Here is a 236228-nt window from a genome sequence, read left to right on the forward strand (position 1 = left end):
CAAAATCCTGCAAGGTAGGCTTCAGCAATATGTGGACCGAGAGCTCCCAGAAGTGCAAGCTGGATTTCGAAGGGGCAGAGGAATTCGAGACCAAATTGCTAACATGCGCTGGATTATGGAGAAAGCCAAAGAGTTCCAGAAAAACATCTACTTCTATTTCATTGACTAGGCAAAAGCCTTTGACTGTGTGGACCACAGCAAACTATGGCAAGTTCTTAAAGAAATGGGAGTGCCTGACCACCTTATCTGTCTCCTGAGAAACCTATATGTGGGACAGGAAGCAACAGTTAGAACTGGCTATGGAACAACTGATTGGTTCAAAATTGGGAAAGGAGTACGACAAGGCTTTATATTGTCCCCCAGCTTATTTAACTTATATGCAGAATACATCATGCGGAAGGCTGGACTGGAGGAATCCCAAACTGGAATTAAGATTGCCGGAAGAAATATCAACAACCTCCGATATGCAGATGATACCACTCTAATGGCAGAAAGTGAGGAGGAATTAAAGAACCTTGTAATGAGGGTGAAAGAGGAGAGTGCAAAAAACGGTCTGAAACTCGACATCAGAAAACTAAGATCATGGCCACTGGTCCCATCACCTCCTGGGAAATAGAAGGGGAAAACATGGAGGCAGTGACAGATTTTATTTTCCTTGGATCCATGATCACTGCAGATGGAGACAGCAGCCACGAAATTAAAAGACGCCTGCTTCTTGGGAGGAAAGCGATGACAAATCTTGACAGCATCTTAAAAAGCAGAGACATCACCTTGCCAACAAAAGTCCGAATAGTCAAAGCTATGGTTTTTCCTGTCGTGATGTATGGAAGTGAGAGCTGGACCATAAAGAAGGCAGACCGCCGAAGAATTGATGCCTTTGAATTGTGGTGCTGGAGGAGGCTCTTGAGAATCCCCTGGACTGCAAGGAGAACAAACCTATCAATTCTAAAGGAAATCACCCCTGAGTGCTCACTGGAAGGACAGATCCTGAAGCTGAGGCTCCAGTACTTTGGCCATCTCATTAGAAGAAAAGACTGCTTGCAAAAAACCGTGATGTTAGGAAAGTGTGAGGGCAAGAGGAGAAGGGGACGACCGAGGATGAGATTGCTGGACAGTGCAAAAAACGGCCTGAAGCTCAAGATCAAAAATACTAAAATCATGGCCACTTGGTCCCATCACTTCCTGGCAAATAGAAGGTGCAGTGGGGTCTTGACTTAAGAACGGCCCGAGTTAAGAACTTTTTGACTTAAGAACCACTCTCATAGGAAAATATTGACTTAAGTACTTAGATTTGAGTTACGAACTGAATAAAAACCACGTGGGAGGCAGGGAAAGTGCAAAATGTGAACTTTCAGTTAACTGTTGGCCAGTGAAAAGGGTGCCTCTCTGCTTCCTCACTCCTCCCAGCGTTTAGAGAGTGGATTGGGAGACAGTTTTCGGACTGCCTGGTACTGTACTGCCTGGACTGTATTTTCCTTGCCTTCCCTGAACCTTTCTTGACCTAAGGAAAAAGAAACAAAATATCCCCCTCTAGTGGTCGAAGGCGGAATAGCAGCTTCCTATTCGTTTCTATGGACGGAAAAGAGCAGATACGGATCAAATGGTTTTCAATGCATTCCTATGGGAAATACAGATTTGACCTGAGAATTTTTTGACTTGAGTACCGCCTTCCAATACGGATTAAGTTCTCAAGTCAAGACCCCACTGTAAAGCTATGGAGGCAGTGACAGATTTTACCTTCTTGGGCTCCATGATCACTGCAGATGGTGACAGCAGCCACAAAATTTAAAAAATGCCTGCTTCTTCGGAAGCAACGACAAACCTAGACAGTACCTTAAAAAGCAGAGACATCACCTTGCTGACAAGATGGCTGGACAGTGTCATCGAAGCAACCAACATGAATTTGACCCAACTCATGGAGGAAGTGAAAGACAGGAGGGCTTGGTGTGCTCTGGCCCATGGGGTCATGAAGAGTCAGATACAACTTAACGACTGTGAGGGTGGGCAAGGGAGGGAGGGAGTTGGGTCACCCCCTCAGCGGCCATCCGGGCGCCCCTCGCCCCCCGCTGCCTGAGGCAGCCTGATGGGACTCTCGGCGGGAGACCCCCGGCTGGACGCGAGGGGGCTGACAGTGTCCGAGACTGACAAGCTGACAGATGGGCAGCCCAGGGCGCCTTCCTGAGATGAAAAACACCACTGAGAAGGAGGAGGAAGAGCAGGAAAGGAAGCAGCAGCAGGAGCTGCTGAGGCTCCCAGGGACCCGCCCCCCTGCCCGGCCGTTTGCTCGCTTGTCTCCACCTCATCTTCCTCTCCTCCTCCTCCTGCTTCTTCTCCCACGCAGAAGTAGGTTGGATCCCACTTACGAGCGACGGTCGGGCATGGCGGAGGGGTCCTCGCTCTCTGGCAGCCTTGTGGAGTTCCTGCGCAGCCAGCAGATGAAGGCCAGGGCAGCCGCGGCAGCAGTACGGCTTGCGGCCGAGGGAAACCCAGGCGCGCGGGGGGAAGCGAAAGCAGGGAGGGAAGTGAGCAGTGGTGGGATACAGAAGAGGGGCCCCGCTGCCAGGTCCAGCGCCATCCCCATGGAAAGGGAGCCCAGGATGAATCGGCGGGGGGAGGAGGGGAGTTCAAGGGGAAGGCAGTCCCCCCCCGTCAGTCGAGGAAGTGGGAGGCATGAAACCCACCTGGCCCCTCCGGCTCAACACGCTGCCCTTGGAAAGCAGGATGCTCTGGCTCTCTCTGCGCGAATTGAAAGATGGCAAGGAGCCTTCGTCTCAGTCTGTGCAAGGGGGAGAAAGACAGACAGACAGACAGACACACACACAAATCATACAGACACACACACACACACACACACACACACACACAGAGTTCCGCTGCCTCTCACACAGTGGGCTGTGGCCGGCAGGTGGTCTTTGGCTCCCTCTGAATGCAGGCAGGCTGCTCTGGTCAGGTCCCAAAGGCAGCTCTGCCTAAAAGCCCTCTCTCCCCCAAGGCCAGGTGGCTGAAGTTGGGAGCGGATGAGGCAGCCAGGAGCAGCAGGGCCCAGTCCTGCAGAAGCAGAGGGTCTGGCTTCCTCTGCACACAGGCACGCTGGTCCTTGCAAGAAGGACTCTGCTAATGACCAGTGCATAAGGTGTTTTCATGCAATGACATTACTCAAGGGCAGTTTCTCACTCATACAGTGGCACAGCTTCAGCAGCAACAACTGCAATCCCAAGCCAACGCAGATTCCCAGGCCAAGTGCCCTGTGCTTCCTCCCGAAAAGTTTTAAGGAAATGTGGAGGAGTTTCCAGCATTCCTGGCACAGTGTAAACTGTACAGTATATTGAGCTGCGCGCCAGAGACTTTCCCATGGACAAAACCAAGGTATGCTTCATAGTCAGCCTTCTCAAGGGACAGGCAGCTAAATGGGCTACTCCTCTACTCCTTGCTCCTTCACCCCTGCTAACCAATTACCAGGGCTTTTTGGAACATATCTCAGGAGCTTTTGCTAATCCTTTGCAAGCTGCTACTGCCAATAGGAAGATTCGGGCCCTGAAACAGGGTAAGGGTTCGGTCTCCCAGTATTCCATTGAGTTCAGACTCTTGGCTCAAGACTTGCTCTGGAATGAGGCAGCTCTCATGGACCAATATATGGAGGGGTTGCCTGATGATATCCTGGATGAGCTTGTGTACATCGACCCAATATGCTGCAAGAACTAATCACGCCGTGCCTTCACACTGATGGCTGCCTGGAGAGCCGACACCTACCACAGGGCGGCTCCCATCCCTTGCAGCCACCCCGACGCCCACCAACGCTAGACAAGAGGAGCCCATGCAGTTAGGGGCTGCTTGGCCACACCTCACCCCTGAGGAAAAAACACGACACTGCTCCCAGATTCTCTGCCTGTACTGTGGGGGAGCAGGACACTTTGCGTCTGGCTGCTTGGTCAAGTACCACACCCCCGGCTCTGCGCTACCACCATCAGTAAAAGATTTCAGAACTCGTTATGGCCAGCATAAATACTTGGTCATGCCTTTTGGTCTAACCAATGCTCCAGCTGTGTTCCAGCGGTTCATGAACATCATCTTTTGGGATCTGGATGACATTTCGATTTACTCCCAAGACCCCACTCAGCACATGGAACACATTTGTCAGGTCTTACAATGATTATGAGACCACCGACTCTATGCCAAGCTGGAGAAGTGTGACTTCAACTTGCAGCAAGTCAAGTTCCTAGGTCACATTGGGATCCAGATAGACCCAAAGAAAATAGTCACTTCCGACCTGGCAGAAGCTCTAGAATCGTAAGGATGTGCAGCGGTTTCTCGGCTTTGTGAACTATTACCACCAGTTCATATTAGTGTACGTGAACATAACCACGTCGCTGACCCATGTGTGGCGCCACAGAGCAGAGACAGGAGGTGTTTTTAGGAGTGCCTTTGCTCCCCGTGGTTAATAGGGAGACTCAAACAACCCCACCACCCTCTCCTCCTAAGAAAGAACACCGGAGTAGAGATACAAAGGAATTGGAGGAGATCAACAGAAGTAAAGGGTGGAAACATCAAGGGGTAGATACTTGGGATCTGTCGGTGGTAAAGAGAAGGTTAAATGTAGCCACCCAGACGGGTGGGGAAAGGGCGGGAAAGGAACAACGGCCGGTGGTGGAGGTGGGAGTAGGGGATATAAAAGGGACCCGGGATGAAATCCTGGGTGGTTGGGAACTGATTTGGGTTCAGGATCCCTGGACCGGCAAATGGGAACAGGTTCGAGTGCCTCATGAGGCGGCTGAGAAGCAGAGAAGACAAGGTGTACCCCAGAGACCATCTTACTGGGCTGAGACCGAGACTAAAGAGTGGCAGAGAAAGATAAGGGAGGAAAAGGAAAGGATTGCCTGGGAGCAGGAGACCAAATGGGCATGGCATTTGGAGGAGCTGTGAAAGATGGGCCGCTTCCTGGACCGTGGCTTGAACCCCAAGGAGAGGGATCCCCATTATGGGGGTGGATTGGAGATGAGGAGACCCTCCCCCTTCTAACTCCTGACGAAGAAGAAGGTGAATCCCACGAACCTGAAAAGGTGTTGGCTGGACCATGGGATCTGAGAGACGTTAATCCTTTTGGTAACAGTTCATGGACACCCTTGCGAGCTACGTTCCAGCCGCAAGAGAAATTAGAAGTTCAACATATTGATGTTTCTATACCTGTTCCAAAGTTTATAAATCAAGAACACTTGTTTGATGTTAAACAGTCTCATGGTTTATTTGGGGAAAAGGAGAGCCTTAAGCCCGAACCTTCACACTGTGTCATCTAAATCTTAGGAAACTGTTTAAGTTCTAAATTAGTGTCTGGCATCAGTAATGGAGTGAAGGGTGAGAGCCTGGTCTCTCAGTTGTTGGAAGGATGCAGCTGTGCCACAGAGGCCAAAAGACATGCAATCGAATTGATAGAGCTCCTTGGTGGACGAGAAGATGGTTTTATCTCTGTCTTCCTTCTGCATCAAGTAATCCCTGATGAGGTCCAAGGAGGTGAGGAATTGTGCTTTCCCTAAACTCTCTAATGTCTTATCTACTCAGGGCATTAAGATGTTGGAGGATGATGTGAAATTGAACACTGGCATCTGGTTTGGACACTAAGACAGGTTGGCACCTCCATGGGCAATGGGATGGCTGTATGACTCTGAGATGGATGACATTTTTCACTGCCCCTCCAATTTCCTGCCATAGGTGTATTGACCTGTTTCTCCCTGGAGCCCTCATTACTACACCTGGGTTGATGTTGATGACAGGATTCTCTAATAAGTCAATGAAAATACATCCCAGAATTCTACCTTTTGTTGAAGCTGTTTGTGAAGGGGACAAATCCTCCCTCAGGGCTACTTGCTTCTGGGATTCCTGCTCTACCACGACAGCCGCAGGTCCCGGCAAGGCATCTCCTACATTCCCAAATGTAGGGAATGGCCCTTCCACTCCTCCTCCAGATTTACATGAAAGAGTTACAGTGGGTTGTGATGACTGGGGATATAAATCATGTACTCAACGGGCCCAACACACTGGACTACCTCAAATGGGCTGTCACTGGCCAAGGAACTTTGCTGAGGTGGAGTGGAAGAGACGGACTACCTTTGGTTTAAGTTGATTTCAATTTGGTGTTGTAACCATGCTTCTGGGCCAGTTGGAGCATACTGGTAACTGTTCTCACATTCCATGCAGCTTATGTTTTTTCACTTAGGGGTCTATCAAATCAAGTATGGAACTGGTGCTCAGAGGAGACCAGGGAATATGGTGTTGGCTTTGTGGTTAGAAATACTCCAGAGTCTATTCAGAAGCAGTGTGGATTTCGAGCTAACAGATCCATCCCTGAGATGGTTGTTGTTGTTTAGTTGTTAAGTCGTGTCCGACTCTTTGTGACCCCATGGAACAGAGCATGCCAGGCCCTCCTCTCTTCCACTGCCTCCTGGAATGGCAAGGTATTCTCCCTCAAACTGCTGCGGGAGAAATGTAGGGGAAAATGACAACCACTCTTTTTTGCCTTCATAGATGATCTAACAAAGGTCTTTGATTTGGTTATCAGACAGTGTTTTTTAAATACTTCCCAAAATTGGATGTCCACTTCGACTCCTTAACATAATCAGGTTGTTTCATTGAAGGGCACTGTGGTTTTTGATGGCTCAAAATCAGATCCCTTTGACATCAGATGTCAGGGCTTTGTCCTCACGCTGACTCTGTTTGGCCACATTCCTCTATTTCATTAATTAATAAAGTTGTCTTTCCTGACCGCATTCACCAACAATTCTATAACCAAATCAAATAATAACAGGGAAAGCAGGTATCCTTATGTTGTATTCCAACCTCGGGAAATCTGTTCTGGTCACTAATACTCTCACAAATTTTTCCCTATATAATCGCAGTGCAATGTGCTTTGTTATTCCTGCTTTCATTTTACTTTCACAGCTGTTCCTGGTCAGTGGAAAAGCAGATCACGGAAGAGGGTGGCAGCCTGTGCAGGATGGGGAGCGAGATCTTCTGGAACCACACTGGGGAGATCTCCTCAAGGACAAAATGTTGGAGATTTCTCAAAATGAGGTCTCTCCAGGTAAGGACCCCTTTTGCACCTGGGCACAAATTGTGACTGTTATTTCTAACATGCCACTGTTTATAGAAGTGGCCAAACTTTTGAAGCCTCAAAGAAGGTCACAACAAATAATCCAAGAACCACCAGTCAATCTCCGAGCTGTTTTGCAATACAGGCTATTTATTGGAGACAATATCATGGAATGTCACCATTCCCCTCAAGGCCAACCTGGCCAGTTACCTTCCCAAGCAATGGCCTTTTCTGCTCTGGTCACCCCTGGTGTCCCTCACAGGCATCCTTTTATTTCCCCATTACTGACTCCGAGACTGGCCTTTCCAATCTAAATCACTACACATTCTAAGGAGTCCATTTTATGATCTGGTGTCGATTTCTGGTTCTCCCTTTTTTCAACTTTGTGGCTAATTTCCTGACTACTGAAATAGTTTCTATTTTTACTCAGAAGAGAAAATGTTGCATTTCTAGGATACAGAATTCTGTCTGCCTGTTACAAGTCCATTTCTTGATTAATATGGCTAATTCATATAATAGTCCCTCCTCTTCACTTTTCATAGCAAACCAATATACTTTGTACAGAAAGTGAATAAGGATCTTGATGTGAAGGCTTTATTGAAATGGCAGGCATCCAAACTCCGGTCTAATTCTTATAAAGTCTATCCTCTCATTCTTAAAGTATAAAACAGAGGAAAATTCTCATCCTATGGTTAAGAAAAGTACATTAATTTCTTTAAAAAAAAGCATTTCCGAACATTAAAAAAAGCCACCACAAATTGATGGGTTACAGATTGTATTCTAATTAGATTATAAATGCTGAAATACTCACACACTATGAAAAGCTGCATTGTATAACTTCAAGGCTTACTTTCATTCAAAATACAGTGGTGCCCCGCATAGCAACGTTAATCCGTTCCAGGATTAACGTCGCTATGTGAAATCGTCACTGAACGGAACAAAAAACCCCATAGAAATGCATTAAATCCTGTTTAATGCGTTCCTATGGGGCAAAAACTCACCGTTCAGCGAAGATCCTCCATAGGAGCGGCCATTTTCGCTGCCATTTTGCAAAAGCCCATCAGCTGTTAAAAAAGCATTGCTTTGCCATGATCAGTTCCCCAAGCACGGAACCGACCATGGCAGAGCAAAATTCCACCAGCAGCCAGCCCCCCACGATGCCCTACCTCCTTGGCGGGGCTCTCCCAGGGCGCAGACGGGCAGGCCAGAGGGGCAGGATGCGTCCGGGCCACTGCCTGGGCAGCCGCGGGGCAAACACACACTGCTCAGGGCACGGGGCCTCTCCCTCCTGGGGCCAGGCTCCTCCGCCTCTCCTCGGTCCTTGGCGCTCCCAAAACCCAGCGAGCCTTTCCAGGGCCGGCCCGCAGACAGGGCATCGGCTGCCAAAGATGCTCGGCTCCAGCCTCTGCCTCCGCCCCCCTCCTGCCCGTGGTGCCCGGCGGGTGGATGCGGCCGCGCGACCCGGGCGCCGCAAGGAAGGCCTCTGGGGTTTGTCTGCCTTGGACAAAGGCCACGACTCCCGGGGCGTCCCCGCCACCTCGCACACACATCCCGCCGCAACCCGAGCCAAGTGGGGAGGGCAAGGAAGGCCCCCGTGGGGACTGCCAGCAGCAGCGGCCAAGCACATGAGCCCCGGTTCCCGCTCCCCCGTGCAGAAAGGCACGCTCAGCTCAAGCGGGAGCCCGGGCGCTGAAGGGGCGGGGAGGGGGTCTCTGGCGCGCCGCCCCCCCGTCCAGCGCTGCCACCCTGATCCCGGTCCCCGGCCGCCGCCTCCTTTGCAGCTCTCTGGCTGTGCGACGATTGGGGCCAGGTCCTTCTCTCCTCCTTCTGCAGCTGCTTTGCCCTGAACGGTTTCCCAAGCAGGAAACTGATCAGGGCAAAGCAAAATTCCACCCAGCCCCGCACGATGCCCGGTCTCCTCGGCGAGGTGCAGATGGGGTGGGGAAGGGGTCTCTGGCGCGCCGCCCCCCCGCCCAGCGCTGCTGCCCTGATCCCGGTCCCCGGCCGCCTCCTCCTTTGCAGCTCTCTGGCTGTGTGACGATTGGGGCCAGGTCCTTCTCTCCTCCTTCCGCAGTTGCTTTGCCCTGAACGGTTTCCCAAGCAGGAAACCGATCAGGGCAAAGCAAAATTCCACCCAGCCCCGCACAATGCCCGGTCTCTGGTCTCCTCGGCGGGGCGCAGATGGGACGGAGAGAGGGTCTCTGGCACGCCGCCCTCCGTCCAGCGCTGCCGCCCTGATCCCGGTCCCCGCCACCTCCTCCTTTGCAGCTCTCTGGCTGCGCGCGGGGATTGGGGCCAGGTCCTTTCCCCCTCCTTCTGCAGTTGCTTTGCCCTGAACGGTTCCCCAAGCAGGGAACCGATCAGGGCAAAGCAAAATTCCACCCAGCCCCGCACGATGCCCGGTCTCCTCGGCGGGGTGCAGATGGGGTGGGGAAGGGGTCTCTGGCACGCCGCCCCCCCCGTCCAGCGCTGCCGCCCTGATCCCGGTCACCGGCCGCCTCCTCCTTTGCAGCTCTCTGGCTGTGCACGGGGATTGGGGCCAGCCCCTTAGTCCTTCCTTCCGCCGATCAGCTGGTGGAGAAGCATGCTTTGCCTTGATCAGTTCCCCAGGGAACCGATCATCGCAAAGCGAAATTTCCCCATAGGGAACATCGGAAAGCGATTGCAAAAGCGATCGCAAAATCTTCATCGCAAAGCGTTTTCATCGTTATACGATGCAATCGCTATGCGAGGCACCACTGTAATTAAATTTCAATCCGAATGTCATTCCCAAAAAAACCCTCACCTGAAAAAGGCAGATCTCTAATAAAAATATTTAATTTTGCCCATCAAGATGAACACCTAAAAGAAAAAAAAATCACAACACTGTTCTTCTAGCAAACATCTTCAAACAGTTGTTTCTCTCACACTTCATAATTCCATACACTTCTACGGTTTTTCCCCTGTGTGAGTTGTTTGATGTAAACTCAAGGATTTGCTCTGACTGAACCTCTTTCCACATCCCATGCATTTATATGGTTTCTCCCCAGTGTGAGTTCTTTGATGTAAACTCAGGGTACCGCTCTGACTGAAGGTCTTTCCACATTCCATACATTTATATGGTTTCTCCCCAGTGTGAGTTCTTTCATGTGAACTCAGGTTACTGCTGTGATTAAAGGTCTTCCCACATTCAATGCATTTATAAGGTTTCCTCCCACTGTGAATTCTTTGATGTGAACTCAGGGTACCGCTCTGGCTGAAGGTCTTTCCACATTCCATACATTTATATGGTTTCTCCCCAGTGTGAGTTCTTAGATGTGAACTCAGGTGATCTTGCCGACTGAAGCTCTTTTCGCATTCCCTGCATTTATATGGTTTCTCCCCAGTATGATTTCTTTGATGTAAATTAAGTTTACTGCTGTGACTGAAGCTCTTCTCACATTCCAAGCATTTATACCGTTTCTCCGCAGTGTGAGTTCTCTGATGTGAACTCAGGGTACCACTCAGACTGAAGCTCTTTCCACATTCCATGCATTTATACGGTTTGTCCCCTGTGTGAATTCTTTGATGGGATCTCAAGTGCACTTGCTGACTGAAGGCCTTCCCACATTCCATGCATTTATATGGTTTCTCCCCAGTGTGAGTTCTTTGATGTAAACTCAAGGATTTGCTGTGACTGAAGCTTTTTCCACATTCTATGCATTTATACGGTTTCTCTCCAGTGTGAGTTCTTTGATGTGAACTCAGTACATCACTCCGACTGAAGTTCTTCCCACATTCTATGCATTTATATGGTTTCTCCCCAGTGTGAATGCTTTGATGTGAACTCAGATGAATGCTCTGACTAAAGCTCTTCCCACATTCCATGCATGTATATGGTTTCTCCCCAGTGTGAGTTCTTTGATGTGATCTAAGCGTACTCTTTTCACTGAAGCTCTTTTCACATTCCATGCATTCATAAGGTTTCTCCCCAGTGTGAGTTCTTTGATGTGATCTAAGCGTACTCTTTTCACTGAAGCTCTTTCCACATTCCATGCATTTATAAGGTTTCTCCGCAGTGTGAGTTCTTTGATGGCAACTGAGCGTACTGCTCTTACTGAAGCTCTTTCCACACTGTAGGCATTTGTATTGTCTCTCACCTTTCAGGGATTTGTCACTTGAACTACAGTCACTCTGCATCATGACGCTCTTTCCTTTTTCTATGCATTTACTTCGTTTCTCCTCTAGGTGAAGTATGTCAAGTCCACTGTCATCTGAGGCACTGGTTCTTAACCTTGAGTTACTCAGGAGTTTTGAACTGCAACTCCCAGAAGCCTTCACCACCAGCTGTCCTGACTGGGGTTTCTGGGAGTTGCAGTTCAAAAGCATCCGAGTAACAAAGGTTAAGAACCACTGATCTGAGGCACCCTTGAATATTTATCTGCCCATAGAAACTTTTGTCCTTTCTTTTCCTTGTTGATTTTTTCATGTGATCAGAAGTGCATCAAATTAAATAGCAGTCAAAGTTGGAGTTTTCTTCATCTCTTTTTTCCTGGCTTCCCTTCTTCCCTTTCCTTTTAATGTTTAAATAATTTTTTGTTGTTGTTCCACACTTGGGTTTTCTTTTTAATGAAAGACTGACTGGTTCTATAGAATTGCAGTTGTCCTCTTCATCGCCTGTTGGAGGGGAAAAAAAGAGACGAAAGACTCTCTGCATGCAACTTAAAAGCAATGCAATAAGAACTGAAAGCCAAAATAGAAAGACTGAAGGAACTGGGCACATTTGAGAAAAGGAGCCTGAGGTGAGACACATGATTCCCCCCTTTTCCCAACATGGCAAACAGTTTATACTGTGTATTGGTCTGGTCTCTGTGGTTTGTTATTTGCTTTCTTTTGTTTGTTAAGTTCTGTCTAATAATTTTTTCCTCACTTAATCCTAATTTCTACTGGTCTTACATAATTGGAAAACTCCTCTTCACCTCCTGATGGGACGACTTCCTGCACAAAAGCTGGTCCGTGCCCGTCTAAGGACAAAACAATCCAAGCCAGTATTAAAAAAATCGATAGAAATGTAAGTCAGAGGGATGAGTGAAAACCTCGTGCTAAGAACATCACAGGAGGTTCAGAGTAGTTCCCCCTCTTGACAGCGGGACTGTAGCTAACATCCAGAAAATTGTGGGAACCGAATGATCCATTCATAACAGACCGTCTAATCTCTCGGGACTTAGTCGAATCAATTTCTGAACGAGAAGGACATTTAGGGTCTCTCCTACATTCTGAAAACTCCTGGAACCATCGGCTGCTTGCACAGGGACTACAGATGGTATGCTCATTGCTTGTTAGAGGAAGTGCTGGAGGGTTCAAGAATGGGTTGTAGAAGAGGGAGGAAGGTGTACTTAACGGATGGAATGGTTTACATTTTAATTCAAGTCTGATGAATTAATCTATCTAATACATCAATGTTATGAAATCCAAAACAGATATCCAAGTTTAAATCCCACTGACTACTGTTTTTGCTTCACTATCACTTGAGGGGGGTGGAGGAGATGTAAATTAACCTTGAAATTTGGCTAATACCTTAACTATTGACCCAATAAATCTATAACTAGAACTTCAAATGTTATAATTGATCAAAAAGCAAAAGCAAAAGCAAAGTGTGCTGCTTATATACTGCCCCAGAGCGCTTCAAGCACTCTCTGGGCGGTTTACAATTTAATTATGCAGGCTACACATTGCCCCCCCCCCCAGCAAGCTGGGTACTCATTTTACCGACGTCGGAAGGATAGAAGGCTGAGTCAGCCTTGAGCCGGCTACCTGGGATTTGAACCCCAGGTCGTGAGCATGGTTTTAGCTGCAGTACAGCGATTTAACCACTGCGCCACAAGGCTCTTTAGTCAGATCAAACCTACTTAAAATTATTTCAACAAACAGAAGTGATTAACTGTGAAATTATATCATGGCAATTTTATGAACTGAATACACCTATTGATTCACTGATTTTTTTCCCAGTGATAAACTTTTTTAATTCATTTATATTTCTAAACAATGAAAAGGCAATCCACCATATTACAAATAATACATACAAAGCATTTCCCCTCACCTTTTAAAGAAATATCAACCAAGGGCCAACCCCCGTTCTTATGTCATGGTCCTACACAAAACTGACCTCCGACTGGGACACAAGGTCTACAGAAAACCCACCCACACAGACTGGTACCTACACAAAAACTCCAACCACCACCCACAGCAAAAAAGAAGCATAATCAAAACACTGGTAGACCGTGCAAATTGGAACTGTGAAGCTCAGTATCTCAGCACCGAACTCAACCATCTGAATTGGGCCCTACAGGCAAATGGCTACTCCAAAAATGAAATCACAAGAGCCATCAAACTAAGAAAACAACAGCAAACTGAAGAAGAGAAACAGCCACCCACAAAGAAGTATTTCTGCCATACATCAAAGGGGGTCACAGATCGCATGGAGAAACTTTTGAAAAAACACAACGTACAAACAGTATTCAAGCCCACGACAAAAATACAGCAAATGTTATGGTCAGGAAAGGACAGAAGGGACCCCCTCACCACTGCAGGAGTATACCGGATACCTTGCAGTTGTGGCCAGGTATATATTGGAACCACAAAATGAAGCATCCACACCAGAATCAAGGAACATGAGAGATACTGCAGACTAAAACAACCAGAAAAATCTGCAATGGCTGAACATGCCCTAAAACTGGGCATGAAATTCTATTTCAAAATACTGAAATATTGGACAACACTAGCAATCACTACGTCAGACTGCACAGGGAAGCCATTGAAATCCATAAGCACCAGCAGAACTTCAGCAAAAAAGAGGAAAGTGCTCAACAAAACTTGGCTCCCAGCTCGGGTGCAAAAGGTGAACAAACTCTACTCAGCCACAAGGACAGGGGATCACTACACACAAAAGACCAGCTAATGACACCCATCAACCACAGTGACAGATAATCTCTTCTCCTTATCACCAACAATACACCCACAACAAGACACACTAATCACCCATCTACAGAAAAAGACAAAAGCCTACCCGACAGCCATAAATAAGTGTTGTCCTCTGAAGATGCCGGCCACATAGACTGGTGAAACGTTAGGAAAAACAACCTTCAGAACACGGCCAAAGAGTCCGAAAAACCCACAACAACCATTAGATCCTGGTCGTGAAAGCCTTTGCGAATACACTATCTGATGACTCTAACCATTTGTGAAATAAGTCTATTTGTGAAATAAAGACTAGACACAGAACACCGTGACCTTCCCACCATGGTGTACCTATTCATCTACTCACATTTTTACAGGCTTTCAAACTGCTAGGTTGGCAGGAGAAACACTATTTTAGGCATTAAAAGAAGTTTATTCTCCAAATCCCGCAAGGTGCTAGTTCCTTTCTATTGAGCGTTGGTTAGGCCTCCTCTTGAGTTCCATGTTTAGTTCTGAACACCACACTTCAAGAAAAGTACAGTGGACCCTCTACTTAAGGAATTAATCCGTATTGGAATGGTGGCTGCAAGTCGAAAAGTCTGTAAGTCGAATCTCCATTGACCTACAATGCACTGAAAACCGATTAATCCCATAACCAGTGGTTTTTATTCTATTTTTATTCCATTTTGGTTTTTTTCTGGTCTGTAAGTCGATTCTCTGGCTGCAAGTTGAATCTAAATTTTGCAGCCAGAGAAGTCTGTAACTCGAAAAGTTTGTAAGTCGAGGGTCCACTGTACTGACAAATTGGACCAAGTTCAGAGGAGGGCAACCAGGATGATAAAAGGGTTGGAAACCAAGCAGTGGGAAGAAAGACAGAAAGAACTGGGCATGTTTAGCCTTGAGAAAAGAAGGCTGGGGGACATATGATCACACTCTTCAAAGACTCTCCTACAAAAGAGAGGCAGGGTCCTCCCAGAGTGTGGGACATGCAAAAATGGGCTGAACTGTGCAGAGAAAACCAGATTTAGGCTGAATCAGGTGAAACCTCTTAACTGTTGACAGTGGAATGACCATGGGGTCTACTACCTTTATTGGACAGAGGGTTGGGCTAGATGGCCTTACAGGCCCCATCCAACTTCACTATTCTCCAATTCTGTGCCTCAAGAGGTGGTGAACCAGCCCTGGAGGTGTTCAAAAGAAATTTAGACACCCACCTGGCAGATATCCTTTAATCTGTTTACCTTTATTGAGCAGGGAGCTGGACTGGATGGCCTCAGATTCCCCTTCCAACTTCATGATTCTGGGACTCATGCTTTCCGAGAGGCAGCCTACATTGGAGAACGTCTCACTGCACATGCGTGAGTCCCCCCTCTCAGCTGAGGAGCAGGTGCACGTGGAGCCCAGCCTCTGCAAGCAGCTGCTAGCCTTCCTCCCACGGTGGTGGTGGGGGCGGCAGGAAACGTTAAGGAGGACAGAAGGGGCTGCAGGAATGGAGTAGAGGGAGGAAGGGTGTTTGGGCAGGAAGGGGCCAATGAACCCAAAAGTTCAGGAGCAGGAGAATGAATTGAGGGATAGGATCCTATATACAGGGTATTAAAGTCAGGGTGGGTGGAGAAGGGGGACAAATGGTTTTACCCCGTATGTTGCAGAGGGAGGTGTTTCGATTGGCTCATGACCTACCCTGAGCAGGACCCCCATGGGGGGAGCGGAGCAGAAAACCCTGACCAGAGGAAAACGGCAGTTCTTCTGGCCAAACAGGAGGAAAGAGGTGGACGAAGGCTACCCATCACATCCCCAAGTCCTGTTCCCTCCAGCGAAGCCGACCCCAGCAGAGCCATGAACACCGAGGCCCCACCCAGGACAGGCCGTTCGACAGAATAGGGAGATTTTTGACAACAGGTTTCTCTAAAAAAGGTCTTCACTGACCAAGGATCTCACTTTCATGAGCTGTACCTTGGAACCAATGTGGAAATTGTAAGTGGCGAAGTCACCAAAGGTTTCCATTTGTAATCCCCACGCAAATGGGCAAGTGGAAAGGTTTAATTGAACACTGAGGGGAACATCTTTACACCTGTGGAGGAACCGTGGGGGGGAACCAACAAGAATAATCCTTAATTTGAAAAAAAAAGACATTTCTTGCCACTTCTTGCTTGCCGCCTTTCTCGATTCCTGAAATAATCTTTTCTCCTCTTCCCCAGCCTGGGCAACGCCTGCCATCTGGCAGCAGCTGAGGTTCCCCCCACAGCCAGGGATCGGGACCCCAGTAGTCCAGGCGCAAAGCTCTGCCTCCCTTCCTTGGCTGTGGTTCCCCCCCCTTCCTTCCAGATCACTCCCTTGGCTGCCCACAAGTTTAGGAGACCGAGGCACCCGATCCATGCCGGATGCAGGGGAAGAGGGGTCTCTGGAGAGAGGGGGGGATCCAGTGCTCTCGGGAGCATCTGGTGGGGACAGAGGGAGAGACTAGAAGGGGGACTAAGAGGGGCCCTGGGCCTGATCCACCACAGGGCTCTCCTCAGGTTCTTATACAGCTTCCTCTAGGAGAAAGGCGAGAGGGAAAAAGGACTCCCTCTCCCACCGTTCCCTCCCCAAAAGAACCGGACACCCCAGAGCGGCTTGGAAGGAAAAGCCCCCACGCCGAGCTGCTTCTCACCCACAGCAGTTAAGGCAGGGTTGAGCTGAGGAGGATTGCGAACTAAAATACTAACACTCTGCACAGGTTCAGAGAGGGAGCATGGTAGATAACCAAATGGGGGATCTTGCAATCTGGGCTCGAACCTGCACTTGGCCCAGGAAACTCACCGGTCGTCTGCCTCCTTCTGGGGCCTTCTTTTGGGAACCCCGAGGTCTTTTCCAGCAATGCCACCAGGAAGCCCCCCCCCCAACACAGAGAGAAAGGGGGAGAGAAGGGGGGAGGAAATCCCTCCACCCACCAACCCCAAACCCCGTCCTGTAGTGGATAACCAGCCTGGGATGTGGTCGGGATGGAGATCTGCTCGGCCCTTCCCTCTCCTGGATCCAGAGCCACGGAACCGAGTTCTTCTGAAGAGTCCCCTTCAAACACCAGAGAGGGAGGGGGAACCAGAAGGGGCTCAGGAGGGCAAGGCAGGCATTGGGTGGGATGGGAGCCCCCTCGCAGCCAGCTGACTCCCCTCTTCTCCCCCAAAGCCCCATTTCTTGGACCCCTAGTGTTCCCCCCCTTTGCAGCCCCCTCCCTCCGTCCTTGCAACCCTCCCCAAGGACAGGAGGTATTAAAGTAACTTTTCCAAGCCTAGGCAAAAGGAGGGGATGAGGTGGGGGTGTTGTATGGCGGAAGTAGAATTTGCTGGGGGGAGATAAAGAGCATAGGAGGAAAGAGCTCCCTCTTTTTTCTCCCCCCCCCACTAGCCCCCTTCCCAAAATGCAGCCTGCAGGATCTGGGGAAGGAGGGGGGCCTCCCATGCAGGAAAGGTGAGGAGGAGCCATTGACACACATAGACAAAGGGTCCGGGTGTCTTACTCAGGCGGAGGGCGAGATCGAGACCCCTTCCAGACTTCCCATCTGTCCCCCCCTCCAAATTCAGCCGCCCTCCAGCAGAAAAAGGAGGATCGGGAGGAAAACAAAATAGGCGCCTCCCCTCCCCTCCTTTGCAAGGCCTTCGCGCGTTGCAGGCCGAGCTGGAGGAGGGGCCCGATCCGGACTGCAGGGCCTCTTGGGGGGAGTGTTTTGTCTGTTCTACAACCCCTTAGCCCCCCCCCCGTTGTGGTCCTGCGCCCCGTACCCCGATTGCTCACCTCCTTGCTGGGCCTCTAGCAGGAAACTGGAGAGGAAGCCTCCGCCCCCCCTTGCAAAGCGGCCTTTTTCCGGGGGGGGGGGAATCCTAGAGGTGGGGGGAAGGAGGAGGCTGGACTCCCACCTTCCCACTTCCGGTTCCGCCTCGACCCCCACCCTTTGGAGCGGCTCCCCTTTCCCCCCCCTTTGAGAGCTCCTTGGTTTTTCCTCTTCCAGAATGGAAAGAGGGGCGGTGGGGGGGGGGGAGAAAGAGGGAGGAGCGGAAGGGGCGGAGCCTCAAAGGGGGATGGGGGAGGTGCACAGACAGGAGAGGGGGGAAGACCACGTGGGGGGAGGGCGGAGAGCCTCCTTATTCTTCCCCCACCATCAGGATCTGCCAAGTTTGAAACATTGCAACAAGCCTTCCTCCATGCAGAAGGCGTCGCAACTCTCAAACACACACACACACACACAGACAAATACACACACAAACACAAAGACACCCCATCATGCACAGCCAGCGCCCTCCCCGCGGAAAACTAGCCCGTCCTCCCCAACCCACATGCACCCTCTTGTCAGAGGCTGGGGGGGCTCGGCGGAAAGAAAAGTCGGGGGGATTTTTGCTGGAGGGCAGAAAGCCCCCCCCCGCCGTTGTTTTCTACGAGCAGAAGATCACAGCCGGGGAGGCCGAAAGGGGCAACATCGGGGGGGGGGGGAGAACCTTTCTTCCCACCCCATTCAGGCACCGCCGCAGAGGCAGAAGGGGAAAAAACCCCACCTCTTCCCTCCCCCCCCCCACATTGTGAAAGGAACTCGACAGTACGATCTACTGTATTACTTCTGGGCGACTCTGTTTATGATTCACACGTGGATTTGCACCAGTGAATCATACCCCCCGGGTGGCCAGTTCTGGCACGGCGCCTTGGAGCCCTTTTCACAGAGAGGCCAAGAATTGGCAGATGGGTTTGGAAAAAAGAAGTCCATAAACCCCCCAGAAAAAAAGGCTCTTCCCACTACGGCAACAGAAAGCCCCCCCTCAACACACACACAAAGGCAGAGAGGGAGGAAATCCCTCCCTCCACCCACTCACCCCACCTCCCTGCACCGGATCCCCAGCATGGGATCTGGTCGGGAGGGGGATCTGGTCGGCCCTTCCCTCTCCTGGATCCAGAGCCACTGAACCAAGGGCTTCTCGAGGGGGAGGGGGATCCAGAAGGGGCTCAGGAGGGCAGGCCAGTCATGGGCAGGAGCCCCATCGCAGCCAGCTGACCCCTATAGCACAATTTCTGGGACCCCTCGTAACTTTTCCAAGCCTAGGCAAAAGGGGGGGGGATAAGGCAGGGGTGTTGTATGGAGGAAGCAGCAGTTGGGAGAAAGTGAAAGAGCACAGGGGGTAAGAGCTCCCTCTCCCCCCCCGTCCCCCCCCTCCAAATACAGCTTTCAGGATCTGGGGAATGAGGGGGGCGTCTCCTTGCAGGAAAGCCGAGGAGCCATTGACACACATAGACAAAGGGTCCTGATGTCTTAATCAGGCGCGGGGGGAGGGAAGGGCGCGATTTGAGACCCCTCCCAGGCTTCCCATCTGTCCTCCCTCCAAATTTAGTCCCCCATCCCTGAGGAAGAGGAGGACGACTCGGGAGAAAAAGTAGGCACCCCCTCCGCCCCTTTGCAAGGCCTTCGCACCTAGCAGACTGAGCGGAAGGAGGGGCCCAATCCGGACTGCAGGGCCTCTTGGGGGGGGGAGTGTCTTTTGTTTGTTTCTTTAGAGTACTTGCAACCCCTTAGCCCCCCTCTTGTTCCGGTCCTGCGCCCCACTCCACCCCAATTGCTCACCTCCTTGCTGGTCCTTTGGCGGGAAACTCACGAGGAAGCAACCTTTGCGGGGGGGGGGGAATCCTAGAGGTGGGAGGCAGGAGGAGGCCGGATTCCCACCTTCCCACCTCTGCTTCCGCCTCGACCCACCCCTGGGAGCAGCTCATTTCCCCCTTTGAGAGCTCTCGTTTTTTCCTGTTTTCCAGAATGGAAAGAAGGGCACTGGGGATCAATTGGAGGCAGTGTGCAGCGTATGGTCTGAGCACTGATAGGATGACCCCCACCAGCCCTTCATCCTCTGCAGAAATGCTGGCAGCACTCTTATGTTGGTTTCCCCAAAACCAACCTCTGGACAGGACACTGAACATGGGCAGTCAACTTCATTGGTCGACCACGGCAAGGCCTGTTCTGAGTGGAAACGGCACAGTAGTCCCAGGATGTAAAATGGGTATCAATGGTGATACCCATGGGCTTATCTTTGAATAAAGTATTGATACCCATTTTACATCTTGGAACGTCCGTCTCTTCTTGCTTGACAGATTCAAGGAAGGTACCTGTCCCTTTTTCCCCTGTTCTGAGTGGAAGTTGTCCTGTTAAACCGCCGTATGGTCTTGGCCACCATGCTGCAGCTCAGTTTCAGGGTTTTGGCAATCTTCTTATAGCCTAGGCCATCTTTTATAGAGAGTAACAGTTCGTTTTTTCAGATCCTCAGATACTTCATTACCATGCGGTGTCAATAGTTCTGCAGAATAGCAATCTCCAACCACCAAGATGGTCTCCCACCCTAAAGCTTCTTTCACTGCTGTTAAAGAAGATGCTCTTCTTTAAGATCCTCTTCATGCTCTGCCCTGTAATTTCACTTTCCGGTTCCTGCCACAAAAGGTAACCTGGAAGTACAATCCTATCTTTTTCAGTAAGCCTGGTTTCCTACAGCACAATTCCGATAGCAAACCTGGGAAGTCCTCCTCATGGAAGGGGAGCTGGGAGTCCCTGAAGGAACGAGCAAAACACCCCCCCAAAAAAAAACAGAAATCATTTTCCCAGTATAGTCTAACATTTGCTGTCTAAGTACTAAACTGGTCAAGTTGTCAAGTCCAACTTCCAAAAACGATAACCAGCGCCTATATACTCCCGTTAAACTGGAATTCTGGAACATAGCTGGTCACCTTTCTGACATACCATCTGCCAGATCGAAATGTTTCTGTCTGTGCTTTTAATGCTGCCCTTTCCATGGAATTCAACCATTTAGAAATATTGAATGCTATTTATTATTCCTGCTTTCATTTTACTTTCAGAGGTGATCCTGGTCAGTGGAAAAGCAGAGGGTGGCAGCCTGTGCTGGATGGGGAGCGAGATCTTCTGGATCCAGGCTACAGAGGCCTCCACAAGGAAAAAGATTTCTGGAGATTTCTCGAAATGAGATCTCTCCAGGTAGGGATCCCTTATCCACTTGGGCACAGATTGTGACTGATATTTCTAACCTGCCACTGTTTATAGAAGTGGCCAGACCCTCAAAGAAGGTCACAACCAATTAATCTCAAATAATCCAAGACCCACCAGTCAGCCTCAGAGCTGTTCTGCAATGCGGGCTGTTTATCGTGGATTGGCACCATTCCCCTCAAGGCCAACCAGGCCAAAATCACCATCTGCCCCAAACGGTGGCCTTTTCTGTTCTCGTCACCCCTTGTCTCTATCACAGCCATCCTATTATTTCCCCTTTATCGACTCCAACACTGGCCTTTCCAATCTAAGGCACTACATATTTTAAGCAGTCCATTTTCTGCTCTGGTGTTGATTTCTGGGTGAGACCCTTTTTTCAAGATCGTAGTTAATTTCCTGACTGCTGAAATAGTTTCTTATCTTTCTACTCAGAAGAGAAAATGTTGCATTTCCAGGATAAAGTAGAAGCCCCCTCTGCCTGTTACAAATCCATTTCTTGATTAATATGGCTAATTAAAATAATAGTCCCTCCTTTTCACTGTTCATAGCAAAACCGGCATACTTTGTGCAGAAAGTGAACAAGGATGTTGATGTCAAGGCTTTATTGAAATGGCAGGCATCCAACCTCCAGTCTAATTCTTACTAAGTCTATCCTACCAATCTTAAAGAATAAAATATAGAAAAATTCACAACCTAAGAAAAGGGCACTATTTAATTTCTAAAAAAGCATTTCCCAACATTAAAAAAAGCCACCACAGATAGCTTACAGATTGTATTCTAATTAGCTTATAAATACTCAAATACACACTGATAGGCGGCATTGCGTAACTTCTTCAAGAATTACTTTCAGTCAGAATAATTAAATTTCAATCCAAATGACATTCCCAATAAAATCCTCACCAGAAAAAGGCAGCTCTCCAACAAAATATTTAATTTTGCCCATTGAGATAAACAGTTTTGCTACTCCTGAAAGAAGAAAAGTCACAACACTGTTCTTCTAGCTGACATATTCAAAGAGTTGTTTCTCTAAAGTTTCAATAAGGTTGCCACTGGAACAGTGGGCTCTTTCCACATTCCACATAGCTGAAGTAGTTTTGGCCTTGGATGTGTTCTTCCCTATAAAGGCCACCACTGTAGGAGCAGCTCCTTTCACAATCCAAGTGTGATGATATTGAAGGAGAATGGGACTTGTAGAAAATGGAGTCAGTCAGGTCTCAAAGTGAAAGGAAGGCATGGGAATGTGGAAAAGGCCGAGAGGCTCACTTCCTTAATTTACAGCCAGGCTGGTAGAGAGTGAATCCTGATGAGAGGCAAGGTCGAAGAGGCCCAGGGCGGAAGACCCAAAAAATTCCCAACTAATTGGAACGGAGATAACACACCTGCGGCTGAGGCAGAGGGAGCACTTACGCCTCTCTTGAGTTAATTGGTTTACAGCCATGAAGGAGGAGGTCCAAGTGACAGGATTTGGGCTAAACCTGGTGAAATTGTTAAATGCAGTTTTGCACCATGACAGTAAGTACTGTAAGGATCAGAGCTAAAAAGAGAAGCTAAGCATGAGTTTGTTCAGCTGAGCTGAATTGTACCAGCAGTATGAACATCCCAGGATTGGCTATCCCTGAGATATAGCAGGGAGACCAAGCAGACACAATTCTGTGGGTTGTTGTGGGTGTTGCTGTTGGTCGTGGAGTGCTGTCCTCTTGGAGCTGTGCCTGAGAATCCTGTGGAAGCTGTATCTACATGCTTGGGAGTAGTGGAACTCTGGCAAACCGGACTGACTGCATGGTATATGACTATATGACTATTTACTGGACTCTGACTCTGATTTAAGCTCTGTACTCTCTGGAACTGCTGTGAATGACTATTGGAACTGGAACAAGGACTACGTTGTGTATATATCTGTACATATCCTGTAAATAATACAAGTATTCTGCTATCAAGACTGTTTGGTGCTTGTGTCTTCACATCACTGGGAAGCTCTGCTGGTTATCACCTACTGGGGTTTGGCTAAATCCAGAAGAGTGGAAAAGGCCATTGATTAGCTACCATAGAGAAGTCCTCTTTAAGTGAGCTCTTGTGAGTTCTATGGAATCACAAAGCCCATGTTGAAGTAATTGCAAAGTATTGAGTAAAGTGTTCTTTAAGAGTCAGGCTTGTTCAAGGCACATATGCTATGCACTGCTGAGGTTTGAGGACCTGGCTCAGTAGAAAGCAGTAGATTTGTTGCCTGTGGACCTCTGCCCGAATGCCCTATGCTGCTTAGGGAGACTTCAGCATCTCACCAAGTATTCATATGGTTTCTCCCCAGTGTGTGAATGTTTCATTTGACATGCAAACATTCGCTGGATGGTTTTGCTCCTGTGAATTTTTCGATGTCAACAACTCATGAATTTGGAGCTCTCCCCACATTCCATGCATTTCTGTGGCATTTCCCCAGTGTGATGTGATGCGAGCAAAGGAGACTGCTGACACTGAGACCTTTTCCACATTCCATGCACTTCTATGCTTTCCATTCCATGTAACTTCTTTGATGTAAAGTAAGGCTATTACTCAGACTGAAGCTCTGTCCACATTCCATAAATTTCTATGGTTTCTCCCCAGTGTGAGTTCTTTGATGGAAAGTGAATTGAAGTCTCCAACTGAAGTTCTTTCCACATTCCATGCATTTATATGGTTTCTCCCCAGTGTGAATTCTTTGATGGGAACTGAAGCCACTGCTCTGACTGAAGCTCTGTCCACATTCCATAAATTTCTATGGTTTCTCCCCAGTGTGAGTTCTTTGATGGAAAGTGAATTGAAGTCTCCAACTGAAGTTCTTTCCACATTCCATGCATTTATATGGTTTCTCCCCAGTGTGAATTCTTTGATGGGAACTGAAGCCACTGCTCTGACTGAAGCTCTTTCCACATTCCATGCATTTATATGGTTTCTCCCCAGTGTGAGTTCTTTGATGGGAACTCAAGTCATCTCTCCGACTGAAGCTCTTCCCACATTCCATGCATTTATATGGTTTCTCCCCAGTGTGAGTTCTTTCATGGCAACTCAATTGAAGTCTCCGACTGAAGCTCTTTCCACATTCCATGCATTTATATGGTTTCTCCCCAGTGTGAGTCCTTTGATGGGAACTTAGGCCACTGCTATGACTGAAGCTCTTTCCACATTGCATGCATTTATAGGATTTCTCCCCAGTGTGAATTCTTTGATGGGAACTGAGGCCACTGCTCCGACTGAAGCTCTTTCCGCATGCCATGCATTTATATGGTTTCTCCCCTGTGTGAGTTCTTTGATGTAAACTCAGTTCATCTCTCCGACTGAAGCTCTTCCCACATTCCATGCATTTATATGGTTTCGCCCCAGTATGAGTTCTTTCATGGGAAGTCAATTGAGTTCTCTGACTGAAACTCTTTCCACAATCCATGCATTTACATGGTTTCTCCCCTGTATGAATTCTTAGATGTAAACTCAGCTGAGTGCTACGACTGAAGCTCTTTCCACATTCCATGCATTTATATGGTTTCTCCCCTGTATGAATTCTTAGATGTAAACTCAGCCGATTGCTACGACTGAAGTTCTTTCCACATTCCATGCATTTATATGGTTTCTCCCCTGTGTGAATTCTTAGATGGGAACTCAGGTAACTGCTGTGACTGAAGCTCTTTCCACATTCCATGCATTTATATGGTTTCTCCCCAGTGTGAGTTCTCTCATGGGAAGTCAACTGAGGTCTCCGACTGAAGCTCTTTCCACATTCCATGCATTTATATGGTTTCTCACCAGTGTGAGTTCTTTGATGGGAACTCAATTTCTCACTCCGAATGAAGCTCTTTCCACATTCCATACATTTATATGGTTTCTCCCCAGTGTGAGTTCTTTGATGTCTATTCAGGGCACTGCTCTGACTGAAGCTCTTCCCACATTCCATGCATTTATATAGTTTCTCCCCACTGTGACTTCTTTGATGGGAACTCAGGGTACTGCTGTGACTGAAGCTCTTCCCACATTCCATGCATTTATATGGTTTCTCCCCAGTGTGAGTTCTTTGATGGGAACTCAGGGTACTGCTCTGACTGAAGCTCTTTCCACATTCCATACATTTAAATGGTTTTTCCCCTGTGTGTATTCTTTGATGGGAATAGAGGCCACTTCTGTGACCGATACTCTTTCCACACTGTTGGCATTTGTATTGTCTCTCGACTCTCACCGGTTTTTCACTTGATGTACAATCACTCTGCATCGTGATGCTCTTTCCTTTTTCTATGAATTTATGTTCTTTTTTCTTCTTGAGTTTTTCATGCGATCAGAAGTGCATCAACATTAATAGCAGTAGAAGCTGGAGTTTTCTTTATTTCTCTTTTTTCTGTCTTCCCTTCTTCCCTTTTCATCCTTTTTCTTTGGTGCTCCACACTTGGGTTTTGTTTTCAATGAAAGAATGACTGGCTCCATAGAATTCCCATTGTCCTCTTCATGACCTGAAGAAGAGAAGAAAAGAGATCAAAGAGGAGTGGAATTTAAAAAACAAAGACCTTACTTGCTTGGAGGAGTTCAAATCCTGAGGGCCAGATGAACTGCATCCAAGGATAATGAAGGAGCTGGCTGAAGACTTCCACAGAATAGCAAGGAAAGACAAGAGGTCCTTCTTAAATGAATAGTGCAAAGAAATATAGGAAAATAAGAGAAAGGGATAAACCAGAGATCTGTTCAAGAAAACTGGAGATATTAAAGTAAGCTTTTGTTCAAATATGGGGATGAAAAACCACTGGGCTAGTTAGGTATAAGCTAAACCAAATCCCTTATGAATACACAGTGGAAGTGAAGAACAGATTGAAGGAACTGGATTTGGTGGACAGAGTGCCTGAAGAACTTTGGATAGAGGCTCGTAACACTGTCCAGGAGGCAACAACAAAACCATCCCAAAGAAAAGGAAATTGTCACATACAGCACTGATGGTACCTGTCTGTCATGGGTTTGGAGGGAAAGTTCCATCCTATGGGGAGTGGAAGGCGGGACATCAGGGGGGAGGAGCTGTACTGTATATATATTTGGAGCTTGTGTGGAGAGTTAGGAGTTGGAGTCTGTGTGTCAGACTGGTTACAACTGTCGGTCAGTTAGTACATACCTGATAGGTTCAGGTTTCTTTCTAGGTAGCCAGAACTGATAGGTTCAGGGTCTGTGCATTACTTTAAAGGGTTCAGTGGGAACCAATCTGTTATATGTGTATGTTTGGGGCTATGCCACGTTACATTATCCTATTTACCTGATTCTTTTATTTATCCTGTTTGTTATTTCAATAAACCTTGTTTTTTTATTTATTAAAATCCATTCCTGGTCTGTGTGACTCCTTACAGGGAATGGTTGGTGGCAGCATAAGTACAGGGTGGCATACTCCAGTAGGTCTGGGGTTGTCACAGAAATGCAAGTAAGCAAAGTGGCTGTCCAATGATGTCTTACAAATAGCAGAGAAGAGAAAGGAAACAAAATGCAAGGGAGACAGGGAAAGTTACTGAAAATTGAATGCAGACTAGCAGAATAGCAATGAGAGACAAGAGGGCCTTCTTAAACGAACAATGCGAAGAAATAGAAAAAATATAGAAAAGGAAAAACCAGAGATCTGTTCAAGAAAACTGGAGATATTAAAGGATCTTTTTGTGCAAAAATGAACATGATAAAGTACAAAAATGGGAGAGACCTCACAGAAGCAGAAGACATCAAGAAGAGGTGGCAAGAATACAGAGAGGAACTATACGAGAAAGATTTGGATATCCCGGCCAACCCAGATAGTGTGGCTGCTGACCTTGAGCCAGACATCCTGGAGAGTGAAGTCAAGTGGGCCTTAGAAAGCTTGTGTAACAACAAGGCCAGTGGATGTGATGGCATTCCAGTGGAACTATTTAAAATCTTATAAGATGACCTGTTAAGGTGCTACATTCAACATGCCAGCAAGTTTGGTAAACTCAACAGTGGCCAGAGGACTGGAAAAGATCAGTCTACATACCAATCCCAAAGAAGGGCAGTGCCAAAGAATGCTCCAACTACCGTACAATTGCACTCACTTCACACGCTAGCAAGGTTAGCTTCAACAGTATGTCGACCCAGTACTCCCAGAAGTGCAAGCTGGATTTTGAAGGGACAGAGGAACTCGAGACCAAATTGCTAAGCATGCGCTGGATTATGGAGAAAGCCAGAGAGTTACAGAAAAGCATCTACTTCTGCTTCATTGGCTATGCAAAAGCCTTTGACTGTGTGGACCACAGCAAACTATGGCAAGTTCTTAAAGAAATGGGAGTGCCTGACCATCTTAGCTATCTCCTGAGGAATCTATATTTCGGACAGGATATGGAACAACTGATTGGTTCAAAATTCAGAAAGGAGTAGAACAAAGCTATACATTGTCACCCTGCTTATTTAATTTATATGCAGAATACATCATGCGGAAGGCTGGACTGGATGAATCCCAAGACAGAATTAAGATTGCCAGAAGAAATATCAACAACCTCTGATGTGCACATGATACCACTCTGATGGCAGAAATTGAGGAGGAATTAAAGAACCTCTTAATGAGGGTGAAAGGCAAGCACAAAAAATGGTCAGAAACTCAACAGAAAAAAACCTCAAGATCATGGCCACTGGTCCCATCACCTCCTGGCAAACAGAAGGGATGATACAGAGACAATGACATATTTTATTTTCTTGGGCTCCATGATCACTGCAGATGGTGACATCAGCCAAAAAATTAAAAGACAGCTGCTTCTTGGTAGGAAAGCGATGACAAACCAACAGCATCTTAAAAAGCAGAGACATCACCTTGGCAACAAAGGTCCACATAGTCAATGGTATGGCTTTTCCAGCAGCAATGTATGGAAGTGAGAGCTGGACCATAAAGAAGGCTAACCTCTGAAGAATTGATACTTTTGAATTTTTGGTGCTGGAGGAGACTCTTTTTTTTAATTTTTTAATTTTATTTTCAAAACTATTGGGTAATGGGGAAGGAATACAAAAGGCAAAGGGCAGTGGGGGGGATGGAAAAAGGGTTTTGAGAATAAGAAAACATCAAATGCATAATCATTCAATCTTACATATCAAGTATATAAACATCTAATCTATTCATGTTCCAATAAAGGTTCATCTTTCTTCTTCTTTTTCTTCTTCTTTTGACTATTTTGTCTATGTATTAACCTCTTTCGCTTTCAACTTGTACGTGTAATACAGTTTAAATCTATGTTATTCCCACAGCATCAGAACACCAAGGCCAATTGTGAAATATATCCCCTCTTTCACCCTCCTTTTTTCTTGAGAATGCACTCAGCAGACCCAAAATAATATAAATCCTGCTCTCCCCTCCCCTTTCCTCCCTGTGCTTGTTTTGTTTCTGCGACTCTTTTTTCTTCCATATTTTAAAAGGGGAAACAATATCATTCAAAGTTTGCTTTTCAACCTCAATCGCTACATCTCTTACTGGGTGGTCCTCCATCCCTTGTATATTATCTGATATCTTCATCAATACAGCCGGTTCTGAGATCTCTTTTTGGTGTAATTTAACCTCTGCTACCTTCCCTCCCCTAGAGCCTCCAATCACGTCTTCCATCTGGTCAATATAATAATTTACCTGCATGAATTTTTGCAACAGTGACATCTGAAAAGAAGTTTTCCAGTCTAGCCACCGATCTGTATTTTTCTCAGGGGGAGGTTCCATTTTCTGTTTCCACTATTTTCACTTAAAATTCCCTCTCCCCTTTACCCCAGTACACATCCAATATTTCTAATATTTCACCTTACAACTATACCATATTAGCAATAAGATAGCAGGTACATTCAAGTAAGAGATGGAATCTAAAACATAAATCTCTCAAGTGTCTTTGTAGTCCAGTCTTTTTACACGTCGCTAATATCTTCAGACCGGTTGCTTCTTTTCCCTTCTTTTCTCTTCTCCAAGTTTGTTTTAACCTTCACCCGGCAAGACTCTATTATTAGAATGTCATTTGTCAAGATCCCAGTTCAGTTCAAACCACATAGCCCCCAGTTCACAGCTCACAGTCCGTTTCTTCCTTTTACTTCCAAAGACTTCCTTCTCCTCCCCCGAACAGGGAGATCCAGCAATCAGAGTCCCGGCAATATATTATCCACGGAAAGCAGAGTCCCACACAGTCTAAAAATATATAACCACAGAGGAAAAGGGGTCCAAAGTGAACAGCTTGCAACAGAATTTATTTTTTCAAGGCCCGTCAGTTGATTCTTCAAGAGTTATTTTTCCTCCTTTAATGGAGACACGAGCTATTTCTGCCTGGCTGTTCCTTTCGAAATAACTCGACCTTCAGCTTGGGTAAAGCTGGAATGCTAGGAATGCCGCTCCTTATCTCATTTGGTCATAAATTTGCACACAATCACTTGTTCTTCATTTAATGAGGTTTTTCATAGAACAAGGGCTTCCACTTACTTTGATGTATACTTTCGCCGTGCTTCTGTTTTCTTATTCTCGGCGAATGGAGCTGTCTTTGGCTAGTCTTTGGCTATTTGATATTTTTGGTTTATGCTGTTATAATTGTATATTTTATGTTAGCCGCTCAGAGTGGTACTGACCTACCAGATGGGCGGGATACAAATCAAATAAATAAATAAATAAATAAATAGTTGCCAAAAATGGCACCCATCTTCGTCTGTGCTGATGTGAATTTCCAGAAGAAAGACAGATCGAGTTGCTGCCCAATCTTCTAACTTCTATGGCTCACCAGCTGCTGCAGAAGGGTCTCTCCTGACTCTTCCTTGCCCCCCCCATTTCTGGAAGGGTCCCAGACCGAAGTGGTTCTAGCTTTCCCCGGGAGCTATTCCCGAGAGCTGCTAGCTTCACCAAGACGAAACTCCTCCTCCGGTGCTGGAGGAGACTCTTGAGAGTCCCCTGGACTGCAAAGAAAACAAACCTATCCATTTTGAAAGAAATCAACCCCGAGTGCTCACTGGAAGGACAGATCCTGAAGCTGAGGCTCTAATACTTTGGCCATCTCATGAGAAGAGAAGATTCCCTGACAAAGACCTTGATGTTGGGAAAGAGTGAAGCAAAGAGGAGAAGGGAACGACAGAGGACAAGACTGATGGACATGGTCACCAAAACTACCAACATGAATTTGACTGAACAAAACCTAACAGACTTACCGTATCTCATTTTTTGACCTCCCTGACAGAAAGAGGGAATGCTGTAGATGTAGTATATCTTGACTTTAGCACAGCTTTTGACCAAGTGCCCCGTGATCTCTTGTTTATATAGCTAATTAAGTGTGGGCTCGATAGAACAAAATATTGCAATCACAGTTATAAGATGGGCTATCCCGGGCTCAGCAATACTATAAGCAAAAAAAATCTTGGAATCATTGTAGATGACAAGTTGGGTATGAGCCTACAGTGTGATGTGGCTACAAAAGAAGGAAACAGTATTTTTAAAAAGGTAACGGTTCCCCTTGAAATTTAGTCCAGTCGTGTCCGACTCTAGGGCACGGTACTCATCCCCGTTTGCAAGCCGTAGAGCCAGTATTTGTCCGTATACAGTTTCCGTGGTCTCGTGGCCAGCGCGACTACAGATGGAACACAAGTTACCTTCCCACCGTGGTGTACCAATTTATCTACTCACAGTTTTACAGGCTTTCAAACTGCTAGGTTGGCAGGAAAAACACTATTTTATTCATTTCTTTATTTATTTGACTTATATACTGCCCCATAGCGCTACAAGCACTCTCTGGGCGATTTACAATTTAGTTACACAGGCTACACATTGCCCCCCCCCCAGCAAGCTGGGTACTCATTTTACCGACCTCAGAAGGATGGAAGGCTGAGTCAACCTTGAGCCAGCTACCTGGGATTTGAACCCCAGGTCGTGAGCACAGTTTTAGCTGCAGTACAGCGTTTTAACCACTGCGCCACGAGGCAACATTTTAGGCATTAAAAGAAGTTTATTCTCCAAATCCCACAAGGTGCTAGTTCCTCTCTATTCAGCGTTGGTTAGGCCTCCTCTTGAGTTCCGTGTTTCTGAACACCACACTTCAAGAAAAGTACTGACAAATTGGACCAAATTCAGAGGAGGGCAACCAGGATGATCAGAGGGCTGGAAACCAAGCCGTGGGAAGAGAGACGGAAAGAACTGGGCATGTTTAGCATTGAGAAAAGAAGGCTGAGGGGACATATGAGCAGGACTAACCTGGGGGTGCAGAATGTTGTGGAAAAATATATAAAGGAGGTTGCAAGACACCGAGATAAGTTGTTGAAAATATACTTCATCTAAGTCTCTTAGGGAAAAGGTATACGGGAATTCCTAATAAAGAAACATAACATCTAAAACATATTACACACCATATAATTGAGCAAAATAAACAACAGCAGTCAAGGTAACGCCGATAAGTAGGCAAACTCAAAAGGTTCTACCTTGCTTTTAGTTTCGCACTGTCCGAGGGAAGGTGTGGAAATAGAGGGTGAAACAGACTACATTTATAAGGCTAATTAATTACAGGGAACACATGAGGTTCCTTTCAAGGTTATCCATTAAAGAAAAAGACATGTTACATATTGAATATTACAACACAGAAAACCCTGGCCAGAGGAAAACGGCTACCCATCACGTCCCCAAGTCCTGTTCCCTCCAGCGAAGCCACCCCGATCAGAGCCATGAACACCGAGGCCCCACCCAGGAAAGGCCTTTCAACAGAATAGGGAGATTTCCAACAACAGGTTTCTCTAAAAAAGGTCTTCACTGACCAAGGATCTCACTTTTATGAGCTGGACCTTGGAACCGATGTGGAAATTGTAAGGGGCGAAGCCACCAAAGGTTTCCATTTGTAATCCCCACACAAATGGGCAAGTGGAAAGGTTTAACCGGACATTGAAGGGAACATCTTTACACCTGTGGAGGAACAGATTGGGGGGGGGGGGGAACCACCAAGAACAATCCTTATTTTTTTTAAAAAAATTATAAAATACCACACATTTCTTGCCACTTCTTGCTTGCCCCCTTTCTGGTTTCCTCTAGAAGATTCCGAGAGGACCAGCGCAGGAGCTGTTTTACCGAATTTGTGTGAATTCAGAGAGGTCCACTTCAAGAACCATGGTTACAGGTAACTAACCTGTCTTTTTTGTACTATAACTGAGACTGAGTACTATACTATAGGCTGAGGTTTCCCCCACAGCCTGGGATCGGGGCCCCAGTGATCCGGGCGCAAAGCTCTGCCTCCTTTCCTTGGCTGTGTTTCCCCCCCCCCTTCCTTCCAGATCACTCCCTTGCCTGCCCACAAGTTTAGGAGACCGAGGCACCTCATCCATGATGGATGCAGGGGAAGAGGGATCTCTGGAGAGAGGGGGGCTGGTGCTCTCAGGAGCATCTGTTGGGGGTACGGGGAGCGACAGGAAGGGGGGCTAAGAAGGGCCCCGGGCCTAATCCACCACAGAGCTCCTCTGAGGTTCTTTATGTAACTTCCTCTAGGAGCAAGGCAAGAGGGAAGGGTTGAGCTGAGGAGGATTTCAAATTAAAATAATAATACTCTGCACATGTTCAGAGAGACAGCATAGTAGATAACGAAATGAGGGAATCTTGCAATCTGGGCTCGAAGCTGCACTTGGCCCGGGAAACTCACCGTTCGTCTGCGTCCTTCTGGGGCCTTTTTTTGGGAAACCGGAGGTCTCTTCCCCCCCTCCCCCCTAGGAGTCGCTTCACAGGCTACGAAACGAAGCAGAGAGAACCGAACCAAAGGGAAGGGAAGAGGACGGAGGTTTCACATCCGCTCAGTCCTCTGCGGGGTGGTGGTGGAGAAGAACAGGCCGGGTCCAGCCATCGAGAGCAGCTACGGGAGACCCTGCCCTGCTTTCCTCTCCGGATAAAAAACAAAGGCTTTTCCAGCAATGCCACCAGGAAGACCCTCCCCCCCTCCGACACAGAGAGAAACGCAGAGAGAGAGAGAGAGAGAGAGAGAGGGAGGAAAGCCCTCCACCCACCCATCCCAAATCCCTTCCTGTAGTGGATCCCCAGCGTGGGATCTGGTCGGCCCTTTCCTCTCCTGGATCCAGAGCCATGGAACCAAGTGCTTCATAATGGGAAAGGGGATCCAGAAGAGGCTCAGGAGGGCAGGCCAGGCATGGGGTTGGGAGGGAGGGAGCCCCGTCACAGCCAGTTCAAACACCCTCTCCATCCCCACAGCACCATTTCTTTTGTGAAAAGTCCCTCTTTTCCAGCCCCCTCCCTCCCTCCCTGCACAGACCCACACACACACACACACACCCACGCCTGGACAGGGGGCTTTAAAGTAACTTTTCCAAACCTAGGCAAAAGGGGGGGATGAGGTGCGGGTGTTGTACGGAGGAGGTAGGAATTGGGGGGGGGGGACTAAAAGAGCACAGGGGGAAAGAGGTCCCTTTTTTCTCCCCCCCCGCCACTCCCCCCAATGCAGCCTGCAGGATCTGGGGGACGAGGGGGAGGCTCCTAGCAGGAGAGCCGAGGAGCAGCCACAGACTCGGGGGGGCGGATCGGGACCCCTCCCAGACTTCCCATCTGTCCCCCCTCAAAATTTAGCCTCCCCTCCAGGAGGAAGAGGATCGGGAGGAAAACAAAATAAGCGCCTCCCCTCCCCCCTTTGCAAGGCCTTCGCGCCTTCTAGACCGAGCGGGAGGAGGGGCCCAATCCGGGGTGGGTGGGGTTTTTGTTTGTTCCCCCCCCCCCCTCGTATCCCGGTCCTGCATCCCCCATCGCTCACCTCCTGGCAGCTCCTCTGGCGGGAAACTCGCGAGGAAGCCCCTCCAGTCCCCCTTGCAAAGCCGCCTTTTTCTGGGGGGGGGGAATCCTAGAGGTGGGGGGGCAGGAGGAGGCCGGACTCCCACCTTCCCACCACCGGTTCCGCCTCGAACCCCCCTTTGAGAGCTCTCAGTTTTTCCTGTTTTCCAGAACGGAGAGGGGCGTGGCGGGAGGAAGAGGGAGGAGCGGAAAGGGCGGAGCCTCAAGGTTGGGGACCACTGTAACGTGAGACGGATTCCTAGAGAGGAGGTCTCTTAGATTAGAGACGTTCTGGTTGCTTGAACAGAGAGGATTCCTAGAGAGTGAGCATCCCAGACAAGAAAGAGATCAGAGAGACGTGGATTCCTAGAGGCGACTGGAAGGAGGGGGCGAGGAGTGGAAGGGGCGGAGCCTCAACGCAGGGGGGAGGTGAAGATAGGCAAGGGGAGGACTACATGGGGGGTCAGAGATCCTCCTTATTCTTCCCCCTCCAGCAGGGTCGGCCAAGCATTTCAGCCCCCCCCCGGTCCGGAAAAAAAAAGCAGGGAGCGTCTCCGGTGGATCCCCTTTCCCAGTAACTCAAGCCCTTTGGGGGGAGAAGCCCTCTAGCACCCCCCCCCCGCGGTTAGTGGCCCTCCTGGAGCAGAGCCCCTCCCCCATGGCCAGGACCATCATCCTCCTCGCGGAGGGAAAGCGTGCCCGGGATCAATCCATGGTGGGGAGTGGGGTGGAGGGGACGTCGCGTCCGAGGGCAATGAAGGAGGGCCCCCAGGCAAGGAGGGTCTTGGTCTCTGCAAGTTTGAAACATTGCAACAAGCCTTCCTCCTTGCAGAAGGGGTCGCAACTCACAAACACACACAGAGAGACACACACACACCCATCCCGCATCCCACCCCCTACCCCCCCCCCCCGCCGTTGTATTCTTCGAGCAGATCAGAGCCCGGGAAGAGTGGAGGCCAAAACGGGCAACAGCGAGGGGGGGGTCTTTCTGCCCACCGCCACAGAGGCAGAAGAAGGGAAAACCCCCCCCTCTTCCCCCCCCCTCGCAACATTGTGAAAGGAACTCGATCCACTGGGGGGGCGGGGGCCTGAGTTCATGCCTGGCTTTGCAGTGACCACGCCGGGAGAGGCTCTCTGGCCTCCCCTGGTGGCCAGCTCTGGCATAGCGGCTTGGAGGCCTTTCCACAGAGGCCAAGAATTGGCAGATGGGATGGAGAAAAAGACACCACAAAACCCCAAAAAACAAGATTTTTCCCGCCATGGCACCAGAAAGCACCCCTCACACACACACACACACACACACACACACACACACAAAGGGAGAGAGGGTTTAAATCCCTCCACCCACTCACCCCACCCCCTTCCTGCACCGGATCCACAACCTGGAATCTGGTCCGGAGGGAGATCTGGTGGGTCCTTTCCTCTTCCTGGATCCAGAGCCACTGAACGAAGTGCTTCTTATCAGGGAGGGGGATCCAGAAGGGGCTCAGGATGCCAGGCCAGGCATGGGGTTGGGAGGGAGGGAGCCCCGTCGCAGCCCCCTCTCTCCCTCCCTGCACCCCCCAGGAAAGGGGGTTCCAAACCTGTGCAAAACGGGGGGGGGGCTGTTTGAGGCTGGGGGCAGTGCCTAGACCAGTGGTTCTTAACCTTTTTGAAAGAAACGCCCCCTTGAGCCATTGAGGAAGTTATCATCGCCCCCCTCCCCGAGGTGATGATATCTTTCTTTCTTTCTTTCTTTCTTTCTTTCTTTCTTTCTTTCTTTCTTTCTTTCTTTCTTTCTTTCTTTATTTATTTATTTATTTATTTATTTATTTATTTATGACACTTAAATCCAATGACAAAATTCAATTCCAACAAAATTCAATTCCAAGAAAATGAAATGCCCCCCAAAAGTAACATTTTATATTTAGTTGCAAGTGAATTTTAAGACGCAAAAAGAAATATAAAAAGGGTATAAAACAAACCGCAATGCAGGAACTAAAAATTTCAAGACGAAAACTCTGAAACTAAATTAAGATTGGAGGAAAATATATATTCATGCAGACTGTAAAAAGGCTGCAGCCATCTTCACAGGTTTGGCTTGCTCCAGCGCCCCCCTACCGCCCCCCTTCTGCTCCAGCGCCCCCACGCCGCCCCTTTTCGTTCTACCGCCCCCCTGAAAAATGAAATCGCCCCCTGGGGGGCATTATCGCCCACGTTAAGAACCACTGGCCTAGACGAAGGAAAAATTGGGGGAGGCTTTTATTGCTTTGTTTCTTAAAAGTATCTCTGCAACCCCTTAGAAAAACCTCTTGGGTTTTCCTCTTTTCCAGAACGGAAAGAAGGGCGGGAGGGGAGGGGGGGAGGAGCAGAAGGGTCGGAGCCTCAAATGGGGCAGAAACGGGAGAGGGGAGACCCACGTGGGGAGGGGGGAAGAGCCTCTTTATTCCTGATCCTCAGGGCCAGTATTAGGAGAAGGTATAATATCTGGAATATTTTTTTCCTTTGGCTAAAAAGAATAAAATGTTATATTAGGAAGACCTGTCTAGTTTTCAGATGGATAAAATAATCTATTTTTTATAATTGCTCTTCTGCTGCCCTTACAAAATTATTCCTCATATTCAGCCGTTCTTGTCTATATTGGTAGGATAACTTGATGTTCCTATATACCTTTAATTTATTTTTCACTTCTAGAGGGCCTGGCATGCTCTGGTCCAGTGGTTCTTAACGTGGGCGATAATGCCCCCCAGGGGGCGATTTCATTTTTCAGGGGGGTGGTAAAAAGAAAAGGGGCGGTGTGGGGGCACTGGAGCAAGCCAAACCTGTGAAGATGGCTGCAGCCTTTTTACAGTGTGCATGAATATATATTTTCCTCCAATCTTAATTTAGTTTCAGAGTTTTTGTTTCAAATTTTTAGTTCCTGCATTGCAGTTTGTATTTATGCCCTTTTTATATTTCTTTTTGTGTCTTAAAATTCACTTATAACTAAATCATTAAATGTTACTTTTTGGGGGCATTTCATTTTCTTGGAATTGAATTTTGTTTTCAGGGGTCATTGGATTTAAGTGTCTTAAATAAATAAATAAATAAATAAATAAATAAATAAATAAATAAATAAATAAATAAATAAATAAATAAATAAATAAATAAGATATCAGTGCGGGGAGGGGGGGCGATGATAACTTCCTCAATAGCTCAAGGGGGCGTTTCTTTCAAAAAGGTTAAGAACCATTGGTCCATGGGGTCACAACTAAATGACTAAACAACAACAAAGTATCAATTTATCATTTCTTCTTTTTTTTCTCCTCTATTACAATACTGTACAAAATAAATTTTTATTTATTCCAGTATATTTGTAGATCCTTTATTTCCCCAGTTTCTTCCAAATGAGCTTTTAAACGATGCTTAACATTAGATGGGTCCTCTATTGTTAACAAAGCAGAATCAGCAGATCAGTTAATCACAGACCTAACCCTTTGGCCGCCATCCTGTATTTCACTAATTAAGAAACTGAGTTGCCTCTCCTGATAACTTTCAGCAATAATTCTATAACCAAATCAAGTGATAACAGGGAAAAAGTGGGTATCCTTACCTTGTAGACGCCTTACCGACTTCTTGTTTACTCAGGATTGCTGCTTCTACAGCAAAAATTGCCACTTTTTGAGGTAAATGGGGGGGGGTTCCCCTTGCAGTAAATAAATCAAATTCCTCTCATCAGCCCAAACCCCCAAATGCTCCAGATATGTGGGGAAATCCCCAGGGAACCGCCACTGGGGCCAGCCCAGCAGGAGTTGCATTAAAACCAGGGAAAGATCTCTGATAAAATGAAGACAGACTGCAATCTTTAGTTATGAAGCATATCACCGGTGAAGAAGATGTCTGCCTATAAAATGTCTACCTTCTCCGGAAGCATGTCTTTTTATTAAGTACCATCATTAGCATTTTTAGTATAAAGCTAAGATTTTGGCCAAAGAGGCGTCGAGTAATAATCTGTTTTAGGACATTCCACACATGCGCAGAGAGAAAATCATAGAACAATGCTTGATTATGCTAAGCACCACTGGTGTATCCCTTAATAGCCACAAATTGGAACTTTAGACTAAAACTTCCCACTAAAAACTTCCCACACAGATAGGGTGTGACATAAAGTTTTCTGATGTTACCATTTAACTGGCAAGGTAATAGATAATGTGCCAGATCTTCAACTTTTGCTGTCCCACAAATACACCATCTCTCCAGCACGGGAATGCCCTGATATTGGCCTTGTAGCATTTTTGTCTCCATTAGCTCAAAACAGAGGTGGGTAAACACCTCACAAAGATCTTTTTACATAGGAAAGAGCATGTATTTTTCTACCAGAAAAATGGTTTTAGCGCTCACTAGCCATTTCATACATTGCACATCCTCTGGCAGGAAAACTCGCGAGGAAATCACTTCTCCCCACCGCCCGCAAAGCAGACAGCCTTCCCCGGGAATCCTAGAGGTGAGAGGGGGGCAGGAGGAGGCCGGACTCCCAGCTGCCCACCTCCGCTTCTGCCTCGACCCGCCCCCAGGAGCGGCTCCTCTTCTTCTCCCCTTTGAGATCTCCTGGTTTCTCCTGTTTTCCAGCATAGAAAGAAGGGGGGGTGAGGAACGGAAGGGGCGGAGCCTCAAACGGGGGGAGGTGCACACACAGGAGAGGGGAGGACCAGGTGCGGGGTGGGGGGCGAGAGTCTCCTTATTCTTCCCCCACAAACAGGGTCTGTCAAGCATTACAGCCCCCCCCCCAAGGAAAGAAAGCAGGGAGTGTCCCATGGGGGTGGGAGCCCTTTTCCAGGCAGCTCAAGCCCTTTGTGGGTGAAGACCTCCAGTGGCCACTATCTTCAATGTACGTTGAATCCATTATGATCGACCTCAACATGGAGAAGATTTTTGTTCTCGTTTTTTCTCTACCATATCTACACTTCGGCAGGAAAAGATGCTTTCCAAATTCCAATCCATCTCGTGTCGAGGCCCATTATGATCGAGCACGACCAGTCCCGGCTTCGAACTGACTATCTGCCAATTCTGGGCATAAGCTCGGATCTCACTCCTTTAACGAATCCCCATCCAATATGATGTGATCCATTATCATCCTCTGTCATCTTCATTTGCACAGCTCACTTCTCGGTTCACCGCATCCCGTCGATTGGGAATGTAGGAACCGCCTTTTCCAGACCCGGCCATCACTTAGCTGAGCATTTATACTAACTATGCTGAGGTTAATAAAGGATGATTGCACCAAGCCACTTCCTATTAAAGATCTAGGAAGAACGTATCACAGGTACAAGGTACGAAGAAATGATATAGAAATTTTGGGATGACACCAGTCCCATTTCTATCATTGTAGAACAAATTTATCCCAAACAAGAAATGATTTCCCTGAACCCTACTAATAAGAATATGGAAACAGTGATGTCTTAGTGGCCAGGACCAGCGGCCTACCCATGGAGAGAAAGCGAGCATGGGATCGATCCGCGGGGGGGGGGGAACATGGCGTCCGAGGAGAAGGCAGGACCCCCACACACACACACCTCAGGTGAGGAAGGGGGAGGCAGAAGGTCATGCTCTCTGGACACTGAAGCATTGCAACAAGCCTTCCTACTTGCAGAAGGGGTCACAACTCACACACACACAGAGAGAGACACAAACAAAGAAAAACAACAACATGCAGAGCCAGCGCCCTTCCTGGAGAAAGCTAGCCCCTCCTCCCCACCCCATGTGCACCCTCTTGTCAGAAACGGGGTGGGGGTGGGCTGAGGCTGAAAGAGAAGTCGGGGGTGTTTGTTGGAGGGGTTTTGCTGCTCCCACATCCCCCCTCCCCCCGGCTGTTGTTTTCTTTAAGCAGAGTGCCCTACACCAGAGCACAGGTTGCTGTCCTCTGAAGATGCCGGCCACAGAGACTGGTGAAACGTCAGGAAGAACAACCTTCAAAACATGGCCAAAGAGCCCGAAAAACCCAGAACAACCATTAGATCCCGGCCGGGAAAGCCTTCACGAATACAGATCCATAAAACCCCAGAAAACAAGGCTTTTCCCACCACGGCACCAGAAAGCCCTCCTTCAACACACGCACGCACAAGATAAATCTATACCTAAATATTCAAATGATTTGCATATCCTAAAATCATATTTCTCAGCAAACCTTTCTTGTTCAGATTTATTATGATTAAACATTAGTTCAGATTTTTGCCAGTTTACACATAATCCAGTTATTTTCAAAAAAAAAAAAAAAAACATGAATGACACCAAAACACAAAGCAAAAGGTCTGTGCAAGGAACAATATTATTTGAAAGCTATCAAGAACTGGTTGGGGCACACAACCAGAAAGACCGAGACACACAGCCATTGTCCTGTGCTTCCAGTAGGCCAGCCCAGCGTGATATAGTTCCTACAGACATAGCCCTCCATGGGCAAAATCCTGCTGGCGTTGCTTTGTGCGGCATAACCTGTGCCAGGCACCGGAATTATAAAGCTTCCTATCATCTTCCTTTCAGGCCTTTTTGCCTGGGGAAGAACTCAGAAGTATTGGAAGAGGAAGCGGGGAAGCCTTTAAGAGTAAAACATTGCCTCCAGAGGTGCTGATCCTACGAGCAACTTTTTTTTTTAACTATTAAAGGCTCCATCCCAATCCTGACATCTCAAGGCTCCCAAAGGTTTAGGAATCCTCAACACTTGAAAGAAGAGGATAATAAGCTTTTAATTGTTTTGAATTAAATGCTTTGGGGGCTTGATCAGCATTATGTTGGTGCAAAGTTACATAACAGTATTTTCTCCTATGAAAGCTACAGAATCGTTGCTGGATCCCTGAAACCAACCCTTGTTGATAAAACCTCTTACCTAGCAGGTGTTGCATCAGAGTGACTCAAAGCCTCTGCTTCAAAAGGTGCCCCCACTCTTTGGCTCTTCCCCTTCCCCTTCCCCTCCCTGATTAAAATCAAGGAAATGTTCTTCACGACCTCTGTGACTCCTGTAGAAATAGCAGAGGATGCCAGGACTATAATGAGGAAAGAAAGAACGATTCAACACTTAACAGAACCTCAGGAAACGTCTAGCTCTGTCACACAGAGAACTGGGTTGCCTGAAAGTCTCTTATAACCGGATACAGAACAGAGTGGGAAGAAGAAACCAAGTGAATCTAAGATAAAAGAGGGCTTTTGCGCCAACATTCATAGAGGAGCCGGTGGCCCCTTCACACCTCTGTTAGCATCCTCTATGCCCCTCTACGTGTATTTATGAAAGATTTAATGCTAGCCACCTCAGATCTTCTCGATGTTGGCTGTTAATGGCGAGGGGGGGGGAACAATATGATAAATCTCTTAATTGCTTTGTGGTGCTTCTGGCCCAAGCAAAGAGAGATCTGGGGTTTTCAGTCCTGCTTCCAGAGAGAGGCCTGTTATGTTTTCAGCCCGCCGTCCTCTCTGATGAAGTCTGCATTCCCAGAGCCACTGACCTGGAATTCAAGGCTACTGAACTCAGCGGAGCTGACTTCTGAGGCACCAAGAACAAGATGATACTGTGAATTTCCTCAGAATTTCCAGGAAAAGGAGGAACATGTTAGAACTGTGTGTCACACAACTCTATACTGCTGCCGTGGTCAAAATCAATCACAACCACTTCTGGAAAAAGAAAGCATTGCAGAGACAACAGAACATCCCGCCGCCCCCTTTTCTCTCTCTTTCTCTCCTGGGGGAGGAATTTTAAATTCAGCGGCTACTAAAACCGAACCGCCTTCCTGAGGCGAGAGGTTCCGGCCGCCTTCTCAACTGCGCACGCCCCACCCCGATTGGCTAACCCGCGCCCCCTCTGTGGGGAGGAGGAGCGCATGCGCGGGTGGGAGAGCGAGCCGAGCAGCCAGGAAGAGGATTTCGAGCGTGCGCAGAGACGAGCCGTGGGTGGGCTTGGAGGGCAGTTAGTCCGTCTGTCGACGGGAGAGAAAGGGGGGGGAAAACGGGGGTTCTTGGCCAGCCAGCCTTCCAGAGGGGATGGCCTTCCCTCCGGAGACAGGTGACGTAAAGGAGGATAAGGCGCGAGCTCTCATCGGGTCTCCCTCGTCTTCTGGGCGGAAACAAAACCTCTCTCCTGCGCATCGCCGGGTTGCCAGGCAACTCCTTCACAGGAAGGAGGGACGTAAAGGGAGCAGCCCTGGAGGGCTTCCACCTAGCAACGGGTGACGCGCAAGAGGAGCGACTTCTCATTGGGTCGCCATTGTTCTTCTCTGGGCAGAGCCGGAGGAGGAGGAGGAGCGCCCACCCCCGTCATTAAAAAGGGCCAAGGGCTGGATGAAGAGGGGAGAGTGTGTGTGTGGGGAAATGACAAGTAGAGCTCCCCCATGCCCTGTGTGGACTCCAAGGCAGGGAGGAGGGTAGGGCTCCCTGGGGAGAAAAAGTGGGGCTGAGGACCAAGGAGGTCCCCTGAGAGGCTGAAGGGGGGGGACCCTCCCTCCCTTTCTCGGGAAATTGGCCTGAAATCACAAGGAAAGCCAGGCCATCAACTTCGGGGCTCCACAGGGCTCCTGGTCAGTTTCTCCCAGAGGGACTTCACAGAATGCAGCATTCGCGCCCCACCCCCATGGAAATGAAAATAGCCCCCTTGAAGAAACTTCCCTCTTTCTCCAGTCGGGACTATCCATTGGGGTCACGCCATGCAACCCTCCACCCATCCACTCACCCCAACCCCCTTCCTGCACCGGATCCCCAGCCTGGGATCGGGTCAGGAGGGGGATTTGGTGGGCCCTTCCCTCTCCTCGATCCAGAGACACTGAACCAAGGGCTTCTTAAGGGGGAGGGGGGATCCAGAAGGGGCTCAGGAGGGCAGGGCAAGCATTGGGGTTGAGAGGGAGGGAGCCCCTTCACAGCCAGTTGAAACCCCCTCTTCTCCCTCAAAGCCCCATTTCTGCGACCCCCTCCTGTCTCCCCTTTGCAGCCCCCCCTTCCCTCCCTCCCTGCACCCCCTAGGAAAGGGGGCCTTAAAGTAACTTTTCCGAACCTGGACAAAACGGGGGGGGGGGTTTGAGGCGGGGGTGGTGGTTCCTAGACGAAAGAGAAATTGGGGGGAGGCTCCTTTTTGCTTTGTTTCTTTAAAGTATCCCTGCAACCCCTTGGCCCCCCCCCTCCTGTCCCGGTCCTTCAGCCCCCACCCCCGATTACTCACCTCCTGGCTAGTCCTCTGGCGGGAAAACTCGCAATGAAAATAGCCCTTCCCCCCAGCAAAACAGCCAGCCTTCCCCGGGGATCCTAGAGGGGGGGGAAGGAGGAGGTCGCACCCCGGCTTCCCACCTCAGGTTCCCCTTCGACGCAGCACCCTATCCCCCCCCCCCCTTTGAGAGCTCTTGGTTTTTCCTCTTTTCCAGAATGGAAAGAAAGGGGGGAAGGAGCGGAAGGGGCGGAGACTCAAATGGGGCAGAAACGGGGGGAGGGGAGACCCACGTGGGGTGTGCGAGAGCCTCTTTATTCCTGCCCGTCATCACCAATATTAGGGGAAGATATAATATCTGGAAGAAATCTATTTTTCGTTGGCTGAAGAATAAAATGTTACATTAGGAAACCCGTAGCTGGTATAATTTCCGCAGCTGAAGGAAGGTGCCCCTGTCCACCGAGTCCACCTGGGCTTCCACTGGGGTCCAGGAGCACCCCCAAGCTGTGGACCCTGTCCCTTAGGGGGAGTGTAACCCCATTCAGGGCGGGGAAATGGCCCTCCAGCCTGTCCGGTGAAGCACCCACTAACAGCACTTCCGTCTTGTCTGGATTGAGTTTCAATTTATTAACCCTCATCCAGTCCATTATCAGGTCCAGACACGAGTTCAGCACAGAAACTGCCTCACCTGGATTGGTGGAAAATGAGAGGTAGAGCTGAGTATCGTCAGCATATTGCTGACTCCTCAGCCCAAACCTCCTGATGACCTCTCCCAGCAGTTTCATGTAGATGTTGAACAGCATGGGGGACAGTATTGAGCCCTGAGGAACCCCATGACATAACTGCCATGGGGCAGAGCAACTGTCCCCCAGCACCACCCTCTGGACACGATCAGCCAGGAAGGAGCGGAACCACCGTAAAACGGTGCCCCAAACTCCCAACCCAGCCAGCCTATCCAGAAGGACACCATGGTCGATGGTGTTGAAAGCCGCTGAGAGGTCCAGGAGTATCAACAGGGTCACACTCCCCCTGTCTTTCTCCTGGCAAAGGTCATCGTACAGGGCGACCAAGGCAGTCTCTGTACCAAAACCCGGCCTGAAACCCGATTGAAATGGATCCAGAAAATCCAGAAATTTTAAAACTGTTCCCTGCCTCCCCCCCTTTCCTGAACTTTTCTTGACCTAAGAAAAAAGAAAAAATATCCCCCTCTTGTGGCAGAAGGCAGAATAGCAGCTTCCCATTAGTTTCTATGGTCAGAAAAGAGCAGATACAGTGGGGTCTCGACTTACGAACGACCCTACTTGCGAACAATTCAACTTACGAACCTGCCCTATAGGGGGAATAAGGACTCGACATACGAACTTCCCTCGAGTTATGAACAGGATAAAAACTGCCCCCTCCCTCCTCTCCCTGCCTATCAGCTGATTGGCTGGCTCTGAAAAGGCTTGGGGAGGCTTACTCAGCACCTAAAAAGCCTGCCTGTGTGTCTTTGTGCTGAAAAAATCAGCAGAACATGCATTAAAATTGGCTTCGTTGAAAAAAAAGATTTCTAAAGTGCTTTGCAAACTGTTCCCTGCCTTCCTCGTTTCCTGAACCTAAGGGAAAAAAAGAAAAATATCCCCCTCTAGTGGCAGAAGGCGGAATAGCAGCTTCCCATTAGTTTCTATGGACGGAAAAGAGGAGATACAGATTAAATGGTTTTCAATGCATTCCTATGGGAAATGCAGATTCGACCTAAGAACTTTTCGACCTAAGAATCACTTTCCAATACAGATTAAGTTCGTAAGTTGAGACCCCACTGTAATAGAATGATTTCAATACAAAGCCAAGGCAGACCTTTCAGCATCACAGTAATCCATGTTCAAGCACCAACCACCGATGCTGAAGAGGCTGAAATGGACCAATTCTATGAAGATTTACATCACCTTCTAGAAATAAAGTAGGGAGTCAAGAGATAAAAGGAATAACAGGTAATTTTGGCCTTTGGAATTTAAAACGAAGCAGGGCAAAGGCTAATAGAGTTTTGTCTAGAGAACAAGCCCATCTAGGAGATGGAACACTCCGATTTCAAACCTCCACTGCCTTGGGGCTATATTCACTGATGGAAAAGGCTGCAGGAGTTAACCCTGAGGAAAAATCCGGAGCCGGAGTCCCAAAGGTAGTTCATGTCGTTCTGTCAACTCCTGCGACGTCGCTAGAACCAGTCGTACTGGCTCTTTCCTTTGCATTGGACTATTTCAGTGATGTGGAGAGGGGGGATTTGCTGCTTAGGTAACAGCCTGTCCTCCATATTATTTTACCAAGGCTTCGTGCTCTGGAGAGGACACTCCAGCTCCGCCATACAGAGGACATTACCATAGTCTCTCGAGACTGAAAGATGCCTAATCTAAAGCTGGTAATCACAAACACTCTTTTCCAACAACACAAGAGGCGACTCGACACATGACATCACCAGGTGGGCAATACTGAAACCAGATTGATCATGTTCTTTGCAGCAAAGATGGAGAAGCTGTAGACAGACAGCAAAAACAACACCTGGAGCTGATTGTGGCTCTGATCATCAGCTTCTTATAGCAAAATTCAAGCTTAAACTGAAGAAAGAAGGAAAACCAATGGGATAGTCAGGTATAATCGAAAACAAACCCTTTATGAATACACAACTGAATTGAAGAACAGAGTTGAGGAATTAGATTTGGTGAACAGAGGACTTACAAATAGCAGAGAAGTGAAGGGAAACAAATTTTAAAAGAGATAGGGGAAGTTACAGAAAACTGAATGTGGACTTCCAAAGAATATCAAGGAGAGACAAGAGGGCCTTCTTAAATGAACAATGCAAAGATATAGAGGAAAAGAATGGAAAGGGAAAAACCAGAGATCTCTTCAAGAAAATTGGAGATACAGTGATGCCTTGCAAGATGATTGCCTCATGGGACGATCGCTGATGTGCTTCGCAAGACAATGTTTTCTATGGACAATTTTCGCAATAAAATGTTTTTTCCATTGGAATACGGTAAATAGAATTCAATGCATTCCTATGGGGAACCGCATTTTGCAAGACGATGTATTAAAAGAACATTTTGTGCAAAGATGGTCATGATAAAGGACAAAAATGGTAGGGACTTAACAGAAGCAGAAGACATCAAGAAGAGGTGGCAAGAATACACAGAGGAATTATATAAGAAAGATTTGGATGCTCCGGACAACCCAGATAGTGACGTTGCAGACCTTGAGCCAGACATCCTGGAGAGTGAAGTCAAGTGGGCCTTAGAAAGCATGGCTAACAACAAGCCCAGTGGAGGTGATGACATTCGAGTTTAACTATTTAAAATCCTAAAAGATGACTCTGTTAAGCCACTACAATCAATATGCCAGCAAGTTTGGAAAACTCAGCAGTGGCCAGAAGATTGGAAAAGGTCACTGTACATCCCAATCCCAAAGAAGGGCAGTACCAAAGAATGCTCCAAATACTGTACAATTGCACTCATTTCACAAGCTAGCAAGGTTCTCCTCAAAATCCTACAAGGTAGGCTTCAGCAGTATGTGGGCTGAGAACTCCCAGAAGTACAAATCAAATCAAAACAATCAAGTACATTTATTTTCATTGTAAGTATATACATAGTATACCTATACAATGAAATTCACACTGACACCCAGAGACCAGATCCGCATGGACACCCATAAAAAGTTGGATTTCAAAGGGACAGAGGAACTAGAAATCAAACTGCTTACATGCTCTGGATTATAGAGAAAGACAGAGAGTTCCAGAAAAGCATCTACTTCTGCTTCATTGACTACATAAAAGCCTTTGACTGTGTGGACCACAGCAAACTATGGCAGAATACATCGTAAGAAAAGCCAGACTGAAAGAATCCCAAGGTGGAATTAAGATTGCCGGAAGAAACATCAACAACCTTCGATATGCAGATGACACCACTCTGATGGCAGAAAGTGAGGAGAAAATAAAGAACCTCTTAATACAGGTGAAAGAGGAGAGTGCAAAAAATGTCTGAAGCTCAACATCCAAAAAGCTAAGATCATAGCCACTGGTCCCATCACCTCCTGGCAAATAGAAGGGGAAGATATGGTGGCAGTGAAAGTTTACTTTCTTGGGCTCCGTGATCACTGCAGATGATGACAGCGGCCACAAAATTAAAAGACACCTGCTTCTTGGGAGGAAACCTAGACAGCATCTTAAAAAGCAAAGACATCACCTTGATAACAAAGGTCCTCATAGTCAAAGCTATGTTTTTCCCTGTCGTGATGTATGGAAGTGAGAGCTGGACTATAAAGAAGGCTGACTGCCAAAGAATTGATGCTTTTGAATTGTGGTGCTGGAGGAGGTTCTTGAGAGTCCGTTGAACTGCAAGGAGAACAAACCTATCCATTTTGAAGGAAATCAACCCGGAATGCACACTGGAAGGACAGATCCGGAAGCTGAGGCTCCAATACTTTGGCCATCTCATGAAAGAAGACTCCCTGGAAAAGACCCTGATGTTGGAGAAGTGTGAGGGCAAGAGAAGGGGAGGACAGAGGATGAGATGGTTGGACAGTGTCATCGAAGTGACCAACATGAATTTGACCCAACTCTGGGAGATAGTGGAAGACAGGAGGGCCTGGCGTGCTCTGGTCCATGGGGTCACAAAGAGTTGGAAATGACGTAACTACTAACAACAACAAAGTCACAGAAATACACCTCATAAGGTGGTATGAAAAATTGTTTGCAACCCGTGGCCCCCTTCAAATGTGTCAGTGTCCCCCCCCCAGGCCGTATGGCCCCTACTGAGAATGACTGGACTAGAAGACACAGAAGACTTAGGCACAGAAAATCACTGAGAGGGAGCAGTGGTGAGCCACTCCTTGACAATTTCTAAAACCTTGAAAATGCTGCTAGGGTTGCCATAAGTTGGAAGTGACCTGATGGCACACAACAGCAAGAACAACGGAAAGAACAGACCACAGGGACATCCAGGTCCTTTTATTAGCTTCGGACTAGCAAGATAGTATTGCATCGAAATAGTATGCTGTCATAGAATCCTAGAAAAGTGAAGTTGGAAGGAGCCTATGAGGCCATCCAGTTCAACCCCGTGCTCAACCCAGGAAGACTATCAGAGCATCTCTGCCAGGTGATGATCCCTGTTTCTCTTTAATGCCTCCAGGGTCGGAGCACTCACCAACCCCCTCCAGGACATAATACAACTTGGGGAAGGATCTGAACTGGAGATAACATCTCCTCGACTTCTCCATCATTTTTATGGGGCTGTTGCGACCCGTAAGGGATCAAAGTGCCAAGAATCGGAGTATGCCTGTGATTGCAGAGGGTGAGAATGAAGATGACGACCATCCAAGTGGCGTTGTATATGTTCAAGACATTTTTTTAAAAAAAAAGTTACCTGGAGAGATGTCATTGCCAGAAATCTCCAGCAGGAGGACCTCACGCAGAGATCTCAAGCCTCGATCCAGAAGATCCTACACTCTATTGGGGTCAATACAGGGGTCACCTCCTCAAAGGCCACTGGAAGCAGGAAGGAGAAAAGAGTCTTACCTTTTCTTGGTAAGGCTTTGGCACTGTGTGAGGGCAGGCAAGAGCTCCTCATAAGAAAGTCCCAGACCAACCCTGACACACCCACCCACAACTATGGAGAGGGCAATGTGGGGTGGGTGGGCAGGAGAAGTAAAGGAAGAAGAGGCGGAGCAAAATAGAGATATGCCCCACCCACCCTGGAGGCTCCTCCTCCTCCTGGATGCCCCCTCCCCCTGAAAGGGAATCTAAAAGGCCCCACAGCCAAGTGTGGGCAAAGGAAGGCCTGGGTGGTGGTGGGGTCACCTGGAGAGTCACTGTTTCTCCTTCCCTTTGCAAACCCCCCTCCACAAGGAAGGAAATCAAAAATGGAAAAGGGGGGTCTCTATGCAAAAGAGAAAAAAACAACCCCCCCCCAGGATGATTCCCTGCATGCTGTCACACACACACATATGCATGGAGGAGATCCCAGTGAGCTTCCTAGTACCCCCCGGGTGGAATTGTGACCCTCCCCCCCTCTCCCCCCTGTAAATCATCCCTGTAAAAACTACATATGAAAAAGACATGCTCTAATCCAATGTTTCAACTTCTTTATCATTACAGGGGCATAGTCGATTTTCATACACTCTAGTGATGGAAGGCAGATAAACCTAGCTCCTGAAAAGGCCTGCCAGTATTTTGGGATGGTAAGGTTTTCCAGGCAGTTCGCTCTTTGGTGGAATTTGAAATTTAGACCAAAGTTCACGGGTGAACGGATTTTGCAGACATTGTAAACACCTTTTCTCGGTAAGTCTTTGGGACGACAAGCTAAACCCACCTTAAAATAGCATGAGAGCCCTCCTAAAGCAGACCGTGGCTGTCTCTGGTCCAGCCAGATGCTTTTAGGAAGCCTGTAAGCATGTGATGGAGGTGGGGGGGGGGAAGGGGGAGGAAATCCCAAAAAACACGGAGAAGCCGTGGAGGAGAAGAAAGAGAGGGAGAGACTGCGCCTTTTCGACCTTCCTGGAGGGATGCCCTTTTGTGTGTGTGTGTGTTTGTGTGTGTGTCCCTTGCACAGACTGGCCAGGGGCCGCCACCTCGACCCCCCCTTTGTGCAACCAGGAAGGCTCCTTGCCATCTTTCAACTTGCCCTCCTTTCTTCTTTCCGAGAGCCGGGGCTCCTGCCTCCCGCTTCCTTCCCTCCCTCCCTGGGCGTGAGGGGGGATATGGGCCCCAGAGATCCCCCCTCTCCCCCTTTGGATCCCCCTCCGCCTCCCTCTGGAGGAGACCCAGAGGGTAAAAAATGCCTTCGCTTCCCCTGGAAAAACAGGCCCCTTTCTCTACAGCTTTAAACGAGGCGCTGAGCCAGGGAGAGGGACGGGGGGGGGAAGTCCCTGCCCCGGGCGGCTTCCACAACGGGGGTGGGGGGAGTCCCTTCCTCCTCTTCCCCCCCCTCCGGGCCAGGCTCTACCTTGAAGGGACGTTTTCAGCCTCCCGCTCCTCTTCACAAATAGGCTTTTCCCGCCATTTTGAAACCTGTTGGTGAAAATTCAGCCCCCTCTCCCCACCACACTCTCCCGGGGACTGGAGGAGGGGCGGGATACTTACCAGAAGGGTTTTCTCTCTCTCTCTCTCTCTCTCTTTCCTGAGGGAGGAATTTTTTTTTAAAATCAGCGGTTACTGACACTCGCCTAACCGCCTTCCAGAAGCGAGAGGTCCCGGCCTCCTTCTGAAGTGCGCACGCGCCACAGACCCCACCCCCCACCTCACTCCGATTGGCTGACCAACGGCCCCCCTCTATGGGAAAGAGGGGCGCATGCGCAGGAGGGAGAGTGAGATGAGCAGCCAGTGAGGGGATCTCGCGCCTGCGCAAAGATGAGCCGTGGGTGGGCTTGGAGGGCAGCCCGTCAGTCAGTCTCTCGACGGGAAGAAACAGGGTGGGGGAAACGGAGGTTTTTGCCCAGCCTTCCAGAGGGATGGGCTTCTGCCCGGAGACAGGTGACGCGTAAGGAGCAGGTGGCGGAGCGAGCTCTCATTGGGTCTCCATTGTCTTCTCCTCCCCAGCGCGTCACTGAGTTACCAGGCAACCCCCCTCATAGACGCCATAATACGGCAGGGGGACGCCCAAGGAGACCAGCCCTGGAGAGCTTCTGCCCAGCAACGGGTGACGCGTAGGAGCAGCGAATTCTCATTGGTTCTCCATTGTTTTTCCCTGGGCGGAGCCAGAGCCTCTATGGACTCCCTCTGGAAGGCTAGCTGGGCAAGAAAACTCGTTTCCCCCACCCCCAACCGCTGATTTTTAAAAACTTCCTCCCTCAGGAAAGAGAGAGGAAGAAAACAGAAGTGGGGGGTGCGCTGTTGTTTTCCGTCGGGTTCAGGGGTTCACTCATGCCCGCCTCTTATCATTGTATCGTCATGGCCACACCCTGCCTTTCTAAACTTTAGAACCTAAACAGGCAGAAGTTCAACAGGGTGCGGCTTTTCCTCTGGTCCCAACCGTCTCCTCCTTCCCCACACGTTTGAATGGGGCAAGAGAAGGACTCCCCCCCCCCAGGATGAGGCTGGGCGGGAGAGTTGTGGTAGGAAGGAGACGTGGGCCAGCCCTCCGCTTTTCGGGGGGTCACACCTCAGAGTTTGGGGGTAAAGCACCCCCCAGAAAGGAGGCCAGGAGTGGAGAGGCAACTCGCTGTCGAGAAGCACCAGTGACTCCACTCAAACTGGACCAGGTTTTTTGGGAGGGTGTCTTTCTCAATGACTCAGGCTCAACTCAGAACCCACCCAATCTTCTCCCTTTTTTCTGAGGAAAAAAAGCTTGTATTTTTAATAAGGATTCAGACTTGGGACTCAAGGACTTTGACTCAAACATTTGACTTGGACTCCTCCTTGAATGAGGCCAATCCTCCCATAAAAAGGGGGTCCCTTCTCTCCCCCCCCATCTCTGCAAAAAGACCAGGAATTATGCAAGGGGTCCTCGGCGGGGCAAAAGACAATGTGCTGGGGTTGGCGGCATAGGAAGAAGCAGGAGGTGAGGATGATTAGCCACTCAATTCTTTTTTTCAACAGGAAAAAATTGGGAAAGAAAGGAAAGAGGAGCAGAAAGGCATGACAAGCATTTACAAACAGATTCAGGCGCTTTCTAGGAAAATACTCTGCTCCATTCAAAATGGTGCCACTCATGCCAAGCTCAGGCCATGAGAGCGAAGGACACGGGCACTTCCTGGCGAGTGACGCCCAGCGTTGTATAGTCCTCCATTTTATCCATATCGAATTAGGAGACGAATTAGAATTTGTGTCTGTTTTTCCGAAGATTAGTCACATCCTGCCACTTTATGCTAATCAAAGATTGAAAGTTTTTGCTTGTTAGAAAATTCACAATGTAAGAACATTATGGCAATTAACAAAATGATCACCTGTCATTAGGGACTTCGTATGGGTTCCCCAGTATTGATTTTCAAGAGCTTCCTCAGTTCACTTCCACCTACAGATTTTTAGCAAAATAGTGCTGGGCTCCCATTTGGGCAGCTAGGTTTTCTTTTTGTCCTTGTTGATTAGGCTAGCTAATGATTTTTTAAAAAGAAACATGGTGACCCCATGATTCCAGACAGCCGTTTTCACCCTCTTCCTAAGCTTCATCTCCTACCTTACCTACCTGGACGACAAGTGTTTCCTGTGGGAAAATCCTTGAAATGAGGTTGCAGGTAAACACTTGATATGTTGCAAGCCCTTGGCAAATCCGTTCATTCATGTATTGATCAGGTGCCACTTTCAGGTCAAAAGGGTACCCTGGGCAAAAGGTCTCTGGACAGGTGGACTGAACTGGCCTAGATGTATGGCCTGTGAACTAGATTAATGACCAGCCTGTGGAATCACACTGATAAAAGTATATTCTGTAATGAGTGTGGTGTGCTCCCTTTTTTGTGAGAGAAGTTTGCAACTATTTGCTTTTCTTTCAGCTGAAAATAAATATCTATTGGATCTCCCTGCCTCTGGCTGATGGATTAATGCATTAGAGACAGGCAAAAAGCCAGGAAATAGTCTTGGCACCCTTCAGACCCGGGGGGAGGGTGGGAGGCTCTCTTTCACCTCTGAAGGACACAATCACAGATTCCTCTAAAAGAAGATCTGATTTGGATGGGAAAGCAGAAGGGCTTTCAAGCTGGTTTTCACCTGTAAGGTGTGGGAGATCCTGGCAACTGGTCAGGTAGGGGGAAGATTCGCTAGGGAGATGGGTGGGCGGCCACCTGGATGTTTTATCCCACCACCATCCCTTCACACCTTGCCAAGTGGAAGCCATGGTTCCTCCTCTTTTTCCTTCTCGTCTGTCCGTTCTACAACCCGCCCTGTCTGGTCACTCTGGGAAGAGGGATTCTTTCCCTTTTTCTTCCAGGACCTGGTGGCCTTTGAGGAAGTGGCTGTGCATTTTACGGAGGAAGAGTCGGCATGGCTGGATCTGGAAAAAAAAGATTTGCGCAAAGAAGTCACGGAGGAGATCTGCCGGATGCTGGACACTCTTGGTAAGCAATCTTTTTTCCTATAGTTGGAGAGGCTGTAACTTTTGGTAAAACAAGTGTTTTAAACATTGAGACATTTAGTTGCATCCCTTCTATTTCAACATTTCACATTGTGTGTGGGTTTGTTTTTTTTTGCAAAAATTATATGCTTTTAAGGATTAAAACACTGAGATACATTTTTCCAACTTAGCCAAAATCTTTGGCAGGAATTATTGTGTTCAGATGTAACGCATAAGATGAATGCCTTAGAATGGCTAGACTGCCATTTAACTAGCAGGAACAAGAGACTAGACAAAATGTCCTTTCTTGGAATTTTACTTCAGGTCCTCCCCTGTGGAGATGCAGAAAACAACCTTGCTCTACATTCCAGATCTTCAAATTCATGCCTTAATCTTCTTTTCTCCAGGTTAAAGACACTCCTTTCCTGGCCCCTTCCCTGTCACCCTTCCAAGAAAAGGTGAAAGACATCCATCTCTTCAGGCAGGCTTTTGACAATTACAACTGAACCCCATTTTAGCAGACAGTTTTATTCTTTTCTACGTTTTCATGTTTTCACCTATTTCATCATCATCATAATCATCATTAGGCATCCTTCAGTCTTGAAAGACTATGGTAACGTGCTCTGTCTGGAGATCTTGGAATAGCGTCTAGTGTGGCTGAGGAGGCCAATTTGAGAATGACCATCTCTTCCACACTGAAGACAAATCCAATCTGTCCCCTGTCCTGCTCCCTGATTTGGCTGTTTTTGTAACTGCCTCTTTGCCTCAGCCTGCTGAACAAGGGTCTCTTCAAATTGGGAGAGGCCGTGATGCAATGCCTGCCTCCAGGCTGAAAGCTCACTCATCTGTTGAGGTCCATTCCTAAGGCCTCCGGTTCCAGATTTTGCCTCGAGGTTAACTCCTGAAGCCTTTTCCATCAGTGGATATAGCCACAAAGCAGTGGAGGTTTGAAATCGGAGTTTTCCTTCTCCTAGATGGGCTGCCCTCCAAGGCTGACGAGCCCCACCTACCCGGCAAATTAGAATAGTTCCAGTCCATAAGATGCATGACACAACCTAATCTCACTGGCTCAACCCACACAGAGTGTCTGGTGCGTTGGGGATATTTTTTTTACTCTTAGGTCCAGGTAGAGGGGGGTTTCTCTCTCCTCTAAGCAAAATGCTTAGGGGACGCAAGCTTTAGCCGCCCCGAGTAGCCATGGTCTAGAGGGGCAGGGTAAAATCAAATAAATAAATAAAATAAATAAATAAAATTAAAACCTCTTATTTCCTAGAAGCCATGGAGAAACTGCACCTTGAATAAATCCCGTCTTTTAGTTGCCTTTTGTAATGGACAGTCCTTCATTACTTCTGATAAAATGTCCATTTCTGCTGTTTCCTTTATCATCTCCGTAAGGTCTTCTTGTTTCGGTACCACCTGACTTTTCCAATTTTTAGCATAAAGAATTCTAGCTGCGGTGACTGTGTATATAACTATACATTCCTTTGCTTTATCTATATTATCTAGTACTGTATCATACTCAATATAAACAGTTCTGGGGTTAATGTACCCTTACAAATCAATATTTGTTGTAACACAGTATGCACTCCTATCCAATATTGTTTTGCTACACTGCAATTTGTCCCATCTCTCCAAGTTGCTCTGTATGTCTTTAATCAATTTCATGTAGTTATCTTTGAATAATGTGCTCATCTTCTTTGTAATTTGAATCCCTGAATATCTAATTCTCTTTTCCTCTTGAAAGTTAGTCTTTTCTATTAACTTCTGTCATTCTTGTTCTCTCATATTTTTGACAAGTATCTTTGTTTTCCTTTACGTGAAGCAGTGGTTAAACTGTTGTACTGCAGCCGAAACTGTGCTCACAACCTGGGGTTCAATCCCAGGTAGCCGGCTCAAGGTTGACTCAGCCTTCTATCCTTCAGAGGTCGGTAAAATGAGTACCCAGCTTGCTGGGGGGGGGGCAATGTGTCGCCTGTATAATTAACTTGTAAACTGCCCAGAGAGTGCTTGAAGCACTATTGGGCGGTATATAAGCAGCATGCTTTGCTTTTTTATTCTCATTCCTGCCACTTCACCAAAGTTTTTCAATATCTCCATCAGGTCTTCTATTGAGTCCAGTGGATCTTCCATTATAATGACCAAACCATCTGTAAAAGCTGTATTTCTGTGTTTTGAGGTAGTCTTTTGCCCAACAATATATTCCAGTATTGTACACTTTATCTCAAATCATATAAGGCTTTATGCAAGTTTAACACTAGCTTTGGATTCTCATCTTGAAAGCCGAGAATTTGCTTCATATATATATTTTCAGTTATGTCAGCATGTAGATATGCAGTCTCTATATCAAAATGATGTACACTATACCCTTCAACACCTGCAGCAGTTAAAGCCACTAAAGGAGTCACTCTTCACTGTAGGTGAAAAAAACCTGATCATAATACACGTACTTTTGCTGAATGTAGTCCTGAGCTACAAAAGATGAGCCTTATATTTAATCTCCTGATTAGTACCCTGTTTGGTTTTATACACCCATCTACAACCTACAGGTTTCTCTTCACTAGGCAGTTTTACAAACAGAACATGCTGTGCTCGTGTAATGAATCTATTTCAGCCGGCATTGCCTTTCTCCATTTACTTTGCTCTTCCAAAGAGAGTTGCACGATCTTTTCAGAACTCTGAGTTTCTGCTAAGACTAGATTCACGTTAGTATCATGATAATGTTGAGGTGGGACACGCCTGTTGAGTCTTTCAGAATGTCTAGGTACAGTGGTGCCCCGCTTGACGATGATAATCTGTTCCATTAAAATCGCTGTTAAGCGATATCATAGTCAAGCAAAATAAAAAATCCCAATGAAATGCATTGAAAACCAGTTCAATGCATTCCAATGGGCAAAATACCTCATTGTCCAGCAAAGATCCTCTATAGGGGGAGCCATTTTCAGTCGCTGACTTCCGGAAATAGGTCCAGCAAACAGTGGGCAGCCACTTTGAAAACCTGACGATCAGCTGTTTTTGATCATTGTAATGCAAAAAATCTCGGGAACAGATCGTCGTGAAGTGGATTTTCCCCATTCAGTCATTGTTTTGCAATTGCAATAACGATTGCAAAAACCTTATCGTGAAGCTATTTTGTCGTGAAGTGGGGTAATCTTTAAGCGGGGTACCACTGTACTTCAAACTCATCTTGCTTAACTTCTTCCTGCTCTGTTCACTCCTCTGAACTTAAAGTCCTATCAGCACCTCCTAGAGTTCTACTAGGACTAGAGTTCTACTAGAACTAGAGTTCTAGGAATTTGACTGCCTAAAGAAATTGACAACAGATCTTCCTGATTTTCATGCATTTTTACCAATTTGCATGCTCTAGGAAAGTTGCTGACGGACTATATACAATTTTATCGGCAGCATTTATAAAACCTGTATGACTTGCTTCCTGGCCAATAGCCAACAAACTGCAACTTTCTTGCTTTGGGTTCTCTCTTTTGCCTTCTTTTATAGCTCTTGGATTCATACTGAAATCATTCTATCATTTTTGAGATTATATCCCATTACAGCTTTTCCCACTCTTTTGTTGACTATGAGGGCTACTCCATTCCTTCTACGGGCTTCTTGCCCACAATAGTAGATATGATAATAGGTTCATAGATCTTATATTCCAGGTTCCTATGCAGTATTTTTTATTTGCAGCATCAGATGTTCCTTTCACTTTCAGGTGCATGTGCAGCTGAGTATCCTTTCGGCTTTGGCCCAACCACTTTTTTAAAACTTTTTTTAAATTTTAGAATAATTTTACAACATACAAAAACCATAAGGACACGAGAGAGAGAGAGAGAGAGAGAGAGAGAGAAACAGACCACGTACACAAGGGAAAAAGAAAGAAAACTAACTAACCCCTCTATTTAAACCCTCCCCCCTTTGGAGTTAGAGACTCCAGCCTCCTTAACCCCTCTACTCTCCCTGGATTGATTTCCAGTGTATACTAAATGGATATACAGTGGTGCCTTGTTTAGCGACGTTAATCCGTGCAGGGAAAAACGTTGCTAAGTGATTTCGTTACTAAGTGATTTAAAAAAGCCCATAGGAACGCATTAAAACGAGTTTAATGTGTTCCTATGGGCTTAAAAACTAAACTTAAGCGAAGATCCTCCATAGGGGTGGCCCTTTTAAGTGCCTCTAAAGCGAGGCAACACAGCGGGCGGCCATTTTGTTTTTCCGTGGCCATTTTGAAACTGCCGATCAGCTGGCCGAAAATGGGGGCTTTGCGGTGATCGCTTACCCGCGATCATCGCAAAGCAAATTTTTCCCATAGGAACCATCGCTAAGCGATCACAAAAGTGATCGCTTCAACCCCGTTGCTAAGCGATTTCATTGCTCCACGGAGCGATTGCTAAGCAAGGCACCACTGTACATATATCATAAACTTTGCCCTACACTCCTGTCTTTTTCTGGACCCAAGAGTATATTAGTTCCCAGCTTTGTTTTACATAGTTGCTTGGTTGTTCCTGTAGTGCTTCTGATAGAATGTCCAGGTCTGCTATGTCCCATAACTTCTTTAACAGCTCTTCTATCATTGGAACTTCTTCGGTTTTCCATTTTTGGGCCCAGAGTAATCTAGCTGCTGTGAGTATATACATGAGACACTGCTTCAATTTATTATCATTTATACCTGACATGACATTCTGTAATGCCATTTCAGGTTTTATATCTAACTTCTGCTGAGTAATTTCTTTTGCTAAATTCCATACCTTAGTCTAATAAATTTTGACCTTTTCATATGTCCACCACATATGATAATAAGTTTCTGCATTTTTTTAACGCTTCCAACATATATTGCTGTTACCCTCTGACATTTTTCCTTGTCTTACAGGTGGCATCCTTTTGGCTTTGGCACAACCACTTCATTTGCTCTGGAGCTACTTGTCCTTGTCCTCCGCTTTTCCTCAGTAACATGTTGGATGCCTTCTGACCTGAGGGACTCATCTTCCAGCGTCATAGCTTTTAGCCTTTTGTTTCTGATCATGGGGTTTTCTTGGCCAAGATACTGGAGTGGCTTGCCAGTTCCTGCTCCAGGTGGATCACATATACCCTATTTGCTGGCATATAAGACTAGTTTTTTGCCCTGAAAAACATGCCTCCAAGTGGGGGGATCGTCTTATACGCCGGGTGCACTTCAGTTGGGATAGACATAGCTGTATGTGTATGTATATATATATTGAGTGGAAATGTTGGGGTCGTCTTATACGCCCAGTCGTCTTATACACCAGCAAATACGGTAGTCCATACTCTCCACTATGACCTCTCCGTCTTGGGTGTCCCTGCACGGCATAGCCCATAGCTTCAATGAGTTAGTCAAGCCCCTTCACCATGACAAGGCAGCAATCCATGAAGAGGTGAGAAAGTATAATAATAATAATAATAATAATAATAATAATAATAATAATAATAATAATAATAATAATAATAATAATAATAATAATAATAATAATAATAATAATAATAATAATAATACTTTTTTCCAATGTGGGGAAGGAAAGACTTAAAAGCCACTTTTTTAGCCCTTGCTCACTGCATGTGATACACTCAACCAACTTCCAGGCACAGAGCGGGCCCTTCTTCACAATCAGCCAGCTCAGCCTCAAGGCCAGAAAACAAGTTTTGCCCCCATGTCTGTGACAGCCAATAGCTTTTGACAGGAGACCTGGGCCATCTTGCGTTAAACAGAAACAATGTGCTTTTTCCCATGGTGATGGAAGATGCATTGAACCCTGCAGGCGCCTTTCCTGAAACCTGAAATGATTGTGGGATTCAGCACAGAAACCAAAGCTGCAGAAATACAGTCACTTGAAAAAAAGGGGGAAATCCCAAAAAAGGCCTCCCGCCCAGCCTTCTCTTTCCATCCCCCCCGCCAACTTTCCCTCCCCAGGGATCAATCCCGGACTTGCTTTCCGTGGGGAATGTTCAAAATTGCAAATCGTCAGAGCTTTCTTCCTTTTCGGCCAGTTTTCCAGATGTGCTCCTTTTTGCTTTGGAGGAAGTGTTTGTCTGTGTGTGAGAGAGGGGGGGAATTGCAAAGACTGACCCAGCCACCCCCCCTTTCTGCAAGGAGGAAGGCTCACAGCCATTTTTCAAGGGGCCCAGAGAGAGAGCCAGACCTTGCTTACTTCCAAGCGGGGAGTGTGAGCTGGAGGGGCCAGTGGGGCTCCTGCCTCCCTCTTCCTCGCCCCCCCAAGGCCTTCCCCTCAGACTCCCCCCACCCCTCCCCTCCTTCCCCCATGGATCGATCCCGGGCTGGCTTTCTTTCCTCAGGGAGGGCGCTGTCCAGTGGCCATGGGGGGATTGCAGTGGGGGGTGGGTTTCGAGGGAAAATTGGAAACCTCTTGCACCCCCCTTTCCCTCTCCTGTTTCTGCCCTTCTTTGAAGGGGTGGTAAATTGGGAAAGGGACTGAAAGGGAAGTATGGATCCCACCCTCAAGACACCCAGGCCCTTTCTCCGTGCGTGTTGTTGGGTCCTCCTCGACCCCCTTCTTTTCACAGATCCTGCAAGCAGCTTTTTTGTGGGGGTGGCAGAGAGAGGAAAGGGGGGAGCATCCCCCAGTGCTCTTTCTCTCTCCCCAATTCCTCCTTCCTCCATCAAACCCCCAAACCTCACACCCCAAGTCGCAAGTGGGATATGGGCTTTGGGGGAGAAGAGGTAGGGTCAGCTGGGGCCATTGGGGCTCCCTCCCCCCCAAGATGCCTGGCCTGCCATCCTGAGCCTCTTCTGGATCCCCCTCCCCTTAATGGTGTTTGAAGGAGCACTTGGTTCAGTGGCTCTGGATGGAGGAGAGGGAAGGGCAGACCTGATCCCACCTTCCGACCAGATCCCAGGCTGTGGATCCACTGCAGGAGGAGGGTGGGTGGACAGAGGGAGTTCCTCCCTCCCTCCCTCTGTGTGTGTTGGGGGGGCTTCCTGGTGGCATTGCAGGAAAAGCCTCCCCCCCCAAGGAAAGCAGGGCCGAAAGAGAAAGAGGGCCAGGAAGGCCAAGGGTTTTGGGGCAGAGGCAGAAAGGAGATCCCCCCCCCAGGAGAGGATCTTCGCCCAGCTCTCCTGGCTGCAAGGAAGAGGCTTCTCCAGGCAGGGGCCTTTCTCCTGGAGGCGCCATTCAGAGCCATCCAGTTTACAAAAGGCCCCTCCCTCCCAGCTGTTTTCCTTCATCCCCTGCTCCTTTCTCTGCCCCACTTAATGTAAGAAGGAGAAAGGCAGCCCTCCAGGTAAAGCCTTTGCTCTTCCTTCCTCCCGGGATCTATCCAGAGGGATCCTTTGGCTTCTTCTCTTCTCCCAGGGAGGGGGAGGGGAGAGTGATCTGATCTCAAATAGGGAGCATGGACCTATTTAAATGGTCTGACCTCAAAGGCTATTGGATCCTATAGGATGCCAGGATGCCATGAGAGGGGTTTTAGCTGATCTGACCAGTTTCTGTTGAGGCTCTGGTTAACAGATGGTTTACCGCCGCTACCAAGGCTATCTCGACCTATAACCTGGTTTAATCAGGACCTGAGAACGATGAAGCAAAATAGGAGAAGGCTAGATTGCAAATAGAGAGGAGACCTGATGGTTCAGAACCGAGTAGCTGTCAGGGTCGCGACTAGGTCGTTACCTAGCCAAGATAAAAGCTGCTAGGCAAGCACACTTCGCTGACCGGATAAGTGAAGCTTCAAATCAGCAGGTGGAGCTCTTCGGTATGTTGCGTGACCTATCCAGAATTGGTCTATGTGACGGGCCTCCCTCTAGTATCTCAAATTTGCAGCATTTAAAAAAATCTAAACTGGAGGCCATCCGCCCGGAACTCTCTCCCTTTTTGGATACGGTGGGTTGAGCAGAGATGTCCAGCACTCTGCCTTGCCTGGTGAGATTTGATCATTTTCAGCCGGTGACACCAGAGATTGTGGACAAGGTACTTGATCACTGTTGGGCCACCACTTCATCCCTAGACCCTTGCCTGTCCTGGCTAATCAAAGCAGCCAGACCTATAACAACTGACTGGGCAACAATCAATGGGTCTTTCCTTGAGGGTGGGTTCCCCTTGCCCTCAAGGAGACACTCATTAGGCCCATTAGAAAGAAACTAAATTCGGTGGCGGATGATATTGGCAATTGCAGGCCCATCGCCAATGTTTCTTCCATTAGCAAAGTGGTGGAGAGGGTGGTAGCCGATCAGCTTCAGGCTCACTTGGATGAAACAGATGCCCTAGATCCATTCCAGTCGGGTTTCAGGCCACACCATGGTACAGAAACGGCATTGGTTGCCCTGTATGATGACCTGTTGAGGGAAGCCAACGGGAAAAACGTCCCTGCTGGTCCTCCTCAATATCTGAGCCGCCTTTGATACCATCGACCACGGTATCCTCCTGAGGAGGCTCTCCCAGTTGGGAATTGGTGGCTTGGCGTTTGCTTGGCTCCAATCCTTCTTGGAGGACCGTCCTCAGAGAGTACAGCTTGGGGAGAGGGTTTCAGCCCTGTAGAACCTCAATTGTGGGGTTCAGCAGGGCTCGATAATCTCCCCAGTGCTGTTTAATATCTACATGAGGCCACTGGGCGGGGTCATCAGGGGATGTGGAGCATCATGCCATCAATATACTGATAACACGCAGCTCCACATCATCTCTTCTCCAACTACAGTGGATGCCGTTCTGTCCCTTCAGCGCTGTCTGGAGACTGTACTGCAATGGATGCAGGAGAATGACTTGAGGCTGAACCTGGACAAGACGGAGGTACTGAGGGTGGGTGGCCCCACCATCAGCGGTTTGGGAAACTCCCTCTCATTTGGGGGGTACTCTCACCGTGAAGAGTGAGGTTCGTAGCTTGGGGATCCATCTGGACCCGGTGCTTACCATGGAAATCCAGGTGCCGTCAGTGGTCCGATCCACCTATTTCCACCTTAGGCGGATTGCCCAACAATGTCCCTATCTTGATGTTGGGGCACTTACCACTTTAGTGCATGCACTTGTAATCTCGAGATTAGACCACTGTAATGCGCTCTATGTGGGGCTACCTTTGAGACTGATGCGGAAACTTCAAATGGTGCAGAATGCGGTGGCCAGACTTATTGGGGGGGGGTGAGGAAACATCATCATATCTCTCCCACTCTGGCCGCATTGCATTGGCTGCCTGCACACTTCCACGTAGATTTCAATGTCTTAATGATTACTTATAAAGCCCTAAACGGTTTAGGACATTGCTATTTGACGGAATGCCTTCTCCCACCAAAGTCTACCCATTTCACTCTACTGTATCTAGTCTGGAGGTGTGACTGAGGGGCCTAACGCCGAGAGAGGCCCAGAAGGAAAAAACAAGTAACTGGGCCTTCTCGGCAGTGCCTCCTCGATTGTGGAACAACTTACCTTCAGAGATCCGTATGGCCCCTTCACTGGGTGTCTTTAAAAGCCAATTAAAAGCATGGCTGTTTAGGCAGGCCTTCCCTCCGGCTATTATTTATTTTTGTTTTCCATCTTGAACGATTGTTTGTTTTAATTTTGGATGCTGATATTATTTTAATTGTTTCTGTTGTGTTTGATGTACGCCACCCAGAGTAGTCAAAATGACTAGATGGGTGGGATAGAAATGTAATAAATAAATAAATCTCTCCCAGTTCTTCCCAGGACTGAAAGAGAAGAGATCAAATGCCAGATTCCTCCAACCTTTGCAAGGCAGGTGCACTCTATTTATTGACATTAGAGGCACCACCATACTAGTTTGGTCTAGTGAATATAATAATAGAGAGAAAATTGTAGTATAAGGTATGTATAAATATATGGTAATATAAGGGGTTATTGTTTGTTGTTCAGTCGTGAAGTTGTGTCCGACTCTTCGTGACCCCATAGACCAGAGCATGCCAGGCTCTTCTGTCTTCCACTGCCTCCTGGAGTAGGGTCAAGGTCATGTTGGTCGCTTCAGTGACCTTCTTGCAAGAGGGGAAAGAGAGGAACCTAGAGCTAGGAAGGCGAGAGAAGAGTTCCTCCCCGGGACACCCTTTGAACGGGAGCCGGAAGCGGGATCCGCAGTGCCTGCCTCCTCTTCCCTTTTGGCCCCAGGAGGTGCCATTTCCCCTTTCTCCCCGCCCTCCTGGTGTGAGAAGGAAAAGAGCTCCCCTCTATTCACTCAATCCATCCCCTGCATAATATTAGATGGTCTGAATCATGTATCCCCCCCCCCGGTGCCTTTTCTCTAGATTAAAGAGCCCCAAATGCTGACGCCTTTCCTCATCAGGGAGGTGTCCCAGCCTAGAATATAACCAATCTGATTACGGTATTGCCCATCTGGTGATGCCCATGTGTAGAGTCACCTCTTGTGTTGTTGGAAAAGAGTGTTTGTGATGACCAGGGAGACCACCACCACCCCCCGCCCTCTGAGGTCTTCCCTGCCTACAAGGTGAACCTCCAGCCGCCCTCCTTCTGGGTCCTGGGGGATCTTGAGGGGGGGATCTTGTGTGTGTGTTTGGGGGGGATCTGGACACAAGAAGGTAAAGTCCGGCAGAAGCTCCTGGGAAGGGCCCCCACCCTCCTGCATTTGATCGTTTGATTTTATATTCTAAGCAAGGTGACAATCAATGCAAGAATCCAAGTTCCTGTGCCTTTGACCGCTGGCTGTCTATTTCACTTCAACACCTCCAGCATCTGATCGGTCAGTCCATCGGGGAACCCCCTCTCCTGCTGCTGTTGTTTCAGTTCGGAGACCCCCACATTGATGACCTTTCTCATTGGAAGCTAAATAGACACCCCAGTGACTGAGGCCTTTTCTTACCCCCCCCAACTAGCACCCACCAACGTCAGACATACATCCCACACATCCCTATCCTCCCCCACACACACAGTGGATTCCCCAGGATCTTTGGCCTTTTCCCCTTTTGCCATCCCTCCCGCTCCCTCTGGGCCTCATTCACTTCCCTGCATTGGAAGCCAATCCTTGCCCCCCATTCTTTCTCCTCCCCCTGTTGCCCCCCCAGTCTTCCTCCTTCTCCCCCATGGACCCCCCCATTCTTCCTCCTCCTTCCCTCCCTTGCACCCCCTCCACTCTTCCTGCCCCCTATTCTTCCTCTTCCTCACCAGGCTTGCTTTCCTGCCCTTTTCCCACCCCACCCAAAAGGCATCTCTTGACTTTGGCTTCCGAAGCAAAGCAAGCAAGGTGCTCCGAGAGTGAGGGTTCCTCTCGCTTCCCCGCCCCCCCCCCCATTTTCACACCCTCTGGTCCAGGCAGGATTTGCGAGAAGGAAGGAAGGAACGGGGGGGGGGCAAAGTCTCCTTGGAGGAAAAAAAGACCATGATCTCCCCCCCACACCAAAAGTCGTCTCCTCCGCTCCTGCCGCTCTTCGCTCCACCTAAATCTGGGGGCCCCTCCCCAACGAGCCAGTCTTTCCCTTCCCCTCCCTCCCCCCCCGCGGCGCTTTTCAAACAGGAACCGGAAGAGGGATCTCTCCTGGCCTTTCTTTCCCCGCCACCTCTATGGTCTCAGGAGGACGCTCTTCCAAGGAGGACTCCTCTCGTGAGTTTCCCGCTTGCTTCACTCCGGCTGAACCTCCTTGGGGAGGCAGGGGAGGGAAAGGGAGCCGAAGAAGGGACTCCCTAAGAAGAGGGGAGGGGGGGGTGTCCTCCCGGCAATCCGGATCGCAAACCGGTTTTTCCCTTGGTTTGCATGGCAGGCACCGACTTGCAAGGGAGGACTTCCGCCTTCTTCCCCCCCCTCCGCTTTCCTCCTTTACTGAGGGGGGGAAATATTCAGAGGGAGGTTGAGACACACACCCCCCCGGGAAAGACTCCTCGTCCCCCCCCAATCGCTTGGGCAAAGCGGAGGGGGCAGAAAGGGGGCCAGGATCAGGGGCAGGCCTGGGGGAGGAGGTGGGGGGGGCTTCCCAAGGCGTTGGGAGGGGATCCCAGGAAGGGGGTGGGGTGGGGTGAGGATGGTGGTGGTCAGGCGGGTGGGGTGAGAGGGAGGGGCAGCGGATCCAGGAGACTCGCCTCGGGGACGGAGCCTCGTTTCTGCCCCCCCCGCCTCCCTCCCTTTCTCCCGTTGGATGATCTGGAAATGGGGGGGGGGGGTGTAAGGGAGATCACGCTAGTTTTTTCTCCGACGAGACCCCCCACTCCTTCCTTCCGACCCATGAATCCTGCCTGGACCAGAGGGTGTAAAACTCGGAGGGTGTGTGTGGAGAGGAAGGCAGTCTGTCAGACCCCCCACCTTTTGTTTACTTCGGAAGACAAAATCAGGAGGCGCTGTTTGGGGGGGGAGGGAACCAGCTTCCCCTCCCCCCCAAAGGACAGGAAAGCAAGCCTGGGGAGGGAAGAAGAGGAGGGGTGATGAAGAGTGGGGTGTTCAGGGGGGAGGAGAAGAAAGAGTGGACGGGGGGGGCATGGATTGCCCTGGATGCCAATGCAGGGAAGTGAAATAGGCCAGGAGGGGTGGGGGAGAAAGGGGAAATGGCTGAAGAAGATCCCGAGGAATTGGCGGGGCGGGGGGAAGGACCAGAGGCAGCTCCACCCTCGTCCTCCTTCTTTCCTTTCTCTTGTTCTTTTCATCCGTACCTTTCCATCATCTTTTTTCGGCTCTTGGAAGACAGGAAAGACAGACGGATGTTCCTCCACAACAGGGGTCTCAAACATGTGGCCTGGGGGCCATTTGCGGCCCTCTGGATGATAGTTTGCGGCCGCTGCCTTGCCTGCCCCCCCCCCGAAGCGCCCACAAATCCTCTGCTGTCAAGAGTCTAAAAAGCGCTGCCTCGCTTGCCGGCTCTTGCACCCTCCATTCGGAACTGCAGCCTCCCAGCCATGTGTGTTTGTTTTTGTGCGTGGGCGCCCGTGCGCACCTGGGGAGGCACCCCATTCTGTTTAAATTTGTGGGTACTGATGGGGGCTTTTCTCCTTTGGCAAGGCAATTCTGTGAGGGGTTTTTAAAAATGTGCCCTCCTCCCCAGCTAGGCACTCGCCGGCGCCCCCTCCCTTCTCTGCTTCTTCTCCTGCTGCTGGCGGTGGTGGTGTAGTGAAGGAGCCAGTGGGGGTCGTGGCCGGCGACGAGGGCTCGCGGCCCTCCTCCTCCTCGGAGCCCCAGCTAGGCTAAGGAAACTCCTGGGTGGCTTCCTCGGGCTCTTGCTGTGCTTGGTGGAAAATCTGATGCAGCTCAGCCTCACCCCGACTCTTCCTCCAATGCCCCCCATGTAAATTGAGTTTGAGACCCCTGCTCCACAAGAACTGAAAAATAACAAAGGAGCTTTACTGTTGTTTCCTTTGTCCAAGAAGCCTTTTGACTGATTTTTTCCTTCTTCTGTTATCCAAAGGAGGGCCTGAGAGGGGAGCTGACCACTCAGTGGCTTTTCTCTGGTGCAAAAGGGAAGAATCCAACTCCAGAGTCCTCCAGAATTTGCAAAGCAGGTGAGAGCACTTCCTCCCTTCTTCCCTCCTTCCCTCCTACCCTTCGTTTGTTCGTTCATTTGTTTGTTTGTTTGTTCCTTCCTTCCTTCCTTCTTTTTTCAGGAGCACCTCTGTACACTTGATACCATGCAGTATTTGTAAAGCTTAGACTGTTAGGTAATTTATACTGACTAGCAAGCAACGTCAAGAGCAAGTTCATACGCATTTACGGGTGGGCTTCTGTATGTATGTGTTCCCTTTACTTATACTGCTTCTGTTAAATCCACAGCTGATGGCACCATAGAAATCATAGAATTAGTGGAGTTGGAAGGGGCCTACAAGGCCATCCGGCAGGCAGTGGAAGACAGCAGGACTTGGCGTGCTCTAGCCATGCCATCACAAAGAGTCAGACATGACTTCACAACTAAACAACAACAAGACCATCAAGTCCAACACCCTGCTCAATACATTAATAGAATCAAAGCATATCTGCTAAATGATTATCTCTGTTTTTCTTGAATGCTTCCACTGTTGGAGCGCTCACCAACTCCTAAGGTCACTTCCACTGGCGTATTGCTCTAACACTTAGGAAGTTTTTCCTGATATTCTACCGAAATCTGGCTTTCTTTAACTTGAGCACATTGTTGCGTGTCTGATCAGGGGGAGTGGGTTCTCACAATAATTTTTGCTCCTGTCCTCCTATTTTTTGGTCTTGTTTTGTCCCTTAAGTTGTGTCCGACTCCTTGTGACCCTATGGACCAGAGGACACCAGGCCCTCCTGTCTTCTACTGCCCCCCAGAATTGGGTCAGATTCATGTTGGTCGCTTCAATGACACTGTCCAACCATCTCATCCTTTGTTGTCCCCTTCTCCTCTTGCCTTCACACTCTCCCAACATCAACGTCTTTTCCAGGGAGTCTTCTCTCCTCATGAGAGGGCCAAAGTATTGGAGCCTCAGCTTCAAGGACTGTCCTTCCAGTGAGCATTTAAGGTTGATTTCCATCAGAATAGAAAGGTTTGTTCTCTTTGCAGTCCAGGGGACTTTCAAGAGCCTTCTCCAGCACCACAATTCAAAAGCATCAATTCCTCGGTGGTGAGCCTTCTTTATGGTCCAGCTCTCACTTCCATACATCGCTACTGGAAGAACCATAGCTTTGACTATGAGGACCTTTGTCGGCAAGGTGATGTCTCTGCTTTTTAAGATGCTGTCAAGGTTTGTCATCGCTTCCCTCCCGAGAAGCAGGTGGTTTTTAATTTCGTGGCTGCTGTCTCCACCTGCAATGATCATGGAGCCCAAGAAAGTAAAATCTGTCACTGCCTCCATATCTTCCCCTTCAATTTCCCAGGAGGTGATGGCACCAGTGGCCATGATCATAGGGTTTTTTTTTTTTTATGTTGAGTTTCAGGCCGTTTTTTGCACTCTTCTCTTTCACCCTCATTACAAGGTTCTTTAATTCCTCCTCACTTTCTGACTGTCTAGTACAGTGGGGTCTTGACTTGAGAACTTAATCCGTATTGGAAGGCGGTTCTCAAGTCAAAAAGTTCTCAAGTCAGATCTGCATTTCCCATAGGAATGCATTAAAACCATTTGATCCGTATCTGCTCTTTTCCGTCCATAGAAACTAAGGGGAAGCTGCTATTCCGCCTTCAACCACTAGAGGGGGGATATTTTGTTTCTTTTTTTCTTAGGTCAAGAAAGGTTCAGGGAAGGCAGGGAAAATACAGTCCAGGCAGTACAGTACCAGGCAGTCTGAAGACTGTCTCCCAATCCACTCTCTAAACGCTGGGAGGAGTGAGGAAGCAGACAGGCACCCTTTTCACTGGCCAACAGTTAACTCAAAGTTCACATTTTGCACTTTCCCTGCCTCCCACGTGGTTTTTTTCAGTTCTTAACTCAAATCTAAGTACTTAAGTCAAGTCAGTATTTTCCTATGAGAGCGGTTCTTAAGTCAAAATGTTCTTAACTCAAGCCTTTCTTAAGTCAAGACCCCACTGTACCTTTCTCTATTTGTATTTCTTTGGTCACCTCCATTAATTTTCACTTTTGCCTTTTCCTCAGTATTTTTTAAATGTGAAGTATTGAGCTTCCAATAAAATTCTCTTTATTTACGACCCAGTTGTAATGTATGTATGTATGTATGTATGTATGTATGTATGTATGTATGTATGTATGTATGTATGTATGTATGTATGTATGTATGTATGTATTTATTTATTTATTTATTTATTTATTTATTTATTTATTTATTTATTTATTTATTTATTTATTTATTTATATCCTGCCTATCTAGTTGTTCTAGTTACTCTATGTGGCTAGAAATTGGACTGTGGTCTGCAAATGTGTTAGGTAAAATGTCTGTTTGCTTCAGTTCTTTCATTAGGCGTGTTGAGATTCAACATGCATCAATTCTTGACCACGAATTATGTCTTTCAGAGTAGAAAGTATGATCTTGTGTCTTCGGGTAACACATCCTCCAAGCATCTGTGATATTTACCATATTTTTTTTGCTCCATAAGACGCACTTCCCCCCCACAAAAAGTGCGTGTGTGGGGGGGAGTCTGTGCATCTTATGGAGCGAAGATGGTGATTTCATCGGCACTGGCCTCATGGGTGGGAGCCTCCCAAGGGTCTGAATGAGCCTTCTAGGACCCTTGCAGGGCTCCCCCACCCCCCACAGGGCTAGCGGGAGTGAAATCACCAGCTTCCAGGGCCTTTTCTGAGCCTTTCAAGCCTCACAAAAGGTCCTGGAAGCGGGTGATTTCGCCCACGCTGGCCCCATGGGGGTGGGGGGAGCATCACAAGGGTCTGAGTGAGCCTTCCAGGACCCTTGCAACAGTCCCTCCAATAGGAATTGAGCACCTCTGCCTCTTCTTTGTCCTCTGTTATCATTTTTTCATCTCCATTGCGGGTGAAATCACCACCTTATTGGCTTAGGAAGCTTCAGAAGAGTCCCAGAAGGTGGCGATTTCACCCCTTCTGACCCCTGGGGGAGCAGGGTGAGTCTCTTAAGGGTCCTGGAACACACTCTAGGACCCTTTGGAGGTTCACCCTGCCCCCCAACTGGGCCAGAGGGGGCGAAAGTGCCACCTTTTGAGACTTTTGAGGCTTGGGAAGCTCCAGAAGAGTCCCTGAAGGTGGCGATTTTGCTTCCTCTGGCCCTGCGGGGGTGGGGTGGAGGGAGCCTCCCAAGGGTCAGAGTCTGCCTTTCAGGACCATTGGGAGGCTCCCCCAACCCACCCCCCATGGGCCTGGAGGGGGCGAAATCGCCACCTTCTGGGACTATTTTGAGGCTTGGGAAGCTTCAGAAGAGTTCCTGAAGGTGGAGATTTCACCCCCTGTGGCCCCATGTGGGGCAGGGTGAGCCTCCAAAGGGTCCAGGAACACACCTTAGGACCCTTTGGGGCCTCCACCAACCCCCACAGGGCCAGAGGGGGCTAGGGTGTGTTCCATAAGATGGACCTCTCCATAAGGCTCACCAAATTTTTAGGAGAAGAAAACAGATTAATTTTTCCCTTCTCCTAAAAATTTGGTGCGTCTTATGGAGCAAAGAATATGGTACTTCTTCCGCCAACTGTAGAACATTTCTTGAGATCGTTCCCCTCTCGTTTTTTTTGTTATTTTAACTGATTTTGTGTCCAGTTCTTCATCAAAAACAGCATTAAAATCTATCACACAATAGTCGTCATAATCTTTATTTGTTGGTTCTAGTTGCAATTGTTTAATTATTTTTCTTGATTTCCATTTGGCGCATAAATATTAATGTTTAGCATTTGTGTTGATTCTCTTTGGATTGTGACTGTTAATATCCTTCCATTGTCTGAGGCAAATAGTTTTGGTTCCAGTTCTTTCTTTATATATATAGCAGCAGTTTTCTTCTTTTTACTTATATCCGTATTTTCCTAGCATTGAACATTCCAACAGTTTCTGGTCTGCTCTTTTCATATGGGTTTCTTAAATGCAAATTACATCAATTTCTGTTGCTGCAGGTGTAGAAAGGTCTTTTTCCATTTTTGAGGTGAGTTCATGCCATTTATATTGATTGAAAAAAATCTTCAGTTGTTTTTTAGTCATCTTGTCATTGGTTACTACCTTTCTGTTTTTTTCTTCACCATGCCTCTGGTATGTCAAGGCTCAGCTACTTCCTGAGTGGCTCTGTCTGATTCTGATTGTGATGGATGGTCTGATTTCTCTTGAGGTCTTTCTTCTGATTTCCCCTCCTTCTTTCTTTCTCCCTGTTTTGCCAAATTCTTCTCATTTTTTCCATAAAGTCTTGCACTTTCATTGGTGAAGTTATATTGTATCGCTGTGTGTCAATTCAAAAGAATAAACCTTCTGGTATCAGCAATTTTCAAAAATTCCATTTTCTTGATGTAACAGTGCAAAGGAGGAGAATTTCTTCCTTCTCTGCCTCATTTGCCAGGGAATTTGTTGTCTTCTATCATCAATTGTCTATCTCGTGAGGCTCTTAAAATCTTGTCTCTAATTGATTTCTTCATAAATCTCAGGTGGATTTCTTTGGGGAGATTGTTTCTTTTTGCACACGCTGCATTCACCCTGAAAGATGCTTCCATATATTAACAGAAGTCGGCAGCTTCCATCCCTATTTCTGCAGCCAAGGCTTTACTCATTAATATCTCTAGATCCTCCCCTTCCTTTTCTGGTACATTTTGAAAACAAAGCATCTCCGATGCTCTCTCCATCTCTAGCATTACCTATCTGTCGTCACTTTATTTTTGATTCTTCAACACTGCCTCTAATGTTTCTTACGTTTGATTCACTCTAGCATATGTTCTTCTCTCTTTTTCTCAAAATCTTGTGTTTTTCTTTTGACTTCAGTTATTTGTTGTTCGCCATCTTTAATCTCTAGTGTCATCTCTTTCATCTGATCTGCTATTTGGCTGAGACATTTATTTACTTGCTGAAATCCTGCTGTTAGTATATTTTGCATGGTAGTCTGTCTTTAAAAGAAGAAATTCTAAAGGCACAACTACAAATAATTCCAACAAGAATAAAAGGGGTAAGGTGTCAAAAAAAAGGCCAGCGTGTCTTTACCAAAAGCTCAGTGAGCACCTAAAAACCAAAAAAGACAGGTACAGGAAATGAAAAGAAGGCCAAGCCATCAAGGAAGCGTACAGACAAGTAGCAAGGAAATGCAGGGATGGCATTAGGAGGCCAAAAGCTGAGAATGAGCTGAGGTTAGCTAGATACAGTGGTGCCTCGCTTAACGGCGGTAATCCATTCCAGGAAAATCGCCGTTAAGCAAAAACATCGTAAAGAAAAAAACCCTATTGAAACGCATTGAAACCCCTTCAATGCATTCCAATGGGGTCAAAACACCATACAGCAAAGAGCCTCCATAGGGCAGGCGTTTTCGCTACCTGTCTTGTGAGGAATCCATCCCAGAAAACAGTGGGGAGCCATTTTGTTTACTCGGCGGCCATTTTTAAACCGCTGATCAGCTGTTTTAAAATTGTTATTTTGCAAAGCAAAAAAAAACCCCATTTAGACCATCGTTTTGCGATCACAATTGCGATCACAAAAAGATCATCATAATGTGGTTTCATCATAATGCGGGGCAATCATAAAAGCGAGGCACCACTGTACACAAAATCAATTAAAAATTCTTCAGGTATGTGAGCAGCAAAAGGCAAACCAAAGACATACAGTGGTGCCTCGCATAGCAAGGTTAATCCGTTCCGGATTAACCTTCACTATAGCGAAACATTGCTGAACGGAACTAAAAAACCCATTGGAATGTTTAACGCATTCCAATAGGTTCCTTTACTCACCGGTCAGCGATGTTCCTCCATTGCAGCAGCCATTTTCGCGCCCTCGTTAAGCGAGGGGAGGGCGTGAAAATGCTGCCCGCAGCCATTTTGGGGCTTCCAGCAGCCATTTTGAAGCCGCCGAGCAGCTGATCCGCAGCTTTGTTTTGCGAAGATCGGTAAGCGAAACGCTTACCGATTTTCGCAAAGCGATTTTTAGCCATAGAGGCCATCGGTATGCGATCGCATTTGCGATTGCAAAAGCGGCCTCGTTATGCGGATTCATCGCTGTACAGTGCACTCGGTAAGCGAGGCACCACTGTAGTGGCACAGCTCCGCAATGGAGATGAAAAAATGATAACAGAGGACAAAGAAGAGGCAGAGGTGCTCAATTCCTATTTTAGTTCTGTCTTTTCCCCTAAGACAGACTATGAACTTCCAAACAAATTGGAAGTGCAAGTGGGAGAGAAAGGATTGCATCTGGAGATTGATAAACCAATAGTCAAGGAATACCTTACCACCTTGAAAAGCTTCAAATCTCCAGGGCCAGATGAACTGCTTCCGAGAGTACTGAAGGAATTGGCTGAAGAACTCTTATGAACCGCGCTCCATTATTTTCTTGAAATCATGGGAAACGGGGGAGGTTCTGGAGGATTGGAGGAGGGCCAATGTTGTCCCTACCTTCAAAAAGGTCAAAAAAGAGGAACCTGGGAACTGCAGGCCAGTCAGCCTGACATCAATCCCAGGCAAAATTTTGAAACAGATCATAAAGCCATCATTGTGGAAGCAATTAGAAAACTGTAGTAAGAACTAGAAGCCAACAGGGATTTGTCAAGGACAATTCCTGCCAAACTAATTTGGTCTTGTTTTTTGATCAGGTCACCTTCCTGATAGAGGGAATGCTATAGATGTAGTATATATTGACTTCAGCAAAGCTTTTGACAAAGTGGCCCATGATCTCCTGATCAGCAAGCTAACTAGGTGTGGGCTGGATAGTCCAAGTGTCAGGTGGATACACCATTGGCTACAGAATTGTACTCAGAGGGTGATGATGAATGAGTCCTGGAAGAATGGGCTGAAAGCAACAGAATGAAATTCAGTAGGGATAAGTGCAAAGTCCTGCACCTCCAATGGCACAGTTACAAGATGGGGGATACCTGGCTCATCAAAACTACGGCCACAAAAGATCTGGGATTTATCATAGATCAGTGGTTCTTAACCTTTTTGAAAGAAACGCCCCCTTGAGCCATTGAGGAAGTTATCATCGCCCCCATCCCCGCAGTGATGAGATCTTATTTATTTATTTATTTATTTATTTATTTATTTATTTATTTATTTATTTATTTATTTATTTATTTATTTATTTATTTATTTATTTATTACACTTAAATCCAATGACCCCTGAAAACAAAATTCAATTCCAAGAAAATGAAATGCCCCCCAAAAGTAACATTTAATGATTTAGTTGCAAGCGAATTTTAAGACGCAAAAAGAAATATAAAAAGGGCATAAAAACAAACCGCAATGCAGGAACTAAAAATTTCAAGACAAAAACTCTTAAACTAAATTAAGATTGGAGGAAAATATATATTCATGCACATTGTAAAAAGGCTGCAGCCATCTTCACAGGTTTGGCTTGCTCCAGCGCCCCCCTACCGCCCCCCTTCTGCTCCAGCGCCCCCACGCCGCCCCTTTTCATTCTACCGCCCCCCTGAAAAATGAAATCGCCCCCTGGGGGGCATTATCGCCCACGTTAAGAACCACTGTCATAGATCACAAGCTAAATATGAGCCAACAGTGAGATGAGGCTACAAAAAAGGCAAATGCTATTTCAAGCCACATTAACAGTAGAGTTTTCAAAAACCCACAAGCTGCTGGTCCCCCTCTATTCAGCACTGGTTAGGCCTTACCTTGGTATTGTGTCCAGTTCTGGACACTGCACGTCAAGGTGGATGTTGACAAATTGGAACAAATTCAGAGGAGGGCGACAAGGATGATCAGACTTCTGGAAACCAAGCCTTATGAAGAAAGACTAAAAGAATTGGGCATGTTTAGCCTCAAGAAAATGAGACTGAGGGGTAATAAGATAGCACTTTTCTAATGTTTGAAAGGGTGTCATATAGCGGAGAGGCAAGATCTGTTATCGAACATCCCAGAGTGCAGGACATGCAACAATTAGCCATCCTTCAGTCTCGAGAGACTATGGTAATGTGCTCTATATGGATGAGCTGGAGTGTCCTCTCCAGAGCCCAAAGCCTGGGTAAAATAATATGGAGGATAGGCTGTTACCCAAGTAGCAAATCCCCCCTCTCCACTTCGGTCAAGCTAAAGGAAGCCAGATTTGGGTTGAATATCCTGTTAGAATAGTATGTCGAGAACCCATGACCTCAGGAATTGGCGAGTGCTCCAACACTGGAGGCATTCAAGAGAAACTGAGATCATCACCTGGCACATCTGCTTGGATGGTATTCCTGCCTTGAGCAGGAGGTTGGACTGGATAGCCTAGTAGACCCCTTCCAACTCTACTAATTCTATGATTCCATGATTATTATTAGAACACCCACCCCCAGAGATTCCATCACTCTGACAGTCATTTCTCTCTCTTATTGAAATGCTGGCTTAGGTGCATGTTGTCCTTAGCAAGATGGGTGGGACCTAGCTCAGTTTGTTTTCTGTTGGAAGCCATATGAGGATGAAGCGGAGTTCTCCAGTTACATAAGACCGGTTGAAATCAGGATCAAGTGAGGTAAAAATAATTAGAACTTAACAAAAGAAAACAAAGAATGGACCATACAGAGATCAGACTGATACAAACTATCAATTGCCCACCCTGTTGAAAAACAAAAGGAAAAAAAATCACATCTCTGCCCTCAGGCTCCTTTTCTCAAAGTCAAACATGCTGACTTCCTTCAGTCTTTCTATGTTGTCTTTTGGTTCTTACTACACTGTTTTGAATCTTGCAGAGTGTCTATTCTGTAATCTGCTCAAAAACCTTCCCCGAGAGGGATGTCAGGCTGAATGGTTTGCATGGTTCCCCTTTTTAAAGATAGGGACAGGGTCAGCTCTCCTCCACCTGTCAGTCTCTTCACCCACCTCCCATGATGACAAGAGAATATTAGACAGTGGTTCTGAAATTTCTTCAGCCAGTTCCTTGAATATCCTTGGATGCAATTCATCTGAATTTGGGGATTAAAACCCATCCAAACAAACACAGTATTTCTTTTACATTGCATTGCTCTTTCATCTCTTTTTTTTCCTCTCCATCAGGGGATGAAGAGGACAACAGGAATTCTATGGAGCCAGCCATTCTTTCATTGACAGAAAACCCCAATTCTGAAGCACCAAAAAAAATCTACATATTTAAAAGGAGAAAAGGGGAAGAAGGGAAGCCAAGAAAAAAGAGATAAAGAAATATCCAGCTTCTCCTGCTATTGATGTTGATTCATTTCTGATAACGTGAAAAAAAAATCGACAAGGAAAAGGAAAGAGAAAAAGTTCCTTGGGCATATAAACTTTCAAAGGAATCTTATATGACAATACAATTGACAAAATCCACATACTGTACATAGAAAAAGTGAAGAGCATCACTATGCACAGTGATTGTACTTCAAGGGAAAACCATCTGAGAGGTGAGAAACCGTACAAATGCCCACAGTATGGAAAGAGCTTCTTTGAGAAAAATCACCTATATTCCCAGCAAAAAAATTACACAGATGGAAAACCATATAAATGCCTGGAATGTGGAAAGAACTTCAGTCATAGTAGCAGCCTCAGTTGCCATAAAAGAATTCACACAGGGGAGAAACCGTATAAATGCATGGAATGTGGACAGAGCTTCATTCAGAGTAGTAACCTCAGTCGCCATCAAAGAACTCACACTGCAGAGAAACCATATAAATGCATAGAATGTCAAAAGAGCTTCAGTCATAGTAGTAGCCTCAGTAGCCATCAAAGAATTCACACAGGGGAGAAACCATATAAATGCATCGAATGTGGAAAGAGCTTCAGTCAGAGCTGTCACCTGAGTTCTCATCAAAGAATTCATACTGGGGAGAAACCATATAAATGCATGGAATGTGGAAAGAGCTTCTATGATAGCAGTCACCTGAGTTCGCATCATAGAATTCACACTGGGGAGAAACAATATAAATGCATGGCATGTGGGAAGAGCTTCACTCATAGTAGTAGCCTCAGTTGCCATCAAAGAACTCACACAGGGGAAAAACCATATAAATGCATGGAATGTGGGAAGAGCTTCAGACGTAGCTATCACCTGAGTTCACATCAAATTACTCACACTGGGGAGAAACCATTTAAATGCATGGAATGTGGAAAGAGCTTCAGTCAGAGCAAATGCCTTAGTTTACATCATAGAACTCACACAGGGGAGAAACCATATAAATGCATGGAATGTGGAAAGAGCTTCAGTCAGAGCAGTGGCCTCAGTTGCCATCAAAGAACTCACACAGGGGAGAAACCATATACATGCATGGAATGTGGACAGAGCTTCAGACAAAGCAGTAGCCTCAGTTTCCATCAAAGAACTCACACAGGGGAGAAACCATATAAATGCATGGAATGTGGAAAGAGTTTCAGTCGTAGCAGTCACCTGAGTTCACATCAAAGAACTCACACTGGGGAGAAACCATATAAATTCATGTATTGAGGAAGTGCTTCAGTCAAAACCATAGACTTAGTTTACCTCAGAGAACTCACACGGTGAAAAACAGGGAATATGAAAATCGCCACCATGACATTTGGCATTTTGTGGAGGAGTCTGTTTTTTTCTCTCTCTTTGCTCTGGCTCATCACATGGCCTAGTGGGAGGGCCTAGTAGTTTGAATCCTGATTTTACTGGAGCCTGTGTTCATTCTCCCTAAGAGTTTTTGGCTGGGAAGGAAGAGGAACGTAGGCATTTTGAGGAGGAGTCTGTTTTTTCTCTCTCTCTTTGCTCTGGCTCATCACATGGCCTAGTGGGAGGGCCTAGTAGTTTGAATCCTGATTTTACTGGAGCCTGTGTTCATTCTCCCTAAGAGATTTTGGCTGGGAAGGAAGAGGAAGGTAGGCATTTTGTGGAGGAGTCTGTTTTTTTCTCTCTCTTTGCTCTGGCTCATCACATGGCCTAGTGGGAGGGCTTAGTAGTTTGAATCCTGATTTTACTGGAGCCTGTGTTCATTCTCCCTAAGAGTTTTTGGCTGGGAAGGAAGAGGAAGTAGGCATTTTGTGGAGGAGTCTGTTTTTTTCCTCTTTCTTTGCTTTGGCTCATCACATGGCCTAGTGGGAGGGCCTAGTAGCTTGAATCCTGATTTTACTGGAGCCTGTGTTCATTCTCCCTAAGAGTTTTTGGCTGGGAAGGAAGAGGAAGGTAGGCATTTTGTGGAGGAGTCCACAACAATACACACTAATCACCCATCTACAGAAAAAGACAAAAGCCTATCTCACAGCTATAAATACTACACTCCCAAAGCCAACTACACCAGAGCACAGGTTGCTGTCCTTTGAAGATGCTGGCCACAGAAACTGGCAAAACGTTAGGAAGAACAACCTTCAGAACATGGCCAAAGAGCCTGAAAAACTCACAACCATTTACAGCCCATCTTTAAGAAAGTGGAATATAGAAGCATCCCAGAGAAATTAATCTTGTTATTACAAACACTCAATTCACATAAAATAAATAGGGTTGCAGTATTTGCTTTTAAACCCACTACAAGTAGAGCTATTTTGGAAAATATTTTTGTAAATTGCCATAAAGATTTAGATGTATGAAGATAGCCACATGGAACATAATTTAAATGTTATATTTAACTGTTATCATTGAATTTCAGGAGGTTTCAGCTATTTTTTAAAAATAAATGATTATATTTACAGCCCAATTTTGAACTACTGATATTAGCATTATTTTAATTCGTTGTATTTTTACTGATACCTATGGCATGACAGTATTATTGCTCTAACGCAGTGTATTCTTTTAAAATTTGCAATGATCTGTTGATTATGCAATAAAGATTTGAAAATTTTTGAAATTGGGATAGGAGAGAATCCATGTCCTTTTTTTCACATTGCAATGTCTTTGTCGTGTTTTTTCAACCAAAAGGAAAAGCCCAAAGGGGAGCCAGTGATAAGAGAGAAACCAGCTGGACCATAGTATCTCCGGAAAATTGGTTTCAAGCCCCCCCATCCCAGAAAGCGCGGATCTAAAAACACTCTATACTGTATAGCTCCTGCTTCCCTCTAGTGACTAGTTCTGGTAATACATTTTAGAAAAGTGTATTTAGGAGGCGTTAATATATTCAGGCAGTGGATAAGTGAAACTGTGGGTACTGATCCTGTGGGTATGTTGGTCCTCCTGCATAGCAACAGAAGACCAGCATGCAGGGAATATGGGGAAATGTATTCATGAAGGCTTTCACGGCCAGGATCTAATGGCTGTTGTGGGTTTTTTTGGGATCACTACACACAAAAAACCAGCTAATGATATCCATCAATCACAGATTGTGATAATCTCTCCTCCTTATCACAACAATACACCTACAACAACCAGCTGCCTAGAGTGGCCTTTTAGTCCAGATGGGCGGGGTATAAATCAAATGAATGAATAAACAAGACACACTAATCACCCATCTCCTGAAAAAGCTGATTTCACAGCCATAAATACTCCACTCCAAAGCAAACTACATCAGTGCACAAGAGTGCTGTCCTCTGAAGATGGCGGCCACAGAGACTGGCGAAACATTAGGGAGAACAACCTTCGTAACACAGCCAAAGAGCCCGAAACACCCACAACAACCAATATGGGGAATAACCTGGCCTTTCAGTTCAGGAACTCCGGCATGTCCACAGATCCGTTCTTCAAAGGCTTTTTACAAGGAAATACTGGCTCTGCCAGACAGCAGAACTCTGAAGTACTCTTTTCAAAACTATGATATCTCAGATCCTGCAGCCAACATGGCCAAGCCTCTTGCCATTTGTGAGATTCTGGCATTGTAGTCCGGGGGGAAAAATAACTTTTCCAACCTCTGCCTGGAGAGAGAAAGAGGCTGTAGATGCTGGGCTTGGATTCTGTATTCTTTTGGGAGCAGCAGTTCAGTGTCTGGATTAAAGTTGTTTTACTAGAATGATTTTGCTCTTGCAAATCTTGAAAGAATAAAGTATGTCAAGTCCAACTATCAAGCAAAAAACCATTGATGTTCCCTGACCCTTTCCATCAGCAGCCCCACATTGAGGGTGTTACAGTAATCCAGTTAAGGAAATACCTAGCGTGTGAGTCACAGTGGCCAGATCAAATCTCTCCAGAAATGGATGTAGTTGGAGTATGGTGAAAATGCACTCCTGGCCGCCACTGAAACCAGGACATCCAGGCTCAGGGATGACTCCAGGAGGACCCCCAATTTGTGAACTTGTGTTTTCAGGGGGAGTATAATCCCACTCAACAGAGGCTGTATCCCTGGATCTGCCACCAGAAGCACCTCTGTCTTGTTTGGATTAAGTCTCAGTTTATTTAGCTTCATCTGGTCCATGACTGATACCAAAGCTGATTTAGAACTGAAACAGCTCCCTCAGGTTTAGTTAGCAAGGAAGGTAGGGCCCCTTCCCTTCCCCCGCTGCTGGCCCAGGGCTGAGCACCCGCTCCCTCCTCCTCGGAGGAAGAGGAGGAGGAGGATCGGAAAAAGGGGAGTCAGGCGCACAGCTGCACCAGGGCCCCTTCCCTTCCCATGCTGCCAGCACAGGGCTGTGCACCCACCTCCTCCTCCTCCTCGGAAGAGGAGGAGGTGGATCGGGAGAAGGGGAGCCAGGCACACTGCCCCGCCAGGGCCCCTTCCCTTCCCTTGCTGCCAGCCCGGGGCTGAGCACCAGCTGCCTCCTCAGAGGAAGAGGAGGTGGATCGGGAGAAGGGGAGCGAGGCACACGGCCGCACTAGGGCCCTTTCCCTTCCCCCACCGCCGCCACCGCCACAACCACCACTAACCGAAAATCACCCATAGGGGCCATTGCTAATAGAAACACAAAAATGCCCTGAAAAACATTGGTATTTGATTTCTTCGTTAATTGGAGCACTAGCTATTCGAGGCACCACTGTATATTCTGTAGTATTCATGAAAAATGCAGATGTCTTGTACTGTCAGTGAATTAATGTTAGTCTACCTGGTGGTGCTCAAAGGAGGGTGTAGGGTCACGAAAAATGAGAAAACTGATAGGCTAGGTACACTGTAGGCATAGGCATCCTTCAGTCTCGAAAGACTATGGTAGCGTGCTCTGTATGGAGGACTTGGAACAACATCTAGTGTGGCTGAAGAGGCCAATTCGAGAGCGGCAATCCCTTCCACACTGAAGACAAATCCAATCTGTCCCCTGTCCAGCTCCCTGGTTTTGCTGCTTTCGTGACTTCCTCTTTGCCTCGTCCTGCTGGGCATGGGTCTCTTCAAATTGGGAGAGGCTGTGATGCACTGCCTGCCTCCAGGCTGAATGATCAGATGTCAGGATTTCCCATCTGTTGAGGTCTATTCCTAAGGTCTTCAGGTCCCGCTTGCAGATATCCTTGTATCGCAGCTGTGGTCTCCCTCTGGGGCGAGTTCCCTGCACTAATTCTCCATACAGGAGATCCTTTGCAATCTGACCATCAGCCATTCTCACGACGTGCCCAAGCCAAAGTAGACGTTGCTGTTTCAATAATGTATACATGCTGAGTATTCCAGCTCATTCTAGGACTACTCTGTTTGGTACTTTGCCCTGCCAGGTGATGCCAAAAATCCGTCGGAGGCAACGCATATGGAAGGTGTTCAGCTTCCTCTCTTGCCATGCACAAAGGGTCCAGGATTCACTGCAGTACAGGAGTGTGCTCAGGACACAGGCTCTATAGACCTGGATCTTGGTATGTGTCGTCAGCTTCTTGTTGAGCCATACTCTCTTTGTGAGTCTAGAGAACAAGGTAGCTGCTTTGCCAATGCGTTTATCCAGCTCAACATCCAGGGAGAGGGTGTCAGAGATAGTTGAACCAAGGTACACAAAGTCATGAACAACCTCCAATTCTTGTGTGGAGATGGTAATAGAAGGAGGTGAGTCCACGCCCTGGCCCATGACTTGTGTTTTCTTCAGGCTGATTGTTAGTCCAAAGTCTTGGCAGGCCTTGCTGAAGCGATTCATGAGTTGTTGGAGGTCTTCAGCAGAGTGGGCAACAATGGCTGCATCATCTGCAAAGAGGAAGTCCCGCATGCATTTCAGTTGGACTTTGGTCTTGGCTTTCAATCTGGAGAGATTAAACAGCTTTCCGTCTGATCTAGTCCAGAGATAGACACCTTCTGTTGCAGTTCCAAAGGCATGCCTCAGCATGACAGCGAAAAAGATTCCAAAAAGGGTTGGTGCGAGGACGCAGCCCTGTTTCACTCCGCTTCAGATGACAAAGGGATCTGATGTTGAGCTGTCAAAAACTACAGTGCCTTTCATTCCCTCATGGAAGGATCTGATGATGTTAAGGAGACGAGGTGGACATCCAATCTTGGAAAGTATTTTAAAAAGGCCATCCCTGCTAACCAAGTCAAATGCTTTTGTAAGGTCTATGAAGGCCACTAGGAGTGGCTGTTGTTGTTCCCTGCATTTCTCCTGCATCTGTCGGAGCGAGAAAACCATGTCAGTGGTGGACCTATTAGCTCGAAATCCACACTGTGATTCTGGATAGACTCTGTCTGCAAGCACCGGGAGCCTCTTCAGCACAACACGGGCAAGCAGCTTCCCTACAACACTAAGAAGAGAGATGCCATGGTAGTTATTGCAGTCGCCCCTGTCTCCTTTGTTCTTGTACAATGTGACGATGTTTGCATCCTTCATGTCCTGTGGTACTCCACCTTCCCTCCAGCAGAGACAAAAGATTTCATACAGTTTGGTGGTGATGATCTCCTTACCACATTTCAGCACTTCAACAGGGATGTTGTCCCTTCCAGGTGCCTTGCCGGAGGCGAGGGAATTCAAGGCCTCATTAATTTCTGCTAGGGTTGGTTCACTGTCCAGCTCTTCCAAGACAGGCAGGCACTCAATGTTATTTAGTGCTTCTTCGGTTACTACATTCTCTCTGGAATACAGCTCGGAGTAGTGCTGCACCCAGCGTTCCATCTGCTGTGCTCGGTCCTGGATGATCACACCTGTAGCAGACTTCAAGGGAGCAGCTTTCTTCTGTAATGGACCTAGGGCCTGCTTGATACCATCATACATTCCTTTGATGTTACCTGTGTCTGCTGCTATCTGTATCTTAGAGCAGAGCTGAAGCCAATAGTCATTGGAGCATCTCCTGGCAGCCTGTTGGACTTGGCTATGAGCGGCTCGAAGAGCTTGTAGATTGTACTCGCTGGGACAGGTTTTGTATGCTGTTAGAGCTCTTCTCTTATCCTCAATGGCTGGCATTAACTCCTCCGAATGGGCTTCAAACCAGTCAGCCATCTTTCTCGTCTTCTTGCCAAAGGTGGACAAGGTGGTGTTATACACAGCGGGCTTGAAGTGTTCCCATCGTTCAGGTGCATTTACATTAGCTGGACCTGGAAGGGTTTCCTCGAGTGCTTGGGCAAATTCCTTCACTTTTCTTTGATCGCGAGTCTTGCTGATGTCAATACGTGGTCTTCCTTCCTTATTCATGTGATACAATTTCTTTGTTCGCGGTTTTACTCTACTACACACCAGGGAGTGATCAGTATCGCAATCAGCACTCTGGTAGCTGCGTGTGATCGTAACACTGGGTAGGCTAGAACGCCTAGTGAGGATCAAATCAAGCTGATGCCAATGCTTGGATCTTGGATGTCTCCAGGAAACTCTGTGTTGCAGCTTCATATTAAAGAGAAGGAAAACTCCGTTTTTAAACCTCCACTGCCTTGTGGCTATATCCATTTATGGAAAAGGCTTCAGGAGATAACCTCGAGGAAAAATCCGGAGCCGGAGTCCCGGAGGCAGTTCGTGTCGTTCTGGCAACTCCTGCGACATTGCTGGAACCAGTTGTATTGGCTCTTGCCTTTCCACTGGACCATTTCAGCGACATGGAGAGGGGGGATTTGCTGCTTGGCTAACAGCCTGTCCTCCACATTATTTTACCCAGGCTTCGTGCTCTGGAGAGGACACTCCAGCTTCGCATACAGCGTCGAAACAACACGGGAAGTAGCAGTTACCGGTTATAAGTCTATGCTCAATTGGCGTAGAGCATGACACCAGGGGCTACTTCTGATGGTGGGAGAGGTCATTGCACCTCACTAGGTAGATACCGCCCACCTTAAGCTGGGCAGCCCCCAGCCAGTAAGGTGCTACCTCGCCACGGTCTGTTAACTTCACGGGGTGCGTGGGGTTTAGGGTCAAACCCGACAAGCAGATCGATAACCGTGCACCATGCAACAGTCATAAAAAAACTTCTGCCCTAAAGCTGGGCACCTGGAATGTACGGACAATGACCCCTGGCTTTCCTAACTGCGGCTTTCCTAACGACCTGCAAGAAATAGGCGATGTGCGCAAGACAGCAGTCATTGACATGGAACTGAGTAGACTGCAGATGGACATTGTTGCCCTGCAAGAGACAAGACTGCCAGACTCGGGATCTGTCAAAGAAAAAAACTTCTCATTCTTCTGGCAGGGAAAACCATAGTATGAGACCAGGGAATATGGTGTTGGCTTTGCAGTCAGAAACATCCTTCAGAGATGCATTGTTCCACCTACTGTGGGGAGTGAAAGAATCCTGTCTCTGCAGCTCCACTCATCAGCAGGACCAGTAACCCTCATTAGTGCATATGCACCAACACTGTCAGCCACTCCAGAAGTGAAAGACAAATTCTACGACGATCTGGCAGCTACTATCAAAAAAGTCCCTGAAAGAGAGTCACTGTTCATTCTTGGAGACTTTAATGCTAGAGTTGGTGCTGATCACAATTCATGGCCCACTTGTCTAGGCCGTTTTGGCATTGGAAAGATGAACGATAATGGCCAATGCTTGCTGGAGTTTTGCTGTTATTATGGTCTTTGTGTCAGCAACACATTCTTTAATACGATAGGTTAGGTGATCATCAGATAATTAGGATAGCAAAAAGTCTTAGAGAGAAAAGTTAAAGAAGTCAGCCAGACACACAAGATTGTCTGCTAGCAGTGCTCCTGATGGGCAACTCATCATGCAATGCTCTCAGGAGGACTCTCTTTTATTATTTTAGTAAGCTCACAGATAGTTGACAGAGTTCAGATGGGACAGTGGTTCCACAATGCCAATTAGGTCAAAGGCTTTGAAATTAGCTCTCTAAGAGAAAGAGAATCAGACAACAGCTTAGAAACCTTGAGGAGGGGCGATCCCCCAGAGAGGGGGAATTTGTGTCCAACCTGGATGGCCAAGAACTTGCCAAGCCAACCAAGAGATCAAAAAGCTGGGCTTCGACACTCCCGGTCAGAGAAAACCTTGGGCTGAGACACCTTGTGACCTGAAAGGAACCTCAGAGGAATATTTGGGCCATATTTACCTCACAGGAAAAATAAGGCCTAGAGTTTTGAGGGAGAGACATCTGATGAAGCTCCTGCTCTGACAGCCACTAGCCCAGCATTACAACAGAGTAGTAGAGGGTCCCTCTAAAATTGCCTCCCTGCAGTCTAAGTGGGAAGCTCCCATCACCAAACCTCAGATGAAGGGAGGGGTGGAATGTTCGCTTATCTGGCCAGATATTGGTCTAATCACTTTCTCTGTCAGGTTACACCCACTCTCTTCAGTGTTTAGGTCCTTAAGAGTTCCATATGTTAAAAAAGCCACTTCCTCCAAGCTCTGGTCCAGATTATTTTCCAACATCCTTCTCTACTTTTCAACTCTCTGTCATTGGGAGATTCACAGCTTTGTGCTAAGATGGCGCCCACTCAGTTTTGGCTTCCAGGCCAATCCAGGAATCTCCCAGGCCGTGTAACCCTTTCTCAGTCAGATTATGTTACTTCAGACTTTCACTTCTCCTAGTAAAAGACCTCTTCCCCCCAAGTTTGGAACGCTCGAAATGGAGTGGACTCAGTCATTTTCAGGAGCCCTCCTCCCACCAAGGTCTACCCGGATCACCCGCACGAGTCAGGAGGTGAGGCTGAGGAGCCTGATGCCGAGAGAGGCCCGGAAGGAGAAGACACGAAACTGGGCCTTCTCGGCGGTGGCTCCTCGCCTCTGGAACAATCTCCCTCCGGCGATTTGCGCGGCCCCCACGCTGGGCACCTTTAAAACCCAATTAAAAACATGGCTGTTTATTCAGGCCTTCCCTCCAGCCAACTCTTGATTTTTTTCTTACTTTTCCTTTTTATCTTTACTGCTGTTCTTGTTTGATTATTATGTATTTGTCTATGTTTTATTATTTGATTTTATATTTGGAAGCTGCCTAGTGTGGTCCGGTGGGCCAGATAGGCGGGGTATAAATAAATAAATAAATAAATAAATAAATAAATAAATAAATAAATAAATAAATAAATAAATAAATAAATAAATAAATAAACCTGACCGATCTCGCTGCAACAAAGCCCCATCCTCTCTCAAGCAGCAGTTTAAAGGGAAAATTGGTGGTTTACTTTTTCATTTTGAAAAGTCAGCTTCTTCTACATGGTTCTCTTATCACTTCACTTTCAACGTACGTCTCTGAGGCACATTTAAAAATACAGTGGTGCCTCGCATAGCGAGGTTAATCCGTTCCGGATTAACCTTTGCTATGCTGAAGCATCGTTGAACGGGGCAGAAAAGCCCATTGAAACACATTAAACATGGTTTAATGCGTTCCAAATGGGCCGAATACTCACGGTTCAGCAATGCTTCTCTATGGCCGGCAGCCATTTTCGCGCCCTCCCCTCGCTTAAGGAGGGTGCGAAAACGCTGCGCGTGGCCATTTTTTGGGGCTTCTGGTGGCCATTTTGAAGCTGCCGGACAGCTGATCGGTGGGTCGCAAAGCGAAGGTCGGTAAGCGAACCGCTTACTGATCTTCGCTGTGCGATTTTGAGCCATAGGAGCCGTCGGTATGCGATCGCATTTGCGATCGCAAAAATGGCCCTGTTATGCAAATTCGTTGTTCTACGGTGCACTCGTTATGCGAGGCACCACTGTACTTTTTCTGTTTTAGTGCAACACCTCTGCACCTCATAAAATCAATGTTTTGAACTCTTAAGAAAGAGATGCCAAATTTGGTCTTTTCCCACCATTTTCCCCCGGGTCATCAGCCCTTGCCCTGGTCAGCCTGAGGCAGATCTTGGTGCCCCTCTTGGATGTTTCATCTAAGAAACAGCAGCAAGCAAATGAAAAATTAAACCTCTCTGGCAATGTCGGTTGTGCAAGGATACGGCTGCTGTCTTGGGCAGGAGGGTTCTCTGGGAGTCCTCACCTGAAAAAGTAACTTTCCCAAGGTCTGGGGTGAAGAGGGAGGCAAGAAGAGGACACAAGACTTTTTTGAATTTTTAAAATTTTATTTTATAACACATATAGACATACAAAACCAACAAAAAACACAAAAACAAGCAAAAACATGTAGGCGGGGGGAGCATTTCCATATAATATTATCCATTTTATAAATCTGACTGCATCAACCTTATAGCTCTTAAAAATTTAGTTCAATATAAACCATCCTAAAGTTATAATAATTCTAGTTATTGATTTTTATAGATTCTTTCTCTTGCATCCTTAACTAACCAATTATATCTCAAGATATCAATGCTTTACCATGAGAAATCAGCATTCCAAAAAGCCAAAAGATATATTTATCTAATCTTAACTACACAGTCATATTATAATTCATATATGCTTAATATCTCTGTGTAAGTGCCTTATAATTGAATAATCTCCAATATTGTGTTCACTCTAATATACATCTATGCATACAATGCATACATGTATTTCATATTAGTATTTCAAATATAATCAGCATTTTGAAAGACACTGTATATATATACACTGGTGCCCCGTACAGCGACGTTAATCCGTTCCAGGATTAACGTCGCTATACGGAAACATCGTAAGGCTAAATTAAAAAGCCCATTGAAATGCATTAAAACCTGGTTATTGCGTTCCAATGGACTAAAAACTGGCAGGGACAAGGTGGGTGGGGGATCCTGAAGGCTTACAGGCAAAAGCCTGGAAGCCTTCGGGACCCCTCCACCCTGTCCCCGCCGCCCCGCGCTGCCTTTCCTAGCCGAGATCGGACTCCCAGAAGCCCGATCCAGGCTGGGGAAAGCGGCGGGGGTGGCTGCCAGCGAAGGGGACAGGGTGGGTGGGGGATCCCGAAGCCTTTGGGACCCCTCCACCCTGTCCCCGCCACCCCGCGCTGCCTTCCCTAGCCGAGATCGGACTCCCAGAAGCCCGATCCAGGCTGGGGAAAGCGGCGGGGGGTGGCTGCCAGCGAAGGGGACAGGGTGGGTGGGGGATCCCGAAGCCTTTGGGACCCCTCCACCCTGTCCCCGCCGCCCCGCGCTGCCTTCCGTAGCTGAGATCGGACTCCCAGGAGCCCGATCCAGGCTGGGGAAAGCGGCGGGGGTGGCTGCCAGCGAAGGGGACAGGGTGGGTGGGGGATCCCGAAGCCTTCGGGACCCCTCCACCCTGTCCCTGCCACCACGCGCTGCCGAGCCCAGGATGCCTGACAGGCATCGGGTCTCCCCACCTTCCCCCCGCAGCTTGGATCCGGCTTGGATCGGACCCGCGGGGGCTACCCCGGGCATGGCTGGACTCTTGGGAGTCCAGCCATGGCAGGGCTAGCCCCCGCGGGTCCGATCCAAGCCGCGGGGGGAGGGTGGGAGAGCGGGGGGATCCGGATGCCTTTCAGGCATCCCGGGCTCGGATCCCACCCGCTGCCGGTTACCCAAGGCTGGGTAACCGGTGGCGGGTGGGATCCGAGCCCAGGATGCCTGACAGGCATCGGATCCCCCCACCCTCCCCCCGCGGTGGCCTCAGAAGGACCCTTCAGAAGGCTCCTTCGAAGGGCACCGCAGGCATTTTCCCCCAGCTGAGTGGAGGGAGCATTCCTTTGGAGGCTCCCGCCACTCAGCTGGGGGAAAATGGTGCCTATGGGGAAAACATCGCAAAGCGATTTTTCCCCATAGGCACCTTCGTTATACGATCGCAAAAGCGATGGCATTTTTGCCATCGCTATGCGAATTCGTCGTTAAACGGGGCCTTTGTCATACGAGGCACCACTGTGTGTGTATATATATATAGTAGGCATCCTTCAGTCTCGAAAGACTATGGTAGCGTGCTCTGTATGGAGGACTTGGAACAGCGTCTAGTGTGGCTGAGGAGTCCAATTCGAGAGTTACAGTCTCTTCCACACTGAAAACAAATCCAATCTGTCCCCTGACTAAGTAAATAAGGTCATATATATATATATATATATATATGACCTTATTTACTTAGTCATGTTACAATTCATATATATTTTGTTTCTCTAAGTAAGTGCCTTACAATCAACAATTTCTAATGTTATATTATATTCATCATAAACATTTCAGGTTACATAGTTAGAGATTCATAATTACCAATTCATAATTACCGAGTAGACATGGTCTAGAGGGGCGGGATAAAAATCCAATAAATAAATAAATAAATAAATAAATAAATAAATAAATAAATAAATAAATAAATAAATAAATAAATAAATAAATAAATTTGAATCCAAACATAGTCAAAATTTCTTACAGTATACAGACCACATCAATTTTTATGTATAAATGTGTGCCTCTCGATACATAATTTCTATTGTAATATTCAGCAAGTAACATTCCCCCTTTTTTTAATTTTGAAAATCTTAGTTCCATGCACAGGCCAGGAGTCCCAAATAACTTATAGCATTATAGACCTAAAATTAAATTCTTGCATCCTTTTTACTAGTTTTAAAATGCCATCTATAAAACTTATTTAAGCCATTATCTCTCTGATTTGCTAAATTTATTCCTCTATCAATCATATTCTGCCTTTGAAGCCAGTCGATATATAGCACATTTTGTTGCCCTTTCCACTTTGCTTTCCCACTTCCCTGTTTTGAATATTCTCCCATCAGATTAGAACACATCTCTTTTTCATCCACCTGCTCCTCTCTCTCACCATACAGATTAATTTTTCTGATCTCCTTTTTAGGAATTTCACCCTCCTTTCTGGAAACAGATAAAGTCTCTCTCACTCTCTGGTGCTGCCTCAGTTTCGATGAGCTGGTTTGACGTCTCCGGATGCTCCACCTTTCCATTCAGACCTGAAAACAATGTCTTAAATTCAAAGATCTAGGTCATAAGGCGATTCAGAATATTAGTTTGCATTTCCTGTAAAGCGTCCATTATGTCCTTCGTTAGAACCACCTCCATTGTAAAGTTGATGGGCTCTCCTACAACTCAGAGTGGCCTCTTCTGGCCCTACCCCACCCCCAATTTCTTCGGGGGTGTGTGTCTGGATTCACGGTATGCAACAGGTTTTCTGGAGAGTCCAGTTTCTTGCTGCTTGCTTTTTCTAGCTCCACCCCTCCTCCAAGACTTTTTTGTATTTTTGACAACATGCCTGAGCCACACAAGAGAGTCCTTTGAGGAAATGAAATCTCAGGCAGTGCGAAGACATCTTTATCAAACACCCCCTCAGCAGAGTCTCCTGGTGTCCCCTTTCTCAGGGGGTTTGACCATCCTGCGTGTTCTGTGTCCCACACTTTTTTCTCCCTCCAACTTTCTGACCTCCATCAATATCCCTGTGGGGACTTTTCTCCCCCCCCAAAAGATACTCCTCTATCCTTTATCCTCCTGGCATGGTCTGCCGAACCTGACCACCGATGTACGTTTTTGCTCATGTGATACATTTTGTCCCTCTCTGGAAAGTCTTGTGGTCCCCAAAGGAATATTCCCTGCAAAATGCCCCCCAATTTGCAAGAAAAACCCAACTCTCCTCTCCCTTTGAACTACTCTACAAGTCCACGACATATAAGAGCTTTCCACATGTGCTTCACATTTCCAACAGACATTTGACACATCTGTATAAATCGTCGACAATTTTTCCGGAGTCATATGCCACCTATAAACATATCTTCTCCTTAAAATTTTTACATATGTTCTCCTTAAAATTAACCAATTTTGTAAGCTTTAAAATAATTTGGCATATTTGTCACCATTGATCAATATCAATACTATGGCCTATATTTTGTGCCCACTTAATCATACATTCTTTAACCTTCTCGTCTTGCATTTTAATTTCTAACACATAATTATACATTTTCTTAATTATTTTGTCTTTTGAGCCTAATAGAAATTTATCAAATGTCATTTGTTCTGAGTGGAAACCCTCTATTTTGTCTTTTCTGTATCTGGATTCCAGCTGTGCTCTGGACCACCAGTCTATATATATGTTTTGTGTCTCTAACTCTTCTTTAGACCTTAACTCACATTCCTTTTCAATAAATCTTGATATCTTAGAAGCTTCGCTTCCATCATAAGATTAGGTTGTGTAAAGGCCTCTATAGGTGATACCCATACTGGTGGTTTTTCGGTAAATTTGTTGTATAGCCTTTTTCCTGTAGGGAATAATTAATAATTCCCAGGGAACCGTTACTTGAGGAACAGCTCCAGGCAACAGTTGAATTGAATACCAGGGAGAGATCTCTGATAGAATGAAACAGACAGACTGCAGTCTTTAGTTATGAAGCATATCACCGGTGAAGAGGATGTCTGCCTGTTAACGACGAATCCTGTTAACAATGTTCCTCCTCCTCCCCAGAGGCATGTCTTTTTATTTAAGAATCATTATTTACATAAAGAGATAGCCAATGAAACGTCGTGTTCTACACATTCCAGAAATTCCACACATGCGTAGAGAGAGTCATAGAACAATACCTGGTTAGGCTAAGCACCACTGATGTACCCCTTAATAGCCACAAGATGGAGCTCTAAACTAAGATACTTGTCACTACATTTTCCAAGTTCCTAATAAAGCTCTTCTTATCATATGTGAATTAAAATGTTATTGCTCTTTATCTTTTTTAGAACATAGAAAAGCATGCCAACTGAACTGCAAATCATGTCCTTCCAAAATGAGTAATCTATCATTTTCCAAAGTTATCAATTCCTTTATCCAATCTAATACACAGGATCTATAATACAAAGCCCAGCCTGGAAGACCAAAACCCGCCCTCTGTTTGGCATCTTGCCTTGCTTTAATTTTAATTCTTGATTTGCCACACAAATCTCATAATTATCTTGTTACGTTCTTCAAAAAAAGGACTGATTGCATATTATGGGAATAGTCTGAAATAAAAATACATTTTTGGCAGAACATTCATTTTGATAGTTGCAATTCTTCCCATCAATGATAACTCTAATTTGTCCCATCGTGGTGTATGGGGTCACGAAGAGGCAGACATGACTTAACGACAAAACAACAACAACAGTATTTGTTCACTCATTGTTTCTAGCTTTAAATATTATCTTTTTAAGGATGTAAGCTGCCCTGGGTCTTTCTTTAGGCAAAAGGTGTTGTAAAAATATTTTAAATAAATAAACATCACATCACATGAAGAAATGGCACCAGACTGGCTCAAGGCTGGCCGAGAAAATCTGTCCAAACCACAGGATCCGGCCCCACCACCCACCCAATGTCCCCATGACAGCCAGTGCCGTGAGAAATACAAAGAAGAGGAAACCCCGCTTTGGGGATCCCTCCGAAGAAGGCAAAGGGATCCTTACCCAAAGATAAGCTTCTTCCTGAGATTCTCCAGGGGGATCTCCTTATGCAGAGCCCTCCGGCCTCAATCCATTTCCTGCCTGGAAATGCACCCCTGCGCCCGGAAAGGACCCAGGAAGCTGTAAAAGTAAAAAGAGAAATTGGACAGCCAAACCCCAAGCACCATTTCTTCGGTGGCCTGTTAGAGGAAATCCCCAAATCCCATGCCGATCACTGCCATTCCCAAAAGGCAGCGTTCCCTGGGAAATTCCGACGGAAAACTGACATTGAATATCCCTTTTCTCCGACTTCAAAGGAGGAGCCACTTAAACCTGCTGGCCAGGGAGAAGTGGCTTTGCCGTTTATCTCCTTTTCCTTAAATAGAAAAAGGCCCCTGTTGGCATTGCTCTCCCATGCTACCCAGAATAATTTTTTTAAAATAATATTTTATTTTTAACAAAGGGTAACAGGAAGGAAAAAGGGATTGAGGTTAAAGGGAAGAGGAGAAACAATGACATACTAATATCCATTCTATACATATTGCCATATCATTCCAAATTCCTTTTTGCTATTTTCTGCCTTCCAGATTTAAGTTCTCATTCTAATGCATGTTCTTCAAGTGATGTCTGATGACTCAAACCATTTGTAGAATAAGTCCCATCTTTCAGTTGCCTTTTGTAGAGGATAGTCCTTCATCACTTCTGATAAAATGTCCATTTCCACTGTTTCCTGTATCTTCTCTATAAGAGCTTCTTGTTTCGGTACCATCGGACTTTTCCAATTTTTGGCATAAAGAATTCTGGCTGCAGTGACTATGTATATAACTACAGTATTTACTTCTTTGCCTTATCTATGTTTTCAGGTATCATACTCAATAAAAACAGTTCTGGGGTTAATGGCACTTTACAAAGCAATATTTGTTGCAATACAGCACGTACTCTTTTCCAATACAGTTTCGCTACGCTACATGACCACCACAAATGATAATAGCTTCCCACATGTGCTTCACATTTCCAACATACATTTGTATACATCTTCAACAATTTTTCTGGAGTCATATGCCACCTGTAAAACATCTTATATATATTCTCTTCAAAATTAACCAGTCTTGTAAGATTTATATTATTTTGCCATATTTTCAACCATTGATCAATATCAATATTATGCCCTATGTTTTGTGCCCACTTAATCATACATTGTTTAACCATTTCATCTTGCATTTTGATTTCAAACAGATAATTATACATTTTCTTAACTATTTTATCTTTTGAACCTAATAAAATGTCAAATGTTTGTTCCGAATTAAAACCTTCTATTTTGTCCTCCGTATATCTAGATTTCAGCTGTGCCACCAGTCTATGTAAATATTCTGTGTCTCCAGCTCTTCTTTACACCTTAATTCACAATCCTCTTTTAATAAATCTTCTGTCATAATATTAGGTTGTGTAAAGGCCTCTATAGGTGATACCCATAGTGGTGTTTTTTGATAAATTTGTTGTATAATCCTTTTCCAAGTTCCCAATAAAGCTCTTCTTATCATATGTAAATTAAAATGCTTTTGCTCTTTATCCTCTCTCGCCAGAATCATTTTTTTACTTGGAGAAGTAAGAAATCCGATGTTTGGGGCCAGGGGTGAATTAAAACAACAACAACAAAGGCCTGGATTCCCAGAGACGAGGCCTCTGGGCTTCTTTCTCCAGCAGTGTCCGGTCCCTGGAGTGCGACGTGTCACTCCTCCTTCAGCTCCTGGCCTCTCCTCCTGGCCTCATGGAGCCCCTTCCCTGATTGCTCCTGGCCTCTCCTCCTGGCATTCAGGAGCCCCTTCCCTGATCCTGGATTCCCTCCTCCCAAAAACTGCCATTTGCTGAACCCCTCTCCAGGGCCTCGAAAGGGGACACCTCCTCACCACCCCCTCCTCCTGCACCCTCCTGTGGGCCTTCTTCTCTTCCTCCTCCTCTTCTGATTTTCCCTTTCCTGCAGACTACTCAAGAGGAGGAGGGGGCCTGTTCCCCAGTTTCCCTTTCTGGCCTCTTCTTCGGGCCCTCAGAGGACAGGTGGAGGGGGCTTCTCAGGGGCTCATGCCTGGTGAACCCTCCACACCCTCGGACCCCTTAGGAGGAGGTGACCTCTCGAAACCCCCCAAGACCACTATTATTATTTTCCCCTCTGGGGGGCCCTGAGACCCTCCTGTTTGTGACCTCCAGACGGAGAGGAAGGGGCTCCAACTTCCTCTCCCGATGGTTACAGCCAAGAAGGAGGTCCCTGGAAGACGCTACACTCTGAGCTTGTGACAGAAGACAAACAACACCTGCATCTCTCTCATGGGAACAAGGGGCGGACAGAGGGGGTCCGGCCCCCACAATGTCCTTAGTTAACCGCCAGGCCAGACTTGTCCAAAGGGACTTATTTTATGCAGCGCTGGTGGTCTCAGGACTTGGCCCAGCCCAAAAGTGGCCGATGAGAGCCTGGTGACTCTCTGGGCGATGGCTCATTGATCCTTTAGAGCAGGGGTCATCAACCCCTGGTCCGTGGACCGGTGCCAGTCCATGGACTACCTGGATCAGGGCCATGGGCATAGATTTCTGCACCCCCCACAGGGGGTCATATCACGATTACCCATCAGTGGCACTCCCCTCCGTTCCTTGTCCCTTCATACTGTCAGGTTGGCACTCATTTCTTCCATTTCTTTCTCCCTCTTCCTGCTCTACTTCCTGCTTGCAACATGGTGAAGCTCTTTGCAGCACAAGAGGGGTCGGGTGCTTTCCGTCACCCTCCCTTCATGAGTGCCACGGTGGCCTGCCGGGTTTCTGGAACCCTCCGCCTCCTCGCCACTGGAGAGGGGGGGAGTTTGTTGTGCAGTGGACACCCCAGTGTCACCTCTGCCACCAGGCGTGGTGCTGTTTTTCACCCCTCCCTACCCTTTTTTGCCCATTGCAGCACCAGGTGACAAAGAACCTTTTGAGCCATCCCCCCTCAACTGGCACTGCCGTTTCCCCATCTTCTGGTGGGGGGGACAGAGCACAGTCTCCTCCCAGGGGGGCTATGAATGTGGGTTTCAGAGAGGGTGGAGGGGGAGGGAGGGGGAGAAGTGGGGAGCGCTCAGTGGGCAGCGCATCCCCACCCACACATTGTTTGTGTGATCTATCTCCCACCCCTTTCTGTGGAGGTGCTGGACGGGAGGAGACTGTTTGAGGGCAGGTCCCATTGAGGAGAGGGGGGGATGGGAGCAGTGGGCCCAGCCCAGCCCTTCCACTCTTGGTCTGGTCCACTCCCCCTCCCTCCTTGGGAGTGTTGGGGATTCTTCCTCAGTGTTGAGCTGTGGTGGCTTCCCCCCTTCTTTCTTGCCTTTCACCCCACCGGTGCCCTGGGTGCAGTTCTCCCTCAGGGCAGAGAAAGAAATGGCCACCTCGGTCCCCCCCATGCGTCCTGGTTCCTCTGCCCCTTCACTGCCCTGGCTGCTGCCCTTTTCACCCAGCTTTTTTTCACATGGAGAGCCAGGCGCTCGCTTGGAGGCTGCCCCTCCCCGAGGAGGACCTTTTGTTCCATCCTCTTTTTTTTGAAGGGAGGTTGTCACCTGGGGAGCAGCCGTCTTGCCCACTCCTCGGGTCTTTCTCCTCTCACTTCCTGCTTGCCTTCTCACAGATAGAGAAATGATGGGGAAGCTGCCGTCTGCTTTGGGATGGGGATGGGGAGGGGCATGCAGACAGATACACACACACACAAACGGGCGTGGGGGGATCATCTCTGCAGGGGGAGCTGTATAGCTTCTGCGCATTCTGGCAGTGGGCACGTGGAGGGGAGGGGGCACTTGGTGTTTGGCGTCGGTTTCCCTCCTCGGAGAGATGTCGTTTCTCTGTGGCCTCCTCTCTCACCTGAATGGGTGGGATTTTCCTTTCAAGTAAAACTCCTGTCCTCCAAAGCCAAGTGGAAAGGAAGCTTTCCTTATTAATCAGCTTCGCCAAAGAGAAGTCCACCCATGCGGGTGAGAGAGGAGGCTGTGGAGGGGAAATTGGCACCGGGTGCCGGGTGCTTTCTCCTTTGTGTGTTCGTTGCCGGAATGTGTGGAGGCTGTGTGCGTTTGCTTTTTTCTGGGGAGATGATCTCGTGTGTGTGTGTGGTGTGTGTGTGTTTTCCCCTCCCTGCTCTTCATCCCGAGGCAGATGGTGGCTTTTTAATTGTTTATTTGTGAGTGGGTGGGCGAGGGGAGAGATTCAGGGGGTGGGTGGGCCATGGCCTCTTTTTGAAGGAAAGGTGTTGGGGTGGAGCAGGGGGGGGCTTCTTTGGTGTTTCAGTTTTTGGGTGAGCGCATTGCTTTTTGGGTGTGGAGGCGCTAGACGGGGACAGCGGCAGAAGTGGGGTGGTGGGGGAGTCGGGGCACATGGGGCACTGGGGTGACTGTTTCTTTGCTTTCAGGGAGAATTGTTTTTGGGGACACTGGTGGGGTAGGGGGTGCAGGGAGGGAGAGAGCAGTTGCAGCACAGCACTGAGGAGTTTATGGTGTTTGTGGGGAGGGAGGGAGGGAGGGAGGGAGGGAGAGAGGATTGGTTTGGGATTGGAGGGGGGTGGGCCAGGCTGCCTTCACCCCCCTTTTTCGGTAGGATTTGCTTTTGGGCAGTCTTCTCCCATCCAGTGTTTCTGTGGGGTGGGGTTGGAGGGTTGTGGGGGATGGATTATGTGGATTGTGTGTGGGTTAGGGATGTACTGCTTGTCGGGTGCTCCCCCCTCGCCTTCCTCCCTCTTTTTTCCTCCTTTTCTGAGGCTCGTGTTTGCAGCTCTTTTTTGGGGGGGAGTCTGTGTTCTGTCCCTTTCTCTGTCGCTCTACCTGGAGGCCAGAGGAAGTGGTGGTTTTGGTTGGTGGGGTGCATGGAGGGTCCTTTGTCATTTGGTGCTGCGATGGGTGGAGGAGGTGGGGGTGGAGCAGAGTGTTGCGCCTGGTGGTGGAGGTGGCGCTGGGGTGTCTCTTGTGCATTGGGCTCCTCTTTTCTCTGGTGGCGGGGAGGTGGAGGGTGTTGGAGACCCAGCAGGTTCTTCCAGCGCTCATGGGGGTAGGGTGACGGAGGGTGATTGAGTGTCCATTTGTCCCTTTTTGTTCCTTGGGGAGTTTTGTTGTGTCGCAGGCGGGGGTCAGGAGGAGGGGGGAAGAGATGAGCATTGACTTGGCAGTGTGGGTTGCAGGGGGGATGGGGAATGGAGGGGGTACTCTTGGGGGACAGGCACAACATGCCCCTCTGACACGCCCACCCATGAGTGCAGGGGTGCCCCACCCCAACCGGTCCGCAAATAGAGCCCCCACCCTGGAACCAGTCTGAAAAATGATGGGCACCACTGCTTTAGAGGACCGCGAGCATGACAGGCCCAGCGCATGAGCAGACTTCCTGCTCCCTCCGTGCCAAATGTGGTGTTGATCCAAGGGCCTGTTTCAGACTTCTAATATCTTGTTTGGGCCCCCCCATCTTTTGATTTTGCTTGTAGAAACCCTGCATCTCTTCCAATGGAACATATATGGCATGATTATTGTTGTGTCATAATGTAAAACTTGGAGTAGCAAAGATCTCGAGTAGACATTGCCTTGTTTTCTTTCTGTTCTGCTAAAGGACCCCAGATACACAACAGTTAAGATTTGGGTTAGTTGATATTTAGTCCAGTGTGACAATTAATATGGTGGCATCAGGCCCTTTCGTATCAGGTTTCTTGGAACCCTAATAAATGTGCCTCCCCTGTTCACCCTTTCCAGGAGGTCAAAGGCATCCAGTGAGCTTGCTGCCCTTTCTGGTTTCTTTTATAGCCACTCTATATAGAAGATTTATCAACCTTTCAATTGCACCTGACCTTGGTTTGCCTGGCAAAGACCTCGTGATCTATGTGGATAGAATTTGTTGCAAATCTATTCAAAATGGAAGAGGCTTTTTTTTACAATCCTGATGACAACCGAGGTGTGAAGCCTGGGACCTCCTCTTGGATGAGTCTCAAAGTCCGGATGTCCAGGATTCTGCAGTGGCCAGGAGTGCCTTTGCACCCTTAAAACGAGGGCACCAGCGTCGCCTCCTCCTGGCGGGGTCCCGTTTGGCCACGTAGACACATGCCTTAGTCACATCCAGGCAGAATGAGTCTAATGCCATCTTTGTTATAGCAGCGCATATGGATTTAAAGTGTTGTACCACCCTGCTCTGAGTGTGTTCTGGTGTTGCACTCTATGTGGAGCTTCCTCTGGAAAGTGTCCGGAAACTTCTGCAGGTGCAGAATGCAACAAACAAAACAACCACAGAAACCCTGTTATGGCTCCAGAGGCTATTCATCCATTTCCCGGCAGAATTCAAAATGCTGTACCTTCCTGCTTTGAATGTGTTCTGGTGTTGTTTATATTTTTTTCCCTTGTAATCCTTTTATCCTTTTTTGTATTGTATACTCACAGTTCTTAGCTTTAAATACATTTTTAAAATAATGTAAGACACGCTGAGTCCTTTTTAAGGAGAAAGGCAGCACAAATCATATTTTATATCAACAACTTTTCTAAAATGCTTGGTTTATATTTGGAAGGATTCCCTTCCAGTGGCCAGTTCTGATCATGGCATCATAGAAAGAGGTACCGGATATGCCGCCGTACTAGGCGACGGGCCGTATTAGACGACCCCCCAAAATGCGGCGCTGGGAAGAGGCTTGGGGTGGTGGTGGCAGGAGGCCAAAGAGGAGGAAGAGGGAAAGGTGACAGGTGAGGGAGCGAGTGCTGTTTCCCTCTCTCCATCTGCCTGCCTGCCCGCCTGCGTTCCTCCCCGGCCAGCGCGGCCCCGCATCACTCTCTCGGCGGCAGCGGTGGCTCCTTCCTGGCACCCGGCGTACAAGACAGGTCCCCCACTTGGAGGCATGTTTTGGGGGGCCCAAAAGTCATCTTGTACGCCGGCATATACGGTATTTCAGGGATTTTTCTTTTAATATTTTTAATAATTTCAGAGGGCAAATAAGTGAAACAGTGGATAACAATCCCGCTGATACGAGGGTCCTGCTTTATATTGAACAATATAAAATTTTTCTCCAAACAACTATCTATACTATTAATATTCTATTTATGTGAAAAATATTAAGAGAATATAAAGCACTCATACTGGAACCTTATAAAACAGAATTTTCTGTATCATCTCCCCCAACTTTGCCCCATTCCCTCCCTCTTCCTCCTCTACCTACCACCCATCCCCGCTTCCCTTGCCAACCTCCTTTCCCTCCTCCCCCACCAAAAGCAGTGAGGTGACCAAGCCTCTGGCTCCTACAGCTTGGCTGTTCCATGTGGGTTATGCCGGGGAGGCGAAAAGCAATGCTTCTCAGGAAAGGACCCTTCCCACTCTCATGACCTTCCTTACTGCACATGGATATAAATGTTTGTTATTTCATAACCGGAAAGCCCGGCACTTCAAGGCAGCTGAAGGTCTTCCCATGTTCCATACATTATGAGGCTTCTCACTTGGTGTGGGTCCTTTGATGTGAATGTACATTGTCATATTTTACATCAACAACTTTTCTAACGTGCTTGGTATTTCAGGGAGTTTTCTTTTAATAGTTTTAATATTTCCTGACAGCAGATAAGTGAAACGGTGGATAACAATCCCACTGATGCGAGGGTCCTACTTTATATTGAACGACGTAACATTTTCCTAAAACATCTATGTATACTACTAATATCCTTTTCATGAGAAAAATATTAAGTACTCATACTGTAACCTTATAAAACAGGATTTTCTCTATAATCTCCCCCAATTTTGTCCCCTTCCCTCCCTCTCCCCGCCTCCTCTACCTACCACCCTTCCCCCCACCAAAAGTAGTGAGGTGATATAGCTTCTGGATTCTACGATTGGGCTGTTCTACATGGGTTACGCCAAGGAGGCCAAAAGCAATGCTTCTCAGGAAAGGACCCTCCCCACTCTCATGACCTTCCTTACTGCACATGGACATAAATGAATAAGCATGTTTGTTATTTCATAACAGAGAAGCCCAGCAGTTCAAGGCAGCTGAAGGTCTTCCCATGTTCCATGCATTTATGAGGCTTCTCACTTGGTGTGGGTCCTTTGATGTGAATGTAGACCGTCACTCCGGCAGAAGCTCTTTCCACATTCCATGCACCTAAACGGTTTCTCTCCTGTGTGGATCCTTTGATGTATTCGTAGACCTCCACTCTGACGGAAGCTCGTCCCACATTCTAGGCATTTAAAGGGTTTCTCCCCAGTGTGGATTCTTTGATGTCTACTCAAGTGACTGCTCTCACTGAAGCTCTTCCCACATTCCTCACACGTAAAGGGTTTCTCCCCTGTGTGGATCCTTTGGTGTGCACGTAGACCTCCACTCTGACAGAAGCTCGTCCCACATTCTAGGCATTTAAAGGGCTTCTCCCCAGTGTGAGTCCTTTGATGTAAATTAAAATGACTGCTCTTATTGAAGCTCTTTCCACATTCCATGCACTTAAATGGTTTCTCCCCTGTATGGATTCTTTGATGGTCTCTGTATGATCCTCTGTCGCGGAAACTCTTTCCACATTCCATGCATTTATATGGTTTCTCTCCAGTGTGGTTTCTTTTATGTGTATTCAGGTAATCCCTCTGACTGAAGCTCTTCCCACATTCCTCACACGTAAAGGGTTTCTCCCCTGTGTGGATCCTTTGGTGGGCACGTAGACCTCCACTCTGACAGAAGCTCATCCCACATTCCAGGCATTTAAAGGGTTTCTCCCCAGTGTGAGTCCTTAGATGTAAATTAAAACTATAGCTCCGATTGAAGCTCTTTCCACATTCCATGCACTTAAATGGTTTCTCCCCTGTATGGATTCTTTGATGGTCTCTATATGATCTTCTGTTGCTGAAACTCTTTCCACATTCCATGCATTTATATGGTTTCTCCGCAGTGTGGATCCTTTGATGTGAACTGAGGCTACTGCTGAAACTGAAGCTTTTCTCACATTCCTCGCATGTAAAGGGTTTCTCCCCTGTGTGGATTCTTTTATGTGTATTCAGGTAACCCTTCTGACTGAAGCTTTTCCCACATTCCTCACACATAAAGGGTTTCTCCCCTGTGTGGATTCTTTTATGTGTATTCAGGTAACCCTTCTGAATGAAGCTCTTCCCACATTCCTCACACATAAAGGGTTTCTCCCCTGTGTGGATCCTTTGATGTAAATTAAAACTATTGCTCTGATTGAAGCTCTTTCCACACTCCATGCACTTAATTGGTTTCTCCCCTGTATGGATTCTTTGATGGTTTCTAGATGATCCACTGACACTGAAGCTCTTGCCTCATTCAACACATTTGTATGGTTACTGGCCAGTGTGGATCCTCTGGTGTGAATTTAAGTGTCCACTCTTTCCACATTCCAATCATTTATATGGTTTCTCCCGTTTTGGTCTCTCCCCTGTTTCGGAGACAAAAGGAAGAAAGGAATCTTATTGCTAGGCCAGAAAAGAAATGGAAGACATTGGAGATTATACCAAGTTTCCTCATCCCCAAGGGTCCTTCCTTCCTTCCTTCCTTCCTTCCTTCCTTCCTTCCTTCCTTCCTTCCTTCCTTCCTTCCTTCCTTCCTTCCTTCCTTCCTTCCTTCCTTCCTTCCTTCCTTCCTTCCTTCCTTCCTTCCTTCCTTCCTTCCTTCCTTCCTTCCTTCCTTCCTTCCTTCCTTCCTTCCTTCCTTCTTTGTACCCTCTGCTGAACTCTGGATTTCCGTCAGAATTTGACACCCTTTTCCAAGCTAAACTCTTTGATACTTGGACTGAATCCTAATTCCCTGATGGACATCATGGAACTCCAAGACAGCAGAAGCTCGTGGTAAGTGACTCAACAGATACTTAATCCCGTGGATATGGGAGTGCTCCTGTGATCTTTTAACTTGTTTAGTCTTGTTCTCTCCAGCTGCAATGGTTACTTACCCTATCCGTTTTCTGACTTTGTACCTTACTGACATGACAAAGGAATTCTCAAAGGCTTCTATACAACTCTACATGCTATCTGTGTACCCAGTTTATCACTCTCACCCAGTAGATCAGCTAAGGTATGTGGTTTATGGTCATTAGATATTTCAAATGTAAACAACTGTGTTTTAAGTGTTTTACATCAAAACATGGAGGTTCTCCCCACGTTCGACCCACTGATCTCACAGAGGAGGCTCATGAAGGTTTAATTGAGCTGAAATGCCTTGGTCTGCATGGGGGAAGGAAGGCTTCAGCAGATAAATTCTTAAGATAAATTCTTTCCCATAGGTCCCTACCAAGTGCTAATTTTTTGGGGGGGGGGGTTGATGCATTTCCTCTCCTCTGTGAGGGTCCCACAAGGAGGACTGGATTGAGGCATACCAGCCACATCAGGTACAAGGGCCTGACTAACCAGTCACAGAATTTAGTTTGGTGGACACCAGGATGGCCTCTGCACAAACAGGTGCGCCAGCTGGACTTGTTCCTGGAGGGGTTGGATATCTGGCCACATCAGCTAATGTTTGCCTTAGTTACAACCCAGCTGGATTACTGTCATGCATTCTAGGGAGGGTGGATTCTGGAAAGTGTTTCAAAACTTCAGTGGGTTCAAAACCCTTCAGAGCCATTGACCTTGCAAAAGACCTGCCTGGAGAGGGATGTCTCTTCTACCTACTGGGGCTGATGCAGAGGGTGGTGTCAAGGAAAATTACAGGCCTGAGCAGAATAAAGTGTATTAATGAGAAGCCATAATGATCAGGTGTGTTAAAACTGAGTCAGGATGACTCAGCAGTGCTGATGCAACCCAGGGAAGATGCAACCTATAATCTGATTGTTCCTGTATATGTATATAGGTGTGAGTTGTACAGTCAGTTGTATCTTCCTGCTTGAAGATCACTTCTACATGTTATGCTGCCAGAATGCTGTAAATACACGTTTATTTATTTATTTATTTATTTATTTATTTATTTATTTATTTATTTATTTATTTATTTATTTATTTATTTATTTATTTGATTTCTATCCCGCCTATCTGGTCTTATTCAACCACTCTAGGTTGCTGAAGGAAATGCTGCTGGACTGTGCGTGAGTTATTTCTGGAACTGCCTGGACTGCGAATTAGTCAGCTAAAACACCATTTTTCATCAACAGAAAGTTATGGGCCCAGCGCTGCAACCTGCGATACCTGCATTGCATCAAGGAAGCCGGTGAGTACCAGTGGGTACCAGAGAGGCAATAAGGAGTCCAGGGAAGTGAGAGTTCTGCCATTTAGAGCCCAGCAGGGGAAGAAAAATGGAGGACCAACAGAAAAGCAGCATGCAGGCATTTGGCAGTATGGGAGGTTTTCCTGTAACCAGACTGAATGAAAATAATTACCAGACATGGTCAGTGAAAGCTGAGCTGTTTTTGAGAAGGGAGGAATTGTGGCAAATAGTAAACAATCTCCCTGCTGTCCTAGGTAAGGAGGAACAAAGGAAAAATGAAAAGGCTTTGTCTACAATAATTCTTTGCCTGGAAGACAGCCAACTGACTCATGTAAGTGGACTGATTTCAGCTAAAGAATGTTGGGACACGCTGAAATGAATTTATGTTCGTGATTCAGCAGGGAGTAAAGTATCCTTAACCAGAAAGCTGTATAAAGCTAAACTAGAAGAAGGTGAAAGCATGTCCCATAACTTACAAAAGATGAGGAACCTGTTTAATGAGCTCCAACAGAGAAACATGGAATTTACAGAGTCGCATAAGGCATATATTATTTTGAGCAGTCTTCCGGAGAGTTATGACGTGCTAGTCACAAGCCTTGAATCTATGCCAGAAAGAGATTTAACTCTTCGGTATATCACGAGCAGGTTTCTTGAGGAGTCAAGAAAATGAAGTGAAAGGTTAGAAGATAAAATGAGACATGACAGCCCACATCAGAGAAAACATGACAGCCCACAGCAAACATGACAGCCCACAGTGAAGGAGAACTGTTTCCAGGAGGGGAGAGCAAGAAAACAAAGCATTTGCAGTGAAACGTTGCTTCATCTGTAACTCTCAGAGGCATCTTCAGCAGGATTGTTCACAAGCCTCCAGCAGGAGAAATAAAAATGAGAAAAAAGGGAGTATTTTTCTTGTGCAGGCAGCTGCTGATAAGACCAAGGTCACCACCTGGATTCTGGACAGCGGAGCTGTTTGCCATTTAACTAATGATAGGAAGTTGTTTTCTTTTCTAGAAGCTTCAGAACACAGCTTTGTGACCTTGGCAAATGGAGAAAGATCTCCTGTGGCTGGAGAAGGGACGATATTTATACCAGGTTTGAGAGAACAGCTTAAAAATGTTCTGCTAGTTCCAAAACTGGACTGTAACATACTTAGTGTCTCTAAGCTTGATAAAGAAGGCTATACAGTGATGTTTGCTGACAGCACCTGTACAATTAAGAAAGAAAATGAGGTTTGTGCCACAGCAAAACTAGAAAACAATTTATATGCACTAAAAGAGAACAAAGTGGCACAGAATATGATTAGGAACATACCCTTTCATAATCAATGTGCCCACCTGTTGCGTAGAAGGCTGGAGCATGCAAATTTCAGAGTGGTACAGAAAATGGAAAGTTTTGCTAAGGGTGTGAAAGTAAAATCATGTAAAAACTACCTGGACTGTAATATTTGTAAATATGCAAAATCGAAAATCAGTCCAAAGCCAAGGGAACCTACTAATCAAACACAGAGGGCATTTCAGCTGGTTCATGCAAACACAATTGGACCTTTTGTGCCATCTATGGGTAGAGCAAAATATGTGCTAGTCATTGTAGATGACTATATAAGGTACTCTTTTTGCTACTTGATGAAAAACAAATCAGAAGTGTTCAATCATTTCAGAAATTGGTTAGCCTATGTGGAAAAGTGTTTTGATTAAAAAAGTGGCACAAATTCAGAAAGACAGAGGGTCTGAATTTATGTCAGAAACGTTTCAAACTTGGCTGAGAAACAATGGGATTTTTCATAGGAAGACCAGCCCATATTCTCCTTTTCAAATTGGGGTTGCAGAGCGTAGGAATGGAGTCCGACAGACAATGAAGGATGCTCTACTAGCTGATGCTGGTATGAGCCACGCCTAATGGGGAGGAGCTGTGGTTACTTCTTGCTATATTAACAGAATTTACTCTTCTGCTATAGAGCAAACCCCATACTATATGCTCTATGGGAGGGAGACTTCCATACAGCATATGAGATTTTTTGGTTGTAGTACTTGGGTACATGTACTGAAGGAAACCGGAAGAAATGGAAAACCAAAAGCAAAGAAAATGAGGTTTGGGGGCTATGAAAGAGGGTCAAAGGCATATTGTTTCCTGGATGGAAACAACAATGTAGTAATTTCCAGATCTGCAAATTTTTGTGAACATGAGAACTGGGATAAGGTGCATGCAAACTCTCAAGTGTACATTCCCTTCACATAAAGACAGAAAAGTCAGAGAAATCAGGTAGAGCCAAAGGAAGAGGCTGAAGAAAGCACCAGTCACAGCACCTCAGAAGAAGAGGATGATGGAGAGTGTTGTCAGGCAGAAAGTGAGCCTGTAGTTAAGGAAGAAAGACAAATCCCAAGAAGGTCAGAAAGGGCTAATAAGGGAATCCCTCCAGAAAGGTTTGGTGTGGGAGAAATAAGAGTGTGTCACATATACCAAGAGTCCAAGAATTTTGAGGAGGTGATGCTTCTTCCTGAAATAGAAAGAAAGAAATGGGAAGAGGCCATGAAAGATGAACTGAAGTCAATGGATGAACACGAGAGGTTCACTGAAACAAGGTTGCCACCAGGGCAAAAGGTAATAGGTAGTAAGTGGGTTTACAAGAGAAAATTGCAAAACAATGGAAATTACAGGTACAAAGCAAGATTGGTGGTTCAGCGGTACACACAGAAGAAAAACGTACATTACGATGAAGTTTTTTCGCCCACAGTGAAAACTGAAATACATGGCTCAGGCACCTGATTTTGAAAACTCCAAACCAGGAATGGTGTACAAATTAAACAAAGCAACTTATGGCCTACGACAGTCAGCGAGAAATTGGAATCAGTGTCTACATACAGCTTTGGAGAAATTGAAATACAGGAATAGTTTGGCAGATCCATGTTTGTATGTTAAAGAATATGGAAAAGAACTAAACATTTTGCTGGCTTATGTAGATGACATTTGTGTTATGTCTAAAGAAATTGAAAAAGGAATTCAAATTGAAGAACCTAGGCCCAATACAAAGTTAATTGGGGGTGCAAATCCAGAAACAAGAAAAAGGATAAGTGTTAAGTCAAAGTTGAAAATAGAACAAATGTTGACAAAGTATAACATGCAAGAATGTAAAAGTGCAAAAACTCCAATGACAGTGGACTTTCAAAAGTCAGAAACTGAAAATAATTTGAAAATCAGGAGATATACCAGTCAGCAATAGGAAGTCTGATGTACCTAGCCAATTGGACTAGACCAGAAACAGTGGTGCCTCACTCATCGCATACCGATGAAGATTTTGTGATCGCTTTTGCAATCGCATTGCGATGTTCTCTTTGCGATTTTCCCCCATACCTTCCCCCAGCTGACCTGCAGAGGCAGGTGTTCCCGGCCCTCCTCCCGGCAGCGGCAGCGGCAACAGGGGTGAGGGGGTGGCTGGGGGAGAGCTGGGAGGCAGGGCAAAGCCCAGGTGTTTCCGGCGGCCAACCTCCTGGCAGCGGCGGCAGAGACAGAGGTGAGGGGTTGTCTGGGGGAGAGCCGGGAATCAGGGCAAAGCCCGGGTGTTCCGACGGCCCTCCTCTCAGCGGCAGCGGTGGAGACGGGATGAGGGGTGTGTCTCCACAGGGGTGGGTGGGAGGTCTGCCTTTGCGCTTGGTGGTGGTGACAACTGGGGTGGGGGGGAGCTGGGAGGAAGAGCAAGCCCCGGCTGCTCTCCTCCCAGCATCTGCAGCGGCGACGGGGGTGGGGGGTGCTCTCCTCCGGAGCCCTGGCTCACCTGCCGCCCAAGGACGCCCGGTGTCTCCTGGGCTGGCTGGCTGGCTGGTGAGCGCGTGCGCGCTGGGTGATGGCCCGCCCCTTCCCACCCCAGGCGGCTGCCTCCGAGCCCTCACTCGCCCACCACCTAAGGACGCCCGGTGTCTCCCGGGCTGGCTGGCTGGCAGTGCTTTGCCATGATCGGTTCCCTGCTTGGGGAACCATTCATGACAAAGCAATGCTTTTTTAACAGCTGATCGGCGGTTTCAAAATGGCCGACCGCTGTTTTCTGAGCGGATTCCTCGCATAAGAGGCACCGAAAATGTCCACCCCTATGGAGGATCTTTGCTGAACTGTGAGTTTTTGCCCCATAAGAACGCATTAAACAGGGTTTAACGCATTTCTATGGGTTTGTGTTTTTTTTGTTCCGTTTAGCGATGTTTCCGGGGCACCACTGTATTGCTGCTGTGGTAAATATCCTGAGTAGACATGTATCAAAACCCACACAAAACCATTGGCAAGGAGTAAAAAGAGTATTCAGGTATCTAAAAGGAACACTTGACAAATGTCTAGTTATAAAACCTTCAAATGAATTAAAGTTAAATGCTTTTGTGGACAGTGATTGGGCAGGTGATGTAACAGACAGAAAGTCAATTTCAGGATTTGCAGTATTGTTTGCAGATGTTCTAGTGGGATGGAAGTCAAGAAAACAGAGTGCAAAAGCCTATAGGTGGAAAAGGTGCAGAAGAGAGCGACTCGAACGATGACTGCGCTGGGGCACCTCGCTGAGGAGCAAAGGCTACAGTTTGTGGGGCTCTTGAGTCTAGAGGAAAGGCACCTGAGGGGGGGATGTGATGGAGAGGTATCAAATTCTGCAGGGGATGGATAAAGTGGATAGAGGGAAGCTCTTTTCCCTCTCAGGCAATACCAGAACCAGGGGACCTCCACTCCAATGGAGTATTGGGAGACTGAGAACAGACAAAAGAAAATGTTTATTGACCCAGTGTGTGGTTAGTCTGTGGAACTCCTTGCCTTGAAAAGGGGGTTGGACAGATTCCTGGAGGAAAAGCCCATCACAGGTGACAAGCCATGATGATGAGGATGTCCAGGCTTAAAAGGTCCCTCCAAATTCCAGATGCAGGGGAGGGGGACTAGGAGAGAGGTTTCTAGTTGTCTCGTGCTCCCAGAGGCATCTGGTGGGGCCACTAAGAGATCCAGGATGCTGGACTGAGATGGGCCCTTGGCCTAATCCAGCAGGGCTCCTCTTAGGTTCTTATGTGGTTATGTGGGGAGAAAAATGTGTCTAATTTTCTATATTTTAGACAAAGACTGGGTTTTAGCAAATTAAAGTTTTGTGTAGCACAACAGCAGTTTAAGGAAACTCTTATGAGGAGCATAATTCTCTTGAATAATAGAAATATAAGATCTGTGTACAGCAGGGGTGAGCAATGTCTGTTGCCCCTGGGCTCAATTTTTGCTGCACGGGGCTATCTATAAGTTGCAAAGTCCACCTCCTTCTTCCCAAAGTGGCTAGAATATTAATTCTGGTTTTCAAAAAGAGTTATTTTTGTGTGTGCGCATGTGCATGATTGCATGTGTGTTTGCGCATGTGCATGCTCAGTAATGCCAAAGGACATGGTAGATTTTTTGTAAGGTAAATCCCTACACCTGGAAGAGCAGTTGTTCACATTCTTTTCACCAGGAATCTTGTAAAGTTTTAAATTTCTGGTCAAATTCCTTTGTGTGATGCAGTAGAAGTAGAGATCCACAGAGCAGATGCGACGGGGTTTGTCACTAGGGTATGACAGTTCCTTGATTTTTGACGGGGGGGGGAAATGGAGGGATCGAGTTCTTTGGAATAGAAATTTGATTAACAGCATTAACGGATTTGTCAGCAACAACTTCTGCAGGGCCAACATGGCCAACGTCTGTTGGTAACTCAGTCCATAAAAGGGACAAACTGTCACGGGAATCTTCCTTCCTCAGCAGGGAGATGGTCCAAACCTCTCTTGATCGGGCGAGTATTTTAAAGCTTCAAGATTCTCCTTCCTCTTCCTTCTCTTCTTCCCACACAACTACCTTCCTTGTTTCCCCGGACCAGGGAATAGAGATTAAACCTGCACTGCATGGGGTTACACTCTCCCTGAAAACTAAGGCTTCTATTTTAGGACTCTTCCCTGAGGATTTGTGTGGGGCTGAAGGAGAAAAGGTGCAGAGGAGGACAGAGGAGATGAAAATGGAAGGTGGAAATTTGGGGAAGACAGTGGAGGGGGGAGAGTCCTATGTTTTTGGTGAAACTGCATCTAATCAAATCTGGGAAGAGGGTCTTCCTTACTCTCTTTCGTATGGGGCTGGCAAGGATCCGTAAGGAGAAAGGTATGGGTGGTTCTTGTAGGGGTTTGGGGGGCAGAAAGGGGGTGTCCAAGGGGCATGCTTTGAACCAAGGATTCCTCTTAGGGAATTGCCATGGGACCATGATTTCTGTACTTAGGGTGAGACTGAGATGTATGCTTCTACTTACATGTCCATAAATAAATGTTATTATTATATTTTAAAATATAACAAACAGGGCTATCAGTCGTTTCAGGAGCAGAAAAGGGGAGAGAAGCAATTTTTACTGATGAGCTATAGGGCGAAATAGGAGGTAAAGGGAAGGAGAGATGTGTCAGTTCTCTGTCAAACTTGGCCTTAAGCACCACTGTGAGGTGTGTGTTTGTGTGTGTGTTTTTTGGCACATGCCCACGGTGAGGGTAACAGCAGCGGTATGCCCAAACAGATGCACTTATCCAGATGTCTTAATCATGTGAGAAGTAGTTGTGATAATAGGCAGTAGGGAGACCACTGTGGAAGAAACCCTCATCAGATCCCACTGTCCTGGGCATGCATTGATTGATTGATTGTATGGCCATTAGGACATAGAACCTGTTGTTAATTTATTTGAATCCCACCACTGCCCTCTTTCCACCACAACCTCGCCCCTCTTCTCACCCCCAGGGACGTTGCAGGTCCTTCCATCCCCTCCTTCCCATGCTTGGGGGCCAAGTGCAATGCCTCCCCTCCAAGTTTAGGTTTGCCAGGCAGGTGGGGGGAGGAAAATAGTGTCTCCTGGGGGAGAACTGAGGACAAAGCCCCCCTTTCTCATTAGGCACTGCTGCCTTGCCGGGAGAGGATGATGCCGGGGAGGCAAGGAATAAGAGTCCCCCCTTGAATCTTTCCCTCCTCCCACCCCCATAGGAAGGAGACCCCGATGGCCAAGACCTGCCCCCACACTGGGGAGAAATCTCCCCCCTCTCCCCATAGATCCTTCCTCCTCTCCCCCCCATATATCCCAATCGCCCACCTCCTTCCAGGTCGTCCGGCGGGAAACTCACGAGGAAACCCCCCTCGCTCTGCCACGCTGCGCTCCTTGAAGGACCATAGAGTTGGGACCAGGGAGGGAGGGAGAGGCCGGCGCCCCACTTCCGCTTCCGGTTGGAGCTAGAGCGAGGAGCTCCTCCCCCCGCGAAGGGAGGGGGTGGTTGTGATTGTGACAAGAGGGGGGAGACACGGGGGGAGGGCGTGGAGAGGAAGAGAGGGGTCCTGAAGGGGACACCCCCACATCATACACACCCCACAAACACACAACACCGCTTGAGAAAGCACTGGGAAATCCGATTCCTAATCTCTGGCTCCACAGCCACAACCCAAAACCTCTGAGCGATCTAGCTGTTGCAAGTTGCAATTTACTTTTAAACCAATAGGGAAACATAACAGCAACAATAATAAAATATATAATTTTTCTAGAAAAAGTGTTAATGGTTCCTATACTTCAGGAAAACATCAGAAACCACTATTTATTTGTTTGTTTGTTTGTTTGTTTGTTTAGTCATTTATTTAGTCTTTTATTTAGTCTTTTATTTAGTCATTTAGTCATTTATTTAGTCATTTAGTCATTTCTTTACGTGGAGAACTAAGAAATCTTCGGTTTTGCACAGGGGGTGAATTGGGGAAAAAGGCAGTAGAAGCCTGGATTCTCGGAGGAGAAGTGGAGGCCTCTGGGCTTTTTTCTCCAGCCAGGTCAGTCACTGGAGGGCAAGGTGTCACCCCTTCTCCTTCATGGCTCCTGGCCTCTCCTCCTGGCCTCGAGGAGCCCCTTCCCAGATCCTGGATTCCCCCCCCCCAAATGGTTTGCTGGACCCCTCCCCAGGGCCTCAAAAGAGGCCACCCCCTCCCCCTCCCCACCCCCTGTACCCTCCTTGGGGGGGCTTATTCTCTTCCTCCTCCTCCTCTTCTCCTGTCCTTTCCTTTTCCTGCAGCCTACTCGAGAGGAGGAGAAGGGGAGGCAAGTACTCCAGTTTCCCTTTCTTGCCTCTTCTTAGCGGGTTATTGGAGGAGGGGCAGTGGGGGCTTCCCAGGGGCTCCTCTTTGGAGGGAGGGGCCCAGAGACCTTACTCACAATCACACCTCGTTTGTGACCCCCCCCCAGACGGAGAGGAAGGGGCTCCGATTTCCTCTCCAGATCCTGGCTGGAGGGCTGCCACTGGCCACGCTCCGGAGAAGGCAGCTGCTGCCTGAGGGCTCCCTGGGGCAGGGGATCAGGATCATCATAATCATTACCTCCCTCTCTATATGTTGGGGGTGTCTGAGAAGCTCCTGCACCCCAGGCACATGGCCCAGATCAGGCCCCTCCTCCTCCCCCACAGCTGCCCCTGTCTTCGACCCCCCCCAAAGCCCCCATGTCTAGGACCCCCAATCCTCGTCCCCCCCTTGGTAGCCCCTCCTGGAGCCCAGGGACTCCCCCTCCTTCCCTTCTGACACCCATTCGTGTGACGAGGGGGTCTCCTCGCAGGAAAGCCCAGTACGACCCCCCCCGGAACATGCATGGTGGGGGCAACTTTGCGTGGGGGAGGGATCTACGAGCAAGGTGTTTGTTGGGGGGATTTGCAAACCTGATGGCCCAGAAAAGATTCTTCCCCCCCCCAACACACAGACAAGCCCAGGCTTTCCTTGGTTTGGAAACCCCCCTCCTATTTTGCAGCCCCATAACTCCTCCCATCCCCTTCCCACTGCCTTCCAGGTGCTGAAGGTGGAAAGCCCACAAGGAAGGAGGGGGGGAGAAATGTTCTTCCGCCAACCATAGAGAGGAGAGGGAGGGAAAGGGGGAGAGGCAACATCCTTCCTGGTCCGGTGGCACCTAGAGTTGCAAAACGCCCCGCCTCCCCCTTTCCTATCTCTAGGGTTCCCTTTTCCCCTCCCGCCAGGCTTTGAAGCAGGAATGAATGAATGAATGAATGAATGAATGAATGAATGAATGAATGAATGAATGAATGAATGAAAGGGGTGGGTGGGGCGTGTGGGTGTGAATTGCAAAAAACAGAACATAAGGAGGGAGAGAAGAGGAGGGGGCTTTTGTCTTCCTCAAAAAAAGAGGGGGAGAATTCATCCCAGTGAGGCAAGTGGGGGCAGAAGAGTGAGATCCCGCATGGGGAGGGGAAATCCTCAGCTCCCCCAGATTCCCAGCACTCCCCCAATCTATTCAACGTTTGGGCCAAAATGAAGGAGACCCTTTTGTTTCTGATCATGGGGCATTCTTGGCAAAGATACTGGAGAGGAATTGCCAGTTCGTACTCCAGGTGGATTGCGCTTAGTCGGAACTCTCCACTATGACCTGTCCGTCTTGGGTGGCCCTGCATGGCATAGCCCATAGCTTCTCTGAGTTGCTCAAGCCCCTTCGCCACGACAAGGCAGCAATCCATGAAGGGGTAAAGGCCGGACTGGAGGAATCCCAAAATGGAATTAAGATTGCCGGAAGAAATATCAACAACCTCCGATATGCAGATGATACCACTCTGATGGCAGAAAGTGAGGAGGAACTAAAGAACCTTGTAATGAGGGTGAAAGAGGAGAGTGCAAAAACCGGTCTTAAACTCAACATCAAAAAAACTAAGATCATGGCCACTGGCCCCATCACATCCTGGCAAATCGAAGGAGAAGATATGGAGGCAGTGACAGATTTTACCTTCTTGGGCTCCATAATCACTGCAGATGGAGACAGCAGCCACGAAATTAAAAGACGCCTGCTTCTTGGGAGGAAAGCGATGACAAATCTTGACAGCATCTTAAAAAGCAGAGATATCACCTTGCCAACAAATGTCCGAATAGTCAAAGCTATGGTTTTTCCTGTAGTGATGTATGGAAGTGAGAGCTGGACCATAAAGAAAGCTGACCGCCGAAGAATTGATGCCTTTGAATTGTGGTGCTGGAGGAGGCTCTTGAGAGTCCCCTGGACTGCAAGGAGAACAAACCTATCAATTCTAAAGGAAATCAACCCTGAGTGCTCACTGGAGGGACAGATCCTGAAGCTGAGGCTCCAATACTTTGGCCATCACATGAGAAGAGAGGACTCCCTGGAAAAGACCTTAATGTTGGGAAAGTGTGAGGGCAAGAGGAGAAGGGGACGACAGAGGATGAGATGGTTGGACAGTGTCACCGAGGCAACCAACATGAATCTGACCCAACTCTGGGAGGCAGCGGAAGATAGGAGGGCCTGGCGTGCTCTGATCCATGGGGTCATGAAGAGTCGGACACGACTAAATGACTAAACGAAATGAAGGAGACCCAGGTGCAAAGCCTGGAACGTCCTCTTGGATGAGTCTTGAACTCTAGATGTCCAGGATTCATGCAGTGGCCAGGAGGACCTTTGCACCCTTAACATGAGGGCACCAGCGGCACCTCCTCCTGGCGGGGTCCGGTCTGGCCATGCGGATGCATCCGTTAGTCACATATTTATTTATTTATTTGATTTATATCCCTCCCATCTGGTAATATTACAACTGTAAGTGTTGTACCTCCCTGCTCTGAGCATGTTCTGGAGTTGCGAATATCTGGGACTGTCTGGGACTGTCTTTGGAAAGTGTCTGGGAACTTCAGCGGGTCCAGAATACCACACACACACACACACACACACACACACACACACACACACACCTTGTTACAGCTCCACAGGCTGTTCGTCCAGAATACAACACACACACACACACACACACACACACACACACACACTGTTACAGCTCCACAGGCTGTTCATCCATTTCCCAGCAGAATTCAAAATGCTGTACCTTCCTGTATTGAATGTGTGTTGGTGTTGTTTACAGTGGGGTCTTGACTTGAGAACTTAATCCGTATTGGAAGGCGGTTCTCAAGTCAAAAAGTCTGTAAATCAAGTCTCCATTGACCTACAGTGCATTGAAAACTGATTAATCCCGTAATGGGCCGTTTTTCTTCCATTTTGGTTTTTTTCTGGTCTGTAAGTCAAATCTCAGTCTGCAAGTCAAATCTAAATTTTGCGGCCAGAGAAGTCTGTAACTCAAAAAGTCTGTAAGTCAAGCCATCTGTAAGTCAAGCCGTCTTTAAGTCAAGGGTCCACTGTATATATATTTTTACCCTTGTATCCTTTTATCCATTTTTGTATTTGTATAGTCACAGTTCTTAGCTTTAAAAGCCATTTTTTCAAAAAATTATGTACATAATACATCATAAGAGGAGAAACAAAGCATAAAGACGGTACAGTGGACTAGAGGCCAGAGGCCGACAAAGGAATAGAGACTTCTCCAGAGTCAGGAGAAGAGAGCTTTGTGTACCAGGAGAAAGGGCAAAAAGAAGATAAAATACTGGAGAAGATAAAAGATCTGAAAAACTTGTATGGTATCCAGTGTAAACTATTTAAGAAGTGAGATGGAAAACTTAAAGAGAGAGAAGAGAAAAAATACAGAAGGCAATTTCAGCTCCTTAAACCAACTTTGAAATTGGCCCATGTGGGGAAATAAGTCATAGGTTTTAAAATTCAGGAGACAGAGAGAAATGACACTAGAAAAAACCATGAAGAATTTACTGGCAAGGAGAGAGAGCTCAGGAGATGCCATAACAACTCCTAGATCTGTAAGACAGGTGGTCTCATCACCAGAATTGGAGGAGAAGGGGCCTTCCAGGAGGGAGGGGACATCAAGAGGAAGATCTTGGAGGATTTGCTCTCATGGCTGGAGACCATTGTACCAGATGTGGGCAGGAGAAGATACAGAAAGATAGAAACTAGGCCAACTATTGTTGGTGATTGAAGGGGTTTCACACAATGGTCAATATCACCATTTGGAGCTGTGCTTGCAAGGTCTGCAGTGGTTGCATGAAATGGGCAGCATTCATATGAATCAGGGCCCTGCAGAGGAGGGGCAGGATCTGTTCCCGATCCACCCAGAGCTTAGGACATGCAGCAATGGGCTCAAGCGACAGGCAACGGAACCTGTGGCCTCAAGAGGCGGTGAGCGCTCCAACCTTGGAGGCGTTCAAGAGGAATTTAGACAACCCCCTGGCAGACCTCCTTGGATTTCGGATTCCTGCCTTGAGCAGAGGGTTGGACTTGATGGCCTCGGGGGCCCCTTCCAACTTCATTATTGATAGAGAATTAGTGGAGCAACCTCTTCCAGAATAGGAGTTAGAATAAATTCTGGATAATTTAAAGACAGGAGAGAAAATATTAATATCGAAGATCAAAACCTTCTTCAATCATATAATGGAAGGGGAAGAAATTCCATCTTCTTGGAAACATTTGTTGATTAGACTAATTATTAAAACCTCATAAAGACGTTTCCGAGATAATTGCTTCCACTATCGTACTGCTCTAACTTTATGTTTTTCATGATATTGAAAATAAACTGGAATAAATCATAAATGTTTAACTGTTATAAGGAGGAGAAAGCACTAACAAAGGAAAATTTTCATAGCAATATAATGAAAAATATTGAATAATTACAATTTAACATTTACAAGAATTTTAAAAAGAAAAAAATGATATATTGATACTGGAGGTTAAAATAAATTAAAGAAATGTAGAAAGATAGGGTTATCCAGGATTGGTCAAATTGTACTGCGTAAAATGAAAATCGTGGTGAAGATTAACTTTTCTGTTTTGGATTTTACCAGACTTGATAAGGGAAGTAGAATTACAAGAATGGCAAAATATTAGGAATAACTTTTGTAAGGAAGACAAAAGAACCAGGATAAATAAAAGATGTTATCCATCTGAAAAATGGGAATGGTTAGGTCTTCCTAATATAATATTTACTTATATAGCCAAAGAAAGAAAATCTATTCCAAATATTACATCTTCCCCTAATATCCTGATTTGGCTTAACTTGGAAAACACAAAAATTAAAGGGCAACATAGAGAAGATTATTTTTGGAAAAATAATAAGAGCTGTACAAAAGAGTTGGAAAAGCTCGCTTGGCAAATTTGTATTAAATGGAAATTTATAATTTCTCCGTTAACTCCTCCCTTAACACCTGTAGTGAAATTTTTGGAAAATCTGAATGGAATTTCTCAGGATTTATTAAAAAGGAAACACAAATGTAGATTAAAAGACTGGTTAGAGGAAATGAATGCTAAGGAGAGAAAAAATAAGCATAATGTTAGAAGGAGAGAAGACAACAGGAATGGACATGATTCGGTTGGAGGTAAATCCACCAGAGGTAAAAGCAGGGAGGCCCCGAGGGTTGAGATCAGACAGGATTAGGGGTAGGAAATGACCAGGAGGCTCTTAAAAGATGATGGGAAACAGATCTGGGGCAGGGAGTCAGGAGACCTAGGTTCAAATCTCCACTGAGCCAACAAGGCTTAGTAGGTGGGGTGAGTTTGTCCTGCAGCATCTCAAGAGATCCCTCCTCTTCGGGAGACCGTAAACAAGAGGCCTCTTCTCCCCCCAGGCCACGGATTTGGGGGTGACAGATTGACGGACTGGAACCCCCTGCCTCTGTGAAGGTCTCTGCCCCCCCTTTCCCAACCCCCGTTTTCTATCTCTAAATTGGCACCCCCAGACCTCCCACTGAGGGTTTTCCCCCCTTCCCACAGTGCATTTCCATGGGTTCCCTCCCTCTGTTCTGACAGGGCCACTATGATGATGATGACATTTCCACTTCCTGGCTCATGAAAAGTGGCGGCACAGGATCCGTCTCCACAGGCGCTCTTCTGCCCAGTGGCCCAAGAGGATGCCAAGAGGAGGGCGGGGGTGTTGTGGAGCCCAGATGGACCCCGTTCATGCCCCAGGATCCGTTCTTGCTTGCAGGGGCATCATCATACTGACCTGCCCCTTTCCCACCCCACCCCAGGCCCTCTTCCCTCTGACTGACTTCACCCACAACCGCCCCACAGGATACAGGAGGGACCCAGAGGGCGAGCTCTCCCTTCCTCTCTTCCCCTCTGGCCGGGAGGCCCCATCCGGTTGAGGACGGACCCTTCAGAGCTGTTGGCCTTGCAAAAGACCTGCCCGGAGAAGGACGTTTCTTCCACCTCCTGGGGACGAGAAAAGGGCCCAAAGGGGAGGAAGTGAGACCCTCTCCTCCCTCCCTCCCTCCCTCTCGGGGGGGGCTCTCTCTCAGCCCTTCTTCTTCCCTCCTGCCCTTCAGGACCTCCCCTGGTCACTCCTCAGGTCACTTTGGGGCCTCCTGCATTTTGAATGTGTTTTTTTAATTATGTCAGTTCTTGAGTTATGAGCTAATTAAACAAGGGGGGAGGAGGCGCCCCTTCCTGCTGTATCTAGAGGCCCTTCTAGGGTCCAAGGACCACCAAGAGGGGGGGGAGAGAGGGTGCAGAGGTTACCCCTTTGCAGGATGGGGGAGTCTGGATAGGGCCCCCTCCCCTGCCCCCACGCCTAGTACCTCTCCTCCCCCCAGCCCCTCTTCCCCCCCAGGGATGCTGCAGGTCCTTCTATCTCCTCCTTTCCAGGCTGGGGGGGGGCAGGGGGGAAAGGGAGGAGGGAGGGAGTCCTTTCCAGCAACCCTCGCCTCTTCCCCCCCCGCCCCCGTGGACTTAGCTTTACCAGACGGGGCAGGACGGAAATCAAGGGATGCTTCTTTTCTCCCCCCTTTTTTTACCCCCCCTCTCGACAGGAAAGAGACCAAGGCCTGCCCCACACTAGGAGGAAATCTCAGCCCCCTCCCCATAGAGCATTCCTTCCCCACCCTGCCTACGGGTCTCGCTCTCTCTGACACCCATTTGTGTTGGGGGGTCTCCTCGCAGGAAAGCCCAGGACGACCCCCACGTCTGCCCCAAACACGCATGGGGGCCACGGGGTGTGTGTGTGAATGTGGGGGGGATTGCGCAGAAAAGATCTCCCCCAACACACACACACACAAAACACAGGGTTTCATTGGTTTGGAAGTCTCTCTCTGTTACATACAGCACTGATGTTACCTGTCTGTCATGGGTTTGGAGGGAAAGTTCCATCCTATGGGGAGTGGAAGGCGGGACATCAGGAGGAGGGGCTGTACTGTATATATATGTGAAGCCTGTGTGGTGAAGTGGGGAGACGCTGGGATGTGAAGAAGCAGCAGCTGGGAAGAAGAAGCTGGTGTGGGAGTCTGTGTGTCAGACAGGGTACTACTGTGTGTCAGAGTACCAACCTGATAGGTTCAGGTGTCTGAATGGTTAGCCAGAACTGATAGGTTCAGGGTCTGTGCTTCAAGTTAAGGGTTCTGTGTGAACCAAACTGTATGCATGTATGAGGGAAACTAAGCCACGTTACTAAATCTTATTCACCTGATTATTTTATTTTCCCTGTGTGTTGTATTTAAATAAACCTTGTTCTTTTATTTGTTTAAAAATCCATCCCTGGTCTGTGTGACATCCTATAGGGAATGGTTGGTGGCAGCTTAGTTAAGTGTGGCAGATCCCAGTAGGTCTGGGTTTGTCACATTGATTGGTGTCCAGCGTGTGGGATACGACTGGTCCAGTTGTCCAGCGGTCCAGCAAAGCCTTGGCAAGTGTGCCCAGAGCAAGGGGGGTCTAGTCAGGGACAATCTGAGGCGCGTAGGTAATCTTCTAGGTGTACCTCACGGGGAGGTGCGCTAGTAGAAGAACGTGCCAACTGGGGAGACTAGATTAGGGTGCTCTGAGGCAGCCTGTTTTTGGCGGGAAAAAAGCTGAGGCAAAACTGAAACAGCAGTGATCTAGCCTGCCTGCTGAGAGGCCCAGCAGAGGGGGGTAGACTCTAACTCGCTACAGTTGCAAGTAGTGCTGAAGGACAGCAGCAATCTATAGAAAGCTGGTTCTGAGGAAAAAGAAAAAAAAAAGTGGTCGTTTTATTTTGAGGCTTGACTTTTTAAAGCAGCCTGTTTTGAGGGGGGATTATGCCCTTGACTCGAAGCCAAATGGCACAAATGGGTGAAGTAAGAGACCCACAGGTAGACCAAGGTTCTGAGGAGGAATTTGGCTCAGTGCAGGATGAGAGCACGGGAGAACTGACCTCAGAACTCAGAAAAATGCTCCTAGCCCAACAGCATGAACTGAGGATGAGGGAATTAGACTTAAGAGAAAGATCTGAAATCAGTCAGGCAGAGGCAGATGCCAAGGAAAGGGGAATGGCCATGAGGATAGAAGAGATGGAACTGAAACACAGAATTAGAATGGCACAATTAGAATTAGCATTCCTAAATAAGAAAAATAACAACTTATCAGTTGAAGAAATTGCGGAAAGAGAAAAGTATGAGGCTCAGGCCAGACAAAGTGAGCAAGATTTGGAAAAATATAATCAGCAAAAAGACATTAAGTTAAAGGAAATCAGAGATAAGACTGAAGAAAAAGTAAAAGAGATAAAAGCTAGGGCTGAGGAAGAAATTTTACAGATCAGGGCTGAGTTTGAGGCTAAGCAAAAGGAGCTAGAAAAGAAACCAAAAGAAGGCACACAGGTTAAGGCACAACGTCAAAACCTGAATTATTCTGAAGAAAACATGAGGGAAACATGGGACCCTAAGTACTCCAAAGGGTTAGTTCAGAGCCCGCCAAAAATGGGCGGCCATTTTGTTGATAAAACTTCTGGGCAGAGCCAGTCCAGGAACCAGATTTTGGAGGGAAAACCAAAACCAGATGAGAAGGACTCCAAGTACAGCAGAAAATGTTATTTCTGTCAGGGAAAGGGCCACCTAATCTCAGGGTGTGAGAGGTGGAAGCAGCTAAAGGGAGGTTTGCCTCATGATTTGAGTGGAACCAAGCCAAAAGCTGTGTTCTGTGTCCAGAAAGAGCAAAGCTCCTTGTCACTGAGGGAGCCTGTTGCCATGGCTACTCAATCTGGAACAAGTACATCTGCTGATCAGGCTGAGGAAAATGGTCCTCTTGTAGAGGTCAGGCGCTGCCTGTTGGTGAGAACAGATTCCCAGTTGTTTGAGACAGCAGGGGTGGACGTAGGAATACTTGACCGTCAGTATCGGGGGCTGCGGGACACTTGTTCTCAGGTGACCCTGTGCCATCCAGATATTATTCCTAGGGAGTATGTAATCCCAAATGAGAGCATGAAGGTGGCAGGGATTGAGGGGCAGGTGATCTCTCTGCCAGTCGCGGAGGTACCTGTCAACTTTCAAGGCTGGAGGGGAGTTTGGCGGCTAGCGATTTCATCGACTCTGCCAGCAGCCGTGCTCGTGGGAAATGACCTGGCTGAACATGTGAAACGGGTGCTAGTGATTACATGTTCACAAGCCACCACGGGGACAGTTCAGGGGGGTAATGATGAGCCAGAGGCGGAAGCAGGTGGGGGGAGTTCAGAAGCTGTGGTGGAAACCTTGACCACAGACAGCCGATTTGGACAAGAGCAAAAGGCAGACGCCACTCTCCAGAAGTGTTTTGAACAGGTGACTGACGCCCAGCTAACACCTGAAACCCCAGTGAGATTTCTGGAGAAAAAGGGGGTTTTATATAGAGAGACCCTGAGGAATATCTCAAAAGGGGGAGATGGGACCAGAAGTCAGCTGGTGGTACCTGAAAAGTATCGCCTCATGATCTTACAAAGGGGGCACTCTGACATGTTTGCTGCACACTTAGGGGTGAACAAAACACAGCAGAGAATCACACAGAATTTTTACTGGCCTGACATAGGGAAGCAGATCAGGGAGTTCTGTAAACAATGTGATGTGTGTCAAAGGCAGGGGAATAGCCGCGACAGGACCAAAGCAAAGTTGTGCCCTTTGCCTGTGATTGACACTCCGTTCAAATGCATAGGGGTGGATATTGTGGGACCTTTGCCCAAGGCCACAAAGAGGGGGAACAGGTTCATTCTCACCATTGTGGACCATGCCACGAGGTACCCTGAAGCCATACCCTTGACTAACATTGAAACTAACACAGTGGCAGATGCCTTGGTGGGGTATATGTCCAGGATGGGATTTGCCTCAGAAATAATCACAGATTTGGGCGCATCGTTCACAACAAAGCTCATGAAACGCTTATGGCAAATCTGTGGAATTAAGCACAAGGAAACCACTGCCTATCATCCTGAAAGTAATGGGTTAACTGAGAAGTTCAATGGGACTCTAATGCGCATGATTAGGGCTTACTTGGCAGAGAATCCAAACAATTGGGACCAGAAGCTGCAATCCCTTTTGTTTGCTTATCGATCAGTGCCACAAGCCAGTACCGGGTTCAGTCCGTTTGAACTTTTATTTGGGAGAAGGGTGAAAGGGCCCCTTGATTTGATCAAACAAAATTGGGAGCAGATCACCCAGGATGACCCACAAGACGTGGTGACATACATAGACACCTTAAGGAATGACCTAAAGAGAAACCTAGAGCTAGCAGCAGAGACCCTGCAAGCTCCAAAGGTCAGAAAGAAAGATTGGGATGACCAGGAAGGCAGGGAGAGGCACTTTAATCCAGGGGAGGAAGTGCTTTGGCCTAGGCCCTGCAAAAAGAGCAAACTGCAGCTGGGTATCCCAGAAACAAAAGACTTGGGTCACATGGTAGGGGGAGGAGTGATAAAACCCCTGGAGGCCAAAATAGAAGCTGTTCGTGATTGGCCCAGACCCAACACCAAGAAAAAAGTCAAATCATTTCTTGGGTTGGTGGGCTACTACAGAAAGTTCATCCCGAGGTTTAGCGAGATTGCGGCTCCGCTGACTGATCTGACGAGGAAGAAGGCTGATGACCGCATCCCGTGGACCAGCGACTGTGAGGCGGCGTTCCAGAGGTTGAAGGAGGCGTTAATCAACTATCCAGTGCTGCGTGCTCCAGACTTCGACCGGGAGTTCATCATCTACACCGATGCGTCTAACAGCGGGGTAGGAGCAGTTCTGTGCCAGGAGGATGAGAATGGTGACCAGCATCCAGTGTCCTACCTGAGTAGGAAACTTCAAAAAGGTGAGAGACATTTGGCAACCGTGGAGAAGGAGTGTTTGGCCATAGTCTACGCGATCCAGAAGGCCAAGCCTTACATCTGGGGAAGACATTTTGTTCTGTGCACTGACCATTCACCACTGCAATGGTTAAAGACAATGAAAACCCACAATAGCAAACTTATGAGGTGGGCTTTAAATCTACAGGACTATGACTTTGAAGTGAAGGTGGTCAGAGGGTCAGTGAACTGTGTTGCTGACGCCTTGTCAAGAAGACCTGAAGAATGAAGACGACGAAAGAAACATGGACTATATATATATTGATGACAAAAAGTTAAATGTACCTGTTTTTTGAACTTGGTTTGTATGAATAAAGGTAAATTGATGTAATGTATATGGTAAATGTTTAAATGCCTAATTGCTATGGTTAACTTAGAATGTAAGTATAAGTAAGTATGATATGGTATGTATAACTGTTGTTGTGTGTTTTATCCAGGTTGTTTTTTTGGGAAAAAGCACCTTAGCTTTCCCCCTACAAAACAACTTATAAAGAGGGGAGGTGTTACATACAGCACTGATGTTACCTGTCTGTCATGGGTTTGGAGGGAAAGTTCCATCCTATGGGGAGTGGAAGGCGGGACATCAGGAGGAGGGGCTGTACTGTATATATATGTGAAGCCTGTGTGGTGAAGTGGGGAGACGCTGGGATGTGAAGAAGCAGCAGCTGGGAAGAAGAAGCTGGTGTGGGAGTCTGTGTGTCAGACAGGGTACTACTGTGTGTCAGAGTACCAACCTGATAGGTTCAGGTGTCTGAATGGTTAGCCAGAACTGATAGGTTCAGGGTCTGTGCTTCAAGTTAAGGGTTCTGTGTGAACCAAACTGTATGCATGTATGAGGGAAACTAAGCCACGTTACTAAATCTTATTCACCTGATTATTTTATTTTCCCTGTGTGTTGTATTTAAATAAACCTTGTTCTTTTATTTGTTTAAAAATCCATCCCTGGTCTGTGTGACATCCTATAGGGAATGGTTGGTGGCAGCTTAGTTAAGTGTGGCAGATCCCAGTAGGTCTGGGTTTGTCACACTCTCTCCCCCCTATTTTGCAACCCCATCTCTTCCCCCCTCCCCCCATCTGATCCCTCCCCCACCTCCTTCCAGGTCCTGAGGGTGCAAAACCCACAAGGCTTCCCTGCAAAGGGGGGGCAAAATGTTCCTCCGCCGACCATAGAGACTTGTGGGGGGGGGAGGGAAAGAGAGGCCAGTAGGGTATTTCCCGACCCACCTCCCCCTTTCCTAGCTCTAGGTTCTTCCCCCCTCCCCACGAAGCTTTGAAGCCGCAAAGAATGAATGAATGAAAGGGGGAGGGTGGGGGGTGAAATTGCAAAAAACAAAAACAAAAGGGGGGATAAGAGGAGGGGGGCCTTTTATCTTACTGCAAAAAAGAGGGAGAGGAGAATTCATCCGGTGAGGAAAAGTGGGGGCAGAAGGGGGAGATCATCCCACACGGGGGGGGAATGATCCTCAGCTCTCCCCCTCCCCCAGATTCCCAGCCTCTCTTCCTCCGCCCCCTTTCTCTTCCTTCCTCAGGTGGAGAAGAATCACAGACCTTTCCCCCTTTGAAGCAGGAATGAATGAATGCAAGGGGGGAGGGGTGTGTGGTTGTGAAATTGCCAAAAAAAAAAAAAAACTAAACAGAAAGGGGGAGAAGAGGGGGCCTTTTGTGTTCATGTAAAAAAAGAGGTGGGAGAGCTCGTGGGGGGGAACCTCAGCTCCCCCATGCCCCCCCAGATTCCCAGCCCCCCTCCTCTGCTCTCCTTCCTGTCCCTCCCTCAGCTGGAGAAAGAGCCCCCACACACCCCATCCCCATTTTCTCCTCCCCCACCAAGAGCAACCCCCCCCGCCTTCCTCTCTTGACTGATGTGCTGGCCAAGAGACGGGGGAGGAGGGGGTCTTGGGAGGATCCTGCTTCGAAATTGCCCCCCAATTTCGAAGCAGGATCCTCCGGAGACCCCCCTCCAGGAGGATCCGGACTTCAGATGCTTGTTTTTGAACCGCTGGAGAGGCCTGTGCCTGGGGGGGGGAACCCCCCCTGCTTTCCCTCTGGTCCTCTGTGAGCAGAGATGGGACCTATGGTTGAACATTGGTTGGGGGAATGATCTTACATCAAAATTGTATGGATTCATGTGGATCCCCTTCACCCGATCCATGTTTTCCACCACTGCAAAGACATGCTCTAGGGGTTTTAAGTCTTTATAGAATGTGGGGCTACCAACTCACACACTAATTCTTACCTAATCTATCCTATTATCCCTAATGTCTAAAACATAAAGCATGTTGCACTCCCTCTGAAAACGGAGAGAGTGAGGTCTTTGGAATCCGGGCTGTGCACCACGACACGAGATTTCTGGGAACGTGGTCTCTCCAGGTAAGGATCTGTTTCCCTTCTGAGCAGAGATTTGAAGGATGTTTTTGACTGCTCTGATGGGAGGCCAGAAGAAGCAAGATTGCGTGTGGTGGACAAGGCTTCTGTGCTACACTGAAAACTCAGAATGTCACAAAAATGAAGAGCAGATAATTAACCTCAGAGCTCTCCACTAAAGCAGATAGTTTATTTGAGATCATGATCATGGAATGGCACGTTGTTGTTTAGTCGTTTTGTCATGTCTGACTCTTCGTGACCCCATAGACCAGAGCACGCAAGGCCGTCCTGTCTTCCACTGCCTCCCGGAGTCCTCTCTTCTCATCAGATGGTCAAAGTATTGGAGCCTCAACTTCAGGATCTGTCCTTCCAGTGACCACTCAGGCTTAATTTCCTTTAGAATTGATAGGTTTGTTCTCCTTGCAGTCCAGAGGACTCTCAAGAGTCTCCTCCAGCACCATAATTCAAAAGCATCAACTCTTCGGCGGTCGGCCTTCTATGGAATAGCACAGTTCCCCTTAAATCCAATACTGTATGTCCAAAGGCACCATCTCCCTAAAGTCGCTAAACCAATATACTTCCGCCTGGAAAACCAACAAGGATATTGGTTTTAAATCTTTATTGAACGAGTGGCTACCAACTCACACACTTGTTTAGTTGTGTCCGACTCTTTGTCACCCCATGGACCAGAGCACGCCAGGCCCTCCTGTCTTCCGCCTCCCGGAGTTGGGTCAAATTCATGTTGTTCGCTTCGGTGACACCGTCCAGCCATCTAATCCTCTGTCGTCCCCTTCTCCTCTTGCCTTCACACTTTCCTAACATCAGCGTCTTTTCCAGGGAGTATTCTCTTTGGAGTCTTCTCTCACACACGAATTCTTACCTAAACTATCCTATTACTCCTAATGTCTATAACAAAAGGCATCCGTCCAGTTATGATTAAGAAAATCACACTCCTTAATTTCAAGTGGCAAAAATGTATTTCCCATCATAAGGTCAGAAAGGGTTCGCTTTAAAATTGCAATCTATAGCTCATAACCGTGTGGTCATCAACCATATAAGTTGATGTCCACCCACATTAAAAATGATTGAAGATTTAAATCTTAGGTTTTTAGTCAATCAGGTCCTCTTTTTCTCCATCTGTGACTTTTGCTTTAAACAATGGAGGAACAAACTCCTCTTTAGGTGAGTGACTGGTAACAATTCTTGAGTGCTACAACAGTGCAAGCATTCAAGGAAAACTTGAATATATGCTTTGATGTTATTTCTGCCTTGAGCAGGGGGTTGGACTTGATGGCCTTGTTGTTGTTTCTTAGTTGTGAAGTCATGTCCAACTCTTTGTGATGACATGGCCAGAGCATGCCAAGCCCTCCTGTCTTCCACTGCCTCTGCAGGGCCTTGTAGGCCTCCTTCAACTCCACTAATTCTATGATTTCTGTGGTACCATCAGCTGTGGATTTAACAGAAGCAGTACAGAATAAGTAGAGGAATAAGTAAAGGAATAAGTAAAGGAAACACATACGTACAGAAGTCCACCCATAAATGTGTATTGAGGGTTTCTCTTCGAACTTACTCTTGATGTTGCTTACTAGTGAACATAAATTATCTAACATTCTGGTCCAATCTTTACAAATATTGCATGTTGTTAATTGTACAGTGGTGCTCCTGGCAGAAAGAAAGAAAGAAAGAAAGAAAGAAAGAAAGAAAGAAAGAAAGAAAGAAAGAAAGAAAGAAAGAAAGAAAGAAAGAAAGAAAGAAAGAAAGAAAGAAAGAAAGAAAGAAAGAAAGAAAGAAAGAAAGAAAGAAAGAAAGAAAAGGGAGGGAGGGAGGGAGGGAGGGAGGGAGGGAGGGAAAAAGGCTGGAAGGATGAAGACAGGGAGGAAGGTTTAGCTCTCACCTGCTTTGCAAAATGCTGGAGGACTCTGGAGTTGGATTCTTCACTTTTGCTCGAAAGAAAAGCCAAGAGTTGCCAGCTCCATCTCAGGCCCTCCTTTGGATAACAGAAGAAGAAAAAAATAAGTCAAGAGGCTTCTTGGACAAAGGAAACAGCAGTAAAGCTCCTTTGTTCTTTTCTTACATCTTGTGGAGGAACATCAGTCTGTCTGTCCTTTCTTCCAAGAGCGGGGGGGGGGGAAGGTAATAGAAAGACAGGGATGAAAAGAGAAGAGGGAGAACGGAAAGAAAGAGAATGAAGGATGAGCCGCCTTGGGTCCTTCGCCCCCCCAGTGCAGGCGTGGGCAATTAATTTCTATAGGGGGGGCCACATGAAAAATCTGAGCTGTGTTTGGGGGGCCGAACCAACTTTACTTCAAAATAAAATGAAACAGTGATGTTATGATTGTTTTTATTTTAAACTTGTTAATCCTCACAAACACTAAAGAAGTTTTTTGCAGTATTTTAAAGATAAGCAACTGATCAACTTTAGACAAAAAGCTATAAATGGTTTTGATATTCAAAATTCCCTAGAGGCGGGACAGGAGGGGCTCGCGGGCCGTATGTGGCCTCAGGCCGCACTTTGCCCAGATCTCCCCCAGTAGATTCCCCAGGATCTTCTTCAGCCATTTCCCCTTTCTCTCCCCCCCCACGCCTATTTCACTTCCCTGCATTGGGACCCAGGGCAATCGGTGCCCCCCCCTCCACTTTCTTCTCCTCCCTTCATCACCTCTCCTCTTCCTCTCTCCCCAGGCTCCTCCTGATTTTGGCTTCAGAAGTAAACAAAAGGTGGGGGGGGGTCTGACAGACTGCCTTCCTCTCCACACACCCTCCGGTCCAGGAAGTATTCGTGGGAAGGAAAGAAGGAAGGGAGGGGGAGCTTGATCTCCCTACCCCCTCGCCCAATTTTCAGATCCTCTTCATCCAACAGGAGGGAGGCAGAGGGGGGGCAGAAGCGAAGCTCGGTCTCCAGGCGAGTCGCCGGGATCCGCTCCCCCTCCCTCCGTCCCCACCCGCCTGACACTCCCCCTTCCTGGGATCCCCTGCTAACACCTTAGGCAGCCCCCCCCACCTCCTCCCCCAGACTTAGTCCTGATTTTGGCCGCATTCCTTTGTGGGGATCCCTTTGTCAAGGGATGAAGAAAGACGCGGAGACAAGCATGGGGGAAGGAATTGTTCTGCCCTCCCGATAGTGGGAGAGGTTTATTTATAATCAACCTAGGACAGGTGTAAGACAAGGATTGGTCAGGTTTTGGTGCAGTGTTGTTAATGATCGGCTTACTTAGAGTAAAGTGGTGATCATGCGCTTACTTCGTGCAGGGTGCATGCTTGGCTCATGAATCAGGGGTGATTGTTACCGCCACATGGTGTGCCAGTGCTTTGGTAACCCTAGATTCCTTGCCCCCCCCCCGCTTTGCCCAAGTGATGGGGAGAATGTGGGTTCTTTCCCGGGCAGGATCTCAACCCTATCTGAATATTGCCCCCCCCTACACACAAAGGAGGAAAGCGGGGGGGGGGAGGCAGAAGCCCTTCCCTTGCAAGCCGGAGCCTGCCATGCAAACAAAGGGAGAAACAGGTTTCCGGTCCAGATTGCCCGGAGGAGACCCCCCTCCTCTCTCCTTGGGGAGTCCCTTATTCGGCTCTTCCCCCCCCCCGCCTCCCCAAGGAGTAGCAGCCGGAGTGAATCAAGTGGGAAACTCACGAGAGGAGTCCTCCTTCTTTGGGAAGAGCATCCGCCTGAGACCATAGAGGTGGCGCGGCGGGAAGAGGGGCCAGGAGCACAGATTCCCTCTTCCGGTTCCTGTTTGGAAAGCACCATGGAGGGAGGGGGGCTGAGAGAAGGAGGGAGAAGAGGGGAAAGACCAGGGTGGGCTTTGGGGGACCCTGAGATTTAGGGTGGGTGAATTGTAGGGCCCTCCTCTCAGGGAGGGAGCAGCCCCCCCTTCCCAAGGGGGAACCCGAGGCTGACTCTGCCTGGGGGGGCGGGGAGGGATCGTCGGGGGCCTCCTGCTTTGCTCCCCCCACATCTCTCTAGGGCCTTTTGGGGGGGAGAAGCTCCCCTGCCCTCTGAGGCCTTCCCTGCCTATGAGCTTGACCTCCAGCTCCTCTCCTGGGGTCGTGGAGGCTCGGGGGGGGGGGAATATCGTTTCTGTGTGTGTGTGTGTGTGTGTGTGTTTGGGGGCCTCTTGACCCATAGAGGGGAGTGGGGGGGCTGAGTCCAGGCCACGCTGGGACAGAGCTCTTCCACCAGGGGAGGGCCATGGAGGGCGAAAAGGGGGAAGATTGCCTGCCAGCCGAGACATCTCTTGGAGGGAAGGAGTGAGAAAGAGAGAGAAAATGGAGAAGGGAAGCGTCTCGGCAGACGATGAGGTGGATGATGCCTTTCCACGGTGCCATGCTCAGAGAGGGTATTCTATGAAGATGATGCTCATCCATTCCAAAGGGATGATGGAGGGGGAACCAAGACTTCTCTCCCTCCACGCTCACATTCCCACGGAAGCGCAACCGTACACTGAGGAGCCGTAGCCTTTACAGAAGACTTCTGCAGGGCTTTGCATGCTGGGACGCAGATCCACACGCGCACACACATAGGATTACCCCTCTAAATAAATGGCCCCCAGTATCCCAGAAGGAGAGCAACTGGAGGCTGCCCTTGCAGGGGTGTGTGTGTGGTGAATGCCTTGGTGAGCATGTTGGACGGGGGGGGGGAGGAGGAAGCCTCTCGCCCTTTCTGGGTATCCCACATAACACCTTTCCTTGCGGTCCCTACGGATGGGGAGGCAGAGGGACCTCTCGCAGCCCCATTGCCCAGCGCATTCCCCGCAGGACCTAGAGATGGGGCTGGCTGAGTGAGGCCACGCTGGCACAGAACTCTGCAAGGGGAGTTTCATAGAAGGAAAAGGACAGTGCTCAAGTAGAATTCCACCTGTACTCCTTTCTCCATTAATTCCTTCTCATTATGTCCCTCCACAATCAATCCTTTTTTCTTTTCCTCTTTCTGCACCACTTTTATCTGCGGGGGGGGGGAAAGCTCAATCGCATCTCTCTCTCTATTTTCTACTCCTCCTTCACAGTTGTTGTTTGTTGTTTAGTCGTTTAGTTGTGTCCGACTCTTCGTGACCCCATGGACCAGAGCATGCCAGGCCCTCCTGTCTTCCACTGCCTCCCAGAGCTGGGCCAAATTCATGGCTTCGATGGCACTGTCCAACCATCTTGTCCTCTGTCGTCCCCTTCTTCTCCTGCCTTCACAGTTACCACCTCCCAGTTTGACAGTGAATTAGGAATTAAGAACGTCAATAGTACAATTCTCTACCCAACTCTGGATCCACCTGATAGTTGCTCTGTTCAGCCCATAATTAGCTGAATTCATCTTTTAGCTTAGTGTCCTATGTTCTATGCAGACATAAAATAAAAAATAAATGGAGAGCCAGGGGTCAAAGGGTGGGTGACGACACAAAGGGTTGATTGCATAATCATTGTTCATTTTGTAGAATTTTTGTTATTTTCTGGAGTCCTCCCAGAGTAGTGGTTTCTAAATGGGACAGGTATACATTTTTTAAAAAAGGTATGAACCTCCCCCCCCCCCGGGAGTGTTTTCTCATTATGGGGTGGGCTCAAGAGCCCTCTTCAGCACCCCAGAGAAATGTGGGCAGGACGGAGACTCGGGAGACCTGGGTTCAAATCTCTGTCTCAGAGGAAAAAGCCACCTCACCTGAAGCTGGTCAGTCGGTCGGTTGGGGAGCCCCCTGTCCTGCTGTGGTTTCGGCCCAGTGCCGCCCCCCATTGAACGACCTTTCTCGTTGAAAGCTAAATAGAGACAGCTGGTGTCAAGGAGGAGTAGGTCCTGAGGAAGGTGATGAGTGCGTCATCTCCTCAAATAAAAGAATCAGTAAAAGAGGGATGGAGAGAGGAAACAGAACGAATGACTACTAAAGGAAATGAGGAGAATGGGATGAAGACAGAAATTTGTTAAGTGGAAGAAGGAAAGGGAAAGGAAGGCAGGAGGATAAAAGGGAGGAGGAAGGGATGAGAGTATTCAGAGTACCAGGAGAGGAGATGAAAAGGAGAAACTTAGTATGAGAAAGCACGCCATCTATTACAAGATTTCCCCAACCTGAAGGTTGGAGGACTGCTGCCCGGTCTAGCCCCAAAGGGAGGCGTGATGGTTACCGAGATGTCAGAATGGACTGTGGGGGTTTCCCTGAGGGGACAGGGGTCACTGGAGGAGGAGGATTCAGCCGGACACCTCCTTCAATCAACCACCACCTGAGGGAGATTCGTTACCTCACCTGCGTTGTGGCACAATTGGTGCCGCAAGAAGCGTGAGGAGCGGAAACAAAGGGATGAAGAACGTTTTGGTCCAGCTCTGCAGTAACACCGGACAATTCTATCTTTAAAATGTCGTTACCCGACACTGAGGTACACTTGCCTGATCTAAGTTGTTTTGAACCTATAGAAGTCATTGTGGATTCTCTGAATGAATCTGTTAATGTTCAAAATGACTTTTCATGGTTATTTCCTGCCCAAAGAAAGGAGCTGCCTCCACCTTCTAAAGAATCCAATCAGAGCTGGCCTCCTGCCTGAGGCTCTTTCCTGCCCCCCCACAAAGGAGCAGCCCCCATCCTTCAATATTCCCCCCCCCAAGTGGATCCCCTGGGATCATCTTTGGCCATTTCCCTTTCTCATCCCTCCCCCTTCCCTGGGTCTGTTTCATTTCCCTGCATTGGGAGCCAAAGCAGAGCATGCCTCCTCTCCATTCTTCCTCCTCCTCTCCCTTTTCTTTCTCCCCCTCCCCAACTGGACCCCCACTCTTCCTCCCCTCCACCCACACTTGCTTTCCTGACCTTTGGGGGGGAAGGGGGAGGCTTCTAACACTTCCAACCACCCAAAAGGTGCCTCCTGATTTTGGCTTCTGAAGGGGGTGCTTTCCTCTCGCCTCTCCCACCCCTGCCATTTTTATACCCTTCAGTCGATGCAGGATGCAGGATTCACGGAACGGACATGGGGGGTGTATCCTAACAGAAAAAAGCATGACTTTGCCCCCCCCGCCCAATTTGCACCCGGGGGGAACCTGCTGCCTTGCACAAAGAGGGTATGTTACGAGGGGGGCACCCCATGGTCTCCAAGGGTAGGATCTTGGGCCCCCCTCCCTTCTGAAGCTCCCCAGAGAGGAACCCCTCCCCTCATTTGCAGGAGACCCCCATCCATAACCCCCACTCTTCACTCCAACCTCCTCTCCCAGGCGGCTAATGGGCTCAAAAGCTTGTGGGGAGGGGTGCGATTTTCTTCAAGGGGGAGGCAAAGGGAGGGGGGAGGAGTGCCATCGGCAAGGGGGATCCTCTCTGCGGATACTCAACAACGTGGATGAGAGCGAACACCAGACGGCGGCCCTGAGCGTCTTTCCCGCCTTCCCTTCACAGGGGCCCAACCTTACTCTGCACATGCGCGCTTTGCTGGAGGGAAAGTGGCCGTTGGCAGAGGGGCGGGGCCTGGAGGCCTAGGGTCTAGACTCCACCCTCTGCCCCTTCCCCCTCTCCTCCCTTTCAAGCGAGACCACACCCCCTCACCCCCTCTCTTTTCCTCACCTGCCCTTGGTGGGACCTGCAGAAGCCAGAGAAGAGGAGGAGGAAGAGGAAGAGAGGAGAATAAGCAAAGGAGGAAGAAAAGGAAGAGGATGAAGAGAGGAGGAGGAGGAAGAGGAAGAGGGGAAGAAGAGGAGGAAGAGGAGAGAGGAGAAGAAGCGGAAGAGGAAGAGAGAAGAAGAGAAAGAAGAAAGGAGGAGGAAGAGGAGAAAGAGAGGAGGAAGAAAGAGGAAGAGGAGGAGGAAGACAAAGAGAAGAGGCCCTTGGTGGATGACCCTCCACACTGGCTAGAAAGGAGGCTGGGTCATTTGTAAATAGGTTGAATAGGGTTACAGCAAGAATGCAGCCTTGCTTCACTCCCTTGTTGGTTGGAAATTGATTAGTTAACTCACCTTTCCAAGAGGCACGAACTTGGCATGTTGTGCCAGAGTGATTCTTATGAGGGAAAGGAGTCTTTTATCTATGCCCATATTTCCAAGTTTTTCCAAAAAAACTCTCTGTCTATTTATTTTATTTATTTATTTACAATATTTTTTAGCCGCACCATTGCCAGTGGCTTCTGAATCGAAAGTTGCTTTTAAGTCAAGGAAAGCCACAGCCTCGTACAATTTAGAATTTTCATGCTTAACTTTTTTTAAATAAGATACGAAAGTATTAATCAGTATGTTGTGCCAGAGTATAATATTCTTATGATGGAAAGGAGTCCATGTAAGGGACGTGGTGGCGATGTGGTTAAACTGCTGAAGCCTCTGTGCTGCAAGGTCAGAAGACCAGCCGACGTAATATCGAACTCATGTGACGGAGTGAGCCCCCATCTCTTGTCCCAGCTCCCGCCAAACTAGCAGTTCAAAAGCATGCAAAATGCAAAAATGTGAGTAGATAAATAGGTACCACCTCGGTGGGAAGGTAAATGGCATTCCATGTCTAGTCACACTGGCCACGTGACCACGGAGGATTGTCTGCGGACAAACGCTAGCTCTATGGGTTGGAAACGGAGATGAGCATTGCCGTCTAGTGTCGGACAAATTGTCAAGGGGAACCTTTACCTTTTTATCCATGTAAGGAAACATGGAGTTTACCTGTCGTTGGGTTCGTCTCCAAGCTTACTCCCATGGTAGGCGTGTGATACGGAGAGAATTTCTCACGTCCCGGAGGTCTTCAACATTTCGTATGTGCCCCACTGTCACTCAAACCCTTTCCTCACACAACAGACTTATAAAATTACTGCTGTGTGGGTTTTTGCTTAGACTGAAGGTGTTCCCACATTCTTTGCATTTCAAAGTTTTCCCTTTGTATGAGATCTTGGATCAATAGAAAGATTGCTTTTATAAAAGATCCTCCTAAGGTCCATGCATTTCTACAGGTACTACAGAACTTCATTAGGATACCTTACTCCACAGAAATCCTACAGAAATTTGCAGACCTCCCAGGCAAGGAGATTCATCAGTGATGATACGATCGCAGGAAAAGGGTGATTCTCAAAATGAGAATCTCTGGGGGTTTGGTATTCTCAAACATCTGGAGATGTACGGTTTCTCCTGTGAGTTCCAATAAACACAACTGACCCACCAGGGTCATGCCAAAAGCCCTCTCTGGGGGGCTGTTCCATTTCTCCCTCTCTTCAGCTAGCTTGCCTTTCTGCCACTCATGAGGTATCATCAAGTTCTCCCACTGTTTGGTCCAGGGTTTCTCCATTCATATCCACTCCCAGCCTTGTGGTAACATCCTCTCCTTCTTTTGCCCTTCTTGATTTTTCCCCAAGATATATTTCTCTTCCCTCTTCCTGTCTTATTCCTTTCGTTTTCTCCTGCATCTCTGCTACTCCTAAGGTTCCTTTACGCAGTGGATCCTTTCTTTCCTCTGATGGACCTTCTGCTTTCCTCTCTGGAACTTCCACTTTAGACACCCCAGGCTCTTTATTTCCAGACCCTCCCATCCCTACATTGGTCCCAAACTTGGATTCTTCATCCGGAACTATCTCTACCCTCCTCGTTTCTTTGTGAACCTTCTCATCTATCTTCCTGTTCTCCCCATTGAGTTGTCACTTCTCTGATGGGTCATATGTTCTGCCTCCGGGGCTCCATTGGGTTTTTCCCTCCTCTTTTCGGGAAAGGACGGCACTCCAGTCAGAATGGGTTTAACCTGACTTTCTTCCTCACATAGACTACCAGTGACAAGGTGTTTGAAGCTCATCTGGGTATCTCGTAAGAAGTCTTTTCATTGTTGCAATGATTCCAGGCAATTCCAAAACTTGTTAATTCTGTACAAGTTCATTTATTTACATCATTTCTAGATTCCATACTTCAATATACTAAATCCAAAAAAAGTGTAAGGCAGTCTTACAGGCATGAGGAAAAAACTGTTGGTACAGATTTTCAAATCCAAACATCATACAGTTATGCAAAAACTCCAGGCTTACTTACAATACACCCTTGCAAAAAGATGCAGGAATTTAAATTTAGATAAAAGGGAATATCTAAGACATGTTTGAATCTAAAATACAAACACATTAAAAGACTGAAATGTTTTAAATCTAGAAAGACGGAATACATCTTCAGAACACTTCCAACTTCCTAGTCAATGAATGATATTCCTGATCAATGAATGACATGCAAAACTATTGAAACTTTAAAAATAAATATATATATATATAATGTAAAAAAAAGCACTATTTGGCTCCAAGTGTGTTGCTAACACAGAGAAAATTTTGTTCTCACCCAGCCATGTGTAAAATCCATTGCTGGCTATCAGTCCCTCGTGATTGTCTTTCTGCTCCTCCAAGGACTTTCGCCCAGGATCAGTTCCATCATCTGTTGTACTTCATGAAACCAAACATCTATGTTTCCCTATTCCTTTCTAAGAACATTTTGTGGGAGAGCTTTCCAAATATTTATCTCCCTTTGTTCTGCATCAGTCAACAAAACCAAATCTTCCCAAGGCTTGTGTTTTCCAGCCTCTCACATGTTAAGGATCAAAGCATTTGATCACCTCTAACCCACTGCACTCCCAGGCCTGAAATGACCAGAACTTGCAAAAACAAGATTTCCACTCCTTCCAACTGTTGTGAAATTTATAAAGGAGGTTGCGAGACACCGAGAGAAGTTGTTTTAAATATATACTTAATCTAAGCCTCTTAGGGAAAAGGTACACGGGGATCCCTAGTAAATAAACATAACATCGAAAAATATATTACATACCATATACAATTGAGCAAAATATGCAACAGCATTCAAGGTAACACCAATAAGTAGGCAAACTCAAAAGGTTCCGCCTTGCACGTAGCTTCGCACCGTCCGAGGGAGGGTGTGGAGATAGAGGGTGAAAAAAACTACATTTATAAGGGAGCACATGATGTTCCTTCCAAGGTTATCCATTAAAGAGAAAGACATGTTACATATTGAATTTTACAACACCAACAATCCCTGACATTACAAAAACAGTATACTGTACTCTCAGTACAATACCACAGAAATGCTTAGTTCCTCATAAATAATACAGAATATATATTAATTAGTACACTCTTTAAACTCAATTACTATCATTATTTATGAGGGTAAAGCCTTCTAAAACAAATGACAGCTTTTCTCTCTTCACTACTTGCTTTTCTTTCATCAGTTAGCTTTAGAACATACATCTTGTTCTCTTTTTACACTAATTTTATAAAAGCTTCCATTGTAAAATATATGATTTTTCTCATTTTTAAGCACAAGGTTCCACGTCTATTTTATAATATTTCTCTGTTAACTAACAATAGAACACATGAAAAGTGGCACTTCAAAATGCCCTCCATTTTTTCTCTTTTCTCTCCGTTTTGCATTAAGTCAGCATTTGGTTGCTTAGTCTTTCCAGTGGAAACCAGCACAAAACTGAAGGAGCTCCTTATGCCTTCTTAATTTATCAGGAGCTCTGAATAAAGCTCTTTCCACAGTCCATGCATTTCTATGATTTCTCCCCAGTGTGAATCCTTTGATGTAACCTAAGGGCACCACTGTGACTAAAGCTCTTTCCACATTCCATGCATTTATGTGGTTTCTCCCCAGTGTGAGTTCTTTCATGTAACCGAAGGACCCCACTCTGACTAAAGCTCTTTCCACATTCCATGCATTTATAAGGCTTCTCCCCAGTGTGAGTTCTTTCATGGTTCCTAAGGGCACCACTCTGATTAAAGCTCTCTCCACATTCCATGCATTTAAAAGGCTTCTCTCCAGTGTGAGTTCTTTCATGATTCCTAAGGTTATCATTGCGACTAAAGCTCTTTCCACATTCCATGCATGTATAAGGCTTCTCCCCAGTGTGAGTTCTTTCATGATTCCTAAGGTGACAACTGCGACTAAAGCTCTTTCCACATTCCATGCATTTATAAGGCTTCTCCCCAGTGTGAGTTCCTTCATGTTTCCTAAGGTGACAACTGCGACTAAAGCTCTTTCCACATTCTATGCATTTGTAAGGCTTCTCCCCAGTGTGAGTTCTTTGATGTTTCCTAAGGTCACCACTGCAACTAAAGCTCTTTCCACATTCTATGCATTTATAAGGCTTCTCCCCAGTGTGAGTTCTTTCATGGTTCCTAAGGTTACCACTGCGACTAAAGCTCTTTCCACATTCCATGCATGTATAAGGCTTCTCCCCAGTGTGAGTTCTTTCATGATTCCTAAGGTTACCACTGAAACTAAAGCTCTTTCCACATTCTATGCATTTATAAGGCTTCTCCCCAGTGTGAGTTCTTTCATGATTCCTAAGGTTACTACTCTGACTAAAGCTCTTTCCACATTCCATGCATTTATGTGGTTTCTCCCCAGTGTGAATCCTTTGATGTAACCTAAGGGCACCACTCTGACTAAAGCTCTTTCCACATTTCATGCATATATAAGGCTTCTCCCCAGTGTGAGTTCTTTCATGTTTCCTAAGGTCACCACTGCAACTAAAGCTCTTTCCACATTCTATGCATTTGTAAGACTTCTCCCCAGCGTGAGTTCTTTCATGATTCCTAAGGTGACCACTGCGACTAAAGCTCTTTCCACATTCTATGCATTTGTAAGGCTTCTCCCCAGTGTGAGTTCTTTCATGATTCCTAAGGTCACCACTGCAACTAAAGCTCTTTCCACATTCTATGCATTTGTAAGGCTTCTCCCCAATGTGAGTTCTTTCATGTTGCCTAAGGTTACTACTCTGACTAAAGCTCTTTCCACATTCCATACATTTATAAGGCTTCTCTCCAGTGTGAGTTCTTTCATGTTTCCTAAGGTTACCACTGAGACTAAAGCTCTTTCCACATTCCATGCATTTATAAGGCTTCTCCCCAGTGTAAGTTCTTTCATGTTTCCTAAGGCCACCACTGTGTCTGAAGCTCTTCCCACATTTCAAGCTTTTATAAGGCTTCTCCCCACTGTGAGTTCTTTCATGTGACTTAAGGCCACTACTCCAACTAAAGCTCCTTCGACATTCCATGCATTTATAAGGTTTCTCCCCAGTGTGAATCCTTTGATGTAACTTAAGGACACCACTGTGACTGAAGCTCTTTCCACATTCCATGCATTTATAAGGTGTCTCCCCAGTGTGAGTTCTTTTGTGTATATGGAGGCTCTTGTTCTGACTCAAGCTCTTTCCACATTCCCTACATGGATACAGTTTCTTCCCTGTTTGTGTTCTTTTGGGTCTACTCAGATGACATGCATTTACGTGGTTTCTCCCCTGGGTCAAGACTTTTATGTGAAATCCATGCCTGCCCACTCCAATTTCCAATTCTCTGTTTTCTTGCTTGATTATGAGTTCCTGCCCAGGAAGCCCCAGATGTTGCTGGGCAATTCTTCTCCTGTTCATCATTTGCTAGATTGGAAAAAGATAAACAGCCACTTCCAAAATCTGCAGGAAAAAGGAATGAAGTGTTCGGACTCTGTCTGACTCCCAGAGGAGGAAGGAAAGATAGCCAAAAAGGTGAGGGAAGAAAATCGGCTGGACTGTAGGTTGTTCTTTTGGGCTTGAAGTTGGAAGGGCTTTTCAATGAGGAACCTTTTGGAGGGAGGAGTAATGAAAGGAGGATCATTTCCACACCGAAATAAATACATCAAATTCAAAGTATACTAACTTTTTTCCTTCTCAAATTCTCCCCAATGATTATACTTACATTTCCAGAAAATTAGAAAGGAATTTCTCAAAGTTTATTAAAAAGGGAACAAATCTTTTCATTAAAGGATTATATAGCAAAAATGAATAACAGAGGGGAAAGGTACAGTGGATCGAGCAGAGATGTCCAGCGCTCCGCTTTGCCTGGTGAGTTTCGATCTCTTTCAGTGTTTGATGCCAGATACTGTGGACAAAGCACTAGATCTCTGTCGGGCCACCACCTCATCTCTTGACCCTTGACCCTTGCCCGGCCTGGCTAATCAAAGCAGTCAGTCCTATAACAACAGAATGGGCCATAGCAATATTTTATGGGTCTCTTCTTGAGGGCAATTGGGTCTCTTCTTGAGGGCAGGGTCCCCCCCACCCTCAAGGAGACACTCATTAGAACCATTAGAAAGAAACCATATTTGTCGGTGGACAATATTGGCAACTATAGGCCCGTCGCCAATGTTTCTTTCATTAGCAAAGTAGTCGAGAGGGTGATGGCTGATCAGCTTCAGGTGCATTTGGATGAAACAAATGCCCTGGATCTGTTCCTGTCAGGTTTCAGGCCACGCCATGGTACTGAAACGGCGCTGGTCACACTGTCAGATGACCTGTTGAGGGAGGCTGACGGGGTAAAACATCTCTGCTGGTCCTCCTCGATATCTTGGCCACCTTTGAACTGTCGACCACGGTAGCCTCCTGAGGAGGCTCTCTGAGTTGGGAATTGGTGGCCTGGCATTTGCCTGGCTCTATTCTTTCTTGGAGGACCATCCTCAGAGAGTTCAGCTTGAGGAGGGGGACCCGGCCCCTTGGAGCCTCAATTGTGGAGTTCCGCAGGGCTCGAGCCTCTCCTCAATGCTGTTTAATATCTATATGAGGCCGCTGGGCGGGGTCATCAGGGGGTGTGGGCCATCGTGCCATCAGTATGCTGATGACAACCAACTCTACATCTCCTTTTCTTCAACCACTGTTTGGAGTCTGTACAGCAATGGATGCAGGAAAATGGGCTGAGGCTGAACCTGGACAAGAAGGAGGTCCTGAGGGTGGGTGCACCCTCCATCAGCAGTTTGGAAAACTCCCTCTCTTTTGGGGGGGACTGACTCTCACTGCAAAGAGTGAGGTTCACAGATTGGGGATACATCTGGACCCAGTACTCACCATGGAAACTCAGGTGGTGTCAGTGGTCCGTTCCATGTGTCATGGTTGTGAATATTAAGGCTAAAACCTGAATTGAAGATGGTTTATATAGTTGTTAAGAAATGTAAGATGGATCCATATTGGTTTTGTGTAAGAACTATTTTGTATGATGGGAATGTTATTCTAGAGGGCTGTGGGAATGTTTTTCTTTTAAGCCAGTAGAAGCCAATACAAGATAAGAAGACCAGACACTTGTTATGGTGGAGAAGAGAATAGACGGAGAAAAACAACACCTGTACCTCACAAGAAGAGAAGGAGGGGACTACTTCTACTACCTTACACCGTGATTGGATAACAGTGTGAGAGACGAAGAAGACAGGGCGAGCCTAGAAGATAGAGAAATGAACTGTTGCCATGTACAGTGTTCCATTCCTATTTTTTCCTTTACAGAACCAGAGATTTTTCTAGGTCTTTTTTTCCTGCTGCCCTGTGTCAGGGAAAAGACTTGGGGAGATGTAGAGAGTTGAAGAAAGAACAGGAAGGGGGACTTTATGCCTTTTACCTACCCTAAGGAACGGACATGTTGGTGGTTCGGGCTAAACCGCAGAAGCCTGTGCTGCAGGGTCAGAAGACCAAGCAGTTGTAAGATCGAATCCATGCGACGGAGTGAGCGCCCGTCGCTTGTCCCAGCTCCCGCCAACCTAGTGGTTCGAAAGCATGCAAATGCAAGTAGATTAATAGGGACCACCTCCGTGGGAAGGTAACAGCATTCCGTGTCTATTCCTGCTGGCCACCTGGTCACAGAAACTGTCTTTGGACAAAACGCTGGCTCTATGGCTTGAAAACGGGGATGAGCACTGCCCCCCAGAGTCAGACATGACTGGATTAAATGTCAAGGGAAACTTAACCTTTACCTTTAAGGAAGCTTTTAGAGATTTTTAGAGTAGAGCTTTTTTAATCTAAAGGGAATTAGTTGCCTTAATTGTAATTGTAACAATCCTTGGAAATGCTTTATTGCTATGCTTTTGCATCAAACTGACTTTATTCTGTAAATCTATACTTTTTCAATAAAAAGATCAATTATAAAATCTTTTGGTCACTTGAACAGTGAAGCTTGTTGCAGCCATTCCCAGAGGGAGAGGCAAGGCCAGAATAAGCTACTGAGTCCTACCTAATTGAGCTTAGTAGATTTTAGGACTACGAAGCTTATGTGTAACGTCTCGCCCTGGCTGAGGTCACCAGGATTCTACCCTCAGGCTCCCAGTTACTCTCTGTCCACTGACCAAGTTCACCTTAACGGGAAGCTGGATCGTGACACCGCGTATTTCCATCTCTGGTGGATTGCCCAGCTATCTTGCCCTATCTTGATGTTGGTGTGCTCAGCACTTTGGTCCACATGCTCGTAATCTCAAGATCAGAGCACTGCAATGGGCTCTACGTTGATGTACCTTTGAAATTGATGCGAGTAGACTTTGTGTAGAGGGGCGGGGTATAAATCTAAATAAAAAAGCTACAAGTGGTGCAGAATGCGGTGGCCAGAATTCTCAGTGGAGTGAGGAAATACCAACATGTTACTCCCACTCTGGCTGCCTTACATTGGTTGCCCGTTCGCTTCCGTGTTGACTTCAATGTTCTAATGATTACATAGAAAACCCTAAACGGTTTAGGACCTCGATACTTTGCGGAGCGCCTCCTCCCACCTAGATCTACCCGCACCACTCAATCTAGTCAGGAGGGGTGATCGAGGGGCCTAACACCGAGGGAGGTCCAGAAAGAAAAAACAAGACACTGGGTCTTCTTGGCAGTGGCCCCTTCTCTTTGGAACGAACTCCCCTCCGAGATCCCTTTGCCCCCCTCGCTGGGCATCTTTAAAAACCAACTGAAGACCTGGTTATTCAGACAGGCCTTCCCTCCAGGAACTACTTTATTCTTTCATCCCATCTTGAGTTATTATCATTGTATATTGTTGATAAATTGTTATTATATATTGTTTATATTTTCTCTGTTCTGAACTGCCCAGAGTAGACAAAGTCTAGATGGGCAGCATATGAAAAAACAAACAAACAAACAAACAAACAAACAAACAAACAAACAAATACTGAGGTAATAGAATCTGAGAACTGAAGTGAACTCCCAACCTCTGGCTCCAGAGTTAGATACCTAAACCAATGTGTATGGAAAGAGGGGGGGGAGAATTTGATAAACCATATCTATGAGAATAAAAGCAAAAATGTAAACATTGATATTGAGAAGGTATTTAATCATAGCAAAATTAAATATAACATATTACAGTAGGAACTCAGTTTACAAAATCAATGTGTCCTCCAGGACAGAATCCCGAACCCCCGGTCCATGGCCCGGTGCCAGTCTGTGGCCTAAGGGGGACCGGGCTGCAGAGATGCTCCTCCTGCACTCCCCCTGCACAGGTCCTTTGTGCATGTGTTCATGTATGTGCCAGCGGCCAGGCATGCACTCCCCCACCCCTTTCCACATACGCATGAGCGTGTGTGCCCTGCACGAACACCCTCATGTTCATTCGCGCCCATGCCTGTGTGTGGGCGCACATGCGCAGGAGTGCCCCACCTTCCCCAATCAGTCCGTGGGGTTAAAAGTTTGGGGACCTCGGGTACAGAACACTATCTTCATGCGAAAAATACATAAACTGGAATGCAGATTGCCATAGCGACAGTGGCGGCACTAAAGCCTCCAGGCAGAGATAAACTTCCTTCACAAAGCAAAAGAAATGGGAAAAAAGAAACATTAACCAAGGCATTACTTCGAACTAATTTCTGTTTCTAAACCAGAAATTACGTAAACTGAGATACCTCTGTACCTTAAAGGTAGCATTCTCGGAAGTGCTCCCTGTTCCACGCACAGGGCCACCTAGGCAGGCGGAGCTCAGGGGCCTCAATGCGTAAATGAGACGGTGGTGTCAAGGGGAGCGGTTCAGATTCATTTCACACCCAGGCTTGCACAAGAGGGACAGGCTTCATTTGAATGAAGACGGAACCAGACCACTGGTGTGTAATCTTTAAAAAAGTGGCAGAGCAGCTTTTAAACTGAATCCCGGGGGAAAACTGACAGGAGCCGAGTGGCGGCTGTTTCGGGACTCCTCATCCCTGTGGAAAGAAGGTGGAAAGGGTAGAGAACCACAAAGTGATGGCAGTGCAGGAATTAGGACTGGGAGCGTGATGGGATGGGATAGTTGGTGCGCTGGAAGGAGAAGCAAACAAGCAGCCCTTCTTGGGGGGAACCCCCATACGCAGGTGCTTTTATGCAAATGCCCAAAGGGTCTGAGCAGAAATGAGAGAGCCGGAAAATTTGGTGGCCATTCAGAGAACCAGCAGGATACTGGTTCTGTTAATTCACCATTTCAAACCTGGACAGGAGCGTGAGTTTGTCTGTCTGTCTGTCTGTCTGTCTGTCTGTCTGTCTGTCTGTCTCTCTCTATCTCTCTCTCTCTCTATATCTACCTATCTACCTATCTACCTATCTACCTATCTACCTATCTACCTACCTACCTACCTACCTACCTACCTACCTACCTACCTACCTACCTATCTATCTATCTATCTATCTATCTATCTATCTATCTATCTATCTATCTATCTATCTATCTATCTATCTATCTATCTATTTAATTTATATGCCACCCACACTACCCAAAGGTCTCTGGGCGGCTTACAGCATTCAAAATACAATTAAAAAGTCATGACAATTAAAATGCAATTAAAATAGATACTCTAAAAATTCCCATTAGGACCCACAGCTGATATTATTTCAATTAAAAGCCTTCTGGAACAGGAAGGTTTTCACCTGGCACCAAAATGTCACCAGCGTTGGCGCCAGACGAATCTCCGTCGGGAGAGTATTCCATAGTCTGGGGGCAGCTGCCGAAAAGGCCCTTTGTCTACAAGCTGTCCCTCTTACCTCCTTGAGGGACGGCTCTTTCAAAAGGGCTCCCTGGCTAGATTTTAACTGCCGGGTAGGTTCATATGGAAGGAAGCGGTCCTTCAGATATCCAGGGCCCAAGCCGTTTAGGGCTTTATACGTCAAAACAAGCACTTTGCATTGGGCCCGGGCAGCAACTGGTAGCCAATGTAACTTAAACAGAATCGGCTTGATATGTTCCCTAGTGGCCCCGCCACTCACAGCGACGCAGCTCGATTCTGGACTAGTTGCAGTCGCCGGACTGTCTTCAAAGGCAGCCCCACGTAGAGCACATTGCAGTAATCTATGCGGGATGTTACCAGTGCATGTGTAACTGTCATGAGACTCTGCTCGTCCAGGTAGGGCCGTAGCTGGTATAATTTCCGCAGCTGAAGGAAGGCGCCCCTGGCCACCAAGTCCCCCTGGGCTTCCAGAGTTAGACTGGGGTCCAGGAGCACCCCCAAGCTTTGGACCCTGTCCCTTAGGAGGAGTGTAACCCCATTCAGGGCAGAGAAATGGCCCTCCGACCTGTCCGGCGAAGCACCCACTAACAGCAGTTCCATCTTGTCTGGATTGAGTTTCAATTTATTAACCCTCATCCAGTCCATTATCAGGTCCAGATACGAGTTCAGCACAGAAACCGCCCCACCTGGATTGGTGGAAAACGAGAGGTAGAGCTGAGTGTCATCAACATATTGCTGACTCCTCAGCCCAAACCTCCTGATGACCTCTCCCAGCGGTTCCATGTAGATGTTAAATATCATGGGGGACAGTACTGAGCCCTGAAGGACTCCAAGACATAAATCCCATGGGACAGAGCAGCTGTCCCCCAGAACCACCCTCTGGACACAGTCAGCCAGGAAGGAGCAGAACCACCGTAAAGCAGTGCCCCCAACTCCCAACCCAGCCGGCCTATCCAGAAGGACACCATGGTCGATGGTGTCGAAAGCCGTTGAGAGGTCCAGGCTTATCAACAGGGTCACACTCCCCCATCTCTCTCCTGGCAAAGGTCATCGTACGGGGGGGACCAAAGTAGTCTCCGTGCCAAAACCCCACCTGAAACCTGATTGATGATAAGAGTGTTGTCTGGATAAAGCAATAACGGGACATGATGTGTCCCCAATTTTGGTGGATGATCCTCTACACTGGCTAGAAAGAGGGCTGGGAGGGAGCAAGAATGCAGCCTTGCTTTGCTTCCTTGTTGGTTGGAAATTGATTAGTTAACTCACCTTTCAAAGAGGCACGAACTTGGCATCTTGTGCCAGAGTATAAAATTCATATGAGGGAAAGGAGTCTTTTATCTATGCCAATATTTTCAAGTATTTAAAAAAAAAAGCTCTCGGTCTACTGAATCGAAAGCTGCCTTTAAGTCAAGGAAAGCTACAGCCTTGTACAATTTAGAACGTTCATGCTTAACTTTTTTGTTAATAAGATGCAAACGTATTGAGCAGTTATCTACTGTGGCCTTACCTTTCCTGAAACCAGCTTGCTCAGTCAGGGCCAAGCAATGCCTGATTATTGATCCAGGAACTAAGTTTAATTAGTAGTTACTGTGCATAGAGTTCCCAATTACTAATAATACAGTTTTCTGGGAGGTGAGGGCCCTCTTTTTTAATCAATGGGGGCAAGAATTGCATTGGTCCAGAATTTTGGCAAGACCCCAATATTATCTATAGCTGGGAAAAGGAAAGCCCACCCGTCTGGTTCGAATTTGAATAAATCCAGTGGGATAGCATCGGGGCCGGCTGCTTTTCCAGCTTGCAATTGAGTGATTAGATCTTCGGTCTATTCTATTATTATTTTTTTCTTTAGTCGTTAAGTTGTATCTGACTCTTTGTGACCCCATGGACCATAGCACACCAGGCCCTCCTGTCTTCCACTGCCTCCCGGACTCGAGTCAAATTCATGTTGGTCGCTTCGATGACACTGTCCAACCATCTCGTCCTCCCTCGTCCCCTTCTCCTCTTGCCTTCACACTTTCCCAACGTCAAGGTCTTTTCCAAGGAGTCTTCTCTTCTCATGAGATGGCCAAATTATTGGAGCTTCAGCTTCAGGATTTGTCCTTTCAGTGAACACTCAGGGTTAATTTCCTTTAGAATTGATAGGTTTGTTCTCCTTGCAGTCCAGGGGACACTCAAGAGTCTCCTCCAGCACCACAATTCAAAAGCATCAATTCTTTGGCGGTCAGCCTTATTTATGGTTCAGCTCTCACTTCCGTACATCACTACTGGAAAATCTATAGCTTTGACTATGAGGCCCTTTGTTGGCAAGGTGATGTCTCTGCTTTTTAAGATGCTGTCGAGGTTTGTCATTGCTTTCCTCCCAAGAAGCAGGTGTCTTTTAATTTTGTGGCTGCTATCTCCATCTGCAGTGATCATGAAGCCCAAGAAAGTAAAATCTATTACTGCCTCCATATCTTCCCCTTCCATTTCCAGGAGGTGAAGGGACCAGTGGCCATGATCTTAGTTTTTTTGATGTTGAGCTTCAGACCATTTTTGTGCTGTCCTCTTTCACCCTCATTACGAGGTTCTTTAATTCCTCCTCACTTTCCGCCATCAGAGTGGCATCATCTGCATATCTGAGATTGCTGATATTTCTTCCACCAATCTTAATTCCGGTTTGGGATTCTTCCAGTCCAGGCCTTCACATAATGTATTCTGCATATAGGTTATATAAGTGGGGAGATAATATACAGCCTTGGCATTCTCCTTTCCCAATTTTGAACCAATCAGTGTTTCCATATCCAGTTCTAACAGTTGCTTCCTGTCTCACATATAGGTTTCTCAGGAATATATAAAGTGGTCAGGCATTCTCATTTCTTTAAGAACTTGCCATAGTTTGCTGTCGTCCACACACTCAATGGCTTTTGCATAGTCAATGAAGCAGAAGTAGATGTTTTTCTGGAACTCTTTGGCTTTCTCCATAATCCAGCGCATGTTAGCAATTTGGTCTCTAGTTCCTCTGCCCCTTTGAAATCCAGCTTGTACTTTTGGAAGTTCTTGCTCCACATACTGCTGAAGGTTACCTTGGAGGATTTTGAGTATAATCTTTCTAGCATGTGAAATGAGTGCAATTGTATGCATTATCTGGCAATGCCCTTCTTTGGGATTGGGATGTGGACCTATCTTTTCCAATCCTCCGACAACCGCTGAGTTTTCAAAATTTCCTGGCATAGTGAGTGTTGTACCTTAACAGCATCATCTTCTAAGATTTTAAATAGTTCCATTGGAATGTCATCACATCCACTGGCCTTGTTGTTAGCCATGCTTTCTAAGGCCCACTTGACTTCGCTCTCCAGGATGTCTGGCTCAAGGTCAGCAACCACACTATCTAGGTTGTTCGGGACACCCAAATCTTTCTGGTATAATTCCTCTATCTATTCAACGTCAAGAGGAAGTTCGTATGCATTTACGGGTGGGCTTCTGTACGTATGTGCTCCCTTTACTTTTACTGCTTCTGTTAAATGCACAGCTGATGGCACCATAGAAATCATAGAATTAGTGGAGTTGGAAGGGGCCTACGAGGCCATCTGGCAGGCAGTGGAAAACAGGAGGGCTTGGCGTGCTCTGGCCGTGGCGTCACAAAGAGTCAGACACGACTTCACAACTAAGAAACAACAACAAGACCATCAAGTCCAACCCCCTGCTCAAGGCAGGAATAACATCAAAGCATACAGTATATTCAAGTTTTTCTTGAATGCTTCCACTGTTGGAGCGCTCACCAACTTCCAAGGTCACTTCCACTGTCGTACTGCTCTAACACTTAGGAACTTTTTCCTGATATTCAACCGAAATCTGGCTTCCTTTAACTTGAGCCCATTGTTGGATGTCCTGCACTCTGGGATGATCTGGGGATCCTCAAGAAGGATCAGAGGGGTTTTTCTCATCCTCCTGTTTTTGGAGGTTGTTGATATTTCTTCCGCAATCTTAATTCCTGCTTGGGATTCATCCAGTCCAGCCTTTTGCATGATGCATTCTGCATCATGTATTCCAGCTTGTACTTTTGGGAGTTCTCGGTCCACATACTGGTGAATCCTACCTTGTAGAATTTTGAGCATAACCTTGCTGGCGTGTGAAATCAGTGCACTTATACAGCAGATGGAGCATTTTTTGGCACTGCCCTTCTTTGGGATTGGGATGTAGACTGATCTTTTCCAGTCCTCTGGCCACTGTTGAGTTTTCCATTCATGATGATAAAAAAAGTGCACTGGTCCTGATGTTGGGCTGTGGCACCAGGATGGGTGACATGACATTTATCGTGGTTTGATACTTTTTCCACATCACACACCATTGATGATGATTACATCTTCTGCGAGGTAGTAATAGTTTAATGCAATGTTCTAGGCACGTTGGACACCTTACTACTCCCGATACCACCCCATGGCTGGTGTGCAATGTGTTCCAGCAAAAATAGTGCACATCTTTATTAACTTTGGTGCATCCTGCTAGGTGCACAGCTTCTCCATGTTTGTCTGCAGAGAATATAATCAATCTGATTTCGGTATTTCCCATCTGGTGATGTCCATGTGTAGAGTCGCCTCTTGTGTTGTTGGAAAAGAGTGTTTGTGATGACCAGCTTGTTCTTTTGACAAAACTCTATTAGCCCCTGCCTTGTTTCATTTTGAACTCCAAGGCCAAACTTCCCTGTTGTTCCTTTTCTCTCTTGACTCCCTACTTTAGCATTCTAGTCCCGTTAATGACAAGAACATCTTTCTTTGGTGTCAGTTCTAGAAGGTGTTGTAGGTCTTCATAGAATTGGTTAATTTCAGCCTCTTCAGCATTGATGGTTGGTGCATAAACTTGGATGACCGTGATGTTGAAAGGTCTCCCTTGGATTTGTATTGAAATCATTCTATCATTTTTGAGATGTTATTCCGGTAGAGTTTTTCCCACTCTTTTGTTGACTATGAGGGCTACTCCATTTCTTCTATGGGATTCTTACCCACAATAGTAGATATGATAATCCTCCAAAATAAATTCGCCCATTCCTGTCCATTTTCGTTCACTAAAATGTTTATTCTTGCCATCTCTTGTTTGACCACATCCAGTTTCCCATGGTTCATAGATCTTACATTCCAGGTTCCTGTGTAGTATTTTTCTTTGCAGCATCGGACTTTCCTTTCACTTCCAGGCACGTCCACAGCTGAGCGTCCTTTCGGGTTTGGCCCAATCGCTTCATTAGCTCTGGAGCTACTTGCATTTGTCCTCCGCTCTTCCTCAGTAGCATGTTGGACACCTTCCCACCTGATGGGCTCATATTCCAGCATGATATTTTTTTTTAGCCTTTTGTTTCTGTTCATGGGGTTTTCTTAGCAGAGATACTGGAGTGGCTTACCAGTTATTGCTCGAGGTGGATCACATTTAGTCAGAACTCTCCACTATTACTTGTCCATCTTTGGTATCCCTGCACGGCATAGCCCATAGCTTCTCTGAATTACTCAAGCCCCTTCGCCACAACAAGGCAGCAATCCATGAAGGACGTCTATGGTTATTGGTGGCCAAACAGGAAGATCAGAGAGAGCAAAGAGTGCAGAGGGTCTAACAGTAGCTCCTCCTCTCAGAAGCAGCTGTGACATCATCCAGGAGAGCATTTGCTGCACTGGAGAATCAGCCAACATCTTAGCAACTTTGGGAAGAAGCGTTCCCCCACAATAGTTTTCTGCCATCTCTACTTCTTCCTATTTGAGTCCCTGTTGACCATTTCCAGATCTCCGGAGAAGACCTCCTGGTGACATCTGTGGCCCTAGTAGAATAACGTGTATCTGATTTAATTCATTATTCAAGGAGGGCCGTTTAGGCAGCGGAATCTGCCCAAAGTCGTCTGTCATGAAGACAGATGCAAAAAAAACTCATTTAATTTCTTTGCAATCTCCAAGTCGCCTTTTCCCTCCACTTTCCCTCCCTCACCATCCAGGGGACCATCTGGTTCTCTGGCAAGTTTCCTGCTTTTAAAACATTTAAAGAAGCTTTTATTATTCCGCCTTCTATTGCTGGCCATATGCTGGCCACAAAGTCTTTCTTTGCCTTTCATATTTTGCCAGAGTTTGCGTTCCTTTTTATTTTCTTCATTTGGGAAGAATTTCCATTTACGGAAGGACCCCTTCTCTCCCGTTAAAGCCTTGGTAACTTTCCTCGTTAACCATTCTGGCACCTTCTTGGAATTCATTGATCCCCCTTTTTTTGCAGTACACACTTCCACTGGGCCTCTACTGCCGTTGTTTTAAACAGACCCCATGCCCTCAGGAGTGATATTTTTTTTTTGTAAACTTCCCTTTCAGCTTATTCTAACTTGCTTCCCCGTCTAAGGGAAATCCACTCTTCGGAAGTCAAGGATTTTTGTGTCAGATTTGCATGACACTCTCCTCCCAGCATGCATGGCGAAAGATATGGCAGCATGGACACTATTCCCTAGCGACTCAGTGACATTCCCGTCCCTAACCAGCTCCTGAGTACCACACGATGTTAGATCCAGAGGCACCTGTCCTCTGTTGGGCTCCATGAGAAATTGCTCCAAGGCGCAGTCGTTTAGCATGTTTAGACACCCGGTCTCTCTTTCTTGACCCGAGCACACATTGGCCCATTCGATGTGAGGAGAATTGAAGTTCGTCAGGATTACAATCCTGTCCCTTTTGGACACCTCCCTGATTTCTCTCTGCATTTCAAAATTTCTCCCTCAAGTTTCCCCCCGCATTTCCCCCTCAGGTTTTTCATCTGGAGGATGATAGCACCCCCTCCTCGCTATCACATTGCTCCTTCGGGCTGGCAGTTTGACCCACAGTGATGGAGTCATACTCGCCATCCACCTCCCTTCTGCTGGATTCGACCCCTTCTTTGACCTAGATGGCCACCCCACCTCCCACACGGCCCTCCCTGGCCCTCCTGTAGAGTTTATCGTCAAGGGCAAACCTTCCAAATGATCAAAAGAAGAATTTTGGACATTGAATTACAGGAACTATGGAAGACAGCCAGTTAAGACCTGCTCACCACTGTTTTCCCACTTCCCCTTTAAGATTGGAAAACTAGATTGAAAAATGCCGGGCCATTCACCCTAGCCAGATGCAATGTCAAGCCTGCAGCCTAACTTTAAGATAGGTTCAAAGGAATCCCGTACCTCAAAAGACATTGCTCATGCCAGCAGGGAGCATTGGAAACTCTTGCCCACATGTGTCTGCACTGTCCACTCCACCAGAGTGATCGTTCCAAATTTGTGGCACTGATCCTGTTCACAATGGAGAGAAAATCTGCTGTGGACAAAGTTGGCTTTATGTTATCTGTGGAGGTGCCTGACATTCTGGAAAGAATTGCATATTTCATCAGCAAAGTTTCACTTTCAATTCAATGTTTTTTGGGAGGGTTGGTCTTCTGCTTGCCTCCCTCTGGGATTTTGTATGCGTTGGGCACTTAACGAACCAGTTTGCTTATGTTTTATTCTCTTTCATGCCAATAAAGGTCTGTCTGTCTGTTAGCAGGCTTGATTGGCAGGAATTGTGGTGGTAGGGATAGAACTTATGAAGAGCTGAATTCAGGTTCATGGGGTTGGTCTTGGATAACATCATGGATGCCGGATTTCTCCACCCTACTATATATCTTGTAATTGGAATTGTGGTTCTTACTAGTGTGGGATTATTTGTACGTGTTCTATCTAGAATTTTGTCTCTGTGTGTTGTTGAACTCCAAGACCAGGAAGGGCTAAACAAAGACAAGCAGATTTAAATTCAGTGTTGTTTCTATTGTCGGAGTTTAAAAGGGGGGAATGGATACCTGGATATGGCTGAAATTAGCTTTATTCCTGGTCTTGGAGTAGAAAATTTTATTTTACATGTTATGTTCTTAGCTACTGTAGGTGATCACAGAACAATAGGAAGGCAATTAACTTTAGAGAGAAAACGCAGATGTCCGCCAGTGGAGCCTGAAGAAACTGCCTTAAGAACTCTTTTATTAATATAGCAGGATTAGACAGAATGTTGTGAGAATTTAGATAGGACACTAGTTACCTAATTGCCACTAGGATTGGCTGGAGAAAGTCTTTGAACATATACCCTAAGCAGAAAGGCAGAATGAGAGATCACCCCGCCCTCTGTGAGATGGGTGCTTCTCTGCCAGGAGTGTTTGCACATCACTCTAACAGATAACAGCCAACAGTCCTTGGGCACGATTTTCCCGCAACCAACTTTGTATTAAATCAAATGCCTATATTTCACAGCCTCCTCACCTTTCAATTAGCAGATGGCCCAGTTAAGAATAAAAGGGACGTGGGCTAAACCACAGAAGCCTGTGCTGCAGGGTCAGAAGACCAGCAGTCGTAAGATCGAATCCACACGACGGAGTGAGCGCCCGTCGCTTGTCCCAGCTCCCGCCAACCTAGCGGTTCGAAAACATGCAAATGCAAGTAGATTAATAGGGACCACCTCGGTGGGAAGGTAACAGCATTCCGTGTCTAAGTCGCACTGGCCATGTGACCACGGAAGATTGTCTTCGGACAAAACGCTGCCTCTATGGCTTGGAAATGGGGATGAGCACCGCCCTCTAGAGTCGAACACGACTGGACAAAGTCCAAACACACATGGAAGGAGAGAATAAATGGAAAAGTGAAGCTGGAAGGGCCCTAAAAGGCCATCAAGTCCAACCCCCTGCTCAACGCAGGAATACAGTCAAAGCATATCTGCCAGGTGATGATCTAAGGTTTTCTTGAATGATTCCAGTGTTGGAGCACTCCAAAATAGTCAAAACATAAAACCCAGCCAGGAGCTAGAGTTTGAAGGCCATACATCCGAGTCCGCCTTGGTAAAAGAAACATGTTAATAAGATAAGGAAGTTGGGATACACTTCCTTCCAGACAATGTGGCGGATCCTAGAAGAAGGTCATCAAGGGGAGGTGGGCAGACCCCAAATATCTATAGGGGACCAATGTGTTTGTTTTCCACATGTTTGTACCCAATTAGGTGTAGGATCCAAATATTAAGTAGATTTTGACCAATGAATTCACGAAGGCTTTCACCGCTGGGATCTAATGGTTGTTGTGGGTTTTTCGGGCTCTTTGGCCGTGTTCTGAAGGTTGTTCTTCCTAACATTTCACCAGTCTCTGTGGCCGGCATCTTCGTAAGAGGGATAGAACTTAAGAGTCTGGGGTCTAGGTAAAGAGAGGAGAGGGAGATGGAAAGAAAGGCGGGACTTCCTCTGATCAGTTCAGGCGCATCTCGGATCGCCCAGACCAAAAGGGAAACAAGGGCCGGGAGTAGGGGATAAAGATCATTCTGCCTGGATTGATGGGTGTGCCTACCCAATTCGGACACCTGCTTTTGCAAAACCAGTTTTTTTAATAAAGGAGAGCTGCCTGTATTTGTGGTTGTCTGGTTCCTGCATTTAAGTAACAAGGGTGTGAGCATTTCTCACAATTTGGGGCTCGGTCGGGACCCAAGTCTCCTGTCGTGGTCCCATCGATTTCAACAACTTACTTTCCCTGGCGAGGACCTCGGCTGCGCAGGTGGGACAACCCAAGACATCTGACACCCCGGTGAAGCAGACCGGGAGAATTTGTTGGGCACAAATCTAACAACCAGTCCACTCCGTGCTCGGACCAAGGTAAGAAGAGTGGACTGTTTATTGCCTTGGTGGTTGGGATCAGGACTGACAGACACGAGTGCGAGAGATGTGTCTTGGACCCAAAAGGAGTGTGGAGTCCTGATCCGCGGTTCCATTGTCTCCACAAGGAGGGTCCAGCCAGGAAAGAGGGGAAATGGGACAAAGGAGAAAAGGGAAAACGCCATCCCCCCACGTGGGATGTGAAGGGGAGAGAAAAGGAAGGAGAGTAGAAATAAGAAGGACCAGGAGCAGAGAGTGAGAGAGAAATAGAGGCCAGAACGGCAGAGGTGAAGAGAGTAAGCGATTGCTTAAAGGGTGGGAAGGTTTCTGGATGGAGAAAGCATGGATGCATATCTGGGAGAGGATGATGGTAGAAAGAAAAGAGGCAGGAAGGGGAAGGAACCATCACACAGCCAGTAAACCTTTCTACTGGGGTAAACGGGACAGAAGAGGATGGAGGCGAAAGAGAAGGGAAGGAAAAAAGAGAGAACGTAGAACGGAAGAACCTTCCCCCACATGGGGTGTGTGGAAATGCCTTCCCAGAGGAGATGATGGGAGGGGGAGATGGGTGGACTGAGGAGACGCTGCCCCTCTTTCATCAGATGCCAAGGAAACCATACCCTCGAACACCAGCACTCTGCACATGTTCAAAGAAGACGTGTGGTGTCGTGGATGGAGTACCAGACTGGAAACCAGGAGACCTGGATCCAAATCCCTTTCGGGACAGGGAAACGGAGAGGAGAGAGTGTGTGGAGGGGGGCAAGGCTCCTTAAGCCACCTCTTGAAATCTCACTGACCTTGCAAACGTTGGGAGGGATGTGGGACTTGGGTTCTTTCTTCTGGGTCCCAAAAACAGCAGAGAGAAATCACCTCCGTCTCACCCCTTCCTAGGAGAAAAGGAGAAAGGAAAACATCAGCCTGGAGGCTTTACGGATAAAGGAAATAAAAAACATTTCCATCCAGGATGTGCCTTCCTTGTGTTTCTATTGAACGGGGCTACATCCCCATCTCCCTCCCCCCCCTCTCCCCCTCCTTTCTCTCTCTCTCTCTCTCTCTGCAGGCATAACTTCCCTCTGACACATGCAATGAAAACAGCAGAATACAAGAGAGTAGATATCTCACTGTCAATTTAAAATATTTTTATCTTACCTTTCCCATGAAAAAAGATGCAAGATCGCTTACGTGCCTCAGAAAAAAGGCAAAATTTAAACGTGAAAAACAGCAAGACTACAAACCTTAAAATGAACCAAACTGAAGCTGCACTAAGGATGGCAAACGAAATCAATATTGAGAAAACGCCGTGTGATGTAGTGGACCGGACCCTCTGTTGTCACAGGACCATCCGTAATTCGAATTGTGTTTCTTATTATTTTGGGATTATTTGTACGTGCTATATCTAGACTTTTGCCTCGGTGTGTTGCCTATTGTTCAGGAAAGGCTGAAACAAGAGGAGGAAATTTAGATTCAGCATAGTTTCTATTGTCAGAATTTAGAAGGGGGGAGTGATACCTGGATATAGCAGAAATTAAGTTTCATTCCTGGTCTAGGGAGTAGAAATTTTTATTCTACATACTATGTTCTTAGACACATTACTATTCTTATGGTATTTGTCTGAAGTCAAAAGGGAGCGTCTCCCTTAAGTCAAAAGTTTCCCACTATTTATTTAAAATATTTTTACCCCACCTTTCTCCTTAAAAAGGACCCAAGGCAGTTTAGGTACATCATTAAAAGGTAACATTTAAAAGTGAAAAACAAAACCTTAAAATGAATCAAACCAAAGCTGCACTAAGGATGGTAAACAAAATCAACCTCTAATAAAACACAAAACCCCCGTGCAATGGAGCGGAACGAAGGCTGGACCGGATCCTCTATTCTCACGGGACCTTTTGTTATTTTCGGCCCCTTCGATGATCTCAAAGTAGGGGGCGTCTCCAAAAGGGCTCCTCGGCCTCCATGCCCCCTCCGTGGGCCAAGGGCCTGGTGTGTCGTGGGGTTGCCAACCCACGGTGGGCCGAGTTCAGGTCTCAGTACTTTTCTCACCTGCTGTCTTGCAACCCCTTGGAATTCACTGCTCTTCCTTTGGAGCTCACTCCAAACCTCTAAGGGCTTGGAGGGGCGGCAACTGAGGGTGTGTGGGTGGGGTCATGGCGTCCGGGCTGCCCCTGCTGGAAAGCAAAGCGTTTTGTGATTCCCTTGATCTGGAAGGGACTCTTCAGAGCCATTCACTCTGCAAAAGACCTGCCGGGAGAGGGAACACTCCAGAAGCAGAGGCCCTGGGTTGCCTTTATCCGGTCTTTCCATGGAAAGACCGGAGCTTTTTTGGCCTCTTTCTAAAGGTCTTTTTTGCTCCCCCTTTTAAGGGGAGGCAGGAGGGCGAATCCCTAGCCTAGGAGGAAGAAGGAGGATCCAGGGGGCAGGTCTTTTGCACAGCCAACGGCCCTGAATTGCACCTTCAGACCAGACCCGTTTTGGCCCTGTGAGAAGAAGGACGTCCAAGGGGAGACCTTTTCCTGGGCGGAAATCGATCTCCCTTTCAGTCTCTTCCCCCCCCCCCCACCACCATACGAAAGATCCTGTGGAGGAAAGTCCACCCCCATCTCTCTCTCTCTCTCTCTCCCACCTCCTCGCCCAGGCCTGGCCCTGATCCTCGCCGCCTTCCTTGGCCCTAGCGATTGGGGGGGGGAACGTGGGGTCTTTCCGGGGGGGGGAAGAAGGCGGATGCCCTCCCGTTGCAAGCCGGGGACTGCCCTGCAAACCAAAAGGGAGAAACCGGTTTCCGATCCGGATTGCTCGGAGGAGACCCCCCTCCCCTCCCCTCTCCTTGGGGAGTCCCTTATTCGGCTCTCCCCCCCCCCCCCACGCCGCCGCCTCCCCAAGGAGGTTCAGCCGGAGTGAAGCAAGCGGGAAACTCACGAGAGGAGCCCTCCTTCTTTGGAAGAGCGTCCGCCTGAGACCATAGAGGTGGCGAGGGAAATAGGGGCCAGGAGGAGATTCCCCTCTTCCGGTTCCTGTTTAGAAAGCGCCAAGTTCGAGAACAAGGGAGGGGGAGGGGCTGTGCGGACAGGCGGGGGCAATCACGTGACCCTCGCTCGCTTCTTACGCCCAACTGGGAGGAGAGAGAAGAGGGGGGAAACCTAGAGCTACGAAGTGGGAAAGAGAGATGCGCCACTGCTCGGAGATCCTCCTAGAGAGTCAATCTCACCCCTTAACAAGAAGATAGCGGGGGGGGGGAAACTGTCCTCTTCCTTATAACCCCACCCAAAGACAGACCCCCCCACTTTCCTTTCTGCAGGGTTCCTCCCCTCCTTCCCCCCTCGTTTCATGAGAGGGGGGGAACCTAGAGCTACGAAAAAAGAGCAGAGAAGGAGTGCCTCCCCCTTTTTTCCGCCTTTCTCCAAACCGGAAGCGGTAGGAGGCCCCGTCTGTCCCCTCCCGTCTCTATGGTCTCTCGAGGGGGGGAGAGGGCGTGTGCAAAGGGGGTCTCCTCGGGAGTTTCCCCGGCCTCGGGACCTGCAAGGAGGTGAGCCTTAGAGGGGAGGGAGCAGAATATTGGGGAGGGAGGGAGGGGGGATCCTTCAAAAAAAGGGAAGGCAAATTCCGAGGGGGGACGTAGGGAGGGGGGGGGTCTTCTTCTCCTTTCCCTCCAGATGGCAAATAACTCACCACCACCCCCTTTTCCTGGACGGACCCGGCGTTGGGGATCTTTGGGGTGAGCGAGCGGATCCCCCCATGTTTCCCTGCCAGGCTGCAATCTCATCCTTCACTCCCACCCCACTTTCTCTGCCTCGGCCCCCCTTTTCTGCTCCCCTGTCCCCCCCACCTTCCTCTTCCTCCCCTTCCCCCAGGGAATCGCAGCTTTTTTGGGGAAACTCAGGACCAAGAGGGAGAATTGGTCAGAGTTTGGATTAGTCCTTATTTTCTTTTTATCTTATCTATCTATCGAGAGAGAGAGAGGGGGGGGTCCTCAAACATGTGGGGGGGTGACAGGAGAATGAAGGAAATCCTAAAAGCTAGAAAGATCTGAAGAAGGAAGGTGTGTGTGCGGGGGGGGGGGGATCAGCTGGGAGGGAGGGGGCGGTCACAGATCCCCCCAACACACACACACACACACAGTCTATTTCAGATGGTTGAGGAGGTTTTCCTTCTGTGGCGCTTCTAGAGAGGATCCAGAAGAGAGGAGGGCAAAAAAAAATATTGATTTTTATCGCTTCCTACCGAAGAGGAGCAGCCTCTGAAGCAACACCAGGAAACCCAAAAGGGAGCTTCTCCTCCCTCAGTTCTCCTCAAGATGCAAAATAACACACACACACACACACACACACACACACACACACACACACACACACACACACACACACACACACACACAGAGAGAGAGAGAGAGAGAGAGAGAGAGAGAGAGTCCTTTTCGGATGGTTGAAGAGGTTTTCCTTCTGTGGCTCTTCTAGAGAGGATCCAGGAGGGAGGAGGGCCAAAAAAATAAAATAAAATCGATTTCTTTAGGGGGGCCTTTTTATCACTTCCTACCAAAGAGGAGCAGCCTCTGTGAAGCAACACCAGGAAACCCGGATAGAGCTTCTCCTCCCTAAATTCTCCTCAAGAGGCAGAACAACAAAATGTCCCAGATTCCTTCTCTGCAAAACCCTAGATTTCAACTGCAATGGGATGCCATGAATCGATTTCTTTCTTTTTTTTTTAATTCAAGGAATCGGTCTCTGGGTTTGCCAGTTCCCCCTGCAGAGGGGAAGAATATTTTCGACCCTTTTTTCTCAAGGTTTCCCCTTTCAGCTGCTGGTGTTCTTTCTTTCAGGAACTGACTTTGTACTTCCTCAGGGGAAAACGGGATCTTCTGCATCCAGTCCAGAGAGCTCCGCCCACGGGTGTCCTCCTTGAGATATTTGGAAAACAAGAAGGTCTCTCCAGGTGAGGGTTTTTGGCCTCCTGGGTATAAATGTCCAGAAAACAAACAAAAGGGTCTATTCCGGATAGTTGGGGTCTGCCCACCTCCCTTTGATGACCTTCCTGTAGGATTCCCCTGGCACTGTCTGGGAGAAAGTGTATTCCAATTTTCTTTTCTTATTGATATATTTAGGTTACCAAGCAGGGCCCAGATGTATGGGCTTCAGCCTCCGTCTCCCTGCAGGGTTTTATGTTTCAACTATTTTGGAGTGCTCCAACCCTGGAGGCATTCAAGAAAAACTTAGATCCTCACCTGGCAGATCTGCTTGGACTATATTCCTGCCTTGAGCAGTGGGTTGAACTTGATGGCCTTGTGGGCCCCTTCCAACTTCACTTTTCCATGATTCTATGGTTCTATCTTGTGTTTAGCCCCTGGGCAGCATTCCTAAATGGGCCACCTGCTAGTTGAAAGGTGAGGGGCTGGAAGGTGTGAAATATAGGCCTTTGACTTAATACAAAGGCCAAGAGAGAATTATTATAGGAAATTACATGTAGAATAAGATTTTCTACTTGAAGACCAGGAATAAAACTTCTTTCGGCCATATCCAGGTATCACTCCCCACTTTTTAAAATTCTGACATTTGAAACAGCTCTGAATTGAAATCTGCTTCTCTTTGTATAGCCATTCCTGGGCTTGGAGATGAACGAAAAGCAACACACAAAGGCCAAAGTCTAGATAGAACACATACAAACAATCCCCAAATAATAAGAACCACAATTCCAATTACAACGTATCGTAGGGTGGAGAACTCCAGCATCCATGAAGTTATCCAAGACCAATCCCATGAACCTGAATTCAACTCTTTTATCCCTATCATCACGATTCCTGCCAATCAACTCTGCTAACATACCATTGACTCAATACTGTAGTCCTTTTGAGGTGTTCTGGTACATATAACATGATTGATCTATATTAGGCACACAGGCATCCTATCAGTGGCTAACCTCTGTTGCAAAACCATATTCTTCAGGGAAACTACTTCAGCCTGTAATCTTCTTTCTCTCTCCGTAGTGACGTTCTCCAAAAGATCTAGGGCTCCTGAAGTCTTCTATACAAGGTGGGATCTCTCTATAGCTAATTTTCTGAGGCCTCTACTGCTGGAAAAAATGCTTCTTCCTACTTTGAGTCTCTGTAAAACCATTTCCATGCCTCCGGACAAGACCCTCCTGGTGACCTGTGTGGCTTGAGGAGAAGAACTTGGATCTCATTGAATTCCTTCTTCAAGAAATGCCGTTTGGGCAGCAGGATCTGCCCAAGGTCATCTGTCGTGAAGACAGATGCAAAGAACTTTAATTTCTGTGCCATCTCCAACTCCCCCTTTCCCTCCCTCCCCAACCAGAGGGCCAGCCGCTTCTCTGGCAAGTTTCCTGCTTCTAACATATTTAAAGAAGCTTCTGTTATTCCCCTTTATATTGCTGGCCATACGTTCCATTAATTCTTTCTTGGCCTTCTGTCTCATCTTCTTCCATTTCTTTTGCCAGAGTTTGTGTTGCTTTTTGTTATCCTCACTTGGGAAGGATTTGCATTTACGGAAGGACCTCTCCTTCCCCTTTAAAGCCTCTGTAACTCTGCTCATTAACCACGCCAGCACCTCCTTGGACTTAGTGGAGCCCCTCTTTCTTTGCGGTATACACTTCCGCTGGGCCTCGACTACCGTTCTATTAAAGACTCCATGCATTCTGGAGAGATTTTTTTTAACCTTCCCTTTCAACTTTTTAATTAGTTTTCCCCATCTGTGGGTAGTCCACCCTTCAGAAACCAAGGGGTTTTTTATCTCGAGGACAAGCGCACCCTCCCATCACTCCGTGGGTCTGGCAGTTTAACCCACAGTGATTCTATGATGGACTGAGACCCACCATCCACCTCCATTCTGATGGATTCTACCCCTCCTTTGACCGAGATGGCCACCTTTCACCTTTGGCCTCCCACACGCCCCTCCCTTTCCCTCCTGGATAACCTGGGATGGTGCAATTCCACCGGCTCTTTGAATCCCACTAGGTTTCGATGATGGCTGCTGTATCCATGTTCTATCTAGCCTCCAAATGTTCCAGTTCTCCCCTCTTTGCTCAGACGCTTCAGCATTTGTGTAAAAAGCACGTGGGTATGGGAGGAAAGCGATGACAAATCTTGACAGTATCTTAAAAAGCAGAGACATCACCTTGCCAACAAAGGTCCTCATAGTCAAAGCTATGGCTTTTCCTGTCGTGATGTACGGAAGCGAGAGCTGGACCATAAAGAAAGCTGACCGCAGAAGAATTGATGCTTTTGAATTGTGGTGCTGGAGGAGGCTCTTGAGAGTCCCCTGGACTGAAAGGAGAACAAACCTATCCATTCTAAAGGAAATCAACTCTGAGTGCTCAGTAGAAGGACAGATCCTGAAGCTGATGCTCCAGTACTTTGGCCATCTCACGAGAAGACAGAGGACAAGATGGTTGGACAGTGTCATTGAAGTGACTAACATGACTTTGACCCAACTCCAGGAGGCAATGGAAGACAGGAGGCGTTTTCGGAGCCCCTGCAGGATCTCCCTCGGGTCCGCAGCCACACCTGGATGGGACTGTGGAAAGGTGGCAAGGGGACTTCTTGACCCATAGAGGAGAGTGGAGGGGGCTGAATCGAGGCCTTGCTGGGACCAAGCTCTTCCACCAGGGGAGCATCATGGAGGGCAAAAAGGGGTGAAGGGGACGACAGAGGATGAGATGGTTGGACAGTGTCATTGAAGCAACCTACGTAAATCTGTCCCAACTCCGGGAGGCAGTGGAAGACAGGAGGGCTTGGCATGCTCTGGTCCATGGGATCACAAAGTCGGACACGACTTAATGACTAAGCAACAGCAACAAAATAGACTGCTGATGGGAACTCTACATGATCTGAGTCTTTCTTCCCCTAGAAGTGGAGACCTTGGGGAGTCTGAAGAAGCTTCTCCCTCGGCCCTTTTCCATGACAGAGAGACTCTTTGGAGCCTTCCTGCCCTTCACCCCCCCTGTTGTTTCTGGCCTTCCCCCACCCACACACCATTCTTTCAGGAGGGGGGGGAAGGGGGAGGAACCGAGAGCTACAAAGGCGGGGGGGGGAAGGCCTTCTCTCCTGTACATCCTTCGAATGGGAGCCGGAAACAGGATCTGCAACGCCTGCCTCCTCCTCTTCCCCTTTGGGGCCGAAGAAGGTGCCTGGAGAGAAGACGGGCTCTTTTGGGGGGTGGGCGCCTCCCGGATCAGGCCCTGGATGGAGGTGGGCAACGGAGGGGCAGATCGCAGGCAGTGTGTGTGTGAGATTTGCTGGGGGGCGGAGTTGAAAAGGCCAGTCTGTGTGTGTGTGTATACTCCTGCCACCCTGCTCTTGGCAGCTTCCTTGTTGTGTTGCTTGTGTGAACACGACGGTCTTTTCCCTGGAAGGCGGGTGGAAGAGAAGCCAGAGAAAGAGAGAGAGAGAGGGAAAGAGTTGGACTTTCCTCCTTGGGATCTTTCTCCCGGGGAGGCTGGAAGGGAGGTCGGTCTCCCCAGGAATGGGAGTTCTCTTGTCGGACGTGCCGTTCTTCTTCCTGCAGGGCCAAAACGGTTCTGGGCTTTTGAATCCGGAAAGGTGCCACTCAGGGCCATTGGCTGTGCAAAAGACCTGCCCCCTCGGTCCTTCTTCTCCCTAGGTTTTCATCCTCCTGCGGCCTCCCCTATCTTGGAATCCCCAAAAGAACTGAAATAATGGAGGGTCCTGTGACAGCAGGGGGCCCCCGTCCGACCCTCGGTCCGCTCCATCCATCGCACAGGCTTCTGGTGGTTTTTTTAGAGGTTGGTTTTGTTGACCCTGCTTAGTGGAGCATCGGTTCGATGCTTTTAAAGTTTTCTAGACTTCCTGTTTTTCACTTTTAAATGTGCGCCCTTTTAATGTCGTACGTTAAACTGCCTTGAGTCCTTTTTAAAGAGAAGGAGGGGGTAAAAATATTTTAAATAAATAGTGGGATATGGTTGTTGTGGGTTTTTCGGGCTTCTTGGATGTGTTCTGAAGGTGGTTTTTCCTAACATTTCGCCAGTCTCTGTGGCTGGCATCTTCAGAGGACAGCAAACTATGCTCTTGTGTAGTTTGGCTAGGGGCGTAGTGTGTATTGTTGTGAGTGTATTGTTTTCTGTGGATGGGTGATTAGTGTGTTTTGTTGTGTGTGTATTGTTGTGATAAGGAGATTGTCTGTCACTGTGGTTGATGGTAGTGATCCCCTTGACCTTGTGGTTGGGTACAGTTCGTGACCTTTTGCATGCTGTATTTTTGAGTGCTGGGAGCCAAGTTTTGTTGAGTTTCAAACTTTTTTTATTGAAGTTTTTCTGGTGCTTGTGGATTTCAATGGCTTCCCTGTGCAGTCTGACGTAATGATTGCTGGTGTTGTCCAGTATTTCTGTATTTTGAAATAGAATTTCATGTCCAGTTTGTTTTAGGGCATGTTCAGCTACTGCAGATTTTTCTGGTTGTTTTAGTCTGCAGTGTCTCTCATGTTCTTTGATTCTGGTGTGAATGCTTCGTTTTGTGGTTCCAATGTATACCTGGCCACAACTGCAAGGTATCCGGTATACTCCTGCAGTGGTGAGGGGGTCCCTTCTGTCCTTTGCTGACCATAACATTTGTTGTATTTTTGTGGTGGGCTTGAATACTGTTTTTGGTTGTGTTTTCAACAGTATTGTTTCAAACAGTAGAGGGTGATTCCTGGCCTCCTGGTGAAAGTGTAAAAGCACTCTGAACATGCTCTATTGACTGCACTCCATCTCCATATATCAGATCCCCGTCAGTTACAGATTTCACAGGGTAATCAGAGGTTAGTGTTGTACCATCTGTCAAGGTAATCGTTTCCCTCTGGTCCCAATTATTAAGGTTTTCAGCAGAATAGGCTCTAATAGGCTTTAATCATGCTCCTCAGGGTACCATTAAAATAACCCATTAGATTGCGGATGATATGGGGAAGTACTTAAATACTTGATACCACATATTTGCCATAGTCTCTGCATGAGTTTTGAGGTGAAAGATGTTCCCAGGTCAGTCACGATCTCTGAAGCAGAGCCCATTCGACTCATATAACTCAGCAGGGCATCAGCCACTGTATGAGTCTGTTTTTGCTTTGCACCCTCCACCTGTACTTTGGATTCTGATTATCATATTCTTAACAGGGGACACCATTTCTGTTCCCACCGTCTCCTTCAACGGGAGGATGACTCCGAAGGAGATGGGGGATCCTTCCAACTGGGTACCCCTGATGTCTGTTCTTTGGGTGGTTCCCAAGGCACGCTGGGTGTCCTTCTGGACCCAACGCTGTCAATGGACAACCCAGCGGTGTCTGTGGCCCGATCTGCCTACTTCCGTCTTAGACGGATGGTGCAGCTGGGCCCCTGCCTGGATGCAATTGTGACTCCCCGGATGGGAGTCTCAAGATTAGGCTACCATAATCCTCTTTCTGTGAGGCTTCCCTTGAGGCTGACACTGGCCAATGCAAGAGGGTCTCCTCAGTCCACCGCTCTCCCCCTCCGGTCGTCTCTGCTGGGAAGCCAATTCCACACCCCCGTGTGGGAGAAGGTTCTTCCGTTCTACATTCTCTCTTTCCCCCTCTGCTGTTTCCGTCCGCTCTTCCTTCTCTTTTGGCTCCATCCTCTACTGTCCCGTTTGCCCCAGTGGAAAGGTTTCCTGGCAGAGCGAGGGTTCCTTCTCTTTCTGCCTCTTCTGTTGGTATCATCCTCCTCTCCCAGATACAAATCCACAGGTTGTCCATCCAGAAACCTTCCCACCCTCCTACCAATAGCTTTCTCTCTTCACCTCTACTGTTCTGGCCTCCACTCCTCTCTCTTTCTCTCTCTCACTCGCTCTCTCTGCTTCTGGTCCTTCAGACTCCTCCTCTCCTTCCTTTACTCTTCCCCTCATGTCCTTGGGGAACTTTGGAAAGGGAAAATCAAATGAAAGAGCCGATGATTAATCTCAAGGAGCGCAGGGCTTTTTAATCCGTGGATTGACCTCGAAGTTGCCTTGACAGACTCGCCCAGACTGGCTGGTGGGTCTCCTCCATGTGGGATGAGCAAGGGATTGATTCCAAATTAAGGAATTAAAAGGATGTAAGAAAGGGAGCAGAACATTTCAGCCTGGATTCCCAAGTCTCCCAGTTTGGAGAGATCCTTCTGGAGCTCTTCACAATCCCTTCTGGTCTTCACCACCCGGCAAAAGTTGCCTGTCATCTGCAAACTTGGCCACTTCATTGCTTATCCTTGTCTCCAGGACTTCGATGAAGAGCTTGAAAAGCACCGGTCCCAGGACAGATCCCTGAAGGCACACCGCTCTTCACCTCCCTCCATGGTGGAAATTTTCCCATTGACAACTCCTCTCTGTTCCCTGGTTCTCCACCAATTCTCAGGCTATCAGAGGACCTGCCCTCTTATCCCCTGACACTGGAGTTTTCTCAGCAGGCTTTGGTGAGGGACCACGTCAAACGCCTTCTCAAAATCCAGATACACAATATCCACTGATTTGCCCGCATCCACATGCCTGGTTCCCAAAGACTTCTAAAAGGTTTGTGAGGCAAGACTTACCTTGACAGAAGTCACATTGATTCTCCCTCACCCAGGCTTGTTCTTCTGTGTGTTTTAACATTTAATCTTGGATGAGGCTGTCCACTGTCTTCCCTGGAACAGATGTTAGGCTAACCGGTCTGTGGTTTCCTGCGATCCTTCCCTCCTTCCCTTTTTAAAAATTGCCATGGCATGTGCTGTCCTCCAAACCTCTTGCACTGTGGCTGTTTGGTTACGGACCAACCCTGCTACCCAAGATTTTAGCTCCAGCAAGAGATCAGACAAGACAACCAGCTGAACCAAACTCCAGTTTTATTAAATAGGCAATGCAAAGTCATCTGGGACTTCTCTTAAAACCAGAGAAGAACTCAAAAATACAGTGTAGAGGAACTTTATACTATAACAATCAAAGAGTCATAAATGGATCCTACACCTAACACGATATAAACATGCAGAAAACAAACAACTGAGTCACTTATAGATTTTTGGGGTGTGCCACCTCCCCTTGATGACTTTCCTGTAGGATTCCCCCACAGTGTCTGGAAGAAAGTGTATTCCAATTTCCTTTTCTTATTGATATATTTAGAGTACCAAGCAGGGCCCAGATGTATGGGCTTCAGCCTCCATCTCCCTGCTGAGTTTTATGTTTTGACTATTTTGGAGTGCTCCAACCCTGGAGGCTTTCAAGAAAAACTTAGCTCCTCACCTGGCAGATCTGCTTGGACCATATTCCCATCTTGAGCAGGGAGTTGGACTTGATGGCCTCGTAGGCCCCTTCCAACTTCACTTTTCCATGATTCTATGATTCTATCTGTGTTTGGCCCCTGGGCAGCATTCCTAAATGGGCCACCTGCTAGTTGAAAGGTGAGGAGCTGGAAGATGTGAAATATATATGCCTTTGACTTAATACAAAAGCCAAGAGAGAATTAATATTATAAATTACATGTAGATAAAGATTTTCTACTTGAAGACCAGGAATAAAACTTCTTTCGGCCATAACCAGGTATCACTCCCCACTTTTTAAAATTCTGACATTTGAAACAGCTCTGAATTGAAATCTGCTTCTCTTTGTATAGCCATTCCTGGGCTTGGAGATGAACGAAAAGCAACACAAAAAGGCCAGAGTCTAGATAGAACACATACAAACAATCCCCAAATAATAAGAACCACAATTCCAATTACAACGTATCGTAGGGTGGAGAACTCCCGCATCCATGAAGTTATCCAAGACCAATCCCATGAACCTGAATTCAACTCTTTTATCCCTATCATCACGATTCCTGCCAATCAACTCTGCTAACATACCATTGACTCAATACTGTAGTCCTTTTGAGGTGTTCTGGTACATATAACATGATTGATCTATATTAGGCACACAGGCATCCTATCAGTGGCTAACCTCTGTTGCAAAACCATATTCTTCAGGGAAACTACTTCAGCCTGTAATCTTCTTTCTCTCTCCGTAGTGACGTTCTCCAAAAGATCTAGGGCTCCTGAAGTCTTCTATACAAGGTGGGATCTCTCTATAGCTAATTTTCTGAGGCCTCTACTGCTGGAAAAAATGCTTCTTCCTACTTTGAGTCTCTGTAAAACCATTTCCATGCCTCCGGACAAGACCCTCCTGGTGACCTGTGTGGCTTGAGGAGAAGAACTTGGATCTCATTGAATTCCTTCTTCAAGAAATGCCGTTTGGGCAGCAGGATCTGCCCAAGGTCATCTGTCGTGAAGACAGATGCAAAGAACTTTAATTTCTGTGCCATCTCCAACTCCCCCTTTCCCTCCCTCCCCAACCAGAGGGCCAGCCGCTTCTCTGGCAAGTTTCCTGCTTCTAACATATTTAAAGAAGCTTCTGTTATTCCCCTTTATATTGCTGGCCATACGTTCCATTAATTCTTTCTTGGCCTTCTGTCTCATCTTCTTCCATTTCTTTTGCCAGAGTTTGTGTTGCTTTTTGTTATCCTCACTTGGGAAGGATTTGCATTTACGGAAGGACCTCTCCTTCCCCTTTAAAGCCTCTGTAACTCTGCTCATTAACCACGCCAGCACCTCCTTGGACTTAGTGGAGCCCCTCTTTCTTTGCGGTATACACTTCCGCTGGGCCTCGACTACCGTTCTATTAAAGACTCCATGCATTCTGGAGAGATTTTTTTTAACCTTCCCTTTCAACTTTTTAATTAGTTTTCCTCATCTGTGGGTAGTCCACCCTTCAGAAACCAAGGGGTTTTTTATCTCGAGGACAAGCGCACCCTCCCATCACATCACTCCGTGGGTCTGGCAGTTTAACCCACAGTGATTCTATGATGGACTGAGACCCACCATCCACCTCCATTCTGATGGATTCTACCCCTCCTTTGACCTAGATGGCCACCTTTGACCTTTGGCCTCCCACACGCCCCTCCCTTTCCCTCCTGGATAACCTGGGATGGTGCAATTCCACCGGCTCTTTGAATCCCACTAGGTTTCGATGATGGCTGCTGTATCCATGTTCTATCTAGCCTCCAAATGTTCCAGTTCTCCCCTCTTTGCTCAGACGCTTCAGCATTTGTGTAAAAAGCACGTGGGTATGGGGTCCCCCAAGAAGGGCGGCTTGTTTCTTTTTTCCTATAGGGAGCTCCTGGCAAACGAGGACACACCCATGACACTTTTGCCCAAGAGGCAGGTAGTCGTGCAGAGGACCCTCGGTGCAAAACACGGCTATGCCCCCAACCCACTGCTAACTGCATGCTGGTTTTTGTTTTGAGCTTGCCAAACCTCTTCCTCAAAGGACGTGAGAGGCAGGATCTGGGGCCCTGGCTTCCACGCCCGCCTGCCCCCACCACTGAACTCGCTGCATCTTCTTACCCTGCCCTCGGTGGCAGGAGGCAAGGACCAATAACATGACACCATCTGCAAGACAATGTGCAGCATTTAGAATTCATAATATTTAATTTCACTCGGGTCAGATACCTTCTCCACTTCAATGTATACATTTTGGTCTTTATTCTGACCGATGTGGTTTATCAAATACTTTTTTCCTCTCACCTGCCTTGGTTTAGGTCTCTCACTCTGGAGCCAGAGGTTGAGTGTTCACTTCCCTTCTAGCTCTGCAGTTTTAGTATTCTATTAACTCAATACCTCTTTCCCTGGCCATCTCTGCTTCCTATCCTGTTTTCAAAAATACCTTATGATTCTATACCCATAAGAGCATCTTATAAACTCTACATCCAATCCCTTTCATGGACCTGTCCTTTCTCTTCTCCCACTGAAGGATAATCTCTGCAGACTGTCCGTTCCCTGCATTGAGCACTTGCTGCTCTTTACCCATTCTCCAGTCCAGTAATTGAGCTGCATCGCATTCATCCACATTAACGCTTCCTTTTCTAACACTGTGCAGTGGTGCCTCGCTTAAGGATGTTAATTGGTTCCAAAAAACATCGCTATGGGAAAACATCGTTAAGCGAAACATGTTTTCCCATAGAGATGCATTGAAAACCGGTTAATCCGTTCCAATAGGAACGGATTGCCGTCCTTAAGTGAAAAAACCCAAAGGAAACATCGTTAAGCGATACAATGTTTCCTCCATTGGAATGCATTGAAGCCTATTCAATGCATTTCAATGATTTTGCGATGTCCATTTTTGCAAATTTAAGTGTGTCTCAAAAGGTTCAAAAACTGTTTTAAATGCTTGGAATGGTTATTGCACCTTCTAAAACTGGTGCAAACTTAATTTGGCTTTGATCTGACTTCGTTAATTTTTTGTGATTTTTTTCCCCCATAGGAAACAATGGAGCCCAACTTTTGACAGCTCCATTGTTTCCTATGGGGGAGAAAAAAATTCACAAAAAATTAACGAAAAGTCAGATCAAAGCCAAATTAATTTTGCACACATTTTAGAAGGTGCACTAACTATTCCAAGCATTTAAAACATTTTTGAACATTTTAAGACACTTTTAAAATTGAAAAAACAGGCATCGTTAAGCGAAACAGGGGACCTAAAATGCATTCGCTATGCGAAGCATGGTCCCAAAATCGCTCCTTAAGATGCATCTCGAACAGTGTTTCCCAACCTTTTTTGAGTTCTGACCCCCTTGTGTAATTGCTACTTAACCTACAATTTTCATTAAAAGGCATTTTAATGGAATAATGAGATCACATCAAAATAAACTTTTCAGAATAGAATTAAGTTAAAATACTTTGTGTTTGATGTATTTTTGGGGAGTGGAAATGTTCCTTCCTTCATGACTTCTCCCCCCAAGCGGTTCCTCCGTGAAGTTCCCCTCCCACCTCAAGGCCAAAGGAAAAACCTTAGGTCCAGCCTCAGGCCCACCCTGTTTCTCCTCCCTCACCATTTTTGCATGCATTTCCTTCCTCCTCTGTGACTCAGTCGGAGCCAAAATGCGTTCTTTTTCGTGGTCTCTGTGAATGCACACATATGGGTATTGTCTGCACCTGCGCTGACTCTCTCGGAAGATTCTAGAGCGAAAAGTAACAATTTTATGGTGTGATCCTCCATGAGGCATATGCTTCTCCCACCCACCATCTTTCTCAGTTCCTTTTTTCCGCCGAGCTGAACGGTTCTCAGAAAAAATAGAGCGCTTCGCTATCGCCTTTGTGGCTGTTTTCTAGGCTCTTTCGAGCTTTTGTTTGTTTTCTTGACCTTAATTATACTACTTAGTGATCCTCCAAGCCTTTTGTTTCCCTTAGCCGACTGCCTGCGGCTTTTTATTTTCTCTTTCCCCCTCCCCCTCCCCTTTTCCCCTGTCCTTTTTGTTTTCTTTTTGCTTATGGCCTCTCCGTCTCCTTTTAAAAGGTGTTCAACCTGTGCGAATAAAATCGCACTTTTGGATGCCCACAGCCAGTGCCTTTTTTGTTTGGGTGCACATCATCCTACCCATTCGTGCCCTGCTTGTAAAAGCCTTACGAAACCGGCACTAAAACAGAGGCTCCAAAGACTTTGGTCTTACCTTTGGCAAGCAGCCATGAATCCAGCCTCATCTTCAGAAGCAGCCAGATCACCAGCCCCTTCCACCGGGCCAGTCTACTTCTGATTGTACTCCAGTGCTACCAGGTAAGGACACTGTTGACAAAGCAAAGGCGTCTGGTAAGCACAAGTTGCCACCTTCTCAGAAATCTCGAGCGCACAATGTTGGCTTGAAGAAGAAGCCCAAGCCCACTCCTTAAAAGCCCAGAAAGGACAAACTCCCCAGGGCGGAACTCCCACAGTCCTCTCTTCATTCCCCTATCTTAGAGGAATCGTCCAGAGAAGTCCCCGACCTAGTCTCGGACGGAGATGACGCCCAAGAAGCACCGCCCCCCCACGATGCCGCCCCATATTCCGAGCATTGGCCTCAGCACGGCTGCGCCACAGTCCAGCCCAGCCTCAGCCCATTCCAACCCTGACTCAGGGAGGGCTCCTGAAAGCTCGGCATCCGATCTGGAGGTTCCCCCTTCGCCTCCAAGAAAGAAAACAGAGAAGAGAAAACACATCTCTCCGCCAGCATCGGCCCCGTCGCATGGCGACTTCTACCCCTTTCCAATGGTGCCATACCATTTTGACCCCCTTATGTGGCGATCCTGGTACGGAGGATACCAGTCTGGCCAAGCCAAACATCCAAGAATGACAACGGAGCTCCCTTATGCCTCTCCCTTTCTAAACCCAGTTTGCTCTCATGCGACTGCCTTGGCCCCGAGCACCGTGGCCCCGTCCGCTCGCCCGTTCATTCCATCCAAGCAGATGCGCGATAAAGTTCGCGAGGCCTTACCCCAGAGCCTGAACTCTCTGGCTCAATACCATCTCAGGCTGTTTTCGAACACCTTCCTATCCAGGAGCATCAAGCCCCCACTGCAGAGGGCTTCGAGCCATCAGACTACCCTTCATCTCCATGCTCTCCTGCATCGTCAGAGGCACACCAATTGGAGTCCTCCCATGAGCCCAAACCCCCACCTATCCCAGATACAAGGGGTAGCCACGCTTCATCCTCCTCGGATGACTTTTCCTCATATTTGGCTCTCATGCTTCAAATGGCATAAGCCCTCAATCTCGATGTTGAACAACCACTGTCCACTGATGTCGACCCAGTATTCAATGACATCGATCAGGAGAGACAAATTCCTTTAAGTCTCCCATTTAATAAATCTATTCTCCGTCTTATTAAAGACACTTGGGGTAAACCTCCTTCTACCATGCAAATATCTCTCTGCACCGATGGCCTCTATCGGACCCATGGTGTCGATGCCAAATTCCTTAATCAACATCTGGTAACCAACTCCATCATAGTGGAGTCCAGCCAGACACGGACCCAGACTAAGTCCAAACCAACCCTAGCCAATAAGGACAGCAGGAAAGTTGACACCATGTCCAAGCGGATATATTCCCTGCAAGCATTCTTGCTTAAGACAGTCAGCTATCAAGCGACTATGGGGACCTTCTAGCGTCACCTCTGGAACCAGATCCTCCCCTTCATAGAGGCTTCTCCTGAACCTATAAGATCCAATCTCATTAGTATACACTCACAGGCTGTTTCTCTAGCCAAAAACCAAAGAATTACAGCATGTCACTCTGCTGAAGCGGCCGCAGAAACGCTAGTCACGGCTATTTCCATTCAACGCCATGCTTGGCTCAAATCTTCCACCATTTCCGATGACACCAAGTCATGTATTGAGGACTTGCCCTTTGATGGTGCCGGTCTCTTCAACTCCATGACTGATGATACCATGGAGAATTTTCATAAAAAGCGCAAGACAGCACACTCTTATTCTGCCCAGCAGTCTTCCACTTACTAGCGGCCCTTCTACCGCTCAACTCCTTTTCAGCCTAGACAATATCAGGCCCAGAGATATCAACCTTACAGGCAGTACCGCCCTAATCAACCTGACAGAGCTCTACCTGCTCCACAACCTCTCATGGCACCGTACCGTCCTCAGATCCTACCTTGCCAACGCCAACCATATTGCGAAGGGCAGAGAAAGGGTAAGCAATACTGACAACTATCTATACTTCCCTTTTACGGCGTTCCTCCCTACCCAGTGAACTCAACCAGATTGGCCCCATTTTTTCATCGTTGGCAATCCATCACTTCTAATAAATGGGTTCTTTCCATCATATCCTCTGGATACCTTATAGAGTTCTCCGAACTACCTCCCTTGGGACTCATTTGGTACACCCCTTACTCTTCTGAGCTGCAAGCCGAAGTCACTAAACTTCTCCAAAAACATGCCATCCTACCAGTCCCCCTCGCGGACTCCCTTAACGGCTTCTATTCGAAGTACTTCACTGTCCCTAAGAAAGATGGAGGCTTACGCCCCATTCTTGATCTCACTCACCTCAACCGCTTCATATCCCCTCGCAAGTTCCGCATGCTCACTCTGGACTCTATTATTACTTTGCTTTCTCAGGGAGACTGGTTCATAATCATCAACCTCCAGGATGCCTATTTTCACATATCCATCCACCCGGATCATCAAAAGTTCCTTCGGTTCCATTTCAACGGTACCGCCTTTCAATTTTGTGCCTTCCCATTCAGGCTCTCCACCGCCCCATGGACTTTTACAAAATGCATGGCGCCAGTAGCCGCCTTCCTTCGGCTTCAGGGAGTAAACATCTATCCCTACATCGACGATTGGTTGATAGTAGCGGCATCGTACCATGACGCCATAACAGCTCGAGACCTAACTCTCTGTACTCTGCACGACCTCAGCCTCAAGGTCAATCATGATAAGTCGCATCTCACCCCACGACAGACTGCCAAGTTCATAGGCATGGACGTGGACTCCATTCGGGCAAGGGAATTTCTGCCCATGGACAGGATCGAGAAAATCCAAAAGGCCATCCATCCCTTTCAGGCGTCTCACTATGTCTCGGCACATCAAACCCAGTACCTTCTGGGACTTATGGCATCGACAACAGCTGTCGTACAACACGCAAGGCTCAAAATAAGACCCTTGCAGGCGTGGTTCCTTTCCCTCTTCAACCCGGGCTCAGACCCCCCCATCGGCTCTGTTGCCAGTCACACTGCCACTTCTCGCTCAGCTCGACTGGTGGGTCCACTCACACAACCTGCTGGTCGGCAGACCTTTCTCACCTCCAAGACCTTCCATACAGATCACTACCGATGCCAGCCCCACGGGGTGGGGTGCCCATTGCCTCCAACATGCAGTTCACGGACTTTGGTCCAGCAGAGAACGGTTTCTACACATAAACCACCTGGAACTATTGGCAATCATCAAGGCATTCCATGCCTTTCTGCCCCTCATCAGGAACCAAGTGGTGCAGCTAGCGACGGACAACACCACCGCACTCTTCTACGTCAACAAGCAAGGGGGCACCCACTCCCCCTCTCTGCTTTCCCTGGCTGTTGCCCTCTGGGAATGGTGCTACTCCCACCATGTTTTCCCTATTGCTGTCCATATTTCCACGGACGACAACACCCTGGCAGACAGAGTGAACCACCTTCCCGCCAGGACACACGAGTGGTCCTTCAACGATGTCGTATTCTGCTCGCTTCGCCGACGGTGGGGTACCCCTTCAATAGATCTTTTTGCTACTGATGCCAACAAGAAATGTCCCCGGTTCTGTTCCAGAGCGGGGCAGAACAGCAACTCTCTAGGAGATGCATTCCTAATGGACTGGTCCCGAGATCTTCTCTACATGTTTCCCTCTCTACCTCTCATAGCGCCATACTGGCCTCGCCAGCCGTGGTTCACTCACCTGGTCTCGATGTTGTCAGACATGCTTCACCTTCCTCTCCGCCCTGATCTCCTGTCGCTCAACCACGGCCTCGTTCTTCACCCAGACGTTGCCTCTCTCAAACTCGCGGCATGGAGGATACCCCTGACGTCATGCACGTCCTCCTTCGAGCCCGTAAACCTTCCACAACCCTCCTGTACGGGAACAAATGGAAGTCCTTCTTAAAGTACACACAGGACAATAACTTACCTGCCATACCTGTCTCCTTGGAGACTCTCCTTGCGTACCTCCTCCATCACTTTGGCTTTGGCCTCTCCCAGTCCACGCTGAAGGTCCATCTATCAGCAATCATGGCTCACCAACCTGATGATCCCCCTTCTTCCAAGTTGTTTTCTCACCCAACTGTCAAAAAGTTCCTCAAACGGCTCAACAACATCTGCCCTCCTCAACAGCGTATCACTCCTCAATGGTCGCTACAACTTGTCCTCAATCCCTTGATGCAGTCCCCGTTCGAGCCCATGGCATCTATTGACTTCAGATTCCTAACCCTTAAATCAGCTTTCCTCGTGGCAATTACATCAGCCAAGCAGGCCAGTGAACTCGCTGCCCTTCGGGCAGATCCTCCGTTTATCCAGTTCCACCCAGATAAGGTGACTCTTTATTTTGATGTTTCCTTCCTTCCAAAGGTGGTCTCTGACTTCCACCTCAACCAACCCATCATACTACCTTGCTTCTTCAACTCTCCGTTGTCACCCCTCGAGCGTATACTCCACAATCTCGATGTCAGATGTGTCCTCGCTTTTTATGTCGAAAGAACAAAAGCTTTCAGAAAGTCCAATAAACTCTTTCTTTGCTTCCATGGCCCAAATAAAGGGGCCCCAGCTTCTTCTCAATCAATAGCACGCTGGATTGTACAGACTATTTCCCTTGCCTACACCTTGGCGGGCAAGTCCCCTCCAGACAATTTGACAGCTCATTCCACCAGGGCACTGTCCACCTCTACTGCTTTTCAACGTGGCACCGAGGTTCCTGACATCTGTCATGCTGCCACTTGGTCCACGCCGTCGACATTCGTCAAACACTATCGGCTGGACGTCAGCATGCCAGGATGCTGCATTCAGCAGAGCTGTTCTGTCATCCTTACCGTGACGACCCACCAACCGGTAAGTGCAGCTTGCTAATCACCCATATGTGTGCATTCACAGAGACCACGAAAAAGAAAAAGAGGTTACTTACCTATAACCATAATTCTTTGAGTGGTTCTCTGTGAATTTACACAACCGACCCATCCTTCCCCACTATCCGTCATGGGTTAATTGGCTACCTAATTAATTAATTGTTTCCTTCGCACCCGGCAGATAAGTTTGGAACTGAGGAAGATGGTGGGTGGAAGGAGCATAAGCCTCATGGAGGATCACACCATAAAATTGTTACTTTTAGCTCTAGAATCTTCCGAGAGAGTCAGCGCAGGCGCAGACAATACCCATATGTGTGAATTCACACAGAACCACTCAAAGAACTATGGTTACAGGTAAGTAACCTCTTTTTTCTCCTTATCCCTGCACCTTTCTGAAATGGTTGTTTCTCTTCTTTTTCTTATTTACCAGATGATGAACAGGAGAAGAATTGACCAGGAAGACCTGGGGCATCCGCTGCAGAAAGACATAAAGAAGAGGGGGAAAAGAGAATTGAAAACCCAACTAGGCAGGAATGGATGTCACATGAAGGAACTCACACAGGGGAGAAACAAAATAAATACATGTCACCTCAGTAGCCATCAAATAACTCATACAGAGGAGAAACTGTATCCGTGTGTGGAATGTGGAAAGAGCTTCAGTCAGAGCAGTGCCCTGAGGTCACATCAAAGAACTCACACTGGGGAGAAACCATATAAATGCATGGAATGTGGAAAGAGTTTCACTGACAGGAGTACCCGTAGATCACATCAAAGAACTCACACTGGGGAGAAACCATATAAATGCATGGAATGTGGGAAGAGCTTCAGTCACAGCAGTGCCCTGAGTTCCCATCAAAGAATTCATACTGGGGAGAAACCATATAAATGCATGGATTGTGGGAAGAGCTTCAGTCAGAAGGGTACCCTGAGTTTCCATCAAAGAACTCACACTGGGGAGAAACCATATAAATGCATGGAATGTGGGAAGAGCTTCAATCAGAAGGGTAACCTGAGTTCCCATCAAAGAACGCACACAGGGGAGAAACCATATAAATGCATAGATTGTGGGAAGAGCTTCAGTCAGAAGGGTACCCTGAGTTCCCATCAAACAACTCACACTGGGGAGAAACCATATAAATGCATGGAATGTGGAAAGACCTTCAGTCACAGCAGTGCCCTGAGTTCACATCAAAGAACTCACGCCGGGGAGAAACCATATAAATGCAAGCAATGTGGGAAGAGCTTCAGTCACAGCAGTGCCCTGAGTAGACATGAAAGAACTCACACTGGGGAGAAACCATATAAATGCATGGATTGTGGAAAGAGCTTCACTGACAGCAGTACCCTGAGTTTGCATCAAAGAACTCACACTGGGGAGAAACCATATAAATGCATGGAATGCGGGCAGAGCTTCACTGACAGAAGTACCCTGAGTTTACATCAAAGAATTCACACTGGGGAGAAACCATATAAATGCATGGATTGTGGGAAGAGCTTCAGTCAGAAGGGTACCCTGACTTCCCATCAAAGAACTCACACTGGGGAGAAACCATATAAATGCATAGAATGTGGGAAGAGCTTCAGTCAGAAGGGTACCCTGAGTTCCCATCAAAGAACTCACACTGGGGAGAAACCATATAAATGCATGGAATGTGGAAAGACCTTCAGTCACAGCAGTGACCTGAGTTCCCATCAAAGAACTCACACTGGGGAGAAACCATATAAATGCATGGAATGTGGAAAGACCTTCAGTCACAGCAGTGCCCTGAGTTCACATCAAAGAACGCACACAGGAGAGAAACCATATAAATGCAAGCAATGTGGGAAGAGCTTCAGTCACAGCGGTGCCCTGAGTTCCCATCAAAGAACTCACACTGGGGAGAAACCATATAAATGCATGGAATGTGGAAAGACCTTCAGTCACAGCAGTGCCCTGAGTTCACATCTAAGAACTCACGCTGGAGAGAAACCATATAAATGCATGGAATGTGGGAAGAGCTTCACTCACAGCGGTGCCCTGAGTTCACATCTAAGAACTCACACTGGGGAGAAACCATATAAATGCATGGAATGTGGGAAGAGCTTCAGTCAGAAGGGTAACCTGAGTTCCCATCAAAGAACTCACACTGGGGAGAAACCATATAAATGCATGGAATGTGGGAAGAGCTTTACTCACAGCAGTGTGCTGAGTTCACATCAAAGAACTCACATGGGAGCAACCATATAAATGCATGGAATGTGGAAAGAGCTTCAGGCAGAGCGATAACCTGAGTTTACATCAAAGAAATCACACTGGAGAGAAACCATATAAATGCATGGAATGTGGAAAGATCTTTAGTCAAACCAGTAGCCTTAGGTCCCATCTAAATATTCACACTGGGGAGAAAGCATAGGAATACACAGAATGTAAACAGAGCTTCAGTAGGAGCAGTTACAGTGGAACCTCTACTTAAGAACTTAATTGGTTTTGGAATGGTGTTCTTAGGCTGAAACATTCTTAAGTTGAAGGACAATTTCCCATAGGAATGGACTGAAAATCAATCCGTTCTGGCTTTTTTTGTTGTTGTTGTTGTTTTGTTTTTTGTTATGTAGAGGTGCGTTCGTACATTGAAGCATTAGTTCCCATAGGAACTAATGCAAAGCTGGTTAATATGTACTCTACCACTAGGGAGAGAATTTTTTTTAATCTAAGATGACCTAAGGTTAAAAAAAGAGCAGGAAAGGTTTTTTTTCCTGTTCTTATCTTGGATTTCTGTTCTCAAGTAGAAGCAAAATTTAGCAAATGGAGCTGTTCTTAAGTTGGATTGTTCTTAAGTAGGGACGTTCTTAAGTAGAGACCCCACTGTATCTTCTTTCATATCAAATCATATTGATGCATTGAATGTGGAAAGCCTCGTTTAGACCCATAGCCTTAGTTATCATTGTCACGACCTCTACCTAAAGAGGTAAGGATTGTGGGTCAGGGAGTCACTGTGGGTGCAAAACAACATACTTAGTGCTTGAGTTAGGTACTTGAGGCTTCCAAAGCGCGTAGTACAAGCCCCGTGGACAAGTCCGACTTAAAAGAAAACTTTGCTTACTTTCAAAGCAATAACCTGTTCACTGAGTGCTTCCTTAGACAGCACAACAGCCTGAGCATGTAGGACCCCTCAGTATTACAGTAGCAATGAGTGACCTTCTCAAATCCTCACTACATTTATGTTTAATCCTGCTGTTCAAGAGACTAGCCCACTGTTGAAGAATTAGATTTGTTTTCATTAAGAAAATAACGTAGTTTTATTAGAATACACTTGTAGCTTTAAAGACATACGCATTAGGCATATCTCACTGTTAAAGGTAAAGGTAAAGGTTCCCCTTGACAATTTTTGTCCAGTCGTGTTCGACTCTAGGGGGCGGTGCTCATCCCCGTTTCCATGCCATAGAGCCAGCGTTTGTCCAAAGACAATCTTCCGTGGTCACATGGCCAGTGCGACTTAGACACGGAACGCTGTTACCTTCCCACCGAGGTGGTCCCTATTTATCTACTTGCATTTGCATGCTTTCGAACCACTAGGTTGGCGGGAGCTGGGACAAGTGACGGGAGCTCACTCCATCACGTGGATTTGATCTTACGACTGCTTGGTCTTCTGACCCTGCAGCACAGGCTTCTGCGGTTTAGCCCGCAGCGCCACCACGTCCCTTTTTTATCTCACTGTTACAATGATTAAAATAAGTCTACTATTTCTAAGTAAAATAACAACTAGAACATAAGTTATCATCCTTGCTCTCTTTACATGTTAGCATCTAGAGAAGCCGGGTGATTTCTTCCTTCTCTTCTTTTTCAAAAGGCAAACCTCTCACATTCCACAACCTCCACCATCCATCTCTCACATCCATGTACAACCATTTTTCTACATGTCTCTGGACCAAGTTCTTCATGATGCTTCCAAGCTGTTAACCAATTAACTCCAAGTGGGTGTAACATAGTTCACCGCCCACATTTCACAAGAGAAGATCCAAGCCCCAGTGGCTGATCTTTGTGCTCTGTTTATTCTCTGGGCCTCTTGGGCCTTGCTTCCTTATCTTCATGCCAGGCAAAGCAACTCTGCATAACAACCTCATGAGAACATTTCATTGCTTTTCAATTCATCTCACACAGGACCTAAAGGACTCCATCTTTGTATGATGACAAGTTCCAATTTCCTCCTATTTCCTCACACGCATCAAAGAACAGAGATGGGGCACAAACTACACAATCCACGGAATGCAGATTGAGCTTCATTTGGAGAGATAACCTTAGTTGTGTGCATTATTTTAAAGGAATTAACTTTATGGGATGCAGATTTTTTAAATCTAAAACTTAACACTGCTTTTTAAAAGTTGCTTCAGAGGTGCATTAAAAGTGAAAGCTTTTAGAAAAATCGCAGCTAGGGATATCATTTACATTGCACCCCTTGTTTTGGTACAAAAGCTGCTGATAAGTTACCAAGGCATAAGTAGCTTGTTCAGCTGTGTGCTAGTTTCCACTGGAAAGAATAGACAAGAAAATGCTAAAGTAATATGAAACCGAGAGAAAAGAGAAAAGAGAAAAAATGAGTGAATGTTGAAGTCCATTTGTGTTGTATTTAATTTATAACATTAATTAACAAAGAGATGTGAAAACTTGAGTTAAACTAAGGAGAATACTATATTGTACAATGGAAGCTTTTACGGAATTTTACAAAATGAAAAAAAGATAGATGATTTAAGGCTAACTGATGAAAGATGAGCAAGTAGCAAAGAGACAAAAGGTGTCATTTGTTTTGGAAGGCTTTGCCCTCGTAAATAATGGTAGTAATTGAGTTTTGAAGATTCAACCAATGAATATACTGTATTGTTTCCATCAACGACTAGACATTTCTGTGCTATCATATCGAGAGCATCCTGGTCTCTAAGGGCAGGTATTGTTCGAAGAGAGCTGAAATTTTGTTCAGACTTTGTGAGTTTTTCAAGCTCCGATAGCTTCAGGCCCTGGACTGCACTGGATCAGAGTTGGCCCAATCCTTTAATTTTTCAACATCTGAGCTTCTCAGAGGGTCAGGAAGAGGTTGTTTTCTTGACAGATGAAGAACAAAGGGATATAAATAGAGATCACACATGCACACACACTGTTATTAGAAAGGAATGGAGAACCACACAGGATTTGTTTTCATGGAGTAGAACAACAGACGATGGAACTGATGCAGGGTGAAATTCCTTAGAGAAGTGGAAAGATAACCATGTGGCAGTGACAGTCAGCAATGGATTCTACGGCTGGGTGAGAAGAAGATGTTCTGTGTTAACAACACGCTTAGAACCAAATAATGCTTTTGATTTTGTATCTATTTATTTTTAAAGTTTAAATACTTTTGCATGTTTTTCATTGACAATGATAAGGGTTTTTTGCTTTTTTTCATTGTATTCTTAGAAACTTTGAAGTGTCCTGAACATGTATTCTCTGTCTTTCTAGATTATGAGCTCCTGTGTTTTAATGCATTTATATTTTTAATTCAAGCATGTCTTATAATTTGCCCATAACCTAAGTTTCAATACCCACATCTTTTTACAAGGTGCAAGGATGTATTTTAAGTAATCTTACAGTTTCTGCATAACCTACAGTTTTTTCCTCACACATGTAAGACTTCCTGTCATTTTTTTTGGATTTAGTATATTTAAGTATGGAACCTAGAAATGATGTCAATAAAAGAACTTGTACAGAATTAAGAAGTTTTGGAATTGCCTGGAATCATTGCAACCATGGAAAGATTTCTTATGAGACACCCAGATGAGTCTCATCTTGTCACGGATTGTCTTTGTGAGGGAGAAGGTCTGGATGAACTCATGCCAAGTAGAGTGCCCTCCTTTCCTGAGGAGAGGATGGATAAGCTCATAAAGCCCCAGAGAAAGAACGGGTCACAGAGAAATTCGTGTTGGCTTCTCGTTATGACTGCTTTTTTTCCTAGGTGTTTGTATGGTGGCCGCTTTATAAGCAGCGGTTCTGAGAGGTCTTCAGTCTCCCTTCAACACTCAGATGCACTTCAACAAACTGACATGCGGGACAAATGCAGGTGTTTTGGAAACATCTTTATCTACCTGGGCTTACCAATAACTTAATTACATCAAATGTGCTGATATATTGGGCCTTTGCCAGAGTCTCCATGAGGATATCCATCCATAGCATAGAGTAGTGACAGCGAACCTTTCTGGTCCCGAGTACCCAAACTGGCTAAAAACAAAAAACCAAGTGGGTGGCAAACAATGGTGGCAGAAGTGGATCAGGCCATAACAGTGTTTGAGGACAACACTACATGCATACAGATAGCAACCACAGGAAAAAGAAATGAGAAGCAGAAGCAAACACATTGATATAAAATAGCACAATGTTGGAGAGGCAGTAAAAGAAAAACTAATTCAACCCCCCAAACTCTGCGTTGGCTGTCTCTAGCAAGCATGTCATTGCTAGCACCACTCTGGCAGCCATTAATGATGATTAAATTCTCTGTGAGCTAGCAAAAATTTACTGCAACTTTCTAGACACACTGGACACCTTACTACTTCCTATGCCACCCGATGGCTGGTGTGCAATGTGTTCCAGCAAAAATAGTGGACATCTTTATTAAATTTGGTTGATCCTCCTAGTTCAGTACATAGTCTGGCAGCCATTGATACTTATGCCATATCCTGCTAGTTTGGTACACAGCCTGTGTAGATTCAATAATATTTTGAATTCAAATAATGTATGATTTCCTTGCTTTCAAATCAAGGGGAAAATGTCAGCGTATATAAATTTTTGGGGAGGTAAAAGGTAAAAAATTTCCCTGACCCCTGATCTAAACCAAATCCCTTATGAATACTCAGTGGAAGTGAAGAACAGATTTAAGGAACTAGATTTGGTGGACAGAGTGCCTGAAGAACTTTGGATAGAGGCTCGTAACATTGTCCAGGAGGCAGCAAAAAAAAAAAAAATCCCAAAGAAAAGGAAATGCAAGAAAGCAAAGTGGCTGTCCAACGAGGCCATACAAATAGCAGAGAAGAGAAGGGAAACAAAATGCAAGGGAGACAGGGAAAGTTACAGAAAATTGAATGCAGACTTCCAAAGAATAGCAAGGAGAGACAAGAGGGCCTTCTTAAATGAACAATGCAAAGAAATAGAGGAAAAGAATAGAAAAGGAAAAACCAAAGATCTGTTCAAGAAAACTGGAGATATTAAAGGAACATTTTGTGCAAAGATGAACATGATAAAGGACAAAAATGGAAGAGACCTCACAGAAGCAGAAGACATCAAAAAGAGATGGCAAGAATACACAGAGGAACTATACCAGAAAGATTTGGATATCCCGGACAACCCAGACAGTGTGGCTGCTGACCTTGAGCCAGACATCTTGGAGAGTGAAGTCAAGTAGGCCTTAGAAAGCTTGTCTAACAACAAGGCCAGTGGAGGAGATGGCATTCCAGTCGAACTATTTAAAATCTTAAAAGATGATGCTGTTAAGGTGCTACATTCAATATGCCAGCAAGTTTGGGAAACTCAACAGTGGCCAGAGGACTGGAAAAGATCAGTCTACATCCCAATCCCAAAGAAGGGCAGTGCCAAAGAATGCTCCAACTACCGTACAATCGCACTCATTTCACACGCCAGCAAGGTTATGCTCAAAATCATACAAGGTAGCCTTCAACAGTATGTGGACCGAGAACTCCCAGAAGTGCAAGCTGGATTTCGAAGGGGCAGAGAAACTCGAGACCAAATTGCTAACATGCAATGGATTATGGAGAAAGCCAGAGGGTTCCAGAAAAACATCTACTTCTGCTTCATTGACTATGCAAAAGCCTTTGACTGTGTGGACCACAGCAAACTATGGCAAGTCCTTAAAGACATGGGAGTGCCTGACCATGACATGAAGCAACAGTTAGAACTGGATACGGAAACACTGATTGCTTCAAAATTGGGAAAGGAGTACGACAAGGCTGTATATTGTCTCCCTGCTTATTTTACTTATACAGTGGGGTCTTGACTTGAGAATTTAATCCGTATTGGAAGGTGGTTCTCAAGTCAAAAAGTTCTCAGGTCAAATCTGCATTTCCCATAGGAATGCATTGAAAACCATTTGATCCGTATCTGCTCTTTTCCGTCCATAGAAACTAATGGGAAGCTGCTATTCCGCCTTCGACCACTAGAGGGGGATATTTTGTTTCTTTTTTTCTTAGGTCAAGAAAGGTTCAGGGAAGGCAGGGAAAATACAGTCCAGGCAGTACCAGGCAGTCTGAAGACTCCCAATCCACTCTCTAAACGCTGGGAGGAGTGAGGAAGCAGACAGGCACCCTTTTCACTGGCCAACAGTTAATTGAAAATTCAAATTTTGCACTTTCCCTGCCTCCCACGTGGGTTTTTTTCAGTTCTTAACTCAAATCTAAGTACTTAAGTCAAGTCAATATTTTCCTATGAGAGTGGTTCTTAAGTCAAAATGTTCTTAACTCGAGCCGTTCTTAAGTCAAGACCCCACTGTATGCAGAATACATCATGTGAAAGGCCGGACTGGAGGAATCCCAAACTGGAATTAAGATTGCCGGAAGAAATATCAACAGCCTCCGATATGCAGATGATACCACTCTGATGGCAGAAAGTGAGGAGGAATTAAGGAACCTTGTAATGAGGGTGAAAGAGGAGAGCGCAAAAAACGGTCTGAAGTTCAACATAAAAAAAACTAAGATCATGGCCACTGGTCCCATCACCTCCTGGCAAATAGAAGGGGAAGATACGGAGTTAGCGACAGATTTTACTTTCTTTGGCTCCATGATCACTGCAGATGGTGACAGCAGCCCCGAAATTAAAAGATGCCTTCTCATTGGGAGGAAAGCGATGACAAACCTCGACAGCATCTTAAAAAGCAGAGACATCACCTTGGCAACAAAAGTCAGAATAGTCAAAGCTATGGTTTTTCCTGTAGTGATGTACGGAAGTGAGAGCTGGACCATAAAGAAAGCTGACCATCAAAGAATTGATGCTTTTGAATTGTGGTGCTGGAGGAGACTCCTGAGAGTCCCCTGGACTGTAAGGAGAACAAACTGATCTATTCTAAAGGAAATCAAGCCTGAGTGCTAACTGGAAGGTCAGATCCTGAAGCTGAGGCTCCAGTACTTTGGCCATCTCATGAGAAGAGAGAACTCCCTGGAAAAGACCCTGATGTTAGGAAAGTGTGAGGGCAAGAGAAGGGGACGACAGAGGACGAGATGGTTGGACAGCGTCATCGAAGCGACCAACATGAATTTGACTCAACTCCGGGAGGCAGTGGAAGACAAGAGGGCCTGGCGTGCTCTGGTCCATGGGGTCACAAAGAAACAAAGGTTTGTCCTCGCTTTCCTCCCAAGAAGCAGGCATCTTTTAATTTCATCTGCAGTGACCATGGAGTCCCACGCCATTTCCTTTCCTCCCCATCAAGGGTCCTCTCCACCCCACTTCCTTTCTGCTCTATTAGGGAGCAGACTGGGTAGGTGGGGCTCGTCAGCCTTGGAAGGCAGCCCATCTAGGAGAAGGAAAACTCCAATTTCAAACCTCCATTACCTTGCGGCTATATCCACTGATGGAAAAGACTGCAGGAGTTAACCTCGGGAGAAAATCTGGAGCCAGAGTCCCCGAGGCAGTTCATGTCGTTCTGGCAACTCCTGCGACATCGCTGGAACCAGTCGTATTGGCTCTTTCCTTTCTATTGGACTATTCCAGCGACATGGAGAGGGGGGATCTGCTGCTTGGGTAACAGCCTATCCTCCATATTATTTTATCCAGGCTTCATGCTCTGGAGAGGACACTCCATCTGCTCCATACAGAGCACTTTACCATAGTGTCTCAAGAATGAAGGATGCCTAATCCAAGCAGAGTCCTGGGAGAGTCTACACCTTCCACCACCACTCAACCACCACAAGAATGCTTTTTCTCTTTTATTTTGCATTTTTCCATCTGGATCCTCCTCCCTGTTCTCCAGGATTCTCCTGACTGGCAGGGACCCCCCCTCTCGCCGGCTCTCTTCCGGTCTCTCTGCTTTGGCTTCCCTTTTTTCCAGAACATTTTGTTTGTGAAAATCATAACACTGTTTCCTCTTTTTCTTTTCTCACTGAAACACAAGGGGCAGAAAACCTTTCAGAATCACTTTATTTTTCAGAAGAAGGCTGACATAGCTAGGGAAGGAAAAAGTCAGCATAGTAAACTCTCGAGTCCCTCATTTTTATATGATGCCCAAAATAGAAAAATGAATAGGTCTTCCAGGTTAGCACCATTTTGTGTGGTTAGGGAAACCAACGTATGGGAAATGTTCAAGAGTTATCAGAATTTTTGAACTGTTTGAGTCCTCTGTTTACTTGAATGACAAACATTTTAATTGGTGACATATTTAAAAAATTGAAAAGAATGACTTTCCTGATCATTCTCCTAGCAAGGTGACAATAAATGCAAGAATCCAAGTTCCAGTGCCTCTGACAGCGGGCTGTCTAGCTTTCACTTCAATGCCTCCAGCATCTGAGCACTCACAATCGCACAACGCAATTGGTTCATTTGTCATACTGCTTGAGCAGTTCAAAGGTTTCTCCTGATATTCAGCACCTTAACTCCATTATTACATGTGCCCCATTTAAGTTTGATCAAGAACAGATCCTTCTCCCTCCTCTTTATAACTTTTCAAGGATTTGCAAAGAGATACATTGCCCTTAGGTCTCCTATTCTCGTGGCTGAACAATCTCATATCATTCTGTCTTTCCTCTTTTGGTTTGGTCTTCAGCCCCTGATCCTCTTTCTTGCCTTCCTGCGAAACATCCACTTTGACTGCCTCTTCTTCAAGGGCTCTGTCCAAGAGAAAACACAGTACTCTAGAAGAGGCCTCAACAGTGCAGAAGAGAGGGGACCTCGTACTTCTGGACAAGACGGAAGTTCTGAGGGTGGGTGCCCCCATGGTCGATGGCTTGGCGGACTCTCTCTCATTCGAAGGGGAGACCCTGGCCATGAAGTGTGGGGTCCGCAGCTTGGGGATACATCTGGACCCGACACTCACCATGGAAACACGCTTCCCTTTTCCCTGTGAGCTCACCCAGAGGAACGGACACTGAGGTAGGGTTGCCAGATACATGCATACCAAAAGGAAGACATAGAAAGACAAAAAAGAGGACAGAGGAGGAGAATTGTTCTGGATTAAACCCACAACCAATACAATTTTATTACAATAGCTGCCAATAAGTGTCTCTTAGTGAACCAAGAAACAGTCATGTTAAAAAATAAAAATATCACCAACAAAGTTACAATACAGCAGCCTGTATTATTAGGCTGCCAGCTTGCACAAAAATCTATTTCTTTAAAAATACAATCTCCCTGCTTAGACACTCCAGCAGTTACTCTAAAAATTAGCTAATTTTTAGGGGGGGAAACTTTATGTATTTACTTTAATGTTGGCATAGCGGGTGTGGGATTTCAAAGACATCTGGAAGGCCACATGTTCCCTTGCTCTGAAAGACACCCTTCTCTTCAGAACTGCTCCTTTGGTTCACAATGGCTGCTGCTGAAGGAGGAAGCCCAACTCTAAAGAACGCCGCTGCCCCTCCCTGTTTCTTACCTGACCTGGTTTCAGCCTCTTTCCTAGCAACCAGGAAGACAACGAATGAAACAGGCACTTTGTGATCACAGGACGTCTGCCCTTAACAAACAAACAAACGAGAGAGAGAGAGAGAGAGAGAGACTACGGCGTGATTCCATGATGGGTTCACTTCCAATCTTACAAAATAATTCTTTGTTATGGTGTCCCCTTATTTCCAAACCATCTGCTTTTCCTCAGGTAAGACAAAGAGGAGGAGGAGGAGGAGGAAGGCCACATAGACAAATGCATGACATTTTAAAGGTGTTTAGCTTTGCCTGCTGGACGGAGGACAGTAGGCTAAAAAGGAGGACATGTCCTTTTGCCTGACATCTGGAAACCGTACAATGAGGAGCCGTAGACTTTGCAGAAGACCTCTGCAGGGCTTTGCATGCTGGGGCCCAGATCCACACATGCACACACATAGGATTCCCCTCTAAATAAACAGCCCCCATTACCCCAGAAGGAAAGCAGCTGGAGGCCGACCTTACAGGTGTGTGTAATGAATGCCTTGGTGAGCATGTTGGATGGGGAGGGGAGGAGGAAGCCTCTCGCCCTTTCTGGGTATCCCACATAACACCTTTCCTTGCGGTCCCTACGGATGGGGAGGCAGAGGGACCTCTCGCAGCCCCATTGCCCAGCGCATTCCCCACAGGACCTAGAGATGGGGGTGGCTGAGTGAGGCCACGCTGGCACAGAGCTCTGCAAGAAGGGGAGTTTCATAGAAGGAAAAGGACAGTGCTCATAAGCCTCCACAATCAATCCTTCTTTTTCCTTTTCCTCTTTCTGCACCACTTTTATCCGGGGGGGGGAAGCTCAATCGCATCTCTCTCTCTCTATTTTCTACTCCTCTTTCACAGTTATTGTTTGTTGTTTAGTCGTTTAGTTGTGTCTTCATGACCCCATGGACCAGAGCATGCCAGGCCCTCCTGTCTTCCACTGCCCCCCGGAGCTGGGCCAAATTCATGGCTTCGATGGCACTGTCCAACCATCTTGTCCTCTGTCGTCCCCTTCTTCTCCTGCCTTCACAGTTACCACCTCCCAGTTACACAGTGAATTGGGAATTAAGAATGTCAATAGTACAATGCTCTACCCAACTCTGGATCCACCTGATAGTTGCTCTGTTCAGGCCATGATTAGCTGAATTCATCTTTTAGTTTAGTGTCCTATATTCTATGCAGATATAAAATAAAAAAATAAATGGAGAGCCGGGGATCAAAGGGTGGGTGACGACACAAAGGGTTGATTGCATAATCATACAAAGAGGTTTTTTTTTGTTTTTAATGTATGTTCATTTTGTAAAAAGTTTTTGTATATTTTTGTTATTTTCTGGAGTCCTCCCAGAGTAGTGGTTTCTAAATGGGAGAGGTATACTGTTACGGTAGCGGTGATGTCATCTGCTCATCATTGCTGTGGCTGTAGGTCATCTGCCTATAGCGTGACGGGAGGTGGAACTTCAGAGGGTGGAGCTAAGGTATTTAAGGGGGAGTGAATGAGGTGTGAGTCAGATAGGGTCTGAGATAGGGTTTTGGTTAGATGCTGTGGTGGTTTGGTCAGCGTGTCCAGAGTTAGGAGAACTCTGTGGGGACATCGCGAAGACCAAGGGCAGCAAAGCTGAGGGATCTCCATTGTAAACAGCAGAACCTAAGTGTGTGGGTAGAGCTGTAATAAAATTTAAAGTTGTGCCAAAGGCAGAAATATAAAGTATCCTTAGTTTGGCAAAGGGCCCAGTGTAAGGGGAAGAAGATGCCAGAGAAGTGTAGTTACAGTTACCAGCTCACAGCTAGGCCAGCTGGAGTACACTGCAACTAAATATCAGACCTTAGCACAGGAAGGGAAAAAGTGATTTAAACAGAGGCTTGAAAATAGTAAAGAGCCCTTTTTTGTGATTAAAATGCCCTTAACTCGCAGTAAGAAATCTGAGATTGAGCTGAGATCTGCTGAGATGGATGACAGTTCAGAGGGAGAGTTTAATGGTGAAGAGGAATGATTTTCCGCAGCGCAAGAGGAAGAGTCCTCTAGTGAACATTTAACAGACCTAAGAAAATTTGAGCTGGCAAAAGCACATGAATTCAGAATGAGGCAATTAGAGGTAGAGAGAGAAAAAATTGCCCTGGAAAAGGAGGAAATAATAGAAAGGGAGAAAATTGCTCTGGAGAAAGAACGTATGTCTGTTGAGATTAGGAGGCTGGAATTAATGAACCAAAATAATAACAACTGAAATTCTAGCTCTGGGGAGGGACAGTTGTCAAAAGCAGATTTAAAGAAATTCCCTTCTTATAAACAGGGGGACTGCCCAGAAGCATTCCTTACGCTTTTTGAAAGAGCATGTGCAGATTTCTCTGTCAGAGAGTCAGAGAAAATGATAATTTTAAGGTCTCTAATCGATGGGAAACTGGCTGAAGTCTACGCTGATATGCCAATCGAAATAAGTAAAGATTATTCAGAATTTAAAAAGATGGTTTTTGCTAGATTTGGCATAAATGCAGAACACCTGAGAAAGAAATTCAGATCGCTCTCAAAGAAATCAGATGAGTCTTACACACAGCTTGGTTTCAATTTAGTTAAATGTTTGGACAAGTGGTTAGCACAGGAGGGTGTACAGACAATTCAACAATTAAAAAATATTATAGGATTAGAACAGTTCTATTCCTTACTCCATGGTGAAATTAAATATTTGGTCCAAGAGAAGAAACCTTCAGACATTAGACAGGCAGCTCAGATTGCAGATTTTATTTCACAAATAAGAGGGCCTTTGTATTCTGAGGGAAAAAACATGAAGAAAACATGGGAAGACTACCCTAAATATTCCAAAGGGCAAGCTCAGAGCCAGCAGAAAGTGGGCGGCCATTTTGTTGGAAAGCCTTCAGAACAGGGCCAAGCCAAGAGCCAGATTTTGGAGGGAAAAGAAAATCTAGAAAAAACGGCTGGAAAAAGCTCATGGGGAGAAAGAATTTGCTTTAAATGCCAACAGAGGGGCCACATTGCTTCCCAGTGTACTAGAACAAAACAAAACAAAGAAATTTAACCTCAGAAAATGAATTTAAACAAGGCTAAGTCTGTGTACTGCATTCAGAATAGTCAAATAGCTCCCCCTACAGAAGAGCCGGTTGTCATGGAAACAACATCAGAGTCAGTAGAGCTCTCTAAAATGGATACATATAGTGGAAAGATCTCAGGCTATGACGAAAATCTTCCTATTGCAGAAATAAAACATTGTTTATATATTAGAACTGATTCTCAATTATTTGAATCAGCTGGAGACAATATAGGAATATTTGATCACAATTATTTAGCATTGAGAGACACATGCTCCCAAGTTACCATTTGTCACTCTGATATCGTGCCTCAGAAATATTTGATTCCTAATCAGCATATGACAATCAAAGGGATTGGGAAGGAGGTAGTGATTTTGCCTGTGGCTGAAGTTTTAATTCATTATCAGGGATGGCAAGGGAATTGGTACGTTGGAGTTTCATCGCAAATTCCTGCAGCAGTTCTTATAGGCACAGATCTCTCAAAACATGCCAAGAGTGCCTTAGTGGTTACACAATCACAACCAGAACAAACTGAGGCAGCAGGAAATGTTACTGATTTTCAAGAGAGAGATGGAAATATACCCCAAGCTGAGGCATTTTCTCTGGTAATACCTCAGAAAAGTATATTTGCCCAAGCGCAGCTAGCAGACCCCACTTTAAAAGTTTGTTTTGAAAAAGTGGATGGCAAAGAATTATTCCCTGAATCCCCTGAACGTTTCATTATCAAACACGGGTTGCTATACAGAGGAAAACTGATAAATATTTCAAAAGGGGAACTTGAGGTTAGAAGCCAGTTGGTTGTACCAGATAAATATCGTTCAATGATTTTGGAAAAGGGACATTCAGTCATAGTTGATGAACATTTGTGTATAATTGAAACCAACCAGAGAATAACCCAGAAGTTTTATTGGCCTGAAATAGGAAAACAGTTTAGAATTTTCTGTCAGAAATTTGATGTGTGCCAGAATCAGAGTTATAACAGTGACCAGACTGAGGTTAAGCTGTGCCCTTTACCAGAAATCTCTACACCTGTTAAAAATATTGAAGCAGACATTATAGAACCATCTTTTACATCCAAACTTATAAAGAGATTGTGGCAGATTTGTGGAGTAAAACACTTAGAAAATTCTCCCTATCATCCAGAAAGTAATGGGTTAACAGAAATTCAATGGGACCCTCATGAGGATCATTAAAGCCTATTTAGCTGAGAACCCTAATAGCTGGGACCAAAAATTACAGTTACTTTTATATGCCTACAGATCAGTCCCACAAGAGAGTACTGGGTTCAGCCCTTTTGAGTTATTATTTGGGAGACAAGTGAGGGGTCCGCTTGATATAATTAAGCAAAATTGGGAACAGATTATTGAAGAAGACCCCCAAAATGTAGTCACATATATAGACTCTTTAATGAACAGCCTCAAAAGAGATCTAGATTTGGCTGCTGAGAATCTAAAAACACAAAAAGTCAAACAGAAACTGTGGTATGACAAAAAGGCTAGGGAACATCAGTTTAATCCTGGAGATGAGATCCTTATGTTGAGGCCCATCATGGGGAACAAGCTACAACTGAGCTAGAACGGTCCATATAGAGTTATTCATAAAATGAGTGACCTCAATTGCATTATTGAGGGAAATGAACACCTAGGCAGGAGGGTAGTTCATGTAAATGCCCTTAAGCCATATTATAGAGAAGAAAAAATGTGCTGTTTGCAATGAAAGCAGCTGATAAAGGAGAACATGAGTTACCTTTCTGGGAAGGGAGGGGTCAGCAAAAGTTCAACCCAGAGGAGGTGAAGATCAGCCCTGCTCTATCCATAGAACAGCAGAGTGATCTGAAAACATTGGTTAATAAGTATCAGCAGGTTTTCTCCAGAAAACCTGGTGTAGCCAAGGGTGTTGCATCGGATTGATACAGAGCTGATGAAGAAAAGGAGCAATGACCGCATTCCATGGTCCCATGACTGCGAGGTGGCTTTCGGAAAGCTAAAAGAAGCATTAACCAACCACCCTGTGTTGCATGCTCCAGACTTCAGCAAAGAATTCTTCATCGACACCGATGCATCTAACGCCGGGGTAGGAGCCGTGCTGTGCCAGTGTGATGACAACGGAGACCAGCATCCTGTGTCCTCTTTGCAGCCTGTCCCACAGGGCATCCCTGACAAGCCAGGAGACACCCCATCCGTTACCCCCCTCTTCACTGTGAGGGGTGCAATTTTCTTCAACGGGGAGGCAAAGGGAAGGGGGAGGAGTGCTATACAGGAGGGAACCCCTTTCCCCATTGGCAAGGGGGGGATCCTCCCCGTGGATGCTCAACAACATGGATGAGAGCGAATGCCAGATGTAGAGGGGCCTCCCGCTGACTGTTGCGGAGGGGAAAGGGAGAAGGGAAGCGCCGGACCAACCCTGGCCCCTCCCACTTCCATAGGTGACCCTGAGCATCTTTTCCACCTTCCCTTCACAGGTGCCCAACCTTTCTCAGCGCATGCGTGCTTTGCCTCCCCATCTGAGGCAGAGGGAGAGTGGCTGTTGGTGGAGGGGCGGAACCTGGACACCTACGGTCTAGACTCTGCTCTCTGCCCCTTCCCTGCTCCTACCTTTCAAGCAAGACCACGCCCCCTTCCCCCTCCCAGCGCCTCTTTTCCTCACCTGCCCTTGGTGGAACCTGCAGAGGCCAGAGGAGGAGGAGGAAGAGGAGGAAGAGAGGAAGAAGCGGAAGAAGAGGAGGAAGAGAGGAGGAGGAAGAAGAAGAGGAAGAGAGGAGAATAAGCAGAGGAGGAAGAGAGGAGAAGATAAGGAGGAGAAAGAGAGGAGGAGGAGGAAGGGGAGGAAGTGGGGAGGAAAAGGAAGAGGAGAAAAAGCAGAGGAAAGAGGAGGAGGAGGAAGAGGAAGAGAGAAGACGCGGGGAAGGAAGAGAGAATAAAAGGAGGAGGAAGAGAAGAGGAGGAGGAAAAGGAAGAAGGGGAGGAAGAGAAGAAGTAGCGGAAGAGAGAAGAGGAGGAGGAGAGAAGAAAAGGAGGAAGAAGAGAGGAGGAAGAAAGGTGGAGGAAGAGGAGGAAGAGGAGCAGGAGGAAGACAAAGAGAAGAAGCCAATGGATGACACTGGCTAGAAAGGCGGCTGGGTCACTCGCAAATAGATTGAATAGGGAAAGAGCAAGAATACAGCCTTGCTTGACTCCCTTGTTGGTTGGAAATTGATTAGTTAACTCACCTTTCCAAGAGGCACGAACTTGGCATGGTGTGCCAGAGTATAAAATTCTTATGAGGGTAAGGAGTCTTTTATCTATGCCCATATTTTCAAGTTTTCCCAAAAGCAGTTCTCTGTCTACTGAATCGAAAGTTGCTTTTAAGTCAAGGAAAGCCACAGCCTCGTACAATTTAGAATTTTCATGCTTAACTTTTTTGTTAAGATGTGAAAGTATTAATCAGCATGTTGTGCCAGAGTATAAAATTCTTATAAGGGAAAGGAGTCCATGTAAGGAACGTGGTGGCGCTGGGGTTAAACTGCAGAAGCCTCTGTGCTGCAAGGTCAGAAGACCAGCCGCTGTAATATCGAATCCACACGACGGAGTGAGCCCCTCTCTTATCCCAGCTCCCGCCAAACTAGCAGTTCAAAAGCAGGCAAAATGCAAAAATGTGAGTAGATAAATAGTACCACCTCGGTGGGAACGTAAATGGAGTTCCGTGTCTAGTCATGCTGACCACGTGATCACGGAGGATTGTCTGCAGACAAACGCTAGCACTATGGGTTGGAAACGGAGATGAGCATTGCCATCTATTGTCGGACACAACTGGACAAATTGTCAAGAGGAACCTTTACCTTTTTATCCATGTAAGGAAACATGGAGTTTGCCCGTCGTTGGGATCTTCTCCAGTCTTACTCCCATAGTAGGCGTGGGATACGGAGGGAATTTCCCACGTCCCTGAGGTCGTCAACATTTCATATGTGCCCCACTGTCACTCAAACCCTTTCCTCACACCACAGATTTATAAAATTACTACCACACTGGTTTTTTTAATATATCCTTAAGTTTCTGCTCAGACTAAAGCTGTTCCCACGTTCTTTGCATTTCAAAGGTTTCCACTTTATATGAGATCTTGGATCAATAGAAAGATGACTGCTTTTATAAAAGATCCTCCTATGTTCCATGTATTTCTACAGGTACTACAGAACTTCATTAGGATACCTGACTCCACAGAAATCCTACAGAAATGTGCAGACCTCCCAGGCAAGGAGATTCTACAATTCATCAATGATGATACGATTGCAGGGAAAGGGTGATTCTCAAAATGAGAATCTGTGGGGGTTTGCTATTCTCAGACATCTGGAGATGTGCGGTTTCACCGGGGTCATGCCTCTCTGAGGGCCTTCTCCATTTCTCCCTTCCTTTCTTCAGCTAGCCTGTCTCTTTCCTCCCTGATCTTTCTCCTCCACTTTCTCTCCAGTCTTACCTCTCTCTTTCTGCCACTCATGAGGTATCATCAAGTTCTCCCACTGTTTGGTCCAGGGTTTCTGTTAGCTTCTTGCTGTTTAATGTGCAGATTTCTCCAATTGAAGAAAAACACACACACTCTTCTTCTACAAAAAGGCTCGTGTATTAACAAAATATATACAAATATACAAAGCAGCAGACCTTTGGCGTGGCAGCAAAAATAGAGGCAACGTACATAGAGGATAGTAGCATAGAGAAAGGAGAAGAAGATACATTCATGTTCACAATGTTCACTTATATACAGTTGAACTGATGCCTCTGTTCAATCACTTCATGTGTTGCATCATGAGTAGCCGCCCAGAGTGGTTGGAAGACCAGATGGGTGGGGTATACATCAAATAAATAAGTAAATAAGTAAATAAGTAAATAAGTAAGCAAATAAATAAATAAATAAATAAATAAATAAATAAATAAATAAATCTTCCTTTACATGGGTGTTGCATCATCCACAGATGTTGCATCATCTTCTTCATAGTCACTGTGACTCAGCACTTGCACAGGTGATCATCATTGCAGTTCATTAATATTACAGTCTGGACCTGTTCAGGCCTATAAAAATTTTAATACTCTGACACCCCTCCTAATTTTCTACGTGAACAGAACATAATCCCATTTCTTTAATTATTTCACTATGGTTTTGAGCATTCAAAGGTTTTGTCAAGATATATGCTACATTTTTATTGTAGATTATTGCAATGCGCTCTACATGGGGCTGCCTTTGAAGACGGTCCGGCGACTGCAACTGGTCCAGAATCGAGCTGCGTGGGTGGTGAGTGGTGGGGCCGCTAGAGAGCACATCAAGCTGATTCTGTTTAATTTACATTGGCTACCAGTTGCTGCCCGGGCCCAATTCAAAGTGCTTGTTCTGACATATAAAGCCCTGAACAGCTTGGGCCCTGGATATCTGAAGGACCGCCTCATTCCATATGAACCTACCTGGCAGTTAAGATCTAGCCAGGGGGTCCTTTTGAAAGAGCCATCCCTCAAGGAGGTAAGAGGGATGCCTTGTAGATAAAGGGCCTTCTCGGCAGCTGCCCCCAGACTATGGAATGCCCTCCCGACTGAAATTTGTCTGGTGTCAACGTTGATGACATTTCGTTGCCAGGTCAAAACCTTCCTGTTCCAGAAGGCTTTTAATGGAAATAACATCAACTGTGGGTCCTGATGGCAATTTTAATTGTATTTTAATTGCATTTTAATCATTTTATCTTTTATTGTATTGAATTTTAATTGTTGTAAGCTGCTCAAAGACCTCTGGGTAGAGTGGGAGACATATAAATTAAACAAACAAACAAACAAACAAACAAATAAATAATTTTTCCTCTGTCTTACAATATTCCAATTCAATTAATTTCTCTTTTATTGCTTCTTTTACATTGTGGTATTTGATATCCACATTTGCTTCTATTTTTTACTCTTTCTGTTAAAGCCATATGTATGCATGTGGTATTATCTTCCAAAACATTTATTGCACCACATGTCTCAATTTTCAAATCTTTTACTAATTGTTTATACCAAATTCGGAACATTACTCTGATAAGGCTGCAAATTCTGCTTCTGCAGTTGAGGTAGCTACAGAATTTTGCTTTATGGATTTCCAACCGACCAAATTATTTCCAAACATTATCACAAAACCAGACATTGATTTTCTATCAATTTCATCATTGGCCCAATCGCCATCAACAAAAGCAGTTAATTTTAATTCTTTTGATGGTTTTATCACCAAATGATAATCACATGTTCCTTTCAGGTATCTGAAAATTCTTTTTACCCCTTGCCAATGTTTTATGCTTGGTTTTGATACATGTCTACTTAAAATGTTTACAGAAGCTGCTATATCTGGACTTGTCTAGTTTGCCAAATAAATTAGACTTCCTATCGCAGAATGATACAATTCTTGATCCTCAGTTTTTTTACTATTTTCATCACTCTTCTGAAAATCTACAATCAAAGGAATATTTACACTTTTACATTCTTGCATGTAATATTTCTCTAACATTTGTTTAATTTTCAAGTCTTGACTCAATACAAAACATAATTTCTTGCAGCTGCTAAAGCTGATGCCACTCTCACCGTCTCAGCCCTCACTGTGGGAGAAAAAACTTCATCATAATGAACACTTTTCTTCTGTTTAAAGCCTTGGGCCACTAATTTTGCCTTATATCTGAAATTTCCATCATTTTGTAACTTTCTTTTAAACACCCATTTGCTACCTATTACTTTATAAATACTTTGTGTTCTTCCATGGACCTCATTTCTTCTTCCATGGCATCTTACCACTTTCTTCTTTCTAAATCAGGAAGTGCCATCACTTCCTCATAATTCCTAGGTTCCTGCTACACATAGCAAACTCTAACTTCACCCACTCCAAACCTTTTGGGTGGAACTCCCTTGTCTGCCTTCTCTGATCTCCCAGGACCTTGTGGCTCTCATTCACTCCATAATTCACTATCTTGTTCTGTCAGAATATAGAAATTTTGTAGGCCTAAACCTGGATAAATGTATTATTAACGAGCAGCCATTGTGCACAGATGTGTGTATGCTGAGTCACTCTGAAGATGATGCAATGTCTGGAAATCAGAAGACACCAGGTGCAGAAGATGAAGTCATGTGTATTCTGATTGGACTAGAGAAGCCATGTATAGGTATATAACTGAACACTGTCTGTGTATCACTCTCTTCTTTCTCCACCATTTGCTGCAATCCACCATGTCCGTTTGTGTAAAGAGTTCCTGCCATGCTGATGTGATGCCTGCCTGTAAATACTTGTAAATATTGTAAATATAACCATCTTGCAAAAGAAGAACTTGTGTCTTCAATAATTCTGCGCATTTTTCCTGTCGCCAAATCCTTGACATGTTCATCTTGTTCTTCATCATCATCCTCAGTTGCGGATTTATTTGTGTCTTCTCCAGTTTCTTCTCTCTCTGTTTCTGTCTGCCTATACTGGTTCCTTTTTGTATCAGATATTGGGATAAAAACTTGTGAATTAGCATGAATCTTATTCCAATTTTCGTGCTCTCCCACTGTTTGGTCCAGGGTGTCTCCATTCATATCCACTCCCAGCCTTGTGGTAATATCCTCTCCTTCTTTTGCCCTTCTACCTCTCCAGCTTCCACTGTCTCCCTTCTTGACTTCTCCCCAAGATATACAGAAATTTGCAGACCTCCCAGGCAAGGAGATTCTACAATTCATCAATGCTGATACGATTGCAGGAAAAGGATAATTCTCAAAATGAGAATCTACGGGGGTTTGATATTCTCAGACATCAGGAGTGCGGTTTCTCCTGTGGGTTCCAAAAAACACAACTGACCCACCGGGGTCATGCCAAAAGCCCTCTCTGAGGGGCTGTTCCATTTCTCCCTTCCTCTCTTCAGCTAGCTTGCCTTTCTGCCACTCATGAGGTATCATCAGGTTCTCCCACTGTTTGGTCCAGGGTTTCTCCATTCATATCCACTCCCAGCCCTTGTGGTCCTGATACGACCAGATAGGCGGGATATAAATAAAATAAAAAGAAAAAAGAAAAAAGAAAAAAAGAAAAGAAAAATATTCTCTCCTTCTTTTGCCCTTTTACCTCTCCACCTTCTGCTGTCTCCCTTCTAGATTTTTCCCCAAGATATATTTCTCTTCCCTCCTCCTGTCTTATTCCTTTCGTTTTCTCCTAAAGTTCCTTTACGCAGTGGATCCTTTCTTTCCTCTGATGGACCTTCTTCTTTCCTCTCTGGAACTTCCACTTTAGACACCCCGGGCTCTTTATTTCCAGACTCTCCCATCCCTACATTCGTCCAAAACTTTGATTCTTCACCAGGAACTATCTCTACCCTCCTTGTTTTCTCTGTGAACCTTCTCATCTCTCTGTCTTCCTGCTCTCCCCATCGAGTTGTCACTTCTCTGATGGGTCATATGTTCTGCCTCCGGGGCTCCATTGGGTTTTTCCCTCCTCTTCTCGGGAAAGGACGGCATTCCAGTAAGGATGGGTTCAGCCTGACTTTCTTCCTCACATAGACCACTAGTGACAAGGTGTTTGAAGCTCATCTGGGTATCTCGTAAGAAGTCTTTTCATTGTTGCAATGATTCCAGGCAATTCCAAAACTTGTTAATTCAGTACAAGTTCATTTATTTACATCATTTCTAGATTCCATGCTTGAATATACTAAATCCAAAAAAAGTGTAAGGCAGTCTTACAGGCATGAGGAAAAAACTGTCGGTACAGATTTTCAAATCCAAACATCATAGAGTTATGCAAAAACTGCAGGCTTACTTACAATACACCCTTGCAAAAAGATGCAGGAATTTAAAATTAAATAAATAGGATAATTTAAGACATGTTTGAATCTAAAATACAAACACATTAAAAGACTGAATTTTTTTAAATCTAGAAAGACGGAATACATCTTCAGAACACTTCAAACTTCCTAAGAATACAATGATAAAAAGCAAAACCCTTTATCGTGTTCAATGAATGACATGCAAAACTATTGAAAATTTAAAAATAAATATATATATGATGTAAAAAAGCACTATTTGGCTCCAGGTGTGTTGCTAAAACAGAGAAAATTTTGTTCTCACCCAGCCATGTGTAAAATCCATTGCTGACTGTCCGTCCCTCGTGGTTGTCTTTCCGCTCCTCCAAGGACTTTCGCCCAGGATCAGTTCCATCGTCTGTTGTACTTCATGAAACAAAAATCTATATTTCTCCGTTCCTTTCTAAGAACATTTTGTGGGAGAGCTCTCCAAATATTTATATCCCTTTGTTCTGCATCAGTCAATAGAACCAAATCTTCACAAGGCTTGTGTTTTCCAGCGTCTCATATGTTAAGGATCAAAGGATTTGATCACCTCTAATCCACTGCACTCCCAGGCCTGAAATGACCAGAACTTGGAAAAACAAGATTTCCACTCCTTCCAACAATCCCTGACATTACAAAGCAGTACACTCTACTCAGTACAATAGCACAGAAATGCTTAGTTCCTCATGAATAATAAAGGTAAAGGTAAAGGTTCCCCTTGACAATTTTTGTCCAGTCGTGTCCGACTCTAGGGGGCGGCGCTCATCCCGCTCTTCAAGCCATAGAGCCAGCGTTTGTCCGAAGACAATTTTTCCGTGGTCACATGGCCAGTGTGATTTAGACACGGAACGTTGTTTATCTTCCCACCGAGATGGTACCTATTTATCTACTTGCATTTGCATGCTTTCCAACCGCTAGGTTGGCGGGAGCTGGGACAAGCAACGGGCGCTCACTCCGTCGCGTGGATTCGATCTTACAACTGCTTGGTCTTCTGACCCTGCAGCACAGGCTATATTCATTGGTACCCTCTTTAAAACTCAATTACTATCATTAAAGCCTTCTAATTTATTTATTTATTTATTTATTTATTTAATTTATTTATATCCTGCCTATCTAGCCACTTAAGGCCACTCTAGGCGGCTTACAGCAAAAATAATACAATGCAATGCAATTAAAACAATTTTAAGTAAGGGAAAAACTTAGAAAAGGTGAAGCAAAAATAAGGAGAGGGAGAAGAAAAAAAAATAGCAAATGTCAGGGATTGGCTGAGGGGAAGGCCTGCCGGAACATCAGTGTTTTTAATTGATTTTTAAAAGTACCCAGTGAGGGAGCCGCGCGAATGTCAGGGGGAAGGTTATTCCAGAGGCGAGGAGCCACCGCCGAGAAGGCTCTATTTCTTGTCTTTTATTTCTGGGCCTCCCTCGGCATTAGGCTCCTCAGCCTCACATCCTGACTTGCGCGAGTGACATGGGTAGAACTAGGTGGAAGTAGGCGTTCCGCCAAGTAACGAGGCCCCAAGCCGTTTAGGGCTTTGTACGTAAGCATTAACACTTTGAAGTCGATGCGGAATCGGATGACAGCTTTTCTCTCTTCACTACTTGCTTTTCTTTCACCAGTTAGCTTTAGAACATCCATCTTGTTCTCCTTTTACACTAATTTTATAAAAGCTTCCATTGTAAAATATATGATTTTTCTCATTTTTTAAGCACAAGGTTCCACGTCTATTTTATAATATCTCCCTGTTAACTAACAATAGAAGTAAAACACATGACAAGTGGCACTTCAAAATGCCCTCCATTTTTTCTCTTTTCTCTCCGTTTTGCATTAAGTCAGCATTTGGTTGCTTAGTCTTTCCAGTGGAAACCAGCACAAAACTGAAGGAGCTCCTTATGCCTTCTTGATTTATCAGGAGCTCTGAATAAAGCTTTTTCCATAGTCCATGCATTTCTATGATTTCTCCCTAGTGTGAATCCTTTGATGTAACATAAGGCCACCACTGTGACTAAAGCTCTTTCCACATTCCATGCATTTATGTGGTTTCTCCCCAGTGTGAATCCTTTGATGTACCCTAAGGACCACACTCTGACTAAAGCTCTTTCCACATTCCATGCATTTATAAGGCTTCTCCCCAGTGTGAGTTCTTTCATGTTTCCTAAGGGAACCACTCTCACTAAAGCTCTTTCCACATTCCATGCATTTATAAGGCTTCTCCCCAGTGTGAGTTCTTTCATGAATCCTAAGGTTATCATTGCGACTAAAGCTCTTTCCACATTCCATGCATTTATAAGGCTTCTCCCCATTGTGAGTTCTTTCATGATTCCTAAGGTTATCATTGCGACTAAAGCTCTTTCCACATTCCATGCATTTATGTGGTTTCTCCCCAGTGTGAATCCTTTGATGTAACCTAAGGGTACCACTCTGACTAAAGCTCTTTCTACATTTCATGCATTTATAAGGCTTCTCCCCAGTGTGAGTTCTTTCATGGTTCCTAAGGCCATCACTGTGACTAAAGCTTTTTCCACATTCCACGCATTTATAAGGCCTCTCCCCAGTGTGAGTTCTTTCATGATTCCTAAGCTTACCACTGGAACGAAAACTCTTTCCACATTCCATGCATTTATAAGGCTTCTCCCCAGTGTGAGTTCTTTCATGATTCCTAAGGTCACCACTCTGAGTAAAGCTCTTTCCACATTCCATGCATTTATAAGGCTTCTCCCCAGTGTGAGTTCTTTCATGAGTCCTAAGGTTACCACTGCGACTAAAGCTCCTTCCACATTCCATGCATTTATAAGGCTTCTCCCCAGTGTGAGTTCTTTCATGATTCCTAAGCTTACCCCTGGAATTAAAACTCTTTCCACATTCCATGCATTTATAAGGCTTCTCTCCAGTGTGAGTTCTTTCATGTTTCCTAAGGTCACCACTCTGAATAAAACTCTTTCCACATTCCACGCACTTATGTGGTTTCTCCCCGGAGTGAGTTCTTTCATGTGACCTAAGGGCACCACTCCAACTAAAGCTCTTTCCACATTCCATGCATTTATAAGGTTTCTCCCCAGTGTGAGTTCTTTTATGTGACTTAAGGCCACTACTCCAACTAAAGCTCCTTCGACATTCCACGCATTTATAAGGTTTCTCCCCAGTGTGAATCCTTTGATGTAACCTAAGGACACCACTGTGACTGAAGCTCTTTCCACATTCCATGCATTTATAAGGCTTCTCCCCAGTGTGAGTTCTTTCATGATTCCTAAGGTTACCACTGAGACTAAAGCTCTTTCCACATTCCATGCATTTATAAGGCTTCTCCCCACCATTTACGTGGTTTCTCCCCTGCGTCAAGACTTTTATGTGAAATCCATGCCTGCCCACTCCAATTTCCAATTCTCTGTTTTCTTCCTTGATTATGAGTTCCTGCCCAGGAAGCCGCAGATGTTGCTTGGCAATTCTTCTCCTTTTCATCATCTGGTGGATTAGAAAAAGATAAACAGCCACTTCCAAAATCTGCAGGAAAAAGAAATGAAGTGTTCGGACTCTGCCTGACTCACGGAGGAGGAAGGAATGATAGCCAAAAAGGTGAGGGAAGAGAATCGGCTGGACTGTAGGTTGTTCTTTTGGGCTTGAAGTTGGAAGGGCTCTTGACTGAGGAACCTTTTGGAGGGAGGAGTAATGAAAGGAGGATCATTTCCACACCCAAATAAGTACATCAAATTCAAAGTATACTAACTTTTTTCCTTCTCAAATTCTCCCCAATGATTATACTTACATTTCCAGAAAATTAGAAAGGAATTTCTCAAAGTGTATTAAAGAGGAAACAAATACGTATTTGCATTAAAGGATTATATAGCAAAAATGAATAACAAAGAGGGGAAAGGTACAGTGGATCGAGCAGAGATGTCCAGCACTCCGCTTTGCCTGGTGAGTTTCGATCTCTTTCGGTGTTTGACACCAGATACTGTGGACAAAGTGCTAGATTTCTGTCGGGCCACCACCTCATCTCTTGACCCTTGCCCGGCCTGGTTAATCAAAGCAGTCAGGCCTATAATAAGAGAATGGGCCATAGCAATATTTTATGGGTCTCTTCTTGAGGGCAAGGTCCCCGTCACCCTCAAGGAGACACTCATTAGGCCCATTAGAAAGAAACCGAATTTGTCGGTGGACAATATTGGCAAACATAGGCCCATCGCCAGTGTTTCTTTCTTTAGCAAAGTAGTCGAGGGGGTAGTGGATGATCAGCTTCAGGTGCTTTGGATGAAACAAATGCCCTGGATCCATTCCTGTCTGGTTTCAGGCCGTGCCATGGTACAGGGGTAAAACGTCTCTGTTGGTCCTCCTCGATATCTTGGCCGCCTTTGATACCGTCTGTTACAGTCAGCTCTGATGTCACCTGTCCTTCAAGGGTTTGGAGGGAAAGATGTCATCCAATGATGGTCGGAGGGCGGGACATCAGGGGGAGGAGCTGTGTTTTATATAGAGAGAGGAGAGTTTGATGTGGTGGAGAGAGAAGGATTTGGGTTCTGTGTGAACACGTGTGGAGAGTCTGTATAAGCTTGAGCCTTTCTTTACCTGATTACATGATATTTGTGTTTTACCAATCCGTGTGTACTAATCAATAAACATTTAGTTCTTTTATTTTTAAATCCATTCCAGTCTGTGTGACTCAATTCAGGGAATGGTTGGTGGCAGACTACCGGAAGTGTAGAAGTGTGCTGACATAGCGACCTTCCTTTGTGAGGTGGAAGGAGGCCATTACATATAAAAGTGGTGCCAGCTTGTGGGATTACGAAGAGATCCAGTGAGGCCTTGGCTGAATCGTGCCCAGAGCAAGGGTTTTTAGTCAGGGAAATCTGAGGCGAAGTGTGGGTAACCTTCTAGGATCTGGCTCACGGGGAGCAGGTCTAGTAGAGGGGCGCTGAAACTTCAGATTGGGACTAGACAGGGAAGCTCTGAGGTAACCTTTTGGCGGGAAAAGTGCCCAGAAGGCAGAGGCGGTAGTGGGGCTGGTCTGTCCTGAGTTTAGTGAAGCTCTGAAGGGACAAGGCTGAAGCCAAAAAGACAGCTACGCTGAGGGAACGTCCCATTTGTGAACAGCAGAGCCTGAGGAAAGGCAGAGCTGTGTGAAATTAAGATTGGTACCACAGACAGAGCAAAGTGATTTCACTCTGTTTACTGAGAGGCCTAGCGAAAGGAGCAGAAGCCTGCCTGGTTACTGTTTCTAGTTGGGGGGTGCTAGAAGGACAGCAACAGTGTACAGTACAGACACTGTAAAGAAAAAAAAGAGTGGTGTGCGTTTATTCTGAGGCTTGGAAATTGGGAAAAAGCCTTGTGAGGTTAGAATATGCCACTAACACGCAGTCACACGTCAGAAATGGGGGAACTGAGGGACCCACTGGTGGATGAGGGGGCTGAAGAAGAATTTGCCTCAGAGCAGGAGGAAGGAATTAATGGGGAACAGTTATCAGAACTGAGGAAAATTCAATTAGCTCAGGAACATGAATATAGGATGAGACAATTAGAAAAGGAGGAAAGAATAGAAAGGGAAAGGATTGCCCTAGAGAAGGAGGAAAGAGAGAAACAAAGACAATTTGAATTGGAGAGAGAATAAATATAGAGAAAGAACGGATGGCATTTGAACTGAGGAAGTTGGAAGTAATGAATGAAAATAATAACAATAATATTAATCCAAGTGATGAGGGCAAATTGTCAAAAGCTGACCTGAAGAAATTCCCAGTTTACAGGAAGGGAGATTGCCCTGAAGTTTTCTTTTCTCTTCTGGAAAGAACGTTTATAGATTTCTCAGTGAGGGAGTCAGAAAAGATGACCATTGTGAGGTCTTTAATTAGTGGAAGCCTGGCTGAGGTCTATGCCGAGATGCCAGTAGAGATGTTAAAAGATTTTTCAGAGTTTAAGAAACTGGTGTTTGCCCGGTATGGTATCAACGCTGAACAGTTGTGTCAAAAGTTCAGATCACTTACCAAACGGCCAGACCAAACTTTCACACAGTTAGGATCCGATCTGGTGAGGTTTTTAGATAAATGGCTGTCTCAAGAGGGGATAGAGACATTCCAGCAATTGAAGGATGTTATAGCGTTGGAACAATTCTATTCTATCCTACATGGGGAATTAAAATTCCAGGTTAAAGAAAAGAAGCCGAAAACTCTGAAAGAGGCCACGGAAATCGCTGATTTTATATCTCAGATCAGAAAACCACTATATTCTGAGGGAAAAACTGTGAGGAAGACAGGGGAGACTTATAATAGGTTCTCTCAGGGACAAGTAAAGAGTCAGCAGGGTGGAGGTAGCCATGTTGAAGGGAAGCCCTCGGACCATAAACAACAGAGACCTCAGATTTTGGAGGGAAAACCAAAGATAGATGAGAAATACTCAGGAAATAACAGAAAATGTTACTTTTGCCAAGAAAAAGGCCACTTGATCTCCAACTGTGAGAAACTAAAACACAGAAAGGAAAATTTGCCTCAAAATTTGAGCGAGAACAAGCCAAAAGCTGTTTATTGTGTACAGCAGGAGCAAAATTCTTCTCCACTGGGAGAGACTGTTGCCATAGCGACCTCGGCATGACTTGATACAGCAGCTGAGGGGGATGCGGAGTGTATTCCTCTGGCTGAAATAAAGTACTGTCTTTTAGTTAGGACGAATTCCCAACTTTTTGAGACTGCTGGAGTTAAAATAGGGATATTTGATCATGATTATTTGGCCCTAAGGGACACCTGTTCCCAGGTGACTCTTTGAATTGGATATTATTCCTAAGGAGCATATTATCCCACATGAGAGCCTAAAAGTTAAAGGGATAGAAGGACAAGTAATTTCTCTGCCAGTGGCTGAGGTTTTCGTGCGTTATCAAGGCTGGAGGGGCAATTGGCGGATTGGAATTTCATCGGAGTTGCCAGCAGCCGTGCTTGTGGGAAATGACTTGGCTGAACATGTCAAGAGGGTGTTAATGCTTACACGTTCACAAGACCCAACAGGGACAGTTCAGGAAGTTACTGAGTGTCGCGACTGCCACCTCCTCCTACGTCACCACAAGAGATGACAGGTCACGATCCTTCACACACACACACAGTACTTCGCTGCCACCAACCACACATAAACCTGACACGTCAGACTTATTGTGGATTTAAAATAAAAAGGATGATTTATTGATTACAAAAATAAAAATGTAAATCACTGGGTAAAAGAATCACTTAATAAACTATATTTCTCAGACCTTAACCCTGCACAGTTCTTTATTTACTAAACACACAGTTACTTAATCACCTAACCTATACCTAACCCTGTCACTCTCTAATTCCCCAACAACAACTCCCTCAACAACCTTCTCTCCTTGTACACCCCCCTTATATACACAAGCTCCACCCCTATAAGACCCACCTCCTGCCTTGCCATAGGCCAGGAAACTCCAGCCTTAGCCAAGACAGGCAGGTGACGTCATGGCACACGTCACACTGAGGAACAGGAGGTGAAAGTAGATGAGGGTAGACACGAAGATCAAGCAGTTAAAATGGTATTACCCAAAGACAGCACATTTTCACAAGAGCAAAAGGAAGATGGCACGCTTAAAAATTGCTTTGGTAAGGTGACAGAAACCCAGTTAACACCAGAAACGCCAGAGAGATTTCACATCAAACAGGGAATATTATACAGGGAGACACTAATGAATATCTCTAAAGGGGGAGATGGGATTAGAAGTCAGATAGTAGTGCCGGTTAAATATCGCCAGATGATATTAGAAAGGGGACACTCTGACATATTTGCTGCACACTTGGGAGTAAATAAAACTAAGCACAGGATCACACAAAATTTTTATTGGCCTGAGATGGGGAAGCAGATTAAGGAGTTCTGCAGACAATGCGATGTTTGTCAAAGGCAGGGGAATAACCGCGACAGAACCAAAGCTAAGTTATGCCCATTACCCGTGATATCAATGCCATTTAAATGCATAGGGGTGGACATTGTGGGGCCATTGCCTAAGGCCACAAAGAGAGGGAACAGATTCATCCTTACCATTGTGGACCATGCCACGAGGTACCCAGAAGCCATTCCCCTAAGTAACATAGAAACTAACACAGTGGCTGATGCCTTGGTAGGGTACATGTCTGTAGCAACCCCAGGCCTACTGGAGTATACCACCCTTTAGTTATGCTGCCACCAACCATTCCCTATAAGGAGTCACACAGACCAGGAATGGATTTTACTAAACAAAAGAATAAGGTTTATTGAAACAACAAACAGGGTAAATAAAAGGATCAAGTAAATAGGATACTGTAACGTGGCATAGTCCCAATCATATACATACAACAGGTTGGTTCCCACAGAACACTTTAAAGTAACGCCCAGACCCTGAACCTATCAGTTCTGGCTACCTAGATAGAAACCTGAACCTATCAGGTATGTACTAACTGACAAACAGTTGTACTCAGTCTGACACACAGACTCCCACTCTTCTTCTCCACACCAGCTCCAAATATATATACAGTACAGCTCCTCCCCCCTGATGTCCTGCTTTCACTCCCCATAGGATGGAACTTTCCCTCCAAACCCATGACAGACAGGTACCATCAGTGCTGTATGTGACACCTCCCCTCTTTATAAGTTGTTTTGCGGGGGAAAAGCTAAAGTGCTTTTCTCCAAAAAACAACCAGGATCAAAACACAAAACAGTTATACATTATCACACAATACCATAACCCATACTTACTCTCTAGGTTAAACATATCACTTATGCATTTAAACATTAACATTTGCAATACATTAAGTTACCTTTATTAATACAAACCAAGCCTGTTCAATAAACAGGTACAATTAACTTTTGGTCACCAAAATATACACAGTCCATGGTTTCTTTGCCGTCTTCACTCGTCAGGTCTTCTTGACAAGGCGTCAGCAACACAGTTCATTGACCCTCTGACCACCTTCACTTCAAAGTCAATCTTGCAGGTTTAAAGCCCACCTCATAAGTTTACTATTATGGGTTTTCATTGTCTTTAACCACTGCAGTGGTGAGTGGTCAGTGCACAGAACAAAATGTCTTCCCCAGATGTAAGGTTTGGCCTTCTGAATCGCGTATACTATGGCCAGGCACTCCTTTTCCACGGTTGCCAAATGTCTCTCACCTTTCTGGAGTTTCCTACTCAGGTAGGACACTGGATGCTGGTCACCATTTTCATCCTCCTGGCAAAGAACTGCTCCTACCCCGCTGTTAGACGCATCGGTGTAGATGATGAACTCCTGGTCGAAGTCGGGAGCACGCAGCACTGGATAATGGATGAGCACCTCCTTCAACCTCTGGAACGCCTCCTCACAGTCGCTGGTCCACTGGATGCGGTCATCAGTCTTCTTCCGCGTCAGATCGGTCAGCGGAGTCGCCATCTCGCTAAACCTCAGGATGAACTTTCTGTAGTAGCCCACCAACCCAAGAAATGATTTGACTTTTTTCTTGGTGTTGGGTCTGGGCCAATCATGAACGGCTTCTATCTTGGCCTCTAGAGGTTTGATCACTCCTCCCCCTACTATGTGACCCAAGTATTTTATTTCTGGGCTACCCAGCTGCAGTTTGTTCTCTTTGCAGGGCCTAGGCCAAAGCACTTCCTCCCCTGGGTTAAAGTGCCTCTCCCTGGCTTTCTGGTCATACCAGGTTTTCTGTCTGACCTTCTGAGCTTGCAGGTTCTCTGCTGCTAGCTCTAGGTTTCTCTTCAGGTCATTCATTAAAGTGTCTATATACGTCACAACATCTTGTGGGTCATCCTGGGTGATCTGTTCCCAATTTTGTTTGATTAAATCAAGTGGACCTTTCACTTTTCTCCCAAACAAAAGTTCAAACGGACTGAACCCGGTACTGGCTTGGGGCACTGATCGATAAGCAAACAAAAGGAATTGCAGCTTCTGGTCCCAATTGTTTGGATTCTCTGCCAAGTAAGCCCTAATCATGCGCATCAGAGTCCCATTGAACTTCTCCGTTAACCCATTACTTTCGGGGTGATAGGCAGTGGTTTCCTTGTGTTTAATTCCACAGATTTGCCATAACCGTTTCATGAGCTTTGATGTAAACGATGTGCCCAAATCTGTGATTATTTCTGAGGCAAATCCCATCCTGGACATATACCCCACCAAGGCATCTGCCACTGTGTTAGTTTCAATGTTAGTCAAGGGAATGGCTTCGGGTGAGAATGAACCGGTTCCCCCTCTTTGTGGCCTTGGGCAACGGTCCCACAATATCCACTCCTATACATTTGAACGGGGTGTCAATCACAGGCAAAGGGCACAACTTTGCTTTGGTCCTGTCACGGTTATTCCCCTGCCTCTGACACACATCACATTGTTTACAGAACTCCTTGATCTGCTTCCCTATTTCAGGCCAGTAAAAATTTTGTGTGATTCTCTGCTGTGTTTTGTTCACCCCTAAGTGCGCAGCAAACATGTCAGAGTGCCCCCTTTGTAAGATCATGGGGCGATACTTTTCAGGTACCACTAGCTGACTTCTGATCCCATCTCCCCCTTTTGAGATATTCCTCAGGGTCTCTCTATATAAAATTCCCTTTTTCTCGCGAAATCTCGCTGGGGTTTCAGGTGTTAGCTGGGTGTCTGTCACCTTTTCAAAACACTTTCGGAGAGTGGCGTCTGCCTTTTGCTCTTGGCCAAATTTGCTGTCCGTGGTTAAGGTTTCTGCCACAGCTTCGGGACTACCCTCATCTGCTTCAGCCTTGGGCTCTTCAGTACCCCCCTGAACTGTCCCCGTGGTAGCTTGTGAGCGTGTAATCACTAGCACCCGTTTCACATGTTCAGCCAGGTCATTTCCCACGAGCACGGCTGCTGGCAGAGTCGATGAAATCGCTAGCCGCCAAACTCCCCTCCAGCCTTGAAAGCTCACAGGTACCTCAGCTACTGGCAGTGAGATCACCTGCCCCTCAATCCCTGCCACCTTCAGGCTCTCATTTGGGATTATATACTTCCTAGGAATAATGTCTGGATGGCACAGGGTCACCTGGGAACAAGTATCCCTCAGCCCCCTATACTGATTGTCAAGTATTCCTACGTCCACCCCTGCGGTCTCAAACAATTGTGAATCTGTCCTAACTAGTAAGCAGCGCTTGACCTCCACAAGAGGACCATTTTCCCCAGCCGGATCAGCAGATGTAACTGGTCCAGAGTGAGTCGCCATGGCAACAGGCTCCCTCAGTGGCAAGGAGCTTTGCTCTGTCTGGACACAGAACACAGCTTTTGGCTTGGTTCCACTCAAATCATGAGGCAACTTTTCCTTTAGCTGCTTTAATTTCTCACACTCTGAGATTAGATGGCCCTTTCCTTGACAGAAATAACATTTTCTGCTGTACTTGGAGTCTTTCTCATCTGGTTTTGGTTTTCCCTCCAAAATCTGAGGTCTTGGTGGTTTCATGTCTGAGGGCTTCCCTTCACCATGGGCCCCTCCCCCTTGCTGGTTTTTCCCTGGTCCCTGAGAGTACCTGCTGTAGGTTTCTTTGGGCTTACCTACAGATTTCCCCTCAGCACCTAAGGGCTTCCTTATTTGGTAAATAAAATCTGCGATCTCTGCCGCTTCTGTCACCGATTTCGGTTTCCTCTCCCTCACCTGGAACTTTAGTTCCCCATGCAGGACTGAATAAAATTGTTCCAGCGCTATCAGGTCTTTGAGCTGCTGGAAGGTCTCTGTCCCCTCCTGAGATAGCCATTTCTCTAGCAACCTCACCAGTTGGGCCCCCACTTGGGTAAAAGTCTGCTCTGGTTTTTTTGTGAGTGACCTGAATTTTTGCCTCAGCTGTTCAGCATTTATCCCATGCCGGGCAAACACCAGTTTTTTAAACTCAGCGAAGTCCTTCAGCAGTTCCACTGGCATCTCTGCATAAACTTCTGCCAGGCTGCCACTGATTAAAGATCGCATAATGGTCATCTTCTCAGTTTCCCTTACTGAGAAGTCCACAAACGCTCTTTCCACGAGGGAAAAGAACACCTCAGGGCAATCTCCCTTGTTGTACACAGGGAATTTCTTCAGGTCAGTTTTAGACAATTGGCCCACCTCAGAATCTCTATTGTTATTATTGTTCTGGTTCATCATTTCCAATTTTCTTAACTCAAACACCATTTTTTCTAACTCCAACTGTCTCTGTTTCTCTTCCCTTTCAAACGCCATTCTTTCTCTCTCTAATCTTTCTTCTTTTTCCATTCTCTCTCTCTCTCTCTCTAATTCGAATTGTCTTTGTTTCTCCCTTTCCCTTTCCTGTTTCTCTTCCCTTTCCATTTCTAATTGTTTCATCCTAAATTCATGCTGTTGGGCTAGGAGCATTTTTCTGAGTTCTGAGGTCAGTTCTCCCGTGCTCTCATCCTGCACTGAGCCAAATTCCTCCTCAGAACCTTGGTCTCCCTGTGGTTCTCTCACTTCCCCCATTTTTGCCATTTGGCTTCGAGTCAAGGGCATAATCCCCCCAGAACAGGCTGCCTTCAAAAGTCAAGCCTCAAAATAAAACGACGACTTTTTTCCTTTTGCCTCAGAAACAGCCTTCTATAGACTGCTGCTGTTCCTCCAGCACCAACTTGCAACTGTTGCCAGGTAGAATCCACCCCCTCTGCTAGGCCTCTCAGCAGACAGGCTAGATCACTGTTACTTCACACAGCTTTGCCTCAGCCCTTTCCCGCCAAAACGGGTTGCCTCAGAGCTCCCTAATCTAGTCCCCCCAATCTGAGTTTGCACGTTCTTCCACTAGCCTACCTCCCCGTGAGGTAAGCCTAGAAGATTACCTACGCGCCCTCAGATTTTCCCTGACTAGACCCCCCTTGCTCTGGGCACACCTGCCAAGGCTTTGCTGGACCACTGGACAACTGGACCAGTCGTATCCCACACGCTGGACACCAATCAATGTAGCAACCCCAGACCTACTGGAGTATACCACCCTTTAGTTATGCTGCCACCAACCATTCCCTATAAGGAGTCACACAGACCAGGAATGGATTTTACTAAACAAAAGAACAAGGTTTATTGAAACAACAAACAGGGTAAATAAAAGGATCAAGTAAATAGGATACTGTAACGTGGCATAGTCCCAATCATATACATACAACAGGTTGGTTCCCACAGAACACTTTAAAGTAACGCCCAGACCCTGAACCTATCAGTTCTGGCTACCTAGATAGAAACCTGAACCTATCAGGTATGTACTAACTGACAAACAGTTGTACTCAGTCTGACACACAGACTCCCACTCTTCTTCTCCACACAAGCTCCAAATATATATACAGTACAGCTCCTCCCCCCTGATGTCCCGCCTTCCACTCCCCATAGGATGGAACTTTCCCTCCAAACCCATGACAGACAGGTACCATCAGTGCCTTGGTAGGGTACATGTCTAGGATGGGATTCGCTTCGGAAATAATAACAGATTTGGGAACATCTTTTACTTCTAAGCTCATGAAACGATTATGGCAAATTTGTGGAATCAAACACAAAGAAACCACCGCGTATCATCCTGAGAGTAATGGGTTAACGGAAAAGTTTAATGGGACCCTAATGAGAATGATCAGGGCTTACCTGGCAGAAAACCCGAACAACTGGGATCAGAAATTGCAGTCATTGTTGTTCGCGTATAGATCAGTGCCACAAGCCAGCACAGGGTTCAGTCCTTTTGAACTTTTGTTTGGGAGGAAAGTGAAGGGACCACTGGAGCTGATTAAACAGAATTGGGAACAGATCATAGAGGATGATCCCCAAGATGTAGTTACCTACATAGACACGCTAATGAATGATCTGAAGAGAAATTTAGAGTTAGCGTCAGAAAATTTGCAAGCACAAAAAGATAGACAGAAAGCCTGGTACGATAAAAAGGCACGAGAAAGGCACTTTGGCCCGGGAGATGAGGTGAACAAGTTACAGTTAAATTGGGCAGGACCATACAGGGTCATCTCAAAAATGAATGACCTGAATTACATTATTGAGGATGAGGAACACCAAGTCAGGAGAGTAGTGCATGTTAACGCTCTGAAACCTTACTTCAGAGGGGAACAGAGAGTCTTATTTGCCATGAAAGCAGCTGATAGTGAGGAAGCTGACTTGCCTTTCTGGGAGGGTAGAGGTGAAGTGAAATACAACCCAGAGGAGGTGAAGATCAGTCCGGCACTCACCCAAGATCAGCAGCAAGAACTGAAATTGCTGATCAATAAATATTATAAGGTCTTTTCAAATAAGCCTGGGATAGCTAAGGGAGTGATGCATAGGATCCATACAGGGAATGCACCCCCGCAGGCAGTATCCCCATACAGAGTTACAGGACCCTATAAGGACAAGGTGCGTAAGGAGTTGGATGAGATGCTCAGGGAGAATATCATAGTTCCATCTTCTAGCCCTTGGTCCTCTCCTATAGTACTTGTGGATAAACCAGATGGGAGTGTCAGGTTTTGCGTTGACTACAGGAAGTTAAACTTAGTGACCACACCTGATGCCTACCCCATGCCCAGATTAGACAACCTGATTGAGACCATAGGGTGTTGTCGGTACATATCATCATTAGATCTGGTAAAGAGATTTTGGCAGGTGAGGATTGATCCAAGAGATCAAGAGAAGACCGCTTTTTGCAGCCCTTTCGGTTTGTTTGAATTTCGTGTCCTCAGTTTCGGCCTCAGGAATTCACCAGCTACATTCCAAAGGCTGATGGACCGTACTTTAGAAGGTCTCAGTGACTTCACAGTAGCCTACATCAATGATATAGGGGTCTTCAGTAACACCTGGGAAGATCACCTGAACCACCTAGAAGTAGTGCTGCAGAGGTTAAGTGCAGTAGGGCTAACAGTCGAAGCAGGCAAGTGTCAGTTGGGTAGCCCAGAGATCAAATATTTGGGTCATATGGTAGGGGGAGGAGTGATCAAACCCCTAGAAGCCAAGATACAGGCAATACATGATTGGCCTAGACCCAATACCAAGAAGAAAGTCAGATCATTTCTTGGTCTGGTAGGCTACTATAGAAAATGTATCCCTAGGTTCAGCGAGATGGCAGTGCCGCTAACCGAGCTGACGAGGAAGAAGACCGATGACCACGTCCCGTGGACCAGCGACTGTGAGGAGGCGTTCCAGAAGTTGAAGGAGGCGCTAATCCACCACCCAGTGCTGTGTGCTCCAGACTTCGACCGGGAGTTCATCGTGTAGGAGCTGTCCTGTGCCAAGCTGATGACAACGGAGACCAGCATCCAGTGTCCTACCTTAGTAAAAAGCTCCAGAAAGGAGAGAGACACTTAGCTACCGTGGAGAAGGAGTGTCTTGCCATCATATTTGCAGTCCAGAAGTTATCGCCTTACATCTGGGGGAGACATTTTGTTCTTTGCACGGACCACTCCCCATTACAGTGGTTAAAGACAATGAAAACCCACAATAGCAAACTGATGAGGTGGGCTATGATGTTACAGGACTTCGACTTCGAGGTTAAGGTTGTCAAAGGGACGATGAACTGTGTGGCTGACGCCTTATCCCGAAGACCAGAAGAATGAAGACGACCAGATGGACTATGGACTATGCAATTTGGTGGAAAAGGTTAAATGTTTATCCATACATGTTGATTAAAATGGTGTTATGTATATGAATAAAGATGAACAATGGAGATGTAAGTATAATTGTTTTGATGCATGAAATAATTTAAGTATATGTTGCATAGTGTTGGTAAGTTTGTGAATAATGCAATGTTATAAAGTTATAATATGTTGATTTTGCTCCTAGTTGTTTTTGGGAGAAAAGCAATCTAGCTTTCTCCCGCAAAAACAACTTATAAAGGGGGGAGGTGTTACAGTAAGCTCTGATGTCACCTGTCCTTCAAGGGCTTGGAGGGAAAGATGTCATCCAATGATGGTCGGAGGGCGGGACATCAGGGGGAGGAGCTGTGTTGTATATAGAGAGAGGGAGAGTTTGATGTGGTGGAGAGAGAAGGATTTGGGTTCTGTGTGAACACGTGTGGAGAGTCTGTATAAGCTTGAGCCTTTCTTTACCTGATTACATGATATTTGTGTTTTACCAATCTGTGTGTACCAATCAATAAACATTTAGTTCTTTTATTTTTAAATCCATTCCAGTCTGTGTGACTCAATTCAGGGAATGGTTGGTGGCAGACTACCGGAAGTGTAGAAGTGTGCTGACATAGCGACCTTCCTTTGTGAGGTAGAAGGAGACCGTTACACCGTCGACCACGGTATCCTCCTGAGGAGGCTCTCTGAGTTGGGAATTGGTGGCCTGGCGTTTGCCTGGCTTTGTTCTTTCTTGGAGGACTGACCTCAAAGAGTTCAGCTTGGGGAGAGCGACTCAGCCCCTTGGAGCCCCAATTGTGGAGTTCCGCAGGGCTCAAGCCTCTCCTCAATGCTGTTTAATATCTATATGAGGCCGCTGGGCGGGGTCATCAGGGGGTGTGGGCCATCGTGCCATCAGTATGCTGATAACAGCCAACTCTACATCTCCTTTTCTTCAACCACAGGGGATGCTGTTCTGTCCCTCTAGCACTGTTTGGAGTCTGTACAGCAATGGATGCAGGAAAATGGGCTGAGGCTGAACCTGGACAAGTAGGAGGTCCCGAGGGTGGGTGCACCCTCCATCAACGGTTTGGGAGACTCCCTCTCTTTTACGGGGGGGTGACTCTCACTGTAAAGAGTGAGGTTAGCAGCTTGGGGATACATCTGGACCCAGTACTCACCATGGAAACTCAGGTGGTGTCAGTGGTCCGTTCCATGTGTCATGGTTGTGAATATTAAGGCTAAAACCTGAATTGAAGATGGTTTATGTAGTTGTTAAGAAACGTAAAATGGATCCATATTGGTTTTGTGCAAGAACGATTTTGTATGATGGGAATGTTATTCCAGAGGGCTGTGGGAATGTTTTTCCTTTAAGCCAGTAGAAGCCAATACAAGATAAGAAGACCAGACACTTGTTATGGTGGAGAAGAGAATAGATGGAGAAAAACAACACCTCACATGAAGAGATGGAGGGGACTACTTCTACCACATTACACCGTAATTGGATAACAGTATGGGAGACGAAGAAGAAGGAGGAGCCTAGAAGATAGAGAAATGAACTTTTGCCATGTTGCCATTCCTATTTTTTCCTTTGATGAAACCAGAGATTTTTCTAGGTCTTTTTTTTCCTGCTGCCCTGTGTCAGGGAAAAGACTTGGGGAGATGCAGAGAGTTGAAGAAAGAGGAGGAAGGAGGCTTTATGCCTTTTACCTACCCTAAGGAAGCTTTTAGAGATTTTTTAGTGATTTTGTAATCTAAAGGGAATTATAGTTGCCTTAATTGTAATTGTAACAAAATGCTTTATTGCTATGCTTTTGCATCAAACTGACTTTATTCTGTAAATCTATACTTTTTCAATAAAAAGATCAATTATAAAATCTTTTGGTGTCTTGAACAGTGAAGCCTCTTGCAGCCATTCCCAGAGGGAGAGGCAAAGCCAGAATAAGTTACTGAATCCTACCTAATTGAGCTTAGTAGATTTTAGGACTACAAAGCTCATGTGTAACTTCTTGCTGAACTTTATTAAGTATAAGCAAATATCTTTTTAGAAGGAGTTTGTAAGAAGGAGTTTGTTGTACGCCCTGGCTGAGGTCACCAGGATTCTACCCAGCTGTTTAGGGGTCCTCAGGCTCCCAGTTACTCTCTGTCCAAGTTCACCTTAACAGGAAGCTGTTAAGGTTTCCATCTTTGGCGGATTGCCCTGCTATCTTGCCCTATCTTGATGTTGGTGTGCTCAGCACTTTGGTTCACATGCTCGTAATCTCGAGATCAGACCACTGCAATGCACTCTACGTTGGTGTACCTTTGAGATTGATGTGAGTAGACTATGTCTAGAGGGGCGGGATATAAATCTAAATTAAAAAGCTACAAGTGGTGCAGAATGCGGCAGCCAGAATTCTCAGTGGAGTGAGGAAATACCAACATGTTACTCCCACTCTGGCCGCCTTGCATTGTTTGCCTGTGTTCGCTTCAGTGTTGACTTCAAAGTTCTAATGATTACATACAAAGCCCTAAATGGTTTAGGACCTCGATACTTTGCAGAGCGCCTCCTCCCACCTAGATCTACCCACACCACTCAATCTAGTAAGAAGGGGTGATTGAGAGGCCTAACACTGAGGGAGGTCCAGAAAGAAAAAACAAGACACTGGGTCTTGTATTCGCAAAGGCTTTCACGGCCGAGATGTAATGGTTGTTGTGTGTTTTTCGGGCTCTTTGGACGTGTTCTGAAGGTTGTTATTCCTGACGTTTCGCCAGTCTCTGTCGCTGACATCTTCAGAGGACAGCAAATTGTGCTCTGGTGTAGTTGGTGTAGTTAGAGATGACAAATCTTAACAGCATCTTAAAAAACAGGGACATCACCTTGCCAACAAAAGTCCGAATAGTTAAAGCTATGGTTTTCCTGGTCGTGATGTATGGAAGTGAGAGCTGGACCATAAAGAAAGCTGACCGCCGAAGAATTGATGCCTTTGAATTGTGGTGCTGGAGGAGGCTCTTGAGAATCCCCTGGACTGCAAGGAGAACAAACCTATCAATTCTAAAAGAAATCAATCCTGAGTGTTCACTGGAAGGACAGATTCTGAAGCTGAGGCTCCAATACTTTGGCCATCTCATGAGAAGAGAAGACTCCTTGGAAAAAACCTTGCTGTTAGGAAAGTGTGAAGGCAAGAGGAGAAGGGGACGACCGAGGATGAGGTGGCTGGACAGTGTCTGCGAAACAACCAACATGAATTTGACACAACTCCGGGAGGCAGTGGAACATAGGAGGGCCTGGCGTGCTCTGGTCCATGGGGTCACGAAGAGTTGGACACGACTAAATGACTAAACAACATAGTTGGCTTGGGAGTGGAGTATTTATGGCTGTGAGAGAGGCTAGTTTGTGAAATAGGCTATTGTCCTAATAAGGAGATGGGTGATTAGTGTGTCTTGTTGTGGGTATATTGTTGTGATAAGGAGGAGAGATTATCTGTCCCTGTGGTTGATGGGTGTCATTAGCTGGTCTTTTGTGTGTAGTGATCCCCTGTCCTTGTGGCTGGGTGGAGTTCATTGACTTTTTGAACTCTGTGTTTTTGAGAGCTGGGAGCCAGGTTTTGTTGAGTTTCAAACTTTCCTCTTTCTTGTTGAAGTTCTATTGGTGCCTGTGGATTTCAATGGCTTCTCTGTGCAGTCTGATGTAATGATTGCTGGTGTTGTCCAGTATTTCAGTATTTTGAAATAAAATTTCATGTCCAGTTTGTTTTAGGGCATGTTCAGCTACTGCAGATTTTTCTGGTTGTCTTAGTCTGCAGTGTCTCTCATGTTCTTTGATTCTGGTGTGGATGCTTCGTTTTGTGGTTCCAATGTATACCTGGCCACAACTGCAAGGTATCCGGTATACTCCTGCAGTGGTGAGGGGGTCCCTTCTGTCCTTTGCTGACTGTAACATTTGTTGTAATTTTGTGGTGGACTTGAATACTGTTTGTAGGCTGTGTTTTTTTCAAAAGTTTCCCCCTGCGGTCTGTGACCCCTTTGATGTATGGCAGAAATACTTTGCTTGTGGGTGGCTGTTTTTCTTCTTCAGTTCAGTTTTGTTTTCTTGGTTTTATGGCTCTTGTGATTTCATTTTTGGAGTAGCCATTTGCTTGTAGGGCCCAATTCAGGTGGTTGAGCTTCACTGTTGCGATTTGCATGGTCTACCACTGTTTTGATTATGCCTCTTTTTTGCCGTGGGGGGTGGTTGGAGTTTTTGTGTAGGTACCTTTCTGTGTGGGTGGGTTTTCTGTAGACCTTGTGTCCCAGTCGGAGGTCAGTTTTGCGTAGGACCATGACATCTAGGAACGGGAGTTGGCCCTCTATTTCTTTTTCCATGGTGAATTGTATATTTGGGTGGATGCTGTTGAGATGGTAGAGAAATTCTTCCAATTTTTCTTCACTGTGACTCCGAATTGTAAAGGTGTCATCCACATATCAGAACCAGACTGTGGATGCAAGGGGTGCCGAAGTCAGGGCAAGTTTTTTCAAAATGCTCCATGTAGAAATTTGCTGAGGGGGCTGCCCATGGCCACTCCATCTGTCTGTTCGTAGAATTCATTATCCCACTGGAAATAGCTGGTTGTTAGGCAGTGTTGGAAGAGGGCCTTGATGTCTTCTGGAAATATCTGCAAGATGAGTGTCAGGGTGTCCTTTACCGGTACCTTAGTGAACAGGGATACTACATCAAAGCTGATCAGTTGTCCTCAGGGTTGAGTTTTCGGGTGCTGATATTGCTTATGAAATGTCCTGAGTCTTTGATGTAGCATGTGGTTTGTCCAATGTGGGTCTTTAGGAGGGTTGCTAGGTGTTTGGCTAATTCATATATTGGGGAGCCGATGGCACTTACAATGGGCCTGAGTGGGATTGAGTCTTTGTGGATTTTGGATAGTCCGTATAGTCTTGGTTGGGAGAGCTTCTGTCATGCAGGTTCGTTGGAGGACGTTGGGGTGCAGGGAGGAACTCCTGATCAGCATGTTTGTTTGTTTTGTGATTTTGTTAGTTGGGTCCCGTTTCAGTTTTCTGTAGGTGATGGGGTCTAGAAGATCTCTGATTTTGTCCTTGTATTCTTCTGTTTCCATGATTACTGTAGCGCTGCCTTTGTCTGCTGGCAGGATGATGATGTCCAGGTCTGAGTTCAGGGACTTGATGCTATTTCTCTCCTTTCTTGTTAAGTTGCTTTTGGGGGGGGGGTTTGCTTTCCGTAAGATCCTAGTCACTTCCCCTCTTATTTCCTGGGTCTTCTCGGCAGTGGCCCCTTCTCTTTGGAACAAACTCCCCTCCAAGATCCGTTTGGTTCCCTCGCTGGGCATCTTTAAAAACCAACTTAAGACCTGGTTATTCAGACAGGCCTTCCCTCCAGGCACTACTTAATTTATTCTTTCATCCCATCTTGAGTTATTATCATTGTATATTGTTGATAAATTGTTATTATATATTAATTGTTTATATTTTCTCTGTTCTGAACTGCCCAGAGTAGATGGGCAGCATACAAGTGTAATAAATAAATAAATAAATAAATAAATAAATAAATAAATAAATAAATAAATAAATAACATACATACATACATACATACATACATACATACATACATACATACATACATACATACATACATACATACATACATACATACATACATACATACATACTGAGGTAATAGAATCTGAGTACTGAAGAGCTAGAAGGGAAGTGAACTCCCAACCTCTGGCTCCAGAGTTAGATACCTAAACCAATGTGTATGGAAAAGGGGGGGGGGAGAATTTGATAAACCACATCTGTGAGAATAAAAGGGAAAATTTAAACATTGAAATTGAGAAGGTATTTGACCCCAGCAAAATTAAATATTATAAATTCTAAATGCTGCATATCGTATCTCGGTTTACAAAATCAATGTGTCCTCCAGGACAGACTCCCCAACCCCCATTCCATGGTCCGGTGCCGGTCCGTGGCCTAAGAGGGAGCGGGCCGCAGAGATAAATAAATTTTAAAAAGCTACTGAGGTAATAGAATCTGAGAACTGAAGAGCTAGAAGGGAAGTGAACTCCCAACCGTGAATGAGACGGTGGTGTCAAGGGGAGGGGTTCAGATTCATTTCGCACCCAGGCTTGCACAAGAGGGACAGGCTTCATTTGAATGAAGATGGAACCAGACCACTGGCACGTAACATTAAAAAGGTTGCAGAGCAGCTTTTAAACTGAATCCCGGGGGGAACCGACAGGAGCCGAGTGGTATCCGTTTTGGGACTCCTCATCCTGTGGAAAGAAGGTGGAGAGGGTAGAGAACCACAAAGTGATGGCAATGCAGGAATTAGGACTGGGAGCATGATGGGATGGGATAGCTGGTGCGCTGGAAGGAGAAGCAAACAAGCAGCCCTTCTTGGGGGGAACCCCCATACGCAGGTGCTTCTATGCAAATGCCCAAAGGGTCTGAGCAGAGATGAGAGAGCTGGGAAATTTGGTGGCTAGGGATAACATTGATACGGTGGCCATTCAGAGAACCACCGGGATGCCACAATCCCAGACGATAAACTCTACAGGAGGGCCAGGGAGGGCCGTGTGGGAGGTGGGGTGGCCACCTAGGTCAAAGAAGGGGTCGAATCCAGCAGAAGGGAGGTGGATGGCAAGTATGACTCCATCACAGTATCACTGTGGGTCAAACTGCCAGCCTGAAGGAGCAATGTGATAGTGAGGAGGGGGTGCTATCATCCTACAGATGAAAAACCTGAGGGGGAAATGCGGGGGGAAACTTGAGGGAGAAATTTTGAAATGCAGAGAGAAATCAGGGAGGTGTCCAAAAGGGACAGGATTGTAATCCTGACGAACTTCAATTCTCCACACATCGAATGGGCCAATGTGTGCTCGGGTCAAGAAAGAGAGACCGGGTGTCTAAACATGCTAAACCACTGCGCCTTGGAGCAATTTCTCATGGAGCCCAACAGAGGACAGGTGCCTCTGGATCTAGCATCGTGTGGTACTCAGGAGCTGGTTAGGGACGGGAATGTCACTGAGTTGCTAGGGAATAGCGTCCATGCTGCCATCTCTATCGCCATGCATGTTGGGAGGAGAGTGTCATGCAAATCAGACACAAAAACCCTTGATTTCCGAAGAGTGGATTTCCCTCAGACGAGGAAGCATGTTAGAAGAAGCTGAAAGGGAGGTTTACCAAAAAAAAAATCTATCCTAAGGGCATGGGGTCTGTTTAAAACAACAGTAGAGGCCCAGTGGAAGTGTGTACTGCAAAAAAGGGGGGTCAACAAATTCCAAGAAGGTGCCAAAATGGTTAACGAGAAAAGTTACCGAGGCTTTAACGGGAAAGAAGGGGTCCTTGCGTAAATGGAAATTCTTCCCAAATGAAGAAAATAAAAAGGAGCACAAACTCTGGCAAAAGAAATGAAAGAAGATTTTATTTATTTATTTTATTTAATTTATATCCCGCCTATCTAGTCACGATGGACTACTCTAGGCGGCCAACAACAAAGATAAAATACAATAAAATAAAACAACAAATACAAAAACAATTAGAGTAAAGAAACAATAAAGGAGAAAAGAAGATCAAAAGTAATCTGGTGAGAAGGCCTGCCGAAACATCCAGGTCTTTAGTAGTAGATTCTTAAAGGTGCCCAGCGAGGGAGCTCCGCGAATACCAGGAGGTAAATTATTCCACAGGCGAGGAGCCACCGCCGAGAAGGCCATATTTCTTGTTTTCTCTTTTCGGGCCTCCCTCGGCGTTAAGCTCCTCAGCCTCACCTCCTGGCTCGCCCGTGTGACCCGGGTAGAACTTGGTGGGAGTAGGCGTTCCACCAGGTATCAAGGCCCTAAACCGTTTAGGGCTTTATACGTAAGCGTTAACACTTTGAAGTCGATGCGGAACCTGATGGGCAGCCAATGCAATGCAGCCAGAGTGGGCGAAATATGTTGGAATTTTTTCACTCCACTGAGTAATCTGGCCGCCGCATTCTGCACCACCTGTAATTTCCGCAGCAACCTCAAAGGAAGCCCCACGTAGAGCGCATTACAGTGGTCTAATCTTGAGATTACGAGCGCATGTACTAAGATGGTGAGCGCCCCCACTTCCAGGTAGGGCCGCAGCTGGGCTATCCGCCTGAGGTGAAAAAAGGCGGTGCGGACCACCGATGCCACCTGTGATTCCATGGAAAGCACTGGGTCCAGATGAATCCCCAAGCTGCGTACCCCATCCTTTGCAGGGAGAGTCACCCCCCCAAAAGAGAGGGAGTTTCCCAAATCTTCAACTGCAGGGGCTTCCACCCTCAGTACTTCCGTCTTGTCCGGGTTCAGCCTAAGCCCGTTCTCCTGCATCCATTCCAGTATAGTCCCCAGGCAGCGCTGAAGCCACAGGACAGCTTCTCCTGCAGTTGGCAAAAAGGAGATGTAGAGCTGCGTGTCATCCGCATACTGGTGACATGAAGCACCACACCCCCTGATGACTCCACCCAGCGGCCTCATATAGATGTTAAATAGCATTGGGGAGATAATCGACCTCTGTGGAACCCCACAATTGAGGCTCCATGGGGCCGAGATTCTCTCCCCAAGCTGAACTCTCTGGGGACGGTCCTCCAAGAAGGAACGGAGCCAGGACAATGCCAGGCCACCTATTCCCAACTCGGAGAACCTCCCCAGGAGGATACCGTGGTCAATGGTATCAAAGGCCGCTGAGATGTCGAGGAGGACCAACAGGGACACTTTGCCCCTATCGGCCTCCCTCAATAGGTCATCACACAGGGCGACCAAAGCAGTTTCTGTGCCGTGGCGCAGCTTGAAGCCCAACTGGAATGGATCCAGGGCATCTGTTTCATCCAGGAGTGCCTGAAGCTGGTCGGCCACCACCCTCTCGACTACCTTGCTAAGGAAAGAAACATTGGCGACGGGCCTGTAATTGCCAATTTCGTCCGCCGCCAAACTTGGTTTCTTCCTAATGGGCCTAATGAGTGTCTCCTTCAGGGCAGATGGAAATCTGCCCTCAAGGAGAGACCCATTTATTATAGCCATGGCCCACTCCATTGTTAGCGGCCTGGCTGCTTTGATTAGCCAGGCCGGGCAAGGGTCCAAAGAGGAGGTGGTGGCACGACAGCGATCAAGCGCCCTGGAGACAGTGTCAGGCGTAACAGGCTGAAAGGTGTCCAAAATCACCGGACAAGACAGAGCGCTGGACATCTCAGCTCGACTCACTGTGCTCAAAAAAGGTGAGAGGTCCCGGCGGATGGCCTCCACTTTTGATTTAAAAAATGCTGCAAATTGGTCCGGCAAAAAACTAGGGGGAGGCCCATCGCCCTGACCAATTCCGGAAAGGTCGCGTACTATACGGAATAACTCCGCCTGCTGGTTGGACGCCTCGCTTATCCGGTTAGCGAGGTATGATCTACTAGCAGCCTTTACCTTAGCAAGATAAAGGTTAGTAGTGACCCTGACAGCTATCCTGTTAAAATCCGTCGGGACCTTTCTCCATTTGCGCTCTAGCCGTCTCCTGACCCGCTTCCTCGCCCGGAGGTCCCGGTTAAACCAGGGGGCCGGGCGGTCTCTGCGGCGGAGAGGGCGTTTAGGTGCGATCATGTCAACAGCCCTAGTCGCGGCATCAAACCAGCCATCTACCAGAGCCTCGACAGAAGCGCCAGCCAGGTCAGCCATAACACCTCTCATGGCATCCTGGAATCCAACCGGATCCAGTAGCCTTCGAGGGCGGACCATAACAATAGATCCCTGCTCCCTGCAGGGGGGGAGAGCCATTTTAATGGTACACTTTATTAGGTGGTGATCCGACCATGACAAGGGTACCGACTCAAGGTCAGTCACCATCGGACCACTCTCACTCCCATTGGTAGAAAAAACCAGGTCAAGTGTATGACCCCCCACGTGAGTGGGGCCGTTGACATGTTGGGACATGTTCAAGAAGGCCATGGTCTCCAGGAACTCAAGAGCTGGACCAGAGGTCTCCGCCCCCGCGTGCACGTTGAAATCCCCCAGAACCAACAGGTTCGGGGAACCCAACAGTGCCACGGAGACAAAGTCCACCAGCTCCGGTAGGGAGGTGGCTGGGTCGCGGGGAGCACGGTAGCCCAGCAAGATCCCAAGATGATGCGAAAGGCAAGGAAAGACTTTGTGGCCAGCATATGGCCAGCAATAGAAGGCAGAATAATAAAAGCTTCTTTAAATATTTTGGAAGCAGGAAACTTGCCAGAGAAGCGGCTGGCCCTCTGGATGGTGAGGGAGGGAAAAGGGTGGTAAAGGGGGACTTGGTGATTGCAGAGAAATTAAATGAGTTTTTTACATCTGTCTTCACAACAGATGACTTTGGCCCTCCTTGAATAATGAATTGAATCAGATACAAGTTATTCTACTAGGGCCACAGATGTCACCAGGAGGTCTTCTCCGGAGATCTGGAAATGGTCAACAGGGACTCAAATAGGAAGAAGAAGAAGAGGTGGCAGAAAACTATTGTGGGGGAACGCTTCTTCCCAAAGTTGCTAAGATGTTGGCTGATTTTCCAGTGCAGCAAATGCTCTCCTGGATGATGTCACAGCTGCTTCCGAGAGGAGGCCTGGCTACTACCCATTCTTCCTCTTTCTCATAGTGATAGGGAGCTAACTTCAAAGCCTTTTTTTGGGCCAATCCTAATTGCATTATGTAACTATTGTCCTATCTGAACTCTGTCAGATAGAACCAGAAAAAGAATACACTATTTTGGGCCATCGAGGCCAGCTCTTCCAGGCTGGAAGTACAAGACCCTGCCATAATATCTCCACAAAGATAAGTCAAATATTTTTCAGACCTTCCTTTTGACAAAGATAGAGCTGTTAGACCTTCTACACTCTTTGCTCTCTCTGATCTTCCTGTTTGGCCACCAATAACCATAGAAGCCCTTCACGGATTGCTGCCTTGTTGTGGCGAAGGGGCTTGAGTAATTCAGAGAAGCTATGGGCTATGCTGTGCAGGGACACCCAGGACGGAGAGGTCACAGTGGAGAGTTCTGACTAAATGTGATTCACCTCAAGCAGGAACTGCTAAGCCACTCCAGTATCTCTGCCAAGAAAAACTCATGAACAGAAACAAAAGGCTAAAAAATATTATGCTGGAAGATGAGACCCTCAGGTGGGAAGGTGTCCAACATGTTACGAAGGAAGAGTGGAGGACAAATGCAAGTAGCTCCAGAGCTAATGAAGGGGTTGGGCCAAAGCCGAAAGGATGCTCAGCTGTGGACGCGCCTGGAAGTGAAAGGAAAGTCTGATGCTGCAAAGAAAAATACTACAATACACAGGAACCTAGAATGTAAGATCTGTGAACCTTGGGAACCTGGATGTGGTCAAACAGAAGATGGTAAGAATAAACATTTTAGTGAACTAAAATGGATGGGAATGGGCAAATTTAATTCAGATTATTTTCATATCTACTATTGTGGGTAAGAATCCCATAGAAGAAATGGAGTAGCCCTCATAGTCAACAAAAGAGTGGGAAAAGCTGTAATGGGATACAATCTCAAAAATGATAGAATAATTTCAATACAAATCCAAGGCAGACCTTTCAACATCACAGTCATCCAGGTTTATGAACCAACTACCATTGCTGAAGAGGCTGAAATTGACGAATTATATGAAGACCTACAACACCTTCTAGAAGTGACACCAAATAAAGATGTTCTTGTCATTAATGAGGACTAGAATGCTAAAGCAGGAAGTCAAGAGAGAAAAGGAACAACAGGTAAGTTTGGCCTTGGAGTTCAAAATGAAACAAGGCAGGGGCTAATAGAGTTTTGTCAAGAGAACAAGCTGGTCATCACAAACACTCTTTTCCAACAACACAAGAGGCGACTCTACACATGGACATCACCAGATGGGAAATACAGAAATCAGACTGATTATATTCTCTGCAGACAAACATGGAGAAGCTGTGTACCAAACTAGCAGGATGCACCACAGTTAATAAAGATGTGCACTATTTTTGCTGGAACACATTGCACTCCAGCCATGGGGTGGTATCGGGAGTAGTAAGGTGTCCAACGTGCCTAGCAAGTTGCATTAAATTTTCCTAGCTCGCAGAGGATTTAATCATCATCCGTGGCTGCCAGAGTAGTGCTAGCAATGACGTGCTTGCTAGAGACAGCCAAGGCAGAGTGGGGGGGGGGCGTTTCCTATCACTTTTATCGTTCTGTGGGTGGTGTGCAAAAAGGAACAAAGCAGGCTAAATGTCATGTCACCAACCCTGGTGCCATAGCTCAACAGCAAGACCAGTGCACTATTTTTTTAATCATCATGAATGGAAAACTCAGCAGTGGCCAGAGAACTGGAAAAAATCAGTCTACATCCCAGCCTCAAGGAAGGGCAGTGCCAAAGAATGTTCCAACTACTGGCTGTATCTGAGCGGATGCACGGTAGAAGCCATCAGACAGACATCAAAGATTGCGATATCAGAGAGGCAATAAGGGAGCCGTTCATTACATGGCAATATCATCCAACAGAAGAAAACCAGGCAGATGTTTTAACAAAACCAGTTCCAGTGCAAAGGTACATGAAATTGTCAAAGAGCCAGGACTGAGTTCAATACACGAGTAAACTGGAGGGGGTTTGTCAGGACATTATTACCCACAACCTAGAATTTACTCTTTGTACACGAACTAACCTTTTAAAATAGAAATCCACCGTAAAACATGTGTGCAGCCACAGAGTCAGCACACAAAGCTGATGCCTCGGATTAGACAAGAGGCCATGTCTGGAAGAAGACATCAGGCAATGTACCCAGCGATGGGGGTTGTTCAAATGATGCAAGTGCTACACAATGTGATGTGGTATGGAGTGTTGTGTTGGAGGCTTGGCATCTGACGTGCTGTCCATCGCTTACAAAAAGAGTATTATGAAGTCTGTGGATTGACGTACATTGTCCTAATAGGAAAAAATCGCTTTGTGATGATCGGTTCACTGTTTCGCTTACCGATTATCGCATAGCAATGATTTTCCAACAGCTGATTGGTGGTTCCAAAATGGCCGCCGGGTAGAAAAATGGCCACCCGCTGTGTTTTCGTCCGGATTCCTCGCTCGCCGGGCAGTGAAAATGGCTGCCATATGGAGGATTTTCGCTTTAAGGTGAGTTTTAAGCCCATAGGAACACATTAAACGGGTTTTAATGCATTCCTATGGGCTTTTTATTTTTGCATAGCGACGAAATCGCTTTGCAGCAATTTTTGCTGCATGGATTATTGTCGCTATGCGGGGCACCACTGTAATTGTTTTTATTCCACTTGTTGTGAGCTGCCCAGAGTAGTCAAAGATTAGATGGTCGGGATATAAGTATAATAAATAAATATATACAAATTTGACATATATATCTGTAGATATTCGACAGTTAGAATGACTGCAGGGAGATTAGGAAAACGAACATCCACCAAATGAGGATAGAAATAAGTAAGAGTCTGGGGTCTAGATAAAGAGAGGAGTGGGAGATGGAAAGAGAGGCAGGACTTCCTCTGATCAGTTTAGGCGCATCTCGGATCGCCCAGACCAAGAGGGAAACAAGGGCCGGGAGTAGGGGATAAAGATCACCCTGCCTGGATTGATGGGGGTGCCAACCCAGTTCGGACACCCGCTTTTGCAAAAGGGCTTTTGAATAAAGGAGAGCTGCTTGGTTCCTGCATTTATGAAACAAGGGTGTGAGCATTTCTCACAACTGGGGGCTCATCCAGGATTCCAAGTCTCCTGCTGTGGTCAGCTGCTGAGAAAACAGGGAGACGCGTCCCATCGATTTCAACGGCCTACTTTCCCTGGCGGGGACCTCGGCTGTGCAGGTGAGATAACCCGAGATGTCCGACACCCCAATGAAGGAGACCGGGAAAATTTGTCGGGCACAAATCTAACAACCAGGCCACTCCGTGCTCAGACCAAGGTAAGAAGTGGGGACTGCTAAGGATTGCCTTGGTGGTTGGGATTGGGACTGATAGACATGAGTGCGAGATACGTGTCTTGGACCCAAAGGGAGTGTGGAGTCTTGATTCGCGGTTCTTTTGTCTCCGCGAGGAGTGTCCAGCCAGGAAAGAGGGGAAATGGGACAATGGAGAAAAGGGGAAATGCCGTCCCCCCACGTGGGATGTGAAGGGGAGAGAAAAGGAAGGAGAGTAGAAATAAGGACCAGGAGATGAGAGTGAGGGGGGGGGAGAGAGAGAGCAGTGGAGGACAGAACGGCAGAGGTGAAGAGAGCAAACGATTGCTAGAAGTGTGGGAAGGTTTCTGGATGGAGAAACCATGGATGCATATCTGGGAGAGGATGATGATAGTAAGAGAAGAGGCAGGAGCGGGAAGAAACCATTGCCCAGCCAAGAAAACATTCTACTGGGACATGGGAGAGAAGAGGATGGTGCTGAAAGAGAAGAAGCGTTTACGCAAAGAGGAAAGGAGAAAAGAGAGAACGTAGAACGGAAGAACCTTCCCCCACGCAGGGGTGGTGCTGGAAATGCCTTCCCAGAGGAGATGATGGGAGGGGGAGATGGGTGGACTGAGGAGACGCTGCCCCTCTTGCATCAGATGCCAAGGAAACCATACCCTCGAACACCAGCGCTCTGCACATGTTCAAAGAAGAAGTGTGGTGTCGTGGATGGAGTACCAGACTGGAAACCAGGAGACCTGGAGCCAAATCCCTTCCGGGCCAGGGAAACGGAGAGGAGAGAGAGTGTGTGTGTGTGGAGGGGCAAGGCTACGTAAGCCACCCCTTCAAATCTCACTGACCTTGCAAACGTTGGGAGGGATGTGGGATTTGGGTTCTTTCTTCTGGGTCCCCAAAACAGCAGAGAGAAATCACCTCCGTCTCACCCCTTCCTAGAGAAAAGGAGAAAGGAAAACATCAGCCTGGAGGCTTTACGGATAAAGCAAATCAAAAACATTTCCTTCTGGGATGTGCCTTCCTCGTGTTTCTATTGAACGGGGCTACATCCCCATCTCCCTCTCCCGTCAGGCGTTCACTTCTGCATTGATTTCAAAGTTTTAATGATTATATAAAAAGCCCTAAATGGTTAAGGACTTCGATACTTGGCAGAACGCCTCCTCCCACCTAGATCTACTTGTATCACTTCTTCTAGCCAGGAGGGGCGGTTGAGGATCCTTGCGCCGAGGGAGGCCCGGAAGGAAAAAACAAGAAACTGGACCTTCTCAGCAGTGGCTCCCCACCTTTGCTATCATCTCCCCTCCGAGATCTGTTTGGCCCCTTCCCTGGGCATTTTTAAAAGCCAACTTAAAACCTGGCTATTCAGGTAAGCCTTCCCTCTGGACACTAGTTAATTTTCCTTTTTATCTTCCATATTGAATGACTGTTTATTGTTGTGAAATTGTTATAAAACTGTTGCCATATTACGGTTATTTTTATTCTACTTGTTGTGTGCCGCCCAGAGTAAAGACATTGTCTAGATGGGTGACATATAAGTCTAATAAATAAATAAATAAACTTCCCTCTGACACATGCAATGAAAGTAGCAGAATACAAGAGGGTAGGTCTCTCACTGGAAAAGACGCTGATGTTGGGAAAGTGTGATGGCAAGAGGAGAAGGGGACGACCGAGGATGAGATGGCTGGACAGTGTCTGCGAAGCAACCAACATGAATTTGACCCAACTCCGGGAGGCAGTAGAAGACAGGAGGGCCTGGCGTGCTCTGGTCCATGGGGTCACGAAGAGTCGGACACGACTAAACGCAGGTCTCTCACTGTTGATTTAAAATATTTTTATCTTGCCTTTCAGATTGCTTACGTGCTTCAGAAAAAAGGAACATTTAAAAGTGAAAAACAGCAAGACTACAAACCTTACTATGATTCAAACCGAAGCTGCAATAAGGATGATAAACGAAATCAACATCGAGAAAACACCAGAGCCCCATGTGATGTAGTGGACCGGACCCTCTGTTGTCACAGGACCATCTGTAATTCGAATTGTGGTTCTTATTATTTTGGGATTATTTGTATGTGCTATACCTAGATTTTTGCCTCTGTGTGTTGCCTATTATTCAGAAAAGGCTAAACGAAGGGGAGCAGATTTAGATTTAGCATCGTTTCTATTGTCAGAATTTTAAAAAGGGGGGTAGCGATATCTGGATATAGCATGAATTAAGTTTTATTCCTGGTCTAGGGAGTAGCAAATTTTATTCTACATATTATGTTGTTAGACACATTCCTATTCTTTTGGTATTAAAATGAATCAAACCAAAACTACACTAAGGATGGTAAACAAAATCAAGCTCTAATAAAACACCAGAGCCGCATGCGATGGAGCAGACCGAGGGTTCTCACAGGACCCTTCGTTATTTTCGGTCCCTTCAAGGATCCCAACGCAGGGGGCATCTCGGCCTCCATGCCCCCTCCATGGGCCAAGGGCCTTGTGTGTTGTGGGGCTGCCCACCCAAGGCGGGCCGAGTCCAGGTCTCAGGACTTTTCTCGCTTGCTATCTTCCAACCCCCAAACTCGCTTAGGCTTCGATCTTCCCTTGGGAGCTCACCCCAAACATCTCAGGGGCTTGGAGGGGCGGCAACTGAGGGTGTGTGGGTGGGTCATGATGTCTGGGCTGCCCCTGCTGGAAAGCAAAGCGTTTTGTGATTCCCTTGATCTGGAACGGACCCTTCAGAGCCATTCACTCTGCAAAAGACCTGCCGGGAGAGGGAACACTCCAGAAGCAGAGGGCCTGGGTTGCCTTTTCTGGTCCTTCTCTCCACATGGAAAGACCGGAGCTTTTCTTGGCCTCTTTCTAAAGGCCCTTTTTGCTCCACCTTTTAAGGAGAAGCAGGAGGGCGAATCCCTAGGAGGAAGAAGGAGGATCCAGGGGGCAGGTCTTTTGCACAGCCGACGGCCCTGAATTGCACCTTCAGACCAGACCCGTTTTGGCCCTGTGAGAAGAAGGACGTCCAAGGGGAGACCCTTTCCTGGGCAGAAATTGATCTCTCTTTCAGTCTCTTCCCCCCCCCCATACGAAAGATCCTGTGGAGGAAAGTCCACCCCCTTCTCTCTCTCTCTCTCTCTCCCTCCCAAGCAATTGGGGGACGACGGAGCGGAGTCTTTCCCGGGGGGGGTCTCAACCTCCCTCTGAATATCCCCCCCCCAGTGAAGGAGGAGAGCTTGCAAGGGAGGGGGGGAGAAGAAAGCAGAAAGCCCTCCCCTTGCAAGCCAGAGCCTGCCGTGCAAACCGAGGAAGAATCTGGTTTGCGATCCGGATTGCCCGGAGGAGACCCCCCTCCCCTCTCCTTGGGGAGTCCCTTATTCGGCTTCCCCCCCCCCCGCCTCCCCAAGGAGGTTCAGCCGGAGTGAAGCAAGCGGGAAACTCACGAGAGGAGTCCTCCTGGGAAGAGCGTCCGCCTGAGACCATAGAGGTGGCGGGGGAAAGAGGGGCCAGGAGGAGAGAGATTCCCACTTCCGGTTCCTGTTTGGAAAGCGCCGCGGGGCGGGGAAGAGTGGGCGGAGGGAGGGTGAAAAGGGCAGGGGCTGTGCGGGCAGGAGGGGGGATCACGTGACCCTCGCTCGTTTCTACATCCCGACTCGGAGGAGAGAAGAGGGGACGGAACCTAGAGCTACGAGAGTGAAGAGACATGCACCCCTCGTCAGAGATCCTCCTAGAGAGTCAATCTCTCCCCCTGACAAGAAGATCGGGGGGGGGGGGTCAAGGGGGCTGTCTTCTTCCTTATAACCCCCCCAAGACAACTCCCCTTTCCTTTCTGCAGGTTCCTCCCCTCCCCTCAGCCCCCCCTCCATTCAGGAATCCGTTTGGGTTGGAGAGGCGTGATAAACCTAGAGCTACGAAAAAAGAGGAGAGGAGCTCCTCCCCTTTTTTTCCCCTTTCTCCAAACCGGAAGCGGTGGGAGTCCCCTTCTGTCCCCTCCCGTCTCTATGATCTCTCCGCGGTGGGGGGGGAAGAGGGCGCGTGCAAAGGGAGCCTCCTCGGGAGTGTCCCGCCTGGGGACCTGCAAGGAAGTGAGCCTTAGAGGGGAGGGAGCAGAATATTGGGGGGGGGGAGGGGGGTTCCTTCAAAAAAAAAAAAAAAAAGAAGGCAAATTCCAAGAGGGGAGAGAGAGAGGGAGGGGGGTCTTCTCCTTTCCCTCCAGATGGCAAATAATCCACACACACCCCATTTTCCTGGACCGACCCGAATTCCAAACCTTTCCTGCGAACTCCTCGTTGGGAATCCAACGCACACTTTCTCTGTCTCGGCCCCACTTTTCAGGCGCCCCTCCATCCCCTCCACCTTCCTCTTCCTCCCCTCCCCCCTAGGGAATAGCAGCTTTTTTCTGGGGGAACCCCAGGACCAAGAGGGAGAATCGGGCAGAGTTTGGATTAATATATATACTGTTGCCCCCTCTAGCCAAAGGCCACTCGGGGGTGTCTTGAAACGTGTGTGTGTGGGAGGGGGTGACAGGAGAAGGAAGGAAATCCTCAAAGCTAGAAAGATCTGAAGAAGGAAGATGTGTGTGCAGGGGGGGGGGGGGTCAGCTGGGAGGGAGGGGGCCGGTCACAGATCCCCCCCCAACACACACACACATACACAGAGTCTTTTTCGGACGGTTGAGGAGGTTTTCCTTCTGTGGCTCTTCTAGAGAGGATCCAGGAGGGAGGAGGGCCAAAAAAATAAATAAAATAAAAACGATGTCCTTAGGGGGCCCCTTTTATCGCTTCCTACCAAACAAACAAACAAACACAGAGAGAGAGAGAGAATCCTTTTCGGATGGTTGAGGAGGTTTTCCTTCTGTGGCACTTCTAGAGAGGATCCAGGAGAGAGGAGGGCAAAAAAAAATATTGATTTTTATCGCTTCCTATCGAAGAGGAGCAGCCTCTGAAGCAACACCAGGAAACCCAAAGGGAGCTTCATTTCCCTGAATTCTCCTCAAGATGCAAAATAACAACACGCCCCAGATTCTTTCTCTGTGAACCCCTAGATTTCAACTGCAATGGGATGCCATGAATCGAATCGTTGTTGTTGTTTTTAATTCAAAGAAGTGCTCTCTGAGCTTGCAAGTTCCCCCTTTCTGAATTGGGAGTGTGGACCCTCAACAGAGGGAGGGGGACAAGGCAGGCAACCTCCCAGAGACACACAAACACACACAAAACACAGACTGTATTTTTCCAGTGGTTTGGGAGGTTTTCATTCCGTTGGTCTCGGGGGGGGGGGATCCAGGAGAGAGGATGGAGCTTCCAAAATTTCTCCTCGAGAGGCAGAATAACAACACGCCCCAGATTCTTTCTCTGCGAAACCCTAGATTTCAACTGCAATGGGATGCCATGAATCGAATCAGGGTTCATTTCTCTTTTTTTAATTCAAGGAATTGCTTTCTGGGTTTGCCAGCTCCCCTTTCTGAACTGGGAGTGTGTCTCTTCTGTCCAGGCCTGCAGAGGGGAGAATATTTTCGACCCTTTTTTTCTCATGGTTTCCCCTTTCAGCTGCTGATGTTCTTTCTTTCAGGAGCTGACTTTGTACTTCCTCAGGAGAAAGCGGGATCTTCTGCATCCAGGCCAGAGAGCTCTGTCACGAAAGGGTGACTACTGGTTCTTTTGTATCCCAGGAAGAACAACATTAAACAGCAATGCAAAGGACCCCACCATTTCTCAACAGGCCCCACCCTTTCCCTAAGAGCTAACTGCTTTTTCAACAGAAACACAAAACATTTACAACAGGTCCCACCCTACTCTAAGAGCTACCTGGTTTATCTTGTCCTCTCTTCCCAAAAACCATAGAACTACAAATTTTTAAAGCTTTTACTAATAATGTCCTGATGTATTTTATTCCTAGTACTAAACAATGTTCAATAGTCAGTATTTCCAATAGGCATAATGTAGAAGTGAATGAGCAAGGATAGTAAAAGAGAAGGGAGAGGAAGAATTTTGGGAGAAAACTTGAGAGAGAAAAGCACATTGAATTGCTTTATTCTGAAGTGCTAGTTTTCCACAGACTCAAACAAAAAAAAAAAAAAAACCCATGTCATATCTGAGTCCCTTTATGTACAAGAGAGTGGAAATTAGCAGTTCCCTTCCTATTGGGTATTCAGATGTTACACAAAGTCACCCAGACTATGCTTTAATTCAGCATCCTTTATGTACAGAAGTCTTGGTAGCTGGACAACATAGAATCAGCCATAGCTCCAACAATTCTAGTTGGTCTTTATTTACAGAAAACAGCTTTCAGGCTATAGGCTGAAGAGCAGATCACAGTAAATAAAACTGCTTCTTATATATGAAAAAGATCAAACTCTTCAAAAAGTGTAGTGCTTGGGAAAATCTCAGAGAAAATAGGAAGTCTGAATAGTCAGAGAGAGGGGAGGGATTAGGGTGGGGCTGCCAGACAAAGGAAGAGAAAAATCTGAAGCACAGAAAATTAGCCTAAAACAGGTCAAAGCACACTTCATACTTTAGGGTCAAAATAACAATGACAACAACAAACAATACTATTTCTTAGAGAAGCACAAATCCTCAGGAACACACGAATATCACACTCACACCCATTCACAACAACGTTAGGAAAAATAATAAGGAAAATCTTCAGTATTTTCTCACCCCCTTTTCTTTGCTGTTTATTATTTTCCTGTTCCTTGGGTCCCTGCTCCTTGGGAAACCCTCCTCCTTGGGATACCCTGCTCGCTGCGCCATTTCTGTCACGAAAGGGTGACTACTGGTTCTTTTGTATCCCAGGAAGAACAACATTAAATAGCAAAGGAACTCACAAGACCCATTAATAAATGCAAAAATAAGTATACTTTATTACTATTGATTACAATTCTAAATAAAGGGGTTTCATGCATTCAGCACATTCACACCACATACATACTCAACAAAGAGAGAAGAATTCTTTATTTGCATTGTCCAAGTTCCAAAGAAAGTACAGTAGTTAGTTCCCAAAACCTTTTGGTCTCAGCAGACAGACAGGCTAACAGGCAAAACAGACAGACTAATGTTTGCCCAGACCCCTCTTCTTATATTCTATTTAAGCAGTTTTTTTAGTAGAGCATGCACAGAAGAGATTCCTTTGTCTCAGGTTGCTCACAGGGCATGCATGGTAGAGATTTCTTTAGATATATGGTCCTTATCACTTATTGTGAAGTGTGGAATGCTTAACATGTCTTCCATCATTTAGTGGACAGGTATGGAATCTGCTTTGCTCAGGAGGGTCTTCATACCAGGGTCTTCTCAATCCCCTTTACTCCCAGTGGCAGATGGCTTTTGTCAATTTAGTTCAGAATGGTAACAGTTCAAAAGTTGAATTTCTCACAATGAGAGCTTCTAGCCAGGAATACAAAGTCCCATAGTTCCTCTGGTTCTGTTGGTCTCCATCTTTGTGTCCCAACTCTGTCTCTGGTTCTTCACCTGATCCAGGCCAAACATGCACATTGATCACAGCTCTGCCCACGGATGTCCTCCCTGAGATATCTGGAAAACAAGAAAGTCTCTCCAGGTGAGGGTTTTTTGCCTCCTGGGTATAAATGTGCAGAAAACAAACAAGTGAGTCCCTTACAGATAGTTGGGGGTCTGCCCAGCTCCCCTTGATGACCTTCCTGTAGGATTCCTCAATATATTTAGGTTACCAAGCAGGGCCCAGATGTATGGACTTCAGCCTCCGTTTCTCTGCTGGGTTTTATGTTTCAAATATTTTGGAGTGCTCCAACCCTGGAGGCATTCAGGAAAAACTTGGCTCCTCACCTGGCAGATCTGCTTGGACTATATTCCTGCCTTGAGCAGGGGGTTGGACTTGATGGCCTTGTGGGCCCCTTCCTTGTAGGCCCCTTGGAGCCTCAGCTTCAGGATCTGTCCTTCTACTGAGCACTCAGGGTTGATTTCCTTCAGAATGGATAGCTTTGTTCTCCTTGCAGTCCAGATGCTGTCTAGGTTTGTCATCACTTTCCTTCTAGAAGTAGGCCTCTTAATCTCATGGATGCTGTCCCCATCTGCAGTGATCATGGAGCCCAAGACAGTAAACTCTGTCCTTCTATTTCCCAGGAGATGACGTAACCCTACTCCCCAAAATTTTTATTCCTTTGATCTTTGTGTGTTATGTAATACTAATAATTAAAAATCTAAAGAATTGAGAGCTGAGCTACAAGCTTACTGATTTCTGAAGGATCTGAGAGATGTTGATTCTTTAGTAAAGTTTGTGATTCGCAAAGCCTTCGCAAATACAAAGTTTGTGATTGACAGAAGAAGGTCGGCTTAGCCCAGTTTAGTAGTGTTTCTTATTTTAATAGGGATTAGTGTTCTCTTAAGGTCAGACTTGTTCAAGGGGCTTTCAATACACACTGTTGATGGTGACAGCAACCACAAAATTAAAAGACGCCTGCTCCTGGGGAGGAAAGCAATGACAAACCTGGACAGCATCTTAAAAAGCAGAGACATCACCTTGCCAACAAAAGTCCGAATCATCAAAGCTATTTTTCCTGTTGTGATGTATGGAAGTGAGAGCTGGATCATAAAGGCTGACCGTCTAAGAATAGATGCTTTTGAATTGTGGTGCTGGAGGAGGATATTGAGAGTCCCCTGGACTGCAAGGAGGACAAGGAGGGGAGGTGGGCAGACCCCCCAACTATCTATAAGGGACTCACTTGTGTGTTTTCCGCACGTTTATACCCAGGAGGCCAAAAACACTCACCTGGAGAGACCTTCTTTTCCAGAAATCTCATGGAGGACACCCGTGGGCGGAGCTCTCTGGCCTGGATGCAGAAGATCCCGTTTTCCCCTGAGGAAGTAGGAAGTCAGAACACCAGCAGCTGAAAGGGGAAACCGTGAGAAAAAAAGGGTCGAAAATATTCTCCCCTCTGCAGGCCTGGACAGAAGAGGCAGAGGGCCCACACTTCCAATTCAGAAAGGGGGAACTGGCAAGCCCAGAGACCGATTCCTTGAATTAAAAAAAGAAACCGATTCGATTCATGGCATCCCATTGCAGTTGAAATCGAGGGGTTCACAGAGAAAGAATCTGGGGCGTGTTGTTGTTATTTTGCATCTTGAGGAGAACTGAGGGAGGAGAAGCTCCCTTTTGGGTTTCCTGGTGTTGCTTCAGAGGCTGCTCCTCTTCGGTAGGAAGCGATAAAAATCGATATTTTTTTTGCCCTCCTCTCTTCTGGATCCTCTCTAGAAGCGCCACAGAAGGAAAACCTCCTCAACCATCTGAAAAAGACTCTGTGTGTGTGTGTGTGTGTGTGTTGGGGGGATCTGTGACCAGCCCCCTCCCTCCCAGCTGATCCCCCCCCTGCACACACACCTTCCTTCTTCAGATCTTTCTAGCTTTTAGGATTTCCTTCATTCTCCTGTCACCCCCCCCATGTTTGAGGACCCCCCCTCTCTCTCTAGATAGATAGATAGATAAGATAAAAAGAAAACTCTGACCGATTCTCCCTCTTGGTCCTGGGTTTCCCCAAAAAAGCTGCGATTCCCTGGGGGAAGGGGAGGAAGAGGAAGGTGGGGGGGACAGGGGAGCAGAAAAGGGGGGCCGAGGCAGAGAAAGTGCCGTTTTGGAGAAAGGCGAAAAAAAGGGGAGGAGCTCCTTCTCTCCTCTTTTTTCGTAGCTCTAAGTTGCCCCCTCCAACCCAAACGGATTCATGAATGGAGGGGGTGCGGAAGGGAGGGGAGGAACCCTGCTGAAAGGAAAGGGGGAGTTGTCTTGGGGGGGTTATAAGGAAGAGGACAGCCCCCTTCA

At 46.7% G+C, this 236228-nt stretch overlaps 7 protein-coding genes across 33 annotated transcripts; 2 read left to right on the top strand and 5 right to left on the bottom strand.

The window, feature by feature from the left end:
• Positions 1 to 9882: 9882 nt before the first annotated feature.
• On the bottom strand, positions 9883 to 40592 carry LOC140703806 (uncharacterized). Of its 4 annotated transcripts, none has more exons than XM_072987695.2 (2): positions 40568 to 40592; positions 9883 to 11716 (listed from the first exon to the last, which is right to left on the bottom strand). In XM_072987695.2, exon 2 carries the CDS (start codon positions 11426 to 11428, stop codon positions 10010 to 10012), a length of 1419 nt encoding a protein of 472 aa, XP_072843796.2. In that variant the 5' UTR covers positions 11429 to 11716; positions 40568 to 40592; the 3' UTR covers positions 9883 to 10009. The 4 variants fall into 4 exon arrangements, with proteins under 4 accessions (XP_072843796.2, XP_078243979.1, XP_072843795.2 ...); XM_078387853.1 differs by lacking the exon at positions 40568 to 40592 and adding an exon at positions 17768 to 17993; XM_072987694.2 differs by lacking the exon at positions 40568 to 40592 and adding an exon at positions 16796 to 16857.
• Positions 21584 to 50119, bottom strand: LOC110070852 (uncharacterized). Of its 2 annotated transcripts, XM_078387844.1 has the most exons (3): positions 49968 to 50119; positions 48253 to 48374; positions 21584 to 25462 (listed from the first exon to the last, which is right to left on the bottom strand). In XM_078387844.1, exon 3 carries the CDS (start codon positions 25225 to 25227, stop codon positions 23746 to 23748), a length of 1482 nt encoding a protein of 493 aa, XP_078243970.1. In that variant the 5' UTR covers positions 25228 to 25462; positions 48253 to 48374; positions 49968 to 50119; the 3' UTR covers positions 21584 to 23745. The 2 variants fall into 2 exon arrangements, with proteins under 2 accessions (XP_078243970.1, XP_078243969.1); XM_078387843.1 differs by lacking the exons at positions 48253 to 48374; positions 49968 to 50119 and adding an exon at positions 33713 to 33932.
• A 14177-nt stretch (positions 50120 to 64296) lies between these two features.
• LOC110071005 (uncharacterized) lies at positions 64297 to 78034 on the top strand. 3 transcript variants are annotated; one of them, XM_072987891.2, is made up of 3 exons: positions 64297 to 64383; positions 66170 to 66263; positions 75275 to 78034. In XM_072987891.2, the coding sequence occupies exon 3, from the start codon at positions 75597 to 75599 to the stop codon at positions 76671 to 76673; it is 1077 nt and encodes a 358-aa protein (XP_072843992.2). In that variant the 5' UTR covers positions 64297 to 64383; positions 66170 to 66263; positions 75275 to 75596; the 3' UTR covers positions 76674 to 78034. The 3 variants fall into 3 exon arrangements, with proteins under 3 accessions (XP_072843992.2, XP_078244066.1, XP_072843993.2); XM_078387940.1 differs by lacking the exon at positions 64297 to 64383 and adding an exon at positions 64844 to 65037; XM_072987892.2 differs by lacking the exon at positions 64297 to 64383 and adding an exon at positions 65372 to 66049.
• A 21119-nt stretch (positions 78035 to 99153) lies between these two features.
• On the bottom strand, positions 99154 to 127931 carry LOC110070298 (uncharacterized). Of its 3 annotated transcripts, none has more exons than XM_078387912.1 (3): positions 127701 to 127756; positions 125964 to 126056; positions 99154 to 101022 (listed from the first exon to the last, which is right to left on the bottom strand). In XM_078387912.1, exon 3 carries the CDS (start codon positions 100829 to 100831, stop codon positions 99671 to 99673), a length of 1161 nt encoding a protein of 386 aa, XP_078244038.1. In that variant the 5' UTR covers positions 100832 to 101022; positions 125964 to 126056; positions 127701 to 127756; the 3' UTR covers positions 99154 to 99670. The 3 variants fall into 3 exon arrangements, 2 of the variants coding, with proteins under 2 accessions (XP_078244038.1, XP_072843965.2); XR_013542539.1 differs by lacking the exon at positions 99154 to 101022 and adding an exon at positions 123885 to 125516 and having other exon boundaries at positions 127701 to 127931; XM_072987864.2 differs by lacking the exons at positions 125964 to 126056; positions 127701 to 127756 and adding an exon at positions 109864 to 109979.
• A 5900-nt stretch (positions 127932 to 133831) lies between these two features.
• On the bottom strand, positions 133832 to 155372 carry LOC110071124 (uncharacterized). The gene is made up of 5 exons (XM_078387689.1): positions 155247 to 155372; positions 154374 to 154498; positions 153569 to 153771; positions 153131 to 153220; positions 133832 to 137586 (listed from the first exon to the last, which is right to left on the bottom strand). Exon 5 carries the CDS (start codon positions 137398 to 137400, stop codon positions 135520 to 135522), a length of 1881 nt encoding a protein of 626 aa, XP_078243815.1. The 5' UTR covers positions 137401 to 137586; positions 153131 to 153220; positions 153569 to 153771; positions 154374 to 154498; positions 155247 to 155372; the 3' UTR covers positions 133832 to 135519.
• A 375-nt stretch (positions 155373 to 155747) lies between these two features.
• LOC140703778 (uncharacterized) lies at positions 155748 to 179389 on the top strand. Of its 3 annotated transcripts, none has more exons than XM_078387726.1 (2): positions 155748 to 155853; positions 174096 to 179389. In XM_078387726.1, the coding sequence occupies exon 2, from the start codon at positions 174096 to 174098 to the stop codon at positions 175890 to 175892; it is 1797 nt and encodes a 598-aa protein (XP_078243852.1). In that variant the 5' UTR covers positions 155748 to 155853; the 3' UTR covers positions 175893 to 179389. The 3 variants fall into 3 exon arrangements, with proteins under 3 accessions (XP_078243852.1, XP_072843581.2, XP_078243853.1); XM_072987480.2 differs by lacking the exon at positions 155748 to 155853 and adding an exon at positions 157145 to 157256; XM_078387727.1 differs by lacking the exon at positions 155748 to 155853 and adding an exon at positions 162000 to 162091.
• Positions 157013 to 230200, bottom strand: LOC144587375 (uncharacterized). 17 transcript variants are annotated; one of them, XR_013542530.1, is made up of 7 exons: positions 229889 to 230007; positions 228379 to 228493; positions 227315 to 227404; positions 172510 to 172682; positions 168149 to 168879; positions 164674 to 166709; positions 157013 to 157690 (listed from the first exon to the last, which is right to left on the bottom strand). XR_013542530.1 is itself a non-coding variant. In XM_078387810.1 (5 exons), the coding sequence occupies exon 5, from the start codon at positions 200545 to 200547 to the stop codon at positions 199036 to 199038; it is 1512 nt and encodes a 503-aa protein (XP_078243936.1). In that variant the 5' UTR covers positions 200631 to 200733; positions 227315 to 227404; positions 228379 to 228493; positions 229889 to 230005; the 3' UTR covers positions 192881 to 199035. The 17 variants fall into 17 exon arrangements, 9 of the variants coding, with proteins under 9 accessions (XP_078243936.1, XP_078243939.1, XP_078243937.1 ...); XR_013542529.1 differs by lacking the exon at positions 157013 to 157690 and adding an exon at positions 228083 to 228282 and having other exon boundaries at positions 161154 to 166709; positions 229889 to 230200; XR_013542527.1 differs by lacking the exon at positions 157013 to 157690 and having other exon boundaries at positions 161154 to 166709; positions 168149 to 168275; positions 168767 to 168879; positions 229889 to 230008.
• Between the last annotated feature and the right edge of the window lie 6028 nt (positions 230201 to 236228).

The sequence above is a fragment of the Pogona vitticeps genome, chromosome 2 (genome assembly GCF_051106095.1).
Source record: "Pogona vitticeps strain Pit_001003342236 chromosome 2, PviZW2.1, whole genome shotgun sequence".
NCBI lineage: Eukaryota > Metazoa > Chordata > Lepidosauria > Squamata > Agamidae > Pogona > Pogona vitticeps.

What these genes read in the sequence shown, in the direction of transcription:
- LOC140703806 (XM_072987695.2), bottom strand. Translation starts at nt 11,428, where the DNA reads ATGCTTTTGAACTGCAACTCCCAGAAACCCCAGTCAGGACAGCTGGTG.
- LOC110070852 (XM_078387844.1), bottom strand. Translation starts at nt 25,227, where the DNA reads ATGCAGAGTGATTGTACATCAAGTGAAAAACCGGTGAGAGTCGAGAGA.
- LOC110071005 (XM_072987891.2), top strand. Translation starts at nt 75,597, where the DNA reads ATGCACAGTGATTGTACTTCAAGGGAAAACCATCTGAGAGGTGAGAAA.
- LOC110070298 (XM_078387912.1), bottom strand. Translation starts at nt 100,831, where the DNA reads ATGGAGTGTGGAAAGAGCTTCAATCAGAGCAATAGTTTTAATTTACAT.
- LOC110071124 (XM_078387689.1), bottom strand. Translation starts at nt 137,400, where the DNA reads ATGATGAACAGGAGAAGAATTGCCCAGCAACATCTGGGGCTTCCTGGG.
- LOC140703778 (XM_078387726.1), top strand. Translation starts at nt 174,096, where the DNA reads ATGATGAACAGGAGAAGAATTGACCAGGAAGACCTGGGGCATCCGCTG.
- LOC144587375 (XM_078387814.1), bottom strand. Translation starts at nt 200,547, where the DNA reads ATGATGAAAAGGAGAAGAATTGCCAAGCAACATCTGCGGCTTCCTGGG.